The sequence below is a fragment of the Pelophylax lessonae genome (genome assembly GCF_965119305.1).
Source record: "Pelophylax lessonae genome assembly, chromosome: 5".
Classification (NCBI taxonomy): Eukaryota; Metazoa; Chordata; class Amphibia; order Anura; family Ranidae; genus Pelophylax; species Pelophylax lessonae.
In genome coordinates, this window is record NC_138772.1 from 165,669,700 (window position 1) to 165,958,057 (window position 288,358).

Sequence of the window (288,358 nt, forward strand, 5' to 3'; positions counted from 1 at the left end):
AGTCTGGTGCGCTACTAAATTGCAATAAAATAAACAATGTCAATCATGCATACAAAATAGTGTACAAACAATTTGAAACAAATAAAAATGTGAGTGAACAAAGTCTCTGGTTTCTCTTGCAAATCAATATAATGTGTTTTCCGTGAACAACTCCACCAGAAAAAAGCTAAATAGATGAATGTGCAAACGAAGTCCAGTGTTCATGTAAATTCCAAAAATAATCACTGGTGGACGTGAGAAAACCAAGTGCTGCTGCAAATCAACGAACGGTGACCTGGTGAATTCACCGCTTACCAGCTTTAAGTAGATTTAGGGCAGATAGACAGAATATGAATCCAAAGCGACCTCTGTAGATAACCAAAAGGGAGTGCTGTGTTGGAATCCACCCTCGTGTGTGACAGGGGGGGGGGGGGGGGGCTGCTTACCAGATCCCACTGTTTCCAAACATGTAATGAATGTAGACTCTCTCTGGATATGTAAATGAGGGACTCCTGGTGTTTCCTGGTTCTTCTCTCGGGATGACACTCATATAAAGGTGCACCATAAAAATTAGGGAAGAGACTAATAGTGCATTACCTTTTATCACATTTATTAGAAAAGTAAAGATTGCACTTACAGGAAAAAACGAAGATACAAGTTCTGTCTGGAGGGCGGCGGCTGCCTGCAGTGCAAGCCCCGCGGCTTGCACTGCAGGCAGCCGCCGCCCTCCAGACAGAACTTGTATCTTCGTTTTACGAAGGACTCCTCCTTCGCTCTAACGCGTTTCCTCCCTATTGGGCTTCTATCTCCGTGGTTTACAACAGCAGACCGTTGTTCTCCCGCCACAGGGAGCGATTGCGGGTTCCCGCCGGCAATCGCGGCTGCCAGCCCCTTGGATCTGCCTACCTGCCTCCCAGGAGTGCTCCCGCGGACCGCCATAGAGGTACGGCAATTCGCAGGCACTTTCCCCTGTATAACTCCGGCGGCTGGTCGGCAAGTGGTTAAAGTGAAGTTCCGCCTTCCCCTCCCAAAATTAAAAGTCAGCAGCTACACATACTGTAGCTGCTGACTTTTAATATTAGGACAATTACCTGTCCTAGAGTCTAGTGATGTCGGCACCGCAGCCGATGTTTCCATCGGCTGTCGGGTGCTGCCGCCACCATTGCCGGTAAGGGAACCCGGCAGTGAAGCCTTGTGGCTTCACGGCTGGGTCCCTACTGCGCATGCGCAAAGCGCGCTGCGCATTTCTATGGGCTCGGCGGTGGGGGAAGGAGGAGGCGGCCAAACGTCCGGAAAGGACGGCCGCAGCACCATGTCCCGGAAGTGGGGAAGAGTACCTGTCAAAAACAGGTACCCGTTCCCCCGTGCAAGGTGCCAAATGTGGCACCGGAAGGAGGGGAGGAAGCAAAAGAGTGGAAGTTCCACTTTTGGGTGGAACTCCGCTTTAAGTAGGAGTTCCAGCCATTTGTGGTAAAAATAAAAGTCAGCAGCTGCAAAAAGTGTAGCTGCTGACTTTAACCACTTTACCACCGGAGGATTTTGCTGTCTTTCGTCCAGGCCACTTTTTGCGATTCGGCGCTGTGCGACTTTAACTGACAATTGCGCGGTCGTGCGACGCCGTACCCAAACGAAATTTACGTCCTTTTTTTCCCACAAACAGAGCTTTCTTTTGGTGGTATTTGATCACCTATGCGATTTTTACTTTTTGCGCTATAAACAAAAAAAGAGCGTTTATTTTGAAAAAATAACAATATTTTTCACATTTTTTTATATGAAATTCCCCCCCAAAAAAATGTAAAAATCTAATTTTTTTAAAATTTTTGGCCAATTTGTTTTCTGCCACCTATGTTTGGTAAAAAAAATCACGATAAGCGTATTTTGATTGGTTTGCGCAAAAGTTATTGCGTTTACTAACTACGGGAAAGATTTCTGTCATTTTTGGTGGTTTTTTTTTAACGTGTAATGGCGGCGATCTGCGATTTTTTTTGCGGGACTGCGACATTGCGGCGGACAGATCGGACCCTTGACTGACATTTTTGACACTTTTGGGGGTACCAGTGACATTACTGCAGTAATCAGTGCTATATATATGCACTGTTACTGTAAAAATGACACTGGCAGTGAAGGGGTTAATTTTATTGGAGAGGGAGGGGTTAATGTATGCCTGGTGCTTACTGACGTGTGGGGGGGGAGGTGACTTTGTGAGACAGGGACAGATCGGATGTCCAGCTATGCTGAACACTCCGATCTGTCACTCCCTGTCACTATGGAGATCCGCCCGCTGTGTTTACACACAGCGGGCGGATCTCCAGACTCGATCCCCGACGATCGGGTAAGAGCAGCGGCGATCACCGCTGCTCCTCCCCTGGCCCGACTCCCGCTGTGAATGAAAACAGCGGGAGCGCGCCTCCGGTGGCGCGTGAGCGCCGCCTACAGGGGGAGGAGTCCAGCGACGTAGGTCTACGTCGCTGGACGGGATCGTGGCAAAGTGCCGCAGTAGCCTCCATGTGAGCGGAGGTAAAGTGGTTAAAAAACAGCCACTCACCTGTCCCAGGATCCAGCGGTGAGCTCACCCCAGGCGGTCTCACCTGCTGTCTTCGGTTTCTGGCGCCGGCATCTTTATTATAGGCACCCGGCTGTGACAGCTTGTGGCTTCACAGCTGGGTGCCCACTGCGCATGCGCGAGTCCTGCTGCTCATCGTGAATGGTGGATGCAGTGTTCTGGGACCTGTCATTGTCCCAGAAGACTGCAGGTGGATGGAGGAATGAGAACTTCCATAGCCGAGCGCATGGAAGTGAGAAGCAGGTACCTGTCAAAATCGGGTACATGCCCACCCCCCGCTCCTCAAAAGTGGCAATTGTTTAAGAGGAGCGGGGAACAAGTCCTTAAAGTGGAATTTCCCCTTTTTGGTGGAGCTCCGCATTAATCAGCCACAGAACATGCACAGCTCCCAACTGTCCCTGATTTTGAGGGACTGTCCCTGATTTGGAACAAAGTCCCTCTGTCCCTCGTTCCTCCTCATTTGTCCCTCATTTTGATCTGATCTATATAGTTGTATATAAAATGCACTTTTTTTCTTTCAAAAAGTGTTTCCCAGTGCTAAACCTTTCATCCAATTTCTAAATGAATGCATTTGTAAAATTTTAAAATCCAATATAAAGGAATAGTAGTGGTAAAAAATAGGCACTTGTGGGTTTAACTAATCATTTTTGGTATAATTCTCCTTTAACCACTTCTGGATTGGAAGGATTCGCCCCCTTCCTGACCAGGCCCTATTTTGCGATTCGGCACTGCGTTACTTTAACGAACAATTGCGCAGTTGTGCGATGCTGTACCCAAATAAATTTTTTTCCTACAAATCGAGCTTTCTTTTGGTGTTATTTGATCACTTGTGTGATTTTTAAAAAAAGAGCGACAATTTTGAAGGAAAAAAAAAACAATATTTTTCACATTCTGCTATACGACATTCTCAAAAAAAAAATCAAATTTTTTTTAACATTTTAGGCCAATTTGTTTTCTGCTACATATTTTTGGTAAAAAAAAAAGCGCAATAAGCGCATTTTGATTGGTTTGCTCAAAAGTTATCGCGTCTACTAACTACGGGAAAGATTTATGTCATTTTTATTGTGTTTTTACTAGTAATGGTGGCAATCTGCGATTTTTTGCAGGAGACAGATTGGACCCCTGACTGACATTTTTGACACTTTTGGGGGGACCAGTGACATTACTACAGTAATCAGTGCTACAAATATGCACCGTTACTGTAATAATGACACTGGCAGGGAAGGGGTTAACATTATGGGTGATCAAGGGGTTAAATGTGAGCCTAGGGGAGTGATTCTAACTCTGGGGGGCAGGGCTTCTGAAATGACCATAGAGACCTGTGATCCTATATAGAAGGATCACATGGGCTCTATGATCCTTCCAGGGAGAAGAACGGTCAGATGTGTTTACAACAGCTGACCGTTCTCTCTCAGCAGGGAACGATCGCGGGTGTGGGAGCATGCTGGCGGCAGCGCGTGCTCGCCCCCTAGCCTCCCCAGAGCGAGCGCCGTACATGTACGACGATTCACCTGGGAGCGGCTGCCTGCCGCAGATCGTAAAGAGGTTAAAGGTGCGTGTCAGGGAGTGTGCCCTTTGCCTTCATGCTAATAGGTGTCCCTCATTCCCATCTCAAAAGATTGGGAGGTATGGAACATGTGTAAATAATAAAGGTTCAGTTTTAAAGGGATGAGGTGGCAGCCCCAGCGACTGCACAAGTGTGAATCCAGCCAAAGGGGGACTACCGCACTCTTTCTGAATTTCTCCAGTTGTTCTCAGTACTTGGCTGTGATGTCACTACCAGGTGGTTTAGGTCAAGTTCATTACAAATCTAACCGACCAGCTATTTTGGTATGATAAAATAAAGCAGCTTCCTGATTGTGCACCTCCCTCCCCCAAGGTGGCGCTGTAAAATACCGCAAACCTTTAGTACTGCTACCAGGAAAAAAAACGTAATCTTCTTGCAGTTAAAAAACAAGAGATAAAAATATCTCTACTAATTCAAGTCTCAAATACTTGCTCTCGGCTTCTCTTTAATTTTTTAATTATCTTCCATTGTCTTGAAGACCAAACGATGTAAAACAGCGAATGTGGTATTCAGAAAAATGGCGCCTGGAAAAGGGACAACTCTCTGAACAGGCGAGAGGATATGACGTAAGGGCGGACCGGAAACGCAGGGTTTTGTTGTCATTAGAGGTCACCGCGCATGCCCGGGGAAACTGCTGAAGGTTCGGTTCGGCGGGTGTGTTACTGGTGAGTTATTGAAGCTGTCGGGTGTGTCAGGGCTGGCGATGCAGTGAGGGCGGACAGGGAGCTTCTCTTCCATTCCCAGTGACTGAGGCTTCTTGTGTCAGCCTGTCCTCTGTGAGTGGAACTTAGTGGGGACAGCACACATGCCAGGCTCAGGGTTTGTCATACTTGTCAGCTCTCCCTGCCTTCCACTCTCAGCTTTGGGAGGTTTGTCCTTGAAAAGTGTCTAGCTTTAGAGCAGAACTAAGGTCAGTGTTTAGTAACTTCCCTGTTTGTTGCTGAGTAGATGTGTGGAGTCTCATCTGCAATGAAGTAACTCTTCCTGCCCACTCACAGTCCTCTGTAGAATGTACACTGAGCTACACTCATGCAGCACGGGTTACATTTCTGGCATGGTGCCTTGGTGTGTGACGACTGCACAGGAGGGACTAATGCCACCCAGCCCCGGCCAATCAGGGAGCCTGAACACCAAGATGCCGGCTAGGGAGCTCCCGCACTTCAGACCGTTGGAGAGGAGGTAAGTATTGCGGACATTAGTTCCACTCTAAAGTGAACTTAAAGCGGAGTTCCACCCTAAAATTAAACTTGCCTCCATCTTCATGCCAGGGGTCACCTGAAAAACAAATGGGATAATCGCAATTTTTTATTTTTTTTTTACTTACCTTGTTTAGAAGAAAATATACTTGCCTTACTTCCTCTTCCTCCCCTCGGCGGCCACGGCGAGTCGTCACTTCCCGGCTTTGCAATGATTCCTGGGAGCTGAACGTCGTCGCTCCCAGGAATCAATGCGCCTGCACCAGCCCTGACGTCAGTTCCGGTGCAGGCGCCGTCATACCTTGCTAAACAGCTTCTGGGCATGCCCAGAAGCTGTGCAGGGATGACGCTGCGGCAACGGAAGTGACGGTGGGGCCGGTGCAGTGCATCGTGGGACCGAAGAAGACGGAAGAGGATCACGCTGGCTTCAGGCTGCCCACACCTGAGATGGCAGCGCTGGACAATACTTTTTCAAGGTAAGTATTTATTTTAAAAGGTAAGTGCAACCCGGGACAGATCAGAGGCTAGCCATTGTGGAATGCACTAGCCCTGACTGTCCCGGGGGTATTTTTATTAAAAAAAGCTTTCCCAGGGTGGAACTCCGCTTTAAAGCAGTTGTAATGGTTACTTTTTTTAGGACCTGCAAGGTAAAGGCATAATGTGCTAGTATGCATTGCATACTAGCACATTATGTGAAACTTGCCTAAAAATGAAGCCCTCCAGCGATGCAGTGTAGTCGCTGGAAGCAGAGTCCATTTTCTCCCGGTCTTCCTTCCGGGTCCCCAGACTCCGGTTGTGTGGCAGGCCAGAGCCGCGATGATGTCCCTCCCGTGCATGCGTCGTGCCGTCATTCACGGCACAGGTATCTGAAGGAACGGCACAGATGGCCATTTGTTCGCAACATATGCGCCAATTACATCATCGACTGCATGCGTTGTAAAGATCCCCTAAATGGTAGAAGTTTAGGAGATATTTACAGTACCTATGGGTAAACCTTATTATATTCTTATCTACAGGTACAAATTATTATTTTGGCTTACTTCCTCTTTAACCCCTTAGTGACGCAGGGTAAAACAAATATTAAAGTGGAACTTCACCCTAAAGGGTAAGTTCAGCTTGTTTGCATCCACCCCACCCCTGCCAACTTTTTCAGGGGGGGCAGGTACCTGATTATGACAGGTACCCACTAATACTACTGGTCAGATTGCTGTGGTGATCTGAGAGGAGGTTTCCCCCCCCCCCCCCCTCTGCAGCCTTCTAGGACGCAACACGCCTAAGGTGACTGCACCTGGACTCGAAGCCGTTTAAAGAATCAGGTCAGGTGAGGACATTGCTGGATCCTTGGACAGGTAAGTGTCCTTATAGTTAAAGAGGAAGTAAACTTCCCTCTAATGTTTGTACATATAGGTAAACCTATAATAAGGCTTACTTAAAGGTACTGTACATATCTCCTAAACTTGCACCGTTTAGAAGATATTTACTGTATACTGCACCAATGATTTCATCGGCACATGCACTCTGAAGTATCCGCCACCCGTGCAGGTTCTTCACAGCCCTGCGCTGTGACCGGCAGGTCCCTGTGGGAGTGACGTCACGCCGCTCTGTCCATTCACACAGCTGGAGTCTGCAGAACCTGGAAGGAAGAGGGGCGAAGATGTATGTTGCCTCCAGTGGGTACGACGAGGGCTTTGTTTGCAGGTGTCACATAAGCATCGCATACTAGCACATTATGCCTTTACTTTACAGCAGAGCTTCACGATTCTGAATAAAATGAGAATAACAATTTTTTTTCTTAGAATAAAGATCACGATTCTCAGTGTAACATCATCTTTTACATTATACAAAAAAATTGGGCTAACTTTACTGTTTCGCTTTTTTTAATTCATGAAAGTGTATTTTTTGCCAAAATACAGTGTGATATAAAAGATTGTAATGATCGCCATTTTATTCTCTAGGGTCTCTGCTAAAAAAAAAAAAAAAAAAAAAAATTGTGTATATGTGTGTGTGTATGTATGTATGTATGTATGTATGTATATATATATATATATATATATATATATATATATATAATGTTTGGGGGTTTGTAACAGAAACGTGACCCACACTGTGTTTGGGAGCTTCTGTCAGTATACGGCTTCCTCCAGTTTTGAACATAGATACCAGATATTATAGCCACTCTACATACAAAACTAGCCTGAACTTAGCTTGTATAGAACTGGAACCTTTATTGAACAACTCGCACCGAATATATACAGGATGGACACCCCCCCTTCTCATCAGATTACTCCACCAGGTCAGGTGCCTGATTACATTATCCTATGCAGATGAAATTGTGTACAGAAATAGAATTAACCTGAACGAATTATCTAAGGAACCACCAACACAAACAGTGTTCTACTTTTACACCAGTAACTGAATCATTGTCATCTATTAATCAACCTGAGCCAATTAACTAGCAGATTTAGTTGATAAATATTACTGTACCATTTGAAGTAATCCAAACCATATTCTTAGTGTCCATTAAGTACCTGTCCATCATTTCCTTTGTCACCCTGTGTCCCTAATATACACAGGATGACTTGCACATAAGTCATCCTGTGTACGGGACGGGCCTAAGGAGCTGAGACAGGGATTTCCCAACCTCTCTAAGGTAAGCTGTGTTCCACGGCCCCCCCCCCCCCCCCCCCAAAATAAGTGACTCCCGTCACAGGGTTCTAAGTAATTTTCTAGCAAAAAATACTGATTTTTAATTTGGAAGAAACGAGTGTCAGAAAAAGGCTTAGGCTTTAAAAGGTTAAACTTCTCTCACTTACAGAGAAGTTCATTCCTTTGATCTAAAAGAACAAAATACTTTGTAAAGCATTGCCTTTAAAGTTATCTAGCAGCCTTAACAATGTTGATAAATGTTTGCCTGAGGGTTTTTTTGTTGACAGCAGAGAACAGAGAACAGCTCTGTTTTTTTTTTTTTATTCATTAAATTGGATTTTTTCCAAAACAATTGCGTTTGAAAGACTGCTGCACAAATATAGTGCGACATAAAATATTGCAACGACTGCCATTTTATTCCCTAGGGTCTCTGCTAAAAATATATAATGTTTGAGGGTTCTAAGTAATTTTCTAGCAAAAAATACTGGTTTTAACTTGCGAGCATCAAATGTCAGAAAAGAAGCTGGGCCAGCAAGTGGTTAATATGCTTTTGTGTGTGTTTTTAATTTTTTCTGTTTTATTTTATGTAGGAAAAGACCCATTTCTATGTTGAACTAAATTCTGTGGACAATCCAAGAACTGAAAAAACTTCAGAATGGCTGCAGATAAAGCAGGAGGTAAAGCTTTATTTGTAGAATTACAGTTTTGTTTTGTTTTTTTTCTCTTGAAAATCGTTTTATCTGAAACTTCCTGTATTGTATCTGTGGTAGCAAAAAATGATCCTGAAGAATTGTCATTGCAAAGTTTTTATATATTAACCCCCTCTCATTTTTCTATCCCCTGTCCTCAAAGTGTTTAAAAATCTCTAAGACTCAAGCATTCTGAAACTATGATCCGATACAGTACAGACACGTCTTATGCTAAATCGATTTTGTTGCCAATTTGTCATTTAGTTTAAATTCATGTTGTATCAAAACGAAATATCGCATGCTTTGCTACAGCACTGTAACCCTAAGGGCTCTTTCACACGGGCGGTCCGATCAGATCCGCCTGTCAGTTTTTTTAGGCGGGTCTGATCGGATGCCCCATTCAGCCCTATGGAGCAGCGGATGTCAGCGGTGACATGTCCGCTGACACCCGCTGCCATCCGCATCCGATCCTGTCCGTGAAATCTGGACGGATGGAAACCCTATTTTCCATCCATCCTGGGGATCGGATGAGAGCGGACGGGCGGTCCGCTCTCATCCGATTCCCCATAGAGAGCAGCGGGGGCTGTGACACCTCCCTCTCCGCACTGCAAGCGGAGACGGAGCTGTCATCCACCGGCTCAGCGGGGATCGTGGATCGATCCCCGCTGAGCAGCACGGATCCGCCTACGGAGGCGGACCGTGTGAAAGTGCACTTAAGGTGTATGCCAGCTTGGGAAGATTGTGTTCATGCCTAGTGGAGAAGGAGGTGTTCACCATCACTACCCTGGTGTTAGCATGCAGTCTAGAAATCTGGCAGCTTTTATTCGGTTTCTTAAAAGGTATTTTCCTTTTGTCTAATAGCCCTTTTATAGTTTCAACCACTTTCTCATTGTATCAATTTAAAGAGAATTCTTGAAATGCTAAAAACCATGGGGCTTTAACCGCTTCTGGACCGAAAGGTTTTACCCCCCCCCCCTTAATAACCAAGCCATTTTTTGCGATACGGCACTGCGTTACGTTTAACTGACAATTTCAGTCGTGCAACGCTGTACACAAAAAAAATTTATGTCCTTTTTTTTTTTTTTTTTTTTTTCCCCACAAATCAAGATTTCTTTTGGTGGTATTTGATCACCTCTGCTGTTTTTATTTTTTGCTCTATAAACAAAAAATAGCGACAATGCTGAAGTAAAAAAAAAAGATACTCAGTATCTGACAAAAGTGAGTACACCCCTCACATTTTTGTAAATATTTTATTATACCTTTTCAAGTAACACTGAAGAAATGACACTTTGCTACAATGTAAAGTAGTGAGTGTACAGCTTGTATAACAGTGTACATTTGCTGTCCCCTCAAAATAACAACACACAGCAATTAATGTCTAAACCGCTGGCAACAAAAGTGAGTACACCCCTAAGTAAGAAATGTCCAAATTGGGCCAAAAGTGTCAATATTTTGTGTGGCCACCATTATTTTCCAGCACTGCCTTAACCCTTTTGGGCATGGAGTTCACCAGAGCTTCACAGGTTGCCACCGGAGTCCTCTTCCACTCCTCCATGACGACATCACGGAGCTGGTAGATGTTAGAGACCCTGCGCTCCTACACCTTCCGTTTGAGGATGCCCCACAAATGCTAAAAAGGGTTTAGGTCTGGAGACATGCTTGGCCAGTCCATCACCTTTATCCTCAGCTTCTTTAGCAAGGCAGTGGTCATCTTGGAGGTGTGTTTGGGGGCGTTATCATGTTGGAATACTGCCCTGCAGCCCAGTCCCTGAAGGGAGGGGAGCATGCTCTGCTTCAGTATGTCACAGTACATGTTGGCATTCATGGTTCCCTCAGTGAACTGTAGTTTTCCAGTGCCAGCAACACTCGTGCAGCCCCAGACCATGACACTCCCACCACCATGCTTGACTGTAGTAAAGACACACTTGTCTTTGTACTCCTCACCTGGTTGCCACCACACGTGCTTGACACCATCTGAACCAAATACGTTTATCTTGGTCTCATCAGACCACAGGACATAGTTCCAGTAATCCATGTCCTTAGTCTGCTTGTCTTCAGCAAATTATTTGCGGGCTTAATTTTTAGAGGCTTCCTTCTGGGACGACAGCCATGCAGACCAATTTGATGCCGTGTGCGGCATATGGTCTAAGCATGGTCTGACCCCCCACCCCTTTAACCTCTGCAGCAATGCTGGCAGCACTCATACGTCTATTTCCCAAAGACAACCTCTGGATATGACGCTGAGCACGTGCACTCAACTTCTTTGGTTGACCTTGGCGAGGCCTGTTCGGAGTAGAACCTGTCCTGTTAATCCCCTGAATGGTCTTGGCCACCATGTTGCAGCTCAGTTTCAGGGTCTTGGCAATCTTCTTACAGCCTAGGCCATCTTTATGTAGAGCAACAATTCTTTTTTCAGATTATCAGAGTTCTATGCCATGAGGTGCCATGATAAACTTCCAGTTACCAGTATGAGAGAGTGAGTGCGATAACACCAAATTTAACACACCTGCTCCACATTCACACCTGAGACCTTGTAACTCTTAACAAGATGCATGACACTGGGGAGGGAAAATGGCTAATCGGGCCATATTTGTACATTGTCACTTAGGGGTGTACTCACTTTTGTTGCCAGTGGTTTAAACATTATTGGCTGTGTGTTGAGTTATTTTGAGGGGACAGCAAATTTACACGGTTATACAAGCTGTACACTCGCTACTTTACATTGTAGTAGAGTGTCATTTCTTCAGTGTTCCATGAAAAGATATAATATATTTACAAAAATGCGAGGGGTGTGCGCACTTTCGTGAGATACTGTGGTGTGTGTGTGTATAGATATATATAAAAAAAATGTTATTGTCTGTTTATAAAGGATGTTGTTCCCATGTTATCCCCCATCACTCTCTATTTGTGATTCGAATCTGTGATAAAAGAAATGTGGAAACTGTCACTTCTGACTTTTCTATGGGTGGTGCACTGAGACTGTCATTATGGCCCTGGATTCACTCCTTGGTGAGTCCTTGTTCAGGAACAAGCATGTACTTCACAGGGGTGAAGGAAAAATGCCAATTCTAGGCCTTAGAAACAAGTAGGCATTGGTTTCCTTTTAAATTATTGACTTCTGGTAGAGGTTGTCTTCTAAATGTGACATCATTTACTGTTAAGATATAAAAAATAACTTTTTTTTTTTTTTTTTTTTTAAGAGCAAAATACTGAGAAGCATGAGGGATCTACTAACTGTTCTGGTATATCTGACCAAGAAAAAGAGTTGTCCAAGTCGTCTTTCCAAGCATTTACGGTAACTGAAATGTTTTATTCCTGTTTAGCATCATGCTGCTTGTTGGATGAGAATGCGTTAATTAACCTGCTGCTTGTGAAGGAAAGCCATAGGAATTTGTGTATTTGTGTGAAGTTTAACCACTTCCCCCAAATGGATGTTCCTGTACTTCCTTGGGTTTCAGTGGGTATACCGGGATGATGCCTGCACCTACAGTCATCATCTCGGTATCATTCTTTTCAGTCTGAAATTCAGTTTCAGGCAGAAGTGATCCAAGAGGCTAATTAGCCCCTCAATCACTTCTGTGGATGGCTGAAGGGGGTCCCACCCCCCATCCCGCCGCCACTGCCTCTCCCGGGCTTTAGCGTGCGATAACAGTGCCCGGGAGCGATTCAGCTGGCAGCTATGGCTTTCCCTGTACAGAGAGAGGGGAACCGACATCGTTCCCCTCTCTCTGTAACCCTGGAAACTGGGAGTGACAAGTAGTTCGTCATTTCCGTTTCCGCCCCTTTGTTTATCTGCCCACCAGCAGCTAGACGGCCCATGCTGTCACAAAGGATTCTTGTGATAGCAATAAAGTTAGTAAAAAAAATAAATACATTTAAAAAAAAAAAAAAGTTAAAGCACCACTGTCGCACGTTACTCCTGCACGCATATGTACACGGTGCTCGCACCACACGTGAGGTTTTGTTGCCAACATCATAGCGAGAGCAATGATTCTAGCACCAGACCTCTTGTGCTACTCTTAACTTGTAATCTGCAAAGGCGTTTAAAGCGTTGCCTATGGAGAATTTTAAGCTCTGTAGTTTGCCGCCATTGCACGGGCAGACGCAATTTTAAAGTGTGACATGTTTGGTATCAATTTACTCAGCGTAACATCTTTCACATTTAACAAAAAAATTGGGCTAACTTTAGGCTTCGGTAACATCTAGGTGTTTTTGGACGATTTTCTGCTCTAAGCCTCAGCTCAAAAAGCACCCAACAAGACAAATCCCATTAATTTTAATAGCCCCTGTTCACATCTGAGCATTCTGTGGCCTTAAAGCGGTAGTATCCCGCTTTTTGACACTTTTACCTACAGGTAAGCCTATAATAAGGCTTACCTGTAGGTACAAATAATATCTCCTAAACCGACATGGTTTAGGAGATATTTACAGTGCATGCAGCCGCTCGCGCGAGCGGCGCATGCGCTCTGAAGGTCCGGGGGGACCTTCAATCTATTTGCCGGGAGCTTGCCGGAAAATCACTCCCGCGCGCATGCGCGGGAGTGACGTCATCGTGGCTCCGGCCAATCATCGCGCCGGAGCCGTCTCTTCCAGCCAATCACCGCGCCGGACCCGCCGAACCCGGAAGAGACGGCGAGGGATCATGGCAGCGCCCGCAGCGATGTCCGGGGGTCCGTGTCGGGGCTTCTTTCTAAGGTAAGTTACACAAAATGGGCTAGTATGCGATGCATACTAGCTCATTATGCCTTTGTCTTGCAGGTTTTTTTTTGTTTTGTTTTTTGGGTTTACAACCGCTTTAAGCAAAATGCAGTCGCTCAAAAGTACATGAGCTTCTTTTTTGGCAGATTACAGGCGTTTTTTCTTTTTTTTTTTTTTTTTTCATTGGTTACTTGTCAATCTAAAAACACCTGCACAAAAACGCTGCAAAATCGCCTGTAAAGCACCTGTAAAAATAGCTGCACCTAGTTCATGAAAGTGTTTTTTTTTCTAAAAAAATGGGGTTTGAAAAAAAATGGCTGCGCAAATACCGTTTGACAAAAAATTGCAATACCCACCATTTTATTCTATCTATATATATATATATATAATTATACCGTGTTTTCCAGCGTATTAGATGACCCCCCCCTAATTTTCATCTACCGGTAATACTTATACTTAGGTTACCTTGGAGATATTATACTCGGCGTATAAGACCCCCCATTTTTGGGGGATTTTTTCAGGTTCAAAAGTAGTCTTATACGCCACAAAATACAGTGTGTATGTATATGTGTGTGTGTGTGTGTGTGTGTGTGTGTGTATGTATATATATGTATGTGTGTGTGTGTGTGTGTGTGTGTGTGTGTGTGTGTGTATGTATGTATGTTTGGGGGTTCTAAGTAATTTTTTAGGGGAAAAGTCGATTTTTACATGTAGGAGCGACGTATTAGAATAGGCTTGGGAAGGAGGTGGTTAAAGTACTGCCCAAGAGCAGACTTCAGAAGATTCCTGCTGTTGGTTTTTTTTTGCCCAAGGAAATCTCTTCCATATTTCTCTTCGAGCAGTTTTACTTTGACACTAGGGACTTCAGCGCTAAAGCTAGCCATACACACGTAGATTTCTGTCTCTGCTGCCAGCTATTGTACTTAAGCAGCTGCGACACCTGTCAATGTCTGTAGACTGGGGTGTCAGTGCTACCTGTATTCCATCGATCTAATCCATAACTACGTGCAATTTAGAATTCTTCAGAAATTCTTCAACACCTAAACCAACTATCATAACTTTTTCGCTATCATTCACAAATTGATGGTATGTGACGTGTTGCTGAATGGGGGAAGAGGCAAAAAACATTTAATCTTTTTTTAATGGATATGTGCAATTTTCATATGATCATTTTTTAGTGTCGCCTCCCACATCCCTGATGGAGAGTGTAACTCTCCGAAACGCGCTGGATTGAGGAAGTTTCTGCTGCATCATTTTTTTTTTACAGTTGGTGCATCATTTTTTTTATGTGATGTAAAATGTTTCTATGTATCCTGTGTCGATTTTGTAATTGTCTATCTTTTTGATAATTTTTAATCAATATGTCTAATAAAACGTATATAGATTTTAACATATGCATATTCTTTTCTTTCTTCTGTCTTCAACCATTCAGGGGAATTTTCTCTTCATCTGTCACATTATACAATAAAATTGGGCTAAAGTGTTTTTTTTTTTTTTTTTATTAGTGAAACTTTGTTTTTCCAAAAGAAAGCGTTTGAAAATTTTCTGCGCAAATGCTGTGACATAAAAAGTTGCAATTACCGCCATTTTATTCCATAGGGTTTCTTCTAAAAAACATATCTAATGCTTGGGGATTCTGAGTAATTTTCTAGCAAAAAAATTATGATTTTTACACGTAGGAGCAGAGTGCCGGTTTGGCCCTGTATGGAAGTTGTTAAAACAAAAAAAAGAAAAATAAATATAGTTTTACATGTACACTCCTAACCCTTTAATTTCCATTACCATGTCTACAATACTACTAGTTCAGTTGTCCATATATCACCTGGATTTTGCTTATTTAGTAATTCATTAAAAAATCTAAAGCTAAATAGAACTATGTATGCAGACAGTGCAGTGACCGATATTAATCCTTGTCTGTATAGGCTTGAATTTTAAAAATCCATGGTTCATTATCTATTGTTAATCATAATGGTAACATTGGAAATCATCGTATTTTGTTATAATACATATGGAATATCTTTTTTTTTTTTCTAAGTGTGTTTCATACAGTTTTTCTTCATTAGGCAGGGAATTATCAGACATGTCTTCAGCACCTTGGAGAACTGAAAGAAATTAATAAAGATGACTACAAAATAATGTTGAATATGGCAGTTGCAGAGTTTTACAGAAGTGACCAATGTACTACAGACACTTTGAAACAAACGCTGAACCAATTGAGAAATGAGGTAAATTGTTTTTGCTCATTTATTTTTATGTGGAAATGAAAATGTACATAATGGCTTCCTGTTGGGGTAAATTCCTGTTTGATGCTGAGGGTTATGTATTCCTAGGCATTGTGTGCAGTATTGGCAGCCCAGCAGTTTATGTTCTCAGATAATTTAAAAGGCGCTTACACTGAGGAGAACTTCATGACCTCTTCCTAAAATGCTAGAATGCAGAAATAATAAAAAAACTATGCTGCCCTTTGGTATTTTTGGGGGTTCAGAACATTCCAGCTTGTCTTGACAAAATTGCTCTTTTCACACTTGATTTTTCTTTTCTGCTTCATCTTTTATAGAAAGTACTTTTTTTTTATTGTTCACCTGTTTGCTATATTCTTGCTTTTCTATATTTTATTCACTAAATACCATACTAATTCTCCCTCCTGATCGCCTTCTAGTAGTTCTTCAAAACGGATGCATTAAAATCTTTTAGTAACAGAGCAACTTTAAAATATGTGCTCAATGAAAATACAAATTTTCCTTTTTAATAAAATCTTATCCAAGAGTATTGTGTTCTAAAAGTGTTGATACCACACACACCACACACACACACACACACACCACACACACACACTTTCACTATGAGGGGAGGCAGGAGAGATTGGACAAGCTCTGTCACTGCTTGGAAGTTCTGGCGCTTTGCCCGTTTACTGCCCAGCATTCAGACATTACAGGCATTAGGAGAGCTGCTGCAGGTACAGGTATGTGTGTATGCTTCTCGGTGCCTACACTTTATGCATGCAGCTTTATTTTTAAAGTGATTGCAAACAAGCACCCTGTGAAACAACCCATACAGTTTAGGTGCCAGTGTACACACGGCCGCTTCCAGGTTCACAGTGTACACACGTCCAGATCTGTTCCAGATTAAACTCCCTGCATGTGCCATTTAAACGCGTTTTTGAATGCATTCGAGAATTTTTTTTTTGTTTTTTTTTTTACTGGGGTCCGGTGTTTTTGTGATGCATTTTTTTAAGCTTTTTACTGCATTACTGTTTAGTTATGTGGGGAAAAATAGAAGCATAATGTACTTCTTCTTTTTTTTTTTTTTTTTTTTTTTTCTAGAACTGAAACACACTGGAATGCACTGTTGTAAACTATGCCATTAGAACCCAAATAACCTAGGTTCCATGAATTTTTGATGCAGAAAACAAAAGTACTTCACTGCATGTAGTGTGAACTGGCCCAAAAATAGAAATGAAAGGCAAAACATTTGTCTATAGATGTAAAAAAACATTATAAATTCCCCGCCACACCTATTTTGATAAGTGATCACTTTCTCTGTTCTCAGCTGCATAAGAACTGGGGGGGGGAAAGAAACAGCAGTACGCTGAACTTCCTAGTGGAAGGGTGAGAACAAGTTTCATCATTGAAGAAGAGCAGCCTGAGTTCGCATCACAGCTAGAGAACTGACCATGTTGTGTTATCCTGCTTAGTGTGGAGAGTTTTTTTTTAGGAAAGCAGAGGGACTGGCAGGAACACCGGGGATTTCGCACAAAGGAAGCGATACAAAGCGAACAGGATACTTTTTCATACAAGTACATGATACAGCAGGCACATATCAGGAATATGAAATGTTGGGTTTACATATTCTTTAAGAAACAAAGCCCTAATTGGTTAGCTATGTTCCCTGGCCGTTAGCACCAGTATTGTCTATAAGACCTCATAATTATTTGCTTAAATATCCCAGCTTGCTGCTGAGCCTCGTGCATGGTGGTGAAAAAACTATTCTTATGTAATTGGTTGATAAAAGCATCATTTGATACCTCCTATGTGATGCAGAAGTGTAAAAAATTCATTATAAATTGGATAAATTGTTGTCCTGCAATACTAGAGTTCTCCAGTAGATGGTGTGGCAGGGGAATTCTGTATTATAGCACATGGCTCAGGGAAAACACGCACACACCACAAGAGTGCGCTAACACAGCGAGATCACAGGAAAAGATTGTCTGTCTGATTTTACCTTTTTTCAAAAAAGAAAAAAAAAAAAATTTCTTTTTATTGAAAAATTGAGATGTATAGGTAAAAAACATGGCCTTTGGCAATTCCCGGCTAATACATAAAACTTAGAACTACTAATAACACCTCCTATTATAGAACCCAAAAAATTTTTAAAAAAATAAAGGGGGGGGGGGGGGGGGAGTAACAACACACCTTCCGTACACCTTGCTCTGTCATTCTCTTATAAAATCACTTCAAGGGTTGATGAATTATGAGGAGATTCCTGTTCCCTCTTAACCATCAGGATAATGTATCGGAAGAATATTAACTTGTGTTTAGAATCCTACCTGAACGAATGTAATGTGAGTCAATGCAGAGGATTCAGTTTGTTCATATCATAAACGAAACCTTATCTGGGGAGAATGAATGCAGTCTGTGGACTCCTGATCATCCGTTGTACACTCAGAATCTGTCCACAAGTGGCAGAACTTTTCAAATTTCCTAGGGCAACCCCAGGGCAAAAAGGTAGCTTTGTATAGGGGTACAACCTTATTGATTAAATGCTTCTAGAAGGGCAAATTAGGGGCTGTGTCTGATTTCCACTTGAGCACTATCCCCTTCCTGGCATAAAATAAGCGGCCCAAGAGTATGCATCGTCCTACTAACGGTCAGAGAGTCAACTAACCCTAGGAAGTAAACATCAACTTTTACATGGACCTGTATAGTAGTTAGGGTAGATATAAACTGGGTCACTTCCCGCCAGTAGCTACTAATCTGAGGGCACTCCCAAAAGAAATGGGCAAATCCAGCAGGGCCACTAGAGCATCTCTAACAGCAAGAAGAGGAATTGGGGTATATACGATGTAGTAGTCGGGTGTAAAATAAATGGATCAGCGGGTCTTTAGTTGATACTAGTACTTAAAATGGGCTGTCCCAGAGATCTTCCCAGTCTTTATTGTCCAAGTCTTGCTCCTCCAAATGTCACGCAGTTAGCAGGGTTGTCTGTTTTACCTTAAATTCTTTCCTGTCTATTCTGTCCTATTACCCGAGGTGCTGGTAACAGCACGTTATCTTTTAAATTCACATATTTAGGTTCATTCAGCTGTTGATGAGATGGACAGTTTAGATGATGTGGAGAATAGCATGCTGTACCACAATCAAGCTGTCATTTTGTATTACCTGCGCCAGCACTTGGAAGCCATTGCCATTGCAGAAAAACTTTACCAGTTCATTGAACCATTTGGTAAGTCACTGTTCAGTCTTGGTGAGTTAAACTGTGTTATACCATTACATCTGATTATTTTTGAAAGATTTGAAAATGTTTATTGGTTTCTGACCAAATATTTGGTATAGTTTTCATGAACAACATTTCCGAATTAGTTATTTTCTTGCTTAACTTCATGCGGGCTTATTTGCACATTCAGTCTGGATTTTCTGGTTATTTAAAGTGTAGGTAAACCATACAAACTTCTTTCATTATTTAATTTTCTCCCTTTTTAGTCAAATGTACCATTGAAAGAGTTTGATATATCGATGTGATTAAAAAAAAAAAACTGTTGATTCTGCCAAAAATCCTGTGTTGCCCTGCGCACTCTGTATCATTTATTGCAAACCATATTATCAGCCCAGCCTATTACACAGCTGTGAACTACAGAACATCTCCCCCTATGTTATGGAAAGAAGTGAAGAGAGGGTGAGATGTACTAGAGTCCTAACACACTTCCTGTCCTAGGGTGACAACATTGTTTCTCTGCAGATATAGTACAGTAAGTAGGCATTGTCACACTCGAACAGTAAGTGCGTTACAGCAGATTAAATGAAAGGGAAAAAAAGCTTAAAAATGAAAACTTACGCAGTCTCAACATCTAAGGACTGATAAACCGCAGAATATTCCATTCTTGTTCTTGGGTTTAGATACTTTAAGGTTTAGTTATTAAATGCTTTAAGTATAATTTTCTTTAATGGATAAAGGAATTTTATACAAAGAAAAAAATCTTTGCTAATTTTTAGTTTGGTATGTTCTACTACTTCATTCACATCCTGCAGTATCCACAAAAGAGTTGATCGTAAAATAAAAAGCTTTGTAAAAACAATCTTAAGAATTGCATGCTTTGTATTGTGACAATTGTACTGCAGTGTCACATAAATATACATGGGATATGTAGGAAAGTGCGCTGATTCGAATCGGGTGTGCTGCTACCTTAGAGTGAAATATAGGTGAAATGTGAAGATCAAAATCAGGTGCGCTACCCAAATTATGCGTGTTAAATCATACAAAAATATGCGTGAGTGGAAAATTCAACAATTAATTAACATAAATTGAATACGTTCATATAAATTATGACAAGTGCAAATCAAAACACAATACGTTGGAACACCAGTGAACATCAAACAATAGTGTCCAAAATTATTATAAAAAGTCCAAAAGGTGATTCCAAAATTCTGTGTTGCAAACATAAAAATCTGGAAGGTGCAAATCTTGTGATAGGATAGTTCAGCTTCCCACCACCGGCTAAGCCTCTTACCAGAGAAAATAAGTTTTAAGGGCATATAAAGATATCACTGCTTCAGAGATCATACAGCTGCAGAGAGATTCCAAGAACACTCAGGTGACACTCTTATACACAGGTAGTACCTGGACTCTTACCAGACAACGCAAAGATGTGAGCCTGGAACTATCATGTGTGGTGGTCCTGCAAAGAATCGCTGGGCGCTTGATGGCTGATGTGACCTCAGGTGTCTAGTTTACCTCAACAGTAGGGGACACAACAAAGGGGACCGCCATGGTGCATTATCGACAATATATTTATTAAGGTATACATAAATTGCACTTACAGTGTAGAAGACAATATGCACGGATTCCCTCAAAGTAAAGCAGAGTAGCGGTGGCCGCACTGCAGGCGGCCACCGCTACTCTGCTTTACTTTGAGGGAATCCGTGCATATTGTCTTCTACACTGTAAGTGCAATTTATCTATACCTTAATAAATATATTGTCGATAATGCACCATGGCGGTCCCCTTTGTTGTGTCCCCTACTGTTGAGGTAAACTAGACACCTGAGGTCACATCAGCCATCAAGCGCCCAGCGATTCTTTGCAGGACCACCACACATGATAGTTCCAGGCTCACATCTTTGCGTTGTCTGGTAAGAGTCCAGGTACTACCTGTGTATAAGAGTGTCACCTGAGTGTTCTTGGAATCTCTCTGCAGCTGTATGATCTCTGAAGCAGTGATATCTTTATATGCCCTTAAAACTTCTTTTCTCTGGTAAGAGGCTTAGCCGGTGGTGGGAAGCTGAACTATCCTATCACAAGATTTGCACCTTCCAGATTCTTTTATGTTTGCAACACAGAATTTTGGAATCACCTTTTGGAATTTTTATAATATTTTGGACACTATTGTTTGATGTTCACTGGTGTTCCACCGGATTGTGTTTTGATTTGCACTTGTCATAATTTATATGAACGTATTCAATTTATGTTAATTAATTGTTGAATTTTCCACTCACGCATATTTTTGTATGGTTTAACGCACATAATTTGGGTAGCGCACCTGATTTTGATCTTCACATTTCACATAAATATACATATTGGGGGAATTAAACTGTCGCCATTGCCCATAGCAACCAATCAGCTTCTAACTTTCATTTTTCCATACAGCTTAAAAAATGTGTGTCAGCTACATGTTCCGATAAATCAATTAAACCAAGCAGTCAGTGCCACCAATAGGAATTTCATCCAGAGGCTTTGGTTTTTAAACTTTGGCAGATTGATCCCCCGCTGAGATAAACGGAGTCTCTCTGACGGACAGACTGTGTGAAAGAGCCCTACAGGTGCAATTGTCCTGTAGATGGAAGGAAAGGAAGGGTGGGGCTTTTGGATTACTGGGCTTAACAAATAAATAAAAAAAGCTGCTTTTAAAAAGTAAATATATAGGTATAACTATATGCAAGTTTTAGTCTTTTAGCTAGTGTATATTGAAATTTTGTGTTACAAATCCAAAAGGTTTTTAGGTTTGTTGGGTGAACCATATCAGTTCTGTTGCTCATACAATTCCTGAAGTATGGAAAATGTGCTAAGGAAATAAATCCTGTTGCCCATAGGACCCAGTTAGCATCAGACTGTCAGTTTTTTGAAAGCCAGGTTTGATAATCTGTTTGTGGTTTTATATTGACCATAATACTTTCTTACTGCAATGCAGTTGCTGTGTATGTTTCTACAGTTTGATGGAGCTCTTTACTTGGAAAATTGATGTAAAATTATAGTATGTTTAAGGTTTTACTCTAATCATCCTAATGCAATTTAATTGTTCATGTTTCTGTATACTTTCTTTCCCATCATGCTGTCTTTGACACTGACATTTTAGGCATGCGTCTGAGAATACCTAGATCATCGCACCACAGCTCTTATGGATCATGCACAACACACAGCCGAGGTGAAGATTGTTACTAATTTTTTTGTTGTTCCTTTTTTTTATTCCCCTCCCAAGATCCAATGGAACCTGGCAACCATTCAGGATCATATACCAGTGGAAGCGGACCATAAATGATTACAAACAATTTTAATTTTGTTTGCAGCTCTCAAGGATGCTGGATTATGCTCAGATTTCTTTGCTTTCACAATGTTTCTGTAAACAAACCTTTTTGCGGCATTTTCTTTCTGACCCCACCATAAAATGGAAAATTGTATCAGATTTACCGTAATTTTCTGTTCCTAATGCCAATCCATGTCAGCATACATATGATATAGCTCCGCCCCTATAGTGCAACCTCCCCCATTCTCCGTAAAAATAACCAGATCAAAAAAGGGAGGGTTTGTATGCCATCATGGATTGCCTCCTGGAAAGGAAAATTACGGTAAGTATTTGATACAATTTTCAGTTTTTCTGACGTCAACATGGCAGCATACATATGATAAATAAGGAGCTAAACGGAGAGGGCTAAAATGTATTCTCAAAATTTATTACAATGGTCATGGAAGCCTGGACGGTCATTCCGTTAAAGTCCATTGATGTACTAGCCCCTGGATTTATCAGCAACCAGCCTGCTGCTTTGCTGATATCTTCATAGGCAATTACCCAAATTTAGAGATGTAAAAATGGACCTAGCTGAATGAGTTTCTATCCCTTCTGGAGGCACTTGCCTGGCCGCACTCTTAAGTTTTTCTGGATGGCTTTTACTCAACAATATGACAAAGTTTTGCTGTAGGTTCCTCTTCCGAATTTTCCTGATTGAAACACAAACAGTCTTCCGAAGGATTTTAGTTAGGAAGCTGCTTGAAGGTAGGCATTTTAGACACTTGGTACATTCAGTGTACTATCTCTGCCGGAAAGGAAACCGCGACTTTGTAAGATGAAAACGGAAGCCACCTTGGGAACAATGGTGCTCGAGGGGCATAGGCCCCAACTTGTTGAAGGCATAAGATGTATGACTCTAACTCCCAAGTGCTTGCAGATCTGAAACTCTGCCCCTTGAAGTTATTGAGGGCCATCGAGTGATGTCTCACCGAGGACTGCTTTCTGGTGCAAACAGAGTCCAGACATTGAAATTCACTACCAGAATAAAAACCTAATTGAAAACATTATTCCTCCCCAGGGTAAAGTCTCAAGACCGACCTCGTGAAGCATTCCCCTGGCAGCTCACGTGCCCCTTTTTCCCTGTAAAAGCTGAAATGGCTGAAATTTGAGCCTTAGGAAACTAGGCTACGCCCGAAATCCAGAGCCATGTGAAGAAATATTAGAAACTCGGCAACTTCTGGGTTGTGAGGTTCAAAATTCTGCTCGGGCTGTGAAGCTGTTCCAGACTTCGGAGTAAATAGCATTTGTTGACCTCCTTTCTGGAACCTTGCCAGGATTGAATCACTTCCAGAAGATGGCCTAAGTCCTCCAATCCTTCCCAGTCGTCCCTTCGTGGGACAGGTGTTGTGGAAACACTGAAAGCTGAAGTTCTTGGTTCTGTCTAGGTTCCATGGCTATGGTAAACCCAAGGCCTGTGGGCCAATCGGCATGCTTGCTATGACAGTGAGCCCCTCAGACAACAGTCTCCCCTGGAACTTCATGACCAAAGCAGTAGAGGAAAGGCATCTGCTAGTTGACTATTCCTTGGGTGAGTGGGGTCGTCCACTTCCTCCACCAATTGGTGAGGGTAGGAAGAGAGGCACCTTGTGAATAGATGGTGATACAAACAGACTCAGCTGAGGGTGGCCCCATATTTGAGTAATATGGGCAAGATCAACCAGACTCCTGTAGGGCGTGAAGGGATTGAAAAGGACCATGGCTGTGCGTCCTTCAAAAAGGTGCCCTCGCACACCCTTCCATTTGCTCTTGACATTTTCCACTCTGGCAAAAGTATCTTGAGTCCTGGAATGTAGAGTGGACGAACTCTCGGAGAACCCACCGGAGCCTGGACTTGCTATAAGGAGGAAGGCCAGATTAACCACCGATTTGCTCCTAGAATAGTGCTTAGCGTTGGGAGGTACATGTGACTTTTTATCGTGACCAATAAAGAGTGTTCTACATTCCAAGGATGTGTGCTGCTCTTTGAAACGTAAACACTGTTATACAGCAGTCAAAAGCCGACTGTGAGCACCATCCATCTGCACAGCAAACTGAGGGCACAAACTGAGGGTTGAGCAGCAGTGAGTCTCTTGTAATAGCCAAAATTTCTGGTCAGAGGGAAGAACTTGTCACCATACAGGCACTTATGACCACCCTGCTGGAGGATGGGTTTGTTGACCAAGGACTGGGCTTTAAAGCCTCCTTCATTGTCACTGAATGCAGAACTGCCTTAGGGGATCATTGATAACAAGAAATGCTATTTTATCCACAAAATCCGCTGAGCACTTAAGCTCACCAAGAGCACTAATAATCTGCTCTTTCACAGATTCATGGTGATGGTGACCTCAAGATTCTGGGTTCGAACTGCATTGCGCTTGCCAGGAAGTACTCTGATCACTGGCTTACAACCGTCAATTCATTGATCGTGGATACAACCAACGGAAACTGAATCTTCCCTGGGAAGAATAACACTCCGTACAAAATGCAGAATAGTAGCATCCATACCTTTTGCAGTTGGGTGCAGTGCTGTAAAGTGTGTTACTGCAACGCATATGAAGTGTGTTCGCTCAATGCAGTGCCATTCTTTTGACCAGTGAATTGGCACTTCCCTCCAGAGTAGTGTATAATTTTGCCATTGCTTATTTAAAACTTCATATTACTACTGCCACTCCTCTTAAATCAACCTCTTCCTTCACCTTTCCGTTCATTGGGGAGTATGGAAGGTTATGCCTTGTAAACATGAAGTATGTTCTGACTTCGAAGGCACTCATTTGAGTCATCCCATTCGGGGCCTGCTTAACCACCCTAATGAATGACTGGACCCCAGAGACACTGAAAACCTGCTTAGCCTTTTCGAGGACGACCAACCCTCTTCTACCTCTGGTGTAGCCAGGTGTAGGGTAGGGGTGAATGGCTTGGATAAATCTACTCTGAGCCCGGAACAAAGATGGCTGTATTGGGCTCGTATTGGTACTCCTTGGTTAGAAGGGCTAGCTGTGATGCCCTGAACTCATGTGCAGGGCTGTGTCCTAGACGTCGCGCCCGGAGTCCGCTGGGATAAGTGGTTGGAAAACTCCATTGGAGACTCACTAACTACTTGCCCATGAAGGGTTATTACTTGCTGCCTTACAGCATCCTTTGTCCTTAGGTCCCAGGGGTAATATCCAAAGACATATTAGTCTGCTAATATCTCTGCGCCGCAAGCCCAGCACTTCTTACCCTTTTGTTGCTGTTAGCGCTCAGGGGAGGAGGAATGCTGACACTCACTGGTAACCTTCCGCGCCTCCTGGGTGAGACCTGTGGGGCTGGGTAAGCCGCTGTCCACACTGGACTTGTCATAACATAGCAACTATTTAAGCTTGACTTTAAGCAAGAGCGAGAGTGGGCTAGGTTGCATCAGGAGGCGAAGGCCACGCTCCTAGAAAGGCACTTTTTTTTTTTTTCCACTCTTTTTACTAAGTTAATAGACTGATGGTCCTTACCTGAGCAGATGGAGGCCTTGTCTATGTGGCAGAAAGTTCCTATTGGAGCAAGGAAGTCAGCAATGAGAAGCAAACAGGTCATAGACATGTGCCTGAATCTCCTCCCTCCCCTCCCCCCATTCACCTGCAGCATAAGCAAAGAAAAACCGAAGATGTTTCCAGTGCAAAAACCACGTCATGCATGCGTGAGTTGGACATGCCATAGCAAAGATGGCTTGCCACGCAAAGCCCTCTGCACAGTGTATGCATGAACGCCATAGCCGGCTCGAATTCTAGAAACAGCCGCAAAACCTGGACCGGATTGCGCACGCACACTGGTCACAGGAAAAGCCACGGATGAAAGGAAAAAACTGCAGACAAAACCCCAATTGCTCCAACAAAGGAAAAATGACAAAGCCTAATGAAGGTAGAGGCAAGGGAGGAAAAAACAAAAGGGATAGCACATACCTGTAGGAGAAAAGAAAACGCAGCACTAACGCCAACACCAGGATTCAGCTCAGGTGTGCAGAGAAATGCATGCATCAGGAACTGCAGCATCCAAACACCAGCTCAGGTGTGCAAAGAAACACATGCATCATGGACTCCAGCAAGCATACACCAACTGGGGTTCACCACATGAGGTTCTGATGTCTCTAGTTACTGAACTCCTCAGCCCTAAAAGACCACCTGAAGGTGCTCCCCACCCTTTTTTTTTGGTGCATTTAGCAGCCTAAGATGTGGGACTGTGCCTGGGAGAGGACACCGACACAGCAGATAGACTTATCACAACCACATTCTTGCTAGTGTATGTCTTGAGGACAAAAAGAAGAATGGGGGAGGTTGCTCTGTCTGACTTTTATAGATTTAAACAGGTCCTTTGAGTGGATATAGGGGTGGAGCCATATCGTATGTATCCTGCCATGTTGGGTCAGGAAAGCAACTTTGAAAGTTCTTCTTGCCTCTCTTATCCACCCTCCTGTTGTGTAGAAGAGGAGTGGGGATTCACGGGGCGCTGCCCATTTTCCCAGGAATAGAGGATCCCTTGAACATTATCTGGACAGTATCTTTTATTTAAAAATACCCTGTTACTAGACCTCAGTTTTACAATGCTTGCAGCAGTAGAGAATAAAAACTGTATAAGGTTTTCCTTGTTCTTTTTAGGGTCCATTTACATGTCTGATGCATTGATTTACCACATAGGCACAATGTATGGATGTATAGAGCTCATCTGTTCAGTTGCATTGGGTTGGGAATGCACTGCAATGTGTATTTTAACATTTGGCACTATTTTTTTGTGTTTAATCCATTTTTTATTAGTTTTTGCAAAGTGTGGTACTTTGTAGTGGTACATATAGAATATTTCAGTACAAAAAGGACAAGCTGTAAAAGCTCATGGAAAAAAGAAAACCCTCTCTTCGGGCCCCTCTTCTCTTCTGTTTTCTTTCTCCTCTTTTTTTTTTTTTTCTCTTCTTTCTATGTTTCCTACTTCTTCTCTTCCTTCCTGATATGAAGGCTAGATTGCTGTACTCCAGGGTATCCAGGGTACAGAGTTATATAGTCTGATATATGCCTAATTTTTAACCTAGTCCTGGTAACTGTTTATTGTTATGTTACTTATTATGCGTTCATACGCTGTATAAATACATACCTCTTCAATGTCGCCCCTGCGTAGGCAGACCATGGCTTGTTATGAGTTTTGAAATTAAAAAAAAAAAATCAGCGCCCTACAGGGCAAGATGAAGAGTTAACACAACCTAATACAGACCACCAAGCACAGAAACTTATAGAAATATCATAAAGACAGCCTATTTTTTGAATGCAATGCACCACTATGCACAGATGGTTCACATTTATGTGTTGCACTGCAGTGGAAATAGGTTGTCTAGATGCATTGGGATGCCATTCTAAATTAACGGCACCACAAAGCAGCACACTTGACTTTGTGCATTACCACACCACACACGTTTTGTAAAGTTTTCAGGAGTGTATCACTTGTCTATGCTGGCCCAAGCTTCTGCTCTCTTCCGTCTTCCCTTCGCCCCCCAACCCCCACCCAATCCCAATTGGTAAATTGTGGTTTTATGTACATGGGGCTTTAGCATTACACACAGACCCAAATGACGTAGGAGCAAGGGGTAAGGCAGAAGCTGTGCCCAGTAGTACCAAAAGTGTGGGGTGACTATAAAAGTTACATTTTAAGTCCATTAGGGCAAACCGTAAGTAATCTCTGCTGCTGCAACGGTTTACAAGAAAATGTGACAGCTGGTGAAAGCTGGTGTCTGAATAGTGGCTTCTAGGGTCTCTTTCACCACAGTTACTTACATTTTTAGAATGATCACATTCTGTTCAGCATTTAATGATCCTGGGAAATCAAGATGCTAGAAGTCATTTAATTACAAAAAAATCCCATATGGGACATGTTTAGTCAGATTATGTCATTCAATAAAACCTAATTGCTTGACTGACTCTAATTAGTAGTGTAAATTGCCGGCTAAGCCCAGAGCTTGTGATACATAAAGTGACTTTAATGTTTGAATTGATTTCCATGACTAATCTAGAGGCAGTTACTTTACCCCTTAGCTGAATATGGCTCAGATTGCATTTTTTTTTTTTAAGATTTCTGTAGCAGTTACTTACCTGCTTAGTAAGCCCAATACTAGACATCATTGTGTGTTCAATGAATTAATGTGTACATATTGATAAACCCCCAGGCTATCTGTTTAAATGCAACCAACAGAATGTTGTGGAGCTGTGTCACGTGCAGTGGAAGAGTTTCCATTAGAATTACATTTTTTAATTGGGCCATTATTTTTATCTAAACATTTTTGTGAAGCTGAAAAATTATTAGACATTTATTGTATAATACTTACAATAATGAATTGTATTTAACATAAAATGCTATCTGATAATGAATTGAGCAACAGGACCCACCTTTCCTGGAGAACCTTCTGTAGTCTCTCTCCTATGATGGCTCCATTCACATTAACTTCTTTGCATGGAGCCAGCACTGCGGGGTGCCTGGAGCACACTTGTTTTTGTACTTCTACATCTCCGCAAGAACGTTAGCGCAGGTGCAGGTCCACAATAATGCTATATTTTTTTTTACAGCAATAATACAAATATTTAAAGGAGAAGTACAGCCAAAGCTTGCTTGGCTGTACTTCTCCTATGGATCACAGGAGTGCAGTTTGTTCTGGTTGGGATCCACCCAGATACCTGGACCGGCACTCGGCTCAGCCTCTCAGCAAACCGCCTGACAACACGGCTGTGATGTGTGGCATGAAAAATTGTAGACATGCAGTGCACTGAATGGTACCACAGGGCACTTTGTACACTTCAATAGGTAAAAAAAAAGACAAGGTAACTCAATGGACACCAGCCAGACGCTAAAACAGATTAAATACATAATTTACACATTAAATACATAGTTCACATATTTAGAAACGGCAATAATTATTTTAAATTTGTGGTTATTTTATTTATTTTTTCATTTTCTTTTTTTTTTTTTTGAAACCACAAATGGTCTCCATATTTTATATAAATGATTCATGTATATTAAAGTGTATTTTCAGGAAAACATGAAAACCTGTCTGCTTGGGACCCCTCTGTTTAGTTTCCTTATCCTCCTGCAACTTTTGGTCTTTCTTAAAATTAGAATCCGCAATTATTAACTTTGCTTGCATCACTATCGGTTGGTGGTTTTGCAGTGCAATCTAAAGATGACTCGCTATTGGAATCATTTTGATTTTTGCTCTTGGTCTTAAGTCCTCCAAGCGCTTCAGACCGCAGCAGAAAGGAAATTCCATCCTTTTTTGCTACGGATCGGTGGGAAGTGGGAACCCAGGATATTACATTTTGTTCTAAGTAAAATGGGGTTGCTTCCTTTTTGCCTTTTTGGAAATTTTTGTTTTAAATTTCAAAATCTTGTACATAAAAAAAAAAAATAATCTCTTGGTAAAGTGTTATTTGTGTGCTTTATGCCATGATGTCCTGCTGCTTCATGTCATTCTTCTTCACAAACTTACTTAGTTGACTTCCAGAGTATATGTGTTTTATAAGTAATACAAAGATCGCTGTAATTATGTCTACTTAAGACATTCTCCATTAATTGCTTAGCGGGCTCTTACCTTAAAAAGTGGTGGTCCTGGTTCACAACAAGTGCACTTAAGTGCCTGGACCTCAAATGTTTTCCTATGTGTACTCTGGTTCCTTGTCACAGTCTAAAAATATACTGGAAATTTGACTAGCTTCCAGCCACACTGACTAATATTGTGCATGCATATCAATAATAATGAAGGTGTATGAGACTGTAAGCTCCTTCGGGGCAGGGACAGATCAAAAAGTTTAACTTTCCTATATATAATGCCACCAAGTATGTATGTACTGCTTAAATAAAATACATTGCCATAGTGTTTGAATGAAAGCAATACAAACCTCACTGACTTTTTCCTTACTGTTTTTAAGGTATGTGTACATTATTATTAAAAAAAAAAAGCTAACATTTGTGGCTTTATACTAATGACAACTAACAGAACAATTATCTGTTCCTTGTTCTCTTTCAGAGGAAAAGTTTGCCCATGCTGTCTGTTTTTTGCTTGTGGACATGTATCTGTTAACGTACCAAACTGAGAAAGCATTGCTTCTGTTGGTAGTACTGGAGAAAATGATTTTGCAAGGCAGCAATAATAAAAATGGTAAAAATGAGGTAAGTCATTGTAAATGTAAAGTGTCCACTTTACAAAAAGATATAATTCAGTGCCTTTTCAAAATATAAAAAAAAAACTTAGTGAAAATCTGGACTGGTGCGCATCAGCCAGGTAACGGGAGTCTTGGAACTCAGGTGCAGAGAGAGATGGCGGCTCTTTTGTGCAGTAAGGGCCAGTTCACACTGTGTGCGGTGACAGACGTCTTACCACACGATAACACGTCTGTCACCACAGGGACACACGGGAAACAATTGTTTCCTATGTGTCCCACTCACACTGCAACACAGCCTAGTGCTGCGTTAAAATGCAGACATGCAGCATTTTATTGCAGCGCACCAGCCCAAATCGCACTACGATGTCAAGCAGCACATCGCACTGCCGGACATTGCAGCAAATGAAGTGTGCATTTTGTACACTTCAAATAAGCTTGTACAAAACCATAAAAAAGGGTAGTGTGCTGAATCGTGCACCACACTGCCCCCTAGCCAGCCAGCTGCTCAGCGATCATGTGTGACTTCACCATAAATTGAACACCTGTAGTGGTAAGGTGGGCTGTACTTGGCAAAAATCTAGAAAGAAAGTGGGTGATTGTTTAGTTTTTGTTCAGCTAGTTTAAGGGCTCAAATTTACACAGGCAGAAAAAAAAAACCCTCTATTTAGATGTGTACAGGAGATATATATATATATATAATAATAGTGTGTGTGTGTGTGTGTGTGTGTGTGTGTGTGTGTGTGTATATATATATATATATATATATATATATATATATATATTATAATGTGTGTATGTATTTTTTTTGTATGCACCTAAATGCTTCTCTATAGTAATCAATGAGTCTATAAACATGGTTTCATTCACACAGGCATATGCATTGTTTTCTGTACGAATGTAGGTTCTTCCTGGCAGAAGATATGCATCTAAAGGGTTTTTTTTTTTTTTTTTTTGTTTTTTTTTTTTGTTTTTTAGACATGTACAGCATTTAGGCGTGTGCCATTCTTCTTTCATTCAAATTCATGACTAAGCTTGTATATGTGCTCAAGTTTGAGCTACGTGCGTAAAATCTGCACATCTGTGCTGCCATGGAAGCAGAAGTGTCCTACTTTTTTTGTGTTCGTCTAAAAGCAGTCCACATCTTTTCACAGCTACACTAATGTGCAAAAGTTTTAGGCAGACATGAAAATGCTGTAAAGTATGAATGCACAGTTACTTAGTCTGTTCGAAAAAAACACCAAGTCCATCTAGTTCAACCAATGCTTTCAAAAATATTTTTTTTTCTACCCTTTGGCTTCAAACCAGCATCAATTCTAATACTTGCAGACTTTGCAAGTTATGGCTTTTATAGGATTAGAGTCAGGTGATTAAAGGTCCGTACACACGATACGAAAATCTGAAGGGAAATTTCGTCCGACGAGCGATCTGCTGATTTTCGGGTTGTTAGTATAGTGTTTTCAACAGCCTATAACAAATTTTCGGACGACAAAAGCTGGATGTGTAGGCTATAAAATTTTTATCGTACGTCAACACAACGTCCGATTTTCATTTAATTAGTACAGTTTCGTCCGAAAAAAAATCGGAAGAGCAAGTAAGACTAGGCATGCTCAGAAACGAAAGAACACAAACAAAATAATTCAACACATGACATCACTTCTGAAGTAGAATTCTGTCGTACGGGAATTTTCGTATGAAAGTAACCTCTTCACTTTCAACAGGAGACTAGCATGCAACAAAAAAAGGACGACAGATCGTTTGATAATCTGATTGTGTGTACAGGGCTTTAGTAACAAATTACAGCAAGCAGGGGCTAATGATCATCAAATTCACTGTAGGTGCAGATGTGTGAATGAGCTAGTTGATTACTATAATGCTGCATTTAGATGCATATAAAACTTTGTGCAATGCATATGTAATCGCAGTGCTTTTTTCAGCTTGTGTGAATGAGCCCTAAATATTAAAATGTGCTCAGTAATTGGCTCCACTGACCGTCTATAATCTTCTTTCTTTTTTTTAAATGTATTTATAGATGTAGTTGAAGTATAACTAAAGGCAAAACTTTTTGCTTTGAACAGAGTGGAGAGGAATGTTAAAGGAAATTGTAACCCCTGCCAGGTTTTTATTGCTGTCTGTACACCCATCAGGGAGATTCACCTTCTCTATTAGTCATGTTTACCATTATCCTAGGAAATGAAAGTAAAAGAAAATCCCAGGTTTTGGGTTCTCCCCAGAACAGGAAGAGAGGGGAAAACTTCCAATGGGGCACTAGTTTTGGTGACTGGTGACAACTAGGGATTCCCTCACTTTGAAGCGATTTTTCCTAATTTCCTGTTTTAGCTATGGGAAATCTTACCAATGGGATACAGATGACGAGAGAAAGCTTTTAACACTCCCTTGTTTAAACTTTTAAAAAAAATTTTAGTAGCTGCCTAAGGTGCTGAAGTCCTCCACTACTACTCCGCAGCATGTTTTCTTAAAATGGTTGTATCCTCACCGGGAAAAAAAAAAAACCCTGCAGGACAAAGGCATAATGGGCCAGTATGCATCGCATACTAGCTCATTATGAAATACTTACCTTAAAACGAAGCCCCGACATGGTCAACGCCTGGACAACGCTGAGAGAGCTGTCATGTTCCCTTGGCGTCTCTTCCGGGTTCGGCCGCTCTGGCGCTGTGAGTGGCCGGAGCCGCTATGAAGTCACTTTCCGGCAAGGAGTCGGCAAAGATGCAGGGCGAATATCTCCTAAACTGTGCAGGTTTAGGAGATAATAATTTTACCTACAGGTAAGCCTTATTATAGGCTTACCTGTAGGTAAAAGGTGAAAAAGTGACTATACTTCCGCTTTAAAGAGTATATTCACTTTTTTTTATAAAACAAAATATTAATGCACATTTTTTTTTGCAGGTAAAATGTGCATTTTTTTTTGTTTTTTTTCTGGGAGCCTGGAAAGCATTGCACCAGTGATCAGCAGACCGATGATGCCATGCAGGTCTCCTACAGACTGTCAGTGTAAGCTGTCTGCCCCGTACATGATTTGGCCAGACAGTTTCACACTGACAGACTCAATGAACTACCACAGCGCTCTACTAGTTCATTGAGAACTAAAAGTGGACAGTGGCAAAGGATATAGGGACTTGTAGTACATTCTTTGAATGTAGTACAGCACTCTTTGAATGATATAACTATGTGGGCGGAGCCCTGCACAGCCGCGCTGATTTAAAAAATGCGACCGCTAGTATGGGGAACTTCTTCCCGTACTGCTGTCACAGAGAAGGGAGCAGCTGTGGGAACAGGGTTACAGGTAACATGTTCCCAATGGTGAACTTCCCATTTAAAACTGACCTTGATAGAAAAGTAAAGATTGCTATGTAATAGGGAACATTTAGCAACATAAAGTCTTACTAAGCAGTATTCTAAAAAATGCAAACTTTGTCTGGAATTCCATCTGAAATTTAGGAGAGCATTTTTGGTATGTGAATGTAACTTTTGATCAACCATGAGATCTAAGGCACTGCTGCCTCTGACCCCTTAATTTTTTTAAAGATTTGAAGTGGGATTTGGTGGTTATCATTACTGTGTTGTTCTTTGTTCTCTTTGCTGGAAGCTTTGATATGAGGAATAAAAGCCCTGCCTCTGTCAAGATGGCTGCCTCCACATTGAGGCATAGTGCAGAACAAGGCATGGCAATTAAGTAATGGGAAAAGATCAGATGCAGGGAGACCATAGGCGATAGTGTAGTACTTTGCCCGCCTTCTTTTTAGGATATCACTTCCAGAGTTCAGTTACACTTTAAAATGCCAACTCCCTGAAAATGGTTACATTTACTTTCATACCTCCGACAAGTGAAGTAATGGAAGCCATGTGTATTCTTTTATATACCCTCCCCATAACCTATTTTAAAAAATGTATAATTTGCTTTATTGATACTTTCTTGTCAATTGTTTAACCAGCAGTACTTTTTGTAATCTGGAAATGACATAGCTGAATTTCTGTTTTTGCAGCCAAACAATAACACCAACAATAAGGAAGCTTCTAATATGAAAGCGGAAGCAGGGGCTCAACTAGAAGCTGCAAAGTCCAAAATACACCAGGTATATATATAAACCAATATTTTCTTAGTTTTACGGGAAAAAGAAAAAAGTAATTGCCAAAAACAGCCCTCTTAACAAAAAGCTACTGAAAAAGTTCCTTGGCTTTAATATAGGACATAAAGATAATTACTGAGAGCTTAGCATGCATGAGGATCATAAAACATAATGTATGCTGTGGTTTCATTATCATGTGCTATCAAATTGTGTTTTTGGCTCACTAAAGGTTTTATTGCACATATCTACATAATTTCTCACATATACATTATATTTTTTTGTGCTATTTTGGTATTGCTTCTTAAGATACTGCTTGCTTCTGTGACATTTGTGTTTAAAACATTATATACTTTCTAAAGAGAATGTAATGCAGCAGCTGTTTGCTTTCAGGCTGTCTTTTTTTTTTTTTTACTGAAGGTCCAGATAGAGCAGTGGTTTCAAAACTGTGGCCTAGGGGCTGGATGTGGCCCTTTGCTCGCCTTTATCTGACCCTTGAGGCACTGTTCCATCTACTGACACTAATTATGGGCACCATTCCTCCAACTGACACTAGTGGTGGGGCACTATTTCTCACACAGGCAGCAAAAATGGGCTACTAGTCCTCCCACTAATACCTACAATGGGGAACTATTCCTCCCACTGATATTAACAATGGGGCACTATTCCCACAGATACCAACATTAGGTAATTGTTTCTCCCACTATAAAACTGATGAGGCATTGTGTACTCCTACTGATGCCTGAGCATTTTTACTACCACTGACTACAGTCTGGCCCTCCTAAAGCCTGATGGACCGTAAACTGGCTCTATGTATAGAAAGTTTGGAGACACCTGCCATAGAGCCTAACAGAGCAGGGGGTGAGTCATTGCTCTGACTCAGTTTACTCTGAACTTAAAGTGCATGTTAATCTTTGAAATGCGAAATGAGCAAAGCACATCTCATATAAAGTGTACTTGCCCCAATTCATATTAATTCTAGTTCAGGTCATGGCCGCTCTTTCCTGCCTCTGCAATCTGCATGTGTCGCTTCTGAAAGTTTTCTCTGACACCCAAGTTTCTCCTCACCCCCCCCCCCCTCCTCTTCCCCAAGCACTCGGATGGTGATTGACAACTGGAAATATGCCTACTTTCCAGTGTAGCATTGTAGACGCGAGTGTCCATAGCCTTCACTTAGGTCTCAGATGACATTCAGATCTGTACTGTGAAGTGTGTGATGTCAGTTCCCTGCCCCTGTTCAATTTGGATGCTGAGAAATAGTGTCCTGTGTAATTTAGAGGGCTCTGTTAGATATAACCTTTTGGGGCTAAAACAATTCACAGGCAGACAGTCTGTTGTTTCACTGAACACTGCTTCCTGTTCTGAGCAGGAACTCTTCTTTATTACTCTGAGGCATAGACAAAACATGAACTCACAAATGTAACACTGCCATCCAGTGGTCATACAATGTAATAGGCACACAACAATGACATATAGTATTTGTTGCTGATTAAATACAAACCTTGTATGCTAACACCCCCACTCAACAACTACTATCTATGTCAATCCCATTTCTGATCTAAGATCCACAAATCTGGTTCTAGCTAGTGGCTTTGTCAAAGCATCAGCAATCATTTTTTCCGACTCACAATACACAAGTACAATCACTTTCTGATCAACTAAGTCATGAATGTAATGATGTCTGACATCGATGTGCTTGGTTCTTCCATTAATTTTCTCACTTGTTGCAAGCTCAATGCAAGCCTGATTGTCCTCAAATAAGACGGTAGGTTCTGATGTTGCTTCTCCAAGATCCTTGAATAATTGCTGTAACCACACAACTTCTTGACTGGCATAAGCTGCAGATATGTATTCAGCTTCTGTAGAGGACAATGCCACTTACATCGGTTTCTTGCTGGACCATGATATAGGACTGTCTCCTAATTTTAATAAGTAACCACTTGTGGATTTGCATGTGCTGTGATCACCTGCCCAATCGGAGTCCACATATCCCACGAGGTTTAAATCACCACTTGCTGATAGTTTCAAATTTAAGTCTTTTGTCTGTTTCAGATATCTCATAACTCTTTTGATCGCATTCCAGTCTCTTTGACGTGGTTTATCAACTCGCCTGCAAAGAAGAGACATGCTGGCTGCAATGTCTGGACGTGTAGTGGTTGCAATATAGAGAAGTGCCCCCACGGCTTGTCTGTATTGTTCATTGGATGCGAGAAGATCATCTTCTCCTTCTAACTTTGGATAGACTGTATACATAGGTGTGCTTGCTCCTTTCGCCTCTGTCATGTTGAATTGCTGAAGAATAGATTCAATTTTTGCACTCTGATTCAACAGGAAACTTCCATCTTTCTCACGCTGGATGTCAATTCCAAGATATGTCACTTCACCTAGGTCTTTAGTTTCAAAGTGCTTGTTGAGTACTCCTGTTAACTTTGCAATTTCATTGTCGTTTTTGTGAGCAATGATCAGGTCATCTACATAAATTAGCAGATACATCCACTCAGTGTCTACTTGTTTAGCATATAGGCACGGATCAGCTTTGCTTCTTGTAAATCCTTCATTTAGTAGAACTTGATTAATCTTCAGGTTCCATGCTCGAGCTGATTGTTTAAGGCCATAAAGAGATTTATTCAACTTGCAGACAAAATGCTCTTGTCCCTTTTTTAAATATCCTTCTGGCTGTGACATGTAAATTTCTTCTTCAATATCACCATTAAGAAAAGCTGTCTTAATATCGTGATGTTTCACAATCATTGTACGCATGGCAGCCCACTGTCATTAGTGTTCTGAAAGTACTTTGTTTAGCAACTGGAGCAAAAGTAGCATCATAGTCCTCACCGAACTTCTGTGAGTAACCTTTAGCAACCAGCCTTGCCTTGTACCGACAGACTTTCCCTTCAGAGTTACATTTGTACATTTGTACATTTGTATTGGTTTTAAAAACCCATTTACATCCTATGGCATGTTTACCTTGAGGTAGCTCTGAAAGTGTCCATGTCTGGAGATCTTTGATGTCATTTCTTCATCACCGGCTTTATACCATACTTGTTTCTCATGCATTGGCAGTTTCTGCATCTCTTTCCATGAACCTGGTTCAGTTTGAACAGCTCTGCGAGCTATGTAAGATAAACGTTCAGCTGGAACACCTTTATTGATTCTGGTTGATTTTCTGACTGAAGGTATTTCTGGTTCAGTTTCAGGTTTTGATTCTTTATTTCTATTTCTGTATCACTTTCCTTATTTTCTTGAGTGACTGATGTTGATTCTTTCTCAGTTTGAAAAGTTTGAGTCTGTTGTTCAAACTTTGAGCACACAGAACTTTCATCAATAATCACACTTCTGCTGACTGTTACTTTGTTCGTGTCTTGATGTAAAATCCTGTATCCTTTTTGAGATTCACTGTACCCCACAAGCACACCTTCTTTTGCACATGCATCCCATTTTGTACGTTTTTCTTTTGGAATGTGTACATAGGCTTTACTTCCAAAAATTCTGATGTGTCTTAAATCTGGTTTCCTTTTGTTCCACAGTTCATATGGAGTTTTTGTTGTTGCTTTTCCCGGCAAACGATTTTGAAGATAACATGCAGTTGTGATAGCTTCTCCCCAGTATGTAGTTGGCATATCAGCATCAAATAGCATGCTCCTCCCACTTTCACATAGTGTGCGGTTCATTCTCTCTGCAACTCCATTTTGCTCTGGGTTATATGGAACTGTTGTCTGGAACATAATTCCATGCTTCCTGAGAATGGCTTGTGTTTTACCACTTGTATATTCTGAGCCATTATCTGTTCGTAGTACTCTGGGCATTCCGCCAAAAATATTGTTTACTTGAGCGAGATACTCTTCTAATTTCTCTGGCACTTCATCCTTATTGTGAAGTAGAAATACTGTGGTATATCTGGAGTAATCATCAATGAAGGTCAGGAAGTACTTTTTCTTTCCTGGAGTCATAGTTTTCATTGGACCACAAAGATCTGAATGTATTAAGTCCAGAGGTTTTTGGGATTTGCTGTTGGTCTGCTTGGGAAAAGGTGTCCTTGCCATTTTTCCTTTAATACAGCTGGTACAAATCATTATGTGATCACATGGATTAATCTTAATACCACTTGCATAGTTATTCTCAACTATTTTCTTTATTGTATCAGAATTTCTGTGCCCCAATCGTCTGTGCCAAGTGTGGATGCAGTTTGAATGTTTATCCTCTTTAGCTATTTTAACCATTTCACTGCAGTTCAGCTGATAGAGTTCATCTATGATGTTAGCCTTTGCAAGCAAGCAATCCCCTTTTGTTATGATACAACTGTCACCCTGAAATGTGACTACATTGCCTTGGTTAGTGAGTTTCTTTACTGACAAAAGGTTGCTTTCAAGATCTGGCACATACAGAACATTCCTCATATGGATCTTTTTAGTGATATCTGGAGAGATAGGACAGTATAGAAAGCCATCTCCTATTCCCACTGATTTCATAAATTGTCCATTAGCTGTAGTTATCCCTTCTGTTTTTGCTTTCATCAAGGTGAGTGAAGAAACTTCGGTTATTTGTCATGTGACTTGTAGCACCTGAGTCCACACCCCATGCTTGCACAGAGGTGACACCATTTTTGGATCCGAATGCATACTCCTTTGTTTCTATGACATTCTTAGCTTGTTGCAATGCACTTTGTTTTTGCATTCTAGCTTTCCAGATTCTACAATCTGCTTTTAGGTGTCCTGGTTTCTTGCACACAAAGCATTCCCGCTTTTCTAGCTGCACGTTACTGTGTTTATTTTTGAATTTTGTCTTTAAAGCTGTCTCTGAACACACACTCCCATTACTCATGCTTTCAGTTTTGCGCTTGTATTCATCCACAAGCTTGCCTTTAACATATTCCAGTGTCAGATCATCATCTGGACGTGCATCTAGTGCTGTGACAAGTGTCTCATAACTTTCAGGAAGTCCACTTAATAACAGTGCTGCAACATGGAAATCTTTTATTTCTTCTCCAATCCCTCTCAGTCTCTCCACCATCTCTAAGGTCTGTCTTGTATAGTCCTGCATGTCCTGGTCTTTCTGTAGCTTAGTCTGATAGAGCTTTCTGATTAAATACAGTTTATTGCTGAGATTAACTCTTTCATGTGCTTTCTGTAACTCTTCCCACATGTCTTTAGCAGTCTGACAGTTACATATATGTATGATTTGATCATCATCTATGCACAGGGAGATTGTGCTCTGTGCTTTCTGATCGCTGTCTAACCACTCCTCTGTGGGCTGTGCAGGTCTTGATTCATTTATTCATTTCCACGTACCTTCTCTTATAAGCAGCATTTTCATCTTGAATTTCCAAGATTGGTAGTTCTGATTTGTCAGATTTGCAATGGAGAACTTTGCTGAGGGGATGGCAGCAGCCATTTCTGCTGTTTGTCTTTCTGTTGCTGTCTCCTGTACTCACTTGCTTTAGCTCACTGTATCTGGCTATATCCAGGGGTAATCTGTATTATATCCTGGGCTTCTGTAACATGTCCTGGGCCCATAACCTGTTAGATATAACCTTTTGGGGCTAAAACAATTCACAGGCAGACAGTCTGTTGTTTCACTGAACACTGCTTCCTGTTCTGAGCAGGAACTCTTCTTTATTACTCTTTGAGGCATAGACAAAACATGAACTCACAAATGTAACACTGCCATCCAGTGGTCATACAATGTAATAGGCACACAACAATTACATATAGTATTTGTTGCTGATTAAATACAAACCTTGTATGCTAACAGGCTCTGGAGGAGGGAGGGCACAGGCAGAAAGTTAAGCTGGATAATACACACTATACAATTTTCTTTAGATTTTTTCCTTTAGACTTAGCAAAACCATATAATATGAGGTCAGACCTAAACACTTTTGATTTGTATGCAGTCTGGCAGGCCCTTGCACTACATAGTTGATGGTAAATCTAAAGAAAACCTACCAACGAAAAGTTGTATAGTGTGTATCCAGCTTTACAGCTTATGCTGGAGGATTTTCTGCATCACTATTTATCGCCAGAGGCCAATCTTTTCAGTGGGCTTATGTAAAGGTTTATTTCCATTTTTGCTTAATAAGCTCTGAGCATTTTACTGCACATTTTCTCAGCAAAGCATTTAGGATTGACCTGATTAACAGAAAAGCAAGCCAGTACTCCACCTGCATGCTGAAAATCCTAAATATAAAAACATTTATTATTTTTTTTTTTGTTAAACTCTAAAATCGCTAAAATTAAAGATGATTAAATCTCTGTTGGATGAGGCTACATTGCTTTGTAATCTAAAGTTGTCCTTTTCTGTTCCAGTACAAAGTAAGGGCCTACATTCAAATGAAGTCTCTAAAAGCATGCAAGAGAGAGATTAAGTCTGTCATGAACACCTCTGGAAATGTAAGTTATATGTGTAAGATGGACACTTGTATTTTTAAGCTTGACTATCTATATAGTTTTTTTTTTTTTTTTTTAATTGTGACTTTTTGTTGGTCAGGCAAATTGCTAGTAAAACCTTTTTTTTATATTTTTGCTTTCCATTTTGCATTTTTTTACATCCCTGACTGATCAGATGTTATGGGGTGTTGGTGATATTCATAAAAAAGTTGCAAGAATTATCATCATGCAGCACACAAGACTGCTAGATGACTCTGAATGATTCCTGCAGTTAAAACCAGTGGATGACACTGTAGTAATGGTATTCATTTTTTTGGAAGCATTAAAACCTCTTCTTTTTTTTTTTTTCTTTTTTGAGTTATTGTCCCTGTTGGGGTACATTTCTTCTCACTTCCTGTGGAAATAATGGGAAATCTCTCCAGTAGGGACGGGGGCACAGACTGCAGCAGAGTGCCTTTTCAGTAAAATGGGGAAAGGTTAGAACCTTATGAGATTAAAAAAAAAATTCTGTCCCAGTGACAATCCTTCTCCTTATTTCTTTTCCTGCTGCCACAGGGACAGAAAGTTGGAATCTCCTAAATAGAGTAACAAATAGCAATTAAGCCTGACAGTAGTATTTACTTTTCTGAAGTCTAAAAAATATATGTTTTGGCTGGATTTGAGCTTTGAAATATACAGAGTACTGTGAATTGTGTTGATTTTCGATGCTTGACATTTTTCTATTGTAAAAGCTTTTTATAAATTCTTTACAGTCCACATCATCACTATTTTTGAAGAGTAATTTTGAATACCTCAGGGGTAACTATAGAAAAGCTGTGAAACTACTAAACTCTTCAAATATATCAGAACATCCTGGGTTCATGAAAACAGGTACGTGTGAATATATTTTTTTGTCAATTCTATAATTAAGGTACACATCTGTGCTGCAATACTAAGCAGAAAACACAGCCCATGTATGCAGTGGGCCACAGATGTCCTTAAGTACATACAGGCGGTCCCCGGGTTACAAACATCCGACTTACAAACGGCGAGAGACAACAGGAAGTGAGTGGAAATCTACCTCTAGGAAGGGAAATTCACTCCTGTAAGAGTTATGGTAAAAAGGTGTCTCCATTGAATGTTTATCATCAGTCCTTGTTTCCACAACAACCCACAATTTTCAAAATCCAATTGTCATAGAGACAGAAAGTGAGGTGAAATCTTCTGAACAGGGATACGTACAGCAAAACAAATGTTACAGGGGTGTTAACCCTTCCCTATGCTATCCAAAAAATCTAAAAATTATTCATTTGGCTGGAGCTACACTTAAAAAAAATGTACCTGTTTCGACTTACAAACAAATTCGGCTTAAGAACACACCTACAGTCTCTATCTTGTTTGGAACTCGGGGACCGCCTGTACAGTATAAACTAATAATTTATTTAGGAACACCTGCACATTAGTGCATTTATCTAATCGGACAACCATGTGACAGCAGAATAGTGCACAAAACTGTGAAGATACAGATGAGAGCTTCAGTTATTGCTTACAGCAAGAATGGTGGGAAAAAATGTGATTCTGATGGTGGCATGATTGTTGTTGTCACACTGGCTTGCTAAACTAATGTCCATGCACCTCTTGGCAAGGCTTATGTGGTGGATTGTAACACATGGCTTTTTACAGATGACTGTGCTTATAAAGCCTATAGGTATTTCTAATGAATATTAAAAATTTAAGAGTATGGAACATAAAAAATCTGATAAATTGCTGTTTTCTCGACCTCTGCTGCATTTTTACCATTTACATCATGCTCAGCTATCTTTGTTGACTAAGGAAAACAACCCCCATGTTATGAAGAAAAGGAGAGGGCAAGGCAGTTTGTATTCCTAACACTTTCTGTCTTAGGGTGAACATGCTACTTCTCCATAGATACAGTACAGTGAGTGTTGTCGTCTGTGACGAGACCCTTGCTCGCTCGCTTCCGCTCTCCCGACACTCCTCTGTTTCTAGTGAGTCAGCTTGCAGATCGCAACGTCTGATGGTTCGGTCAACCAAGGCTCCGGGATCCGAACTACAGCTATGTGCCGTTTGGAATCCATTAGAACAAACACCAAGCAGCCTGTATGTAAGTTCAAACAGGAAGACCATTTATTGGAAGCACACAGCACACTTTTATACAGAATTTGGAACATCCTGCCCCCAACAACCGCTTTCCCATTGGTCAATTGCACAGTACATGCCGTTCTCCTTCAGGTCCTCCTTAGCCATGCAAATGAGGACTCGAAAATGAGTCAGCAGGGATTGGTCAGATAGCTTGATTAGAAGGACTGTTATGTGTAATGAGACAGAAGCCCCCAGGGGACAATCAATGTACACAATAGCCAGACACAGAACAATGATTCCATAACGAGCCCCCAATACACATTACTCTGAGTGTCAATACATCCCTTAGCAGACAACAGGTGAGTTCATTAGCACACCTGACAATAGGTGAATGGAAAGCCACCTCAGACAAAAGCAAAATTGTTAGACAGTCAGTCTCCTCATTGAACTTCCTGGAATGACCATATTAGGAGTTGTACTTCCTGGTCAGAGACCTCATGGCAAATGGGAACAAATCTCTATTTCTACATGGAGACCTTGCTGACAAATATGAAGCAATCCAAACCATCACCCATCTGTCCTTAAATTCCAGTGACGGTGAACACCGTCACATCATCCTAGGACAGGAATTGTGGTAATGACAGGATCACCAGGTGGAAAAAAAAATGAAAATAACACTAAAACAATGAAAGGTTTAGATACACCTCAATTGCTAACTATTTGGAAAATGATGCAGAATTGACTTGTACAAAGCAAATAATGTGGTTAATTCTGCACTATATTTTTTCAAAGGAGGTAAATTGTAAAAAGAACACGTATATCTATTAACATGCTAACATGCTGTGCTTAGCAAAATGGCCCATGTACCAGTCCACAACGCCATGAAAAGTGCGGCAAACAATTTCCACAGCAGTGGATGGGTCTTTTAACCACTTTGTAAGCGAAGAGAAGGAGCCAGCAACTCTGTGAGTCGTATTGCCAATTTTTGAACTACATTAGCGTAAAATTAAAAAGAAAAGTGAATGCGTTTCGGTGAGAGCTTTAGTGATAGCATAGCAATACGGATCACAGAATTGCGTAGTGAGCGCTACACTTAACTTTTTCTCTAACCACTTTGCCCATACATTATTAAACAAGAGGGCAAGGAGAGGCCTCCTTCCAGTGCATTGTGGTTTACTTTCTGGCATAGAAGAGTAACAGGCCCAAAAGTGTCCTTTCAGCAACCACCATTTTAATTGTGGCCACAAACTCCTTCCAGAACCGGAAAAAAAAGGGCAGGTCCAGAAGATATGAAAAAAAAAGACCCGCCAAGGTGTCCACATCTCCAGTTGGCCAGTGAAAAAAGGTCGGCCTTACTTTGGGGAGCCTGTGTAGAGTAAAGCATGTGCTGTAGAGAAACTTGAATTTGATCAGCCTGTCCTGGACAGAGACCAATTGGTGGAAGGGTACATCCCAAATATCAGTCCAGTCCTCCTCATCCTTATCTGGTGTATCTTCCAGTTATTTCCTCTGTAGGCCGTAAGAGATCAGAGAGGGCGATGAAGATAACCTGTTGATACGAGGACGAAGTTGGTTTGGAAAGCTAGTCCTTATGGAGCAGATTTTCTAGTAAAGAACAGCACAAAGGCAATCCCTGGCGAGGTAACAGGCTATAGAAAGCATGAGAAGGTTGCATGTATCGGATTCGGTAATAGGACAATAGATTGTATTTTTGATCAAAGGACATCAGTTGCCCATGCTCAAAAATGTGTGCCAGGGTCCTAATTTGAAGTGTGGCCCAATAGTGGGAGTCGGAAAGTATATGAAGGTGGAAAGGGAGGGATTATTCTATGGTAGGGTGAAGGGGAAAGGGACGAGAGGGGACTACACCTCCCATTTAAGCCCCATGGACCAGGCTCTAATAGTGTTTTTTTTAATGGAGTAAGAAGATAAAGCACCCTGATACCATGAAATGAAAGGTGCCATTTTTAGTGCAAATTTCCAAAGTAGCTGTTTAGTGGTTCAGCTACAATTTAGATACAGTTCTGAATTTTAGGAGCTGGCGGCTGCCGGCATTCTTAACCAAAGCTGGATGTGACACCAACCCCCCCCCCCCATCTATACCAGGCCCTTAGGTTTATTTGTGAGGGGAAAGGGGTAGGGTTGGGTGTTCGCCCCCCTGAGCCATACCAGGTCACATGCCCTCCACATGGGAAGAGTGTTTTGTGATGGGGACATCTGTGGGAGGGGGGAAATTGGAATCTGAAAGCCCTGAAGGAAGAAGACAAGAGAAGGCTACATCTCCCATATAAGCCCCACTGACAAGGATCTAATACTGTTTTTTTTAAGGGTAGAAAGAAGATAAAGCAACCTGATACTGTGAAATGAAAGGTGCCGTTTTTAGTGTGAATTTCCAAAGTAGTGGTTCAGCTGTGATATAGATACATATGAGACCCTTATCTGAGCAGTTCCTGGTCACCCCCCCCCCCCCCCCATGTGAATGAGTAATGGGGTACATTGTACCGCTACTTAGTCACCAAAAAAAGTGTCAAATAAAAACATAGAGACCCTTTTTGGTAAGTGTAAATTACTATGAACGCTGCCGCTGACCCCCAAAAAAAGAGCTCTGTACCCAACTCTGGCTTCCACTGCGCCCGTCGATGACTTCACAAGGGGCAAGGTCACACAGCCACATCACCAGGTCTCCCCTGCCCCTTAGTTTTATCAGTGGAGGAAGGCGGCGGAGCTGAACGACAGCGAGAGCCAGGGTCTGTTTCAGCTCTTTGGTTTTATTTTTGGGTCGGCAGACTCCCACAACCACTGGTCAGGGTTGTGGGGAAGAGGCCCTTGTCAAAGCTCACTCACCCCTCTCCTTTCTTGGCCTGCCATGCTCGGATAAGGATCTGGTATGGATTTTGGGGAGAAGTCTTACAAAATTTCTCTTTTTCTTGTTTTTTCAATTTTGGTGTGTGGTTCCCCTTAAAATCCTTATGGATAGGAGGGAAACCCCTACTCTATCACAATTTTATTTACTGGAAATTTTTTTGTTAACATTCAGCTGTCAGCGGCAACCCCGCTGACAGCGGATGAGTCATCGTTTTTTTTAAGGATTTGGCGGCCGACTTGCTGGCCCGCGCCTTAACAACCAGGTATAGCGCCGGAGAAGAGGGAGGGAAATTGAAAAAAAACACCAGCCAAAATCTTGTTAAAAACTGATTGACGTGCAATTCAGAAGCATTCCTTTACAAGTCAGCGAGCTTGTAATTCGCGCCTGAACTGCACCGCAGTCCACAGAAAACACACAGGGCTCTTTGAATTCCCACTGCGGATGCATTGCATATACACTGTTACCAAAAGTATTGGGATGCCTGCCTTTACACGCACATGAACTTTAATGGCATACGAATCTTAGCCCATAGGGTTCAATATTGAGTTGGCTCACCCTTTGCAGCTATAACAGCTTCAACTCTTCTGGAAAGGCTGTCCATAAGGTTTAGAAGTGTGTTTATGGGAATGTTTGACCATTCTTCCAGAAGTGCATTTGTGAGGTCAGGCACTGATGTGGATGAGAAGGCCTGGCTCCCATTCTCCACTCTAATTCATCCTAAAGGTGTTCCTTTTGGAGGACTTGATCCTCTTTAACCACTTAAGCCCCGGAAGATTTTACCCCCTTCCTGACCAGGGCCTATTTTGCGATTCGGCACTGTGTGACTTTAACGGACAATTGCGCGGTCGTGCGACGCTGTATCCAAACAAATTTGACGTCCTTTTTTTCCCACAAACAGAGCTTTCTTTTGGTGGTAAAAAGAAAAGAGAAGGCGCCTGGCCCTTTAAATAAAAGATTGTTGAACCTGCTGCCCTTTTAATTGTAATAAAACAATAAATAGGTATATATCATAGGTAAAAAGGCGCTGGTAATCTTAATATATCACGGGTTATAAAAATTAATAAGTGATTTAAAGTGTAATATATGTGATTAAAAATTGCTACAAATATATATATATATGATCTACTATTGGTGCAATTAGCAAAGAAAAGTGCATACCAGTGCAATTTCAATTCAGAAGTGTTTGTGCTTCTCAAAGTAAATTAATCCACAAAGGTGTGGATCAGTGAACCAATAAATAGATATATAAAGAATTCCATACAAAAATCACATATAAAAATATAAATATATAAATGTGCTCCAAGTAGTGTTTAAGAGTCCAGGCAATAGCATGCAATCAAAATTGTGCTTGGTGGATTCTTATTAATCCCTTCACAGTGCTCCAGGTGCTGAGATGTGACAACCGTCAATTAAGAAGTGCTTGTGATTCTCAAAGTAAATTAATCCACAAAGGTGTGGATCAGTGAACCAATAAATAAATATATAAAGAATTCCATACAAAAATCACATAATGATATATAAAAAAATCACATAAGAATATATAAAAAAGTATAAATATATAAATGTGCTCCAAGTAGTGTTTAAAAGTCCAAGCAATAGCATGCAATCAAAATTGTGCTTGGTGAATTCTTATTAATCCATTCACAGTGCTCCAGGTGCTGAGATGTGACAACCGTGGCCTCTTACCAGCTAGCAGCAGGTCACAAGGACCCCCAACGCCTGTGATCCCTTTATTGGGTGGATCAAACCTCTCCTCGATTGCTTGGATCTCTGGCTCCTATATTACTCGAGTTGGACCATGTAGTCCCCCCATAAACATAAAGATATAGAACAACAAATAGCCTCCAATAGTGAAATACTGTTTTATTCTCCAAAAAACATACACTATAAGGTGACAATTAGCCTCTTACTATTTGTTGTGCCCTCCTGGCACTGGGCAATTCGGCAGTACAAAATCGTTTTTTTGGGTCTTAGGAAGATATTCTCCAGGGATCTGCAGCACCCTGTATCTCCTTTCCCCCTTCTTTGTATTGCGGCGGTGGATGTGTATCCCAGCCTCTGTTCCGAATGCCTCTGTGTGTTACTTCCGGGTTAGCATTGACCACAATGCATTTCGCTTAACGAGCGTCCTCAGGCAGTCTGACTGCCTTACTATTTGTTGTGCCAGGAGGGCACAACAAATAGTAAGAGGCTAATTGTCACCTTATAGTGTATGTTTTTTGGAGAATAAAACAGTATTTCACTATTGGAGGCTATTTGTTCTTCTATATCTTTGTGTATGGGGGGACTACATGGTCCAACTCGAGTAATATAGGAGCCAGAGATCCAAGCAATCGAGGAGAGGTTTGATCCACCCAATAAAGGGATCACGGGCGTTGGGGGTCCTTGTGACCTGCTGCTAGCTGGTAAGAGGCCACGGTTGTCACATCTCAGCACCTGGAGCACTGTGAATGGATTAATAAGAATTCACCAAGCACAATTTTGATTGCATGCTATTGCTTGGACTTTTAAACACTACTTGGAGCACATTTATATATTTATACTTTTTTATATATTCTTATGTGATTTTTTTATATATCATTATGTGATTTTTGTATGGAATTCTTTATATATCTATTTATTGGTTCACTGATCCACACCTTTGTGGATTAATTTACTTTGAGAAGCACAAACACTTCTGAATTGAAATTGCACTGGTATGCACTTTTCTTTGCTAATTGCACCAATAGTAGATCATATATATATATTTGTAGCAATTTTTAATCACATATATTACACTTTAAATCACTTATTAATTTTTATAACCCGTGATATATTAAGATTACCAGCGCCTTTTTACCTATGATATATACCTATTTCTTTTGGTGGTATTTGATCACCTGTGCGATTTTTTTTTTTTTTTTTTTTTTTTTTTTTTTTTTTTTTTTTTTTTTTTTTTTTTTTTTTGATCATGCGCCATAAACAAAAAAAGAGCGTCAATTTTGCAAAAATACGCTTTTTGCAATTTTTTTTTTTTACCAAACGTAGTATAAATCAAATTGGCCTAAAATGTTAAAAGATTTTGATTTTTACATTTTTTTTTTTTTTTGGGAATTCCATATAAAAAAAAATGTGAAAAATATTATTTTGATTGGTTTGCGCTAGGGATGCACCGAAATTTCGGCCACCGAAATTATCGGCCGAAAATGAGCCTCTCTCATTTCGGCCGATAATGGGTTAACAGTGCCGAAAATAAAAATGGCCGCCGTGGGGAAGGAGGAGGGCGCAGCGCAGCGCAGGGCAGGTTTCAAAAGTCCCGCCTCTGGCCGGCCGTCCGCCTCTTAATAATGTCCCTACTACTCTGTGCATTATGAATGGACATACTAGGCGGGGGGCGGGGAGAGCGGCCGCTATAGAGAGAACTATTGTGATCCTTCACTGTCAGCTCCTCACGTCTATGTATGAATGAGAACTGAACTGAGCTGACACCGGGCGGGGGGGCGGGCGGAGCGGCCGCTATTAGCTGTGACTATGTGAGAGTTTCACTTCCCTGACAGGCACGTATCTCCGCTGACAAGGAAGAGAAGCTCTCACATAGTCACAGCTAATAGCGGCCGCTCCGCCCGCCCCCCCGCCCGGTGTCAGCTCAGTTCAGTTCTCATTCATACATAGACGTGAGGAGCTGACAGTGAAGGATCACAATAGTTCTCTCTATAGCGGCCGCTCGCCCCGCCCCCCGCCTAGTATGTCCATTCATAATGCACAGAGTAGTAGGGACATCATTGAGAGGCGGTGCCGCCGGCCAGAGGCGGGACTTTTGAATGCAGGAGAGGACACCCGAGGAGGAGGACGCTGAGGCAGTGGGGGAAGGGGGAGGGGAGCTGAGGCAGCTTACCAATGCTATTAGTATTATGAGGCATGAGGGGTTAATGTATTGTCACTGCTGGTCACTCATCTATTAGTGACTGACCAGTGGCAGTTAATTAACCCCTTTTGTGCTGCATTAGTGCAACCAGTGTCAGTGTTAATTAACACTGGTTGCACTAATGCAGCACAAAGGGGTTAATTACCTGCCACTGGTCAGTCACTAATAGATGAGTGACCAGCAGTGACAATACATTAACCCCTCATGCCTCATAATACAAATACCATTGGTAATTAAATTAACCTCTTGCCAACCCATCACAGTACATATACTGTGACAGGGTGGCAGCGACAGGTGTAGGTGTACGTCGCTGCCTGTTTTTGGTTTATGTCCCTGTTCTATCCATTTCAAATTTTTTTTGGGGAAAAAGTCATTTTCGGTTTCGGTTTCGGTTTTCGGCCAAGGGCATCCTGCATTTTCGGTTTTGGTTTCGGCCCAAAATTTTCATTTCGGTGCATCCCTAGTTTGCGCAAAAGTTATTGCGTTTACTAAGTAAGGGAAAGATTTTTTTTTTGCGGGACTGCGACATTGCGGTGGACAGATCGGACCCTTGACTGACATTTTTGACACTTTTGGGGTTACCAGTGACATTACTACAGTAATCAGTGCTATACATATGCACTGTTACTGTAAAAATGACACTGGCAGTGAAGGGGTTAACTGTATTTGAGAGGGAGGGGTTAAGTGTGTCCCTAGGGGCGTGATTCTTGCTGTGATTGGATGTGGCTGTGTGAGTAACAGCACAGATCAACGGTCCTACATAGCAGGACCGAATGATCTGTGCTTTTACACAGGGGAGACTGACAGGCGGCTTTGTTTACATTAGCCGCCTGCCTTTCTCCCGCTGTAACCGACGATCGCGAGTGACCGGCGGACATCGGGCCTGCCGGTCACTCGCGCGGGGGGGTCTGTGACCGAGCGGGAGCGTGCCTCCAGCGGCGCGCGCTCGCTCCCTAGACCCTCACAGGCTAGCGACGTATACCTACGTCGCTTTGCCTGTGAGGGGCTGACTGCCGACGTAAATCGTTGTTAGGCAGTCGGCAAGTGGTTAAAGGATGTATTGTTTTTTTTTTTTTTTTTTCAGGTTGGCTCAGGTTGGCTTCAGTGGTTTGGTTGAGCTCCTGTTGCCTGGTTGGCTAATGTTTAGCCTTGGGTATTTATTTTTCGCTGTTTTCACCCCTCATGTTTAACACTTCTTTGGGACGTCCCAATGATTAAGAAGATCAGGAGCTGTGCCCATCAATGAACGAAAGAGAAAATGGACACAGCACCAATCCCTCTGTGGAGTTGTAATTCTTCTGAAACTGCTTGTAACAAAACAGAGTACCTATAGCAGAGAGGGGGAGTATACCCCCTGGGACTGCCCATAGGCGTAGCCAGACTTTTTTTCTGCCTAGTGTCCTACTCCTGTAGGGGGCAGTATAACCCAATGGTTAAGAAGATCAGGAGTGGTGTCCGTCTCCTGAAGATCAGGAGTGGTGTCCGTCTCCTGAAGATCAGGAGCGGTGCCCATCTAAAAAACTATTAGATGGGCACCCTAAAGACCACAACATAAAGTGGTATACAATGTACGGTTAACAGCAAACACACACACACATCATAGGTTGAACTGGATGGGCTGATGTCTTTTTTCAACCTCACAAACTATGTAACTACGTCAATGAGCATCAAAAAATGGATTTTACGGTAAATCAAAAATCCCATTTTCTGCTATCTGCTTGCACAAGAGTAATTCCTTGTAAATTCCAACTTGTCCTGAGGACACACTTTCACATAAACTCGCTAAGAACATCTGATGGCATTCCGTGCATCAAATGAAACTTGGTCACATTTCTTCATTACACACTTTTTCTCTTGGAGTTTCAAGCTGATATCTTTTTTTTTTTTTTTTTCTAGCAAAGTACATGGAATAATCTCCTAATATCCTCCCGCATAATTTATTTTGGAGAATTTCAACCTGATGTTTTATCTTTAGATCTTTATGTAATTGCAAAATACATAGACTATCTCCTAATATTCTGATCTTCTATATATATTTTTTTTTTTTATCTCCATGTAGAAATGTTCTCAGGGTCATGTGCATTAACTACTGCTCCCTGATATGTAATTGCAACAACACTGTAGGTATTGGCAGGGTGAAGCTGGAAAAAGCTGCAACATCTGTGCTAGAGCATCTGTACTGACAGCAGGTGCAGTGGCATCAATATACTTCTGATGTAAACAAAATGCGAAAGCTTTTTGTTTAGGTTCTCTTCTACAGCGTGCTCCTATGGATGATCGTTGCATACCAGACTTAGTGTTGGACCCCTGCTGTCAGCACTGCGGTTCCAGCATCAGGTGTTGTTAAGCCTCAGTGCCCTTCTAAAATGGCATTTGGGATTCAATTAATTGAAACTCAAAGGAAATGTAGTTATGTTTTTCACACTTCGTAAAGGCTAGTATGATTGACTGCTGTGTGAAGCCCTTTAATTTTCTTTTCATACGTGAGGCCAATTCATTTTATTCTAGGACTAGGTTGAATAACCATATACCCAAGCCTGCTAGATTAACCAGTTAGTTTGGTATGTTATTTTAACTCTTAACAATCATTAAAGAGTAACTCAAATTGTTGAGAAAAAACAATGACCTCTGAGTGAGCAATGTACAAATTCCTACCGGTTTCTGCTGTTTGGTTGTGTCAGTTAGCAAAGGAAATCTGAATGGGAGTGACTTTTTCATTCTCAATCAGCTGATGCAGTGTTCTGACAAGGAAAGTTAAGTGTCAGCATCGCATTGGAAGTGATTAACCTTTTGGGGATATCTCACCGAAAATGAAAATTTTGTTGCAGAAGATGCCTAAAATCGGACTTGTATTATAGTGCAGATCTCTGGGAAAATCAGTGAGCTGATCACACAAGCTGGAAATGTCATCTCTGGGGTCATTCTGTACTGTGTAAGGAAGGCCTCAAGGTTGCCATATTGCATTGAATTATACCGAAAAAGTGCTGCAAAGGAAAAGGAAATTATTTAATTTATTAATTTTTAATAGCAATTAATTCCTATATATCTATTCCTAATAGATTTGTTTTGTTTTTAGGGGAATGTGCTCGATGTATGTTTTGGAACAATCTTGGCTGCATCCATTTTGCTATGGGAAAACACAATTTAGGGCTTTTCTACTTTAAAAAGGCTATTCAGGAAAATGACAATGCTTGTGTACAACTAACCTCATCAAACACAGATCCAGGTAAGAAACCGCTCACTTTCCTTCCCTTAAGTGGTTTTGCTCACTAAGGTTCTTTTCACACTTGTGCGCCTTATCATGCGACTTTGGACCCTAAAGTCGCATGACAAATCGCTCTGCGTGTTTTCCTATGATAACCGTTTATATCTGTGGGACTTCAGTCGTTTCTCACCACTTTGAACCGACTTTCATGCAACTTGAGGTCCATAGACCACAATGTAAACCCTCAAAAGTCACATGATAGTCGTACCTGCATGATATAGATGCGATTTGTGCGCAATTTGTTAAAAGAATGCTAGCAATGAAAAAAAAAAAACGGGCATCAGGTGGCAACACCACCTTGTTACGTCACCGACCCAGCATGCCCTTAATGAATATTGTGACAAGGGGGCAGGGTCACCCGGCGACGTCACTGAGCGGCCCTCCCCTTAGCTACAGTATCTCACAAAAGTGAGTACACCCCTCACATTTTTGTGTAATTTTATTATCTCTTCATGTGACAACACTGAAGAAATGATGCTTTGCTACAATGGAAAGTAGTGAGTGTACAGCTTGTATAACAGTGCACATTTTCTGTCCCCTCAAAATAACTCAACATACAGCCATTAATGTCTAAACCGCTGGCAACAAAAGTGAGTACACTCCTACGTGAAAATGTCCAAATTGGACCCAATTAGCCATTTTCCCTCCCTGTTGTCATGTGAATCATTGATGTTACAAGGTCTCAGGTGTGAATGGGGAGCAGGTGTGTTAAATTTGGTGCTCTCGCTCTCATACTGGTCGCTGGAAGTTCACCATGGCACCTCATGGCAAATAACTCTCTGAGGATCTGAAAAAAAGAATTGTTGCTCTACATAAAGATGGCCTAGGCTATAAGAAGATTGCCAAGACCCTGAAACTGAGCTGCAGCACGGTGGCCAAGACCATACAGAGGTTTAACAGTTCCACTCAGAACAAGCTCCGCCATGGTTGACCAAAGAAGTTGAGTGCACGTGCTCAGCGTCATATCCGGAGGTTGTCTTTGGGATATAGACGTATGAGTGCTGCCAGTATTGCTGCAGAGATTGAAGGGGATGGGGGGGGGGGGGGTCAGCCTGTCAGTTCTCAGACCATACGCCGCACACTGCATTAATTTAGTCTGCATGGCTATCGTCCCAGAGGGAAGCCTCTTCTAAAGATGATGCACAAAAAAGCCCGCAAACAGTTTGCTGTAGACAAGCAGACTAAGGACATGGGTTACTATAACCATGTCCTGTTGTCTGATGAGACCAAGATAAACTTATTTGGTTCAGATGGTGTCAAGCGTGTGTGGCGGCAACCAGGGGAGGGGTACAAAGACAAGTGTGTCTCGCCTACAGTCAAGCATGGTGGTGTGAGTGTCATGGTCTGGGGCTGCATTAATGCTGCAGGCACTGGGGAGCTACAGCTTTAAGGGAACCATGAATGCCAACTTGTACTGTGACATACCGAAGCAGAGCATGATCCCCTCCCTTTGGAGACTGGGCCACAGGGCAGTATTCCAACATAACGACCCCAAACACACCACCAAGATGACCACTGCCTTGCTAAAGAAGCTGAGGGTAAAGGTGATGGACTGGCCAAGCATGTCTCCAGACCTAAATTGAGCATCTATGGGGCATCCTCAAACTGAAGGTGAAGGAGCGCAAGGTCTCTAACATCCACCAGCTCAGTGATGTCCCCATGGAGGAGTGGAAGAGGACTCCAGTGGCAACCTGTGAAGCTCTGGTAAGCTCCATGCCCAAGAGTGTTAAGGCAGTGCTGGAAAGTAATGGTGGCTGCGCAAAATATTGACACTTTGGGCCCAATTTGGAATTTTAAATTACGGGTGTACTCACTTTTGTTGCCAGTGGTTTAGACATTAATGGCTGTGTGTGGAGTTATTTTTAGGAGACCGCAAATGCGCACTGTTATACAAGCCGTACACTCACTACTTTACATTGTAGCAAAGTCATTTCTTCAGTGTTGTCACATGAAAAGCTATAAAATATTTACAAAAATGTGAGGGGTGTACTCCCTTTCGTGAGATACTGTATTTAAGAGCGGTCTCATGGGGGAGCAGGCAGACAGTGGGAGCCTTCTAGGGAGCCAGAGGGTTTTTTGTTTTTCGGGTTGGCCCTAGTGTGACTTGATTAACAATGAATCTACAGCGGGGGACATATTTTTTTTTTATGTTTTTTATTAAATGACTTGTCAAATGTCTGTGGCGTTTTTACTTTTTACACTTTTTTAGTAAATGAGAAGGGGTGCTATGTACACCATACTCATTCACATTGGGGGGGGGGGGGGGGGGGAGGGTCCGCTCGCTCGACCACCACCCCCCTCCCTTTCTAGGTTTGCTGTGTGCTCGAAAATGTCTGGTATGGATTTTTGGGGGATGCTGTATTTTAAATTTTGATGTGGGGTTCCCCTTTAAATCTTTACCAGACCCAAAGGGCCCGGTATGCATTGAGGGACCCCACACCTCTTTTCTCATTTATTTTTTTCGTTCCTGCATTCTGTTTTTTACATTTCTGCTGACAGCTGATGAGTCATCTTTCCTAGCCCATTCTTTAACAGCCAACTATTCTTCACACAGAAATAAAATTTGTTGATTAATTTTCGACCAATGCAAATTCAAATCATTCTGAAAATTTGGAATTTGTTAGAAAAGTTTTCTGTTCTGCACACGCCTAACGACTTTGTTGAGCACAACAAAATAACCACATTGGTCAAAGTCATAACAAAGTCGCAGGGTAAAGTCTCAATCAAAATCACGCAATTTTGAAGTCTCACAAGTGTTAATGGACTCTAATTGTAAAATCTGCAGAGCTGTTTCTCTTCAAGAAGAATTGAAAACCTAAGGATCACAGCCTTAAATGATGCATGCAGCTGCAATATTTACATGCTGACAGATTTCCTTTACGAGCCATAAATAAAATGTGTGTTTTTCCTGTAGTAATAAGTACATCTTATTCTGCATGAAAATGCATTTTTTTTAAAAACCTGTTTGTGATTTAAGCGCTAGCTTATATCTGGAATCTGCAAAGTGGTGTGTGTTTAAAATGCAGGGAGTGCTTCAAAACATTTAGAAGTATAAAAAACTAGTTTATTATGAAGTGTTGTGCTTTTTACAGCCCTTTGAGAATTCCTTCGGTTTGTTTATCCCTCACTTTGCATTACGATTGAAAAAACAATGCACAAAAATATAATACTTGCAAGTAGTACCGTGCTTTAAAAATACATTTTACTGCAGCTATAGAACTGTGAATAGGGACTTGTAGCACTTAATACAAAGGTTTTGTTCAGAAAGGCCACATGGAGATTTAAAGTGGTTGTAAACCTAAGGCATGAAATTTGAACAAAGCATATTCCTCTATAGTGTGTACTTGTCTCAGTTAAGAGCTCTAAGTGTAAATTTTTGTTTGCTGCTCTGTTCCTCTGCTATCAGCATGAATCACTTATGACAAGTTTTCCTGACACTAAGAGAAAAATGTTGACAGGGGAGGGACCTCCAGCTGATTGACAGACTCAACTCTGTTCCTGTGTGCTGTCTGGAGGAGGTGTGTATCTTCAATCAGCTCTCAGAGCTGCAGAGTGCAATCTCGGCTCCCCCCCCCCCCCCTTTTTCTGAACTCTCAGCCAGTCACTTAACTGGTATGTGTAAGTGTTTTTACATCCACTTTAATTGCATTCCCACAGGTAAAGCCTAATTTACTATAGAAAACCAGGAATGCTCTGTAGTTTAGTCTGTAATTAGTGGCGTAGGTGCACTTCAATTGAAATGTTTGTTTATAAAATAAAGCGTTATATAAGTAATATGTATTATTATGTATAAAATCAAAATGTATGTAAAAGTCCAAAAATAGTATAAACACAAACACTTAACCCTTAATATAAAAACAACACAAGAGCTACCCTAACTCATAAAAACAACCCTTCATAAAGACAGCCTCCCAAGGTAATAAAATCAATATTGTATAATAGCTTGCACAAATAACACACTAAATCCTAATGCGGAATAGGTATATATCAAGGAAAGTGGAGTTAGCAATGAAAGCACATAAAGTCCCCTCAGATGTCCAAAAATTGATTATCTTGTTAGAGTGGGACCCAGGTCTAGCCATAATAAAAAACATGAAAAGGCACAAATGCACCTAATGATATAGTAACTACTAATAATCTTAGATGCATACGCAAAAAAAGTATTTCTCTAGCGCTCATCGACAGACGTAGTCCTCGGTGATACACCACCTTCGGGTTATGTTACCTCCGCAGGAGCAGGACTAGACAGGAAATTAAAATGCTCTGGCCACACCCCAGGGGCAGTCCCAGAGGGTATATCCTCTCTCTCTCTGCCTCAGCAAATCAGTTATTTTCTGTCTAGTTAGGAGTAAGGACCTAGATACCTTGCTGGGATCTTAGGTCCTGGCAAGAATTTTTTTCTAAAAGGATTTTTAGACAGCTTTTTTTCTCCAGTGTTCCTGTGAGATCTTCAAGCAAGAAAGCTGAACTGGGCGACGGGCTGGATGTTGAGATCCGGTGGTCACCCCAGTTCAGCCTACGAGCGCGTGCAGGCCATAGCTCCGCGCTGGGTCGGCCGCGACAAAGTCCCATTAAAAGGACTGAACCCGCGAGTTAAACGTCTCGCTGAAACGCCAAAGACCATGAGTCACGGCGTCCGTATCGGTCGACAGCCCTCCCGCCCCGGTGGAGAGGGGTACTGTCAGGAGTTGGTGCCCGCCTGGTTCCGGTATGGTGAGTAGTATGTTCCCCCTTTTTCCCTGATGGGTTTTGTGGTGAACGCGGGCCCCTCTCTGTATGGTAAGAAAGAGTTCTTTCTATCCTATAACATGTCACAAATCCTCCTACTTTGAGTGTGATTTTATGTGTGCAAAAAGCCAGGAGGCTTGGTTTGGGAGCTAACAATCTATTGTATACATGTTTTAAAGATGTAATCTGTGGCATTCTGGGAATCTTATGGGTTAAGTATAAGCTACCTACCAGTCAGAAGCCATGGACATGTAGACTGCCTTCCAAGTCAGATCTCCAGCTAATAGCAGGCCTCCCGAACGGCCATGCGGTCCGCCAGGGCCGGTACCGCCAACCACGCCATATCCCCATGCAGAGAGAGTGTTGTGTGCCTGCAGCACACCGCTAGTCAGCACAGGCCGCCGCCATTTTTTTTTTTTTGCTGGATCGCACGAGCCGCCATTTTGGCGTAGCCTCGTGTCTCCAGCATGGGGGCGGCCATGTTTGAGGTGATTCTACACCTCGTGGAGCTTGGGGGAGGCGCCGGAAGGCGTGCAGAGGGGCGGAGCCGCCTCCTTTCTTCCTGGGCAGCCAGCCAAAAGACTTCCTGTTTGTCTAAGACAGCGCTGTAAGCTGTTGCAGTTCAACTCTGAACATCAAGTGGTGAGCCTGGGGGTCTATCTCTCTCTCTCTCGATCGATAGGGATCCCTAGCAGGTAACACTAAGGGGTTTTTTTTTGTGGCGCTGAGGGTCAAAAAAAAAAAAAAAAAAAAAGTTTTTTCTTTACTTTGAATTATATCATCCAGGAAGTAACTGGAGTTATTATGGACCCTGCCACACATATTCCCCCACCTGTTTCCCTCGAGGGGGCCTCGGGACCCGCCGGTGCACAGAGTATAGAGTCATTTACAGCAATTTTGGAGTCTATGGTGGCTCGGGTGGAGGCGGCCTGTCAGGGACGGGGGTCAAGGAAGCGACCCCCGCCTACCCCTATACTATCTGACACCTCTGACTCTGATTCAGAGATGGTCACTGCAGTTGCAGGTTCCTCTGCAAGGGCTGTTATCCCAGGTAAAGCCCCCTCAGACAGTGAGGAGGACGCTTCTTCTCCTGCTATAATTCAGGAAGAAGCATTGGTGGACGCACTAGTTGTGGCAGTGCAAGAAACCTTAAAACTTGAGGCTTTACCGGCAGAGGCAACTGAAACAGAGAGGCCTTTTGGGACTAATAAGCCCATCAAGACGGCGAAGGCTTTTCCTGTACCTAAATGTTTTGGTAATCAGATTAAAGGAGAATGGGAGCATTCTAAACGTACCTTTACTATTTCCAAGCGTATTGCTAGACGCTATCCGTTTGAGGAATCCATCATTAAGAAATGGACGGTACCACCAGTCGTGGATCCGCCTATTTCCAGGCTGAATAAAGCCACGGTTATTCCAGTGGAGGACACTTCGTCCTTTAAGGATCCGGTGGATCGAAAGATAGAAGCGGAGTCCCGCACTATCTTTTCTCTGATAGGGTCAGCATTTAGACCAGTAATTGTTATTGGTCTAGTTTCCCAGACACTTACGGAATGGGCGAAAATGGTACGCCAAGATCTTAGGGGAAAAGATATTCCCCAGGAGACATCTGATTTGATAGAACAGATCATACAAGGGCTACGGTTTATCTGTGACGCAGCCTTGGACACTACTCCCTTGTTAGGGCATGCATCTAAGTTAGCAGTGATCCTCAGACGTGTGCTGTGGTTAAAATGTTGGTCAGCTGACCTAGGTTCCAAAAAGACTTTGACCAATCTCCCTTTCCAGGGGAATCGTCTATTTGGAGCCAACCTAGATGAAATCATTAAGGATGCCACCGGGGGCAAGAGTACTTTTTTGCCACAGGCTGCAAAAGCTAAGGGACCTCGCAACAAGCGAGGACCTTTCTTTACCGCCCATAAAGGGCGCCCGGCTGGTACTCCCGGGAAAGGCAAGACTCCTCCAGGAGGGTTCAAGAAGGGCTGGTCGGACAAGCAGAGGACCAACCCAGCCAAACCCGAAGTAAAGGAGTACACAGCCTGAAGGTGCGCCCCCACCCGATTTCAGGGTGGGGGGACGTTTTCACCGGTATTCAGGATATTAGATCGAGCATCAACCACTACTACCGGTGCGATTCTTCCCTTCCAACATTTAAGTACAGGAAGCGGTAGTTACCGTTCCCTGTATAGATCTTTTCCTTTACCTTTTCCTAAGATTAGTCCCGATACCTCACAGGAATCGGATCTGATTGACCAGATAGGCCAAGTAGCCTCTAGTCGGGTGACTTCGGTCCCTGAGGTTCAACCAGAAAAGATCACCCTTCCTGATAACAATCAGGTATCTGATAAATGTGTGGGAACAGTAAACGACCAGACTTTCTCGGATGGTCGGGGCCAGATAGCTCTAGGGACGCCTGGTTCAGATCCAATCAGCGCCAGTGGTCCTAGAAATTCTAGGCTGGCCTCTTCAAGCCGGCCTGGCCGACTTGGACATGTTAGTCGCAGACGTTCCGTGGGAACTTCGTCTCAGGGAGTGTCTGTAGTCTCAAGGACCTATTTACCTTCGTGCTTTACAGTCGCTGGTTTTAATGGCCTGGCCATTGAGACCCAAGTACTGAAGGACAGAGGTTTGTCTACTTCAGTCATTCCTACCCTTATTAAAGCAAGGAAAGCGACTTCCAGCAAAGTCTATTATCACACATGGAAGACTTATATTGCGTGGTGCGAATCTTTAGGATTTCCTCCACGTACCTATTCGGTGTCTCGAATATTGGCCTTTTTGCAACAAGGGGTTGAGCAGAAGCTAGCCTTGAGCACCATCAAGGGTCAAGTTTCAGCATTAGCAATCTTCTTTCAGAAACCTTTAGCTACCAAATCCTTGGTGCGGAATTTCATCCAGGGGGTGCGGCACCTGGCTCCTCCAGTCCGCGCGCCCTTACCGCCCTGGGATCTTAATTTGGTTTTGTCGGTTCTACAGAAACCTCCCTTTGAAAACATCAGGGAGATTCCCTTGCTTACTTTATCCCAGAAGGTGGTCTTCTTGGTGGCTATTACTTCTGCTCGCAGGGTGTCAGAACTGGCTGCATTATCATGCCAGTCCCCATACCTAGTGATTCATAGGGATAAGGTAGTACTTCATCCTAAGCCATCTTTTCTTCCTAAGGTGGTTTCAGATTTTCATCTGAATGAAGATATTGTACTACCTTCCTTGTGTCCTCAGCCCAAGCATCATCGGGAACATGCGTTGCATTCCTTGGATGTGGTTCGGGCAATCAGGGTATACCTGAAAGCTACGGAATAATTCCGTAAGACGGATTCACTTTTTGTGATCACGGATGGCCCCAGAAAGGGTTTGCCTGCATCTGCCGCGACCATTGCCAAATGGATTAGACAAACGGTGGTACAGGCTTATTCTATTAAGGGTCAGAGTCCTCCGTTCCCTGTTAGGGCGCACTCCACTCGAGCGCTCAGTACTTCCTGGGCCTTTCGCCATCAGGCGTCAGTGGTCCAGGTATGTAAGGCGGCCACTTGGTCGTCGGTACATACCTTTACTAAATTCTATAAAATTGATGTGACGGCATCGGCGGATGCCTCATTTGGTCGCAAGGTTTTGCAGGCCGCAATTTGAGGAGACCGGTGGTCTACCTCGAGGGTTTTTTTCTGTTTGAAAATTTTTTTGTTGAGTCTCATCATTAAGGATGAGCATTGTAAACTTCTAGTTGGCACCGGTTGGGCCTTCTAGATTGGGATTTGATTTCCATTTTCCCACCCCTCAGTTGTGATACTGCTCTGGGACGTCCCGAAGGTGGTGTATCACCGAGGACTACGTCTGTCGATGAGCGCTAGAGAAAAATGGATTTTTGTAAAATCTTACCGTAAAATCCTTTTCTCTTAGCTCATCGACAGACGTAGTCCCCGCCCCTCTGTTTTGGAGTTGGGTTGGGTTAAATTCTCTAAACACTGCTTTTTCATATAACTGATTTGCTGAGGCAGAGAGAGAGAGGATATACCCTCTGGGACTGCCCCTGGGGTGTGGCCAGAGCATTTTAATTTCCTGTCTAGTCCTGCTCCTGCGGAGGTAACATAACCCGAAGGTGGTGTATCACCGAGGACTACGTCTGTCGATGAGCTAAGAGAAAAGGATTTTACGGTAAGATTTTACAAAAATCCATTTATTAATACAGTGCCTTGCAAAAGTATTCGGCCCCCTTGAACTTTTCGACCTTTTGCCACATTTCAGGCTTCAAACATAAAGATATAAAACAAATTTTTTGTGAAGAATCAACAAGTGGGACACAATCATGAAGTGGAACAAAATTTATTGGATATTTCAAACTTTTTTAACAAACTGAAAAATTGGGCGTGCAAAATTATTCAGCCCCTTTACTTTCAGTGCAACAAACTCCAGAAGTTCAGTGAGGATCTCTGAATGATCCAATGTTGACCTAAATGACTAATGATGATAACTAGAATCCACCTGTGTGTAATCAAGTCTCCGTGTAAATGCACGTGCACTGTGATAGTCTCAGAGGTCCGTTTAAAGCGCAGAGAGCATCATGAAGAACAAGGAACACACCAGGCAGGTCCGAGATACTGTTGTGGAGAAGTTTAAAGCCAGATTTGGTTACAAAAGATTTCTCAAGCTTTAAACATCCCAAGGAGCACTATGCAAGCGATAATATTGAAATGGAAGGAGTATCAGACCACTGCAAATCTACGAAGACCTGGCCGTCCCTCTAAACTTTCAGCTCATACAAGGAGAAGACTGATCAGAGATGCAGCCAAGAGGCCCATGATCACTCTGGATGAACTGCAGAGATCTACAGCTGAGTAGGGAGACTCTGTCCATAGGACAACAATCAGTTGTATACTGCACAAATCTGGCCTTTATGGAAGAGTAACAAGAAGAAAGCCATTTCTTAATGATATCCATAAAAAGTGTAGTTTAAAGTTTGCCACAAGCCACCTGGGAGACACACCAAACATGTGGAAGAAGGTGCTCTGGTCAGATGAAACCAAAATCGAACTTTTTGGGAACAATGCAAAAAGTTATGTTTGGCGTAAAAGCAACACAGCTCATCACACTGAACACACCATCCCCACTGTCAAACATGGTGGTGGCAGCATCATGGTTTGGGCCTGCTTTTCTTCAGCAGGGACAGGGAAGATGGTTAAAATTGATGGGAAGATGGATGGAGCCAAATACAGGACCATTCTGGAAGAAAACCTGATGGAGTCTGCAAAAGACCTGAGACTGGGACTGAGATTTTGTCTTTCAACAAGACAATGATCCAAAACATAAAGCAAAATCTACAATGGAATGGTTCACAAACATATTCAGGTGTTAGAATGACCAAGTCAAAGTCCAGACCTAAATCCAATCGAGAATCTGTGGAAAGAACTGAAAACTGCTGTTCACAAACGCTCTCCATCCAACCTCACTGAGCTCGAGCTGTTTTGCAAGGAGGAATGGCCAAAAATTTCAGTCTCTCGATGTGCAAAACTGACAGACATACCCCAAGCGACTTACAGCTGTAATCGCAGCAAAAGGTGGCACTACAAAGTATTAACTTAAGGGGGCTGAGTAATTTTGCACGCCCAATTTTTCAGTTTTTTATTTGTTAAAGTTTGAAATATCCAATAAATTTCGTTCCACTTCATGATTGTGTCCCACTTGTTGTTGATTCTTCACAAAAAAATTACAGTTTTATATCTTTGTTTGAAGCCTGAAATGTGGCAAAAGGTCAAAGTTCAAGGGGGCCGAATACTTTTGCAAGGCACTGTAGATCATTTAGGTGTACTTTAAAAAGTAAAATAAAGAATGCTGTTTAAAAAAAGTTGAATTAATAAAAAAAAAAATAAGAATGTATTTGAAGTGTCTGAATGCGTAATGAAAGTATATGCAGGAAGGACAAAACAAAAAAAGAAGCCGGCTTAAAAAAAACAATCAGCACGCAGTACTGAGCAGCAGAAGCTAGCTAAAATGTTGAACAGAAAGCAGTAATTATTAGTATGTAATCTGTGTGTATCAAAAATGATTACCCCCATTAGACTATGCTGCATGTATGACCTAGGGCAAACCATTACTCAAAATGAAAAGGTCCAAGATGCATAATGCAAGTTAGTGAGTTGAGCAGCAATTGTGTGTATCATGGCTTTAGGAGGATGGGTCTTTAGGAGCATTGTTCTTCCTTGTATATTCCAAACGTTTTATATCCCTAAATGAAAAAATGGCATTATTGTTGCATATAATCAACTTCTAGAATGCCAGTGATGTCCTTGTTAAAGGGTGGGCATATGCTGTATGTTGCCAGCTGGAAGCCAGTGAATGCATTGAGTTGGCTCACAGCATTGGTGCATTTCCTGTTTATATGATTTAGAACATCAGTTTAAAAAAACAAAAGAAAACAAAATCAGAGCACACCAGATTGTGGCGTTGGGAATTAAAATTCTTTTGCAGACTTGAAACCTACTACATTCGCCCCCAAAAGGTAATTTAAATCCAAAGTCTGAATCGTGTTGCACAGTCCTAGCTCTTCTGTTGCTGCTGATCCTCTTGCAGTTCTTGCACCAGTTTTGTTTGCCAGGACTTACTGTTTATTGCAGCAGCAACTACAGCTGCTGCTATTTAAAGTGGTAGTGAAGTGAAAATTTTTAAAAATCCACTGACAGGCATACCCTGACTTGTAGCAATGGCAAAGACCAGGCAAAATGGAGCAAATGTAATCACAGGTGAACATTCACTCTGCCAAAGGCCTGCACAACACTCAACCTCAGAGTGATGATGCGTCTCTTGCATCGGAGCAGGACCCGGTTCTAACTATTCTATGCATGCAGCATGCGGCCTACCTGAGTAAAGCAGATTTTTCTGCATCTGTCAACAATTCCTTAGACCGATTTACAGCTTATTGCAGTCATCTTTGCTTTTTTTTTTTTTTTTTCCTTTCTCCCATCCCACATGCTGAGCCAGAACCCAATATGCTAGTCCTAAAGGATGCAGATACAAAAGGAAATGAAGAGGATATTAGGGCAGTATTGGGGGAGGTTTCACAATATTTGTTCTTCCCCAAGCTGTGTTTATGTAAAAGCTTCATGCAACATGCTTGTCGACATTTGAAAAGCTCATTGCCTCTGTCTGTCAAAGCCTTTGCATTGTGCAACCTGACTCTCCTCTGTCTCGTCATTCCCCTTTGGGTACAAAGAGCCCTGCAAAATCCAGCAAAACGTTCCCAGTTCATGAACAGATAAAATGCGCAGTCCGTAATGATTGGGTAACTCCTGAAAGTATTTACACTCCCTCCAAAATCTTTAACAAACAACTGGCCACTGCCCCCACCTATAACTGGCCTTCACAGCAAGGAGCACATGGAAGGGCAACGCATGCTAAACAAAACCAAAGCCAGTCCCCAGCTCAACTCGCCAGCCAGTCTGCAACCAACTGAATTATCCTAACAGTTTGCGTTTAAAAACAGGGGTTTAGTTAACACACATTTAGTTAACACACATTTGCAAATCCATTCCTAAGCTGCAGAGCTCCTCCAAGGCACCCCATTATTATTTGCAGTCCTAACACCTGTAAATTTACGCGAGCCTTCATAATAGAAGCACATGGAATTCAAATGGATAAATAGAGGGCTGTGACCCCAAAATTTTTACTGAACTGTACGAAAATTTGTTTAAAAAGAAATGGGCTAATCCTGCCTTCTCTACCCTGAAAAAACATGTCACTGTACCTGTTAAAGATTTAAAGATCTTTTAAAGACTCTGCAGATAAAGTTTGAGATGCACCTAAAGGCTTTCTTTACTCTTACAGGCCCAGCCCTGCAACCAGCTTTTGCTGCAATTTCAGTTTGTCTAACTGCTGCTTACTATGACAATGAAAAACCAACATGACCATGTAATTCAGGATCATACTCTGCTTTTTTGCATGGATGTCATGAGACCAATTCCCAGAATGGCTCTAATATCCATTCACATACACAAAATCCTATGGCTTAAAGCTTAGACTGCTGAAGCACGTATGCCCTTTCAAGGAAGACACCCATTTAGTGAGACACTTGATCAATTAATCGCAGAGGTCACCAAAGAAAGTGTTTTACTTCCACCAGAGAAGATTTTCCAAAGGAGCCTTTAGCACCTCAAAACGCAGAGCACCTGTCTGCTCTCCCCAGGCTTCAAATCTTGAGTTCAGCCCTGCCTGTCAGCGCAAGACTTGGCCTGCAAAGCCTTCCCCAAAGATTGAAATCTTAGATTAAAAACTTGTTTTGCACCATATGCTGATTTACAGATTTTTACATAAATGACCATAGGGTCAAGAAAACCCTCTTCATACAAGTGTCATTCATTAATACTCGCCAACTAAATAGATGGATAATGGCATCACAATTCTCAATTTGTTTTGCTAACAATAATTCACTTCCTCAGGAGCTTATGCTACTGACTGGGTGTCTAAAATTATTACAAAAAAATAAATAAAAAATGAACAGTGACAAATATAACAAAAGTATCATTAAATCACCAAAAAGGTATGAGTAAAATAATCACTCACAAGTCAGCTTGGCAAAGATATTTAGATAAAAACGATATGAATCCTGGATGGCAACTACGGTGCGACTTCTGTCCAGAGGGCTATGGAGACAGATGAAAGGGAAACCCCGGTGGCACTGCGAGGAAGCAGAGGAAAGCAGGCAGACATGACTCAAGCAAGCAAAAAATCACCTCCATTCGTTTTTAAGAACAAATAATTGTAATGTGCTCAATAAATCTATATAATGATCCTCAAGGTAGATTGCAGCATAAAGTGCCTAAAAACTCAGGTTATGCACATTTCTACATAGAGACAAATGTGGCAAAATAGTGAAGAGTAGGATGGAAACGTTTATTCAGTGTGAAAAAAAAGTAGGGGATAAAGAAGTTTTTAATGCAGGCTATAAGATAAGAAAGTAGATTTGAAAAACACCTCAAGTGACCACTGATACTATCCTCCACAGTGCACAATGGCCCCCTATGTGGAGTTCACAAAAGACGTGGTTACTCAATAAAAAAAGGTAAAAACAGGCTATGCCACCAAATAAGTGATCTGTATATAATATAAATATAACTCCCTAAAAAAGATCAGCCAGGAAAATGTGCACAGGAAAAACCGTGAAAGGTGAAATACCAATTTTATTCTTGCACGTATGTATAGGCGCTCCTCCAAATAAGATGTCAGCAGGTATACTATACTGTAAATGAGCCATATTGTGTCTGCAGCTCCCTTATATAAAGTCTCCTGTTCCACATGCCCCCCCCCCAGCATGCAGTGCTATGGAGATGGGTCCAAACAGCATCCCATCAAACCAACACTTTACAGACAATTGCACCTAGCCAGTCTCAAAATGGTAGCAGAATGACCAACCACGCATGCGCGTAACATCACTGCCTGATGACATCACAAGTCATGGCGTGATGGCATCACGTTCAGTGTGTGCGCCAACACGCTGGAAGCCATGATGCGAATACAAACCTTGGTTGTCGCCAGACAACAAGCAGCGGGAACAGTAAAGTGTCCAAACCCCCAATGCACACTCAAAACAAAAAACAATGCAAAACAAAAAAAAGAGGGAAAAAAGTAGCCCAAAGGGTTGCATCACAACCCCATAGGCAAAATCAACTCGCACACCACATCTGTAATTCCAAAAGTCAGTGTCCTCCTGGAAGTTCACAGTATATACCTGTGTATGTAAAAACAAGTCATATTCGAGACCATGTCGGTTTCATCCATGACATGAAATAAATATCACATAAAGTCAAACACAAAAAAATTTCAGTTGGTGGTTTCAAGAGGGTACAAAATGGTTTAAAACTCTGACCCTTCACTTCACCACTCTTTTTAATCAAAAGACTGTGCAAGGCAGTTAGATTTGCAAAATGCCCTGAACCACCTCTTGTCCCAGGGAGGTATTGTGCCAGTAGCTTTTACAAAACCGGATCAAAGGTTTTTACTCAAACCTGTTCATGGTACTAAAGCCAAGCCCGAATATTCACCTCATTTTGAACCTAAAACCCCTCAACAGATTCTTTCAAATGCCAAAAATTCTATATGGAATCTACATAGTCAGTAATTTTCCAATTTGAGGCACAGGGAATACCTGACATTAGTGGATATCCACAATGCTGATCTGTGTTCCCATTTATCAAACTTATCAACATTTTCTGCACTTTGCAGTGATAGAAAATCACTTCTGGTTTGTTGCACTGCCCTTTGCCCTATCCACTCCTCCCAGAGTGTTCACAAAGGGTTTTAGCGCCTCTGTTTGCCGTGCTCAGAACCAAAGGCATTCGGGTCATGGGCTATCTAGATAATTGAAGGACCTGTCTGCCATCAGTTGCATAAATAAAAATGTACACATGAAAAATTCAGCTGTTCCAGGCTTTTGGCTGCATTTAAAAAAATCTGCTCTCCAACCTTCTCTTTGCCTGGAATACTTGGGCCTGATCCTAAACACATCCCTAGCAAAAGTCTTTGAGAAAAGAAAATTTTCTCTAAGAGCTCATGCTTAAGAAAAGAGAACCAAGAGAAATCGCACAGTGAGTTTCTCTGAGAGATCTAGGTCTGATGGTCGCCTCTTTCAAGGAAGTGCTTTTCACCTGATTCATTTCAAGAACTCTCCAACAAAACCATTTTTTTGCATGGAAAAAGCAGACTGCTTGCCTCAAATTTCTTATCCTCCTATCCAGACATGCAAGAACTTCCTTATCTTTGGTGGATCATCACTCCAGCCCTTACAGTGGGAAAGTCTTTCCTCCACTACCACTGAAAAGTCCTTACAACAGACGCAAGTCCATAAGACTGGGGGAGGAGTATTGCAATCCTTGACTGTTCAAGGAACATGGTCAAGAGCGGAAACCACACTCCCAATCAACGTCATGGAGCTCAGAGCAGTCAGGCTGTCCCTGCAGTACTGGACCCCCTTCTGAAGGGAAAACCAATCCAGGTGCAGTCAGACAATGCCACCACAATGGCATATATCAACCATCGCGGGGGTGCAAGGAGCCTGACTGCCCTGAAGGAAACCTGTGTTGCCAGAACCTGGGATCCTTTAGCTCTGGTCTCGGATGTTCTAATGATCCCGAGATCTCAGCTCATGCTAATGTATTACTTCCCTTCAGTGTGAAATTTGCCTCACCTGCTCCGCAAAATTGGACAAGAGAGAAAAGCGGTGACTTTAATTGCACTAGACTGACTCAGGAAAATCTGGTGCACAGACATAACAGGGTATACAACCTCTGGCCCCTTCCCAACAGGCCAGATCTGCTATCTCAAGGTCCTCTATTCCATCCTGCTTTTCAGTCTTTGGCTTTAACATCATGGTTGTTTAAATCCAGGGCTTAAAGAATAGGAGTTTCTGGAGTCTGTAATTCCTACCTTGCTAAAAGCAAGAAAAGCCACTTCTAGGAAAATCTATTATAATGCTTGGAAATCTTATTTTGCCTGGTGGGAATGCAATCAATTCAGTTCCAGAGATTACTCTGTGCCTTGCATTCTGACCTTCCTGCAAACAAGCCTTGACCAGAACTTAGGGCTAAGCACCCCTTAAAGGGCAGGTTTCGGCCTAATCCAACCCCTTTCAAAGGCCTCTGTCTTCACTCTCTTGTAAAAAAACTTTATTCAAGTTTCCTGTATCGGGCCCCCTTGCAGCACCCTGGGACCTTAATTTGGTTCTCTCTGCCTTGCAGAACCCACACTTTAAACCCATCAATGATTTTCCCATGATATGCTTGCCAGCAAAATTGCCTTTTTTGGTAGCCATCACGTCTGTTGCATGTGTTTCTGCAATAGCAGCCATTTCCTGTAAAGAGCCTTTCCTCATACTTTGTTGTCCTTGTGCCCTGCCCTAAGCATCCAAAAGAATTGCCTCAACGTTGCCTGGACGTAGTCAGAGCCACTAGAGTATACCTCAAAGCTACTGCTTCCAACAGAAAAATGCATTCCCTGTTTGTTCTCTCCTCGGGGAGTTGCAATGACCACCCTGCTTCAAAATCCACCATTGCACGGTGCATAAGAAACTTGATTGCAAGAGCTGACCTCCTCAACCTATTGGCACCAATGGCACGCACACTTACAGCCTCTCGACGGGTGGGCCTTGGCTGTGGGTGTAACATGTTCAGAACTTCTACATTAAATCAATTACACTAAAAATAAAAAGCAAGCAGCACATTGAATACCTATTTCAAGTCCGTAAACATAGTCCTTCACGGTGTCCACTTGAGTGACAGCTCTGAGTCTGTTGGGGCTGCTGACATCAAATTCAAAATGATGGCACCCAGTAGCATTCTTGGGGCTTTTGGGCAGGTAAGTAATGTCTGTGTAAAACAAATGTATGACTCAAGTAAAACTGCAGTAGAAGTACATATGCTTTTGCTGTAAGCAGAGTAAATGTTAGAAGTGGAATTTGGCACTTCTGATTGTAAGGAAAACAAGTATACTAAGGACCTTTTCACACATGAGCCTCCGCTGATCCCTGCTGAGCAGGTGGATGACAGGTCCGTGTCCCGCTGTCCTCTATGAGGCAATCGGATGGAAGTTAACCGTTAGTCCAATTCCACTTAATCTGATTCGCCAAAAGGATGGGAAATAGGTGCCCCATCCATTTGATTTTGGCACACAGGATCGGGTCAGATAGCGGCAGGTGACAATGGACATGAGTCTGCTGACATCCGCCGCTCCATAGAAGAAGAGCCTGGAGGGTCCAATCAGGAAAAAACGGTCAGGCAGACCTGATCGGATCCCCATGTGATCGGGCCATGTATGATTATTATCACCACATTGCATATGTATACATATCACCAGGTTTGTTTTTGTTGCAGTTTTAAAATGTGTTTTTTGATTTCAGGGAAGAAGTTTTCAGGCAGGCCCATGTGTACATTGTTGACCAACAAACGATATGAACTGCTGTATAACTGTGGCATACAGCTCCTACACATCGGGCGACCACTGGCAGCCTTTGAATGTCTAATAGAAGCTGTTCAGGTTTATCATTCAAACCCGCGTCTCTGGTTAAGATTAGCAGAATGTTGTATAGCTGCTAATAAGGGGGTAAGTTCATTCTTTTAGAAGATAGTTTTTATGTTTTACAGTTTCTGTGCAATACATTTAAAAAGGAGTATTTGATTGTAAAACCTTTTTTTTTTTTAAACCCACCTGCTCACCTAGATGGCTACAGCATGGTGGGAGCGGCTGGCTCAGAGGCTGAGATAGCTGCTGGTCTGGGCAGATCCTAACAACATTGTTGGGATCCCTGCTGAGTCTGGACCAGCTTTGTGACATCAGCCGACGGTGGGCTTTAGTCTGCTGCTGTATGAATCTGGGCCATAGGCCTGCAGAACTAAGTGCACCACAAAGTATGGCCAAAGGAGCTTTGGCTATACTTCTCCTTTTAAAGGAGAAGATCACCTTTGGGAACATGTTACGCGTCCCACCTGTTCTTAGGGCTCTGCTCACATGGCCACATTTATTCATTCAGACAACTCTGTGAATGAACTACAAGCCCCAACATCCTTTACGGCTGTCCGCTTGTAGCTCTCAATGAACTACCAAGGCACTGTGGAGCAACGTGGTAGTTTGTTGATTCTTCCTGTCAGTGTATCTGTTTGCCCATACATGATGTATGGGCACAAAGATACTCTGACAGATCTGCAGGAGACCTGCATGGTACCAGCGTTCTGCTGATCGATGGTGCAATGCTTTACAGGCTCCTGCAACAAAAAAAATCCAGTATAAAACCTGCAAAAAATGTGCATTTATTATTATTTTATTTATTTTTTTCTGTAAAAGTTAACTTATCCTTTAAAAGAGAATTCTTTTAATCTCTGATTGTTTAAATTGGCCACATTGTATAATCTTGTTAAAATTATACCAAAAATATTTTACTTTTTGTGGTGCTGCAATGCATTTAACAGCCAGGCACAGGTATAATGTCGTGGAAAATTTCCTTGCTCTGCTCCAGCATTAGTCTTCCTGTAAATTCACAAAATGTAGTGGAGCGTAATGTCACATCCATTATGTCCATATGATGTTATCTGGCACTGACTGGATAGCTCCTAATTTTCCTATTCACTTCTCTCCCATAGAAAAAAAACATAAATAATTGTTCTTTGGTTATGTTAATGATTCAGCAGCTCTACTTTGAAAAATATTCTTGACTTTTATAGACTAGTGTTCTAGAGCAGACGTTAAAAACTGTATTTTAGTAAAGGCACTTACTTTCGTCTTAATAAAGTCAAGGGTGGTGACCATTACAGTACTACGAATGTACATATTTGGGTTTATTTACTAAGATTGCAGAGTGCAAAATCTGGTACAGCTCTACATGGTAGCCATCAGGTTCTAATTTCAGCTTGCTCACGTAAGCTTTGACAAAAAAAAAAAAAAAAAACCTATGCAGGCCTGCACCTAATTTTGCACACTCCAGTTTTAGTAAATCAACCCCATTGTCTAATAATCTTGAAGCCGTGAAATCAGCTTTGAAATAAAGGTGCCTGGAGCTACAGCATCCCACTTACAGCTCTGGTCACTGACCAGTTCTAGCCTAGCCTGGCCTTGTCAGTAGTACTCCTCACTGGCCACACCTCAGGCCTGCGTGATATGTATTTCTGTAATGGTAAGTGAACAGGAACTCTGGATCTCCACAGTCTGCATAAAATTACTTTCCAAGGAAACAGCAGTAAGGTTATGGCAGGTACTTTACAATCATTAGACAACAAGAGAAGGGCGCACCGACCTTATGCATTACCACTAAATAAGTTTATTAACCACTTGACGACCGCCCACCGCAGATTTTCTGCGGCAGGCAGCCGCTCCTGGCCAAACCGATGTAGTACTACGTCGCTCGCTCAGGATACTCTAGGGGGTGAGCGCGCTCCTGCCCCCGCTTATCAGCCGGGGAGCCAGTGCGTGTGACAGGCCGCTCCAATGGCCGCCGGTCCCTCGCGATCGCCCCTCGCTGACAGATGTAAACACAGCCGTCTGTCATTCTCCCTGAAGTGATCAGAGGCTGTGATCCTGCTATATAGGATCGCATGTCTCTGTGATGACTTCACAAGCCATGCCCCCCCCCCCACAGTTGGAATCGCGCCCCTGACAGGGGGAGGAGCCTGCTAATGGCGCCAGTTCCGTCCGCGAGCTAGAACGCCGGAGCGGCGTCCAGAGAAACGAGCTAGGAATGCTCGATCCCCCGACCTTCATACCCGCCTGATCCGACCCCGCCACCCCCCCCCCTTCACTGCCCCAGCCAGACTTTAGGGGATCTCCGGGGTAGTCGCGCCGCTCACGGGTCGGCCTGATCCCAGCTGAATCTCGGAGATTGGTCAGCTGAGCGTGGCAGCGGCTTCGGGGTAAGCCGAAGTGGAAGGAGAGAGAGAGAGACGGCCTACCCGCCCTTTGGAAGCAGTCCGGGGTGCAAACACAGGAAGGACCTCGGAGGGACAGGCATAGCGGCGCTGGACTCCTGATTCATTCCCCTGTATGACACCACAGTACAAGGAGGCTCGCAGAACAAGCTGCATGGACTGGTGAGAGGGGGAAACCCCCCCCCCCCCCCCCCCAAAAAAAAATACTCTTAAGCCTGTTATTACTAAAGCTTTTTTTCTTCTCCTCTCTCCTGCCTGGGGGGGTTACTTTTTTTTTTAAATAACTGCAATGCCTGAGTGATAAATGAGCCGGCTCTAAAATCCACAGGGCAAGATATAGACGGCTAAATTACTCCCTAGGACAATTTCTCCCATGAGTTGAATGTTAGTCAATATCCCTGGAGGAAAAAGTTACATGACAGCAATGATGGATAGGATGTATTAGGATATTCTTATTAATGTCTACTTATTGTTTCTTCGCTGCTGACTACGGTATATGCCCAGCCTGGTCTGAGGGGAGTTCGGGGAGAGGTGTAAACTCCCTAAATTTTTTCTCAAGCCTTTTCTTTGGTCACCAGCAAGTACTTGACTGAATATATATTGGTTTGATTGCCTGTACTAGACTGTATAAATAATCTACTGGATTGGGTTCGATTAACACCCTGAGTAAACCCTTATAGTTAACATAGGGTTTGGCTGTCAAGTGGCAGGGTGGGTTTTGCTTAGACGGATATTGGGGAGGAGCTAAGCATGAAAAGGTGGCAAACCAGTCCGAAAGGAAATAACTAAATCCCTAAACACCGGTTCAATCACCGAGGGGTAGATTTGCTCCTAGGAGGGAAAGTGAGTCCTAAAAAGTGGTGGTAATTAAGGATTTATAACCTATAGGTTTTTCTCAAATGATAAAATCCCAAGGGTCTCTATATCGAACACTGAAGGGAGCTTAGATAAGGGGGCTTAAAAGTAGGCACACCTTACAATTCTCTGCAGACCCTCAGGGAGGCTATTACTGACTATTGAACAACCAGAAAAGAGGAGACAGTGGCAAAGGGGACTATAAATGGGGAAGCAGCGAAAGACTGAAGTGTATTTAGGATGAAAATATCCTTTCCCTAGCATCAACTGTTTGTTGAGGGGCAAAATACGGCTCCTAGGAGGGAAAGTGACTCCTAAAAATAACGCTGCAGCCCAGGACCCACATCGAGGACCAATAACCTCCCTGGAGTTTGAGACATCGAGCACCTCGGGAAAAATATCGCAAGAAATACAGGAGAGAGGCCCCTTAAAAGACCCTATGGGACAATCCCCTAAAGACTGATTTTATAGTAGTGACCACTATATAAATCTAAAAACCGGGTTTATTTCCCTCAGTATTAAAAGTTTTGGGATCGATTTTAAGCAAGTACCTAAAGAGTGGCTCAATAGATCTTAGCGGGGCAAGCTAGTACTGAGTGAAATAGCAGGAGCACAGTTATAATCTAGAGCCTTATATAAAAGGTACCAACATGTCCAAAATCAAGAATAAACAGACAAAGGAGACATCAGGGAAAACCGCAAAAATCAAGGCAAGCCCTGGGTCTATTAAAATGTACATGACCCAGGAAGGGAAAGGTCAAAATGGAACATTTGAAAACCAACCAGTGGTAAGACCAAAACAAACCAGTGAGGAAAATAAAAAGACAAAAGGAACAGGTGAAGAGAGCCTAGACCTATCCAGAGAGAGTACACAGACAACAGAGGACAATGACCCTGGGAAGGAAGATGACCTAAGGATGAATGACCACCCCCCGACAAAATCAGAAATGATGGAAATGTTCTCGAATCTGGATAAATCAATTAAAACCGAAATGGCCACTCTATACAGAGACCTGGGTCATACATTGACAAGAGTAGAGGTAACTGAAAAGAAGATAAATACTCACGGGAAAAAGCTATTAAATCTAAACGAACAAATGAAGAAACTCCAATTAGAACAGAGGAATATTCTATACAAGATGGAGGATAAGGAGAATGGAAATAGAAGGAAGAACTTGCGGATTAGAGGACTACCAGAAAAAGATAAAGAAGAAAAATTACAACAAATGCTTGAAAGCGTACTCAATCCTATCCTTGGGAACCCAACAACAGATAAAATAGAATTTGAAAGAGTACATAGAATACAGAAACCTCTGAGTGCCCCAAAAGAGAAACCAAGAGACGTAATAGCGAGATTCCATAAATATGAAGTGAGAGCTCAAATCTGGGAAAAAATGAGAGATAGACCAAAACTGAGGTATGAGGGAGAAGATCTACAAATTTTTCCAGATCTCTCACAGGAAACACTGAACAGAAAGCGCATCTTAAAACCGGTCGTGGAAGAGTTAAAGAAGCAAAATATACAATATTTTTGGAGCCACCCGCCGGGACTGGGAGCACGAAGAGAAGGAAAGACGGGTATACTGAGGTTTCCTGAAGAAATTCTAACTTTTTGCGAGACTTTGAAGATATCAGAAATAGTTGTCCCAGGATGGACAGAACAAGGAAATCCCGAGGAAGAACCAGAGGAAGAAATCCAGTGGCAGGAGAAGAAAAAGGACATGAAAACTAAAGAAAAAAGAAATTAAAAGCAAGAGATCAGACTGTGGTAGGCGGGAGGGAGGGGGGGGAGGAACGGGGGGGCTGTGAGGGAGGGTGAAGGAGATAAGAGGGGGAAATAGTCAGAAACCCAAGAAAGGACGGCACCATGGCGGGATAGTAGGCGGAAACCTTTCTCCCCAAATATGGGAAGGAAGGGAAGGGCGAGCAGGGGCAGAGCTCAACCCCAGGAGAATGTCGATTTGAGATGGAGGGGAGGTAAATCGACTACCCTAGTAAAGGGGAAAGAGAGAACTAGGGCCCCACTGGGATGGAAAACGGGAGAGAAGGGGTGGGGGGGGAAGGGAAGGGGAGGGAGGTGGGGGGGGGAAGGGAAGGGGAGGGAGGTGGGGGGGGGAAGGGAAGGGAAGGGGAGGGAGGTGGGGGGGGGAAGGATGGAAGTAGGAAAAACAACGAGAAAGCATCTTGCCCATAAAAACAAAAACCTCTTGCACCTAAAGATGGATCATACTCTTGAGGAGACAACCCCAGGCAAATCTAGTAAATAAAAATGTGTAGTTAATTATCTATCATATAATGTATGAGGAATGAATTAACCCCTAAAGAGACAAAAATTTTAGGGGAAATTAAGTATCTAAAAGCAGATGTAATATTCCTGCAGGAGACCCATATTACACATGAATCAAACATCAGACTGTACTCCCATAACCACCCCACTTGGTTTTATGCAGACACATTTAAAAAAAAATCAAGTGGAATAGCTATTGGCCTCGCTAGAGGGACTAGATTTAACCTAGAAGACAGGTTGGCCGACCCGGAGGGTAGATATCTCTTCCTGAAGGGGACGTTAAATGGAGAAGAGGTCACATTAGTTAACATCTATGGCCCTAACAAAGGACAAATAGCTTTCCTGGGGAAGATCCTAGGGAAACTAACAAACTTTAAAAATGGAGGGGTGATCTTGGCCCGGGACCTCAATCTGAGCCTCGATCCAAAAATGGATAATACATCAAGACACCAAAGGCGCTCGAACCACCAGACTAAGGAAATGAGGACAAAATTATATCAGAACCAACTAGCAGACATTTGGAGAATACTCAATCCTAAAGAGAGGGATTATACTTATTATTCAAGTATACACAAGACCTATTCCAGAATAGACTACTTCCTTTATAGAACACCGATGGATCGAGAAAGTCTTAGAGGCAAAGGTTGGGATTAGGACCTGGTCAGATCACTCCCCCATCTCAGTAAAAATAAAAACGGGGAAAGAACCACCAAGAATGTTCACTTGGAAAATAAATGAGGAATTGATTAGAGACAAAAAATGGGGTAAGGAAATAGAAAAAGAACTGGAATTTTATTTTCAAATGAACGACACCGAGGAAACATCTAAAAATATTTTATATGGGAAGCACAAAAAGCATATATGAGGGGCATATTAATATCAAAAGGAGCACAAAGGGAAAAAAGATCGGAAAAAAAAGATAGATTAATGAGAGAGATGTATGAAATAGAACAAAAAAGAAAAAAAAATAACAACAACAACAAATAAAAGAACTAACCCCCCTGTTAGAAAGGAAAAAAGGGGATCTAAAAGAAATGTTAGAACATGAAATTAGACAAGAATATAATAAAGTAGCGAGGGAGAAATATGTGGAGGGTAACAAGATAGGAAAAAACCTGGCAAGAATACTTAAAAAAAAAAAAAAAAAAAAAAAAATCAATAAATTTCATAGACAGAATCAGAAATAAAGAAGGGGACTTGGTTCATTCAACCACTGAAATTGCAGGGGAATTCCAAAAATACTATGGTAATTTATACGCAGTAGGGGGGGTGGGCAAACAAGAAGATAGCCCGGAAAGAGAGAAGATTAAAAATTACTTGGAAAAAGCAAGAATGAAAAAAATAGAGAAGGAAAAAATAACACTCCTTGAGGCTCCAATTACGGAACAAGAAATAGAAAAAGCAATAAGAGACACTCCAGTAGGTAAAAGCCCAGGACCTGATGGCTTCACCATCAGTTATTATAAACAATATAAAGACCTTTTAATCCCTAGGTTAAGGGGTTAAATGAATGGTCTGGGCTCCCAATTTGACATGAGTAGAGAGGCACTCCTAGCTTCCATTATAGTTATCTTAAAAGAAGAGAAAGATCCAACGCTGTGCTCAAATTATAGGCCGATTTCTCTCTTGAATGCCGATACCAAGTTGTTTACGAAAATACTAGCAACCAGGATCAAAGGGCTACTGGTGGACTGGATACACGACGACCAGACGGGCTTCCTACCGGGCAGACAGGGAAAAGACAATGGGATTAGAACAATCCTATTGATAGACCAAATGTTAAGAAACAGAGACCCAAGTTTGATACTGTCGATTGATGCTGATAAAGCATTCGACCGGGTCAACTGGGAGTTCATGCTGAGAACTCTAGAGGAAATGGGCATTGGTCCTAGAATGAAGGCATGGATAGGCACATTGTACAGTCGACCATCAGCAAAAATAAAAATAAACGGGAAAATGTCTGAATCGTTCGACATGTACAATGGAACGAGACAGGGGTGTCTCCTGTCACCATTGTTATTTGTGATAACACTGGAACCCCTGTTGGCAACAATAAGAGAATGCCCGGATATTAAAGGGGTGGAAGTTGGGGGAGTAGAGCATAAGGTTGCGGCTTTTGCCAACGACCTGTTACTCTGTCTCCAACCCGAGGATTTCCCTGCCAAACATAATTAAAATCTTTAAGCAATATGGAGAGCTATCAAATTTAAAAATTAATCAAACAAAGTCAGAAATAGTATCAAAATGAGCATTCGAGAGAAATGGGCTAAAAACGGAATTTCCTTTTATTTGGAGAAACGATGAGTTAAAATACTTGGGAATTTAAATTAACACCAACACCAGAACAACTATATACAGCTAATTTCATTCCACTACTGAATGAAATAAAAGCAGAAATAAACAGACTAATCCCAAGAGCTATATCATGGATGGGTAGAATAAACGGAATAAAAATGACGATCCTCCCAAAAATCTCATACAAGCTCCAAATGATACCAATCCAGATTCCAGAAGCATTTTTTAAGACACTAAAAGCACTAATAACTAAGTTTGTTTGGAAACACAAAAAACCCTGGATAAAATACACAACACTAAGTAGAAACAAAATTGAGGGGGGACTGGCACTACCAGACATTAAAAAATATTATCAAGCTTCAATTCTCACACGGGTGATGGAATGGGGGAAAAAAGAAAGTAGGAAAAAATGGGTTAAAATGGAAGACACTATAAGTGGTACTAAACTAGGTAAAATTATGTGGATCCCACCAAAATATAGAGAATTGAAAAAGGACACACACATTATTACACGACAAGCACTAAAAATGTGGGATTTAATATATAATAGAGGAAACTGGGAGTATAACTCACCATTAATACCACTACAGGACACAATTTTTTGCACCAGGAGAAGGAAAAGAACATGGGAACTGGTTAGGAGACGGAGATATAAGATTAAAAGACATAATGGAGAAGGGAAAAATACATACTCTACCTGAGCTTAAAATAAAGAAAATTAATTGGAACTTGGACGAGTGGAGGTATCGTCAACTTAGACACTTTGTAGCATCCCTCCCCCAACCAATAAGAGAAATAAATGATCTCAACTCATTCGAACAAATATGCACATCCGAAAAAAATAAGAATAACATCTCAAATATTTACAAAATTCTGAATAGGGTTGAGCAGCAGGTGGGCTCCCCAATGTTGGAGAAATGGGAGAGTGAACTAGGGGTTCAAAGGGTGGGACTCCAGTGGGACAAATGCATTAGGTTGGCCCATAATTCCGCGATAGATATCAGTACGGCGGAAATGAATTATAAATTGCTCTCCAGATGGTATAAAACCCCAGATAAAGTGGGGAGATACCATCTGGAGACTTCAAAACTCTGCTGGAGAGGTTTTCAGGAAATGGGAACAATGGCACACATTTGGTGGGATTGCCCAAAAATAAAGATATATTGGAAGGAGGTTCTTTCATTAATTAAAAGAATTACCAATATAGAGGTTAAAGAAGATCCATGGATATGTCTTTTTCACGGGACGACAATGTCGTTTAAACATTATAAAAAAAACCTTAATCTCCCCCCTGCTAAATTAAGCGAAAAGCTTAATTCTACTAAATTGGAAGAAAACGGAAGCTCCTTCATATAAAGATTGGATCTTACGGGTGGAGAAAACAAGAAAACTAGAACTATTGAGACCCTGGGGAGAACAGGATCAAGAGTATGAAAACAGAGTAGAGATTTGGGAGGTATGGCAAGACTATAAAAAGGAGAATTAAGGGCTTATTAATCGTCTTCTGAAAGCGGGGGGGAGGGGGGTAGGGGAGGGGAAAAATTAAGATTGGTATATGCACATAGTTATATTACCCCAATTAAGGGCGGGATGGTATTAATGTATTAATAAATTTTGTATGTTGAAAATCTTTAATAAAGAAAAAAAAAAAAAAAAGAATCGCGCCCCTAGGGACACATTTAACCCCTTGATCACCTATACTGTTAACCCCTTCCCTGCCAGTGTTCTTTTTACAGTAACAGTGCATATTTTTAGCACTGATTACTGTAGTAATGTCACTGGTACCCCCAAAAGTTTTAAAAATGTCAGTTAGGAGTCCGATCTGTCCGCCGCAATGTCGCAGTCCCGTAAAAAGTTGCAGATCGCCGCTATTACTAGTAAAAAAAAAAAAATGACATAAATCTTTCCCGTAGTTAGTAAACGCAATAACTTTTGCGCAAACCAATCAAAATATGCTTATTGCGATTTTTTTTTTTTTTTTTACCAAAAATATGTAGCAGAAAACAAATTGGCCTAAAATGATAAATTTAGATTTTTAAATTTTTTTGAGAATTTCATATAAAAGAATGTGAACAATATTGGTATTTTTTCAAAATTGTCTCTCTTTTTTTGTTTGTAGCGCAAAAAATAAAAATCGCACAGGTGATCAAATACCACCAAAAGAAAGCTCTGTTTGTGGGAAAAAAAGGACGTCAATTTTGTTTGGGTACAGCGCCGCACGACCGTGCAATTGTCCGTTAAATTGACGCAGTGCCGAATCGCAAAATAGGGCCTGGTCATTGAGCAGCCAAATCCTCCGGGCTAAAGTGGTTAAAATCCAAATAGATAGCAACCATTACACTCAAACATAAGATGTATACATGCATGTAGGAAAAAAAAAAACAATCTCCTCCAGGACACTTCTATACTGCTGGATGGCGTGATGGCGTCCACAATGACCTGGCTTAAACTTTTAGAGGGAGAACTCTCTTCCTCAGAGCCAAAATCCCACAAAATGGGCGATTTTGGCTCTGAGGAAGAGGGTTCTTCCTCAAAAGCGTAAGCCAGGTCATTGTGGATGCCATCCAGCAGTATAGACGTGTCCTGGAGGTGATTGGTTTTTATTTCCTACATGCATGTATACATCTTATGTTTGCGAGTATAATGGTTGCTATCTTTTTGGATTTTAATAAACTTTTTTAGTGGTAATGCACAAGGTCAATACGCCCTTCTCTTGTTGTCTTTAGTATTTTTGGATACCCTTGGTCCTGAGGGGGGAGCAAGACCGCCTATTTTTGTGCCAATAAAACCTTTTAGATCACTCCCCTTCTTGCACACCACTTGAGCGCAGGAGAGATTCTGTTTTTGGAATCCCTTAACAATTGTTCCCTGTCCCTTCTGCTGCTATCTAGTGATGCAATTATTGGCTGCTGCATCAGTCCAGCATGCTACAGTCAATGAGATAGATTGCCTTGCAAAAATAGCCTAGAATATTGCAAGGATGTGTTATAACTGCATTCTTCTTCTGACCAGTAGGGGGAGCTCATAGTTTTCGAGTATGACTGGGAAAAGCAAGCTTATAATGTGCTGCATGTTTCTTCTGGCAACCTTGACATCTTACTGCTATAAAGAGAGAAAAAGGTTTATATTGTGGAAAACTTGCCAGTTCAAGTCAGTTTTTAATTGCTGTTTTGCAAAATCCCAATTAATTTACTAGTTGTGTGCAATTGTTAAAGGTCTGCAGATTGACCGGCTTCAGTAAACTTTAGGCTGCATTAAATGTCTTTCCAGCCTAAAAGTTAGCCTATGATTAGACTTCACATAAACCAGTAGGACACACGTTAGCATTTCTGAATTACATTTGTAATTTGAGTAAAAGTACTTCACATACCATAGTTGATCATGTTAAGTTTTAGGTTTGTGTGAGCATTTTACAGAAGTTTTGTATTGTTTCTTATGGTCTTCATAATCAAATACTTTTTGGTTAAAGCAGCTGGTCCTACAAAGGGAGAAGATTGTCTGACGAGTGGTGTTAGTGGGTATAAAAAGACAAATGTAATGTAACACACAAGCTGTCCCATTTGTCCTCTGACAAAAAATGATAATGTAAACAGACACAGTAATGTGTGTTTTTGGCCCATGGTGTCATTGAATCAAGATGAGCCATTATAGTTTTCTTATTTGTTTTTGTCATATTCATTCAATTTTTAAATGGTACAAGTACACAGCAAATGTTTGGCTAGTCTGCAGTCTTAAGATCTGATCTGACAATAGCATAGCTGTGTAGGTGTGTTGTACGTAGAAGCAGTAAAATTGTGAACTTGGTATTTTTTTTTTTTTTTTACAGTAACATACAGTAATTGCTTGACTCATCTTGCTGCTGTGTAGTTTACTTATTGATTTTAACTTGTCTCTGTTGCCCAAGAGGCCTTTAGTAAGTTACATTTCATCCCTGTATGGTAAGCTCAGAACAGGATAATTTTACAGGTCAGTGCTTCTTGAGAGCAAGACCTCATCCAGTGTTTGTACTTGAGGTTTTAGGATAACATCTTAACTATTGGTTACTTAAAGAGATCTATCACCAGCCTAAAAATTTGCCAGTAAAAGTCAGGTTTTTTAAATGCTTTTTTGCAGTGTTTTTCCTTTTTATATAACATTTATTTTTAAGAAGCATGTTTTTTGCATACTATAAAATGTGGCTAGTCTAGGAGGGCGAGTTTCATGTCATAGCCATCTACTCTATTGGAGTGTCTAATTACTGTCTTTGGTAACCCAGCATCACCGGCTCTTCCCTCACCTTCCTATAGAAAGTTTTGTATAGCTGCTGGTTGAGGAGCAATGGGGAAAATACTGTAAAGTGTCACTGGAGTGACAGCGCTGCTGCCATCACCCTCACGATGGTGGTGTCCAGCAGCATTCTCAAGGCTTTTGGATATGCACACAAGGAAGAATTTTATAGGTCAATAAGATGCGTAAAACATGTTAAGTCCGTAACTAATCTTATGTAAAGATTTCTGCCAAATTGATTGGTCTGGTGACAGGGTTTCTTTAAGTTTTTTTTTTTTTGTCTGTCAGAGTTGGATGCTGTCCACTGGGGGAGAGGTACTTGTAACTGGCAAATGTTATCAACAGATAAGATTACATGATTTTGTTTTTCTTTCGGTAGAATACAGCTTCAGTGGCTTTTTAGCATAGTCTGCGACTGTTACAGTAATAGTAAAGTCTTGGTTTTTTTTTTTCCCCCGATAAAATAACAAACATGTTAAACTTGCCTGCACTGTGTATTGTTTTGCGCAGGGCAACCAGAATCCCCCTCTTCTTGGGTCCCTGGCTGAAGCTCCTGGCCCCTCCCTCCTGTTGATCGCCCCCACAGCAAGCAGCTTGCTATGGGTGGCATCCGAGCCGAGCCGCAGCTCTGTGTCCATTCAGACACAGAGCTACAGTTCTGCCCCACCCTCTGTCTGTCTGTCTGTCTGTGTCTCTCTCTCTCTCTCTCTCTCCTTATTGACTGACTGAGTTTGTTTGACAGCAGCGGGAGCAATTGGCATTTGTGGACATCGCTGGATCAAGAGGGGGCTCAGGTAAGCATTGGGGGGGGGGGGGGGTTAAGGGGGGCTGCTGCACACAGAAGGCTTTTATCATAATGCATAGAATACATTAAGATAGCAAAACCTTCTGACTTTACAACCACTTTATTTAGCAATGCCTTGTAGGACCTCTGCAGAGCAATAAGTATCAATTGCCCTGCATATACTCCCTACTTCACTACTTAGTTTGGGATGTGGGAGAAATATCTTCAACTGCCGGGTATGGGAAGCATGTTGACTCTCTATCCTTTCTCCAACAATGCACTGCTGGATGCTCCTGCAGCCCTTTGGTACTAACTCTGCTACTTTGGGTTGCAGCTAGTCCTTAATCCTGTGTAAGCTTAAAATCAGACGGACTTGGAGTTCAAGGAGTTGACATATAGGTGAACCTTTTGGTGCCCTGTGTGGACAAAAGTTACCTATAATGCCAATTTATGAAAAGACATAGGGCAGCCGGTTAACATGATATAGGAGAAAAGGTATATTGGATCCGGCATAATTTAGTCTTTTGTAATATAAAGTAATATTATTAAGAACAATTCGTTCATTTTTCTAATTTCACATATTCCCCTGTATAATGGAGTTTACTTTTTGTATTTGTTTTTTTTTTCCAGACATCTGAACAAGAAACAAAAGGCCTACCAAGCAAAAAAGGAATCGTACAATCAATAGTAGGCCAGGGTTATCATCGTAAGATAATCTTGGCCTCTCAGTCTGTTCAGAATCTCCTTTACAAGTAAGACTTTCTTTTATGTGTAAAATAATAGAAGGGCCACACATACAGTATCTCACAAAAGTGAGTACACCCCTCACATTTTTGTAAATATTTTATTATATCTTTTCATGTGACAACACTGAAGAAATTACACTCTGCTACAATATATAGTGGTGAGTGTACAGCTTGTATAACAGTGTAAATTTGCTGTACCCTCAAGATAACTCAAAACACAGCCATTAATGTCTAAACCGCTGGCAACAAAAGTGAGTACACCCCAAGTGGAAATATCCAAATTAGGGCCAAAGTGTCAATATTTTTTCTGGCCACCATTATTTTCCAGCACTGCCTTAACTCTCTTGGGCATGGAGTTCACCGGAGCTTCACAGGTTGCCACTGGAGTCCTCTTCCACTCCTCCACAATGACATCACAAAGCTGGTGGATGTTAGAGACCTTGCGCTCCTCCACCTTCCATTTGGGGATGCCCCACAGATGCTCAATAGGGTTTAGGTCTGGAGACATGCTTAGCCAGTCAGTCACCTTTACCCTCAGCTTCTTTAGCAAGGCAGTGGTCATTTTGGAGGTGTGTTTGGGGTCATTATCATGTTGGAATACTGCCCTGCGGCCCAGTCTCCGAAGGGAGGGGGATCATGCGCTGCTTCAGTATGTCACAGTACATGTTGGCATTAATGGTTCCCTCAATGAACTATAGCTCCCCAGTGCCGGCAGCACTCATGCATCCCCAGGCCATGACACTCCCACCACCATGCTTGATTGGCAAGACACACTTGTCTTTGTACTCCTCACCTGGTTGCCTCCACACACATTTCACACCATCTGAACCAAATAAGTTTATCTTGGTCTCATCTGACCACAGGACTTGGCTCCAGTAATCCCTGTCCTTAGTCTGCTTGTCTTCAGCAAACTGTTTTCGGGCTTTCTTGTTCATCATCTTTAGAAGAGGCTTCCTTCTGGGACGACAGCCATGCAGACCAATTTGATGCAGTGTGCGGCGTATGGTCTGAGCACTGACAGGCTGACCCCCCACCCCTTCAACCTCTGCAGCAATGCTGGCAGCACTCGTACGTCTATTTCCCAAAGACAACCTCTAGATATGAGGCTGAGCACATGCAACCAACTTCTTTTGTCAACCATGGCAAAGCCTGTTCAGAGTGGAACCTGTCCTGTTAAACCCCTGTATGGTCTTGGCAGACATCAGTTTTGCAGATTTGCAAGGCTACCACCTGGTCTTCTGTTCATATTTTTTTCAAAGTTTTAGCGGATGGATGTTTAGGCCTCTGCTTATCTGAGCTTTGGCTGCAATGTGTTTCAAGCCATCAGCTGAGTGTTTATGGCCTGTTGACCCTTCCTTCTTCTTTTTGCTTTTGTTGCTGTCCACCCCTCAGTTTATTGCTTGGGGACATCCTAAGGTCTATGACTTCCTGTCCTGTACTCTGATTAACATAATGGTCATTTTGACTTGCCTGAAAACTCCATATCTTGAAGTACAGTATAGGACACAGGTCCCCCTGTCTCTCCTTATTGCTTGCTACAAAACTGAGGTCCCACGAAGTTGGGAGGGGGGCAATATTCAATCACCAGTAAGTAGTGGTGTATAACCCATGGTCTCTGACGTCCTGTCCTGTTCTGTACTGTATTCCAAGATATGGGATTTACTGGTATGTCAAAGTTCCCGTGTTTATCAGCCAATCCGCTCCTCTCCCGGGCATGCAGGAGGAAAAAGCATAGGGAATAGGTTATCATTGTGTTCTTGCTTCCTTGTCCATTTGTATTATAACAGGCTATTGTGAGTCATCCTTTTTTAAGTGGTCTGCAAAAAGATTCAGAAACTAGCTGTGCAATTTGAAATGACTGTCCGAATTACAAGACTGCCTTACCAAAATACGTTTTTGGCCCCATAATTGTTTTCCTGCATATGTATTTTAACAGCATTATGTAACTTTTTATCTTTAAAACATAAGTCCTTGTATCTTTTTTTTTTTTTTCAGTGAATTTTTCTGCTTTACATGTAACTTTGGAATTCTTTTTTTTTTTTTTTTTTTTTTTTTTTTACTGCATTACATGCTTGTCCTGTTTTTCATGATCGTATAATATACAGACATGTAACTGCTGGAGGGCACATCTGTTTGTGCAAGTGTGTATGCATTTCTTGCATTCATTTTTTTTTTTAAGAATGTTTTGCCATTGTAAACTTTAGACAATTTGAATGTGTGGGTTTTTATGTACCAAGTTTCATGAACTATGGACAGTTTTTGTTGATATTAATTTTATTATTTGTGTTTAATTTAGCGATGGGGAATCATCTGCTATTCCAGTAGCCAGCATGGAGTTTGCTGCAATATGCTTAAGAAATGCATTACTCCTTTTACCAGAGGACCAACAGGAAGTTAAAGAAAATGGTGCAAAGAATAACAGTCAAACAGGCAACACCGATTCGGGTGGGGAAAGCAATGAAGGATGCAGGTAAATAAACCTTTCCAGCTCTGCAGACATGACCTACATAAGGAAACCTGTACTGAGAGATGTGTATAGCCTGCCATTGTTAATTTCCTGTAGAAAATGCTAGTTGCCTGGCTGTCTTGGTCTTCAATACTTTCTTGGTCACTGACTTGAAACAAATACAGTATGCAATTTAGGGAAATCAGGGTTTCTAATCTTCATACAATGTGTGACAGAAGTGAGGGCATGGGATGTTCATGACAACCAGGAAGCTAGCATTTTCAGCAGAAGAGGTTAGCAACTAATCTGCATTTTTTCTCATTAAATAATGATTCTAGGTTTCCAGCAACAGATTTCCTATTTAATACCAAAGTTGTATCATGCACTTTTTATAGATTGCTGTGGAAAGTTCATTAATCTATGGCAGCCAATTAAATTGCATTCACTGCATGGCTTTATGATTAATTTGATTTGGTTCCCAGGAGTTACACTAATATAATAAAACCAATTGTTTTTGTTTTCCGTTATTTATTACCCCCCACTCTGACACTTTAAGGTGGGGCTAAACCTTATGCTTTGCTAACAATTAAAGACTGACAGGATTACCTGAAAGCCCGATGGAAGATTCCCAGATGAATCTACCCTTTCCATTTCCTTTTCTTTCTTTCCCTCATCTCTTTCACCTCTTTTATTTTTGCTAACCTTGGTACTATGCCTCTTATTGCTTCTCCCTTTCCACTCTTTACCCAGACACACCTGGGTGTAGTGAAGGATGCAGGTTCCCCTATAAGGGAATGATGTAAAGCGTGTCTGATGATAGAGCCTTCCTTACTACACAACTTGGGTAGAATCTCGGTTGCCTCACAGGTCAACCTTTTCGAGGGTTTAATTTGGTAGGGTTGTGTACCTGTGATCCCACTGCTTAGCACACATACATTATAGTGGGAGGTTGGCCGAATTTTGACCTCATACTACCCAGAAGGGTTGAATGTTCTACCAGTAGTTCATATTTTGTTACTGTCCTGGTTTTTATGGCAGGTTTAGTGTGTTGAGATCCTCATAGTAGACCTAACCTGTGTGTTATGGTCTTCAATAATCTCCATTGAACCCCACATTCGTTTTTTATTGTTACATACTCGAAGTATGCGATTCACTTCTTTTTAATTATTTCCTAAACAAATAATAAAAGCTATTGAAACAAAGATTGGCGAGGTATAAAAGGCACTAAACCCAGGTGCTATAAATAACTTTATGACAAAAATAGGTTATCTAAACTTAGGCAAGCCATAGACGAGTTGAAAGTACTGTCTATTGAAAAACAAAAATAGCTCATACGGTTGTGCCATCATTTGTTTATATTTTCTAAAAAAAAAAAAAAAAACTGCATGTTGGACCAGTCACGTTGCGATTATGGCTTGAAAATTGCGTGTCACACCTGTCACAGTAATGCCGTGAAAATTAACGATTGACGATCAACCCAAATTGTGTTAATTTTTCAACTCGTCTATGGCCTGCTATATGCTCTAAAAACACTCTCACACACACATGCGATTTAAAGTAGGCCACTTCTTAGGCAATCTCCTCTCCTGCTAGCTATGTTACTAAAGACAAACAGGCGAAGCGCCTCTAAGTGCAGTAAGTTTTTATTTCAATAGGCATAATGCCTATTGAAATAAAAAACTTACTGCACTTAGAGGCGCTTCGGCTGTTTGTCTTTTGCATCTTCCACAGAACCAACTTCCCTGTGCGGTGGAGCTGGCCCTTTGTTGCAGATTGAGATATATTTTCTAGCCACTTAAGACACATCTACCGTCGGGGCTTTTCACCTACCTGATGGACTTGACTATGCCCATATGTCATGTATTTTAAGGTATTTTGTTTAACCTTGTTTGATGTTTTCACCCTCTAGCCATCTTTACACCTATCACACTGACTTTACTACACCAGACCAGAGCGCAAGCTATTTACTAATTTCCCTGCTAGCTATGTTACTAGAATTGATTAGAGTGTATTTTGTCTCTTCTGAATTATGACCATTCACATGCATTAGAACATTGTAAAGCAAAGTAGTCTAAATGACATGAAGAGTATATCAGTGTTTTTTGGGAGTTCTTCAAAAACAATGAAACTTGCAAAGTCATTTATTTTATTTGTACTGGTAGCCTAGCTCTTAGTTTTGGTTAAAGCAACACACAGGATTAAAAGTGCATTTCATCCACAATTAAGATTTTGTCAAACCATATGTACAAATTCATTGCTTAAACAAAATAACTCAGTTTATCTTCATGGATATCAAGCCACAAGTTTACAGCTGAATTCCAGACAATATTATTTTAATAACTTTATAAGGGGTAGTAACTGCCTCCCGCTGCTGTGTAGAAATAGTTTTTTCTCTTACGTCCTCCGACATTCGCCACCCACTCACAAGTCTTCACCAATGGGTATTGACCTTTGCTCCGTAGGAGTAGCTAGGCAACAAGAATTGTTAATACAAAAGCTTTTAGCATAGACACACCCCTAGGGGCTGTCCCCTCAGTCAATACCTCCCTGCACCAGCATTCCCAACTCAGTTTAACTTTGCCTAGCTTAGGAGTAGCTGGCTTTCCTGTGCTGGGGCTCAGTCTCAGCCTTCTACCCTTTATTTGATTTTATTTCAAGTATTTTTCTCTTTTCCTTGCTAGCTGTTATTTTGTCAGCCTTAGTTTGGGGATCTTCTGATGAAGAATCATCATGCGGAGCTGGGTCTCGGACTGGTCGCCCTGGATCCCAGGGCTGAGAGCCAGATGGATCCCCAGCCTGCCATCGAGCGTTCAGCTTAGGTTTTACCCTGGCACATTGAACGACCCATCCCTGTTCGCTGCAGGGATGCTGCCTGTGAGGTGGCTACCTCACTGGACACCATGACTGTGGTCCACAAGCATCCTGGCTGCGGCACTCCCTGTCTGCCCTGATAGCGGTTTGTCGCTGGAGACGGCTCCCCACGCCATCTGGTACGGTAAGCACCTTCTGTGTGGGGACCTTCTGAATGGGTGTCAGTCTGTGGCTGTGTATTACCCTCCATGTCTGTGTAACTGCGGGCTCCCTGTCAGATCCCTGTGTGGCTGCACTGCCTGTGGGCTGCGAGGGGGGGGCCATCCTGCTCTGCTGTTTATTATGCTCTGGGTGCAGTTTGTGTGCAGACATGTGTGTGTGCGGCGGTCGCTGCGGCGATTCGCCATTTTATTTGCCTGTATACTGTGACCGGCCCTGTCCCTATGCAGCGCCGTGTTTTGGCGCCATTCGCCGCCATTTTGGCGGGCGGTACTCATCATGCACATGGCGGCGCCATTTTATTGTAGCCTTCTCCCTCGGCCGAGCGGCCATTTTGCTGGAGCCTTCCATAGGCTATATCAGTCAGCCAGCATTGCATCACTTCCTCTTTCTCTGGTAACAGCGATCGGTGGCAGCGGTCTGGTGTGCTCTCTCCAGGTTTTTACCTTCTTGTCCTGTCATTCCTTGCTCAGTATTGTCTATCCCTGCGGGGTCAGTGCATACAGCAGTGTGCGGTGGGCTGCGCTCGCCGTGGTATTAAAGGGCCAGTACCTTTATTACTTTTCTGTACTGGGGCATGGATTCTCAGGATAGCAAGTTTCCCCCCGCCCTGGTGGGGGACCAGGGGGCTGCTGCACCCCCCGAGGGGGCCGATCTGACCACTGTAGTGGCTTCCTTAGTGTCTCAGGTGCAGATGCTGCTGGCTGAACGATCCACAAAAAGGGCCAGGTTATCCATTTCCTCTGATTCAGAGGGCGATGTGGCTGGCGTGCCCTTCTCAGGGTCCCGCTCATCTTTGAACCTTGTGGGGTCTGAGGGGGAGCCTGAGGTGGAGGGGGTTGATGTTTCTCCCCCTGGCTCGCCTGAAGAGCTTGCACTCATGAATGAGCTGATTGCTTCCATAAAGGACACCTTGCACCTGGAGGATGAGCCTACTCCTCCTGCTAGGATGTCTTCCTTTGGGACGCAGAGGACTCGCAAATCAGCGCAGGTTTTTCCCTGCCCTGCTGAATTTCACCATACGGTTAATGAACAGTGGCGCAATTTAAAGAAGCCCTTTACTGTGCCAAATAAGTTTAAATTGCTTTATCCGTTTGCACCTGCCACCGACGAGCGTTGGTGTGTGGCGCCTCCGGTGGATCACGCGGTAGCCGTTTTGAACAAAGCTACTGCGGTGCCTTCTGAGGATACCCCGGTTTTCCGGGACCCTACGGACAGGAAAATAGAGTCTCTTGCCCGTCATGCCTATATGGTGGCTGGTTCTATGCTGAAGCCTATTTTTGCTTCCATTATGGCGGCACAGGCTGTTGCTGATTGGACCAAGATGCTCAGGCGCACCTTGGCGGCTGATTCCGCTTCACCTACCACGTTGGCTATGGTGGACCAGATCCATCAGGGTGTCATGTACTTGTGCGATGCGGACTTGAATTTAGCTCCCTTGGCTGCGCGCCTGTCCAGCATGGCGATACTGAATCGTCGTCTGATTTGGTCGGTCGACCAATCTTCTCGCAAGACGCTGGCGGATTTTCCCTACGCAGGGTCTCGCCTTTTTGGCGAGGCTTTGGATACCCTGATAAAAGGGGTTACGGGGGGCAAGAGTACTCTCCTGCCCCAGTCTTTCAAGCATAAGTCTTTCCGTGGAAAGCGGAATTCCTTGTCTAGGCCCTCTCAGGGGTCCTTTCGTGCCTTTCGGTCGCAGTCCAAGGGCAAGCCCTTCAAAGGCCAAGGCTCCCAGAAGAAGCCGTGGGCGGGGAAGCAGAAGTCCGGCCAGTCCGGTTCAACTTCCCATACCACTTCCGCCTGAAGGGGCGCCCTCACCCGTTTCTGGGGTGGGGGGATGTCTACGTGGTTTCCTACAACCTTGGCTGGCCCGCATTCGGGACAGATGGGTTCAGGAAATCGTTCGATCTGGTTACAAGATCGAATTTCTCTCTCGGCCGGCGGGCAGATTTTTTTCCCTCAAATCTTCTTCAGCTGTCTCCGAAGCGCTTGCAGGATTTGCACCTAGCGGTGTGGGACCTGCGGGCCCAGGGGGTGGTGGTCCCGGTGCCTCATTGGGACAGATTTTGGGGGTTTTACTCCAATCTGTTCACTGTGCCCAGAAAGGAGGGCAAAGTGCGTCCGATTCTGGACTTGAAAGCTCTGAACCGCTTTGTGCGGGTTCGCAAGTTTCGCATGGAATCCCTGCGCTCAGTGGTGGCTGCCCTGAGTCTGGGGGAATTCATGGCCTCCATCGATCTGAAGGATGCGTACCTACACATCCCCATTTTCGAGGGTCACCAGAGGTACCTTTGATTCTCCATTGCGGAGGATCACTACCAATTCATGGCGTTACCTTTCGGTCTCGCTTCGGCTCCGCAGGTTTTTACCAAAGTGCTGGCGCCGGTTCTGGCCCTGTTGCGTGCACAGGGCATTGCTGTCTTGGGGTATCTGGACGGTATCCTGATACAGTCAAACGCCAGTCAGAGCCTGGTGACCGACCTGTCCACCACGATGCGGACTCTGCAGGAGTTCGGTTGGACCATAAACATTCCGAAGTCGACTCTGTGTCCTTCGGTTCGCCTTCCCTACCTGGGAATGATTCTGGACTCTGTCCAAGCGAAGGTCTTCCTGCCGGAGGACAAGCTTCGGACTCTTCAGGACGAGGTCAGGTCTCTCAGGGACTACCGGCACTCGTCTCTCCGGACATGCATGAGATGTCTAGGTTTAATGGTCTCGTCTTTTGAGGCGATTCCTTTTGCCCAGTTTCACACGCGGGGTCTCCAAGCGGAGATTCTGGCCAAGTGGGACGGGCGGCCGCAATCCTTGGATCTGCGGATCTCGTTGAGCCACGACACCAGAAGGGATCTTCTGTGGTGGCTCCAGTCCCCGGCGGTGTCGGGGGGCAAGTCTTTTCGTCCATTAATATGGACGGTACTCACCACGGATGCCAGCCTGTCGGGCTGGGGTGGTGTTCTGGGCGTTCTGTCCGCCCAAGGAACTTGGTCGGAGGAGGAGTGCTCCCTTCCGATCAACATTCTGGAATTGAGAGCGATAAAGCTTTGCCTTCTGAGATGGACGGAGAGGCTTCGGGGCCGTCCAGTTCGGGTTCAGACGGACAATGCCACCGCGGTGGCCTACATCAACCACCAAGGGGGCACCAGGAGTGCCCGAGCGGCTCGGGAAGTAGCCGACATTCTGTCTTGGGCCGAGACGCACGTCCCGGCGATAACGGCAGTTCACATTCCGGGGGTGGAGAACTGGCAGGCGGATTATCTGAGTCGCCAGACCCTGGACCAGGGAGAATGGTCCCTTCACCCGGATGTCTTCCAGATGTTGTGCGCGAAGTGGGGTTCCCCGGATGTGGACCTGTTCGCGTCTCGTCTGAACAACAAGGTGGAAAGGTTCGTGGCACGGACGCGCGATACTCGGGCAGACACCTCAGACGCGTTAGTGGCGCCCTGGCATCAGTATCGTCTGATGTATGCCTTTCCACCGATTCAGCTGCTGTCCAGGCTTCTTCGCAGGTTAGCCTCGGAACCGCACACGGTGATTCTGGTGGCACCGGACTGGCCTCGCCGGTCTTGGTACGCAGACCTCGTAAATCTGGCGGTCGACGCTCCGTGGCGTCTGCCACTTCGAGAAGATCTCCTGTCTCAAGGACCGATATTCCATCCTGCTTTACAGTCGCTGGCTTTAACGGCCTGGCTGTTGAAAGCCAGGTCCTGAAGGATAGGGGTCTCTCCCCTGAGGTCATTCCCACTTTGATCAAGGCTAGAAAAGCCTCGGGGAAGATTTACTACCGTAGTTGGAAAGGGTATTTTGCCTGGTGTGAGTCCAGGGGGTATTCCCCTCGCTCATACTCGGTGTCGAGAGTGTTGGCTTTCCTTCAAACGGGCGTGGACTAGCGTTTGGCGTTGGCCACGATTAAGGGTCAGATTTCTGCGCTGGCCGTTCTCTTTCAACGCCCTGTGGAGTCTAATTCATTGGTTAGCACCTTTGTTCAGGGGGTGCGACATTTGGCCCCTCCTAGGAGGGACCCTTTACCTCCATGGGACTTGAACTTGGTTCTGTCCGTGTTGCAACAGGCTCCCTTTGAAAAGATCAGGGAGATCTCGTTGTCTCTGTTGTCCAAGAAGGTTGCCTTTTTGCTGGCAATCACTTCGGCTCGCAGGGTGTCGGAGCTGGCGGCTTTGTCCTGCAATTCTCCATACCTGGTGGTCCACAAGGATAAGGTGGTCCTGCGGCCTAACCCATCTTTTCTTCCGAAAAGGATCTCGGAATTTCACCTGAATGAAGACATTGTCTTGACTTCGCTCTGCGCGAAGCCTAAGCATCCGAAGGAGGTTGCCTTACATTCCTTGGATGTTGTCCGGGCGATCAAGGTTTACCTGTCGTCCACTAAATCTTTTCGCAAGTCGGATTCCCTCTTTGTCCTTCCTGAGGGACCTCGGAAGGGCATGGCGGCGTCGGCTGCGACCATCGCCAGATGGATCAGACAGATCATTGAACAAGCCTATGCCTTGGAGGGGAAGGTTCCTCCCTTCCCTGTGAAGGCGCACTCTACCAGGTCTTTGAGTACGTCTTGGGCTTACCGTCATCAGGCTTCTGTGGCCCAGGTGTGTAAGGCGGCGACTTGGTCGTCCGTTCACACCTTCTCAAAGTTCTATAAGGTGGATGTTCAGGCATCGGCTGATGCCTCCTTTGGCCGTAAAGTTCTCAGTGCGGCAGTTTCCTAGGGACCCTTGTTTTTGTGGGCCCTTGATTGTTGGGGTGTTTTACCCCTGGGTTACTTGTTTTCCTGGGTTGTTGCTCCTGTTGAGCACGTTTTTTCCTGTTTCCCGGTTGGTTCTCTTACTGTGGTAAGGTTCCTTTCTCTGATGTGGGTACTGCGTTGCCTTTCTACGGTTGCGTCTCCCACCACTCATGTCTACACTGCTTTGGGACATCCCATTGGTGAAGACTTGTGAGTGGGCGGCGACTGTCGGAGGACTCAGAGAAAGGAATTTTACGGTAAGATTTTACAAAAATTCCGTTTTTTTTCTCATCCATTGATGGACACAGGAATTCAAATACTGTTGTGTTATACTGTCGACTACAGTAGAGATGGACACTGGCAAACAAAAACAAATGTAGGTCAGGCCCATTTATTTATTTATTTATTTTTATTTTCTAGTGTCAAAGGAGGATGGACATCTTTTTTTCAGCTCTGCTGAAAAATGTCTGGTCTTTGCTAGCCTTTTTTCTTTAATTTATTTTTTTGGTATTCTTTCACTGACTTCAGTCAAGATTTTACTCTACATTGCTGCTTGACCTGGTCTCTATATGCAGCTGTCTAGATCAGCCTTTTTATTAAGGCAGGGCTATCTGGGAATGTGACTTTAGGGCACTGAGTATCCCTTATGTCGCTTTCTATACTTTCAGTTACTGGCAAAAGTCATCCAAAGAGTGCTTTGCAGGTATGGAGCTGTGGAACGGTCTCAGGACTTGCACTGTCTCTGAAAACCCACTGTGTTGAGTAAGTGAATACGTAAGTGAACCAGGCTGAAGCATTGAGAGCTACCTCACTATTTGCATTGCTGGGAGCCTTTCAAATTTGTTATTAAAGCCAATTTAGCACGGTACGGGTTAACAGTGAGGACGTGAATGCTGACATCATCCAGTGAGTGGAGTGTCGCACATGCACCCCATACTCTTTTTCTCCCCATTCAACATAGCAGAAGCATTGTTTCGCTGCTGCTACTGATCAGAATAAAAATCCTGCCTTTACAACCACTTTAATGGAGCATTGTCTATTTAGTCCTACACTTGATTCTATCGTCAAGGCTATCCCTAGAGCCCAGAATGTACTCCTGCCTCCATGTAGGATGTCTAGCGACAAGTTGAGACCCATCCTTCTCCTTCAGCCTTCTACACCTGCAGTAGGTGCCCCCCTGCTTTTAGAGCTTGACTATTAGGCAGAACATGAGGCTCAAATACAGAGACCGACTAAAGCCTCTTAAAAACCTTTTGCATGAAGATGTGTTCCCACTTCTACAAATTGGCAACTAAATGTGAACCCTGACGAGTCCTTGGGCAGTTTACATCTCAGACTTCCTGGTGCAAGAAACCCTTTTAGGCTCACAGGCTATTGCCTTGCCCCTGGACCCTCTTCAGCTGCTGCTTCTTATCTTCTCTGTGATACTTCACAGATTGACGCTCATTTTGTAGTCTCCTTGAGTTCCTCTCCCACCCTTGCTTCAGCCTATGGGTCAGTCTAGTCTCTGCAGCTGTGCCCATGTGAGCCACCAATCTATCCCTCATGGGACATGAAAGGCCCTTCATTGTACTTCTTAGCCAGGCCTGGCCCAATACATTGTGCTGCCTGGGTCCAAGAATGAAATGCTGCCCCCATCCCCAAAAAAAAGTCACGCCCAACAAAAGGCCCCCACATCCATTATTTTATATAAATATAAAATTTTGAAAATATGGATACTGTTATCTTCCATAACTTACAACCGGACCAGTCCACCAGCCACTGTCTGTACTCAGTTTTCCTGTCACTCCTTTGTCTCCTGCGCCCACTGCCCTACGTGAGATAGAGTGCGCTAAAGTCTGATGTCATTGCGCACACCCTGATCACGTGAGGGACATTCCCTGGAGGGAGACACTGCACCGCCTCATACTCATCAGTTTGCACTACGAGCAGCAGTATGAGATGGGGAAATGCAGCCCGTAACATGCCGCAAACTGATGACACACAAAACTGCTGGAAAAAAAAATCTTGGGAGTCAATTTTCCACCCCTCTCCAAGTTCTGCCTGGGTCCAATGGACCCAGCGGGACCCATGGTAGGACCAGACCTGCTCTCCACCCCCCTCCTCTCCAGAGGGTTTTCACTGACCTACTAGATTGACTGGAACCAGCTCTGCCCACTCAGTTGACATCCTGTGTCGAGTCAGCTGGTGGATCTTTGTAATTGGCATCTTCCCAAAGAGCCTAACGTTTGCAAGATCTGGCTAGTCCTAACTTTGTCAGGTTTCAGAGTTGATAATGGTCTGTCACCTTTTGATGAGACTAACCAGCTTAGTTTTCCCGATACAAAGGTCCACAGCTTGCTTTGCTCATTGGAGAATTGCCATCCCTGGTGTCTTTTGCTTTCAAAATAGGTGCCTTGGGCAGGTCTCCTGCTTCAGGTTCTAGTGAACACCATCTAGGTGCTGCTGTGCCTTCATTCGAAAGGAGGATTTGGAGTCCTTCCTGTGACAGTGGAGGTAGTCTGGTCCCGTCGCTGGATGATGCAGAGACCTAACCTTGCATGATTTGACCTATGGACAGTTCTTTGAAATCTGGTTCCTTTCACCTGGTGGTGATCGCTCCTGGAGAGGGAAAAAAGTTTTAGTAACCTACAGTAGGTGCACCACCAATTGTGTGTGGCAGGCAGAGATTGTCATTGGAGGCCCCTGTGCCTCCCTGGATTGTCAGCGGGTGAAACACTAGTTTTCTGCCATAGGTATCATTGACGGGAACAGACTTTAGACTGGTCTTTCTGGGGATAGGTACTCCTTAGGCAGGTTCCACTGCCTCTTGAGTAAAAATCTCTGGATGTTTTCCCCTGCTATGTCCCTAATCAGGTGAACACGCCAAGTCAGGGGTCTCAAACTGGCAGCCCTCCAGCTGTTGCGGAACAACAAGTCCCATCATGCCTCTGCCTATGGGAGTCATGCTTGTGACTGTCAGCCTTGCAATGTCTCATGGGAATTGTTGTTCTGCAACAGCTGGAGGACCATCATTTTAAGACCCCCTGATCTAAGTGGTACTACTATGATTCCCGTTCGTTGTTGCATGGCAGCTGATTCTTGATGGATCTGGGATATGAAAAGCTTTCCTAGGCCTATAGCATGAGGTCAGGGAAAAGCAGAGCAGTTATTCAGCAGGACCATTCTTGAGTGTCCCAGTGGCACCTTCTATCTGGTGATTCCTCTCAAATTCCTCTGGGTCTAAGGTCTCCCTTCAGTTTCCTGCCTACCTTTTGTGGGGTTGCCTCATATGCACCCTATCTATTTGAATACATTGACTTCATGGGAATCAGATACCTCTTAGTTCTCTGGCAGACTTGAGACTTACCGATTATGTGGGCTGTTGTATCTTTTGCTAATACAAGGTTTTTCTTGGTAAGTCTCGATAAGCAAGATTCACTAAAGAGGCTACTCGACCTGACAAGCACAGGTTTCATCCTTTTGGTCCTAGAGGGTTAGGGGGTGTGCATGCCTTGGGCATTCCCATGTAGTTTGGGGATCTAGCCAGTAACTCACCTCCTGTATTAGAGTGCCCCCACTCTGGTTAAAAGAGCACAGGGTGGCACCTTTGGACAGCATCATTGTCAGTCTGGGGGGAGGGGTAATGTTAAATGTAGTAGCAGATTTAGATACACACTTCTTTTGGGCTAAAGGTTTAACATGAATGGATTAAAGCTGATCATTGTAAGCACCCCTGCCAGTGGTGAATGGTTTATCCCATCCCTGTAAACTGATGCATATGGATTAGAGCTTGTTCTTTTGAAAAAGACTTACCGGCTGGATCACCAGATGAAAGAGAGGCTAAAAATGAAAACTAATGCAGCCACCACATCTAAGAACTGTTAAGCTGCAATATAATAAATGTTTGCTTTTGGGTTTAAAGTGATTGTAAAGTCTCGTGTTTTTTAAATAAATAACAAACATGTTATACTTGCCTGCTCTGTGCAGTGGTTTAGCACAGTGGTCCTGATCCTCCTCTTCTCGGGTCCTTCGTTGCTGCTCCTGGCCCCTCCCTCCTATCGAGTGCCCCCATACCAAGCCGCTTGCTATGGGGGCAGCCAAGCTGATCTGCAGCTCCCTGTGTCCATTCAGAAAGGCCCTCCCCCTCTCCTGATTGGCTAACAGACTTTGAGGGCCGCTGGAGCCATTGGTGCCGCGGCTGGATCTCAGCTAATCAGGAGGGAGAGTCCCGGCCAGCCGAGGGTCTCGTGGACATCGCTGGAGAGAGATGGGGCTCAGGTAAGTATTAGGGGTGCTGGGGAGGATTCTACACACAGGAGGCTTTTTATCTTAATGCATAAAGATAAAAAAAAAACCTTCTGCCTTTAAAACTCCTTTAATACTGCTTTAGGGCATGTAGAGGGAGGTTACCCTGAGCCTGGCCTACCTTTTTTGTTTTTCAGGGGCCAGTCCTTTTGTAGGTGGCATTATAACCATAGTATCTGGATTCCTTTATCCCTCAGCTGAAAGGGATTTTGTAGTGTGTCTAAAATCAAATTTTTCTTACTTTACGCAGCTTGAAGAGTGCATTTTAGTAAAATGAGTATTGCGTTACTGCAAGGCAGAGGTAAACAGTCACTAACCTCCTTGACGCTATTACAAATTATGATGCCTGGAATTTAGCTTTAAAAGAAAAGTACAAGAAAAAAAAAAAAAAAGACAGATGTAATGGCAGTCCAATGAATTCTGGTGTAAATATAATTTCAAGATGAATGTAATTTCAGAATAATGATGGCACCTACCATGAAGCTAAACACACTTGGCTTTACAGACAAGACATGTATTTACACTAAAAGTTAAAGGATCACATTTAACTCTATTACATGTTTCTCATGCACAGCAGACGCAATGTAATGCATTAGTGACAGGGTACATTTGAAAAAGGGAACGTTTAATCTTATGTTATTTCTCCATTTGTGATCTGATTTTTTTTTTTTTTTTCTCCAGCAATAAAAGCCATGAAAGTGATAAATTTGCTCCTGCCCCACCTTCTTCGCCTCTGAAACGACAAGAGCTTGAAAATTTAAGGTAATTGTTTGCCTTGGTGCATTTGTCTTGCTGTTTTTCAAAATGTTTAAAAAGGTAATCAAAAAAATGTGCTTTTAAGGGAAGTCACAGCCAGTGAGCCTTGTGTTAAAGCCAGACGGGTAAGTGGTGAGATCATCTTTATATCAGGCAGTATGACTTTTTTTATTATCTAGCCTGTTTTGAGACTGGCTTCTTTAAAGCGAAGTTCCAGTTGTCTTTAGGTTTATTAAAAGTCAGCAGCTACAAAAAGTGTAGGTGCTGACTTTTAATAAATACACGCTCACCTGTCCCACGATCCAGCAATGAGGCCACCCAAAGCCTCGCTCCTCTCTCTCGCCTCTCCCCGGCGCTGGCATCACAGGTGTGGGCTCCCCGGCTGTGACAGCTTGCAGCCCGGGTGCGCTGCGCTTCCTCAGAGGCCGAGCAATCTTCTGGGAGCTGTGACGTGTCCCACAAGATTGCAGGGCGGTGGGGGGGGGGGGGGGGGAAGGAAAACTTCAAAACTAGGTATCCCCCCCCCCCCCCAAAAAAAAAAATGACATGCCAAATTTGGCATGTAAGGGGGTGAGGAGTGCTTAAAGTGGAAGTTCCGCTTTAAATTGCAAGCCAGATTCCTTTTCTTTCTTTATTTTTTATATTTAGTGGTCCAATTATTTGAGTGGTAAGACAGTCTTTTTCTGCATCTTGTAATTTGATGACGTGATGTGTCCTGCAATAATGTCGCTTTACCATAAGAGGTCAGCTGACAGTCACTGATGGCTGTCAGTGTGTGCAACATTTTGAAGGCTCGTACACAATATAAGAAAATTGGGCTAACACTTTCGGCCGAGGGAACGATCATATGATTTTCTGATGGTCTGTACACAACTTTCAACAGTCGATTCCGATCTTCCCGAATGAAAATTTCCCAAGGTACAAACTCCTCCAAAATTTTTCTTATATGGGAACTGTGTACTGTTTTTGTACGATTTCCGTACGAGACAAATTGGAAACGAAAGCCTGCGCATGATCCGAAACAAAAAAAGCTTTTATCGTACGAGAATTTCCGTACATGATTTCCTTCCTCGTTTCCGACTTGCTGTGAAACAATGAAAATCGGATGATAGTTTGCCAGATTTTGTTAGCGTGTACCCCACTTTATGTAAGCAGGCCACTGAAGTTATTTTTAGGCAGGCAAACCCTCAATACTACACAATGTGGGAGCAGTCCCGAAAACGTAGTTATTTTTAGGTAATGGACTAGTGGCTCGCGTAGTCAAATTTGTGAGTGCCATCGCTGCTTTTTGACTATTTGAAGGCTTTGGATCTTGGACAGCAACTTTACCTGAAGGTTGTACTGTTTGTGTTTTCTTTTGCTGCTACATACAGGGCCCTATAGGGTAGGTAAGTGGGCTTTAACATTTTTTATTTATTCTGTGATTAACTACTTCAATACAGGGCGCTTTCACCCCCTTCCTGCCCAGGCCAATTTTCAGCTTTTAGCGCTGTTGCATTTTGAATGACAATTGCACGGTCATGCAACACTGTACCTAAACCAAATTTGTCATTTTTTTCCCCAACAAATAGAGCTTTCTTTTGGTGGTATTTGATCACCACAAGGTTTTTTCTTTTTTGCTAAACAAATAAAAAAAGACCGAAAAGTTTTGAAAAAAAAAAAGTTTGTTGTTTGTTATAAAATTTTGTAAATACGTTTATTATTATTATTATTTTTTTTTTTTTACTGCACTGATGGGGTGGCGCTGATGAAGAGGCACTAATATGCAGCACTAATGGGCGGCACTGATGGAGGGCACTAGTAGGCGGCAGTGATAGATGGCAATGATGGGCAGCACTCATGTGGAGGGCACTGACAGGCTCCCTGAGCACTGATTGGCATCCCTGGTGGCCATGGGTGGGCAATCCCTGGTAGCTCTAGTGGCATCCTCCAAGGGTCTGCACTGGTAATCAATGTTCTGATTACCAGCGCAGACCCCCCCCCCCCCCCCCCGTTAGGTGAGCCGCCGATTTGGCTCTCCTCTACTCGCGCCTGTCAGACGCAAGCTGAAGAAAGCCGATCAAAGGCACTTCCTATTTACTATGTGACCAGCTGTGATTGGACACAGGTGGTCACATGGCAAAGAGCCTACGTCATAGGCTCTTTACCACTCTGCGCGCCCCATCCTGCTGGACGTTCTATGACCACTTTACATTTTGCTATATGAACGGTTGGAAGTGGTTAAAATGGCTTCTGCAAGTTAACCAAAGCTGCAAACTCTAAGCTATATATTGATCATAGCAGACAGTTTTCTGCTTGTCTTTTCTGATCTACTAGAATCTGTTTTACAGTGACTTATATCACATCTTTAGTTTCCAGACTGTTTGTCATGCTGCTTAACGAAATCCTGTATGGAGAGGAATATGTAGAGTGCAATAGTTGACCACCTTCTCAAAATACTAATTTACTTTCTCTTTCTGACTTCAAACTGAGCTCGGTTCAGATGCAAAACACACAAATTAATGCAGCTCCTTCCTTAAAGTGTTACTAAACCCACAACAGTAAAATCAGTCTGTGTATGCAGTAAATTATGCTTGTTATAATCACCGTGAAACCTAAGGAGTTAATCCTCTGAAATGTAAAAAGAGGCTGTTAGATCCTGTCTTCTGATTCTCCCCGTCTTTTGCTGTCCCCTGATAGTACAGAGCCTTGGGTGCACTAAGCACATGGTCAGTATGGTGTGCAGTGCTAGAGTTGTGTTTTTTTTTTTTGGGGGGGGGGGGGGGTGCTTGTGATTGGCACAGGACCAATCGGCACTGTCCAGACAAAGGGTCAGGAGTCCTGCCGCCTCCTACAAGCTTTAACCAGTGCTCGGCCAGACATTGATAGAAGTCACAAGACTGCTATATACTGCTGAAAAAAGGTATTTAGCAGTTTATATTTACTAAAATAATTGCATTTCCATATTTTGTGTACTGTGGAAGACCAGATATAGTGAATGCAGGGTCCTGGGTTTAGTAACACTTTATTACACAACTGCATGTATTTTTCAAATGCAGGCAGAGTTTTGAAATCCCCTGTAATGCAGCACTCCATAACTGGAGAGGAGAAACGGCAGAATGAGTCAGTAAGTTATGCTACACTGCTCATGTGATAACAAGGAATATTCTGTTAGGTAAGAGCATTGTTGTGCTGATTCTTGTTCAGTCCAACCACAGACCTTTTAACCACAGACCTTTTAACCACTTCCATACCGGCGTATAGTCAAATGACGCCGGCAGGATGGCTTTCTAGATCCGGGCGGCCGTCATATGACGTCCGCCCGCTCTCGCCGGTACTGCGCGCCCCCGGGGGCGCAGCGTGGCGATCGGGGACGAGGCTCGTCCCTTGGACTGAGCCCAACCCCGATCAAGGTAAACAGCCAATGAAATTGGCTTTTTACCACGTGACTGGTTGTCAATCACAGCCGGTCACAGAATGTCACACAGTAACTAGCTGTCAACGTGTTCTCCTCCTCACACACTGATCCTGTGTGAGGAGGAGATTGTGGTAACAGCTAGTTGCCAATTACAGTGCACCCCAAAACACACTGATTGCCCCCTCCAATAAAGAGCACCTGTCACTAGCCCATCAAAGTACCTGTCACCAGCCCATCAAGAGTACCCGAGTACCTGTCACCAGCCCATCAAGAGTACCCGAGTACCTGTCACCAGCCCATCAGAGTACCCGAGTACCTGTCACCAGCCCATCAGGTACTCTGATGACAGGTACTTGGGTACTCTGATGGGCTGGTGACAGGTACCCGGGTACTCTGATGGGCTGGTGACAGGTACCCGGGTACTCTGATGGGCTGGTGACAGGTACCCGAGTACCTGTCATTGGAGTACCCGAGTACCTGTCATTGGAGTACCCGAGTACCTGTCATTGGAGCACCCGAGTACCTGTCATTGGAGCACCCGAGTACCTGTCATTGGAGCACCCGAGTACCTGTCATTGGAGCACCCGAGTACCTGTCATTGGAGCACCCGAGTACCTGTCATTGGAGCACCCGAGTACCTGTCATTGGAGCACCCGAGTACCTGTCATTGGAGCACCCGAGTACCTGTCATTGGAGTAGCCGAGTACCTGTCTGCAGCCCATTAGAGTACTTGAGTACCTATCTGCAGCCCATGCCTCCTAGATTTTGTGTTGGGGTGTTTGCTTTTCAAAATGGGGTCATTTTGTGGGGGTTTCCATTGTCTTGGTGTTCCAGGGCCTTTAAAAGTGTGATGAAATTATATGTGTAATTTATGCTCCTAGAACACCTGACGGTGCTCTTTGTATGTTGGGCCTCTGTATGTGGCTATGCTGTGACAAAATCCCACATATGCGGTATCGCCATACTCAGGAGGAGTAGTAGAATGTATTTTGGGGTGTCATTTTTGCTGTGTACATGCTATGTGTTAGAAATATCCTATGAATTGACAACTTTGTGTAAAAAAAAAAAAAAAAAAAAAAAATGCGTTTTCATTTTCTTTCCACATTTTCCAAAAACTTGTGGAAAAAATGACATGTTCAAAAGACTCATTATGCCTCATAGAATATATGTTGGGGTGTTTGCTTTCCAAAATGGTGTCATTTTGTGGGTAATTCCCTTGTCCTGGTGCTCCAGGGCCTTCAAAAGTGTGATATGTCGTTAGGAAGTTATATGTGTAATTTATGCTCCTAGAACACCTGATGGTGCTCCTTGCATGTTGGGCCTCTGTATGTGGCCAAGCTGTGTAAAAGTCTCACACATGTGGTATTGCCATACTGGGGAGGAGTAGCAGAATGGATTTTGGGGTGCAATTGCAAGAATGCATATACTGTGTGTGAGAAATAACTTGTTATTATGACAATTTTGTGTAAAAAAAAAAAAAAAAAAAAAAAATAAACAATATTAATTTTCCCAAGAATTGTGGGAAAAAATTACAACTTCAAAAAACTCACCATGCCTCTTACTAAATACCCTGAAATGTCTACTTTCCAAAAAGGGGTCATTTGGGGGGTATTTGTACTGTCCTGACATTTCAGGGCCTCAAGAAATGAGATTGGCCGTCGGTACATCAGGTGTGATCAATTTTCAATGATTCGCACCATTGTTTGTAGACTCTATAACTTTCACAAAGACTAAATAATAACCACTAATTATTTTTACCAAAGATATGTAGAAGTATAAATATTGGCCCAAATTTATGAAGAAAAATTACTTTGCAAAATTTTATAATAGAAACTAAAACAAAATGTGTGTTTTTTTTTTTTTCAAAATGTTCGCTCTTTTTTTCACTTCTATCGCAAAAAATAAAAAACCCAGTGGTGATTAAATACTACCAAAAGAAAGCTCCATTTGTGTGAAAAAAATGATAAAAAATTTGATTGGGTACAGCGTTGTATGACTGAGTAATTATCATTCAAAATGTGAGAGCGCCGAAAGCTGAAAATTGGTCTGGGCAGGAAGGGGGTGTAACTGCTCTGTATGGAAGTGGTTAAGGATCATTTACTGCAATATGAAAAATTAGGGCCCCTGCCATGCCAGATACAGATGTGCTCTGTGGCAGAGCTGTGTAAATAGCTGGACTGGATGGACAAAAACACAAATCCTTTGGCATGTAAAACGACTGTTATATTTTCAATTTAAAATGATTATCCCTTTTTTTTTTTTTTTTTTTTTTTTTTGTGGTGTTTGTGTTTTTACTTAATGACAAATATGTTATATTTACCTGCTCTGTGCAATTGTTTTGCCCTGAGTTTCCTCTTCTGGTGTCCACTGGAGGTGCTGCTGCCGCCACCTTTTCTGCGAATGCCCCCATAGGAAGCGGCTTCCTATGGGGGGTTCTTGTGGCTCGACCCCTACCCCCCACTCCCTTGTCACTGGATTTGATTGACAGCAGCACGAGCCAATGGCTCCCGCTGCTATCAATGTGCCCTGTGAGGAGGGAGAGAGCAGTGAGAGCTGCTGCTCTCATGCACAGGGCTGAAATTCTGTGCACAGGTTTTTTACCTTTTTAATGCAAAGAATACTTGAAGGTAGAAAAAGAGGGTCCTTTCACACGGGCGGTCCGTATGTCCGTTTTTCATCCCATTTTTTTGCGGATGAAAAACTGACATAATGCATGTCAATGGGATTGCGGATGGTCATCCGCTGACATCCAATTTGCATCCTTTCCGATCAGTTCTGTTTTTTGGAATGGAAGAGAACACTATTTTTCTTCCGTTTTAAAAAAACGGAACGAGCGCAAAAACGGATGTCAGCGGTGTTATCCGCTGACATCCGCAATCGCATTGACATGCATTATCTCCGCAAATGGATGGGATGATAAATGGACATACGGACTGGATGTCATCTGTGTCCATCAAAAAAAAAAAAAAAGTGTATATGTGTGTATATATATATGTGTGTGTGTGTGTGTGTGTGTGTATATACAGATCCTTCTCAAAAAATTTGCATATTGTGATAAAGTTCATTATTTTCTGTAATGTACTGATAAACATTAGACTTTCATATATTTTAGATTCATTACTCACAACTGAAGTAGTGCAAGCCTTTTATTGTTTTAATATTGATGATTTTGGCATACAGCTCATGAAAAACCAAAATTCCTATCTCAAAAAATTAGCATATCATGAAAAGGTTCTCTAAACGAGCTATTAACCTAATCATCTGAATCAACTAATTAACTCTAAACACCTGCAAAAGATTTCTGAGGCTTTTAAAAACTCCCAGCCTGGTTCATTACTCAAAACTGCAATCGTGGGTAAGACTGCCGACCTGACTGCTGTCCAGAAGGCCATCATTGACACCCTCAAGCAAGAGGGTAAGACACAGAAAGAAATTTCTGAACGAATAGGCTGTTCCCAGAGTGCTGTATCAAGGCACCTCAGTGGGAAGGAAAAAGTGTGGCAGAAAACGCTGCACAACGAGAAGAGGTGACCGGACCCTGAGGAAGATTGTGGAGAAGGACCGATTCCAGACCTTGGGGGACCTGCGGAAGCAGTGGACTGAGTCTGGAGTAGAAACATCTAGAGCCACCGTGTACAGGCATCAGGTCAAGCCACTTTTGAACCAGAAACAGCGGCAGAAGCGCCTGACCTGGGCTACAGAGAAGCAGCACTGGACTGTTGCTCAGTGGTCCAAAGTACTTTTTTCGGATGAAAGCAAATTTTGCACGTCATTCGGAAATTAAGGTGCCAGAGTCTGGAGGAAGACTGGGGAGAGGGAAATGCCAAAATGCCTGAAGTCCAGTGTCAAGTACCCACAGTCAGTGATGGTCTGGGATGCCATGTCAGCTGCTGGTGTTGGTCCACTGTGTTTTATCAAGGGCAGGGTCAATGCAGCTAGCTATCAGGAGATTTTGGAGCACTTCATGCTTCCATCTGCTGAAAAGCTTTATGGAGATGAAGATTTCATTTTTCAGCACGACCTGGCACCTGCTCACAGTGCCAAAACCACTGGTAAATGGTTTACTGACCATGGTATTACTGTGCTCAATTGGCCTGCCAACTCTCCTGACCTGAACCCCATATAGAATCTGTGGGATGTTGTGAAGAGAAAGTTGAGAGACGCAAGACCCAACACTCTGGATGAGCTCAAGGCCGCTATCGAAGCATCCTGGGCCTCCATAACACCTCAGCAGTGCCACAGGCTGATTGCCTCCATGCCAACGCCGCATTGAAGCAGTCATTTCTGCAAAAGGATTCCTGACCAAGTATTGAGTGCATAACTGAACATAATTATTTGAAGGTTGACTTTTTTTGTATTAAAAACACTTTTTTTTTATTGGTCGGATGAAATATGCTAATTTTTTTATAGGAATTTTGGGTTTTCATGAGCTGTATGCCAAAATCATCAATATTAAAACAATAAAAGGTTTGCACTACTTCAGTTGTGTGTAATGATTCTAAAATATATTAAAGTCTAATGTTTATCAGTACATTACAGAAAATAATGAACTTTATCACAATATGCTAATTTTTTGAGAGGGACCTGTGTGTGTGTGTGTGTGTGTGTGTGTGTGTGTATGTATGTATGTGTGTGTATATATATATATATATATATATATATATGAAATGTAATACTGTCCAGAGACCTGCACTCTAATACAAGTATACAGATCTGTGCTTGCCAGATCTATATGATTGGTGATCACACTAAAAACTTTATGCCATTTGCATTTTTTCACCAGGTCTAAATGAATGCTAGTTGTAGATTTAGCTGTGTATTTGTCAGTCCTCCAACCCACGGTGTCTGTGCTAGACAGTTCAGAGATGTCAGGGGCCTAATGTAGGCGCAAGAGAATATTCCCACATGGACTGTCCCCGCCTCAGTAGCTGCCAGAGCTTTTCCATTCCTCTTGGGCAACGGTTCAATAAGTCTCTGCATCACCTGGCTGCACTTTGAGATTCCATACGTTTTAAAGTGTGAGAACAAGCAAGTCTTGTTTGAATAGGTCATGACCAAGTGATCTGATCATGGCAGCCATGGGGCGAAGTAGGGGGAATACAAGTCTATTTTGTTTGCAAGTGGAAGTTCAGTGTAATCCCTTTCTTGCCTGGGAGGCCTGTAGTGCACTGCAGATTTAAACAGTAAGCTGTAGGCTCCTGTTGGGGAAATTCCTTTTTCAAGGATAGAAATTCCCTACCATGTTTTTCCTTCTGGTTTTTTTTTTCTTTTTTTTAAACAATGTACGGTTTTGTCTGGGATTTGGACAAATTAAAATACTGTTACTTGTCTGGACACATTGAGATATTGTTGCATTCTTAATAGCCATTAACAAATGTTTTGTGTACAATGCCTTCTACAACTAGATGTGACCGCTACTGCTGTGTTTTTCTGATTGATAACTATTCATGGCTATTTAATGGCATATTTAATTGTGGGTCTTGTGTATTTAGGGGTGTCAGGAGGAAGAGCTATTTTCATTGTCTATTGAAGCCAGATCAGGATCGCACATAAATGTACTAGAAACCAAAAAAGATAGAATGTGGTTGCTATAAACAATACCTTTTTTCAGTGTATCTTTGCCCTACTCAGTGCTCCAAATGATTATAAAGTGGTTCTAAACCCTCACATATACCCAGTGAAGTGACTAGCCTCAGGTGATGCATAGAGATTAAACAAATCCTCCTACGTACGTTGTGCCTGTTAATCTGCAGTCTTCTTTACATTTGTTCAAAGTGTTGAATTTGAAAGCTTGTCTGAGAGCTTCGAAAAAAACGGGGTGGGGAACTGAAGTCACACTTTGCAGATCTCCGTGAGGAGAGCTGATTGGAGGGAAGACAGACACCCCCCCCTTAACACAGCACATCGGAACATAGCTGAGGCAGTCACTCTCCTCTGTCACCGTTTTTCTCTTGGTGTCAGGCAAACTCATCAGAAGCTACTCATGCAGATAAGTACACACTAAAGAGGGATATGCTTTGTTCATATTTAATGTTTGAGGTTTACAATCACTTTAGAAGATTATATCAGGGCACAGTAGTTTATTGAAGATCAAACATTGTTTTTAGACCTATATTTGCATTCCATTCTTTGGGATTTACTAAAATGTCAGATTTCAGAGCTTGCCAACTATTTGGCTTTGATCAGTTACGGTAAACCAATGCCCTGGTATCTTTGTATAAGGGCACAGACCCTTATGACTGCTATTACCATTACTAGAAAACCTTCCTCTATAAGCAACACTTTTTTTTTTGGATAGAACAAAGGAGGGTTTAACCCCTGTCCGATTTTATTCCGCCATCTGTGTCCTATTTTAGTGATTTCCCTTCACTTCCTGTCCCATAGCCAAACGTCAAGTGAAAGGAAATCCCTACAAATTAGGGGAATTCCAGGTCACCAGAACTAGTGTCTCCATTGGCAGATTTCGTCTCTATTACTTTTCAGGCGACAACCCAAAATGTGGGATTTTCATTTACTTTCATTTTTCAATGGTAATGGTAAACAGGACAAATAGAGAGGGAGAATTTTCCTAATGGGGAACAGACCGCAATAAAAACTGACAGGTGTTCTAATCTTTCTCCACTGTATCCAAAACTAAAAAAAAAAGATTTGCCTTTAGTTAGTTATATTTTAATGTGGTTTTGTACATAAGACCTTCCAGATCACAATGCATGTCAGAGCAAATGAGAATCATGAGGTCAAAGGAACTGCTTAAAGAGCTCAGAGACTGAATTGTGGCAAGGCACAGATCTGGCCAAGGTTACAAAAAGATTTTTGCTGCACTTAAGGTTCCTAAGAGCACAGTGGCCTCCATAATCCTCAAATGGAAGACGTTTGGGACGACCAGAACCCTTCCTAGAGCTGGCCGTCCGGCCAAACTGAGCTATCGGGGGAGAAGAGCCTTGGTGAGAGAGGTAAAGAAGAACCCAAAGATCACTGTGGCTGAGCTCCAGAGATGCAGTCAGGAGATGGGAGAAAGTTGTAGAAAGTCAACCATCACTGCAGCACTCCACCAGTCGGGGCTTTATGGCAGAGTGGCCCGACGGAAGCCTCTCCTCAGTGTAAGACACATGAAAGCCCGCATGGAGTTTGCTAAAAAAACACCTGAAGGACTCCAAGATGGTGAGAAATAAGATTCTCTGGTCTGATGAGACCAAAATAGAACTTTTTGGCCTTAATTCTAAGCGGTATGTGTGGAGAAAACCAGGCACTGCTCGTCACCTGTCCAATACAGTCCCAACAGTGAAGCATGGGGGTGGCAGCATCATGCTGTGGGGGTGTTTTTCAGCTGCAGGGACAGGACGACTGGTTGCAATCGAGGGAAAGATGAATGCGGCTAAGTACAGGGATATCCTGGACAAAAACCTTCTCCAGAGTGCTCTGGACCTCAGACTGGGCCGAAGGTTTACCTTCCAACAAGACAATGACCCTAAGCACACAGCTAAAATAACGAAGGAGTGGCTTCACAACAACTCCGTGACTGTTCTTGAATGGCCCAGCCTGAGCCCTGACTTAAACCCAATTGAGCATCTCTGGAGAGACCTAAAAATGGCTGTCCACCAACGTTTACCATCCAACCTGACAGAACTGGAGAGGATCTGCAAGGAGGAATGGCAGAGGATCCCCAAATCCAGGTGTGAAAGACTTGTTGCATCTTTCCCAAAAAGACTCCTGGCTGTATTAGATCAAAAGGGGGCTTCTACTAAATACTGAGCAAAGGGTCTGAATACTTAGGACCATGTGATATTTCAGTTTTTCTTTTTTAATAAATCTGCAACCATGTCAACAATTCTGTGTTTTTCTGTCAGTATGGGGTGCTATGTGTACATTCATGAGGAAGAAGAATGAACTTAAATGATTTTAGCAAATGGCTGCAATATAACAAAGAGTGAAAAATTGTAGGGGGTCTGAATACTTTCCGTACCCACTGTATTTGTGTTTTTCATGTTCAGGACTGAATAATAATTTCCTTCTCGTCCATGGAGGGACACAGTCAGTCATTCAGCCATCGGTTACTGGTGCTTGCTGGAGGGTTAGACAATGGCAAGCAAAAAGAAAAATGTAGGCCAGCCCAGAGTACCCCTCCTACCAAAGGCGACTGGTGCGTTGGGGGCGCAGGGGCGCCGCCCCCCCATCCATGTGTCCGGCCCCCTAATCTACATGCGGGGCGCCGGACGCATGTAGTTCAATGGGTTTTTTTTTCTGAAGCACCTGATTAGAGCCAGAGGCTCTAATAGGCTTCAGAAAAGAGTGAGTCCGGGGGGCGCAGAGCACTGCGCCCTAGCCCACCCATTTGTGTGACCATAGCGAATGAATATTCGCTATTGTCACACGGATCCTCCTAGCCAATCAGGAAGCGGGTCCGAGACCTGTTTCCTGATTGGCCTAAAGGCAAACCCATGCCATTGGCCAAGGAGGAGGAAGGAGGACTCGAGGAGACCCGGGGGACTGAGGAGAAGCCGCTGCTGCAAATCGGGTAAGTGCACTGGTCACTCTGCATTGATGGGGGCACACTGGTCACTCTGCATTGATGGGGGCACACTGGTCACTCTGCATTGATGGGGGCACACTGGTCACCCTGTATTGATGGGGGCACACTGGTCACCCTGTATTGATGGGGGCACACTGGTCACCCTGTATTGATGGGGGCACACTGGTCACTCTGCATTGATGGGGGCACACTGGTCACTCTGCATTGATGGGGTTCACTGCTCAGTGGTCACTCTGCATTGATGGGGGCACACTGGTCACTGGTCAGTCTGCACTGATGGGGCCACACTATACCTTGATTACTGAAGGCCCCTTTCACACTTGTGTGACCTCATAGTCATGCAATTTTTTTACTGCGTTTTTTTGCCGCAAAGCAATGCCTATTACATTTTTCTGTTTGGGCCCCCCAAAAATTTTGAGCACCGGCCGCCACTGCCTCCTACCTTTTTTGCTAGAATCCTAGAAAGATGAACATCTTTTCTTCAGCTCTTCTGGAAAAAGTCTTTTTTTTTTTTTTTTTTGCTAACATTTTCTTCTTCATTCTTCTGATCAACCAAGATATGTCTCTATATTGCTGCCAGAGCTGGTCTGTACAACTGTAGCTCCATCATGGCCTATACTCAGCCTGGTCCTTGGAATGCAGAGGCTGGATGTTGCAAGGCTCTAGATGTGAGTTTCAGGTACTGAATTTTGTGTACAGCACTTTCAGACCATGATCTAGTAATAGGGTAGAAGACTCACTCACTCTGCAAGTTGGCTGTTCGAGCTGAGCACAGGGAGCTACCTTATTGTTCGGATCGCTAGGAGTCTTTAGGCTTCCCAGTTTTTATTGGTTCATGTTTTAGAAGGGGTTAACTCTCACTGAGGTACTTGAGTAGTACTTTCAGTTTTGAGGAAGCATCTACCTGCTGCTGCCCCGCTTTGCAAAGAGACACTTGAAACACTGATCTCTGAACATTCCTGCTGACTTTCTACAGTGACTCCAGTCACTTCCAGCCACCCAGTCCTTACCGGCTACCAGCTGTCTGAGTTTCTGAGAGCACCTGAGGCCTTGCTCCAAACCTCTGACTTAGTTGCCCTTTGCCTTGTAGTTTTCTGGAGCCCAGCTTTTCCCAACTGCTTGTTTTTGGACATGGAGAAGTGGTACCAGAGGGAGGCCCCATGTTACCCTGGCCATCTATATGCTGAACAATGCTCTTCACTCCCCAAAAAAGACTCCTGATTGTTGCTCCAAGGACTATAATGCATTGTTGAATCTGGGGAGTCAGGAGCATCCGTGATAGACAGGATATTTCAATCGTTTTCCTTTCAGCTTTGTTCCTAGGGGTGCCCTTTTCCTTGCCAAATTTTGGTGAGGAGATCTTCTTTCTATCCCCTGCCTTATCCTTGTATGGGAACTTCTTATATACTTTACCTTCTTGGTCATACTGACTACATTGGATCAAACCTTGGTTCTCTTGTGTTCAGGATCTTCCATTACATTCCTTGTAGATACTTCTGACCAAAGTCCTACTCTGGGTTCTTCCCTAGCAGTAGCCATCGCTTTGGGGAGGGGAATGTCTGTCCTGACAGTCTCCTCCATGAATGTGTAGCCTTTTCTGGTTGCCCCTTGAAGCCATGTAGCTCAGGTTTTGTCTTCATGGGCATGCCACAGTTTACTTCTCCTCCCTGGGCATTTGACTGACCGACTACCGAGGAAAGTTGAGAAGAGCATTCTGATTGAGGCTGGCCTTTTTCTAGCTACAGCTCACAGCAGAGGGTCTGTGAGTCATTGTTCACCGTTTTCAGGTGCATATCAGGTCCATATTTTTGCCTAAATTCTGAACTGAAACGGGCCAGAAGACGCACAGGACCTGCTGCAATGCGGACTGCGGCCACCCCGGAGATGCGTGAACCAGCTCCATTGAGAGCCGGTCACACTCCCCTGTCATGCAAATTGGATGCAAGGAAACCTGCATCCAATTCGTAGAAGTGTGAGCCTGGCCTAACCATATCTTGGACAGGAAGTTTAGGTCACCCGCATCTCCCCCAGTTACTGGGTGGGTCATTATTGTAAATGCAACTCCTTTGGACATCATTGCTACATATGGACTCCCTTTTTCCCTTGAACCTTGTAGGATCAAGTGATTTAGGATTTAGGCCTTCTCTACTTCTACCTTCTCTTCCCTCTGCCAGGACAATTTTCTCAGATTCTTCTGTCTGGTTACAGTTTTTAGAGTAGAGTTGTTTTCCATGTTGACCATGTTTCAGGGTCTGAGTCTTTTCTCTGCAGGGAAATGGTTTTTCATTCCACCCTTATGGTTGGACAAGGTATACCAGTTGGTCTATGGTTTGGTATTTCTCTCCCATGCTGAGACACAAACATTTTTCCTGGTTGTCTAGCAACAGGCATAGCTGCTAACTTATCCCCTGGTCTTATTTTTATTATTGTATGTTGTGCCTGTTCCAGTTATTTGCTTTTGTCTAGCTCTGCTTTGGATAGCTTTTGGATATCCTGAAGGTGAAAGACTTCCTCTGTATCTTAATGAATGTAAAAGAAAATTGAACACCGTATTCGTACAGTACAGGACACACCATTGTTTTCATAACCCTTGGGTTATGCAGGCTACCCTCAGGTGATTGGACACTGACAAAAAACTTGCCAGGGCTGCCACTAGTGCACTCTCATAGAACTCTAACCACACTGTGAGACTCTAGTTTTTTGCTAGTGTCGTTAGGTGATGGGCATCTTCTTTTTTGGAGAAATATTTTCCTTTTTTTAACCTTTCCTTTTTTTTTCTTCTGACACTTGAATCTACAGTGGGTACGGAAAGTATTCAGACCCCCTTAAATTTTTCACTCTTTCTTATATTGCAGCCATTTGCTAAAATCATTTAAGTTCATTCTTCTTCCTCATGAATGTAAACATAGCACCCCATACTGACAGAAAAACACAGAATTGTTGACATTGTTGCAGATTTATTAAAAAAGAAAAACTGAAATATCACATGGTCCTAAGTATTCAGACCCTTTGCTGTGACACTCATATATTTAACTCAGGTGCTTTCCATTTCTTCTGATCATCCTTGAGATGGTTCTACACCTTCATTTGAGTCCAGCTGTGTTTGATTATACTGATTGGACTTGATTAGGAAAGCCACACACCTGTCTATATAAGACCTTCCAGATCACAATGCATGTCAGAGCAAATGAGAATCATGAGGTCAAAGGAACTGCCTGAAGAGCTCAGAGACAGAATTGTGGCAAGGCACAGATCTGGCCAAGGTTACAAAAAGATTTCTGCTGCACTTAAGGTTCCTAAGAGCACAGTGGCCTCCATAATCCTCAAATGGAAGACGTTTGGGACGACCAGAACCCTTCCTAGAGCTGGCCGTCCGGCCAAACTGAGCTATCGGGGGAGAAGAGCCTTGGTGAGAGAGGTAAAGAAGAACCCAAAGATCACTGTGGCTGAGCTCCAGAGATGCAGTCAGGAGATGGGAGAAAGTTGTAGAAAGTCAACCATCACTGCAGCCCTCCACCAGTCGGGGCTTTATGGCAGAGTGGACCGACGGAAGCCTCTCCTCAGTGTAAGACACATGAAAGCCCGCATGGAGATTGCTAAAAAACACCTGAATGACTCCAAGATGGTGAGAAATAAGATTCTCTGGTCTGATGAGACCAAAATAGAACTTTTTGGCCTTAATTCTAAGCGGTATGTGTGGATAAAACCAGGCACTGCTCATCACCTGTCCAATACAGTCCCAACAGTGAAGCATGGTGGTGGCAGCATCATGCTGTGGGGGTGTTTTTCAGCTGCAGGGACAGGACGACTGGTTGCAATCGAGGGAAAGATGAATGCGGCCAAGTACAGGGATATCCTGGACAAAAACCTTCTCCAGAGTGCTCTGGACCTCAGACTGGGCCGAAGGTTTACCTTCCAACAAGACAATGACCCTAAGCACACAGCTAAAATAACGAAGGAGTGGCTTCACAACAACTCCGTGACTGTTCTTGAATGGCCCAGCCAGAGCCCTGACTTAAACCCAATTGAGCATCTCTGGAGAGACCTAAAAATGGCTGTCCACCAACGTTTACCATCCAACCTGACAGAACTGGAGAGGATCTGCAAGGAGGAATGGCAGAGGATCCCCAAATCCAGGTGTGAATGACTTGTTGCATCTTTCCCAAAAAGACTCCTGGCTGTATTAGATCAAAAGGGGGCTTCTACTAAATACTGAGCAAAGGGTCTGAATACTTAGGACCATGTGATATTTTAGTTTTTCTTTTTTAATAAATCTGCAACAATGTCAACAATTCTGTGTTTTTCTGTCAGTATGGGGTGCTATGTGTACATTCATGAGGAAGAAGAATGAACCTAAATGATTTTTAGCAAATGGCTGCAATATAACAAAGAGTGAAAAATTTAAGGGGGTCTGAATACTTTCCGTACCCACTGTATATTGGACTGTCTATTACCCAGGGCAATCCAGTAGTTTCCAGATCAGAACCCCTCAGTGTTATACCTTGGTGGCCGTACTCCTTTTCTTGGCGTTTGTGGGAAATAGGTTCCCACCCCTGTTTATGATCGTGCTCTTGGTACTTCTTGCTACAAAACTAAGGCATGCAAAATATATGGAGGTTATTCTGGCACCTGTGTACTTTTTTTTTTTTTTTTTTGCCAATGTCCAATCAATCTGTAGGTGACAGGATCTATTGAAGCTGAAAGACTTCCTTTGTTGCTTAATTAATTTCCAAAAAAAAAAGGGTTTTATGGTTAGAAATCCTATTTATTTTCAGTCTGGTGAATATAAAATATTGCTTAAATGTAATATTTACCACGTTCTGGCAGAAGATGGCAATGTGGAGTCTGCTAAATTAACATTTTCTACAGTTATTTACATTAAACCTGTGGAGATTGATGTCTGATCTTCTGATGGTCTTCATCGCTAGTTCACGTGGCTCTCTATGGAGTATCACCAAGAAAGGAAAACAAAAAAAAAAGATTGTTTGGCCTTTCCTATTAAACACGCAATTATAACAGTGTTATTAAAGCACTCTGTATTCAAAAGACTCTTGAACTATGCGACTGAAATTTTTGGTTATTATACAGTGAAGGATCCTATCATTCACCCCCTCTCATCTATTCACAAAATGCTGTGTATTCTTTTCAGAGATTGCAATGTGTTTGGTAAAGAAGGGGAGTTTAAACAACACAGATTGAGTACCCCCATACTTATTGAGGTCATTGAGAATCATCTTAGTAATTAGCTTTCCATTAATTGCTAATCTTATGAGGTAGTAAAGTTTTAAGGTGGCTATACACTTTTTTGAGTTTTGGCCAGTTCTTACTGGGCCAGCCAAAATTTGCTTAGTGTATGGCCCTTTCTGGCACCACCTGCCTTGACAGTCTTCAGATAAGCCTCAAACCAAAAATGTAACCTATTGCAACTGACTAATCATTAGATGTGATGGCTGCATAAGCTTTTTTTTATTTTTTTAGGCTTTCCCCCCCACTCTGTTTGCACCTGGTAAGATCTGGTTAGTCACAGACCTCCTGTACTAGGGTGCCTACACACTGGATGGAGGAGCTAAAGACGTTATTGGACAGCAGTATTGTTATTCTGGGGGACAGGAGTGATGGATGCACTTGCAGTTTTAGATGCACTAACATATTGAAGCAGAACTCTTAACTAAAACTTTATAAGCAGTTATAGTGACAATTTCTTTTGAATTGTATTGTATTGAATGAAATTTTCTATCCATGGTCAATATCAGATGTATATTTTGTACAATACTTTGAATGTAACTATTTTTTATGCAATGGTAAAAAGAGCAACTGAAGCCATACATGGGACATTTACATTGAAACAGATCCACTGGATAATGGAATTCCTGCCAAAGATAATTAATTTCCACCATTGCATTGCCTTTCTGGATTCTCTGAGAGCTGCAACTGTAGTTTCTGGTTTCATGTTTAAATGGCTCTATTTCTAATTCTGCCAAAATTTGGATTACCAAATTCGCTGGCGCTCCAGCTTCGGGCCCACTGGAGCCTGAGTGGGAGGTTGCAGAGAGGAGTCGTGACAAGAGTCCTTAGGCTGCCTTTGAGGATTATGCAGGAAGTACACAGAATCTGGTTGTATGAGATTATATTAAACATAAACTAAAGGCTTATTTACAGCTGAGAGCATGTACAACTATCCACTTATCACTGACCAAAGCAGTGTTTAATTTACACTGTGCTTGTTTATGTGCCTTTCATGGAAAATGCAGGCCCCTCTGTGGTATACGATGGAATTATCTCTGCTTTAACCACTTACCGCCCGCCCGCCGTCATATGACGGCGGGACGGTGCGGCTATTATCCTGGGCGGACGTCATATGACGTGACCCAGGAAATGCACGGCAGGCGCGCGATCGCGGGCGCGCCGCCGTGCACTGCCGGTGTCGGGGTGTCCCCGGGACACCCCCCGTCACCGGCAGGGGGGAAACAGCCACTGGGCGTGGCTGTTTCCCACGTGATCGGCTGTGTTCCAATGACACAGCCGATCACAATGGAGGCGGCCGGGAGATGACCGCGCATGCGCGATCGGGAGCGCGCAGCGCGGTCATGTCGGTGGCACTGTGTTCCGTAGGAACACAGCTGTCACCGGCAGTAGTAAACAGTCACTGACAGTGACTGTTTACTATGTGATCGGCTGTGAATCCATTCACAGCCGATCAGAAAATGTAAACAAAGAGCAGTAACTCAGTGTTACTAGCTCTTCTCTCCTCATACAGTTTCCAGTATGAGGGGAGAAGAGCTAGAAATAGTGAGTTACTGCTCTGTACACATGTAAAAGTAAAATCACACTAATAAAGGTCCCCCACACACAGTCCTCAGCCCCCCCCCAATGTCACCTGTCACCCAACAGTCACCTCATCAGTGCCCAGAAATTGACACCCATAACGTTCACATGTGAGCGCAGCGATCGCAGGCAGAATCACCGCGATTCTGCCCGCAATCCGGAAATCATTGCAAATTGCGGGACGCCTGTGCGTTGCCCCTGATTTGCAATAGCACCCCAAACGCTGTGCGATGTTGCCACCATTTCCGCCTGCCGAATCGCGGTAACATCGCGCAAACAACGCATGACGCCCAAAAAAGGTACAAGAGCTTCTTTGGGGCGTCATGCGTTGTTTGCGTGATGTTACCTCAATTCGGCAGGCGGAAATCGCAGCAACATCGCACAGCGTTTGGGGTGCTATTGCAAATCACGGGCAACGCACAGGCGTCCCGCAATTTGCAATGATTTCTGGATCGCGGGCAGAATCGCAGTGATTCTGCCCGCGATCGCTACGCTCACATGTGAACATAGCCTAAAGTTCACCGGTCACCAGAGACTGCCATCAGTACCGCCGTGCACCATCGCCCGTCACCTGTCACCCATCAGTGACCATCGCCCGTCACCTGTCACCCCATCAATCACCGTCACCTGTCACCCCATCAGTCATCGTCACCTGTCACCCCATCAGTCACCGTCATCTGTCACCCTATCAATCATCGTCACTTGACACCCCATCAGTGATCCTCACTTGTCACCCCATCAATCATCGTCACATGTCACCCCGTCAGTGATTGTCATCTGTCACCCCATCAATCATCGTCACTTGTCACCTCATCAATCATCGTCACCTGTCACCTCATCAGTCATCTTCACCTGTCACCCCATCAGTCATCGTCACCTGTCACCCCATCAGTCATTGTCACCTGTCACCCCATCAGTCATTGTCACCTGTCACCCCATCAGTCATCGTCACCTGTCACCCCATCAGTCATCGTCACCTGTTTGCCATATGCATGCAATCACTTACTGACCGCCTAACGACTATATGCGTCGGCCATTAAAAGCTAAATACTGGGGTTATGGCAGCAGAAAGCCCCCATAACCCCAGTATTTTTTGAAACGGCGGGCGGTCGGCTTTCAGATAAGGGTGGTCCCAGTGGCGGATTCGCCGCGGAATTACCCTTACGGTGCAGGGGAAGAGGTGCCCCCCCCCCCTCCTGCCGCGTCCCAGACGTTTTCCCAGCTTACCGGACCAGCCGGCAGCGGGGAAAACTATCCGGTCCCGGATCCTCAGAGACAGGAAGTCGAGTGAGGGCAAGATGGCCCTCACTCAACTCTATGGTCTTGGAGGACCGGAGCTACGTCAAAAGACGTTGCCTAGCAACCGGTTTAAAGGGCCGCTTTTTTTTTTCTTTTTTTTTTTTTCCTCTTTCAACAATTTTTTTTTTTTCTTTTCTTTTTTAGTGTAGTTGTGAGGTGTGAGGTCTTTTTGACCCCAGATCTCACAATAAAGAGGACCTGTCATGCCTATTTCTATTACAAGGGATGTTTACATTCCTTGTAATAGGAATAAAAATGATCAAAACATTTTTTTTTTTAAACTGTGTAAAAATAAAAAAATAATAAATAAAATAAATAGGAAAAAAAAAAAAAAAAAAAATTAAAGCGCCCTGTCCCCGTTAGCTCGCGCGCAGAAGCAAACGCATACGCAATTCCCGCCCACATATGTAAACGATGTTCAAACCATACATGTGAGGTATCGCCGCGATCGTTAGACGAGAGCAATAATTTGAGCTCTAGACCTCCTCTGTAACTCTAAGCTAGTAACCTGCAGAAATTTTTAAAATGTGTCCTATGGGGATTTTTAAGTACCAATGTTTGGCGCCATTCTGTGAGCATGCGCAATTTTGAAGCATGACATGTTGGGTATCTAATTACTCGGCGTAATATTATCTTTCACATTATGGAAAAAAATTGTGCTAAATTTACTGTTTTCTTATTTTTTAGTTCCAAAAAGTGAATTTTTTTCAAAAAAATCGCATCTGGAAGACTGCTGCGCAAATATGGTGTGATAAAAAATATTGCAACGATCTCCATTTTATTCTCTAGGGTCTCTGCTAAAAAAAAATATATAATGTTTGGGGGTTCCAAGTAATTTTCTAGCAAAAAAAATGATTTTAGCTTGTAAACACCAAGTGTCAAAAATAGGCCCAGTCTTAAAGTGGATAAATGGACAACTTTGTGTAAAGAGCTACTTGGATGTTAGGCCTATGTGTGTGGCCAGGCTGTGAAAAAGTGTTACACATGTGGTATCGCCATACTCAGGAGGAATAGCAGAATGTATTTTGGGGTGCAATTTTTGCTATGTACATGCTATGTGTTAGAAATATTGCATAAATGGACAGCTTTGTGTAAAAAAAAACGTGTTTTCATTTTCTTTCCACATTTTCCAAAAACTTGTGGAAAAAAATGACATATTCAAAAGACTCATTATGCCTCAAAAATTATACGTTGGGCTGTTTGCTTTCCAAAATGGGGTCATTTTATGGGGGTTTCCATTGTCCTGGTGCTCCAGGGCCTTCAAAAGTGCGATAGGTTGTCAGGAAATTATATGTGTAATTTGTGCTCCTAGAATGCCGGACGGGGCTACTTGAATGTTAGGCCTCTGTATGTAGCCAGGCTGTGAAAAAGTCTCACACATGTGGTATCGCCATACTCAGGAGGAGTAGTAGAATGTGTTTTGGGGTGTAGTTGCAAGTATACATGTGCTGTGTGAGAGAAATAACCTGTTAATATGGCAATTTGTAAAAAAAAAAAAAAAAAAATCTTCATTTTGCAAAGAGTTGTGGGAAAAAATGACAACTTCAAAAAACTCTCCATGCCCCTTATTAAATACCTTGGAATGTCTACTTTCCAAAAAGGGGTCATTTGGGGGGTATTTGTACTTTCCTGACTTTTTAGTGTCTCAAGAAATGAGATAGGCCTTCAGTACATCAGGTGTGAGCAAGTGTGATCAATTTTCAATGATTCGCACCATAGCTTGTGGACTCTATAACTTTCACAAAGACCAAATAATGTACACTTACTTAGGTTATTTTTACCAAAGATAAGTAGCAGTATAAATTTTGGCCAAAATTTGTGAAGAAAAATGACTAATTTGCAAAATTTTATGACAGAAACAAAGAAAAATTCGTTTTTTCACGATATTTTCAGTCTTTTTTTATTTATAGCACAAAAAATAAAAAACCCAGTATTGATCAAATACCATCAAAAGAAAGCTCTATTTGTGTGAAAAAAAGGACACAATTTTTGTATGGGTACAGTGTTGCATGACTGAGTAATTCTCAGTCAAAGTGTGAGAGCGCTGAAAGCTGAAAATCGGTCTGGGCAGGAAGGGGGTGAAAGTGCACTGTAGGCAAGTGGTTAAGCAATATCACACCCAAAACCAAAAATGTTATACATTGCACCTTACCAATCATTAGATTTGGTGGCTGCATTGGTTTTTGTTTTGTTTTTTACCCTGCAAATGTCCTGTCTTAGAGTGGCTAACCTCTTGATGAAGGAACAACAGAGACCCATTTAAACAGCAACATTGTCAGTCTAGGGGGAATATGGTGTTAAATGTAATAGAAGATTTAGATACTGTTTTGTTATTTTAGGATAAAGGTTGTACAGAAATGAACAAAAGCTGACCTTGTTGTAAGCACCACTGTCAGTGGTTTATGGTTTGTCTCAACCCTGTAACTGCTATGTCTGAAGGACAGCTTAGTCTTTTAAAAACAAACTCACTGGCTGGATCACCAGGTGAAAATAAATGAAAGAGCCTAAAAAGAAAGCAAATGCAGCCACCACATATGAGAATTGCTAATCAGCCATATAATAAATAGTTGCTTTTGGGTGTAATATCGCTTTTTACACTGCAGAGGTCACAATAATGAAAGTATAAAGCTACTTGCCCTCCACTCTAATCAATGGCAATACCATTTACTCACTGGAGAAACCGTAGAGGATACCAATATTTATACCAATGTAAAGGATTTATTCATAGAGGCCGACGTTGTTTTAGAAATCTGCATCCTCCTCTTCAGGTCTGATCAATGGACATATTTAATTGTGCTAGTTAAACTAGTATAAAGTAGTCACGATTATATTAAAATTACCTTACTATAATTGAATGCATTAAAATCGACCTAATATAATTGTTATATCAGTTGACATTTGTATTAAAACTGTAATAAAATATTGAAATACGTTAAGTGGAAGGGTTACACCAAAGTCGGTTTTTTTAAAAAATTTTTATCGGTGGGTACAATTACCGATCCTTTGTGCTCAAGTACTCGCCGATACAAATTACCGATACCTTTTGCGTTGCGATTTGAGCCCATACAAAATGAATGGGCTCAAATCAAGCTGCAAAGAACTGCATGAGATTCAAAGAGGAGTGCGATGCTATTCCTGTCCGAATTGCATGCAGTTTCCTGCACCACTCCTGTGTGAACCAAGGCTGAATTTTATATGACAAGCTTGGGTTCACATAAGAGCTGTGGGGGAAACGCGTGATGTGATTCAGACAGTAATCGCACCGCATTTAAGTTTAAATCACATGCGGTTCCTAGTAGGGATGCACCGATCCGATGATCGAATATCGGCCCCAATACTGGCAAAATAGCTGGATCGGTGATCGGTAAAATTTAGCAGACCCACGGGCCGATCCGGGGCGTCGCTACTCTCCAGGCTTCTGACTCTCCCTCAATCGCTTCAATAGGAGAAAAAAAAGCTTTTACTCATCTAATTCTACAGTTGCAGGCATTCTTCTTCTGTTTATGGGGGGGGGGGGGGGGTCGTCTTTCTTTCGGTATCCACATCACTGGCTGTGTGATGTGGACATTTCCTAGGTATCTGCCGATCCCGATCCGGAAGTATTATTTTGTTATAAGCGCACAAAACAGTACTTCCGAATCTGGATCGGCAATTTCACAAAGCAAAAGATCGGGACCAAAAAAGTCAGTCGGTGCATCCCTAGTTCTTAGCAGTGTGATTGATTTAAGCCCTTTCATTTTGTATGGGCTCAAATCCCACCGCAAAGGTATTGGGAGCGTTTGTACGAGTACTCGTGCAAATGCGTATTATTGGCAACTATACCGGTATCAGTGCAACCCTGGTAGGTGGTATATGCAGCTTGTTGTCCTAGCGATATTGTGGTAGCGCTTCCACCCTCAAAATATCTGTGTTACTTTAATTTTATGATTTTTTCATTCATTTATTCATTTACATGATGCCCTACATGCCTCAAGAGTCTGAAAACAAGTGAAGTGTAATGTACATTTGTGCAGTACATTGCTGTGGTTTATAAGTGTGCAATATACAGTATATCAATCTATAAAGCAATGATTTGGCTACATAGGGTCACACTGTTTCTTCATAAACAAGGCCTAGTACTTTTTGGCTTTAGAACAGTAGCATGAGCTGCTCAAAGTCATTTTCTTTTCTAAGTAGTCGGAATTCTGCAGTTTGATGTATATGGTAAAGTTGTGTTCTCAGAATTGTTTTGCACTGTTTGCTCTGCACAGCTCAGAGTAACCTAGCAGCGTACATCAAACATGCCGCATTCTCTCTTTGGCATGTCAGCAGGAATGAAGCAGCTGAACATTGAAAATATTTTCCCTTTCCCTACCATGGTTGGAATTTTTCCTCCTTTCTAATCCCAGAATTTCCCACTTCTCATCCCTTTCTTGTTCCATTATTTTGTCTGCATCCACTTAAAGAGTGACAGAAAAAAAGCTTAGAAGAAGTTTTGCATGAAAATTAGACTCGTTTCAAATTCAGTTATTTTCCTTCCACCGCAGTGCTTTTCTTTTTGCTGCTTTCCTTGGAATATTTCCGGAAGCGACGCTGCTCTTTTTCCCCCCCCCCCTACATCCTAAGTTTAATGCCTATTTGCATCATACAGATCCTGGGCTCTCTGTATTGTGTTCCCTCTTTCCTCACTGCTTCATAAATTTTCAGTGACTGGCATTTCCCGTATTAGGCTTTTCCACATGGATAGCTTTGATTCAGAGGCCCAGTTTACGTGTAATAAACTCCCATTTTATGTGGTGATGCAGAACTGCGTCTTGTGTTATATAATCCTCCTCTGTCCCTTCATGGACTTTGCTGTTAGTGAATTGTTTGCATATGAATAACTAATTGTAGGTGTGGTGTGAGTTTATTGGCTAGCATTGTGTGTCTCTTCCTTTGTGACATTCTTTGCCGTAATAAAGCGTTTTGATGTCAGTGAGTCGGCCGAGTCTACATATTTGCTAATGCTATCCTTCAGAGGAAATGATCCAGAGGTATCAGTTAAATGATCAGCAATGTAGGAAAATGATAATAAAAACAGCGATAAATTCTGAAAACCTTTTTTACTAAGCAAAAAATACACTCACTGGCCATTTTATATTATGTACACCTGTTCAACTGCTTGGTAACAGATTTCTAAGCTGTCAATCACATGGCAGTAACTCAATGCATGTAGGCATCTAGATGTGGTGAAGACGACTTTCTGAAGTTCAAACCGAGCATCAGAATGGGCAAGAAAGGGGATTTAAGTGTCTCTTTAAAAAAAAAAAAAAAACACAAATAACCATGTCACATTCAAACTGTTCTTTGGCTTTTTAACGAAAAAAGGGAATTAGCAGAGTACACAACATACACAAACTCAAGTCATGTGTGTAAGAGACCTAACATTTCTCAAGTATCGGCATTGGTGACATAACTTATTGAGAAGATCTGCGTACCTTTTCCGAGGCAATGAGGTGTTCAAAAATAATGCCGTTCCCAGTACGGGTAAACATAAACCCTGGAGCAACACACTTCCAGTTCTAAACTTAGGGCTGATGCTCCAAGAAAAAGAGGGTACACACTTTGACACAATAATGGAAACCCTACTGAAGTCAGAAGCAAAATGAAATAATTAAAAAAACAAAAAAAAACAACCCATAGGCTATTCATGTCTCCATTTTGTAGTAGGTGGAAATATTAGGACTCGGGTATTGCACAGGTATCAAAAAACTCTGCCCATAGTCCCCAAATTTTATCAAATTTGAGGGCAGCCCCTCGCCTCATTCATGGGCTCATAAATGGGCAAAGCATGGTTAATCAACTTTCTCCATTGGTTAAAGGGGCACAATTGTAGAATGTATCCACTGCAATACAACACTTTCTGATTGGAACTTAGGTCAATTTCCTCCAGTATCCCTAGCAAACACCATTTTGGATTACACACATTGGGAAGGTCAAAGTTTATGGCTAATGTGGCATGGTTGTTGGTGCCAGGTGGGGGCTGGTGTCATGGTCTTACCTTCTTGCTGTTCTCCTTCGTTTGACATGTGCTGGCGGCCATCTTGGTTTCTGGGTTTCTTGTAGCCTCCCACCCTGCGGCTCCTCCTTCCCACTGGGAGGAGCTGGATGCCTAGCTCATATATATATAGGAGGTCTGTGGCTTCAGTTCCTTGCTTGGTCCTCCTGTGTTCACATGCTTCTAAGACTGCTGCTGCTTCTGGTCCCTGATCCTGGCTTCGTCTGACTACCCTGCTGGTTCCTGATCCTGGCTTCGTCTGACTACCCTGCTGGTTCCTGATCCTGGCTTCGTCTGACTACCCTGCTGGTTCCTGATCCTGGCTTCGTCTGACTACCCTGCTGGTTCCTGATCCCGGCTTCGTCTGACTACCCTCCTGGTTCCTGACCTCTGGCTTCGCAAGGACTCTGCCTCGGTTTCGCCTTCCGTTTGGACTTTTGCTTTACAGCTTGATTTTCAATAAAGCTTTCTTATTTTCACTTATCTGTTGTTGTACGTCTGGTTCATGGTTCCGTAACACTAGGACCAAGCCATGAATTCTGACGGTACAGGGCCATCCTCGCTACCCACGCTGGTTGCCAGACTTGATCAGCAGGATCACCTGTTGGGTCGGTTCGCCGTGGCGTTGCAAACCCTGCTGGAACGCACGGCTCATTTCGCTCCCGTTGCCGATGGGTCGGTTGTCGCTCCTGGGCCCGCTCCTACTGCCGCTCCGGTTGTTGCGCCAGAGTCTACCCCGACACCTGTTGTTGCGCCTGCGGTGTTTCGGGGTATGACCGGTTCTGCCCCCCTTCCACAGCGCTTTGGGGGAGAGCCAACTCAGTGCCGAGGTTTCCTTAACCAGATGGGCATTTATTTCGAGTTGCTGCCACATGCCTTTCCTACTGAGAGATCAAAGGTGGGCTTCTTAATTTCGCTGCTCTCGGACAAGGCCTTGGCCTGGGCCAGCCCTTTATGGGAGAACAACAATCCGGTGGTTGCCGAGTTTTCCGGTTTTGTTGCTTCTCTTCGGAGGGTATTCGATGTGCCGGCTCGTGCTGCCTCTGCTGCGAAGCTCCTTATGTCCATCAGACAGGGTTCACGATCCGTAGCTGAATACGCCATTGAGTTTCGTACCCTGGCAGCAGAGGTGGGCTGGAATAATGAGGCTCTGGTCGCTGCTTTCTCTCATGGTCTCTCGGATGCCTTGAAGGATGAGGTTGCAGCTAAGGACCTACCAGTGGAGCTCGAGTCTCTTATTTCTTTCTTGATTTTGATTGACACCAGACTCGGAGAGACCTTCCTTTAAGGAGAGTTTGCGGAGACCTCCTAACAGATTGGCGCCTACCTTTGCTGTCCCACCCGTGCCTCCCTCTCCTCCCACGCCTCCTGGGGATGACTTGGCTGGGGGTGAACCCATGCAGCTGGGCTTTGCTCGCCTGTCCGAGGGGGAGAGGGTACTCCGAAGACGCGAGGGTCGATGCATGTACTGTGGTCTCGGTGGGCATTTTCGGTTGGCATGTCCGAACCGTCCGGGAAACGCTCGCACCTGAGATCCTGTCGGGGGCAGATCTTGGGTGGAGTCTCCTCGTCCCCGGTTTCCCGTGTTGACAAACCACTGATCACTGTTGTCCTCTCCTGGGTCGGGGGCTCAGTGACGACCCAGGCGTTGGTGGACTCTGGTGCTGGTGGTTTGTTCATTGATAGTGTGTTCGCTGCCGCCAATTCCATTCCTCTGCAGGCCCGAGGTTCTCCACTGGCTCTTGAGGCGATAGACGGCAGACCCCTTCTGCCGCCACACGTGACTCATGAGACCCTTCCAGTGGGGATAGCCATTGGTGCCGTTCACAGAGAGTCGGTCTGCTTCCAGTTTATTTCGTCTCCACACTACTCGGTGGTCTTGGGGTACCCCTGGCTCCAGAAGCATAATCCGACTTTCGATTGGAGATCGGCCGAGATCCTCTCGTGGTCACCGCAGTGTGGGGCTAGTTGCATCCATGGGCCTGTCAAGTTGCTGTGTACTTCCTCGGACTCTGTTGCCTCCTGAATACGAGGAGTACCGGGATGTATTCGATAAGGTGCGCGCGGTTGCCCTACCTCCGCACCTCCCATACGATTTGTGCCATCGAGTTACAACCTGGTGCCGTTCCTCCTCGTGGCAAGGTCTATCCACTGTCGGTAGCGGAGAATGAGGCCATGGAGGAGTACGTGAAGGAGGCGCTTTTACGCGGACACATTCGCAAATCCTCGTCCCCGGCAGGGGCTGGATTTTTCTTTGTGAAAAAGAAGGGCGGTGAGTTGAGGCCTTGCATCGATTACAGGGGTCTCAATCGCATCACGATCAAGAACGCTTACCCGATACCCTTGATTTCCGAGCTGTTCGATCACCTTAAAGGGGCCACGGTCTTTACCAAACTCGACCTGAGGGCGGCATATAACCTCGTAAGGATCAAGGCGGGCGATGAGTGGAAGACCGCGTTTAACACCAGGACCGGTCATTATGAATCCTTGGTTATGCCCTTTGGGTTGTGCAATGCGCCCGCAGTCTTTCAGGAATTCATTAACGATGTTTTCCGTGACCTGTTGCAGCAGTGTGTGGTGGTCTATTTGGATGACATCTTGGTATATTCTGAATCCATGGAGACCCACATTCTGGATGTCAGACGAGTGTTGCAACGGTTACGAGAGAACAAGCTGTTCGGTAAGCTTGAGAAATGCGAATTTCACCGATCCCAGGTAACCTTCTTAGGTTACATCATTTCCGCTGAGGGGTTCTCCATGGATCCTGAGAAGGTTTTGGCTGTCTTACAGTGGCCCCAGCCCAGTGGTCTTCGCTCCCTGCAGTGCTTTTTGGGCTTTGCCAATTATTATCGGAAGTTCATCAGGGACTTTTCCATGCTAGCCAAGCCTCTCACGGATCTGACCAGGAAGGGTAGTAATTCACAGGTCTGGCCGCTCGAGGCCATCCGACCTTTTGAGGCTCTAAAGTCCGCCTTTGTGTCGGCTCCGATTCTGTCGCATCCCAACCCTGGGTTGCCCTTTGTCCTCGAGGTGAACGCGTCTGAGACGGGAGTAGGCGCCCTTCTGTCTCAGCGTAGAACACCAGAGGGTCCTCTGCTTCCTTGTGGGTTTTACTCCCGGAAACTGTCTTCCGCGGAGTGCTACTATCAGATTGGTGACAGGGAGTTATTGGCCATCGTGCAGGCCCTTAAAGAATGGAGGCACTTGCTCGAGGGTTCGGTGGTTCCGGTCCTCATCCTGACGGACCACAAGAATCTGACCTACCTTTCTGAGGCCAAGAGATTGACACCACGTCAGGCCAGATGGGCTCTGTTCTTGTCACGTTTTAATTACGTGGTCTCCTACCTACCCGGTTCCAAGAACATCAGGGCCGATGCCTTATCACGGCAGTACTCCGACCTGTCCAGGGAGGAGTCGATTCCGACTTCGGTCATACCTCCGAATCAGATCCTGGCCGCCATTCGCACCAGCCTGACCTCTCCCCTGGGTGAGCAGATTTTGGCGGCTCAATCTGGTGCTCCCTCTGAGAGACCCAACGGCAGATGTTTTGTGCCTGAGGAGTTGCACACTCGGTTGTTGCGAACCTACCATAACTCCAAGACCGCGGGGCATCCTGGAAAGAATCAGCTGTCCTGGGCTGTTTCACGTCTGTTCTGGTGGCCTTCCCTACGTTCCGACATCGCCGCATATGTAGCGGCATGCTCCGTTTGTGCCCAGAGTAAGTCCCCTCTGCACCTTCCGTTGGGCCTTCTGCAACCCATAGCCACCGGGGAGCGCCCATGGTCACACCTGGGCAGAGATGTATAGTAACGAAGTAGAACTACTTAAGTACTGTACTTAAGTACCGAAAGGCGGTATCTGTACTTTCCTAGAGTAGAATTTTTTTCTCCTACTTCTACTTTTACTTCACTACATTTTTTCGATGATTTCGATACTTCTACTCCGATATTTTTTTTTTTGTGCTGCATAGTTACTCGTTACTTTTAAAAAAATGACCACTGCCAGAACAGTAGATGACAGGTTGCATAAAGCTCAAAAAAATGTGTATAATGTCATTTGTAAATCAGCGCATACGAAAATAAAGGCTGTGTATAATAAAAGCTGCTATACCAAATCTTTCCAATAAAAAGAAAATCTGAAACAAACAAATAAATGGTGCTACAGCGCTTAAAGTGCATCAAGAAACTACTAACAAACACAGGTTAATCATTTGAATAAATCATTTGAAATAATAAAAAACAATATGATGTTCAAACTTTTGACTTCTTTCTTTAATAACTACATAACACAGTACTTGTACTTCTACTTTCAGTACTTGAGTAGAAATTTTTTTTCAAAACTACTGGTACTTTTTACTTTTAGTACTTAAGTAGCACATTTTTTGAAAAAACTACTTGCAATACTTAAGTAAAAAAAATGTTGAATACTTTAGTACTTCTACTTAAGTAACTTTTTCTGCGAGCACTTCCACTTCTACTCAAGTCACTTTTTGATCGAGCACTTGTACTTTTACTCAAGTAGAAATTTCAAGTACTTTATACAAGTCTGCACCTGGGGATGGATTTCATTGTGGACCTCCCTGCATCCCGAGGCCATACGGTCATTCTCATGATTGTGGATCGATTTTCCAAAATGTGCCACTGTGTTCCTCTCAAGAAGTTACCCTCTGCACAGGAGTTGGCCACGATTTTTGCCAGGGAGGTCTTCCGGTTGCACGGTTTGCCCAAGGAGATTGTGTCGGATCGGGGGAGTCAGTTTGTGTCCAGGTTCTGGCGCGCCTTTTGCTCCCAGTTGGGGATTCATCTCTCCTTCTCCTCGGCCTACCACCCTCAGTCCAATGGGGCCGCAGAACGATCCAATCAGGCCTTGGAACAATTCCTTCGTTGCTATGTCTCCGATCACCAAGACAATTGGGTTGACCTCCTGCCTTGGGCTGAGTTTGCCAGGAACACGGCGGTGAACTCTTCCTCTGGGACGTCTCCCTTCATGGCCAATTATGGGTTCCAACCTGCCGTGTTACCGGAGGTATTCTCTCCCCAGGATATTCCGGCTGTGGAGGATCACCTTTCCGTCCTACGTGCTTCTTGGGTACAGATCCAGAAGTCCCTTGAGGTTTCTGCGCAGCGCCAGAGACTCCAGGCTGATCGCAGACGAGCGCCTGCTCCTTCCTACCAGGCCGGAGACCGTGTATGGTTGTCCACCCGCAACCTCAACCTTCGAGTGCCCACTCCCAAGCTGGCGCCTCGCTTTGTTGGTCCCTTCAGAGTGCTTCGTAGGGTAAACCCGGTAGCCTATGCCCTTGCGCTTCCTCCTGGCATGCGGATCTCCAACGTGTTTCATGTCTCCCTGTTGAAGCCACTGGTGTGTAATCGTTTCACTTCCTCGGTTCCTCGGCCCCGTCCGGTCCAAGTGGGCAATCGTGAGGAGTATGAGGTGAGCAATATCCTGGACTCACGCCTGGTCCGCGGTCGGGTGCAGTTTTTGGTTCATTGGCGTGGTTATGGTCCAGAGGAGCGTTCCTGGGTTCCCTCCGCAGATGTCCATGCTCCTGCCTTGCTCCGAGCCTTCCACGCACGCTTCCCTCAGAAACCGTTCTTTACTCCGCGGAGGAGGGGCCCTTGAGGGGGAGGTACTGTCATGGTCTTACCTTCTTGCTGTTCTCCTTCGTTTGACATGTGCTGGCGGCCATCTTGGTTTCTGGGTTTCTTGTAGCCTCCCACCCTGCGGCTCCTCCTTCCCACTGGGAGGAGCTGGATGCCTAGCTCATATATATATAGGAGGTCTGTGGCTTCAGTTCCTTGCTTGGTCCTCCTGTGTTCACATGCTTCTAAGACTGCTGCTGCTTCTGGTCCCTGATCCTGGCTTCGTCTGACTACCCTGCTGGTTCCTGATCCTGGCTTCGTCTGACTACCCTGCTGGTTCCTGATCCTGGCTTCGTCTGACTACCCTGCTGGTTCCTGATCCTGGCTTCGTCTGACTACCCTGCTGGTTCCTGATCCTGGCTTCGTCTGACTACCCTGCTGGTTCCTGACCTCTGGCTTCGCAAGGACTCTGCCTCGGTTTCGCCTTCCGTTTTGGACTTTTGCTTTACAGCTTGATTTTCAATAAAGCTTTCTTATTTTCACTTATCTGTTGTTGTACGTCTGGTTCATGGTTCCGTGACAGCTGGTCTGAGTATTTCAAAAACTGCTGATCTAATGAGATTTCACGCACAACCATCTCTAGGGTTTACAGAGAATGGTCTGAAAAAGTGAAAATATCCAGTGTGCAGCAGTTGTGTGGACGAAAATGCCTTGTTGATGTCTGAGGAGAATGGGCAGACTGGTTTGAGATGAAAGAAAGGCAACAGTAACTCAAATAACCACTCATTACAACCAAGGTGTGCAGAATACCCTCTCTGAATGCACAACACATTGAACCTTGAAGAAAATTGGCTACAGAAGCAGAAGACCACACCAGATGCCACTCCTGTCAGCTAAGAACAGGAAACCAAGGCTACAGTTTACACAGGCTCACCAAAATTGAACAATTGGAGATTGGAAAAACGTTGCCTGGTCTGATCAGTGTCGATTTTCAGCTGCGACTTTCAGATGGTAGGGTCAGAATTTGTCGTAAATATCATGAAAGCATGGATCCACTCTGCCTTGTATCAATGGCTCAGGCTGGTAGTGTAATGGTGTGGGGGATATTTTCTTGGAACGCTTTGGGGCCCTTAGTACCAATTGAGCATCGTTTAAACGCTATGGCCGACCTGAGTATTGTTGCTGACCATGTCCATTCCTTTATGACTACAGTGTACAGATCTTCTGATGGCTCCTTCCAGCAGAATAATGCACCATGTCACAAAGATCAAATGATCGCAAACTTTTTTTTTTTTTAACATGACAATGAGTTCACTGTACTCCTCCAATGGCCTCCACAGTCACCAGATCTCAATCCAATAGAGCACCTTTGGGATGTGGTGGAACGGGAGATTCGCATCATGGATGTGCAGACGACAAATCTGCAGCATATACGTGATGCTATCATGTCAATATGGACCAAAATCTCTGAGGAATGTTTCCAACACCTTGTTGAATCTATGCCACAAAGCATTAAAGTGAGTGTAAAGTCTCTCTATTTTTTTTTTCTTTTCTATTAAAATAAACCTATTTATTATACTTCCCTTCTCTGTGCAGTAGTTTTGCACAGGCAGCCTAGATCCTCCTTTTCAGGTCCCTCTTTGGTGCTCCTGGCCCCTCCCTCCTGTTGAGTGCCCCCACAGCGGAGCTGCCCTTTGGCCCCACCCCCTCTCTCTCCTGATTGGCTAACTGAGTTTGACAGCAGCAGGAGCCAGTGGAGACAATGTGTCTCAATCAGCCAATCGGGAGAGAGCGTCCTGGATGGCTGAGACCCTCATCGACATTGCTGGAAAGAGAGGGGGCTCAGGTAAGTATTAGGGGGTTGCTGCACACAGATGGCTTTTTATCTTAATGCATTAAGATAAAGAAAACCTTCTGACTTTAGAACCACTTTATGGCAGTTCTGAAGGCAAAAGGGGGTCCAACGCGGTACTAGAAAGGTGTACCTAATAAAGCGGCCAGTGAGTGTATATATCAAAGTCAATAATATGGTCCATATGTGAACAATGCTTCTAATCCAAAGATTATACCATGGATGAATGGTAAAATGCAAATATTACATAGGTCCAAAAAAAAAAGTGCATACAGATAGCTACAGTTCATCTGTTAGCTGAATGTGCGTTCCCCCGCCTATTTAAAAGGAGACTCCACCACCAGGTAACACCATTGACAGAAGCCTCTTACCAAATAGGTTGGACCGTTAGGGTATAAATGGTGAAAAATGCTCTTGTTAGGGCTCTTTCACACGGTCCGCCTCCGTAGGCGGATCCGTGCTGCTCAGCGGGGATCGATCCGCGATCCCCGCTGAGCCGGTGGATGACATCTCCGTCTCCGCTTGCAGTGCGGGGAGGGAGGTGTCGCAGCCCCCGCTGCTCTCTATGGGGAATTGGATGAGAGCGGACCGCCTGTCCGCTCTCATCCGATCCCCAGGACGGATGGAAAATTGGGTTTCCATCCGTCTGGATTTCACGGACAGGATCGGATGCGGATGGCAGCGGGTGTCGGCGGACATGTCACCGCTGACATCCGCTGCTCCATAGGGCTGAATGGGGCATCCGATCAGATCCACCTAAAAAACTGACAGGCGGATCTGATCGGACCGCCCGTGTGAAAGAGCCCCTTAAGTGTTCAATGGCTTCCTGGCAAACATTGAGTAGAGCACCTGCGCTTCCAAGTGTTACCATTAGAAAGAAAAATACACTTCCATAGTGAAGTAAGTTAAAAACTTGTACTTTTATTTAAATCCACTAATTGCACTTAAGTGTCAAAAATACACTACGGTGTCCTTTTATGAAACGGAGATGAGCAGTGATCCTGCTGATCACAGCTCATTTCCGATCATTCTCAGTTTATGAAACAGAAATGATCAGCGGAGAACATGTTCTTCGCTGATCATCTCTTCACACAGGAATCTGTCATTGACTGACACAGAAACAGCCAGGTCATGAAGTTGCGATCCCCGCACTTCACTGGCGATCTGTGCCAGAATTCACACTCCCGGGTTCACCAGCCTGGAGCTTGTGAAGCGGGGAGTGAAGACAGAATCGGGGGAGAACTGAGAGGGAAAAAGGAAGATTATTGACTTCCTTCTTCCTCGTTCAGACCCCCCAACACAGTAATCATGTCCCCCTGCCATATTTATGTATATATATATATATATATATATATATATATATATATGTATATATATATGTGTGTGTGTGTGTGTGTGTGTGTGTGTGTGTGTGTATATATATATATATATATATATATATATATATTTATGTAAGGGGACTATTATTTATTAACCTTAGTGGGGATCGTGTACTCAGCAGTGATAATTTATCACTGCTTGTTAAAGCGCGCCAGAGATTTTCATACTACTGTAATCTTGCTTTGTCTCACGAGATTACTAGCTCCATTGACTTCTACACAGATCTCAGAGTAAACCGTTCTCCTCTGATCACTCTGGGAGAACTGAAGTTCTCCGCTTCATAAAAAGGGTGCCAGAGGTGATCATTTCCCCCGGAGAACTGCAGAGAAGCCAACGGAGAAAAAAATTCACCCGTTCATAATAGTACACCTATGTATTATCGCTGTCTCAATCGCTGTCTCATAATTTATTTTAAGACAGTGCCATAAATTGGGAGTGGTATTTGCAGAATTGTCCAATTTTCTGAAAAATGTTCTAACCGGGAAAAAATACAGGTAGGAGAATGGCCTGACTAATAGTAAAACCGTTTACAGACATTAGTTAGCAGTTAGCCATTTTATGTCCAATGTAAAAAAAATATTGCATTCTACAAATGTGTATTTTTGTGCATTTGAGGGAGGAAGGTGGGAGTGTTGGTGGTGTCTGATGTCTCAAGAGTAATTATGACCGTTGGCTAGACTAAAGCCTAGCACACACCGGCCGAATGTCAGACGGCAATGGTGGTTCAATAGAAACCAGCCAATATTCTGGCCGTGTGTACTGCAGCCGGTCGGACAGAAGGGGCATGACCAAAAAAGGTTTTCCAATCCACCGCCGATCATTGCTCTCAGCAAATGGCTGGAGTGTTCTGGCAGGGGCAGTTTGCCCTGTCAAAACATAATAGACAGTAGGGAAGAGCATTGTACTAACATCATATAGTAAGTAAAGCGGCTCTGACTCAAGCTGCCAGTTTTTTTCATTCAGCCTACTGGGTTGAACAAAAAAAAGTAGTAGTGTGTACTAGGCTTAAAGCTGGCCATCCATTATACAAATTTCTTCAATTTCCTTTAGATTTACCTTCAAATATGTAGTGCAAGGGCCTGCCTGATTGCATAGACATTGAAAGTGTTTGGATTTGACCTCATATTATATGGTTTTGGTAACTCTAAAAAAAAATTGTATAATGGCATACCAGGTAAAAAAAAAAGTGCGTAAAACGTAGCAGGGGAAGGCTGTAGTGAATCTGTTTTTTTGCTTGGAAAAAAACAATAGGTTAATTTCAAGGTATCCATAGAAGAAAGATGAGGTAAGGCTCATCTGGGGAAATAACAAGTAGGCAGGTAAACGGGACCAAACCCCATTGCTATTGCTTTACCTCTGATTGGCTGGTGTCCCACCTCTTTTCATAAGCCAGAATTCAAGTGTTTGTATTAAAATGTATCCACAACCAAGCCACTTTTCGTGAATTTTTGTAGTCTGTGTTCTTTTGTAGAGATTTTTTCACTTTGTGTCTCAAGACACAGGAAGTGTGAGGGCATCTCTCCAAAGTGAGTAAAATCAGACAGCTATCACTGGAACAAGTGTACCCACTGAAAACTGTCTCCTCTATACCTGTTCTTGTGATGGATCAGAAAGTTGGATATATTTTATCTGTTTTAGTCCCAGTGATCACTTGGACAAACGGACCAACTAATGTCTATGGCAGCCTTCAAATAAAAAGTGTGGGTAAATAAATTTTATGCCTTTTTACAAATAGCTGAATGAAGATGCACTTCCAGCACTCCTTAGCGTGGTCCTGTGTGTTTCTTGTATGGTGGTTCAGAAATGCAGTATCAAGTGCTTTGCAGGAATTATGAACAGCAGAACTTACCCATAACAGCTTGATAAAAATGTTTTTTTTATCAAAGAACATATAGTTAGGTCAATATATATTTGGACACGGCCACAATTTTAGATAATTTTCAGGTATTTACACATATTCAAGCTATAGTTCTGTAATGGATATGGGCTGAAAGTGCACACTCAGGTTTAATTTGAGGGTATGTCCATACAAATCTGAGGCAGGGTTTAGGAATTAATGCTCTTAAGAATAGCCACGCCCCCCTTTTTTTAAGGGACCAAAAGTATTTGGACAATTTGAATGAAAAGCTGGTTCATGGTCAGGTGTGGGCTACTGCTTCATTATTTATTCATAAATTAAGCAGGTAAAAGGTCTGGAGTTGATTCTAAAGCTGGATACACACTATACAACTTTTTTGTTGTTAGATTTCCTTTCGATTTACCTTTTAACTATGTAGTGCAAGGGCCTGCCTGATTGCATACAAATTAAGTGTTTAGGTTTGACCTCATATTTATATGGTTTTGGTAAATCTAAAGGAAAAAATCTAAAGACAATTGTATAGTGTGTATCCAGCTTTAGTGTGGTATTTGCATTTGGAATTTATTTCTGTGAACTTGCATCATGCGTTCAAAGGAGCTATCCATGCAAGTGAAACAGGCCATTGTAAGGCTTCACAAATGAAACCAATCCATCAGAGACATAGCAGCAACATTGAGAGTGGCCAAATTTACAGATTGATACATTCTGAGGAAAGAAGAATGCACTGGTGAGCTCAGCAACATAAAAAGGCCTGGACGTCCACGGAAGACAACAGTGGTGAATGATTGCAGGATCTTATCTGGTAAAAAAAAAAAAAAAAAAAGAAAATTCACAACATCCAGACAAGGGAAGGACACTCTCCAGGAGGTGGGTGTATCCTAGTCAAAGTCTACAATCAAGAGAAGACTTCATGAGAGCAAATACAGAGGGTTCACTACAAGGTGAAACCCATTCATAAGCCTGAAGAATAGAAAAGCCAGATTAGACTTGGCCAAAAAACATCTAAAAAAGCCAGACCAGTTCTAGAAAAGCATTCTTTGGATGGATGGAAGAAATGAAGATTATTCTGTAACAGAATGAGGGGAAGAAAAGTGTGGCGATGGCTTGGAACTGCTCATTATTCAAAGCATACGTCATCTGTAAAACATGGTGGAGGCAGTGTGATGGTATGGGCATGCATAGCTTCCAGTGGCACTCAGTCATTGGTGTTTATTGATGATGTGCCGGAAGACAGAAGCAGCTGGATATACTGTCAGCCCAGATTCAGCCAAATGCAGAAAAGTTGATAGGCTGGTGCTTCACGGTACAGATGGAGAAGGATCCAAAACACACTGCAAAAGCAACCCAGGAGCTTTTGAAGGAAAAGAAGTGGAATATTCTGCAATGGCGGAGTCAATCACCTGATCTCAATGGAGCGTGCATTTCACTTGCTGAAAGCAGGCCCAGAAACCAAGAACAATTGAAGACAGCTGCAGTTAGAGCCTGGCAAAGCATCAGAAAGGAGGAAACCCAGTTTTTGGTAATGTCCATGGGTTCCAGACTTCAGGCAGTCATTGCCAGTAAAGGATTCTTAACAAAATAATAACATATGAACATTTTATTTATGATTTATATTCATTTGCCCGATTTTACATTTGAGCCCCTGAAAATGGGGGGACTGTGTAAAATAAAATTAATGGTTGCAGTTCCTAAAATTTGTACTTGCTTATTATGTTCAACCATTTGAATTAAAGTTGAAAGTCTGCACTTTAAATTAATTTGGATTGCTTCATTTTATTCTAGGTGGCATACAGTGTCAAAAGTGTGAAAATTTTGCCTGTGTCCAAATTGATATGGACGTAGCTGTACATTCCACATTAATAAGTGTACTACCAAAATTTCGTGTGTGCTATAAATTGCCTCCAGCATTGTTACTTTTTGGAGGCTGGCATTTTGCTGAAGCCCAGAGCCATTGGACAGCAGTAAATCTTTAGGCTGTCAGCAGATCGGCCTCTACAAATTGGGCAGTGCCTAAAAAAAGAGTGCGGCTGGGCATGTGCAGAGCAGGATGGGAGTGTTATTACTGTATTTTCAACAGTAAAAGCACTTATTTTAAATGTTTTACATAACTATACCTCCAAAAGCTTGAAGTGATCTAGCAGGACTTCATTTTCTGACTAAAGTTCCACTTTAATGAACATCTCATTTTAATTCCTTTTGTATACTGCCCCAGTGTTGTAATTGATAAAAGATCAGTTTGTACATTCCCAGATGTAATTTACAGGTAAATAACACAGTAATCTGCAACTATTTCTTTATTGCTGTTCATACAGAAACTCAAAATTATTTAGATAGTGAACGTTACCCACCAATTTCATGTTGCCCATGTTTGCCTCTCAGTAGTCAGTACCTGTTTAGCTGAATGCTTTGCAAATTATATACTTCACTGCATAACCACAACCTAAGCGGAGAGATGGTAAGAGCGTATGGAGGAAAAAATATGGCTACATGTAAGCTGAGAGCAATGAAGTGCAGTTGGCTGGTCTTAAATATTTCAGCTGAGCTCCCCTCTACATCAAGAAATCTATAGATTTACCCACGCATGAATCTCCCATTGCCAGCCAGGGTATTCTGACAGCCAGCACCTTCCACCGTTAAAATACCCTAATAGTGACTGCAGTTTATTCTCTGCAGTCACTCTTCAACTGACTTTTTTTTTTTTTTTAATCTACCGTATTTTCCAACATATAAGGCGACTGGGCGTATAAGACGACCCCCAACTTTTCCAGTTAAAATATAGAGTTTGGGATATACTTGCTGTATAGCTGTACTGGTGCTATAATGTATGAACAGGTACAGATACTGGTGCTGTACTGTATGCGGTACCCAGTATACAACTGGTGATTGGCTGGTTGTAAGCCTGCTTGGATTGGTCAGCTCTCCCTGCCTGCCCAGCCTTCCCTGTCTCAGAGCGGTATGCCCAGGGTATGGAAAAAAGAGAGAGCAGCGATGTCACCAGAAAAACACGCCTCTTTCACCCGTCTGGCCCGCCCTTGTATCCTATTACTGTACCCCCTTCTCTGCCTCTCGGATCTCGCACATGTGCGCCTGCACCGCTTTACTGCAGTCCTCAGGAGCGAGATGCAGAGAAGGAGGTACGGTAATAGGATACAAGGGCGGGCCAGATGGGTGAAAGAGGCGTGTTTTTCTGGTCACATTGCCGCTCTCTTTTTTCCATTCCCCGGGCATACCGCGGCCGTTTTTGAGCCCACCGCATATTCTCCAGTTTGGCTTCGAAGTTTCAGCATCCGCCCTATAAGACGCAGAGATGTATAGTAACTAAGTAGAACTACTTCACTATTGTACTTAAGTACCGAAAGGCAGTATCTGTACTTTCCTAGAGTAGAATTTTTTTCTCCTACTTCCACTTTTACTTCACTACATTTTTTTCAATGATTTTAATACTTCTACTCTGATATTTTTTTATTTATTTTTTTGCTGCATAGTTACTCGTTACAATTATAAAAATTACCACTGCCAGAACAGTAAATGGCAGGTTTCATGAAGCTCAAAACATGTGTATTATCAGCGCATATGAAAATAAATGCTACTGTATGTATAAATAAAAGCTGCATTTGAAATAATAAAAAACAATATGATGTTCAAACTTGTGGCTTCTTTCTTTAACCACCTCCCACCCGGGCCATAGTACATATACGGCCGGGTGGGAGTCTCGTCCTTCTGAATGGACGTTCCGGAACGTCCTTCAGAAGGAGCGAGATCGCGCCGCCGCGGGCACGCGCAGCGGCGCGATCCCGATGTGCCTGTGTCCCTCGGACACAGCGCAACAAGATGCGTCAGGAGGGCCCTGTGATTGGCCCTCCTGATCACATGACGGCTGTGTCCAATCACAGCCGTCATGCAATGTAAATACAGCCGTTGTAACGGCTTCGATCTCTTCTCCTCCCTGACAGATCCTGTCAGGGAGGAGAAGAAGAGGATCGATACTGGAGCTGGGGTGATCAGTGAGTATTTCTAAGTACTCACTGATCACAGGGGGGGTCTGTGCTGGTAATCAGATGATTGATTACCAGTGCAGCCCTGGGGGGAGGGGATGCCACTAGAGCCACCAGGGATGCCCACCCATGACCACCAGGGATGCCCACCATGGCCACCAGGGATGGCAAACAGCCTGCCAGTAGTGCCCTCCTATCAGTGCTGCCCACCAATGCAATATATCAGTGCTGCCCACCAGTGCCCGTTATTGCCATCCACCAGTGCTGCCCACCAGTGCCCATTATTGCCCACCAGTGCTGCCTATCAGTGCCCCCCATCAGTGCCAATCAGTGCCGCCCATCAGTGCCAATCAGTGCCGCCCATCAGTGCCGATCAGTGCCACCGATCAGTGCCCATCAGTGCTGCCTATCAGTGCCCATCAGCGCTGCCTATCAGTGCCCACCAATGCTACATATCAGTGCTATCTATCAGTGCCACATATCAGTGTCCATCAGTGCTGCATATCATTGCTACCTATCAGTGCCCATCAGTGCTGCATATCAGTGCCACCCCATCAGTGCCACCCCATCAGTGCCACCCAATCAGTGTCTCCTCATCAGTGCCTGTCAGTGCGGCATCATCAGTGCAGGAAAAAACGTATCTATTCACAAAATTTTACAACCTAAACAAAAAAACTTTTTTTTTTTTTTTTCAAACTTTTCTGTCTTTTTTTATTTGTGCACCAAAAAAGAAAAAACCTGACAGTGATCAAATACCACCAAAAGAAAGCTCTATTTGTGGGGAAAAAATGACACAAATTTGGTTTAGGTACAATGTTGCATGACCGCGCAATTGTCATTCAAAATGCAACAGCGCTAAAAGATGAAAATTGGTCTGGGAAGGAAGGGGGTTTAAGTGCCCAGTATTGAGGTAGTTAATAACTACATAACACAATACTTGTACTTTTACTTTCAGTACTTGAGTAGCAAATTGTTTTTCAAAACTACTGGTACTTATGCTTTCAGTACTTGAGTAGCAACATTTTTAAAAAAACTACTTGCAATACTTAAGTACAAAAAATGTTGAATACTTTAGTACTTCTACTCAAGTCACTTTTTGATCGAGCACTTCCACTTCTACTCAAGTCACTTTTTGATCAAGCACTTGTACTTTTACTCAAGTATGGGTTTCGAGTACTTTATACAACTCTGATAAGACGACACCCGGCGTATAAGACAACCCCTGACTTTTGAGAAGATTTTCCTGGGTTAAAAAGTCTTCTTATACGCCGGCAAATACGGTACTCCTTTGATTTCTCAGTTGACATTTGTCAAGCTTGGTGGAATCAGATGAAATTCAGGTTGTGTATGGCCAGCCTAGGTCAAGTAATCAATAGGGGTATTCATGCCTACTGCACTGTGGTAATGCATGGCAAACTGCTGCACGCTGTACTACAATGCAATGTGTTGTATGTGCGTTTGCTAATTGTTTGAAATGGCAGCCCAGCGTACATACAAACAGCACTTGCACTACTACTTAATTCAGTGTGTTTTGCAATGCATTTTGGTGAAAAAAAAAAAAAATTTCTGCTTTTAGGCCCATTCAAAATAAATAGTCTAATGTGGTTGCCTCAAAAAATGTGCATGGCAAGGCTTGCATTATTGCAATGCACTGTTTGATTTGCCACTGTTGTTTCCCACAGTCTAAAAGACTGTGGTATTTACTTATCTAGCAGCACAGATTAAATCATTTTTTTGTAAGATGAAGGAAATCCTCCTGATTTAATCTTCTGATGGTACTTAAGGCTTGGAGTTGAGAAACACTGATGTAGAGCAGATGATGTATGGGTTTACTACCCAGGTGGAGCTCAGCAGATATTCTTTGAATTGTGAATAGCCTGTAGGGGTGAACAAATGATCCGTTTGAGAGTCAGAAGCCATTATGTATGACTACCTTAAACAAGATTTCCAGAAAATATGTGTTCTTTTCCCTGATGATTCAAACCCTCCATGTAGTACCATAGAGGATCCATGCTGCTTGCAGCTTTAATTCATTTTGAACCCTGCTGTTTCTGTTCAGATAGATTTCAGACTGCTGAGACATGTAAACAGCAGAACAAGAGGGGAGGGGAGAAATATGCTGTGGAAAGCCCCTTTAAGATGTTTATACGAGTTTCAAGCATTAAGGTTCTGTGTCTGGGCTGAGGAACTGCACCTACAAACCTATACATTTTAAATGGTCTGAGAACTCCGGTGTAATCCAATATCCCTAGATGTCACAGGAACATGCTCATGTTTCATATTATACACTGTAATGGTTATTGTACTTTTACACATATGTGCATTTTATTAGCGCGTCATAAATATTTGCATACTTAGGAAACTGACTCATATCGTTGCATAGTCATGGCCTTAAAGAAAAACGGTCTGTCAGATATTAATGGTGTGTCAGGGAAGAAGAAAAATTCCTGGATAGTTAGCGGAGGCACAGGGTTTGGGATTAAGCGATTTGTAAATGTTGCTTGTGCACAGGCTTCTTCTGCTCCAGAAATCTGTCTAACTTTGTTAGGCAAACACTTAACTGATCTGACATTTCATCTTGGAAATGCTGTTACTTAGAATTAACTGCAGTCTCCTTCAGACACGTGGCACAGTTCTTTTCATAAAGAGTTTTGTGTATATCTGTGTGGTCCTATAAAAGCAAAACCTAGCCAAATAATTCTTGGCTTAGCTGTGTAGTGTAATGAGGCTTACTCCGTAATACTAAGAAATGTAAATGTAAAAATCGGTGTGGGTATTGCTGGATGGATAGATAATGATTGACCGATCTGTGAATAGTTCAAAACTGAACATTACATGGGTATAACAAACTGTATCAGCCAAGGCAATCCCTCCTTAATCCTATTGATGTCCTCTTTGGTGATGATCAAATTGTTACTTGCCGGCAGGCATCTATTGAATGACACTCGGTAATCCGCTTGTGCTGTGACTAATGACAGCACAAGCGGCACATGCGCCCCCTACACTGAAGAGCAGAATCACGTATATATACGTAATTCTGCGCAGGCAGCCTGCACTGTAGCAGTAAAGCTATAGTGCGTGGTCGGGAAGTATTTAAAGCAGAGTTTCACCCAAAAGTGGAAGTTCACTTAGTTATAGCTATTAGCGGCCGCTTGCCCGCCCGCCCGCCTGGTGTGTTAGTCCATACACATAGTCGTAGTAGTGACATCACTGAGAGGCGGGCCGCCGGCCAGAGCCGGGATTTTTGAAAGGAAGGACACAGGAGGAGCAGAGTTCGCCATGCGGGAAGAACCAAGCATGTAAATCCCACCACAATTAGGCAGATTGCCATGATCATGGGGGTGGCACTGAGGGGGACGGGGGGCGCTGAGGCGAGGTTAATAACCAATGGTATTTGTATTATGCAGCATGAGGGGGTTAATGTATTGCCACTGCTGTTCACTGATGCATTAGTGACCGACCAGTGCCAGTTAATTACCCCTTTGTGCTGCATTAGTGCAACCATTATCAGTGTCAGTGCAACCAGTGTTAATTATCACTGACACTGGTGCCACTAATGCAGCACAAAGGGGGTTAATTAACTGCCACTGGTCGGTCACTAATGCATCAGTGACTAGTGGCAATACATTAACCCCCTCATGTTGCATAATACAAATACCATTGGCAATTAACCACTCGCCAACCCATCACAGTACATATACTGCGACAGGGTGGCAGCTACAGGTGTACATTACTGCCTGTTTCTGGCGTATGCCCCTGTTCTACCTATTTGAAAATCATTTGGGGGAAAACCAGTCATTTTTTGGTTTTCGGCCAAGGGTATCCTGAATTTTGGTTTTCGGCCCAGAAATTTCATTTCGGTGCATCCCTAGTTTTATTTAATAAAAGATAATTCTACATTTTCATTTACAATCACTTTATGGAATAAATATGAATTGCTAGGAAACATAATAAGCACTGGACTACTTGCACTTTATGTAAAGACGACAGGGTTTTGGAGCTTTCCTAGCTCAATGCATGCAAGGCAACCTCCACTCACATTTTGACTACACCTTTTGCATGTGTGCATTTATTTTGTCACTGAGCATTAATAGTGCTCATTCTTAAGATTCCTGGGACCTTTGTGACTTTTCTAAAGAGTACAAAGGGCAAAGTTCTGACTTCTAAGGCTTCACACTAAAGGTTTTGCTATCTCTCCTAGACTCCTTTCTTCCTGCCAGCAGCATTTTAGCAGAAAAAACACTTGACACTTGTAAACGCATGTAATGGGTATAGGTGCGTCAAGCACTTGGGCGCTAATTAATTTTATTGACCAGAATTATCATTTATTCCAGCCATTGAAATTAACGCTAAAGGGCTAAACGTGCCTAGCGTTTAGATGCGTTTACATGTATCGAAATTTTACTGCCAGAAGCCTCATCTCTAAACTTCTCTAAAAGCCTGTGTGTGCATGGACACACAGACTAACATGCAGGGGCGTTTAGAGGCAGGAAAGAAAATGTCAGATGCCCCCAACAGCCACATTACAAAAGTCCAGATGTGTAAAAGTCACATTCACTGCTTTTTAAAAATGATTCTTGGTGAGAGCTCTGTGACACCTGAATATATTATTCACATAAACACGAGACCTGGATGGTTTATTAATAATTATAAATGCATTTGGGCAGGTGGCTGTTCACAGTGAGCATTGACAGAGTACCCTTAAAGTGATACTAAGCAGAGAAGAGTCAATTGCCATAATTCATTCACGTAAACCACATATATCCTGTCACTTTATTTTGTTAAAAAAAAAAAAATCCTCCTAGTACCTTATTCCTGCAGCGCTGTTGTGTGGTCACATGATCTTTTTTTCTTTGGCATCTGTGGGGGAAGGATCTTTGGGAGGGGCTTCTAGTATGCTCTCTACAGAATCTCTGTCCTGTCAGCCCTAATTGGTGCTGTGGCAGTCGCATGACTAAAAAAAAGCAGTTTCGGGAGAGCAATTCAAATTTGATTTTAAATATCATATACGTTTTACAGCTCCCAATAAATCTTTATTGAACGTCAAATGTGTATTTTTTTGTGCATTAATAGTGTAGGCAGAGTCAGAAAAAAAAGCATCTGCATCCAAGGCTTTTTTTTTTTTTTTTTTTACTTTACAGACATTAGCAATTACATTTGATATATTTAATGTGCTGAAAGTGTGATATATTGTTGGTATATCCCCCGTGCCAATGGGCCACAAATAGGCTAAGGGAAATAAATGCAGCTGCTATAGTAAAAGTGTAAGTGAGTGTATGTGAATAACCTTAGTAGGGAAGGCTACCTATAGCGCTTGCATAATATTGGTTTAGTGGTGCTTTCAATAATTCATTACAAATAAGGTGCATAAATATTGTAGTGCAAACAATGCAAATATGGTTCAAAGCAAATTATATACAAAGTAAATACAATAAATATAATAAAATAAATGATAGAGTGTTTTAAATATTCCTATTCAATATAAAGTGCATGCTATATATAAAAATATCTAATTGGTGCAGAAACTCAAGTTCAAAAAAAGGTGCATGAGACGTGTCTCATAGGTGCTCCACAAAGTTCATAAATAAAGGTGACTTCTTGTGAAATTGTTCAAAACATATATCTCTTGTGCAATATGGGAGATAAGGTGCAGGTGCTCAGTGCCAGGCTTCCCAGACCCAGACAGCCTTTGGTGTCACTCGTTATTCCACCGTGTAGAATAGTACAAATGGCTCACTCACCGGAAGAAGTGGGTCTTATATGCCTTATAGCATTAAGACCAGGTAACACTTATTTGGCCACCAGGGCCAGGATGGATTCCCCTCCGGGTGTGGTACCTCCACTTGTTATGTTGTACAACCTGTGACGAAACGCGTAAGATGGAAAGCACGTCGTGACGTCACAGGAACGCAAACTGGTAGTCACCGCTCTCCACTCCATAGCTCCGTCTGTGACGGCGTTTTATTGTGCTAATTTTGATCGCAAACTATTGGCTTTGTTTTATGTGCAAAATAAAACTTTCTTTTAAACGATACTGCACTATCTGGAGCTCTCCTTTTTTTAATATACCCGGCTCGACGAGGGCAAAAGGAGGAGCGAAAATTGCCATTCTAACAAGTGGAGGTGCACCTTATTTGTAATTAATGAAAGCACCACTATACCAATATTAAGCAAGCGCTATAGGTAGCCTTTCCTACTAAGGTTATTCACATACACTGATATATTTAATACTGATTCATATTAAAACTAAGCTTTTTTGTGAGTTTTTTTTTATAGTGAATGTTCTCAATCCGCATACTATATCCCATCCCATCGTCTTTAGCAATAGGAGGGCATGGAGGAGGGAGGAGACTACCATTTACCACTGTACCCACATGAGTGACTCTGTAGTCATGTGATGTGGGCTGCAGAGATAGGAAGAAGGGGAAATTGAGCTTATAAGGGAACTGAAATCTGAGCATGCTCTATAGAGTACACCAGCTGATCTACACAATCTTAATCTGCAGTGGGGACACAGAGAAGATGGGAGGGACAGCTGAAGGCTGGATCAACCAGGTATATTTCACAGTGCACAAAACAAATACTTTAGCGAGTATAAGCACTATAGAATGTAAAGAGTTCATAGTCTGGGTTCAATTACACTTTTTACTCCCTCCTGCTTGCAGCAGTCAGGGAACTCTTATGTACAATGCAGTTATGAGGCGTCCTCATTTGGAAACCCTTGTCTTGCTTTGCAAACTGCAGTTTTTGACCTCTTTTTCATACTGAAGATGCCAGATGTTGGAAGGGAAGCATGTTAAAAGATCTATGTAAAAACGTTGGCTTCTTTGCTTCCGTGCCCTGGCTCTCTTGAGGCAGAGGCTATAACTGGGGTTCTGGTCAATGCCTCTGCCCTGCATAGATCAGGTTTTCACCACAACCAAGAGAACAGGAACTCTCCAGGGCTCAACTTTAGGGAAAAAGTAAGTGTTTGAGAGGGTCAGGGAGTCATTTTTCTCATAGCAGCCTAAAATTCGGATCAACTAAAATAATTTAGTCGGATCTTAGGTTTGCTCTAAAATAGTGTTTTATAGATCTGCCAGTAGGAGGAGCACTGTATTCCACAAAATCTACTTATGGCACTTTTCCACTGCAAGTACCGGCTCGGCTCTACTCGGCCCTGCTTGGCCCGGTTTGCTTTTCCACTGCTGGTACCACATGGTATAGTGTCTGAACGGTTCGGTACGGTACGGTATAGGTTTGCTTTTCCACTAAAGTAGTACTAAAGTTAAGTGGGTGGGATAACAACAGGGTGGGTGGGATTCTCTGACCAATCAGTGGCTAGTAGTGACTGCATGCAAAGGATTGTGGGATATGGTAACAGTTTGGTACCTGTTGGAACCACAATCGAGTAGGTACTGTTTTTTCAGAACCGTACCGTTCTGTTCCATGCAGTGGAAAAGCAAACCTATACCGTACTGTACGGACCCGTTCCGACCCTATACCATGCGGCACCAGCAGTGGAAAAGCACAAAAGCGTGCCGAACCGTTACGGTTCCATGCAGTGGAAAAGCGCCATTACAGCAGCCTGCCAGCTGTTGAGATAGGATATCAGCCATGCAAGGAGTACATCAATTGCATGTATAGGTATTACCCAAATGTATCTTAAATCTCCCTCTTCCCCTGTAAAGCAGACACCAGTATTTATTTAAACGGCTCCATGTGACATTATCACCAGGTATGTAAACTTCTTGCCGGTGTAGCTGTTGAGAGGTTCATTCCCCCAGACCCACATCTCCTTAGAGCACTTTCCCTACATACAGTATTTGGGCATACTCTTGACGTTCAAAGCAGCAACATTGTTAGTTTTAAGTTAGGTTTTTTAATGTAGGAATAATTGAAAAGGTGTACTGGTGGTTTTAGAATAAATAAATAGTTTTGCTATGTTTTAGCCAATCAGAGGAAGCATTGTAGTCAATGCTAGAATAGGAAGCTTTCCCTGAATTGCTGATTGCCGATCAGATAGACTCTATTATTTTCCCGTTAGGAGACAGGAAGTCTTGGCTCAAACCCAGAGCACAGCGCTATATGTAGCCTCAGTTACATACAGTTTATGCCGCACATCTAGCGGCCCCACGTGTTAGTGAGGGACAATGTTTGTTTGGGCCAGCTTTGCTGTTCTGCCAACTCAAACAGAAGTTAGGAGCACACTGGATTTCTGGCAGATCAACAGGTGTTTTCTGTACTTGCAGGGTTTTAAAGAACAAAAGATAGAAATGTACTAGGTAGGTACTGAATGTTTTTTTTTTTTAATTTTTGCTATGATATGCACTTCATTAGACTTTCATACTGAGAAGGAACTGTAAAATAGAATGGTTGCAAAGTAGTAAGTAGAACCTGTGCATGTAATAACGTATGGCTTCACACATGCCCATATATAATTCAAAGTTTTTATATAAAGATTATGTTTTTTAAACCATTACACACATTGATACTATTTACAACAAGCTGATCTGCTTTACATATGTACCCCTAAGAAAAAAAATACATTCACTATAGGTAGCAGAGCTGCGTGTTTAACCTACATAGCTCTCGGCAGAACTGAAATGAACTTGCTTCATTACTACAAAACATTTGTGTGCTCTCAGATTGGATGTGACATCTGGGAAGGGACACAGCAGTACTTGCACAAATGGGCTTCACGACCTGTTTGGAGCATAATTAAAGTGTAAGCCTCCTGGGAATAAAAGAATAAAGGCACTCCAGGCCTTCCCATGAAATATATGACTTACTGTTAGACCAAAAGCGGGCTTGACAGTTACCAGAAGGTTGCAGCTGTAAAAGGCCCACCTACCTGCAGGAGAGTCATGTTCAGTGTTCTCACGAATCTCTTGGCCAGCTCCACGTGAGGCCAGCAAAACATGATCTCTCCAGCTTCCTACAAATCACCTCCCCAGCTTCAGGTTTCATTCTGAAACATTTGCTTGTAACAGTGAGCAGTGCTACTAAAAGCACACTTAAGTGATTATCTCTGTTTTTATTCCTTTCTCACTTGTTTGTTAAAAAACTTTCATTGTTCGGCAGAAAAAGTCTAAATTGCGACTAGCCTTAAATCTGTCTCTAACAATATTGAAGAGAAAGCTACTTAATAATATAAATAGGTGTGGGCAGATTGAAAATATGTGAGAGAGATGTTCCATTGATGCTACCTAAAGTGAACCTGTCTAAACGTAGAAGGTGCTCAAGATAACGATAATTTCTGAAGTGCATGGACTGCAGGTACCTGTGTTTATATATCCTATCAATTTGTGCTATGGCCAAGTACCTGCTGCCTCCTCCACTGGACTACCCAGAAAACGTAATTCTAATTACCGGTAGTTATTCCCTTTCATTTAAAGTTGACCTTTTATAGAAAAAAAACTAACACCGACCACTTTTTCATCCTCTTTTGCATCCCAGTGCTGCTAATCTCCTGCAGTGTCTTTGCAGTCACATTCTATCAACATGCATGTACTTTAGTAATGGCCGCATGGCATTTCTGAGGGTGGTTTTCCTAAAGGTGACAACAGGGAATTGTGCTTGCCTATCATAGGTTGAAATAGTCACTTGTGCCTCGTTTCCACTGAGCGGATCGGTTCGGGTCAGTTCGGTACGGTACGCTAATTTGAGTGTTTCCATTTATGAAAGTGGCCCATACAACCGAACCAAACCGCACCATTCCTAGTCCTGCTTCAGATGTAGGGCCATAGGAAATGGTACGGTACGGTTAGGGCGGAGCTACTGGCGTCACACGATAGATTCCACTGATTGGCGGACAGGAAAACTTCAATGCTCACGTTAAATGAAAGAGCAAAACAAACCCCTCATTTGGTGTAAACCCCGCATGGTCCCTGGTGGCCCGACTTGCAGTGGAAACGCTCACCTGTATAGACCGGACCATTCTAACCCTTCCAAACTGTACCGACCCGAACTGTTCCGCTCAGTGGAAACGAGGGATTAGTCTTCATTGAAAGCCCAGGTGACAGGTTTACACAGCAGAAGCACAGTTGGGAGACAGCAAAATGAATTGCATTATGTTAAAGCGTATGAGATTTTAGTTGCTAGGTTTATATAAACTTTATGTAATCATGTACTAGAATACTGTAAGCCTTTATATAGACATAGCTTGGATCTATTACCTCCAAGCGGTGAAAGGGTTGCACTTCTGCTATAAAAAGGGATTTTGGCTGTCTCCAATGCTTTGTATGTGGTCAAGGTCTGCACACTTGGCCATTTGAACTCTGAAATAAAATTAGATAAGCCATCCAGAAGCGCACAGCAAAAATCATATGAACAAGTGCCTAGGCGTTCCGACTTTGTTGGCCAGCAGTGGGGAGAGCCTGGAGCAGCATTTTGTTTATGAAAGTTCGTTTTGCAGACTTTCTATTGCTCTTTATCAATTCCAGCAAGATGGGTTAAAGTGGCTGTAAACCCTTGCATATTACCAGTGACGTGACTGACCTCAGGTGATACACAGGAATGAAACAAATACTACTACATACGTTGTATCGGTTTATCTGAAGTTTTCTCTACATCCGTTCAAAGTCCAGAATTTCTACAGCCTACCTGAGCTGTCAGAAAAAAGTGGGCAGAGAGCTGAAATTACACTCTGACAGCTAATTGGAGGGAAGGGGCACACCCCCTCTTCACACTGCACCCAGGAACAGAGCTGAGGCTGTAAATCAGCTGAAGACCCCTCCTCTGTCACCTTTTTTCTCTTGGTGTCAGGAAAACTTGTCAGAAGTGATGCATACTGATAGCAGAGGAACAAAGCAGCAGAGAAAAATGACACTTGGTGCACTGGACTGAGACACGTACACACTATAGAGGGATATGTTTTGTTCATATTTCATGTCAGAGGTTTACAACCACTTAAGCCCCGGAGGATTTTCCTGCTCAAAAACCAGGGCCTATTTTGCGATTCAGCACTGCATGACTTTAACGGACAATTGCGCGGTCGTGGGACGCTGTACCCAAATGAAATTGACGTCCTTTTTTTTCCCCACAAACAAAGCTTTCTTTTGGTGGTATTTGATCACCTGTGTGCGATTTTTTTTTTTTGCGCTATAAACAAAAAAAGAGCGTAAATTTTGAAAAAAATAACTATTTTTAACTTTTTTTTTTTATATGAAATTCCCCCCCAAAAAATGTAAAAATCAAAATTTTTTAACATTTTAGGCCAATTTGTTTTCTGCTACATATTTTTGGGAAAAAAAATTGCAATAAGCGTATTTTGATTGGTTTGCGCAAAAGTTATTGCGTTTGGAGAAGAGAAGATTGTGAGGGGATATGATATCAATGTACAAATACTTTACTGGCGACCCTAGCTTAAGGAACAACTATTCAGAGAGAGGAGATACAATAAGACACGTGGCCATTCACTAAAACTAGAGGAAAGGCGGTTTAACCTTAAAATGCGTAAGAGGTTCTTCACTGTAAGAGCGGTGAGGATGTGGAATTCTCTTCCACAAGCAGTCGTATCAGCTGGGAGCATTGATACTTTCAAAAAACTATTAGATGGGCACCTTGGAGACCACAACATACAGGGGTACACAATGTACGGTTAAAAGCAAACATGTTTGATTGTTTGAATCAGATTATGGTGCCAACGAAGTGTGAACTAACTAATGACCTTGCAGTTAAATGACCCAATCGCTCAATCCGTCGAGAATGGTTGGCGTGCTGCTCCCCTCAGATACGGAAAACTCCAAAGACTAAAAACATAAAAGCAAGGCGGCGCAAGCACCTAGTGCATTACCCTTGGACACCTTCTAGTGATTTATTGAATGCCAAAAAACATAGTTGTATTCAAAATTATTCAACCCCCCAATGCTGTAAAGGGTTTTAGGGAATTTAGTGTACATTTGTAATTGTATTCAGAATGAAATCCTACAAGGACTTCTTAGAGAACCATATGCAACTAAAATGACATCAATTGGTTTTGTAATACAGTAGTAAATGTTTCTTTTGTGAATTCTTCATTGACACAATTATTCAACCCCTTAAAGACTACCACTCTGAAGAACAGAGGTTCATTGAAGTGTTTTCAGTCAGGTATTGAAAACACCTGTGGATGTCAGGGAGCAGCAATAAAGCCTAATAAGCACCAATTAGGCAGCTTTAAAATGACTGTGATACTCGGCTCCTTCTAGACATTTACTGGTGTGGTTACAAACATGGTGAAGTCAAGAGAATGGTCCAGGAAGACAAGAGAAGAGGTGATTACTCTTCACAGGAAGGGCAATTGCTATAAGAAGATTGCAAAGATGTTAAACATACCAAGAGACACCATAGGAAGCATCATTCGCAAATTCAAGGCAAAGGACACTGTGAAACGCTACCTGGTCGTGGCAGAAAGAAGATGCTGACTTCGACTGCTGTGCGCTACCTGAAGCGTAGAGTGGAGAAAAGTCCCCGTGTGACTGCTGAGGAACTGATAAAAGATTTGTCAGATGTGGGTACTGAAGTTTCTGCTCAGACAATACGGCGCACACTGCGTAATGAAGGCCTCCATGCCAAAACTCCCAGGTGCACCCCCTTGCTGTCTCCAAAGAATAAGAAGAGTCGACTGCAGTATGCCAAAAGTCATGTGGACAAACCACAGAAGTTTTGGGATAGTGTTCTGTGGACTGATGAAACAAAATTAGAACTGTTTGGGCCCATGGATCAACGCTATGTTTGGAGGAGGAAGAACAAGGCCTATGAAGAAAAAAACACCTTGCCTACTGTGAAGCATGGCGGGGGGTCAATCATGCTTTGGAGGTGTTTTGCTTCTGCGGGTACAGGGAAGCTTCAGCGTGTGCAAGGTACCATGAATTCTCTTCAGTACCAGGAGATATTGGATGACGATGTGATGCAGTCCGTCACAAACCTGAGGCTTGGGAGACATTGGACCTTTCAACAGAACAATGATCCCAAGCATACCTCCAAGTCCACTAGAGCATGGTTGCAGATTAAAGGCTGGAACATTTTGGAGTGGCCATCACAGTCACCAGACTTAAATCCGACAACTGTACTCCCAAACATGAAGGTTAAAATTGCATAAACAAAAGGACATATCCCTGTGCTTAGGACCGATGACGCGTTTCGGGCGGCAGGCTCCCTTCCTCGGAGCTCTGAGGAAGTCCACATGAGGTGGACTTGTTTTATGCAATTTTAACCTTTCTGTTTGGGAGTATGTTTTTTTGCATTTAATAAATCTCTAGAAATTGTCCAAGGGTAATGCACTAGGTGCTTGCCCCTCCTTTCTTTTATGTTTTTAACTAATGACCTTGCATTGACAGTGAACGAGCATCAGTCATGACTGGTAAAACAGAGGTATAACCGTCATGAGCAGCATAGTTTTGTCACAATTAATAAAATGATTCAGATTTCACTCGGTATGGGATTCCTTTCTGCATGTTTGAAATGATTAGCCGCCATTAACAGACCCTTTAAGTGGTTACTCCTAGCTCCCTGACATAGTAAATGCCATTTCTGTGTAAACGCATTGTACATTCATACTTTCTGCATGCTGATGCTTCGGTCCCACAATGCTCTGCTGTGGCGTATGTTGGCACTTCATAAATAAATAGTTTTGTAAGCACTCCTGACTTAGGAACATGTGAGAAGCAAATGCCTTGTGCAGAGCTGAAGGTGATAAGACCTGAGATTTACCACGTCCCCTTCCTGCATCACACAGAAAACATTCCTGTGAGGAAATCCGAGCCACACATTTACTCCTTCAAACAATCACACAACAGGATATGAGCATATTAAGTTAAGCCAGTGACTTCTGCTATAGACCCAACAGACAGCCCTTCATTTACTGGCTGCAGCCCTAATTGGAGGACTGCCATTAATTTTAACATGCTCATGTTGTGTTACCTATTTTTATAGTATAATTCTGGAAACTGCAGAGAAAATCAATAAATAACATGGCATTTAGTTAAATGGGCATTACTTTCTTGATAAATCCTCCGCACTAGTTTAGCATGAGGAAGTGGAATTCTGCACAGAGTGGAAAGGGTATATAATCAATTTTTTTTAATCGGTTCACGTTGAAGCAAACCAGTACTTTGCCCATGCGGTGTAAAGCAACAGGTTCACTTTAATGGCAGCTCCACCAGCAATGCATAATCAATCCCCTTTTTTTTTTTTTCCTCTGCTGCTTCATTCAATGACAGGAACAAAGTAAATAGCTGTAACTTGGTATGTGGGAGCATGTGACATGCCTTCCTGTCATTTGATTTGACAGTGATTGGTTATTTATATGCCCCCAGAACTTAGGGAGGTGGATTTAGAATCCTCAGCCCTGTGTAAGTTCTGAGACTAGGTTTACACAGATGCAGTGCGATTTCAATGAGTTTTGTAATGCGATTTGAAGGATCACAGCCAGTGCAACTTCATTCACGTTCCTATGTAATTCCAATGCGTTTTCAAAGCACTTTGGATGCAGCTGCACTTTTGATTTATGGCTTGGTCTCTTTCTGTTCCCCTCCCTCTCTCCCCCTTTCCTCAGAGAAACAGCAGACAGTCCTACAAAACACACTGGAATTGCATTGTATTTTAACACCAATGCATTTTCCATTTTTAACTATATGGAGTTCAGAATCACATCGCATCACACCAAACAAGCACACCCTTTTTTAAATTGCATCACGTTCACAACGCATAGATGTGAGAAGCTTCCACAAACACATTTCACTTGTCATGTGAATCAGTGCGTTCTGGAGCGCATTCAAAATCGCATCAGTGTGAACCAGGGCTGAGTCCTGTATTAGAATGTACTCAGGGCTTCTTCTCTTCCGTAGCTTCAGCTAAATGGAATAGCAAGGATGAAAATTGAGTTTTTGCAGCTGACAGAGGAGCAATTTCAGTGAACCTGTTGCTTTTCCCTTAACTTCAGATTCCAGCTATAGACAATAGCCTATTTTTTTTTGACCCAAGTGGTGAAGAATTTAATGGGTTAATGTTTTTTTTCATTGAGAGCCGGTTCACACTTGTGCGGATGCGGTGATCGCATGTAATTCGGAGCGCACTGCTTCTAAATTACATGCGATCTGATGTGCGGTGCAAATTTCAGCCATACACTTTGGCTGAATTTGCACTGTATCCGCACCAAACACGCACATGAGGCATTTTTTGAGCCGCATCAGAATCGGATCGCACAGTGGTTCACACTTGTGCGATCCGATTCTGTGCGAACTGTCAGATCGCACTGCGATATGCGATCAAACTGGGGTGTCGTTAACATTTAATTGACACCCCCCTGCGTATCGCATATGGCAGTGCAAACTGCCAGATGTGCGGATGCGATGCGGGATCACGCTGCATATTCGCAGCGTTCCCTCATCGCACAAATGTGAACCGATGTGAAAATTTTTTTTTTTTTTTTTTTTATTATACCGAACATGTTATACTTACCTGCTCTGTGCAGTTGATTTTGCACAGAGCAGCCCGGATCCTCCTCCTCTCGGGTCCCTCCTCAGCTCTCCTAGCCCCTCCCTCCTAACGAGTGACCGTCACAGCTAGCAGCTTGCTATGGGGGCAACCGAGCTGGGTCACAGCTCCCGGTGTCCATTCAGACATGGAACCGTGCCCCCCTCTTGATTGACAAAAAGCCTAGAAAAAAAAATGAGACTTTACAATCACTTTTAATGAAAAACCCCATTAACCCAAAAAGTCCTTCAACACTTGGGTCAAAAAAATTAGCTGTCTATAGCTGGAATCTTAAGTTAGAGAGCCCAGTAAAGGTAGTGTGGGGGGGGGGGGGGGGGGTACAATATGCAAATATGATTTTAAATTTTGACCATAGAAACACTTCCGGAATAAGAATTCCTTATTTATTAAGGCCACTTACATCTAAGTTAGCAACATTATCTCCTACAGTTTGAGTCTATTTGTACAAAGTAATACCTTCCGTTTTCCTGTTTTTCTATAAATAGACTTGTCTACTTATAGGCTCTCTAGTAAACTGCTTTTCGATTAGTTTGTATGGGTAAATAGACACACATGCAGTCATGCACACATTCATCTCATTGGCTAACTGAAGAGATTTTGGAGAAGTGAAAAGTGGAACTTTAGTCAGAACATTAGATCCTGCTAGATCTCTTCAGGTAAAACATGAAAAAAAAGTGCCTACACGATGTAAAATCTGGTAATATACGATCTCACCCTGCTCTGCACATGCTCAGTTGCTCTCTATTTTTGGGCACTGCCGTATTTGTAGAGGCCCATCTGCTGACAGCCTTAAAGCAGAATTAAACGCTCCTATCCTTTACAGCCAAGGAAGCTGCTTCTGTTTGATTTGCAACTGCCATGGAGCTTCACATGTGATCAGTTATGATATCAGCCATTTGACAGTTTGTGAACTGACACAATTGCTTGTGTCCTCAACCAAACGGCATTCCAGAAATGTAACTGTTTTTTTGAAACCATTAAATTGATGGGTTTAGTTCTGCTTTGATTTACTGCTGTTCAGTGACTCTGGGCTTCCGCAAAATGGCAGCCTCCAGCAATAAGAAATCAAAACAATGCTGGAGGCAATTTACAGCACACACCAATTTTGGTATTATAATTTTTAATGTGGAATGTATGTTCCTTCCTAAAGAACATCATTTTTTATCACGTTATTATGGGTAAAGTTCTGCTGGGCTGATGCAGGCCATGACAGTTACAGGATTTCACCAGGGTTTTTTTTTTTGGATGGAATAGAGAAGGGTTACAACATGTCAGGCTTTAACCACTTTACCACCAGAGGATTTTGCTTTCTTACGTCCAGGCCACTTTTTGCGATTCGGCACTGTGCGACTTTAACTGACAATTGCGCGGTCGTGCGACGCCGTACCCAAACAAAATTTACGTCCTTTTTTTTCCCACAAACAGAGCTTTCTTTTGGTGGTATTTGATCACCTGTGCGATTTTTTTTTTTTTTTTTTACTTTTTGCGCTATAAACAAAAAAATAGCGTAAATTTTGAAAAAATAACAATATTTTTCAAATTTTTTTTTTATATGAAATTCCCCCCAAAAAAATGTAAAAACAAATTTTTTTTAAATTTTTGGCCAATTTGTTTTATGCTACATATCTTTGGTAAAAAAAAAAAAATCACAATAAGCGTATTTTGATTGGTTTGAGCAAAAGTTATTGCGTTTACTAACTAAGGGAAAGATTTCTGTCATTTTTGGTGTTTTTTTTTTTTTAACGAGTAATGGCGGCGATCTGCGATTTTTTTTTTTTGCGGGACTGCGACATTGCGGCGGACAGATCGGACCCTTGACTGACATTTTTGACACTTTTGGGGGTACCAGTGACATTTCTACAGTAATCAGTGCTATAAATATGCACTGTTACTGTAAAAATGACACTGGCAGGGAAGGGGTTAATGTATGCCTGGTGCTTACTAACGTGTGTGGGGGGAGGTGACTGAGTGACACAGGGACAGATTGCATGTTCAGCTATGCTGAACCCTGCAATCTGTCACTGTCTGTCACTTAGGAGATCCGCCCGCTTTGTTTACACAAGCGGGCGGATCTCCAAAGTCGATTCCCCGACGATCAGGGAAGAGCAGCGGCGATCGTCGCTGCTCCTCCCCTGGCCTGACTCCCGCTGTGAATGAATACAGCGGGAGCGAGCCTCCGGCTGTGCGCGAGCGCCTCCCACAAGGGGAGGAGTCCAGCGACGTAGTACTACGTCGCTGGACGATACCGAGCCACTGTGCCGCAGTAGAGGCACAGTGACTGGTCGTAAAGTGGTTAATTGCCGTTTGTGCTCCTGTTAGGGAGATTCTTCCACTCTTTGTCCTGTTTACTGTTGTCATTGAAACTGAACATAAAAGAAAATCCAAAACTTTGGGTTGTCCCCAGAAAAGTAATAGATAGGAAATGTTCCAATGAGGACACTAGTTCGATGTCTTAGAGGGCCTCAAAAGATTCCCTTAGGCTGGGTTTACACTAGTGCGAATTAGATGCGGGTGTTCCAGCATCCAATTTGCATAACAGGAGAAGGGTCCTGTGCATTTTTGGTTCCGTTTCAGGTCTCCATTTAGGCAAAAATTTGGGCCCAATTTGTCCCTGACACGGAGAACAGGGACGCACCGGACCCCTGCTGTGAGCCGCATCTGATTTAAGTGTGAACCCAGCCTTAATTTTGCAGAGGTTTCCTCTCACTTTCAGTTTTGGCTATGGGACATGAAGTGAAGGTAAATCTCCCCAAAGGTACACAGATGGCAAACAAACCTGACAGAGGTTAATACTGGATGTGTGTGTGTTTAGGTAGTAGTTTCCCACCTCCCCCTTACACTTACCAGAGTCCTCATTTTGCTCCAGCGATGTCCCCATCTGCAGCGGCTCTCTTCCCACTCTTTCTGGTCTCACAGGCTTTGCTGAGACAGTGGGTGCCATTGGCTCCTCATGCGGTTAATCAAACCCAGTGGTGGGGGCAGGACAGAGCCCCACAGTCTGTCTATAGATACAGACAGTGAGGCTCTGGAGTGGGCCTATTCAAGTGTCCCCCTAGGCAGCAGCTTCCTATGGGGGCACTCACCAGAGAGGAGGAGCCAGAAGTGCCACAGGGAACCCAGGAAGAGGAGGTTTGGGGCCGCTCTTTGCAATTTCATTGCACAGAACAGGTAAGTCTAAGTGCCGGTTCACACTACCGCGGCACGACTTCGGGGGCGACCTGTGAAGTCGCGTGCACCGCGACTTTGGCGCGACTTGCACGGACTTCACATTATGGAAGTCAATGCAAGTCGCTCCGATGTCACCCTGAAGTAGTACAGGAACTATTTTCTAAGTCGGAGCGACTTGAGTCGCTCCTATTAGAACGGTTCCCGTAGCACTGCGTGAACCGCGACTTGTCAGGCGAACAAGTCGCCTGACAAGTCGCGGTGGTGTGAACTGGATGGAACTAAATCTGTTTACTAAAAAAAAATAATTTACAATCACTTCAAAGGGCACATGAATTGTAACTTTTTAGGGGCATCATAAGTTCCTTCCTAAGAACAGTCAATAGATTTGGACATTCTGTCAGTAACCTAGAATTATAGCCAAAATGTATATTGCCTTTTTTTTTGGGATAGAAAAGATTACGTGTTGTGTTTTTTTTTTTTTTTTTTATATTTTGCGGTCTGCTCTCTGTGGGTTGGATTTCCCTTCCCTTCCTGCAATGGCCAAAGTCCATTGGGATAGGAAGTAACAGGGAATCTCTCCAACAGAGACACAATTCACAGTTTTCTGACAGATATTTTATTCTTTCCTCACCACACTGCTAAAAATAAGCGTTTTATTGCTGTCTGTCTCTCTAGGAGAGCTTCCCTCTTACTTCCTGCACTGGTGACAATTCTCATGGATGGGAAGTGAGTGCAAATGTCCTAAATGATTAAAAACCGTGAGAGCGTTTCCACATCTCTCCTACTTAATGCAAAAAAAGGTTTTGACATGAATTCATTATTCTGGAATGCTGATATGATTAAAAAGGAATATATAAGCTGCCCATACACTAGTAGGTTTTCAAACTAAAATTCTCATCAGTATATTGGATGATTTGACAAATTTCGTTCAAAAGTACTACAAAAAACGTTTGCTTTTAACATTTGATTTTGGAGTCAATTGACTTTCTCATATGAAAACCCACTTTTGTTGTTAAAAATTTGTTCCTTGAAGTTTTCTTGTGACGGCAGTCGAAAACGAATGTCAATTTGACTCCGTTAACAAAAGGAAAATTCAATAAACGTCCTTACTGAAACAAAAAGGATCTTGAACTCTCACTACACTACTACTACTGCACTACTATTCGTGTATGGGAAGTGTAAGATTAAATAGACTGCTATTGCTAGATTTTCCTCTTTCTAATGCGGTTATGCTACTTTACCAGCCTTCACTTGTTCCAGGTCATTCACTCAGCCAGCCAGTGCTCTGCTATAGCTTGATTATCAAGGACTCACAGTAAACAAATCAATATGAAAATCAGACGAATGTATTTCAATTTTCTTTTTATATCGCGCACAGTTTTGTCCCACGTTCAGAGTATCGCATGGTTCATGCCTGGATTTTCCACATTTTGAGGTGAATCCAAGGGCTTGTTCACACTTTTGCCAAGATTAGCATTTTGTACACCAGAAAAATGCTGATCTCCCCAAAGGCACACAGAAAACTATTTATTGTATGTGCCCTGTTCACACTAGAATGCAGGTGACAGCTTTTAAGAATTCCTATGCAGAGAACGATGTGTGCAGTTTTCTGTATTGCTCCTCCGCTCTCTGTCCCACTCTGCTTAAAAAAAAAAAAAGGAAAACCGTGTCTTACATTGTAAAATGCAAGGCTATGCCGAACCCCGTCTTTCCCAGAGCCCCCCCAGCAAGGACACTGTCCTGCACAGAAAAACAACATTTTCCTGTGTGGTTAGTGTGAACCAGCCCTTAAATGTGCAAAACAGAAATGGGATTTAGTAATCATTATGAAAAATGTTTAGTATTTACCTTTCTCATTCCTTAGTGAAAATACTTTGTTTTCAGAGTTTCACGTCAGTTTTAATCTTTGCTGGTTGGCTTCAAGTTTCATATTTGCTTCTGACTTTTTACAATTGTGATTAATTTTAAACATGAGTTGCATGCCTTGCAGTGCTTGACCAGTGTAGCAGAAGGGTGCTCCCAGTACCTGCAATGGATGTTGCCATGCCAGGTCATGATGAATAGGCAAGAGTCCATTCCTCGAGGCAACATATTGTAAAAAGGGACACTGCAAGTTCCCTTTATTTGGAAATCTTGCTGCAGCTTGTCCCCTCCACACTCTTTCAGTGTCTCCTCCTTTTCCCCTAAGTCCTTTCCTTCATCCTATTTGGCATATATTAATAATGCCATCATCACCTAAATAGTGCATGCTTGAAGCCTCTTTTTTTCTGGCTCATCTTGAACAGCATGAACCTGAGGTAGACCTTTCTATAAACTACCTAAAGAAGAAAAAAAAAAACAAGCTGTGTCTCTAGGAAATGTTTGTGCACAGAATTGACCAATAATACTTGGAATTCTTCTCACTTATGCCTGGTCACTAGTATATAAAGTATGGGAACAAATCTCTCTGGAACACAGGACATTTTGTCACCAATTCCACTCAATCCGAAAACAAAACTGTGTATGTCTGTTGTTTTGGTTGCATTTATTACTATGCATAATAAACTAAAAGTCTTAGTTCCACTGGCTTCCACTCACCCAAAGAAATAAATTCAAAATACTAACAATTTACAAAGCCATCCGCAACTCGGCCCCCAGCTACATCACTAACCTAGTCTCAAAATACCAACCTACTCATTCTCTTCGTTCCTCCCTAGACCTCCTGCTCTCTAGCTCCCTCGTCACTACCTCCCATGCTCGCCTCCAGGACTTTTCCCAAGCCTCTCCTATCCTATGGAACTCCCTACCCCAATCTGTTCAACTATCTCCTACTCGGTTTTCTTTTATACCATCTGAAAACCTTTCTCTTCAGAGAAGCCTATGCTGCCCCTACATAACAACTGTACTTTTATTTTCTCCATCAGATCACACAGTTCTTATTTGTATCATTTGACCCTCCCTCCTAGATTGTAAGCTCTAATGAGCAGGGCACTCTGATTCCTCCTGTATGGAATTGTATATTAACTGTACTGTCTGCCCTTATGTTGTAAAGCACTGCACAAACTGTTGGTGCTATATAAATCATGTATAATAATAGTTGAAATCATGCTGTACTTAAAGTAGAAAAGGCAAAACTTTTTTTTGGACATTTTGGATAGTATAGAGGAGGTTTATGATGCCTGTCAGTTTATTTTTTTGCCATCTATGTCCAATTGAGGAGATTTCCACTTTATATCCCATAGCCAAAACCGGAAGTGAGAGGTAATCTCTGCAAATTGAGGGAATTCCAGGGTGTCACCAGAACTAGTGTCCCCATTGGAAGATTCCCCTTTATTAGGCTGGGTTCACACATGTACAAATTTGATGCAGGTTTTCCTGCATCCAATTTGCATGATATGCGAGTGTGACCAGCTGTCAATGGAGCCGGTTCACACAGGTCCGAGACAGTCCACATTTTTTAAAAGGGTCATGTGCGTGTTTGGGTAGGGTTCAGGTGCGAATTCAAGAAAATATTCGGACCTGAAACTCTGCATGGTTACTAGATGTTTTGGATGTCTCCTATTTGCCTAGTGGCCTGTCAGATCACAGCCCCCTTGAGTTGATTATCCGTTCCCCATCCTCCTGAACTGCCTCCCTGTAGCGGCTGTCTCCCCACTGGGTGTCTCATGCCGACCTCACGAACAGTGTGTTGACTCGATTAGCAGAATTTTGGGACATTATTGGGGTGTCCTCTGCTCCTCCTGTTACATGGGATGCCTTTAAGACCTATACGAGAGGACAGTATATCCCCTCTAGTACCGCAGTTAAATCTGACCTTGACTCTGCTACTCTCTCCCTAGGAGCCTCTGTATGGGATCGCAGCTCAGATTACAACTCTGACAATAGTGACACTAATTTTATCCATTTACAGGCTTCCCAACGGGAACTTCATTTACACATGGCGGAACTCACAGGACTCTCTCAATACCATATCAAACAAAAAATATTTGAAAAGGGAGACAAAAATGGCCCCCTGCTGGTTTTACTAGGTCAGCATGATCGCCAATTACTACCATCCCTGAAATCACCCTTCCCAGTGGGGACTCTCCACCCAGGAGGACATTCTGGAGGCCTTCCGCACTTACTACCAGTCCCTCTATACCTCCAAGTTTCCAGGGGACTTCTGCCCACAATCTATTGCCTCCATTCTACATCAAGTGGCACTGAGATGGCTTGAAGATGGGGCGCTTTTAGCCCTGGTGCGCCCTATTAACGACAGATTAGGTTGCGGTTGCCATCCACTCCTTTCCAATGGGGCGGGCACCGGGCCCTGACTGTCTCCCTATCAACTTTTTTTTTTTTATAAAGCCCACTGTGACCTATTTTGCTTGGCGAAAAGGGTGCTCTTCCCGATTTCACGTGCCACGCTCACTGTCCTGATATACAAACCCCCCTAAAAATCCTTTATGTGCCTCTTATAGGCCCATTGCACTGCTTAATATGATTTTAAAATTTTAACCAAACTCCCTACAATACGCCTCCAGAAAATACTTCCATCTATAATCGATCCAGATCAGACTGGATTTATGGCCAGTAGATCTACTGACATCAACCTCTGGATGTTGTTCACAAACATACACACTCAACATTTGAATCAGGGCTCTAGGGTGGTGGCCTCCCTGGACATAGAGAAGGCCTTCTACACCGTCGAGTGGCCTTTTTTGTGGGAGGTTCTTAGAAAGATGGGCTTTCACCTATTGTTCATAGACTGGCTTAGGGTACTTATAAGCATCCCACTGCTGCTATCAGGTTGGGGGGGGGGGGGGGCTCTCCTGGTGGTCCTTTTCCTCAGCATAGGGACAAGCGTCAGGGCTGCCCTCTCTCCGACCCTGTTCCCCATTGCGGTGGAACCCATAGCTGAGGCACTCTGTACTTTCCCAAATATCAGGTGCCTCCGTGTTGACTGGTTGGAGGAGAGGGTAGCCTTTTATGCGGATGACTTGTTACTCTTCCTTAATGACGCTGGCCCCTCAGTGCAGGGTTCTCTACAAATCTTGAACCTCTACTCTACCTTTACGGGGCTCAGAGTGAACTGGACTAAGTCCTTGCTGTTCCTCATAGACCCCGAGGCCCAACTTTCAGCTCCACAATGGGTGGCAAAGTTGAAATACTTACATACCCCCAGGCTTCAGATTATATACCCCTCAACTTTACTCCGTTCTCGCACGCATTCAATTACCAATTTAGTAGCACTTCCATTCTGATGCAGCAGTCGGAGCTTGAAAGGATACTTCGGACGGAGTGTAATGAAGAAACCCACTTCTCACATCTATTCCCATCTGTCCCCAATTCCTCTCTCTCCTTTGGGCTCCATTTGGGCATGGTGGCAACAAGACATCCAACATTTGGACACTGATGATTGGGATGTTGTCCGGGCCCTACCATTCCAGACATTGGTTTCTCTATCTGATCCAATTTAAAGCAGTGCACAGAGCTTACTATACTCCCTACATGTTAAAAAAGATGAATATATCTAATGCCCCTGAATGTTGGAGATGCGGCCAATCCCCGGGTGACTTCACCCATTTGTTCTGCACCCCCCCCCCCCCCCCCATTGTTAAATACTGGAAAGATGTACTATCCATCATTAATATGTTTGCTCAGACCCTGATCCCACTAGCCATTCAGGTCTGTCTACTGGGCTTGATAGATAATCTCATCCCCACTAGGGTGGGAAAGACCTTGGTTGGTCTCCTTCTCTTCTGTGCTAGAAAGGCCATTGCCTTGCATGAAAGCGCCCCCCCCCCCCCCTCTATTTCCTTTTGAAAACAACTAATAAACAATAGCTTTTCGCTCTACAAAGATACTTATGCCAACCGTGGCTGCCCAGGAAAATATGATAAAGTATGGTCCGCGTGGCAAATGTATCCTTCCTCTGCCTCCTGAAACTATCATAAGGCTTTTGGTACTGATATCCACTAGCCCTTATCCTTAATTGTCTTTTTTTTCTTTTTGTGTGTGTTGTTTTTATTTTTTTTGTATTGGTCAAGGACATATGAGTAGCATTTATCACCCTTCTCCTAATATGATATATACTCTAATACTATATAATTCCTCCTGAAAATTGCACCAACTTCATCTAGATGTTACTCACGTTCATATGCATTGTATAATTATGCCAATCTTTATTCACTGCTGCATGGGTAACGCAACACGTCTTTGTTTTTTAACTGTATGTTTGTACTGTTGTACTTCGAAAAATAATAAAAAAGATTATGAAAAAAAATCCGATCTGAACCAGTGCACAGGAATGCACCGGACCCCATGCTGGGAACCACGGCTGCACATATGTGAACCCGGCCTTACTTTTCTGATGTCAACCCAAAATTTGGGATATTCTTTTACTTTTACTTTCACTTTCAATGTTCAATGTAAACATGACAAATGGAGAGAGTGAATTTAATTCCTTTCCACATCAAAAACTAAAAAAAAAAAACTTTTGCCTTTTTAGTTACACTTAATGTATCAAAATTGTGGATTTAAGTCCATATTTTCAATTTTTTTTTTTTTTTTTTTAATTTCTTTATAGGTGTTCCGTCCTTGCTTGCAGTGCTTATGTCGCTTTAGCATTAGGTGATAACCTTATGGCATTGAACCATGCGGACAAGCTACTTCAGCAGCCACGATTGTCAGGATCCCTCAAGTAAGTTTATTCTTTTTGATTAATTAAACAGTTACTTCTAATGATATTTGCCTTCTTAGACCCACCTCACAGCGCTTCAGAAAGGTTTTGTTAACTCCAAATGCAGAGATTTTGTTATGGAGTTTTTTTGTTGGTTATGCTGCCTGTTTGTGATTGTGGGCTAAATGGAGAATTAAAGAAGCTGTTGTTTGATATGTAAATATGATCTGAATCCTCTGTGTTGATATATGGGGACCTTCTCAGATTTCCTTAGACACTCTCTACTAAGAGAGGAAAAAAAGGCTTTTCGGACTAATGAAGTAACTATTAGGCTTTTTGTAATCCTATTTTAAAGATTTTTGCAATACAGTTAAACATGATATACAGGTTAATTTTAAAGCAGGACCATCGCCATCACCCAATGAACAGAATATTTGTTAAACCCTCTAGGGGATCCTGTGAACATAGCACTAGTCTGCATCTAAATTTGTGTAAGGAATGCCAAGTAGTGGTACCAGATGCCTAGCACTGCCCACCCGACTAGATATTTGTCTGATCAAAATAGACAGTTTTGACTGACCCCTTAGGAGGAGAGGGGGTGTGACAGCCAATGCACACAAAGCCCTCCTCTTCGGCTAACAGATTAAACAATCATTGTGCTGTGCAGTGCGGTCTCCTCTTCTCTTGTCAGTTTGTGTTGTGAATGATTGTGGTTGAAGAAGAGTGCTTTCTTTAATAAAAACACAAGCTGTCAAAAACACAGGTCAGGTACTACACTAGGGGGGTCTGAGGCTAGTGTAGTAGCTCATGGATAATGTTGTCAGTTTGTGTTTTTGCAAATGAAAGCTCTCTTCTCGGGCTGCAGTCATTCACAACACAAGCGAACAGTTTCCACTCCCCTTGTGCCCTGAATAGCAGGTGGCAGATCCGGACTCTTTGTGCACTGGATGGAGACACAGTGCTGCTGAATGGAGAGAGTATGGGGCTCAGTCCTGGCTGTAACTCCTTCCCCGAGGATGGCCTATATTTCTAGGCTATGGAGGGGGTGGCGCTACAGCCAGAAATGACAGAAAATACATTTAACATCCACTGTACAGATTTTAATGGGGGCAAGAGCTATGTGCTCAGAGACCCCTGGGGGAATTTTTTTTTTTTCTTGGTCATAGTTTAAAGCCTAACTCCATGTTTACTGGACCAAGGTGGACTAAACAAACTTTCCTTCACTGAGCGCACTGTATAAACTGAATGTACATCAGCTACATAATTAGAAGTAGCATACAGCGCTGTGTTTCGGCGGCCGAATGGGAACTTCCTGTTCCGTTCTTGAAACAAACTCGATTAGAGCTGAACGCTGCTCAGCCATTCACTGGGCCTTTTCTGTTCTATGAGCAGAGAGAAGACATCCATTAACCCAAGGATGCTGTGGTTTGCTGGGGAGTGGAAGTAAGAAAGAAAAAAAAAATGTAAACATAAATGTTTGTTTTGCGAAGTTTTATTTTTTATTTTTAGGTTATTCTTGAAGGCTAAAATAGCATATTTAGCTCTTGGGTACATCCTCTTAGGTTAAAGAACTCTATATTTAATCTGCCAGGTTGGTCATCACTTCTCTTTAACTGGGGGACCTCTTGATCTCTGTGGACCTAAAAATTGCCTACTTGCACCTCCTCTTCCCTTTGCATCAGCTCTACTTTTGTTTTGCTGTGGGCATGCAACATTACCAGGTTGTTGTCCTTCCCTTTGGCTTGCCCACAGCATCTTAAGTTATCACTAAGATGTTTGCTGCTGTCTCAGCTACTCTACGCTCTCAGGGTATCCCCGTTTTAGGATGCCTCATGCTAAAGAAACATTTGGTCCAGACCCTGTCCGTCAATGTCCATCAGATGTGCAGAGTCTGCAGAGATTTGGATAGATCATAATTCTGTTTGAGCATCTGGGCCTGATTCTCAATACAGCCCTGTCCAGAGTCCTCCATTCTTCCTTTGGACAAGCTCCTGGCCCTTTGTTTCTGGAGGGTTTTGTTTGAATGCAATGCAATGCAATGCAATATGTTCTAGCACCTAATGCCCTTAACTTGCAGGGAGAATTTTTTTTTTTCCTAGAGTTTACTACTGTTTTAACGCACACACTACCAGATCTGTCTGTGCTTAATGGACTTTTCACTACCAGTTATTTAACACAGTTGCAATGCTTGTACCTGGTCTGCTGCCAGTTTCTGGTTTATTGTGCTTTGGGCTCCCCTAACCTGTAAATACTTTCTCTTTCGTTCATAGACGGACACAGCTTCTGGCATTCCTATCCATTGGGTTATGCTGCCCCCTAAAGGAGTAGGGCACTAGGTAAAAAAAAATTCTGGCTACACCAATGGGCAGTGCCAGGGGGTATACTCCCTCTCTGCTATAGCCACTTCGTTTTTTTCTGCCTAGTCCGGAGTAAGGACCTAGTTCCTTGCTGGGATCTTTGGTCCTGGCAGCAGTTTTTTAGATGGAAAATGTTTTCCTCCTGGATTTTTCCTGTGAGATCTACAACTGCTGGACTGTGCAATCTAGATCCAGGGGTCATCCCCAGACTGGCCAGCTCCGTGCTAGGTCAGCTGTGACATTGCTCCACTGGGCGGAGGTTGGCCCTGCGAGTTAAACGTGTCACCAGGTTGCATACGACCTGGCCTCGGCCTGAGTCGCAGCGTTCCTCCTGGCCGACAGGCCCCCCCATTTCGATGGAGAGGAGGATCTTTCTGGAGCAGTGCCTGCCTGGTTCCTGGTATGGTGATTAGCTGTCTCCCCCCCCCCCCCTCTTCCCCTGGAGGGTTTTGGGTGGGACATGGGTCCCTCCATCGTTAGGTCGCACCCCCGGGTTCTGCTTCTTCCTGGAACCCCCCCTCCACTATTGCGGGGGTCTGTATGGGTGGTCTGGTGGGGGCAGGGCGCCATGCTGGCAATGGGGGCGGGGGGTGCGCTGCCGACGATCGCCTGTGCGGGGGGGGGGGGGGTTGTACCAGGTGTGGGCTCCTGGCTAGGCTCACCATCTTGCCTTATGCCTGTCCTGTGGCTAGGGAAACCACCTGGGACCCAGCCTCATGGTGCCCCCATTTTCTTGTAGCCTCTAGGCTACAATGCAAGGCAGTCCATTTTGTGGTGGTTTGCCATTGAAAACAGTGGTGGCCATGACCGCGCCAGTTTAGAGCGACCCTGGATGACATCATAAAAGGTCTCACGGGGGAAGAGTACCTTTCTTCCACAGGCTACTAAGGCAAGGAACCTCCTTGTAGACATGGGCCATACCTTTTTGGCTCATAAGAAGTTTCCTTGTCCCTCAGCGTCGACTGACAAGGGCTCGAAGCCTTTCAGGGCCTCCCCTGGAGGATCCAAATGAACCTAGACTGGTAAGCCGAGAGTGGGCATCTCCAGACCCACGGACAGGGCTCCTTCTGCATGAAGGTGCACTTCCTACAGTATCAGACCCGTGGACTTCCCTTGTGCAGAACAAGTGGGTCCACAAAGTAATTTGGTCCTACTGAGTTTCACTCTTGTCCCCCGGCAAGGTTCTTTCTTTCCAACCTGCGCCTGTCCCTGGACCGCTCAAGGGGTGATTGTCCCGGTTCCGACTTCAGAACGTTTTCAGGATTTTTACTCAAACCTGTTTACGGTTCCCAGGATGGAAGGCAAAGTGCATCCAATCCTGGACCTCAAGGTGCTGAACTGCTTTGTGCGGATGCAGAAGTTCAGAATGGAGTCCATTAGCACAGTGGTGGCATCCCTGCGTCAGGAGAGATTTCCTTGCCTCTATCAACATCAAGGATGCTTACCTTCACATTCCAATACGTACCAGTCACCAGCGCTTCTTCGCTTTGCCGTGGGAGAGGAGTATTATCAGTTTGTGGAGTTACCTTTTGGTTTCACCTCTGCTCCTTGGGTCTTCACAAAAGTATTAGCCCCGGTGCTAGCTTTGCTACGCCAACGTGGGATCACGGTACTGGGCTATTTGGATGATCTCCTGCGAACGGAGTTTCCTTCTGCTCTGGTGGAAAACCTGAAGATCACAATACAAACTGTGCGGGAGTTCGGCTGGATTCTGAATTTTCAGAAGTCTGCCATGGTTCCATCCACAAAGCTGGACTATCTGGGCTCTGCCTTAGCCAGAGTGCTCCTTTCTCTGGACAAACTTCAGAAATAGCAGGCTGCAATTTGTCTCCTGCTGTCCAAAAGATCCCTCCAGACTTGCATGCGGTTTCTGGGCCTGATAGTGTCTACCTTCGAGTCGGTTGCCTCTGCACAGTTCCATACGAGGTCCCTTCAAAGGGAGATTCTGACCAAATGGGACAAGACTTAGCAGTCTCTGGACAATAAGATCTGGCTGAGTTGGGGAACAAAGGAATCCCTGATATGGTGGCTTCTTTCTCCGACGCTTCGTCTAGGCAAATCCTTCCTCCCCTTGTATTGGACAGTAGTCACTATGGATGCAGGCCTGTCCGACTGGAGAGGTGTCCTCGGCAAGCATTCTGCTCATGGGATCTGGACCCTGGAAGAGTCCAGACTACCGATCGATGGTTTGAAACTCCGAGCAATCAGACTGTGTCTGGACGTCTTTAGGGTTGTCCAGTGCGCATTCAATCAGACAGTGCCACAGCCGTGGCTTATGTCAATCACCAAGGGGGCACAAGAAGTGTTCTGGTGGCTCTGGAGGTAGCCGGCATTCTTAGGTGGGCAGAACGGTTCGCTCCAGCTCTCTACGATGTACACATTCCCGGGGTGGAAAACTGGCAGGCGGATTTCCCCAATCAGCAGGCGGTGGACCAAGGGGAGTGGTCCCTTCATCCAGAGGTATTTCATCAGTTGTGTCTCCGGTGGGGCAACCCCGAGGTGGATCTGTTGGCATCTCGGATCAACAGAAAGGTGCAGAGGTTCGGTCAAGGGATCCTCTGGGGGATGCCACAGACGCTGGTGGCCCCATGGGGTCAGTATCGTCTGATTTACATCTTCCCTCCTCTCAAGCTTCTGCTAAGACTTCTATGCAGGATCGAGGCAGAAGGGATTCCAGTCATCTTAGTGGCTCCGGACCGGCCTCCCTGGACTTGATACGCCGATCTGGTGCGGCTGGTCTCTGACGTTCTTTGGAAGCTTCCTTTCAGGGAGGATCTGCTGTCCCAAGGACTGATAATCCATTCTGCTTTACAATCGCTGGCTTTGACAGCTTGGCTGTTAAAACGCCAGGTGCTGAAGGATAACGATGTATCGGAGTCAGTGATTCCTATGCTGTTAAAAGCTAGGAAATCTACTTCTAGGAGGATCCACCATCATACGTGGAAGACATACATTGCGTGGTGTGAGTCTCCTGGGGTTCATCCTCGCTCCTTCTAGGTGGCTCGGATCTTGACCTTCTTTCAAAGGGGGGGATTAAAAAGAAATTGTCTGGAGTACCATCAAGGGCCAGGTCTCGTCTTTGGTGGTCGTCTTCCAATGACCTATGGCCACACACCCCCCTGGTGCGTACCTTCTTTAGGATGTCTGACATTTGGTTCCTCCAGTGTGGGTTCTGTGTGAACCTTAATTTGGTGCTTTCTGTACTCTGGAAGCCTCCCTTTGAGAATCTTTGAGAAGATTCCCGTGCTTATGCTGTCCCCGAAGATGGACTTTTCGGTGGCCATCACCTCTGCGTGCCTTACTTCACCTTACCTGGTGATTCACAGAGATGAGGTGGTTCTTCGCTCCTGTCCGTTGTCCCTTCCAAAGGTTGTTTCTGATTTTTCATTTGAATGAAGACATTGTGTTACCTTCCCTGTGTCCCAGGCCAAAACATCCGAAGGAAATTGCCTTGCATACCTTGGATGTGGTCTGGGCAATCAGGGTGTACCTGGCAGATATGGAGTCTTTCTGGAAGTCACTTTGTGCTCACGGATAGGTCTCCCTCTGTGACCATTTCCAGATGGATCAGACAGACAGTGATTCAGGCCTATTCCATCAAGGGTCAGGTGGTTCCTTTTTTTCCTGTTAAATCGCACTATACTCGGGGCGCTTAGTGCCTCCTGGGCTTTCCATCATCAAGCGTCAGTGATGCAGGTTTGCAAGGTGGCCAGTTGGTTGTCGGTGCATACTTTCACAAAGTTTTATAAAGTGAATGTGTTGGCATCTGCGGATGCTTCTTTTGGCCTGGAAGGTTTTGCAGGCTGCTGTTGAGAGGACCTGCTCCTCTTCGAGAGTGTATTGTTTTTTTCAGGTGGGCTCCAGGTGTTTTTGGTTGAGCTCCTGTTGCCTGGTTGGCTACTGTTTTAGCCCTGGGAATTTTTCTTTGCTGCACTGCTTTGGGACGTCCCAACGGTTATGAAGAGCTGAAGCTGTGTCCGTCAATGAACGAAAGAGAAAATGGGATTTTTGACTTTCCATAAAATCAATTTCTCTGATGTTCATTGATGGAGACAGCACCCACCCCTCTGTGAAATTGTAATTCCTCTGGCACTGCTTGTAACTAAACTGAGTGCCTATAGCAGAGAGAGGGAGAATACGCCCTGGGACTGCCTATGGGCGTAGCCAGACTTTTTTTCTGCCCAGTGTCCTACTCCTGTAGGGGGCGGTATATCCCAACGGTTATGAAGATCTCAAACTGTCAGTGAATATCAGAGAAACAGATTTTACGGTAAGTCAAAAATTCAATTTTTTTTGGGGGGGGGGGGATTTTTGGTACATTACTGGACATAAGTCCCACCCCTTTCTGCTTGGATCCACTCCCTATTGCTTGCTACAAAACTGAGACTTGCTTGAAGTGGCGGTGTCCTATAATCTGAACGTAGATTTTTAATCTGAACGTAGATGTATAACGGGTGGTCAAGACTCTGTATCCTGTAATGTACCCAAAAAAAGACTCCCAACGTCCCAAAAGCACCCAATGAGGAATCTACAACCGTTAACCATATTTTTCACTGGTGAAAAATGTGGCATTAAATTGCTGAAGTAAATGCACAAACGTGAGGAAGAAGAGATACTGGCCACAATTTTTGTAGGATCTATATAGATCCAAATTTTTCTTACTTTCAAAATGTTCAAGTAAAAAAGGGATTCCCTCTATGCCCCTTGTCTTTGATGATGCTTTTTTCTCATACTGTTATGAGTAATAACGTAAAACTATGTACCAAGTACAAAATGTAATATGCTAGCTTGACTGCCAGCATAAATTAATACAAATAAACTCTACACAGTCTTTCCCTTTCCCCCCGCGCTATATATATATATATATATATATATATATAAAGCACTGCAAGTTGTCACCGTTGCACTGATAGGGTTACAGTGGGATGAGGAGATGCTAGCGATGGGCATAGTTTAACCACATTATCATCACTGGCCCCACTTTCTCGATCGTCCGTTGACAGATGCAGCAGGAATTCTTCTTTATCCTTGGGTTATGCGCCATCTACAGGAGTAGACTAGGCAGTGAAAAAAATTCACTGACACGCCTATAGGGGCTGTCCTTCTCAGCATAACCCCCCACACACTGTGCTCTCAAATCAGTTTCTTGCTGCCTAGTGAAGGAGTAGGACCTAGGTTTCCTGCTGGGACTTTGGTCCCTGTTTTTTATTCTTTTAAGAATGTTTATATTTTTCTTTATCTTTACTCGCTATCGCAAGCTAATGTCAGGGGGATCCTCCTGGTTAACTACAAGCGACAGCCGGCTGCAGGTTCGCACTGGATAATCTAGATCCTTACGGTCTCCCAGCCTGGCCAATGAGTGTGAGCAGGTTATGGTCCGACTAGGCCTCGCCATGAGGGAGCCCCTGTGGATGGGGACGAGCCTGCAAGTGGATGTCTCGCCGGGACGCATCGACCTGGAACGCCCTGAGTCGCAGCGTACCCCTTGGCTGGCAGCACCCCCATTTAGGGTGGGAAGCCGTCTTCCCAGAGCGGAGCCCACCCGGTCCTTGGTATGATGAGTAATACTAAACCCCTCATGTCCCTAGCGGCCTCTGGGGGGAGGGGGTGATGTGGGCCCACTCCTGGGGATAACAGGACTCTTGTTTTTTCCTGACAGATTCCCCAGGCCTATCAGGACCAGGCCCTACCCTCCCTGCTCCTGCATGGGGGAGCTATATTCAGAGCCTGGCGCCCGGGGGTGGTGTACACTATTACCTTGTCCTGTGGGGTCTTTTTAGGTACATCCATGTGGTGGCCTCATGTCTGGGTCCTGAATGCATGGCAGCATTTTCAGACGCCATCTTAAGTGTGGACATCTGTTCTCTGTGTGTAAGGTACAGCGGCCATTTTCCCTGAGCTTCCTATGCTTTTGCATTGGCACCATTCTGTTGTAGCCTGGAGCTACATAGGCAGTCTTCGGCCTCTTGTGATTCTATGTCACTTCCTGTGAGATGTTTCATGCTGAATCTCCATGTTGCAGAGTTGCTGATTACACTGTGAGGTGGTACAGTATAGGGTCTTCTTTTGGGCATTCCTCTGGCACACTCGGCTCCTGCCACTAGTGATTCCAGTTACAGCGCGATATAGCTGTGCGGACCGTGATCGCTATTTAAAGGGGCGATACACCTTTTTTTATACAACTTGCAAATGAAGTCCCAAGCCGTTATTTCCCCTCCAGACCCCCTCCTGTGACTGCCGGTGCATTCAGATCAGTCTCTCATGTCTCTTTCTACTGCATTGGAAAATCTGGCGTCAAAGGTGGATTTTCTAATGAAACATGTCACTAGCCAAAAACAACCACTGCGTTCTCTGTCCTCTGATTCAGAGCCTGATATGGTCGCCTCGGACAACCCCCCCTCCCTGAGGGATCTCTGTCCTCGCAGTCGGATGGTGAGGAGGATATGTCCTCCTCGGCTGCAGCGTGGGAACGTGCTATGGTGGAAGCACTGATTTCTTCAGTGAGGGAAACATTGAAATTGGATGATGATTCCACACAGTCAGGAAAGCGGGTAGTTTTTGGCTCCCGCAAAGCCCAGAAGTCGGGTGTTCCCTTGACCCGAGGACTTTCACGATATTGTGAATGAGCAATGGCGGCGCATTAAGCACGTGCTAGTGGTGCCAAAGCGCTTTAAACGCCGTTATCCCTTTACTGGCTCTGTCTTGAACCGCTGGATGGTGTCACCTAGGGTGGATCACCCTGTTTCCAGGTTAAACAAATCTACTTTGGTGCCTGTGGAAGACTCTCTGCATTTACGGACCCGGTGGACAGACGGGTGGAATCCCTTTACCACCACCTGCATCTTTTGGCGGACTCGATGCTAAAACCTGTCTTTGCACCCATTCTGGTTTATAAGACTGTAACGGAATGGGTTAAAGTCCTTAGGGGTAATTTGACCACTGAGTTTTCCCGACTCTGATTGAGCTCACGGATCAGATGGCCCAGGCCCTGGTGTTCCTGTGTGATGCAGCCCTGGACTCGGCCCCTCTGGTTGCCAAGTGTCAGTGTTAGGGATTGCCATGTGCCGCATGGTGTGGCTGAAGAGCTGGTCGGCAGACCAGGCTTCTAAGAATGCCTTAACAGATCTCCCCTTTGTGGGTGAACGTCATTTTGGAGACTCCTTGGATGAGTTGATCAAAGGTTTAACGGTGGGTAAGAGTACTATTCTCCCCCAATCCTCAAAAGGTAAGGCACCCGCAGGGGCCCTCTTTCACGGCTCATAGGCAGTTTTTTCGTGCCTCAGGGGCGCAAGGAAAAGGTAAACCGTTCAGAGCCTTTGGAGGGAACAAGGAGGCTTGGTCGAATAAGCCCAAGACTAGCCAGTCCGGTTCGGCGGACAGATCCCCTTCGGCATGAAGGGGCGCCCTTACCCGATTTGGGGGTGGGGGACGTTTGTGTTACTTTCAGGAACCCTGGACATCTTTGATTCAGGACAAATTGGTTCACAAACTAATTCGTTCAGGGTACAAGATCGAATTTCGGTCGCCCAGCAGACAGATTTTTTTTTTTCCCTCAAATCTTCGTCTGTCTCCGGATCACTTGAAGGATCTCAGGGAGGCAGTGAGGGATCTCCTTGCCCAAGGAATGATTGTTCCAGTTCCTTAGCAGGTACAGTTTCAAGGTTTTTAGTCAAACCTGTTCACGGTGCCCAGAAAGAAGGGCAAGGTGCGTCCAAATTTGGACCTCAAGTCACTTCTGCACCCGCTTTGGATGGAATCCATTTGGTTGGTGGTAGCATATTTAAATCAAGGGGACTTTCTAGCCTCCATCGATATCAAAGATGCGTATCTGCACATCCCTATATACGGGGAACATCAGAGGTATCTCCGTTTTACAGTGGTGGAGGAGTACTTTCAATTTGTGGCATTACCGTTTGGTCTAGCCTCCGCTCCCAGAGTCTTCACCAAGGTTTTTGCTCCGGTATTGGCTTTGCTCCTCAAAAGAGGGATTGCGATCCTCGGATATCTGGACGATCTCCTGTTGAGAGAAAACTCTCACCTAACCTTGTTGGGCGACCTGTCAATCACGGTCCAGACCCTTCAGGAGTTTGGGTGGACCATCAACTTCAAAAAAATCTGCGCTGACCCCGTTGGTGCGACTGAATTACCTGGGTCTGACCTTAGACTCCTCTCTGGTGAGGGTCTTTCTTGCCCGGGGACAAAATTCAGACGTTGCAGGGAGAGATCAGGTTGCTGATGGAGAATGATCTCTCATCTCTGCGGACTTGCATGAGAGCCTTGGGGCTATTGGTGTCGACCTTCGAGGCGGTCCCATTTGCTCAATTTCATTCCAGGCCTCTGCAAAAGGAGATTCTTGTCAAGTGGAACAAGGATCCGCAGTCCTTGGACAGAATGTTTGAGCCGACTCATGAGGTCAATGCTCTCATGGTGGCTTCTGTCGCCCGCCCTGAGCCAGGGCAAATCCTTTCTACCGCTGTTGTGGACAGTGGTCACCACGGATGCCAGCCTGTTGAGCTGGGGTGGAGTACGGGACAATCTCTGCGCCCAGGGAGTCTGTTCGACAGAGGAGTCCTCTTTACCGATAAATGTACTGGAACTCAGAGCAATCAAGCTTTGCCTGCTCCGCTGGACGAATCGGCCACAAGGTTTCCTGGTTCAAACTCAATCCGACAATGCCACGGCTGTGACCTACATCAATCACCAAAGGGGCATAAGGAGTGCCCGGGCGGCCCAGGAGATGGCTGAGATTTTGACTTGGGCCGAGGAGCGTGTTCCGGCTCTTTCAGCAGTTCACATTCCAGGAGTGGAGAACTGGCAGGCGGATTACATGAGGAGTCAAGTTCTTGACCAAGGGGAACGGTGCCTGCATCCAGAGATATTTCATCTCCTGTGTGTCCGGTGGGGCACCCTGGAGGTCGACCTGTTTTGTGTCTAGTCTGAAGGTTTCGTGGCCAGGGCTCAAGACCCTCTGGCCGATGCCACATACGCATTGGTGGCTCCTTGGAGCCAGTATCGGCTTCTTTATGCCTTTCCTCCGATACTGCTGTTGTCGAGGTTCCTCCGCAGATTGGCGGTGGAAAAGGTTCCAGTAATTCTGGTGGCGCCAGACTGGGCTCTCTGGTCTTGGTACGCAGACCTGTTAAAGATGGCTGGCGGCTGCCTCTGAGGGAGGTCCTGATGTCTCAGGGGCCGATCTTCCATCCTGCTTTACAGTCGCTGGCTTTAACGGCATGGCTGTTGAAGGCCAGGTGCTGAGAGACAGAGGTCTCTGAGTCTGTGATCCCTACCCTGCTGAGGGCTAGGAAAGAGACTTCCAGAAAAATGTATCATCATACTTGAAAGATTTATATTTCCTGTGTGAATCGCAAAACTTGCACCCTGGCTTGTTTTCGGTTGCAAGAGTCTTGACTTTCTTGCAGAAAAGAGTTCAGCAACAGTTGGCCTTCGACACGATCAAGGGCCAATAGTCGGTCCTTAGCTATTTTACTTCCAATGCCCATTGGCAACTAATTCCTTGATCCGCACCTTTTATTTAAGGGGTACGTCATCTGGCTCCTCAGAGAAGGTCCCCTTTGCCTCCGTGGGATCTGAATTTGGTTTTGTCTGTTTTTCAGAAGCCTCCTTTTGAAAATATTAGGGACATATCTCTGCCTTTATCTCAGAAGATGGCCTTTCTGGTGGCTATTACTTCTGCCCGCCGAGTGTCTGAATTGGCGGCTCTTTCCTGTCGTTCACCTTGGTCGTTCATAGAGATAAAGTGGTTCTCTGACCTAATCAGTCCTTTCTTCCTAAGGTGGTGTCTGGTTTCCATTTAAATGAAGACATTGTTTTGCCTTCACTCTGTCCTAAGCCTTAGCATCCTAAGGAAATTTCCTTGCATTCTCTGGATGTGGTTCGGGCGATTAGGGTTTACCTGTTGGCCACGGAGCCTTTTAGGACTTCAGATTCTCTTTTTGTCCTTACTGAGGGATCTCGTAAGGGTTTGGCTGCGTCTTCTGCACCATATCCAGATGGATTAGGCAGACAGTTGTTCAGGCTTATTCATTGAAGGGTCAGGTACCTTTCCCTATGAGAACACATTCTACTAGAGCTCTGAGTGCCTCTTGGGCCTTTCGTCATCAGGCATCTGTTGTTCAAGTGTGTAAGGCGGCGACTTGGTCATCTGCATATTTTTACAAAATGTTATAACATTGATTTATTGGCTTCTTCAGGTGCCTCTTTTGGCAGCAAGGTTTTGCAGGCTGCTGTGTAAAGAGACTTGTTTTTTTCTCTTTAAGGGGTCAAACTTTGTTCGTGGTAAGCTCCTGTTACTGGTTGAGCTTTTTTCTTACCCAGTTGGCTACGTTTTTAGCCTTGGAAATATGTTGCCTGTTTTTTTAGTTGCGTTCTTCCCACCCCTCATGCCTATACTGCTTTGGGACGTCAAGGGTAAAGAAGCATTGCTGCTGCGTCTGTCAATGGACAATGGAGAAAACTGGATTTTGTAAGAACTTAACCATAAAATCCTTTTCTCTGAAGTCCATTGACAGACGCAGCACCTGCCCCTCTATTATGGGGATGGTTTGTGTCCTCTTTTCACTGCGTACTACGAAACTGATTTGAGAGCACAGTGTGTGGGGGGTTATGCCGAGGTCAGCCCCTATAGGCGTGCGTCGGTGAATTTTTTTCACTGTCTAGTCAACTCCTGTAGATGGTGCATAATCCAAGGAAAAGCATTGCTGCTGTGTCTGTCAATGGACTTCAGATAGAAGAATTTTACGGTAAGTTATTACAACAATCAACTTTTTCACTGCCACCAGTGAAAAACCTCTAGCCAGTCAAACAGTGGCTATTAATGCCTAGCTCCACCATTTGAATTAGTTATTGACAGCAAGTCAGTACAAACCACTCCATGGCTCGTGGAACATTTCACTTCAGAAAAATGACGTGCAAGCCCTGCTGAGACCTGCCCACCTTTTCCCTCCAGCATCTGGCTACAGGTGTGCACAGCAGTTTAATTGGCAGATGATAGTGTGTTTGATGTACTTTTAAACCTATTTTTTCTGACTCTTGCTGTTGATCAAGCTTTGTTGTCATGCTGCTAACCCTTGACCAGCAATATCTTTTTTTTTTTTTTTTCTCCTAGTAATTTTCTCTGTTTTCTTCCTGAATGAATTAATTTCCTTTTTATGAGTTGAATTCGCCACATCTCTCCAACAAGGCTGCCTAATTTTTATGCTCTTTTCATGCTTGGTTGTAAGGGTCTTCAAGTGTAGAAAAATACCAGCTTCTGAGCCTGCTTCATGTAGTTGATTACAGTGTACAGCTTTTATTTCTCTGTCGCTCATTGACAGACGTAGTCCTCGTTGATTAATAACAACTCGGGTTATACTGCCCTCTACAGGAGTAGGACTAGACAGGAAAGAAAACGTTCTGGCCACACCCTAGGGGCAGTCCCTACAGCAGATCAGTTTTTTTCTGTCTAGTCAGGAGTAAGGACCTAGATACCTTGCTGGGATCTTCGGTCCTGGCAGGATTTTTTTTTTTTCTTAAAAAGATTTTTAGACAGCTTTTTTTCTCCAGTGTTCCTGTGAGATCTTCAAGCAAGAAAGCTGAACTGGGCGACGGGCGGGATGTTGAGATCAAGTGGTCACCCCAGTTCAGCCTACGAGCGCGTGCAGGCCATAGCTCCGCGCTGGGTCGGCCGCGACATAGTCCCACTGGACGGGGACTGACCCTGCGAGTTAAACATCTCGCTGAAACGCCAAAGACCATGAGTCACGGCGCCCGTATTGGTCGACGGCCCTCCAACTTCGGTGGAGAGGGGTACTGTCAGGAGTTGGCGCCCGCCTGGTTCCGGTACAGTGAGTAGTATGTTCCCCCATTTCCCCTGACGGGTCCTGTGGTGAACGCGGGCCCCTCTCTGTATGGTAAGGATGGGTTCCCCTCTATCCTATAACATGGCACAGATCCCCCTATTCTGAGTGTGATTTTTGTGTACAAAAAGCCAGGAGGCTTGGTTTGGGAGCTGACAATCTAATTGCAAGTATGTTTAAATGATTGTAATCAGTGGCAGTACTGGAATCTTACTGTGATAAGAGAAAGTATCCTACCTGTCAGAAGCCACAGGACATGTATGCGGCTTTCCAGGTCATTCCTCCAGCTAAAGCATGCCTCCCGACGGCCACGCGGTCCGCCAGGGTCCGGTACCGCCGGCCAAGTTGATCTCCATGAAGAGAGAGGTTTTGTGATGCCGAGATACTCTGCAGTTACGCCGCTATTCTGTAACAGACCGCTGTAGATCGCACGAGGCCGCCATTTTGGAGTAGCCTCGTGTCTTCAGCATGGGGGCGGCCATGTTTGAGGTGACCCAAACACCTCGTGGAGCTAGGGGAGGCGCCGGAAGGCGTACAGAGGGGCGGAGCCGCCTCCTTTCTTCCCGGGCAGCCAGCCAAGAGACTTCCTGTCTGTTCGAGACAGTGCTGAGACTAGTTGCAGTTAACTCTGAGCATCAAGTGGTGAGCCTGGGGGTCTATCTCTCTCTCTCTCTCTCTCTCTCGCTCGATAGGGATCCCTAGCAGGTAACACTGAGGGGCTTTGTGGCGCTGGGGGTCTGAAAAAAAAAAGTTTTATTTTGGATTGAATTTTCCGGGTAGTAACTGGAATTATCATGGACCCTGCCACGCAAGTACCCCCACCTGTTTCCCTCGAGGGGGCCACGGGACCCGCCGGTGCACAGAGTATGGATGCATTTACAGCAGTTTTGGAGTCTATGGTGGCTCGGGTGGAGGCGGCCTGTCAGGAACGGGGGTCAAGAAAGCGACCTCCGCCTACCCCTATATCATCTGACACTTCAGACTCAGAGTCTGAGATGGTCATTGCAGCTGCAGGTCCCTCGGCAAGGGCTGTTGTCTCAGGTAAAGTTCCTTCAGACAGTGAGGAGGACGTTCATACTTCCGCCATAATTCGGGAAGAAGCATTGGTGGACGCACTAGTTGTGGCGGTTCGGGAAACCTTAAGACTTGAGGTTTTACCGGCAGAGGCAACTGAAACAGAGATTCCCTTTGGTACTAACAAACCCACCAAAACGGTGAAGGTTTTTCCTGTACCCAAGTGTTTTGGTAATAAAATTAAAGAAGAATGGGAGCATTCTAAGCGTACCTTTACTATTTCCAAACGTATTGCTAGACGCTATCCGTTTGAGGAATCCCTCATTAAGAAATGGACGGTACCACCAGTGGTAGACCCACCTATTTCCAGACTGAATAAAGCCACGGTTATTCCAGTAGAGGACACTTCGTCCTTTAAGGATCCGGTGGATCGGAAGGTGGAAGCGGAGTCCCGCACTATCTTTTCCCTGATAGGGTCAGCATTTAGACCAGTAATTGTCATTGGTCTGGTTTCCCAGACACTTACGGAATGGGCTAGATTGGTACGCCAGGACCTGAAGGGGAAGGATATCCCCCAGGGAACATCTGAATTGATGGAACAGATTATACTAGGGCTACAGTTTGTCTGTGACGCAGCCTTGGATGCTACCCCCCTATTAGGGCATGCATCTATGTCAGCGGTTAGCCTCAGACGTGTGCTGTGGTTAAAATGCTGGTCAGCGGACCTAGGTTCCAAAAAGACCTTGACGAATCTCCCCTTTCAGGGGAATCGCCTATTTGGGGCCACCCTAGATGAGATCATTAAGGATGCCACTGGGGGCAAGAGCACTTTCTTGCCACAGGCTGCTAAAGCTAAGGGACCTCGTAACAAGCGAGGACCTTTCTTTACCGCCCATAAAGGGTTCGTACGCCCGGCTGGAACAAGCAGGAAAGGCAAGGCTCCTCCAGGAGGGTTCAAGAAGGGCTGGTCGGACAAACAAAAGACCGACTCAGCCAAACCTGAAGCAAAGGATTACACAGCCTGAAGGTGCGCCCCCACCCGGTTTGAGGGTGGGGGGACGTCTTCACCGGTATTCAGGGCATTAGATCGAGCATCGATCACTGCTACCGGTGCGATTCTTCCCTTCCAACATTTAAGTACTACAGGGAGCGCCAGTTACCGTTCCCTGAACAGATCTTTTTCTTTACCTTTTCCAAAGATTAGTCTCAGTTCCCCACAAGAATCGGATCCGGTTGAACAGACAGACCAAGAAGCCTCTAGCCAGGTGACTTCGGTCCCTGAGGTTCAACCAGGAGAGATCACCGTTCCTGACCGGAATCAGGTGTCTGATAAATGTGTGGGAACAGAGAACGAGCAGACTTTGTTGGATGGTCGGGGCCAGATAGCTCTAGGGCCGCCTGGTTCAGATCCAGTCAGCGCCAGTGGTCCTAGAAATTCTAGGCTGGCCTCGTCAAGCCGGTCTGGCCGACTTGGACATGCTAGTCGCGGTCGTTCCTTGGGAACTTCGTCTCAGGGAGTGTCTGCGGTCTCAAGGACCAATCTTCCATCGTGCTTTACAGTCGCTGGTTTTAATGGCCTGGCCATTGAGACCCAGGTACTGAAGGACAGAGGGTTGTCAGCTTCAGTTATTCCTACCCTTATTAAAGCAAGGAAAGCGACTTCCAGCAAGGTCTATTATCGCACATGGAAGACTTATATCGCGTGGTGCGAATCTTTAGGGATTCCTCCACGTACCTATTCGGTGACTCGAATATTGGCCTTTCTGCAAAAAGGAGTTGAGCAGAAACTAGCCTTGAGCACCATCAAAGGTCAAGTTTCAGCATTAGCTATCTTCTTTCAGAAACCTTTAGCTACCAAGTCCTTGGTGCGGAATTTCATCCAGGGGGTGCGGCACCTGGCTCCACCAGTCCGCGCGCCCTTACCGCCCTGGGATCTTAATTTGGTTTTGTCGGTTCTACAGAAACCTCCCTTTGAAAACATCAGGGAGATTCCCTTGCTTACTTTATCCCAGAAGGTAGCCTTCTTGGTGGCTATCACTTCTGCACGCAGGGTGTCAGAACTGGCTGCATTATCATGCCAGTCCCCATACTTAGTGATTCATAGGGATAAGGTAGTGCTTCATCCTAAGCCATCCTTTCTTCCAAAGGTGGTTTCAGATTTTCATCTGAATGAAGATATTTTACTACCTTCCTTGTGTCCTCAGCCCAATCATCATCGGGAACATGCGTTGCATTCCTTGGATGTGGTTCGGGCAATCAGGGTATACCTGAAGGCGACGGAATCGTTCCGTAAGACGGATTCACTTTTTGTGATCCCGGATGGCCCCAGAAAGGGGTTGCCTGCATCTGCCGCGACTATCTCCAAATGGATCAGACGGACGGTGGTACAGGCTTATTCTATTAAGGGTCGGAATCCTCCGTTCCCTGCAATTTGAGGAGACCGGTGGTCTACCTCCAGGGTTTTTTTTTCCGTTGGAATTTCAGTTGAGTCTCATCGTGTGATTGATGAGCCTTTAAAACTTCTAGTTGGCACCGGTTGGGCCTTCTAGATAGGATTTTGATTTCCATTTTCCCACCCCTCATTTGTGGCACTGCTTTGGGACGTCCCGAGTTGTTATTAATCAACGAGGACTACGTCTGTCAATGAGCGACAGAGAAAAATGGATTTTTGTAAAATCTTACCGTAAAATCCTTTTCTCTTAAGCTCATTGACAGACGTAGTACCCGCCCCTCTGTTTTCGAGTTGGGTTGGGTTAAATTCTCTAAACACTGCTTTGTGACATAACTGATTTGCTGTAGCAGGAAGTGAGAGGATATACCCTCTGGGACTGCCCCTAGGGTGTGGCCAGAACGTTTTCTTTCCTGTCTAGTCCTACTCCTGTAGAGGGCAGTATAACCCGAGTTGATATTAATCAAGGAGGACTACGTCTGTCAATGAGCTTAAGAGAAAAGGATTTTACGGTAAGATTTTACAAAAATCCATTTTTTTTTTGTGGGGGGGAATGTTGATTGTTTGCCACACTGACAGGATTAAAGCAGATCCCCACCCTCTAAAACATGATCCCTCCATTCCTCTACATGGATAGCATTTATTTTCCTTAAATTGTTTACCTTTTTTTAATTTTCTCTTAAAATATATATACATATATAATATAAATAAATTTTCCAGCACAGCCTCCCCACCCCCTGCATGTTATTCGCCTTGGCCAGGGGTCTCCCAATTGATTGCCTTTATCTGGCCCTTGGGGCACTATTCATCCTACTGATATGAGCACTATTAAGCCCTCTGACACCAAAAATGTGGCATAGTTTATGCCACTGACCTCAGCAATGGGGCACCGTGTCTCCCACTGATACCAGCACTGGGACACTATTTATCCCCTAATACCAAAGAGGAGGCACTATTTACTTCAACATCACACCAAAACATGGTGGTACGAGACCGAGCACTGCTAGAAGAGAAAATGATCTTAGCTGGACAGCGCTGGACCTGCTGGGGCACCTGAGTATCTAAAATGTGAATAACTCACTAGCAGGCAAGTAGTGGTTTAAAAAAAATCACAGGGAGGGTGAAAATCCACCAAAATAATTATGTATTTATTTCTCTTTGTGTGTCCCCAAGGTTGAAATAAATCCATTATACTTTCAAGTAGTGTTGAAGCACTCTTTCAGATCAAATTTTTTTCCCTGAAATTCTTAATTGTTATTCTTGGGAAGGCTTTTATGCTGATGCAAATTTCTCTGTCACTCATTGACAGACGTAGTCTTCTTGATTCACAAGAACTGGGTTATCTTGTCTCCGCAGGAGCAGGACTAGGCAGAAAGAAAAAACGTTCTGGCTCCACCTTAGGGGCAGTCCCTGAGGGTATATCCTCCCTCTCTCTGCTACAAGGCATCAGTTTTTTTCTGTCTAGTCAGGAGTAAGGACCTAAGTTCCTTGCTGGGATCTTTTGGGTCCTGGCAAGATTTTTTTCTTTAGAAAAAATATTTTTTAGGCAGTTTTCTCCAGTGTTTTTTTCCTGTAAGATCTTCAAGCAAATACGCCGGACTGGGCGACACTAGTGGTCACCCCAGCCGGCCTACGAGCGCGCGCAGACCATTGCATTGCGCTTGGTCGGCCGCGACACATTCAAGTAAGTATGCGGGGCCGGGCGACGGGCTGGATGTTGAGATCCAGTGGTCACCCCGGTTTCTGCCTAAGAGCGCGTGCAGACCAGAGCTCCGCGCTGGGTCGGCCGCGACGGAGTCCCATTGGAGGGACTGACCTTGCGAGTTAAAAGTCTCGCTTGGACGCCAGGAACCAGAGAGTCGAGGCGTCCGGAGTGGTCCACAACCCCCCACCCCGGTGGAGAGGGTATTGTGAAGAGAGGGTGCCTGTCGGTTCGGTATGGTGAGTAAACGTTCCCTTTTTTTCCTCGTTATGAGGCAGTATGAATTATGGGCCCCTCCATACATGGTCAGTATATATCTGACACTAAAAGTCCCCCTTGTAAATACAGTATGTGTTTGGTGGGAAGTGGACTTGGTTTGAGAGCTAACACTCTACCCAGCAGACTGTAGTATTACAGCAGACATAGGAGGTATAATCCTACCTTAATTGTAGTGTACCTCCTGCAGATCGATAAACCGCCACTTAGCAGAGATGCAGGTGGATGTGCTGGGAAAAATGATTTTGGCGGTCCGCTGCCATTTTGCCGTAGACCAGGTGCATGTATGTCCTCAGGTCACGCCGGCCGCCATGTTTTTGGAGTCTATTGTCTCCTGTATGGGGGCGGCCATGTTTGATGAGCCCAGCTACCTCGTGGAGAGCTGGGAATGCCGGAAGGCGTACACAGGGGGCGGAGCCACGTCCTTCTACCCGGGAAAACGAACACAGCTCTTTCCAGTCTGTAAAAGACAGACGCTGACTGCAGTTGGTTGGAAACTTCTCTGCATCGGGTGGTGAGCCTTGGGGGTCCCTCTCTCTCTCTGTGGGGATCGAGAAGCAGGTACTCTGAGGGGCGCTATTGCGCTAGGGGGAGACACATAAAAAAATAAAAAAAAAATAAAAAAAAGTTTTTTGTTTTTTCGGGCAGAGGTGTCCTGAATTAACATGGACCCTGCCACTCATGTATCTCCACCGGATCCCCTCGAGGTGTCTGCAGGATCCTCCAGCACCCCACTGACGGTTGAATCATTGTCAGCTATTATGGAAACTTTTGTGTCCCGGGTGGAAGTGGCTTGTCAGGGACATGGCGCAAGAAAGCGACCCCCGCCTAACCCCTTATTATCTGAAACTTCGGATTCAGACTCTGAGCCTATTTCTGCAGTTGCAGGTACCTCATCTGGGATTGGTGTCTCGGGTACTGTCTCTGCAGACAGTGAGGAGGATGTTTCGGCATCAGCCATAGCCCGAGAGGAAGCGTTGGTAAACGCACTCATTGTATCTGTTCAAGAAACCTTAAGATTACAGGGTATTCCGTCGGAAATAGCTGAAACTGAAATCCCTTTTGGGACTAAAAAACGCATGAAAGTGGCGAAGGTTTTTCCATTGCCCAAATGTTTTGGCAATCCAATCAAAGAAGAATGGAGTCTGCCAAAACGCACCTCTGCTATTTCTAAACGCATTAACAGGCGTTATCCGTTTGAGGAAACCCTCATTAAGAAATGGACAGAACCACCTGTGGTGGATTCACCAATTGCTAGATTGAATAAAGCCACGGTTATTCCTTTAGAAGACGCTCCGTCTTTTAAAGATCCAGTGGATCGCAAGATAGAAGCTATGTCTCGCACCATGTTTTCCTTGATTGGATCAGCTTTCAGACCAATAATTGCTAGTGTTCTGGTTTCGCAGACTGTAACTGAATGGACCAAGTGGTTACGCCGGGACTTAGAAGAGGTCCCTCAGGCGGTATCAGATTTGTTGGAACAAATGATACAGGGGTTACAGTTTGTGTGTGATGCGGCGTTAGACGCCACTCCATTATTGGCGCGAGCATCAGTTTCAGCAGTGGTTCTCAGGCGTACACTGTGGCTAAAAGGTTGGTTAGCCGACCAAGGTTCCAAAAAAGCATTGGCTAATATCCCCTTTTTAGGAGAGCGTCTATTTGGAGCCAACTTAGATGAGATCATTAAGGATCTCACGGGTGGAAAGAGCACCTTTTTACCGCAAAATGTTAAGGGTAAAAGAACTCGTCAAAGACGAGGGCCTTCTTTCTCTGCTCACAAAAAGTTTTTTTGTCCCGTGGGTGAAAAAATTAAGTCCTCCAAAGCTCCTTCAGGAGGCTTCAGGGGACGTTGGTCGGGCAAGCAAAAGCCCGCCCCCTCCAGACCTAAAGATAAATCGTCCAAAGCCTGAAGGCGCGCCCCCACCCATAATTGGGGTAGGGGGGAGTCTTCGCCGGTTCCCGGATCCATGGCTTTCCAGAATCCCGGACAAGTGGGTTTGCGAAGTCATAAGGTCAGGGTACAAGATCGAGTTTCGATCTCTCCCACCGGCGCGATTCTTCCCTTCCAATATCCGACTATCCCCGGATCGTTTAGAAGATCTGCGGAGAGCAGTCACGGATTTACTACAACAAGGAGTGGTAGTCCACGTTCCTTGGACAGAACGTTTTCAAGGGTTTTATTCAAACCTATTTACAATACCCAGGAAAGAGGGAAAAGTGCGTCCAATTCTGGACTTAAGGGCACTCAATTCCTTTCTCAACATAAGGAAATTCAAGATGGAATCCATTCGCACAGTAGCAGCCTTCCTGCATCCAGGGGATGTCCTAGCGTCCATAGACATCAAGGACGCCTATCTTCACATTCCCATTTTCGCAGGACATCAGCTGTTTCTACGCTTTTCCGTAGAAGAGAACCACTATCAGTTTGTGGCGTTACCTTTCGGTCTCGCCACGGCTCCTCGGGTCTTCACGAAGGTGTTGGCCCCAATGTTGGCACTACTGCGCCAAAGAGGCATATCGATTCTAGGTTACCTAGACGATCTCCTGCTTCATGCAGAGTCTCCTCAGACCCTGCTACAAAACATAGAAATTACTATAATTACTTTACAGGAATTCGGGTGGCTGGTGAACCAGCAAAAGTCATTTCTGGTTCCCACCCAGAGGCTCGAATATCTGGGTCTAATTCTAGACACAGTCAGGTCAAGAGTTTTCCTTCCGGTAGGGAAACTCCGGAAGATTCAATCAGCAGTCCAGTTGTTACTATCCAACAGCTGGTCTTCTCTTCGAACTTGCATGAGGGTTCTGGGGTTGATGGTGGCTTCCTTCGAAGCAGTCCCATTTGCCCAGTCCCATACCCGAATTCTTCAGCAAGAGATTCTTCTCAGATGGAATCGGAATCCGGAATCCCTGGACAATCGGATCCGATTGAGCAAACAGACCAGAGAGTCTCTGGTCTGGTGGCTTCGGTCTCCGATGCTCAGCCAGGGAAAGTCATTTCTGCCAATATATTGGACGATAGTGACCACGGATGCCAGTCTATCCGGATGGGGAGGAATTCTCGGTCAGTTATCTGTCCAGGGACTTTGGTCCCTGGAAGAATCCAGGTTGCCGATAAATGTATTGGAACTGAGAGCGATCAAACTTTGTCTGATTCACTGGACCGAGCAGCTCCAGGGCAGCCCGGTTCGGATCCAGTCGGACAACGCCACGGCCGTGGCTTATGTCAATCACCAGGGGGGCACCAAGAGTGTCCGAGCGGCCAAAGAAGTGGCTTGCATTCTTCGCTGGGCGGAACGATTTTGTTCCAGCTATCTCTGCGGTGTTCATTCCGGGGGTGGAGAATTGGCAGGCAGATTATCTCAGCCGTCAGACTCTGGATCAGAGGGAATGGTCCCTCCATCCAGAAGTTTTCCACCAGTTGTGCCTACGGTGGGGCACCCCATAGGTGGATCTGTTGGCATCACGATTCAACAGGAAAGTACAGAGATTCGTGGCTCGCTCCCGCGATCCTCTAGCAGAGACCGCAGACGCACTGATCGCCCCGTGGGGGCAATACCAGCTAATGTATGCCTTTCCTCCTCTCGGGTTACTGCCAAGACTTCTTTGCAGGATAGAGGAGGAAGGAATTCCAGTAATCCTGGTAGCTCCGGACTGGCCTCGCCGAGCTTGGTACGCCGACGTGGTCAGACTGGTGGCGGACGTCCCGTGGAGACTTCCTCTCAGGGAGGACCTACTGTCTCAGGGACCGATCTTCCATCCTGCTTTACGATCGCTGGCTTTAACGGCCTGGCTATTGAGACCCAGGTGCTGAAGGACAAGGGTTTGTCAGCTTCAGATATTCCTACTCTAGTTAAAGCAAGGAAAGCGACTTCCAGAAAGATTTATCATCGCACATGGAAGTCCTACATTGCATGGTGTGAACCCCTGGGGTTCCGTCCACGGTCTTATTCGGTTAGTCGAATATTAGCTTTTCTGCAACAAGGGGTTGAGCAGAAACTGGCCTTGAGCACTATCAAGGGTCAGGTCTCAGCATTAGCTATCTTCTTTCAGAAGCCTTTGGCTACTCATTCCTTGGTGCGGAATTTCATCCAGGGGGTGCGACATCTGGCTCCGCCAGTGCGCGCGCCGTTACCACCCTGGGATCTTAATTTAGTATTGTCGGTTCTTCAGAAACCTCCCTTTGAAGATATTAGGGAGATTCCTCTACCTACGTTGTCCCAGAAGGTGGCCTTCTTGGTGGCTATCACTTCTGCACGCAGGGTGTCAGAATTGGCCGCTTTATCTTGTCGTTCCCCATATCTGGTGGTTCATAGAGATAAGGTGGTTCTTCGTCCGAATCCATCCTTCCTACCAAAAGTGGTTTCAGAATTTCATCTGAATGAAGAAATTGTATTACCTTATCTGTGTCCTAAGCCCAGTCATCCTCGGGAGTTTGCTTTACACTCCTTGGATGTGGTCCGGGCGATCAGGGTATACTTGAAAACGACAGACTCGTTTCGCAAGACGGATTCACTTTTTGTGATCCCGGATGGACCCAAAAAGGGGTTGCCTGCATCTGCCGCGACCATTTCCAAATTGATCAGACAGACGGTGGTACAGGCTTATTCTATTAAGGGTCGGGAGCCCCCGTTCCCTGTTAAGGCGCACTCCACTCGGGCACTTAGTGCGTCATGGGCCTTTCGCCATCAGGCGTCAGTGGTCCAGGTGTGCAAGGCGGCTACCTGGTCGTCGGTGCATACCTTTACAAAACATTATAAAGTTGATGTAATGGCATCGTCTGATGCCTCGTTTGGCCGCAAGGTTTTGCAGGCCGCCATTTGAGGAGACCAGTGGTCTGCCTCGAGGGTTTTTTTCCGTTGGAAATTTTCATTTGAGTCTCATTCTTTGTTTATAATGAGCCTTTAAAACTTCTAGTTTGGCACCGGTTGGGCCTTCTAGATTGGATTTTGATTTCGGTCAATCCCACCCCTCATTTGTGGCACTGCTTCTGGATGTCCCAGTTCTTGTGAATCAAGAAGACTACGTCTGTCAATGAGCGACAGAGAAAATCGGATTTTTGTAAGATCTTACCGTAAAATCCTTTTCTCTTAGCTCATTGACAGACGTAGTACCCGCCCCTCTATCATTGAGTTGGGTTGGGTTAAATTCTCTGTTGCTGCTTTGTGACAGAACTGATGCCTTGTAGCAGAGAGAGGGAGGATATACCCTCAGGGACTGCCCCTAAGGTGGAGCCAGAACGTTTTTTCTTTCTTCCTAGTCCTGCTCCTGCGGAGACAACATAACCCAGTTCTTGTGAATCAAGAAGACTACGTCTGTCAATGAGCTAAGAGAAAAGGATTTTACGGTAAGATCTTACAAAAATCCGATTTTCATTTATATTAGCGGAATTGGTGGGCATGTATGAGGAATTTACTGACAAGATCTGCCTTTTTTAACCAGGGTTCTGTGGAATCTTTAGGTCCCTCAAGCGGTTTCTAGGAGTTCCTTGAGCAAGGAGCAATTTCTGACTCTCTGATAAGTAACTGCTGTTGACAATTATTTGGTTGTCTGTAAAGCCAAATTCACACTGGCACAACATGGAATCTGACTTCCTGGAAGCAAAAGTCGTATGGAATGTCAAATTCAAAGTTTCCCTATGAGAGCCGTCTTAACTCATCCGACACAAGTCATTCCAACTTCAGAAAAGGTTCCTGCACTTCTTTGGCCTGACTTTGATGTAACTTAAGGGCCATAGAGTGTAAAAATCACGTTTAAGTAGGATCAAAGTCGGATGGAAGTTGCAGAGCAAAGTCAGATCGGAAGTTGTGACTTTCATGTCTGAGCAGTGTGAACCTGGGTTAAGGGGAGACATCAATGTAAGGAGATTTCTTCCCAGTGACCATAACACTAAAACATGAGCTATAGATATTCTACTTATTAGCACATGTTCCCTGAGACCTGAAAGTTATTTAAAGGATTCATCCATGTTAAAAAGCTTGATTGAGTGTTGGGTAGATGGTGAGAGCTTCTAGAAAAGGTTTGCTTAGCTAAGCAAACTGCAGAGTGGATATCACCGAAGCCCCATACTTTAGGTTAGTATATCCTTTTAGGGAAATGTTAACAATTATCAGTGGGGTCCTGAAAGAAAAGTGCAAAGTGCACTGTCTTGAAAGTTTCCTTGAATGTGATTCCTTGTAGTCATCTTCAGTTCAGACAGTGCTAGACAAGTGAGTCATCAGTCAAACGTGAGAGTAAGCTGAAACCTAAAATAGTGGAAATTCCTTTTTCATTTACTGTATACTAAACATTTCAATACAGATTTATAAGATCTAGTCAGATTAAAATAATGCTCCTAAAATAATAAACCTTACATTTGCTTATTGCTAACTTACCTTTGCTTTGGTCTGGGTAGGTAATGGCTTGGAATCAAGTGCAACAACATATTAAAAATAAAAAGAAAGCAATATTATTTCAGTTGCACAATAAACACACAACCAATGTGGCCTATATTGCTTATTGAGAAGGTGGTTTGGTGGGCTTCTTTAACGCAGACACAAGGACCATTGCCGTGGGTGGTAAGCATACAAACTTTGGTCCAAATGCAAACCATTACCCATTGAGTTTTGTGTGTTTTGATGTTTTGGGTAGCATTTTAAAGGACGCATTTAGGATGCCTTCCAGCCCATAGCTACAAAGACTGATAAAACTTGATTACATCTTCTTTCAGTTACGCCAGTGATGTATTCCTTACATCATTTAGACAGTAGTATGTTTTGAAATGCTTGGATTTCCCTTCTGGCTATCCCAGTAATTTAAACACACCATTACTTTTTAGCTTTGGAATTTTCTACTTGACGTTTTCTTTTATTTTTGTAAAGAAATCTATGTTGGAAGCAATTGCTGTGTTGCAGTTTTCCTTAATGTTGTGTTTAAATTCAAATTTGTCAAATGAATCCCCAGTAAAGGAATTGGTTAGTCTCTAGCAAAGCAGGCAGAGCATTTAGCTGGGTAAAGAGTTAAAATGATGAGGGGGGTCAGAGTCCTGACCAAAAGTGACCCTTAAGTGTGAATTGCTGAACCATAACTGGTAATTTCCTCACTTCTGTTTATTAGCTATCCCACAGTGACTGCTTTGTAGCAATTGGTTCCTTCCTTACATGACAAGGGTTGTAAAATATGTATTAATTGTTAATTGCTGCTATGAAGATTTTGCTACAGTGACTGATCTGTTTCATGTGCTATAACAGACTTGATAAACGTTCTTGCATGCTGGCACTTGCAATTTTTCCTGCTTTTCTAATGTGGATTCTTTTTGCCCACTCAAAATTGTTTTTTGTTGATGGACAAGGTTAATCACATGAATCCATGCGATACTGCTTATGTGCAGAACATTACAATATAAAATGTGGCCATGAACAGGATCGGTTTCCATCCAATGCAGCAAAATTGTTGCTTTTAAGATCTTTTTGACTATATTAATTGGAATGATCCTACATTAAAATACATGAATAGGCTTTCCTAAATACATTTTCCAGTATGCTGTGTATTTTGGCTAAAAGCATATTTCTACATGAAAGACGTATTGTGGAAAGTCACAAAAACTATTCTTGAACTCTATAAGCAAATAGGAGGTCAGAAAAAAAATGAGGAAGGGCTATTCAAGAAGGAGCAAGAAACCAGCAGAAGCCTGGCAAACCTGCACTGCAGGCCCTCTATTACTGCAAGGAGAACAACTAACAGCACAGTAGTGACATCACCAAATCTCATTCTAGATTTCCTGAGATTTAGGAGACAGAAGCAGCAGTGCCTTAGATCTCACAATGCAGATATTCACTAATATTCTACAGAACAAAAATGCCTGGGGACAATCACAAAAATGCCTGGGGACAATCACATGTCAGGAAGTGCGCTGCTATTTTTTTGGAGTAATTCAAGGCAAAGGGGTATTTTTCTCTTACGTCCTCTGACAGTCGTCGCCGCTCTTAATTCATTACGATTCTTAATTCTTACGATTCTTAATTCATTACGACTGTCAGAGGACTCGGAGAAAATAATTTTACAGTAAGATTTTACAAAAATTCTATTTTTTCCAAGGACCTGCTCAGGCACATAGGTTGAAAATAAACACAAGTACATTAGGTTAACAAATAAACCAGACACAAACATTTCTAAACTGTTCTCTATAAGATTGCAAATCTTCACATTTTGAGTTCGGGATCACTTTAATTTTTGTAGCAACAGCAATTCCTATGCCCCAGTCCTTTTCCTGCTTTCATATGAGAGCACTCCACCAGTGAATCCACCTGCTTAGCGGGGGATCTGCCTGCTGATTCCCACTGAACAGGCGATGACAGGCCCGTGTCTGCTCCACCTATGCAGCCAGCTCTAAGACTGAGTACTGAGGGATCCAAGACCACTGTTCGCTCGGTTCTCAGAGCTCTATGAGCAGAGAGCAGTCACCAGCTCTCTGCTCTTCTGCTCTGGCCCTCCCCTTCCCCCCCCCCCGCCCCCCAACCTGTCCTCACTGGAGGGCTGGGATGTGGAGGGGTGGGACCATCTGGCTCAGGCTCTCTTGCTGAGAGGCTGAACCAAGTGTCCGCCCAGGGTTGTGTGCTGATCCCGACGTCATCTTGCCCCAGCCTGGACCGGCTCTGTGACGTCAGCCTGCTGTCTGCTGAAAACTGGTCACAGGATTACAGAACGAACTGCACTCCTGTGATCCACAGGAGAAGTACAGCCAAACAAGCTTTATCTGTAATTTTCCTTTAATGCACATTAAAAAACGTGTGTTTTTAGGTGTTGCCGCAATGCGCATGTTGTATATTGCATTGTGCTGTATTGCCATTCATTCTTAATAGCACCTCAATGCAAATATTCAGTAAAACAAACACACCTTCACTATAGCATAAGCTGGCCATACATGCATAGAAAACCAAACAAAAAGTTGGGTTGGTAGGCCAATCATTTTTTCTTTTTGTATGGTTAGTGTGCTTACTGTGGCAGTCAATTTCTGCTTCTGAATCAAAAATGAACAAACAATTTTTTCGAATAAACGATTTTCTAATCGTTTGTAGGTCATCTGATCGAAAAAAAAAAGCAAACAAAAAAAAACACAATGAAATGCGCATAAGCAGTAGGTGTAGTAGTAATTGATCGGTAAACATTTTTTTTAATGTTGACAACAATCGGAAAACTTTTGAAATTCACTGAAATCAAAAGAATGTTTCTATATTTTTTCTTTTGTTAATTTTCCCTCATTTATGGCCAGCTTTACTACAGTACATAGATGAGAATATGCTGTGCATCTTTTTTTTTTTTTTTTTTTTTTTGTGCTTGTTTATATTATTGTGCATTGGGGCAAAATTAATGAAAAGGGGAATGCTTGAGTTATTTCTCATTATGGAGTGAACTAGCTCTAATTACTCCAAGTTTGTTTTTAGTGCAAGTGTTCACTTTCACTTTACTAAACCAGATATACTGTACACTTAAGTGAATAACATTTTAAAGTTTATTAACTGTACGCTACAAAACTTGATATACAGTGCTTGGATGAAAGATTATTTTGCGCAAAAGCCCAAACTAACTTAAAATTTTTTCCAGCTTTGACATAGAAATTGGCTCATCCATCTTTACTAGAAGCCATCTGGTACATGAACTGTGTTGTGCCCCTATTCACTCAATAGCTCTCGAAGAACACTAGAGACATTCCCAATCAAACAGAGAATGTCCGCATGTTTTGTGAGTGTGTTGCTTTTTTTGAAGCCTTAGAAGCCAAAGCGGGCCTCACGGCTCTTGTGTCAGACTCGTGAATTTAGCCATGATGTGAAGGGGAGGAGGAGGAAAGTGGATGAGACATTCCAAAAATGCTTTCAAGTAAGGAAAGACCTCCTGCATAGTCTTTCTGATCCAAGATTGTTTGTCAGAAGCCCCACTCCAGCTAGCCAATTGTGTTTTTGTTTTGCTTCTGATGCTCCTTCACCAGATTTTATTTTTGATGGGAAGTTTTTTTTTCTGTGACAACCAAAAGGTGCTTCCATATTGTTAAGTGGTAATCACGTAAGATATAATGTATACGCATGCAAAATGTTACATTTTTCATCTTTTTTTTTTTTTTTTATCAAAAAAAGAAAAAGAAAAAAAAAAAGCTTGTCATTTTGTGACTAGTTCACATTAGTTAGGCATTGCTATTCGGCCCATTCTTACTTTGTTTTGTCTTAAGGACTTGTAGCATTCACACAATAAATGTTAAATCCAGCCAAAACCTTTTTTTAAAAGCCCACTGATATTTGAATTTTTAATATATTTATTTTTGGTAGAGTGGGGGAAGTTATAGCCTCTGTTTTATTTGCTTTCTGTGTCCGTTTGGGGAGTTTTACCCGCACTAGCTGTCAAGAAGGGAAGCGACTGTATTGGGACAATATTTTTGTTAGGGGGATTAGGGTTCTACTTCTAAAATGTTTTTATTGCTGGCAAAACTGTTTTTTTGTTGCAAACATAAACCACCCTGCTTCCATTCCTGCATGCAAAACATTTTTGAACATTCGGTAAGACACACAACCCTTTCCTTCATCTAGGGTAGCTTTACAATACACTGTTCTTAACAAGGGAGTCATAGACCGAAATAAAGACCTGCCTGAAATTTTAAAGGAAAAGTTTACCTTTGGTAACATATGTGTTATACTCATATTTAGGGTGTAAATTGTAACATGTTACCCTAAGAGCACCTGCCTGCGCCCCTCTGCTGTGACAGCAGACGGCATCTTCCCCCTGCACCCGCTGCCACAATTTAAAAAAACAAAAAAAAGGGCTGTGCAGGGCTCCACCCACACAGCCACGTTATTCATTCACAGCGCAAATGAGCACTCTCATAGTCTGATTTTCCTGCTGTCAGGAGGTTTGGGCAGACCGCTATACTTTCTGCAGAAGCCCGACACTGCACCTGTGATCTACTGATGGCGGCTGCAATGCTCTCCAGGCTCCAGAAAAAAAATGCACGTTTCTCTTACGTCCTCCGACAGTCGCCGCCTCTTCATATTCGTCACATATGGGGTATTAGACTTTGCTCCGAAGGAGTAGCTAGGCAACAGAATATGTTAACATTAAAGCTTTTAACATATCCCACCCTCAAGGGGTGGTCCCCTCAGTCAATACCCTCCTACTTCCTGCAACCATATCTCAGTTTTAATGTCTAGCTTGTCAGGAGTGGCTGGCTCTCTCTGTGCTGGGGCTTTCTGCCCCAGACTCTTTCTTCTTTTCTAAAATTTTGTTTGAGTTTTCTCTCTACCTTTACTTAGCTGTTATTTTTGTCAGCGTTAGTTCTTCTGATGAAGAGGATCATGCGGACTGGGTCTTGGGCTGATCCCCCTGGTCGCAGGTCGTGGGTCAGTGGCTTCCCAGTCTGCCATCGAGCGTTCAGCCAGGTAACGCTCCTGGCACAGTGAACGACCCATCCCTGTTCGGTGCAGGGATGATTGGTGAGGTGGCTACCTCACTGGACGCTGTGCGGTTTCTTAACCCCCTTTTTGTGCGTCTTGAATGCGACTCTCCCTGCCTCATGTGCAGCGGCTTGTTCGCCTGTGCGGGTCCCCCACGCCATGTGAGGTAAGTGTATTTATGTGGGGACCTGTCTGTCTGGGGGGGTGTCAGTCTGGGACTGTGTAACCTGCCTCTATTCACACTGCTTGTCTCCCTATCGCTCGGCTGTATGCTGTGGGCTGCAAGGGGGGGGGGGGAGCTGTGTGACACTGTGTGTGTCAGCCTGGTCAGTGTGTAAAGCTTACCATCTCCAGCCCTTCCACTCAAATTCCCCAGGGACACCTATAATTGTTTCTTTCAGTGTGTAAAGCTGTGTGCTGTGGGGCATGTTTTTTTGGCATGTTTGGGCATATACAGCGATCGCTGCGGCGATCTGACATGTATTCTGATACTGGAATGTAATGTGTGTTTTAATGCACTGTGGAGCGGCGGTTTCGGCGCCAAACGGCGCCATTTTGCCTACACTCGCTCCGGCCGCATGTTTTACATGCATGGCGGCCATTTTCTTGTAGCCTCCATAGGCTTACATAGAGCGCCCTGGCAGCATCACTTCCTCTTTCCAGGAACACCGATCGAGGCAGCAGCAGCGGCGAGGGTCTCCTCAGGTTTTATCCTTCTGTTCTTGCTATCCATTGCCTGTGTTCAGTTTGCATATTCCCTGTGGGGGTCTTATTGTGCTTGAGTGTGGTGCGGTGGGCTGCGCTTGCCGCGTTTGCTTAAAAGGGGCAGTTAACCCTTTATTGTCTGGCATTACAGGGGCAATGGATTCTCAGGAGGGCAAATTTCCTACAGCCTTGGTGGAAAGCCAGGGGACCGCTGTTTCCCCCCCAGGGGGGGATTTAGCCACTATTGTGGCTGGCCTTGCTGCTCAGGTGCAGATGCTGGTGGCTGCTCAATCTACTAAAAGGCCCAGAGTTGCTCTTTCCTCTGATTCTGAGGGTGAAGGTGATGGGGCTGTTATGGCGGGGGCCTCCTTATCGGGGTCCCGCTCCTCTCTTGATCTAGTGGGGTCCGAGGTGGAGGCTGAAGTTGAGGGGGTTGATAATTCTCCCCCTGGCTCGCCTGAAGAGCTTGCAATCATGGATGAGTTGATTGCTTCCATAAAGCAAACGCTGCGTTTGCAGGATGAAGTGTGTCCCCCCGCCGCCTTGGCGGCTTATGGGACGCAGAGAAAACGCAGGACGCCGCAGGTTTTTCCCTGCAATGATGATTTTCAGCGCGCTGTTAAGGAACAATGGCGCAATCTGCGCAAACCTTTTGCTGTACCAAGTAGATTCAAGCTGCGTTATCCTTTTTCGCCTTCCACTGATGAAAGGTGGTGTGTGCCTCCCCCAGTGGATCACGCAATTGCGGTTTTAAACAAAGCCACTGCGATCCCTGCAGAGGATTCCCCTGTGTTCCGTGATGCCACGGATAGGAGACTGGAGTCTCTTGCCCGTCATACTTATTCTGTTACGGGTTCTATGCTTAAGGCTCTGTTTGCTTCTCTCATGGCGGCCCAGGCGATCGCAAGTTGGACGCAGATGCTTAGGCGTGTCCTAGTGGCCGATTCGGCCTCGCCGGCGACCCTGGATATGGTGGATCAAATCCACCAGGGTGTCATGTATCTGTGTGATGCGGACCTGGACCTGGTTCCGTTGGCTGCACGTGTGCACAGCGTGGCGGTGTTGTCTCGCCGCCTGGTTTGGTTAAAATGTTGGTCGGTGGACCAGTCCTCGCGTAAGACCTTAGCCAATCTACCTTATGATGGGTCTCGCCTTTTTGGGGAGTCCCTGGATGTGTTGATTAAGGGGATCACCGGGGGTAAGAGCACTCTCTTGCCCCATTTCCCCAAGGCTAAGGGAGCTCCTGGGAAGAAGCATGCTAATTTTCGGCCCCCTCAGGGGTCCTTTCGTGCCTTTCGGCCGCACTACAAGGGCAAGCCGTTCAAAGGTCAAGGCTCTCAGAAGAAGCCCTGGTCTGGTAAACAGAAGTCTGGCCAATCCGGATCTGCAGCCCATAACAGTTCGGCCTGAAGGGGCGCCCTCACCCAGTTTTGGGGTGGGGGACGCTTGCTCGGTTTTCTTCAGCCCTGGTTGGCCCGTGTGCGGGACAGATGGGTTCAGGAAATCGTTCGATCTGGTTACAAGATCGAGTTTCTCTCTCGGCCGGAGAGCAGATTTTTTCCCTCAAATCTTCAACTGTCTCCAGAGCGTTTGCGGGACCTGCACCTGGCGGTGCGGGACCTGAGGGCTCAGGGAGTGGTGGTTCCGGTGCCTCATCGGGACAGATTTCGGGGGTTTTATTCCAATCTGTTCACCGTGCCCAGAAAGGAGGGCAAGGTTCGTCCAATTCTGGACTTGAAGGCTCTGGACCGCTCTGTGCGGGTTCGCAAGTTCCGCATGGAATCCCTGCGGTCGGTGGTGGCTGCCCTGGTTCCGGGGGAATTCATGGCCTCCATCGATTTGAAGGATGCGTATCTTCACATCCCCATTTTCGAGGGTCACCAGAGGTTCCTTCGATTTGCCATTGCGGAGGATCACTACCAGTTCGTGGCGTTGCCTTTTGGTCTCGCCTCGGCTCCGCGGGTCTTCACCAAGGTGCTTGCACCGGTTCTGGCGTTATTGAGGGCCCAGGGCATTTCTGTCCTGGGGTATCTGGACGACATTCTGGTTCGGTCTGCGACCAGCCAGGGTCTGGAGAAGGACCTGTCTGTCACGATGCAAACTCTGCAGGAGTTAGGTTGGACGATAAATTTTCCAAAGTCGACACTGAGTCCGTCGGTTCGTCTTCCCTACCTGGGAATGATTCTGGACTCGGTGCAGGCGAAGGTCTTCCTGCCGGAAGACAAACTCAGAACTCTTCAGGAGGAAGTCAGGTCCCTCAGGGACGTTCCGCACTCGTCTCTGCGGACGTGCATGAGATGTCTGGGATTGATGGTCTCGGCCTTCGAGGCGATTCCCTTCGCCCAGTTTCACACGCGGGGTCTCCAAGCGGAGGTCCTGTCCAGGTGGGACGGGCGACCTCAATCTCTGGATCTTCAAATCTCGTTGAGTCATCGCACCAGAAGAAACCTTCTGTGGTGGCTCCAGTCCCCGTTGGTGTCCGGGGGCAAGTCGTTTCGTCCTGTCTCGTGGACGGTGATCACCACGGATGCCAGCCTGTCGGGCTGGGGTGGTGTTCTGGGCATTCTGTCCGCCCAGGGGACTTGGTCGGAGGGGGAGTCTTCCCTTCCGATCAACATTCTGGAATTGCGTGCGATAAGTCTCTGTCTTCATCGCTGGACGGACCGGCTGCAGGGCTGCCCGGTTCGGGTGCAGACGGACAATGCCACGGCGGTGGCCTACATCAACCACCAAGGGGGCACCAGGAGTACCCGAGCGGCTCGAGAAGTGGCCGACATTCTGTCTTGGGCCGAGACTCATGTCCCGGCGATAACGGCGGTTCACATTCCGGGGGTGGAGAACTGGCAGGCGGACTATCTGAGTCGCCAGACCCTGGATCAGGGGGAATGGTCTCTCCACCCGGCTGTCTTCCAGATGTTGTGCGCGAAGTGGGGTCTTCCAGATGTGGACCTGTTCGCGTCTCGTCTCAACAACAAGGTGAGAAGGTTCGTGGCAAGGACGCGCGACCCTCGGGCAGACGCGTCGGACGCGTTAGTGGCCCCGTGGCATCAGTACAGGCTGATGTACGCGTTTCCACCGATTCAGTTGCTGTCCAGGTTCCTTCGCAGGTTGCACTCGGAACGCAGCACGGTGATTCTTGTGGCACCGGACTGGCCTCGCCGGTCCTGGTACGCAGACCTCGTGAATCTGGCGGTCGATGCCCCGTGGCGTCTGCCTCTTCGAGACGATCTACTGTCTCAAGGACCGATTTACCATCCTGCTTTACAGTCGCTGGCTTTGACGGCCTGGCTGTTGAAACCGAGGTCCTGAAGGAGAAGGGTCTCTCTCCAGAGGTCGTTCATACTTTGGTCAACGCGAGGAAATCTTCCTCGGGGAAGGTCTATTACCGTACTTGGAAGGCCTATTTTGCCTGGTGTGAGTCCAGGGGGTTTTCACCCCGTACGTACTCGGTTTCCCGTGTGCTGTCTTTCCTTCAGACGGGTGTTGATCAGCGTTTGGCGCTGGCTACGATAAAGGGTCAGGTGTCTGCGCTGGCCGTTCTGTTTCAACGTCCCGTGGCTTCCAACTTCTTGGTTGGCACTTTTGTTCAGGGTGTGCGGCATCTGGTTCCCCCTAGGAGGGATCCTCTGCCCCCTTGGGACTTGAATCTCGTTCTATCTGTGTTGCAACGTGCTCCTTTTGAACAGATCAGGGAGATCTCGTTGTCTATGTTGTCCAAAAAGGTCGCCTTTTTGGTAGCGATCACTTCGGCTCGCAGAGTGTCGGAGCTGGCGGCTTTGTCCTGCAAGTCTCCGTACCTGGTTATTCATTTGGATAAGGTGGTCTTACGACCTAATCCTTCTTTTCTTCCGAAACGAGTTTCGGAATTCCATCTTAATGAGGATATTGTCTTGCCTTCGCTGTGCGCGAAGCCTAAACATCCAAAGGAGGTGAGATTGCATTCTCTGGATGTTCGGGCGATAAGGGTTTACCTTAAATCGACTGAGTCTTTTCAAAAGACGGACTCCTTGTTTGTTCTTCCAGAGGGTCCTCGGAAGGGCATGGCGGCTTCGGCCTCTACCATCGCCAAATGGATCAGGCAGACCATTGAACAGGCCTATGCTTTGCAGGGGAAGGTTCCTCCTGTACCTGTGAAGGCGCACTCTACTAGATCTTTGAGTACGTCTTGGGCCTGTCGTCATGGGGCTTCTGTAGCCCAGGTGTGTAAGGCGGCGACTTGGTCGACCGTGCACACTTTCACAAAGTTCTACAAAGTAGATGTTCAGGCATCGGCGGATGCTTCCTTTGGCCGCAAGGTTCTTAGTGCGGCTGTTCCCTAGGGTCCCTTGTTGGGGACTCCTGGCTGTTGGGATAAGTTTTGTATCCCCTGGTTTTTTTGTCTTTTCCTGGGTTGTTGCTCCTGTTGAGCACTTGTTTTTTACTGTTGCCCAGCTGGTTTCCTTCCTTTGGTAAGGTTCCTTTCTTTGATGCGGAGACTGCGTTGCCTTTTCGGCGCGGATGCGTTTCCCACCCCTCATGTTTGCACTGCTTTGGGACGTCCCCATATGTGACGAATATGAAGAGGCGGCGACTGTCGGAGGACGTAAGAGAAAACGGAATTTTTGTAAAATCTTACCTGTAAAATTCCTTTCATTGAGTCCTCCGACAGTCGCCGCCCCCGCCCCTCTTTTGGGGTTTGGTTGTGTACTCTACTGCTATTCCACTAAAACTGAGATATGGTTGCAGGAAGTAGGAGGGTATTGACTGAGGGGACCACCCCTTGAGGGTGGGATATGTTAAAAGCTTTAATGTTAACATATTCTGTTGCCTAGCTACTCCTTCGGAGCAAAGTCTAATACCCCATATGTGACGAATATGAAGAGGCGGCGACTGTCGGAGGACTCAGAGAAAGGAATTTTACAGGTAAGATTTTACAAAAATTCCGTTTTTTTTACCTGCAAAAATATGTGCATTTATTTTTTTTAAAGGTAAACTTAAGCCCCGTACACACGTACCGATGGTCGGCATACAAATGTTCCTCTTTTCTCCCCGGGATGTCGGTGTCTGCTGAAAAGTGCAAAGACAGCACAAGGACAGCACAAGAATTTTGTCCGCCGACTGCAGAAGTGATGTCATGTAATGGTTAACTTTCCCTGTGTTTTCTATTTTCTGAGCATGCCCAGTCTTGCAAATCTGCGGTCTGTCGGCCGAATTGTGTACTGACAGGCGAACAATCGTCCGTTCTGGTGTCGGCATACAAAAATTTTCATGTTTGCAAGAAAGACTTTTGTCCGCGGATTGTGCGCAGACATCTGTCGGAGGCACCATACTAACACGCGTACAATCGGCAGATCCTTCGTCCACCGACGTTTGTATGCCGACGATCGGTACGTGTGTACGGGCCTTTAGTCTTTAGCTCGTCCCCACTCTATTCTAAACCAAAAAATGGCTAGAGTTAGGCCTACACTCAGTGTTCTGGTTGCTGCCTGGTTTTAGAGAATTTATGTCTCTTGGTGCCCCTGTGAATGCAAATCTCCCTACTGGGGACACAGTCAGCAGTAAAAATGTTCCAGAGGGTCTAACCCTTATACACTTTTTAGTGGGGGGAAAAATTGAACAGTTTAAGCTATAACTAGCCCTGTTGAAATGAATGATAGAAGCAAATAACAAACTTTTTGTGTGTTTAACGTAATTGCATCATGAAATGCCTATCCCGCACTCTGCTTTTGTCATGGAAAAATCGCCTGTTGTCACATTCAATATGCATGTTTCTGCATGTGGACTGATGGGAAAGGACCCCGACTATAAAGAAAATTTGTGCCTTTTTATTGTGTCATTTTATGTTGTTTTTAACCTACTAGTAATTGGTATGTGTTTGCTGCAGCCAACTTTTTAACATGCTGAACATCCACATCTGTTAATTGTCTGGGATGACTTAACAAGTGGCAGCTTTACCCATCCTCCGCTGGGAAGATCTGTCAGGTTGCCTGATCTCTGTGCGATTGCCCAACGAATGGCCTTGCTCACACAAGCTCCTAAAGGAATGCTTGGTGTGCAATTCCAAATGTGCCAAGGACTCTTTAGCACTTGCTTATGAGATTGTTAATGTGTTTAGTGGCTTAGTTCAAAAAGGCACTTAGCAAAGTGTTTGCTTTGTGTCACATCAAAATGAACATGAATACGGAGTTGCTTCCAGGCTGCAGACATGTTTTCGAGTAGCTTGCTGATTTTTCATGATGCGGCAATGCTTGAATATCTATTAAAATTTAAAGGAGTCTCCCTAAAGGATGCCATGAGCATCCTCCAATGGGATTATATTGTGTAGGAAAATGACCAGACATTTTTTCCGTCTTCTTCAGTGCTGATAAATTCCTGCTTGAGGTGATTGTAGCCGTATTAATGCCCTTGCAACAAAAAACAATTGAGCACTGTCCATGATACTTTATTTTAAATTTGCAAAAACATCCCGATTTTTTTCAGAGCCAGTTTTCAGGGTGTAACCCTTTTTTCAAGGTCCAAGTAGTACTAATTCACAAAGTTTTAGCAGAATGTTAAAGAGACCATCTCTGAGGGAAAAAAACATTCATACACAGCTGTGGTAATTAAACATACATGGGTCGAATTCCAAACAAATTTTCTTTCGAAATTCGGAAATTTAGTGCATATTGTGATCCGATGGTGCCACCATTGATTTCGAAATTCGACCAACCAAGCCTTCAATGTCACCTCACATTGCTACAGAAAAGCATCGTGACCAGGAATTTTTTTTTCTCTCCGGGAATTTTCTTTGTTTATGCTCATGCAAATCTTTTTCTTTTCAATTATATTTCTTACATGATTCTCCCATCATTGATCAGAAAATTGTTTGATTTTCAAAAAATTTCCAACATGCCTGATCTCTCAAATTTGATGGCTGCACCAAAATCGGCAGTTGCTGTGGCCCACTAATGGTGCGAAATTTGAACGAAAATTCTTGTATCGGATTTAGAAAATCTTATCTATGTATGGCTGACTTTAGGCAAACCATACAATATCTTTCCTTTAACCACAGGCTGAACGAAAGACAAGTGCTTGATTCCCCCATCAACACAGTCCATGTCAATGAGGGAATTCCTCCTGCTGTGCTGTTGTATTCTGACAGTGGGAGGTTTCCCAACCATTAGAATACAATAACCACCCCTGGCAGCTATAGCCGCCAGCAATGATCACATGAAAAACCCAACAGGCTGGTTGTACTGAAGTCAATCGATCGATCTACTTTAGTACAACTAGCCTGCCCATAGACAGATCAAAATTTGGCCGAATTTTGATCCTTCTGTGGCTGGCCTTAGTGCGATAAGACAAGGAGAGGGCTATGAAACTGGAGGGGGAAAAAGTCATAGAGGTGAAACTGGTCGTAAAACTGTTGGGTAGTCATTTAGGTTAGGTTCACACGTATGCATTTTGCAGCGCGTTTTCAGTTTTGCAGAAACGCACTACAGTCCATTTGACATGATTTCCTATGGGTCCTGTTCACATCTGTGCATATTTTGGAAAGGGTCAGGGACTGCCCACTGAAGGTGCCGTGTTCGGTTTCACATAGACTTCAATTTGAACACAGTGGAAACGCATCAAAAATGCAATGCTTGCATTTTTCAGGTGTTTCCGGTGTGTGTTTCTGCTTTCTACTGCATGACAAGACACCTCCCAAAAATGCAAAACACATTAACCACGACCACCTACAGCAAATTTACTGTGGTAGGCAGCCGCTCCTGGGCAAAGCAACGTAGGTCTACGTTGCTTGCTCTCAGGAGGCTAGGGGGTGAGCGCGCGCCGCTTGTCAGCGGGGAAGCCAATGCGTGTATCAGGTGGCTCTGATTGCTGCCTGACACACAAGATCGTTCCCCGCTTAGAGAGGACAGTCGGCTGTTGTAAACACAGCCAACCGTCCTCCTTGAAATGATCATAGAGATCATGTGATCCTTCTATATAGGATCACATGTCTCTATGGTCATTTCGGAAGCCACGCCCCCCCCCCCCCCCCCAGTTAGAATAACTCCCCTAGGCTCACATTTAACCTCTTGATCACCCATAGTGTTAACCCCTTCCCCGCCATTGTCATTATTAAAGTAACAGTGCATATTTTTAGCACTGATTACTGTCAGTCAGTGGTCCGATCTGTCCGCCGCAATGTTGCAGTCCCTCAAAAAAATCGCAGATTGCCACAATTTTTAGTAAAAAAAAAACATAAAAATGACAAATCTTTCCCGTAGTTAGTAGATGCGATACCTTTTGCGCAAACCAATCAAAATACGCTTATTGCTAATTTATTTATTTTTTTCACAAAATATGTAGCAGAAAACAAATTGGCCTAAAATGTTAAAAAATTTTGATTTTTAATTTATTTTTTTTTTTTTTGAGAATGTCATATAGCAGAATAAGAAAAATATTGTTTTTCTTTCAAAATTGTCACTCTTTTTTGTTTATAGCACAAAAAAAAAAAAAAAAATCGCACAGGTGATCAAATACCACTAAAAGAGGGCTCTATTTGTGTGGAAAAAAAATACGTAAATTTTGTTTGGATACAGCGTTGCACAACCGCGCAATTGTCTGTTAAAGTAACGCAGTGACAAATCGCAAAATAGGGCCTGGCCATTAAGGGGCAAATCCTTCCTGTCTTAAAGTGGTTAAAAACACATCACAAACGCTTGTCAAACACACTGGGAAAAAGCATCAACCATAACCTGCATAGGTGTGAACTTAGCCTTAGAAAACTGATAATTTTACACTCTGATGTCTTAATGCTGAACATTACTCTGCTGTATATATTGTATGACCCTTTAATAGTAAAATACACCATAACCAGTTGTGTACAAGAATTCAGTTTCTCTCTACCAATGTCAGTGCATTCTATAAAGGAAAGGACAAGAATTCAGAAAATTTTGAAGAAATGAGAGCTATCTGACCCCTGTGACCCTGAAAGGGTTAAAGGTCAGCGCATTGTTACATTTCAGAACCCTGCAATGCTGGTTTTAGGTTGTGGGAACAGGAATTACCTGTGTTGTGTCACTCGTGGGTAATATAGCCAGAAACCATATATTATTTCAAGTGGGACTATAGTCCCTTTAATATTTGTGTGTGTATACAGACACAATAGATCAGCTTCAAATAAATTACCTTGTCAGTGCATATTTTTTTTTTTTTAAAAACCTGGTTTCTGTGTGTGGCTTGCAAGTAAATAAAGTGGGGATCGAAAGTTTGGGCACTCCAGGTAAAAATTTGTATTAATGTGCATAAAGAAGCCAAGGAAAGATGGAAAAATCTCCAAAAGGCATCAAATTACAGATTAGACATTCTTATAATATGTCAACAAAAGTTAGATTTTATTTCCATCATTTACACTTTCAAAATAACAGAAAACCAAAAAATGGCGTCTGCAAAATTTTGGGCACCCTGCAGTGTTAATATCTTTTACTGCCCCCTTTGGCAAGTATCACAGCTTGTAAACGCTTTTTGTAGCCAGCCAAGAGTCTTTCAATTCTTGTTTGAGGTATCTTTGCCCATTCTTCCTTACAAAAGTCTTCCAGTTCTTTGAGATTTCTGGGCTGTCTGTCACGCACTGCTCTTTTAAGGTCTATCCATAGATTTTCAATTATGTTGAGGTCAGGAGATTGTGAAGGCCATAGCAAAACCTTCAGTATACGCCTCTTGATGTAATCCCCCGTGGATTTCGAGGTGTGTTTCGGATCTTTATCCATTTCTAGAAGCCATCCTCTCTAACTTCAGCTTTTTCACAGATGGCATCAAGTTACCATCCAAAATTTGCTGAAATTTTATTAAATCCATTTTTCCTTCTACTTGTGAGAATGTTCCCTGTGCCAATGGCTGCAATACAACCCCAAAGCATGATTGATCCACCCCCATGCTTAACAGTTGGACAGAGGTTCTTTTCATTAAATTTTGTGCCCCTTCTTCTCCAAACGTACCTTTGCTCATTCCGGCCAAAAAGTTCAATTTTAACCCCATCAGTCCATAGAACTTGTTTCCAAAATGCATCAGGCTTGTCTATATGTTCATTTGCAAAGTTCAAACGCTGATTTTTGTGGTGAGGACGTACAAGAGGTTTTCTTCTGATGACTCTTCCATGAAGACCATATTTGTACCATATTTGTACAAGTATCTCTTTATAGTGGAATAGTGTACCACAACTCCAGTGTCTGCCAGATCTTTCTGGAGGGATCGTGCAGTCAAACGTAGGTTTTGAATTGTTTTTCTCACAATCCTGCGAGCTGTTCTGTCTGATATTTTTCTTGGTCTTCCAGATCTTGCTTTAACTTCCACTGTTCCTGATGACTGCCATTTCTTAATTACATTCTGAACAGAGGATATTGACATCTGTAAACGCTTTGCTATCTTCTTATAGCCTTCTCCAGCTTTGTGAGCGTCAACTATTTTCAGTTTCATAGACCACTGCTTAGAAGATCCCATGCTGCTGATTGTTGGGGCAAGGTCAGATGAATCTGGGCATTTAAAATCTTTGAGATTGACATCACCTGGTCTTCCCAGACGATAATTGAGAACAATCCATGACACTGGCAGGTCTCAGCCTTGCAAAGGGGGCAGTGCATGCTATAAATTCTGCAGGGTCCCCAAACTTTTGCAGACGCCATTTTTTTGGTTTTCTGCAATTTTGAAAGTGTAAATGATGGAAATAAAATCTAACTTTTGTTGACATATAAGAATGTCTAATCTGTAATTTGATGCCTTTTGGAGATTTTTCCATCTTTCCTTGGCTTCTTTAGGCACATTAATACAAATTTTTACCTGGGGTGCCCAAACTTTCGATCCCCACAGTATGTACATATGGGGCAGACTTGTTTGCTCATTAGATATGAAGGCGTTGCTTCCTGATTAACTGAACCACACGGTTGGGCCTCATTCACACCATTGTTAAAGCGGGATTCCGGGCACAAACATTTTTTCAGTGAACATACCCCCGGGACAGTCAGGGCTAGTACATTCCACAATGGCTAGCCTCTGATCTGTCCCGGTTCGCACTTACCTGCAAGAAGAAATACTCACTTATAGAATTTCATCCACAGCGTTGCCATCTCTGTTGTGGGCAGCTGAAGCCAGCGCGATCCTCTTCTGCGTCCTCTTCCGCGTCTTCTTCTCCCAGAATGCGCCTTTACCGGCCCCTCTCGTCATTTCCGGCGCGGCGCCGCATTCCGGAAGTGACGAGCGGGGCCGGTGCAGGCGCATTGATTCCTGGGAGCGATGACGTTCAGCTCCCAGGAATCATTGCAAGCCGGAAGAGACGGGGCGGGCGGAGGCCGCAGAGGGAGGAAGTGTCGAAAGGTGAGTATTTCTTTCTATAATTACAAGGTAAGTAAAAAAAAAAAAAAAAAAATCCTAACTATCCAATTCCTTTAAAGGTGAAGCAAAGCAAGCGGATGGGCACAAAATCGATTTGGTCGATTTTGTGCCCGGAACTCCGCTTTAAGTAATTGAAGCTTTACAAACACTTTGCAAAGTCAGTGCTTGTTTTGTAACAAAAAAGCAAACGGTCTAGTACATACGTAACCTTTTGAATGCGTTTTTGCTTTGCGTCACATTTTTTGTGATTTCACCAGCAACTTTAGGCAGGTAGTGATAATTGTAAAGCTTGTCAAATGTCCTAATGAGAGTCTGACAGCATGACTCAAATGCATCTTGTAGAGTTTTAAGAAAGCTTTTCCTTTTTTAATAAATGTCCTTTTACAAAAACTTATTAAAGGCTAATTTAAAAAAGAAAAATGAATAAACACATTTTTGCGGGGAAAAAAAATTACATTTATTATTTATTTATTTTTTTCCTATAGGAGCCTGCAAAGTATTGCACCCATGATCAGTGGATCAGGCTCCTGCAAACACTTCCTCCAGCTCTGAAACTGAAAGCCCCTAAGGGAATGAGGGCTGGGGGTAACATGGTGCAAAAGGTGAACTAACCTGAAAGCTTTAGACAGCAATTTACAAATGCTTCCTGGACTTGCCAAATATTGTAATGCGTGAGCTTCATATTACTGTCTTACTTCACGACGATTCACCGGTGCCTCTTATCTCACTGTGAGTCTATAGCACAAGGCCTGGCAGATCAAGTACAACAGAGTTTGGAGTCTATAATGGTTATATGTGGAACCTTTTTTTTTTTTTGGGGGGGGGGGGGGTCCATGGCAAAACGGAGTTACATAAAAACATAGTGTGATTTGGTAATGCTGATGTACGCTATTAATTTATGGTAATTGTATTAATAGGTCCACTTTAAGCCCTTCTTTTGTTTCTGCAGGTTTCTGGGCCATTTGTATGCTGCAGAAGCACTCATCTCTCTGGACAGGATCTCGGATGCCATCACTCATTTGAACCCAGAGAATGTCACAGATGTGTCCCTTGGGGTTTCCTCAAATGAACAGGAGCAAGGTTAATGAAACCACACTTGACTAAGCCATGCTTTTATCTGCTTCTCTGATGGAAGTGGTAATGCACACATGTACTCATACACACGCACACATCTCCAGCCCCCATGCTTCATAATTTATTTGCAGAGTATGTCTGTACAGTTCATGAATACTGCATGCAGTGACTCATTCGTTTGTAGCATAACCTTTAAATGATTCTGCTCATGATTCCACTCATTAGACTTGAAGAACACAGATTATGACAAGAGACTCATACGTAGAGGGTTAACGCATATTCTCATTTACTAGATGAACAGGATGTGGGATGATAGGTCAGAAAGGAGTGGTAATTACCAAGTCTTAGGTTGGCTATACGTGACCTCATAAAGACAGGCAATACAACGAATTGAAGCATTGCTTGTGACAGTTGGTCTTTAGGTCATTCAAAGAGGTTGTTATTGCAGAAAGTGTTCATTTTTAGTTTTAATACTTTAAATATCTCTACAGCCAGTATGCAGATTTACTTTGTGTATGCAAACAAAGGAACAAAGCTATTTTATGAATTTGCGGCATTCTCTGATCAGCTGTTTCAGGTCGAAAATTGTGGTGGATCCCAGCAGGGTCAAAAGAGGGGCATATTTATTTCCAACTTTTATTTTTAGGCAGGCACTAGCTTATCTTCAGTTGTACTAAGATTGTTTCGACCATAAACAAAGCGAACATAGAATACTTCTATTCCATTATCATTTTAAAGTTTTTTTAAAGTAAAAGTGTCTAGCCAGTGATAAAGCAGTGTGGGTGCAGGAATGTCCACTGTCAACTATCGTGTTCAACAGTTATTATTATTTGTGTTATTATACAGGATTTATATAGCGCCAACAGTTTGGGCAGTGCTTTACAACATGAAGGCAGACAGTGCAGTTACAATACAATACACCAATAATCAGAGGGCCCTGCTCATTAGAGCTTACAATCTAAAAGGCAGGGTCAAGTGATACAAACGGTAAGAACTGTGGGGAATGATCTGATGGAGAAAATAAAAGTACTGTCATTATGCAAGAGCAGCATAGGTTTCTCTGAAGAGAAGGGTTTTCAGGGATGGTCTAAAAGCAAAGTAGGAGATAGTCTGACAGATTGGGGTAGGGAATTCCATAGATTGAGAGGCTCAGGAAAAGTCCTGGAGGTGAGCATGGGAGTAGGTGACGAGGGACCTAGAGAGCAGGAGGTCTTGGGAGGAACAAAGAGAACCAGTAGGTTATTATTTTGAGACTAGGTTACTGATGAAGCTGGGGGCCAAGTTGTGGATGGCTTTGTAAATTTAGTATTTTGAATTTAATTTGTTGGGTGAGTGGAAGCCAGTGGAGGGATTAACAGGAGTAGCGGACAGTGAATGGTTGGTAAGGTGGATGAGCCTGGCAGCAGCATTTATGATAGACTGAAGGGAGGGTAGCCTATATAAAAGTAATCCCGTGAGGAGGGAGTTGCTGTAGATGAGGCAAGAGATGACCAGGGACTGTTTCTGTTATACAGGATTTATATAGTGCTGACAGTTTGCGCAGAGCTTTATAATAAAAAGAGAGGCAGTACAGCTACAACTCGAAGGGTTAGGGGGGCCCTGCTCATAAGAGCTTACAATCTAATAGGGCTTTTGCACCCACAGGTGCCTGAATAGAGTTGCTGAGGAACAGTGACTGCATCTGATAGGATGCTGTCACTGTTTGTCCAATAATTTTCCACCAGGTTTAATGGATTTTTAAATTGATTGTCGACGAGCTCCATGGTGTTTCCACAGCTCAAAATTTCCTACGCTTTAGGCTGGACATACATTTATACAATTTTTTCTTGTATAATTTTTTCCTTTAAAATTCACTAAAACCATGTAATAGGAGGTCAAACCTAAACACTTTCAATTTGTATGCAATCAGGCAGTCCCTTGCACTACATAGTTGAAGATAAATCTAAAGAAAATTGAACAAGAAAACTATAATGTAGGGCCAACTTAAGAGAAGCCACTACAAAATGCCTGCTATTTCGTTTCTCAGAAACATTTAGTTTAAATTTGTTTTCTTCTGAAACCTCAAGCAATGGCTAAGCCCCACCTACAGTCTGTCACTGGCAGCGGGATAGCAGTCAGTTAAACTTAGCCATCAACTAAGGGAAAGCTAGGCCCCAGTAACAAAGTAAAACTAAATCAGAGAGGGGCTCAGAAGATGCTTTTCTGACTAATACAAAATAAGAGCAGGCATTTGGTGCATGCTTTTAGCTAAAATGTGTACTTTACAATTTTTAAAATGGTGTAAGGTTCACTTTAAAAGATATTAAACTGGACCTTTTTATAAAAGTTTTTTCCCTTGACATGAATTCGATTTTCTTATGTCCATTAATTTTGCTTGTGCTGTAAAATATATTGACATACATGACAACTCATGTGATGGAAAGGATCCCTAATTGCCAAGATCACGTGGTTTCTGATGTATATTCACTTACTGCAGACTCTAATGCTTTCAGTTATCAGGTACACACAGTCTGAATGTTGGGAGACATTTGCCAGTTCAAAAAAGAAAAACGTCCGACATTCGGTCCGTGCGCTGTCGGTCTGTTTGGCTGGCTTCTATCACGCATGCTGGAAAACCAGCAGCCGACTGACTTCCCGATCAGCGCTCTCAGGCAATGGCAGAGAGCGCTGATCAAAGTGTTATAGCAGGGGTGCCGTCTCACTGTCCGAACAAAAAAGCTCATCAGGGGAGATTGCTATATACTAACTTTGCATAATTAGTATAGCCGCTCCAAGCGGAGCTGACAACCCGATGGGTTGAACGGAAAAAACTAATAGTGTGTACCAGGCTTAAATCTGCCCACTGCCCACTTTGACTGGACAGTGAAATGGGGAGCAGCATACATTGTCTCTCCTTCTACTTTGACATTTGTCTCTCACTCTTCTTTCTTCTTCTTTCAGCATGTCCCTTGTTAATATGTGAGCACTGCAGTAAAACTGAAAGGCTTCTTTTTCCTTTTTGTCTGAGCTTTGCTGTATAGGGAATTGCAATAAGCAGATACCAAGTCATATACAGAGTACTGCTTGTATTTGAAAAAAATGCATTTATTAATGTACAGTATTCATGAATACAGAGCTACATTCATTTGTGTTTTATACCTGCCTGGAGTTCAACTTTAAGTCCACAATTGCAATATTGCACATTAATATACAATAAATTACCATTATATGCTACTGTGCAGCTTTTCTCATTTGAGGGGGGGGGGGGCATTGTTACATCAGTTAGCAATTGATCTCTGCCAGAGCTTTATCTTAGGATTTGAAGTCACTGGCTACATTATTGTACAATTGTGGGACTCCTAGAAAAACTGGGAAATACCTGAAGGTGCTTGCAGATACATGTGCTTGGTTTTTACCTCTGCCATAAGATTAATACTTTAAAGGAAAGCACAAGATTACGTTACCACTTGAAGGCAGTGGCAATTTATTAATATTTCACACACAATAAATTATGCATTTTTAGCTAGAGAATTAAAGTGTTACTGAAACCAGTTAAGGACCCAGTACCTTGCTGGAAATTTTTTCTTTAGATAGAAAATTTTTTCTCCTGGATTTTTCCTGTGAGACCTACAATCAACTGCCGGACTGGGAGAAGGGCTGGATAATCTAGATCCAGTGGTCATCCTAGTCTGGCCAACGAGCGTGCGCAGACCTTAAGCTTCACGCTAGGTCAGCTGCGACATAGCCCCACTGGACGGGGGGTTGGCCTGTGAGTCCAACGCCACACATATGACTGGGTTTCGGCCCGAGTCGCAGCGTTCCTCTTGGCCGACAGCACCCCATGTCTATGGAGAGGGGTTTTGTCTGGAGTGGTGCCCACCTGGTTCCTGTTATAGTGAGTAGCCGTTCCCCCCCCCCCTCTCCAAGTGGAGGGATTTGGGGTGGACGCGGGCCCCTCCTTGGGACAGTTGGACCCCAGGTTCCCCTTCTTCCCGTCAGCCACCCACCTTTGTCATCTGTCCCTCATCCTACCCCCCCTCAACATATGTTGGGGCTGTTTGTGTGGTCTGATCCACCTCCTGGGATGGGGGCAGGGCGCTATGCTGGCGATGGGGTTTTGGAGGGGTGTGCCCCCATTGACTGGATGATCGACTGTGCCGGGGGGGGGGGGGGGGGGATGTACCTAGTGGGGCATCCTGCCTGGGTCTGTCCTTGAGGCCTCGGTTCCCTCCTGGATCCTTTAAAACCTTATGGTGCCACGCTGGGTTGCCATTTTGTTGTAGCCTGTATGTTTCTATAGTCCGGCGGCCATTTTTTGCAGTGGTTTGCTATTGAAAATAGCAGGGACCATGACAGTGGAGCCCCGTGGGCAGCAATTTCGGCAGTGGGAACCCCTGTTCATCCCCTGGTGCTGACTCCCCTGGTGCTGACTCCTGGATCTTTTCACTTTCTAATCGCTGCGCCTGGAGTGCAGATTATCATTGTGGCTTCAGGTGGCTGTTTTCTGCTGGGTGGCGAGTCTGGTGGGGTTCTCTCTGCTGAGCATCGCTTGGTGCTTGTGCCTGGCGACCGGGTGGTGCTGCCAACGCGGTGGGGGTTGTCCCTTGCAGTGTTTTACACCTTTTGTGGGGTCCCCCTGGTGACTCATGGAGTCTTTGGATCCCCTCTCTGAGGCTGCGGGGCCCTCTGGGTCCCAACCTTCCACCGATGCACTAACTGCGGTCCTGCAGTCCTTTGTATCCCGGGTGGAGGTGCTTTTCAGGCGACAGGCTAGCAAAAAGCACCCCCCCCCCCCGCCTTCCCCTGCCTCATCCGTCTCATCCTGAATCTGATTCGGCCGCCGCGGAGGTGGGTCACCCTGCTGGGTCTGCAGCCACGTGCCCATAATCCTCTGATAGTGAGGATGATTCCTCCCCGTCTGCAACCGCGCACGAAAAGGCGCTGGTGGAAGCACTGATTGTATCTTTGCGTGAGACCTTAAAGATGGAGGATGCAGCTGCGACGGAGGCAAAGGTTCCCTTTGGCATTCACAAGCCATCCATAGCGGCAATGGTGTTTCCTCTCCCCGCCTATTTTGACAGAACTTTGCTAAAGAGTGGGGACAACCAAAGCGTCCCTGTGGGGTCGCTAATCGCTTTACTAGGCATTAACCCTATGAGGAGTCCCTTCTTAAGAAGTGGACTGTTCACCGGTGGTGGACTCTCCGGTTTCCAGATTGAACAAGACAACCATGATTTTGGTTGAAGAGTCCCCGGCCTTTAAGGATCTGGCTGACAGGAAGGCTGTGAGTGAGCTAAGCTTTTACACGGTGACCTGGAGGGAGAACAGCTCCCCCCTGCCTTTGCCAGCTGGTCCAGGGACTGCAGTTTATCTGTGATGCCTCTTTGGATGCATCTCCCCTAGTGGCTCAGCTCTCTGTTTCAGCAGTGATCGTTCAAGGTGTCTTTTCTCTCAAATGTTGGTCTGCAGACCAGACTTGTAAAAAGGCCTTGACTGATCTCCCCTTTCGAAGGGATTGCCTGTTTGGAGCTACCCTGGATGACATCATTAACGGTATGACAGGGGGAAAGAGTACTTTTCTTCCGCAGGCTACTAAGGGCAAGGAACCTCGTTGTAGACGTGGGCCCTCATTCTCAGCTCATATGTTTTTTCGTCCCTCAGGGTCGAGTGAGAAGGGCTCGAAGCCTTTCAGGGCCTCCTCTGGGGGATCCAAAGGAACCTGGTCTGGCAAGCCAAGAGCGGGCTTCTCCAGACCCACAGACAAAGCTCCTTCAGCATTAAGGTGCGCCCTCACCCGTATCGGGGGTGTGGAGGGACCTCTTTGTTGGTTTCTAGACCCGTGGACTTCCCTGGTACAAGAGAATTGGGTCCACAAAGTAATTCGGTCCGGCTACAAGATCGGCAAGGTTCTTTTTTCTTCCAACTTGCGCCTGTCCCCAGAGCGTTTACAGGTTCTGTTTGGGGCAGTACAAGATCTGTTGCTTTAAGGGGTGATTTTGCCAGTTCCGACTTTGGAACGTTTTCAGGGTTTTTACTCAAACCTTTTTAACAGTTCCCAGGAAGGAAGGTAAGGTGCGTCCAATCCCTGGACCTCTGCTTTGTTTGGATGCAGAAGTTCAGGATGGAGTATATTTGCTCGGTGGTGGCATCCCTGCATCAGGGGGATTTTCTTGCCTCTATTGACATCAAGGATGCTTACCTTCATATTCCAATATGTGCCGGTCACCAGCTCTTCCTCCGCTTTGCTGTGAGAGAGGAGCATTATCGGTTTGTGGTGTTACCCTTTGGTCTTGCCTCTGCTCCTTGGGTCTTAACAAAAGTGTTAGCGGTACTGGACTACTTGGATGACCTCCTTCTGTGAGCGAAGTCCCCTACTGCTCTGCTGGAAAACCTGGAAATCACCATACAAACCCTGAGGAGTTCAGCTGGAATCTGAATTTTCAAAAGTTTGCTCTGGTTCCGTCCACAAAGCTGGACTATCTAGGTCTGACTCTGGAATCAGCCTTAGCCAGAGTGCTTCTTTCTCTGGACAAACTCCAGAAATTGCAGGCTCCAATTTGTCTCCTGCTGTACAGCAGATGGTCATCCCTCTGGACTTGCATGCGGGTGCTGGGCCTGATGGTGTCTACCTTTTTGAGGTGGTTCCGTTTGCACAATTCCATAGGAGGTTCCTGCAAGGGAGGTTCTCGCCAAATGAGACAAGACCCAGCAGTCTCTCTACTCAGGGGATCTGGACACTGGAAGAATCCAGACTACCCATCAATGTCTTGGAACTCCGAGCGATCAGACTGTGCCTGGACCATTGGACGGATCATCTACAGTGATGTCCAGTGCGCATTAAATCAATGCCATGGCCGTGGCTTATGTCAATCAAAGGGGCACAAAAAGTGTCCTGGCGGCTCTGGAGGTAGCCGGCATTCTAAGGTGGGCAGAACGGTTCGTTCCAGCCTTCTTCGCCATACACATTCCTGGGGTGGAAAACTGGCAAGCTGATTACCTCAGTCGGCAGGCGTTGGACCAAGGGGAGTGGTTTCTTCATCTGGAGGGGTTTCGTCAGTTGTTTCTCTGGTGGGGCAAGGTGGATCTGTTGGTGTCTCGGCTCAAAAGGTGCAGAGTTTTGTGGCTCGGTCACGGGATCCTCTGGTGAATGCCACAGACACGCTGGTGGCCCCGTGGGGTTCGTATAGTCTGATTTACACCTTCCCTCCTCTCAAGCTTCTGCCAAGATTTCTACGCAGGATTGAGGCAGAAGGGATTCAGGTCATCTTAGTGGCTCAGGATTGGCTTTGCTAGGCTTGGTATGCCGATCTGGTGCTGCTGGTCGCCAACGTTCCTTGGAAGCTTCCTCTCAGGGAGGATCTGCCGTCCCAAGGATCAATGACGCTGGCTTTGACAGTTTGGCTTTTGAATGCCAGGTGCTGATGGATAGAGGTTTATCTGAGTTGGTGATTCCAACGCTGTTAAAAGCTAGGAAATCTACTTCTAGGAAGATCTATCATCATACATGGAAGACGTACATTGCGTGGTGCGAGTCTCTTGAGCTTCATTCTTGCTCCCTCTCGGTGGCTCGGATCTTGACATTCCTTTAACGAGGGTTTGAACGGAAATTGGCCTTGAACACCATCAAGGGTCCGGTATCGGATTTGGCAGTCTTCCACCGACCCTTGTCCACACACTCCCTGGTACATACCTTTCTCCAGGGTGTCCGACATTTGGTTCTTCCAGTGCAGTCTCCGTACTGCCTTGGGACTTCAATTTGGTGCTTTCGGTCCTCCAGAAGCCCCACTTTGAGAATCTTGGGGAGGTTCCCTTGCTTACGCTGTCTCAGAAGGTGGCTTTTTTGGTGGCTATCACCTCAGCATGCAGGGTGTTGGAACTGGTTGCGTTATATACTGTCATTCACCTTACTTGGTTATTCACAGAGATAACGTGGTTCATCGACCCTGTCCGTCGTTACTCCCAATGGTTGTCTCTGATTTTCATTTGAATGAAGACATTGTGTTGCCTTCCCTGTGTCCCAGGCCAAAACATCCGAATGAAATTTGTCTTGCATGCCTTGGATGTGGTCCGGACAATTAGGGTGTACCTGGCAGCTACAGAGTCTTTTAGGAAGTCAGACTCGCTTCTTGAAGGATGGGCCTCCTTAAGGGTTGTCGGCTTCCTCTGGGACCATTTCCAGATGGATAAGACAGACGGTTATTCAGGCCTATTTCATCAGGGGTCAGGTTCCCCCTTTCCCTGTCAAGGCGCACTCTACTCGGGCACTTAGTGCCTCCTGGGTCTTCGGTCATCAGGTGTCAGTGACACAGGTTTGAAAGGCGGCCACCTGGTCTCCAGTGCACACTTTCACAAAGTTCTATAAAGTGGATGTGGTGGCATCTTTGAGGGTGTATATTTTTTTTTTTTTTTTTAGGTGGGCTCCAGTTGTTTTGGTTGAGCTACGGTTTGGCCTTGGGAGTTTTTTTTGCTGTTCCCACCCCTTTATGTTTAGGGGTTTAATGGATATGAAGATTAGGAGCTGTGTCCGTCAATGATTTTTGACTTACCGTAAAATCCATTTCTCTGATGTTCACTGATGGACACAGCACCCATCCCTCTGTGGAGTTGTAATTCTTCTGACACTGCTTGTAACAAAACTGAGTACCTATAGCAGAGAGAGGGAGTATACCCCGTGGGATTGCCCATAGGCGTAGCCAGGTTCTTTTTCTGCCTAGTGTCCTACTCATGTAGGGGGCAGTATAACCCAATGGTCATGAAGATCAGGAGCTGTGTCCGTCAATGAACATCAGAGAAATGGATTTTATGGTAAGTCAAAAATTTGGTTATTTTAATTGTTTTATTTTATCAATTTACAAAATGCAAAGTTAGTGAACAGAAGAAATCTAAAATATAATCAATCTAGAAATCTAATTCATATCTATATTTGGTGCGATTGCCCTTTTGGCTTCAAACCAATACACCGAAACAAATTTTAGTGTGTACAATCACAATATAATACCCACTTTCCTGGTAAAATATAAAAGATGGGGTTTAATCAAGTAAATAGATACCAAGCCTTTCAAGCCAATAATTTTAATTGCCAATAAAATGGCAAAAAAATTGTTGGTACCCAAAACTTTCCCTAGGCACTGGTTTAAAAGCCTTTACAGGTGATTGTTACTCCATCACCCTTAAATAATTTTCCAAAGAGGGTTGATTGGTAACTTCAAGTAGATAGTTTATACTACTTCAGCAATTAATTTTTGACTCACTTTGACTTGCTATGAGTTATCAAATTTAGGCCAGGCAAATATCTACAGTATCTCACAAAAGTCAGTACACCCCTCACATTTTTGTAAATATTTTATTATATCTTTTCATGTGACAAAACTGAAGAAATTACACTTTGCTACAATGTAAAGTAGAGAGTGTACAGTTTGTTGAGTTAAGGGGACAGCAAATTTACACTGTTATACAAACAGCCATTAATGTCTAAACCACTGGCAACAAAAGTGAGTACACCCCTAAGTGAAAATGTCCGAAATTGGGCTCAAAGTGTCAATATTTTGTGTGCCCACCATTATTTTCCAGCACTGCCTTAACCCTTTTGGGCATGGAGTTCACCAGAACTTCACAGGTTGCCACTGGAGTCCTCTTCCACTCCTCCATGACGACGACATGGAGCTGGTGGATGTTAGAGACCTTGCGATCCTCCACCTTCCGTTTGAGGATGCCCCACAGATGCTCAATAGGGTTTAGGTGTGGAGACATGCTTGACCAGTCCATCACCTTTACCCTCAGTGGGCCATTACCTGCTTCAGTATGTCACAGTACATGTTGGCATTCATGGTTTCCTCAATGAACTGTAGCTCCCCAGTGCCGGCAGCACTCATGCAGCCACAGACCATGACACACTCACCACCATGCTTGAATGTAAGCAAGACACACTTGTCTTTGTACTCACCTGGTTGCCGCCACACACCCTTGACACCATCTGAACCAAATAAGTTTATCTTGGTCTCATCAGACCACAGGACATGGATCCAGTAATCCATGTCCCCAGTCTGCTTGTCGACAGCAAACTGTTTGTAGGCTTTTTTGTTCATCATCTTCAGAAGAGGCTTCCTTCTGGGACAACAGCTATGCAGACCAATTTGATGCAGTGTGCGGCGTATGAGCACTGACGGGTTGACCCCCCCACCCCTTCAACCTCTGCAGCAATGCTGGCAGCACTCATAATTTTTTTTCCCAAAGACAACCTGTGGATATGACGCTGAGCACGTGCACTCAACTTCTTTGGTCGACCATGGCGAGGCCTTTTCTGAGTGGAACCTGTCCTGTTAAACCACTGTATGGTCTTGGCCACTGTACTGCATTTAGTTACAGGGTCTTGGCAATCTTCTTATAGCCAAGGCCATCTTTATATAGAGCAACAATTCTTTATTTTTTTGATTTTATTTTATTTTTTTTCAGATCCTTAGAGAGCTCTTTGCCATGAGGTGTCATGTTGAACTTACAGTGACCAGTATGATAGAGTGAGAGGGATAACGCCAAATTTAACACACCTGCTCCCTATTCAGACCTGAGACCTTGTAACACTAATGAGTCACATGACACCGGGGAGGGAAAACGGCTAGTTGGGCCCAATTTGGACATTTTTACTTAGGGGTGTACTCACTTTTGTTGCCAGCAGTTTAGACATCAACGGCAGTGTGTTGAGTTATTTTGAGGGGACAGCAAATTAACACTCACTACTTTACATTGTAGCAAAGTTTCATTTCTTCAGTGTTGTCACATGAAAAGATATAATAAAATATTTACAAAAATGGGGTGCTCACTTTTGTGAGATACTGTAAGTGTTAATTTTGAAGCAATTAACAGGAGCATTGTCTGTAAAAGTCATTGAAATCCAAGCTGTCATTTTGCCAGTGCAGGTTAGAAAATTAAGTCTAACGATGGATTGGTTATAAATCATTTATCACTTTTTGCTATGAATTTACCTTTTTCTCAATATTATTTTCTTATTCAACAGGAAATGATAAAGGAGAAAATGAGCCTATGGAATCTGGTAAGCACAATTTGCGATGATTTGTATGTGAATTTCCAGCTCTTCTATGAAACTGATTTGTTGCTTAACTTTTTATTGGATAGCATGGGAAAAGGTTGGGACCCCTATCAGGTTCTACTGCTATTCAGGGATTTATGAGAGAGATTCCCCCCCCCCCCCCCACTTAGTTCTGGGGACAATATTTTGCCAAGTTAAAGAAAATTTGTACCTGGGAAACTTACAACAATAAAAAGCTAACAGCTGTTTTAGCATTCCCTACTTAACAAATGCATTTTTACTTCTGCCTGTGTTGCTATTAGAGAAATTTCTCACTTCCTGTCTACTGGGGGCAACCTTCCTCACTTTATTGAAAACTGGAGAGTTTTTGGTATAGATATATATGCTTCTATGGGCAGCTAGTGCAAAGCAGCAGTTTATAGTTTTAGATAATGTAGGGAAGGATTAGACCCTTGGTCATTTTTTATTGCTAAGAAGCTTCATTCCTCTATTTGTACTGGTGACCAAAGTCACTAATATAGAAAGTGATGGGAAATCGGAAATCGTAAGTCTTCGATTTGGTCCAGAAGTGAGGAGAAAATCTTCCAGTAGGGTCCCCTTTTTTGGGGAAAGCTGTCAGAATTATGTTCACTTTGGAGAGCGTTTTTTTTTTTTTTTTTCCGGTTTCAGCCACAGAACAGAAAGTGACGATAATCTACCCACGGAGAGGCAGCAAAAATTTAATCTAATGGGTATAAAAACCTTCCCTACGTTACTCTCTACTAAAAAGGAAAAAAAATGGCTTTACAAAAGGGAATATTATGATTCCACCATTGTCTCTATAACTTATTTGCATTGTGCTTAAAATATGTAAAGTATGTTATGCAAAAAAGAAAAACATTCTCCCCTTTAATTCTTTATAGTTACCACTAAATGTGTGTGTTAGTCTGAATATTATCAGATTACTTATGGATATATTATAGTTCTCCTAATATTTGTATTTTAGTAGGAAAGCCAATGCCTCAGTGCTACCCAAGTTCAGTCACTTCAGCCCGTACAATGATGCTCTTCAATCTGGGAAGTGCTTATTGCTTACGTAGCGAATATGATAAGGCAAGAAAATGTCTCCACCAGGTAATGAACGGTTTGTTTGCTATTGCTTTCTAACTTTGTCTCATAATATATATAATATTTGCAAAGGTCATCTATGGTAATGGGTTTCAAAGGGCTACTGTACATTGAACATAATCATAGGTCTGTGTTACTGGGTTATCTGATTAATACACTGCAGGACACAGGCAGAGTATTCATAGACCCTGGGTTATAGTCTCATACCTTCACGTGATCGGACACTGGCAAAGATAAAGACATGCCCCAGGGTGCCTTCCCTATAACCCTACCTGACTCCATGAGTTTTTTTGCTAGTGTCCTAGTGTGATGGACCTCTTCCCCCTTACAGAGAATCACTAGCTTAGTTAATTATTTTATCTTTGAATTCTTCACATATTCACTTATTACTTATTCAAATTGGTGCAACTTCAGTAAAATGTTGGGAGCTGTACCCAGTCCCCACACTGTGGGGATGGCCTGTATTGTTGTGTCGGTCACTGCATCCTGCATAGGCACTTACCTCGGCACTTTGTTTCAACGTGTGTAGTCACTTGCAGGGTGCTATACAGGCCCAGGACCGTGGTCCATCCCTATGGAATCCAGTCCCTGATGGCTCCTTCTGTAATATGCCCACCTTGACTGGCAAAGCCTGGACCCTATATAGGAAGGCATATGCCACAACCTCGGTGTGGGCTGTCCTGTAGTGAAGTCCTCTTGGGTTACTATTAAAAACCTAGATTCTTTTTGTGTTTTATATATTACTCTGTTTGGGATCTGAGTATTTATTTCGTTGAAGCAGTGAAGAGGAAGACTTAGGGCTTGTTCACACTTGACTAAATTTCTAATGCTTAACAAACGCTCCTATAGCGTTAGTATGGGCGTTAGACTCACGTTAATAAGCTTTAGTATGGGTGTTGGGTGTTTTTCAAGCATTAATGATGATAAAAATTAGGGATCAACCGATTATCGGCAAAGCCGATATATCGAGGGCCGATCTGCACTTTCCCCAATATATCTGATTCGGCCCCTGATACCGATATTGCCAATATTTCGGGAAAGTGCTTGTACCGGAGTGATGCCTGCAGCTAGAGGCATCACCCTGGTACTGGCGTCCATAGCTGACGGTCGGCTGTCTTGTAATGACAATCGATGCGGCTGAGAAGCTGCTTGGCTGTCATTACAAGGAGCGGGAGGGCACGTCCTGCCGCCTTCCGCGGCTCGCCCGGGTCTCCCATCCCACTGGGAGACCAGGGCATCCTACCTGTACGGTCGCTGAAGACCCCATCAAAGCCACATTCGGCTCTGATCGGGTCTTCATGGAAAAACCCGGAAGTGATGTCATGACATCACTTCCGGGTACTCTGCGCTAAATTAAAAAAAATTACAGCATTCAAAACAGCCAAACTTGAATGCTTTTAAGTGCAGTGGAGGGGTTTGGGGGTCTTTTAGACCCCCAGATCCCTCCACAAGAGTACTTGTAAAAAAAAAAAAAAAAAATTAAATAAAAACATTTTTTTTTTTTAAATGTGCGAAAATATTGGCAGATATCGGCCGATACCGATATGCGATGACCAAAATATTGGTATCGGCAATAAAAAACGATATCGGTCAATCACTATTAAAAATGCTCCCCAAATGCCCTATGGGCAGTTTTACAGCAGTTGATGAACGTAAGGCGTGTTAAACCGCACCAGAAATGCCTATTCCATTTCAGGAAATTAATTAATATCAACGCCTGACTTAAAATGAGGCTTCAATTTTGAAGCGACACTAAAGCTTCATGGTTTGATACAGTAAACAGCACTGTGTGCTGTCTATTGTATCGTTTGTATAGGTGTTTGAGGGGCGTTTTTTAGTGCCTCTCAAACGCCTGCTTTTAATGCCAGTGTGAACTTAGCCTTAATGTTATTGTTTCACCTTAGCAACAACACAGCTTTTATGGAAACTGCCCCCAGTAGGTAACATGTTCTCTCACTGTAGTGTCACCTCTGTTATGTGAGTAAATGCATTCCTTGCAGCATAACGAATACTCTGGTGTTTTTCCCTCCTGCATCATTCTCTCCACAGCATTCTTTGTTTCTTCCTGTTTAATAGAGGCAATGCCTTGTCCCTGCCTGGGAAGTTTAAATGTTGTGGAGAAATAATACAAGCAGCATGGGATGGTGTTGAGTCTATAGGGAGTTGTCCCAGCAATTAGAGCTAAAAGCAGTAGTATTATGCCTTGACATGAGTCTTAGCAAGGATCAGCTTTCAGCTGTACATTTGGGAGTTGTATCTGGGGAGCACCTTTTGACTCTAATAATTCATTATAGGATTGCACTGTTCTCTTTTACATTTATTTTTTTTAGGCTTCTTCTATGATTCATCCGAAAGAAGTCCCACCAGAGGCAATTCTGCTGGCAGTTTACCTAGAGCTACAGAACGGTAACTATCTCTCTACATTCAATGCTTAGAACTGCACCTATCTACCTAAGATGTGTCCTGATAGTGTGAATTGGAGGGTGAAACACTGAGATGGATTTAAATGTTCAAGGTATATCTTTCTAGTAGAATAGTACCACCTCCAAGCTCCTCATATCTTTTTGCCAGGCCAGTGGAGATTCCCACATCTTTCCCCATCATGGCAATAAAGATATTACCCCAGGCTTAAGTTGTCCATAAACTGATTACATTTCGGCCGATTCAACAAGGACTGACCAAATTTCAATTAGTGTTAACTTTTGGAAAATCTGCTACAGTCACTAATCAGTGTATTCTGACAGCTGCAGGTGCTGCTATAAGAATACATATTCAGTGACGCGAATGGGCAGATCCCTACTTGGCCGTGTTTTTTGGGGGGTAGGGAAAAGATCCCAGCTAGCTATCAGATCAGGAAATTGGGGGGGGGGGGGGGTAGAGAATGCTGTGACCGGTCCGTTCGTAACTTGTTACACCTTGAATATAGGTGCAACGTTACAAAAGTTGAACCTTTTTTTTAAAACTTACTCCCTCATATTTCCCAGTCTGTCCGCCATAGCAGATTAGGAAAACTTGGCTTCTAGCAATGGATACTTGTGGACCACAGATATCCACACTTTCCTTGGTCAGATTGCCTCTTGACAGGAGCTTTAGGTCCTCATGCACAAAAAGTTAACCTCTTACCAATATTTCAAAAACCTGTGAATTGATTAGTGCTCTGAAGGGATTAATAACCAAACTGATATTAGTTAAGGAGTTCTTTAAGCTGTTGGATTTTCAGTCTGCTGTGTGTATTATTAGTGTCTAAAAAAGATGTATGAAGTGGTTACAGTATTAAGGGCTCCAATTTTTTTTTTTCTTTTGTGTGAAATCTACTGTATTTTACATTGAGCTGAAAATCCTGCATACCTCATATTATTCTTCCCCAGTGCTTTGCCTGGTGCCACATTTTGTTCATCTTCCTTAGCAGGGAGCATTTACTAATTATTTATTTATTTTTTTTCCTGTCTGGCAAAATCAATTTTAGAAATGCTCCATTGTGATCTCTCCTCTATGACAAATGGCATTACCATGCGATCAGGTTCTTCTGCCTGGGGCAAGCACTCTACTATTACCAGCATTAACACTTAACCCTTTGGCTTTCAGGGGCATTTTGGTTTCGTTTGAATCCGAGTAAGCACAAATACTAAAGCAGAGTTATGCCTCGTTTCCACTGAGCGGAACGGTTCGGGTCGGTACAGTTTGGAAGGGTTAGAATGGTCCGGTCTATTCAGGTGAGCGTTTCCACTGCAAGTCGGGCCACCAGGGACCATGCGGGGTTTACACCAAATGAGGTGTTTGTTTTGCTCTTTCATTTGACGTGAGCATTGATGGTTTCCTGTCCGCCAATCAGAGGACTCTATCGTGTGACGCCAGTAGCTCCGCCCTAACCGTACCGTACCATTTCCTATGGCCCTACATCTGAAGCAGGACCAGGAATGGTGCGGTTTGGTTCGGTTGTATGGGCCACTTTCATAATGGAAACACTCAAATTAGCGTTCCGTACCGAACCGACCCGAACCGATCCGCTCAGTGGAAACGAGGCATTAGTTACCTGCACTGACTGTTATGTATTCAGCCAATACCAATAATGCTCAACTTTGTAAACAAATGCGGCTTGAAATAGTTGAAATCTGTATATAAAAGTAGATATACAGTACATATAGAGCCTGAGCACATTTCCCATTATTTATATAAAGATATCTGTTGCATAATCTAGAACTGAGATATGGCTGCAGCTGGCATCGCATACAGAACAGATGTATCCTGCTTACATGGACTAAAGATTTTGTACTAAAGCTCGGGTACTTGAAACGTCTAAAGAAGAAGCTGCAAGATAGTATCAACAAACCTGTTTTAAGGGCCTGTGTCAGCAGACTTCTTTCTTTTTTATATCTGATGTGTTTTCTATTCCCACACATCTCGTATAAATCTATGCCTATATGTTTTTTTTTTTTTCTCTCTGGCATAAAATGCACATTAAAGTAAGTAAAACAGGTAAAGGCGTGGCTTTTCCAGCTCCTTATGTGATAACTACAAATTAGCCCCTTCATGACCAAGAATGTTTTGTGTCTTCATGACTTAATTCTGGTCAGAATGTGGACCTGAACTCTAAAAATTGATCATTTGCATGTTATAGGGAACATCTAGAAATGTTAATTGTATCTAAGCAGTACCTTGAACGTGGATTCCTCCTGAAAAATAGCAGTGCTCTTCGTGTTATGTCAGTTGTGCCTACAGCCCAAAAGCTGTATATCTGTAGCCTGAGATAGAAGGTACTCTGCCTTTTGTCTGCTAGTCTCTTTGGATTTAGTGTATGATTTTAAGATGTCAGTATTGTGCTGCTCACTGTAAACCTTGCTGGAGATTCTGACATAAGGAGGCAAAGTCCTCCTCTGTCAGAATGACCACCTCCTTATAGAGAGACCGTGCAGAACAAGGCTGACCATATAGGTTCAACTCTCTTGTGCAATTTTCATTTAGATTGACCAAAAACCATATAATATGAGGTCAAACAAACAAAACCACTTTTGGTTGTTTCCAATTAGGCAGACCCATGTACTACATAGTTTAAACACTTTCCGACCAGCCACTGTAGTTTTACTACGGCAGGTCGGCTCTTTTCCTTGAAACAAGGTACCTGCTTTGCGGAACTGCTAGCAGGGGCGCGCGTCCATTCGCCACAGGGGAAGCTGATCAGCAGGGCCGGTGGCCACGATTACCGCCAGGCACCCACAATCGCTCCCTTTGGAGACAGAACGTCAGTCTGCCATTGTAAACACGGCTGACCGTTGTTCTGACAGCCCACCACCCCCCCCCACAGTTAGAAAGCACCCCCTAGGGACACATTTAACCCTTTGATCGCCCCTGGTGTTAACCCCTTCCCTGTCAGTGTCATTAGTACAGGAACAGTGCATATTTTTAGCACTGATTACTGTAGTAATGTCACTGGTCCCCCCAAAACTGTCAGGTGTGCGATCTGTCTGCCGCAATGTCGCAGTCCCGCTAAAAATTGCTGATCGCCGCCATTACTAATAAATAAATTAAAATGGCATAAATCTTCCCCCTAGTTTGTAGACACGATAACTTTTTCGCCAACCAATCAATATACACTTATTGGGATTTTTTTTTACCAAAAATATGATTTTGATTTTTACATTTTTCTTATTGGGAATGTTTTATAGCAGAAAGCAAAAAATATTATTTTTTTTTGTTTTGTTTTTTTTTTTCACAATTGTTGCTCTTTTTTTGTTTATCCTGCAAAAAATAAAAATCGCACAGGTGATCAAATACCACCAAAAGAAAGCTCTATTTGAGTGAATTTTTTTTTTATTAGGGTACAGCATCGCAGGACCGCGCAATTGTCAGTTAAAGTAACGCAGTGCAGTATCGCAAATAATTGGCCAAGTCATTAAGGGGGTAAATCCTTCCGGTCTAGAAGTGGTTAAGGTAAATCTACAAGAAAATTGAACATGTATGGCCTGCCCTAGGCATGATAAAGTAATGAGGGGATTTTCAGCTGCATGGATACCACAGACGTTACTAATGTCTAGTCCTAACTCTGTCTGCCTTTTTTGGGCACTGCTTTCAGAGTCGCAGTTCCTCTTTAGGGGTACCTGCACACGGTACTGATGTTTAAACATCAGTATTCCTGGCCAGAGTTTCTTGCTGTAATTTTGTTTAGATTTGTGTGTACACAAGTAAAATAAATTCTAGCTCCCAGAATGCATTTTTAACCTTTCTAAATTCAAATTTCTCGATCGTTCATTGACCGAGGCAACTCCATATTCTTCTTAACCTTTGGGTTATGCTGCCCCCTACAGGAGTAGGACCACTAGGCAGGAAAAAACTTTACCACGCCTATGGGGCAGTCCCTGAAGGCATACACCCACTCACTCTGCTATAGGATTCATTTGGTTTCTGCCTAGTTTAGGAGTAGGACCTATTTCCCGGCTGGGACTTCGGTCTTAGCTTGTTTTTTTATTTTAAAGCGGAGTTCGATTATGTAAATTTTGTGGCCATCCGCTTGCTTTTCCTCACCTGAAAAGGAAATGGATAGTTACGATTTTTTTTTTTTTTTTTTTTTACTTACCTTGTTATTGTGGAAAAATATACTCACCTTTCTTCCACTTCCTGGGAGCTGAATGTCATCGCTCCCAGGAATCAATGCAATGGCACCGGCCCCGCTCGTCATTTCCGGTGCGACGCCGCATTCCCTGCTAAACAGCTTCTGGGCATGCCCAGAAGCTGTGGAGGAATGCGGCGCCGCACCGGAAGTGACCAGAGGGGCCAGTGCAGGGGCATTCTGGGAGAAGAGGACACGGAAGAGGACGCAGAAGAGGATCGCGCTGGCTTCAGCTGCCCACATCAGAGATGGCAACGCTGGAGAAGAAATTTTAAAAGTGAGTTTTACTTCTTGCAGGTAAGTGCGAAACGGGACAGATCAGAGGCTAGCCATTGTGGAATGTACTAGCCCTTACTGTCCCGGGGGTATTTTCATTGCAAATATTTTTTTTGTGGCCGGAACTCCACTTTAAATGGAATCTTTGTTAAAATTTTAATTTTTTTTAGCTAGTTATGTTCCTGAGAGAACTGCAATCAACAGCCGGACTGGGTTTCAGACTGGATATCCTGGATTCTTAAGGTCTCCCAGTCCGGCCAGCGAGTGTGTGCAGGTTATAGCCCCGTGCTAGGTCTTGCCACGACAGAGCCCCAATGGACGGGGGCTGGCCTGTGAGTGAAACACCTCGCCGGGACGCAAACGACCTGGTTCGGCCTGAGTCACAGCGTGCCCCTTGACCATCAGCATCCCCACCCGAGTGGAGAGGTATGGTGAGTAGTGTCGCCCCAGAGCAACTGAAAAACACGGGACTTGGGGCTTTGGAGAGAGATAAGTAAACACTACAGATATATGTGCCCAGGTCAAATTTCATAAATGGGGTTTATATGCACTTTAACTAAAGATGCTGTTTCGCCACATAAAGTCCCCCTCATAAAGGCGTGCCCAGGTAATCAGACCACACACTTGCATGATGCAGCTCAGGAGATGAGACGAAGATCTCACCAGTTTTGGCTTTGGTAATCTATAACTTGAATGTATGCATATGGCCAGTGGTAGAGAAGAAAGTTACATAGTAGTTGAGGTTGAATAAAGACAATATTCCATCCAGTTCAACCTGTGTAGGTGTGTGTGGACGTAATTATTTCCCATATCCCTGAATGTTTTGATCCTTGAGATGTACGTCCAAGAGTCTTTTAAAAGTAGCCATACTCCCTGCAGTTACTACCACTTGTGGTAGAGAATTCCAAAGTGTGCTTGGTCACATTCTGGTCAGTTAACAATAACATTCCTTTGGTGTGAGTCAACGCTGGTAAAACCATATTTATGTCCTTGTATGGCCCCTTAACCAGGGCTTGGAATTCATTATTAGATATTTGTGAGACCACTAGACGACTAAAGAAATATGTAATATGCAAGTTTTGCCATCAACAATGCAGCTGCTTTAGGCTTTTTGTTGGGTGATCAACTTCCACAAATCTGCTTTCCAACTTTACCTTTGCCCGGAATTCTTGGACCTAATTCTAGATACAGTCCAAGCAGAAGTTTTCCTTCTTTTAAGAGCTCTCCAATGCAACATCTTGTTCCCAAGCAAAAGTCTTCCTTTTTTTAAGAGCTCTCCAACACAACCTCTTGTTCCCATAGAACAAGCATGCTCCTTTACTCGATCTACCAATGCTCCTATCCTGCTGAGCAAGGAAATCCCTAGCTTTTAGGATCCCCAGCCCAAACATGGCAATGGAGAAGTCCAGTCTTTTATGTTGGGGAGGAGTGTTCCAATCCTTCACCAGAGGAAGCCAAGCTCCCCAATAACATTCCCACCCTCATTACTTAACACCCCCCCCCCCCATCCCTTCTGCAAAGACATATAATCATGTTGCAATCAGAAAACACAACGGAAATGGCCTGCATCAATCAAAAAGGGGGTACCAGGAGTTATGTAGTCGTGAAGAAAGAAAGCCTGATCATCTTATGAAGTTCACAATCAGCAGGTAGGGTACCTGAGCTGTCACTGCCTGAACCAAGGGTATGGGCACTTCCCCCCCGAAATCTTCAACCTGATATGTCAGAGATGGTGGGTGTTCCTGGATGTAAATAACCTGGCCTCCAGATTCAACAACAAATTTCCTCTCAATGTAAGGAATAGAATCTGGTTGGCCGCACACCTGATAAAACCACCTTTCTCTAGCGCTCATTGACAGACGTAGTCCTCGGTGATACACCACCTTCGGGTTATGTTGCCTCCACAGGAGCAGGACTAGACAGGAAATTAAAAAGCTCTGGCCACACCCTAGGGGCAGTCCCAGAGGGTATATCCTCTCTCTCTCTGCCTCAGCAAATCAGTTATTTTCTGTCTAGTTAGGAGTAAGGACCTAGATACCTTGCTGGGATCTTAGGTCCTGGCAAGAATTTTTTTCTTAAAGGATTTTTTAGACAGCTTTTTTTCTCCAGTGTTCCTGTGAGATCTTCAAGCAAGAAAGCTGAACTGGGCGACGGGCTGGATGTTGAGATCCGGTGGTCACCCCAGTTCAGCCTACGAGCGCGTGCAGGCCGTAGCTCCGCGCTGGGTCGGCCGCGACAAAGTCCCATTAAAAGGACTGAACCCGCGAGTTAAACGTCTCGCTGAAACACCAAAGACCATGAGTCACGGCGTCCGTATCGGTCGACAGCCCTCCCGCCCCGGTGGAGAGGGGTACTGTCAGGAGTTGGTGCCCGCCTGGTTCCGGTATGGTGAGTAGTATGTTCCCCCTTTTTCCCTGACGGGTTTTGTGGTGAACGCGGGCCCCTCTCTGTATGGTAAGAAAGAGTCCTTTCTATCCTATAACATGTCACAGATCCTCCTACTTTGAGTGTGATTTTATGTGTGCAAAAAGCCAGGAGGCTTGGTTTGGGAGCTAACAATCTATTGTATACATGTTTAAAAGATGTAATCTGTGGCATTCTGGGAATCTTATGGGTTAAGTATAAGCTACCTACCAGTCAGAAGCCACGGACATGTAGACTGCCTTCCAAATCAGATCTCCAGCTATTAGCAGGCCTCCCGAACGGCCATGCGGTCCGCCAGGGCCGGTACCGCCAACCACGCCATATCCCCATGCAGAGAGAGTGTTGTGTGCCCTGCAGCACACCGCTATTCAGTACAGGCCGCCGCCATTTTTTTTGCTGGATCGCACGAGCCGCCATTTTGGCGTAGCCTCGTGTCTCCAGCATGGGGGCGGCCATGTTTGAGGTGATCCTACACCTCGTGGAGCTTGGGGGAGGCGCCGGAAGGCGTGCAGAGGGGCGGAGCCGCCTCCTTTCTTCCTGGGCAGCCAGCCAAAAGACTTCCTGTTTGTCAAGACAGCGCTGTAACCTGTTGCAGTTTAACTCTGAGCATCAAGTGGTGAGCCTGGGGGTCTATCTCTCTCTCTCTCGATCGATAGGGATCCCTAGCAGGTAACACTAAGGGGCTTTTTGTGGCGCTGGGGGTCAGAAAAAGAAAAAAAAAAAAAAAAAAGTTTTTTTCTTTACTTTTGAATTATATTATCCAGGAAGTAACTGGAGTTATCATGGACCCTGCCACACATATTCCCCCACCTGTTTCCCTCGAGGGGGCCTCGGGACCCGCCGGTGCACAGAGTATAGAGTCATTTACAGCAATTTTGGAGTCTATGGTGGCTCGGGTGGAGGCGGCCTGTCAGGGACGGGGGTCAAGGAAGCGACCCCCGCCTACCCCTATACCATCTGACACCTCTGACTCAGATTCAGAGATGGTCACGGCAGTTGCAGGTTCCTCTGCAAGGGCTGTTATCCCAGGTAAAGCCCCCTCAGACAGTGAGGAGGACGCTTCTTCTCTTGCTATAATTCAGGAAGAAGCATTGGTGGACGCACTAGTTGTGGCAGTGCAAGAAACCTTAAAACTTGAGGCTTTACCGGCAGAGGCAACTGAAACAGAGATGCCTTTTGGTACTAATAAGCCCATCAAGACGGCGAAGGCTTTTCCTGTACCTAAATGTTTTGGTAATCAGATTAAAGGAGAATGGGAGCATTCTAAACGTACCTTTACTATTTCCAAGCGTATTGCTAGACGCTATCCGTTTGAGGAATCCATCATTAAGAAATGGACGGTACCACCAGTCGTGGATCCGCCTATTTCCAGGCTGAATAAAGCCACGGTTATTCCAGTGGAGGACACTTCGTCCTTTAAGGATCCGGTGGATCGAAAGATAGAAGCAGAGTCCCGCACTATCTTTTCTCTGATAGGGTCAGCATTTAGACCAGTAATTGTTATTGGTCTAGTTTCCCAGACACTTACGGAATGGGCGAAAATGGTACGCCAAGATCTTAGGGGAAAAGATATTCCCCAGGAGACATCTGATTTGATGGAACAGATCATACAAGGGCTACGGTTTATCTGTGACGCAGCCTTGGACACTACTCCCTTATTAGGGCATGCATCTAAGTTAGCAGTGATCCTCAGACGTGTGCTGTGGTTAAAATGCTGGTCAGCTGACCTAGGTTCCAAAAAGACCTTGACCAATCTCCCTTTTCAGGGGAATCGTCTATTTGGGGCCAACCTAGATGAAATCATTAAGGATGCCACTGGGGGCAAGAGCACTTTTTTGCCACAGGCTGCAAAAGCTAAGGGACCTCGCAACAAGCGAGGACCTTTCTTTACCGCCCATAAAGGGCGCCCGGCTGGTACTAGCGGGAAAGGCAAGACTCCTCCAGGAGGGTTCAAGAAGGGCTGGTCGGACAAGCAGAGGACCAACCCAGCCAAACCCGAAGTAAAGGAGTACACAGCCTGAAGGTGCGCCCCCACCCGGTTTCAGGGTGGGGGGACGTTTTCACCGGTATTCAGGACATTAGATCGAGCATCAACCACTACTACCGGTGCGATTCTTCCCTTCCAACATTTAAGTACCACAGGAAGCGGTAGTTACCGTTCCCTGAATAGATCTTTTCCTTTACCTTTTCCTAAGATTAGTCCCGATACCTCACAGGAATCGGATCTGGTTGACCAGATAGGCCAAGTAGCCTCTAGTCGGGTGACTTCGGTCCCTGAGGTTCAACCAGAAAAGATCACCTTTCCTGATAACTATCAGGTATCTGATAAATGTGTGGGAACAGAAAACGACCAGACTTTCTCGGATGGTCGGGGCCAGATAGCTCTAGGGACGCCTGGTTCAGATCCAATCAGCGCCAGTGGTCCTAGAAATTCTAGGCTGGCCTCCTCAAGCCGGCCTGGCCGACTTGGACATGTTAGTCGCAGACGTTCCGTGGGAACTTCGTCTCAGGGAGTGTCTGTGGTCTCAAGGACCAATTTACCTTCGTGCTTTACAGTCGCTGGTTTTAATGGCCTGGCCATTGAGACCCAAGTACTGAAGGACAGAGGTTTGTCTACTTCAGTCATTCCTACCCTTATTAAAGCAAGGAAAGCGACTTCCAGCAAAGTCTATTATCACACATGGAAGACTTATATTGCGTGGTGCAAATCTTTAGGATTTCCTCCACGTACCTATTCGGTGTCTCGAATATTGGCCTTTTTGCAACAAGGGGTTGAGCAGAAGCTAGCCTTGAGCACCATCAAGGGTCAAGTTTCAGCATTAGCAATCTTCTTTCAGAAGCCTTTAGCTACCAAATCCTTGGTGCGGAATTTCATCCAGGGGGTGCGGCACCTGGCTCCTCCAGTCCGCGCGCCCTTACCGCCCTGGGATCTTAATTTGGTTTTGTCGGTTCTACAGAAACCTCCCTTTGAAAACATCAGGGAGATTCCCTTGCTTACTTTATCCCAGAAGGTGGCCTTCTTGGTGGCTATTACTTCTGCTCGCAGGGTGTCAGAACTGGCTGCATTATCATGCCAGTCCCCATACCTAGTGATTCATAGGGATAAGGTAGTACTTCATCCTAAGCCATCTTTTCTTCCTAAGGTGGTTTCAGATTTTCATCTGAATGAAGATATTGTACTACCTTCCTTGTGTCCTCAGCCCAAGCATCATCGGGAACATGCGTTGCATTCCTTAGATGTGGTTCGGGCAATCAGGGTATACCTGAAAGCTACGGAATCATTCCGTAAGACGGATTCACTTTTTGTGATCACGGATGGCCCTAGAAAGGGTTTGCCTGCATCTGCCGCGACCATTGCCAAATGGATTAGACAAACGGTGGTACAGGCTTATTCTATTAAGGGTCAGAGTCCTCCGTTCCCTGTTAGGGCGCACTCCACTCGAGCGCTCAGTACTTCCTGGGCCTTTCGCCATCAGGCGTCAGTGGTCCAGGTATGTAAGGCGGCCACTTGGTCGTCGGTACATACCTTTACAAAATTCTATAAAATTGATGTGACGGCATCGGCGGATGCCTCATTTGGCCGCAAGGTTTTGCAGGCCGCAATTTGAGGAGACCGGTGGTCTACCTCGAGGGTTTTTTTCTGTTTGAAAAAAAAAAAAAAAAAAGAAAATTTTTTTCTCTCTTTTGTTGAGTCTCATCATTAAGGATGAGCATTGTAAACTTCTAGTTGGCACCGGTTGGGCCTTCTAGATTGGGATTTGATTTCCATTTTCCCACCCCTCAGTTGTGATACTGCTCTGGGACGTCCCGAAGGTGGTGTATCACAGAGGACTACGTCTGTCAATGAGCGCTAGAGAAAAATGGATTTTTGTAAAATCTTACCGTAAAATCCTTTTCTCTTAGCTCATTGACAGACGTAGTCCCCGCCCCTCTGTTTTTTTGAGTTGGGTTAAAATCTCTAAAGACTGCTTTTTCACATAACTGATTTGCTGAGGCAGAGAGAGAGAGGATATACCCTCTGGGACTGCCCCTAGGGTGTGGCCAGAGCTTTTTAATTTCCTGTCTAGTCCTGCTCCTGTGGAGGCAACATAACCCGAAGGTGGTGTATCACCGAGGACTACGTCTGTCAATGAGCTAAGAGAAAAGGATTTTACGGTAAGATTTTACAAAAATCCATTTTTATTTTGACACGCCAACATCAGCGCTTCATCATAGCTATGATAAAGCGCTGAAATCGTGTGAAATGCATTTTGCTGTTGTGATATGTTCCATTGATTGTTGTATTGTGGAGTGTCTAATTGCAACATGTCAAAAGAAAGGTAATTTTATTAGATGTGCGACCAACCAGATTCCTTTCCTTATGTTGTGAAGACTGCAATGAACAGAGCCAGCACCTGCTAGTGTGCAGTGCAAGTGGGACAGGTGGAGACCAACCTTGAGCGGCATTTATCCTTCAATAAATTACTCCTGTTTGTGGTCAAGCCCAAGGATCCTCTAGCATTGGCACCAGATGCTTTGATAATTACCTGGTCTAAGTTCAGGCTAATCTATGTATTTTCACCAGTGTGAAGTGTGCCTTGCCTGTTATGAAACATAGAGCAAGAAATGAAACCAGTGATTCTCATTGCACCAAACAAGCCCAGAAGGACCTAGTACTTAGACTGCTAGGCGATGAGTAAGGCCCCCTATTCCATCCTGCTCCTCAGTCTCTGTCTTGGCTGTGAAAGCCCAGATCTTAAGGGATGGGGGTTTGCGGCAGGGGGTAGCAATGGAGGTGGTCTCCACGACTGATTTGTCAGGGCAATGGCTGGTGTTCGCGCTTAAATCATGAGGACACCATAGTTAGTATGGTGTCAGGATGATTAAAGTGCATTACTTCTACTATTACATTGTATTATAAAATAAAATAGTTCAACTTACCGTAATGCAGAAACAGTGGGAGCCCTGAGTGTGTCGCTTGCAACCGTCATCTGCCACCAGATGCAGCTTGACACTAGCCACATTGATTGCCACCAGATGCAGTGTATCACTTGCCACCGCCGCCTGCCACCAGATGCACCATGTCACTTGCCCCCGTCGCCTGCCACCAGATGCAGCGTGTCACTTGCCCCCGTTGCCTGCCACCAGATGCAGCGTGTCACTTGCCATCGTTGCCTGCCACCAGATGCAGCTTGTCACTTGCCACCGTCGCCTGCCACCAGATGCAGCTTGTCATTTGTTACCAGATGCAACTTGTTACTTCCCACCATCGCATTGGCTGGGTCCCAGAGTAAGGGCTGGCGGTGAGAGATGTCATTTCTCTGCTTGGCCGCCTGCCGCACCTGTAAAGGAGCAGCCTTTGTGGCTGTGAGTCCTGCTCGCGGTGATGCAGAGCGGGTGGAGAGAAAGCTCATCTCTCTGCTTGGCCGCCCGCCACACCGCTGACACAGCAGCCTTTGCGGCCCAGCAATAGAGGTGGTCTCCACGGCCGATTTTTCGGGGCATGGTTGTTATGATGTCAGGATGATTTTAAAGTCATTATTTATATTACATTGTTACTTAAAATGAAATAGTTCAACTTACCATAATGCAGAATCAGTGGGAGCCCTGAGTGTGTCACTCCCCCCCCCCCCCCCTCCCTTCCGCCAGAACACACCCGTCAGCACTCACTCAGATTGGCTTCTGTACAAACAGGCTGAATGTTAGCCCATGTGTACAGGGTTTAAAGTGGTAGTAAACCGCCGGCTTTTTTTTTTTTTTTATACCTGCAAGGCAATGTCATGTTGTGATTCAGTCATCTGAAACTTACCCTAAAACAAAACCCTCCAGCGTCACGCTGTCACCACTAACAGGGCTTGCATCTTCACCCAGTCTTCCTTCCAGATTTGCGGGCTCCGGTCCTTTGATTGGACGAGCTACTGTTTACAACACAAGGCTCTTAAGGAATGGCACAGGTATGCCATTCCTTCAGAGCGCATGTGCCAGTGACATCACCAACAGGTAAAAATCTCCTAAATGGTGCACTATAGGCTTACCTATAGGTAAGAATTATCCATGTGAATTTACTCCCACTTTAAAGCCCTAACTTGCAAAATCAGACTTAAAAAAATATGTTCCTTCCCAGCCTTATGTAAACATTTTTGATTGCCGACCTGACCACTAAGACCATCCTCTTTTGCGTGGCACATGTACCCTGCAGCATCATTTTATTTTTTTTGTCATGCTTGTATCCTTTAAAAGTACCACAAGGTTGCCTGCCCTTTGGGGGGGGGTATTATTAGTTTTGCACTCTCTTATGATAAAGTAACTTTTCAGGTCATAAGTGTCCAGCTGTAAAGCTAAATCAGTACTGTAAATAAGGTACAATTTTTTTTAGATCTTCCAAGGAGATTGTATTTTTAACTTCTTTATTAACATAACTGTTGTATTTCAAATGTCATTTTGTGGTTCAGATCCAGAGTTGTGGTCAAAGTCACAGAGAAACTACTAATTGTAAATTTTATAGATTTATTTATGATCCTTATTAGCAGGATTATAGTAAAGCCAACAGAGTTTTTTTTAAATTTGTAAATGAATGTTTAGTCTACTCTACACATACAGTTTATCATCAACATGCAACTGCGCACAGTTTTCCTTCTTATTAAAAGCTTTCAAGCTCTACATAAATACCTTTTCAAACATCTGCAGCAGTTGTCATTGTGATTTAAGGTCCCTGGAGAGAATAGCTAATTTGCATAGAACACTCTGGCAGAGGGGCTCATTGTACTCACATTGGTTTCTATTGAACTGAGCCACCCCAGAGCCACACTTACAAAAGTACTCTGATCTTCTGTTACAGGCAACACCCAGCTGGCCTTGCAGATTATCAAAAGAAACCAGCTTCTGCCGTCAATCAAAATGATGTCGGATCTCCGAAAAAAGCCATTATTCCAGCCCATCCAGCCCATCCATCAGCCGATGCAGCCAATTCAGATGCCAGCTTTTACCACAGTGCAAAGAAAATGATGCATGTCTGCTATTGGACAGATGTGGCAGCACAGCACAATTTAACCAGTACATCAATAAATGGCATATTGGACTTTTAGTGATATAGATTGGCTTTTTTTATGATATCCTGAGGAATGAGGTTTCGTGAACATGGATTTAGTCCAGACTTAACTGAGCCATGTTTTCTCTTGGTCTATTTTTAATCCCTCCTGCATAATGAATAATCATCGGTAATAGAAACATTGCAGTGGATGGGTACATGAGTTTTGTCACTCTGCTCCCAATCTTCTGATGGCTATCATTTTGAGGATCTACGAAAGAGCTCAAATAACACAGAATTTTAGTTTTTTTTTTTTTTTTTAAAAAAAAGCTGTAATGAAGAAATCAGAGAAACAAATTCTATACAGTAAAAAGTGTATGGTTTATATTTTGAGTGAGTGACAGGAACACTAATGGGGAAAATAAATATTTTTAAGTGCAGGAACATGTGTCCATAACATGTCATGTTTGCTTTGTGTTCATGTATCCAGTAAGCTAACTTTTCAAGACTGTAAGTGAAACCCTTGTCTAACAGGTTCTGGAGATGTCCATATCAATATAAAATTACTACTAATTAAATTTAAAATGGACTCAAAGTCTAAGGCCCCTTTCACATCGAATTTATCTGTATTTGCTCAGCAGGGGATCTGTCAGCTGATCCCCTGCAGAGCGAAGCGGGCAGATGACAGGTCTTATGCAGAGCGGACACAACCCCTTCTGCTCTATAGGCAGCCAGATGTAATCGGACCTGATGTCTGTTTACACCCGGATGCCTTCCGACCCGATCTGGTAAACCGTTTTTCTCTTTTGTTCATTGCCGGACACAGCTCCATATCTTCTTTGACTTCTTTGATTATGCTGCTCTCCTTAGGAGTAGGACACTAGGTGAAAAAGAATTGACTACGCCTATAGGGCAGTCCCAGGGGGTATACTCCCACTTCCAGCTATAGGACTTCAGTTTTTTTTCTGTCTAGTCAGGATTAAGGACCTAGTTCTCTGCTGGGATCTTTGGTCCTAGCATTCTTTCCTTTTTAAACTGAACTTTTTGTTGTTTTCTTTCTACAATCAAGTCTGTTCCAGTGAGAACTACAATCAACTGCCAGTCTGGCCAGCAAGCGCGTGCAGACCACAGCTCCGTGCTAGTTTGGAGGCGACATAGCCCCACTGGACGGCGGCTGGCCTGCGAGTGAAACCCCTCACGAGGACGCACACGACCTGGTCGGGCCTGAGTCGCAGCATACCTCTGGGCCCGCAGCACCAGCCCATTCTTAGATGGGGAGGTGATCTGCCCAGAGTGGTGCCTGCCCGGTTCCAATGGTGTGGCGAGTAGTGTCGCCTCTCTCCTCTAGGAAATTTCGGAGTGGACGTGGGCCTCTTCCCGGGTTGGTTGGCCCCTCATGTGTCATTCCTACCCTAATGGCATCCCCTCCTCACTAGTGGGGTCACCTGCGCTAGCTATTCCTCTCCCCTCTCCTAGCCCCCCTCCTGGGGTGGCTGTGCTGATTTAGTGTGGGGTGTGTGAGAGCTGTGGCTGGAGGGGGGGTTGGGAGCGGGCTGCGGAGGCTCCATTTCCGTTTATTGTGTGCCATAATCCCCTGGAAGGTGATCCCTAGCTAGGCCCCCCTTGCTGAATAAGATACCTGAAGGGGTCCAGGGGGTCGCGCGCCCGCCGCGTGGTGCCGCCATTTTCTCATAGCTGCTTGTATGGGAGCTTGACGGTCATGTTTGTGTAGTCCGGGGCCATGTTTTTGTAGTTTCCCAATAAAGTCTATGCGGTGGCCATTTTCTTGTGGGTCCGCGAGTTGTTCTGGTCTGGTTACAAGATCGAGTTTTGGTCCTTGCCTCCAGCAAGTTTCTTTCCTTCCAACCTACGCCTGTCCCCTTATCGGCTACAGGGCCTTCTTGGGGTGGTTCAGAATTTGTTCTTGCAAGGAGTCCTTGTACCAGTTCCAGAGTTGGAATGTTTTCAGGGGTTTTATTCAAACCTATTTACTGTCCCTAGGAAAGGCCCTGAATCGCTTTGTGCTGGTTCAGAAATTCAGAATGGAGTCCATTCGCATGGTAGTGGCATCCCTTCATCAAGGGGATTTTATCGCCTCTATCGATTTCAAGGACGCTTACCTTCATATCCCGATATGTCGGGCATCAGCGCTTTCTTCGCTTTGCCGTAGGCGTGGAGCACTATTAATTTGTGGCATTACCCTTTGGTCTCACCTCAGCTCCTCGGGTGTTCACAAAAGTGTTGACCCCGGAGTTAGCCTTGCTCAGACAGATGGGGATTGCGATACTGGGATACCTGGATGACCTTCTTTTGCGAGCAGAGTCTCCATCTGTCCTCCAGGACGATTTGGACATTACTGTTCAAACTCTGCAAGAGTTCGGTTGGACGCTGAGTTTTCAAATATCACCTCTGACTCCATCCAACAAATTGGACTACCTTGGCCTGACTCTGGTTTCTTCCAGAAACAAAACTGCTGAAGTTTCAGCATGCGATTTAGCTCCTGTTATCCAACCGCCAGTCATCTCTCAGAACTTGCATGCAAGTGCTGGGTTTGATGGTCTCCACCTTCGAGGCAGTTCGTTTGCTCCATTTCATACCAGACCTCTGTAAAAGGAGATTTTGGCCAAGTGGGATAAGAGTCCTCGGTCGCTGGACAATCTGGTTCTGTTGTGCCAGAGTACGAGGGTATCTTTGCTGTGGTGCCTCCGTTCCCCCGGCCCTCCGGCAGGGAAAGTCCTTTCTTCCTCTGTACTGGACGGTGGTTTCCACGGACGCCAGCCTGTCCGGGTGGGGAGGTGTCTTGGGCATTGAATCCGCCCAGGGAGTTTGGTCTCGGGAGGAGTCTAGTCTGCCGATCAATATTCTGAAAATTCGGGAGATCAGGCTTTGCCTGTCTCAGTGGACGGATCGTCCGCACGGGTGTCTGGTAAGGATTCAATCGGACAACGCCACAATTGTGGCATATGTCAATCAAGGGGGCACCAAAAGTGGCCTAGCAGCCAAAGAAGTGGCCAGCATTCTAAGGTGGGCAGAATGCTTTGTTTCAGCCCTCTCTGCTGTGCACATTCCAGGGGTGGAAAATTGACAGGCGGACTACCTCAGTCGGCAGGCTCTTAGTCTGGGCGAATGGTCCCTTCACCGGGGGGGTTTCAACAACTGTGTCTCTCGTGGGGAACCCCTGGTGTGGCCCTGTTAGCCTCTTGCCTCAACTGGAAGGTTCCGAGGTTTGTGGAAAGGTCTCAGGATCCTCTGGCAGACACCGCAGATGCTCTGGTTGCCCCTTGGGGCTAGTAGCTAATATATGGTATATAGTAAATAGATGCGCTAGACCTGGGGTGAAAAAGCAGCACCTGGAATGCCCTGTACCTTGGGAAAAGAAAGAATGTGAAAAAATGTGAAGGTGCGCTAATTCTTACACATAATGAAATAAACAAATAAACAAGGTGTAGATCAGTGTTCAGCTTTGGGCACCATCAAGAGCCAGATTTCAGCTTTGGCAATTTTTTTTTTCCAACGCCCGTTGACCACAAATTCCTTGGTGCACACCTTTTGTGCAGGGGGTTCGCCATCTGGCTCCTGTGGTAAGGTCCCTGGTGCCTCCGTGGGATCTTAATCTAGTACTGTCCGTTCTTCAAAAATCACCTTTTGTAAATATTTGTGAACTTCTGCTGCTTACTCTGTCGCAGAAGGTGGCTTTCTTAGTAGCTATTACTTCTGCACGCAGGGTCTCAGAACTGGCTGCGTTGTCCTGTCGGTCAACTTACCTGTTGGTTCACAGGGACAAAATGGTGCTACGTCCCTGCCAGTCCTTCCTTCCTAAGGTTGTCTCGGAGTTCCACTTAAATGAAGACATTGTGTTGTTGCCTTCATTATGTCCAAAGCAGAAACATTCAAAAGAAATTGCTTTGCATTCCCTGAATGTGATTCGGGCCATCAAGGTGTACTTGACGGAGACTGAGTCGATTCGCAAATCTGATTCCTTGTTTGTCCTCACGGATGGTTCTCCCAAGGGGCAGGCTGCATCTGCTGCGACCATTTCCATACCAAGGGTCAAAGAAGATATGAAGCTGTGTCCGTCAATGAACGAAAGAGAACTGGATTTTTGTCTTACAGTAAAATCCTTTTCTCTGATGTTTATTGATGGACACAGCACCCACCCCTCTGTTGAGTTGGGTTATGTATTCTTATGACACTGCTTGTTACAAAACTGAAGTCCTAAAGCAGGAAGTGGGAGTATACCCCCTGGGACTGCTCTATAAGCGTAGTAAATTATTTTCCGCCTAGTGTCCTACTCCTAAGGAAAGCGGCATAACTGAAGGGTCAAAGAAGATATGGACCCGTGTCCATCATTGAACATCAGAGAAAAAAAAATTACGGTAAGACAAAATCCATTTTTTTTTTTTTTTGCGCCAGATAAGATCGGACCGGGAGGTAGACAGGTGTATATGGACACAAGTCTGTTTACATCCGGTGCTCCACAGAGGAGAATGGGAGGTCTGATCTGGCCCAGCTGAAAAACTAACATCCAAACCCGATCTCTCGTGTGAAAGGGGCTAAACTGTTAATATGCACATTCCACAACATAAGCAAAAATGTATCTAATCGCATTGTGAACATATATTTTAGGAGATATAAAACCCAGCACAATAAGCATTGGCAGGTATTCAATTTGCTATGGAATGTAGTAGGGAATTGAAAAATACAAATGAAAAGAGCACAAAAAGGCATAATTATAAAAGGCATGGTTATCAGGTCATTAGTTATAGTCATGGAAAATACCTTCCTTTTGTGTTACTCATTATTGTTTAGCTCTTTTCTGCTGGCTTGTGATTGCATTTCAGTAGTTCAGGGATACAGAGATGCAGAATTATATGAAAATTATTGCTTCCTGTGCAGCTGAGAAGGGTTACTGACATCAGTCTTCCAAGCTGCCCTCTGCAAGGCAGTTAGTTACCTCAGCTGCTTGACATTCAGGTATTATTTTTCACGATGAAATACTTTTTTTGCACTATGTTGCATTTTTGGCCATGTGGGACTGTGTGCCTTTACTGTTATATGTTCAGTCTGCTATGAATGTCTCATGTGAAACAGATGACGGAAACAAATTGTCCCCAACCTTTTGGCACCGGGGACCAGTTTTGTGGAAGAAAATTTTGCCGAGGACTGGGGGGGCGGGGAGTTTAATTTGTTGAAGGAATGGCTGGTGTTAGCGCTGCAATTATCCAAACACCATAGTTCATATAGTGTCAGGATAATTGAAGCACATTATTTATATTATTATATTGCAATGTATAATAAGATTCTTCAACATAATGCAGAATCAGTGGGAGCCACGGTCACCTGCCACCAGATGCAGCACGTCACTTCCCACCGTCGCCTGCCACCAGATGCAATGTCCATATGTGGCTATGCAGCCAGATCACAAATCAGCAGGCAGCCAGCATAAGATTTACAAGGCACAGGAACCCTACAGTCGGCAAATGCGCAGCTTACAGTGGGGTTCCCCTCCTATGAGAATCTAATGTGCTGCTGATCTCATAGGAGGTGGACCCTGCTCATGCAAGGAAAGACGCTATGGAAACAAACAGCCTCTGCTCCCAGAGGCAGTCCAGTGTCTTGACAGGCCACTGACCGGTACAGGGCCATGGCCTGGGGGTTAAGGACCCCCTGCCCTAAAAGGCTATTCATCAAAACATGCATGGTTGTAAGTTATGTGTACAGCAGGCGCCTGCATTCTTGTTCTACTTTGAAGGAGCAATAATCTATTAGCCAGAAGTCCACTTAGAGCAACAGACATTGTCCACAAGAACAATGTGCTGAACTTGATTGCAAACATTCTGATCACTGTAGAGAACTGCTGAATTTTGGCAAGATCAGGTGATGAATTGCCTAATGTCTCTATTTCCCAGCAAAAAAAAAAAAAAAACTAGGAGAGAAATCAAATGTATTTACCTATTCTGAGGTATTCGTTTGTCTCCTGGTATCTGAACAACAGCTAAAAAAAGGGGTTATTGTCTTCATTAGAAACTATCTGCTCTCCTAGGAGAAGACAGGAAATTGTCTGTGCTACACAGGTAAGTCATCAGAGGGAAGCATACACATGGCTACGTTTAAAGCAGTAATTCAGCATGCATCAAGTATACCCCTGATATTCTAAAGCAGCACTGAAGCATGATGGAATATGCCAAGTACAGGGATGGTGACGTCATACTACTTGTAGAACTTTCTTTTTGGATATTACTATTAATATTTTTACACAGGATTTACAGCTGCAAGAAAAAGTATGTGAACCCTTTGGAATGATATGGATTTCTGCACAAATTGGTCATAAAATGTGATCTAAACATCATCTAAGTCACAACAATAGACAATCACAGTCTGCTTAAACTAATAACACACAAAGAATGAAATGTTGCCATGTTTTTTTTAACACACCGTGTAAACATTCACAGTGCAGGTGGAAAAAGTATGTGAACCCTTGGATTTAATAACTGGTTGAACCTCCTTTGGCAGCAATAACTTCAACCAAACGTTTCCTGTAGTTGCAGATCACACGTGCACAACGGTCAGGAGTAATTCTTGACCATTCCTCTTTACAGAACTGTTTCAGTTCAGCAATATTCTTGGGATGTCTGGTGTGAATCGCTTTCTTGAGGTCATGCCACAGCATCTCAATCGGGTTGAGGTCAGGACTCTGACTGGGCCACTTCAGAAGGTGTATTTTCTTCTGTTTAAGCCATTCTGTTGTTGATTTACTTCTATGTTTTGGGTCACTGTCCTGTTGCAACACCCATCTTCTGTTGAGCTTCAGCTGGTAGACAGATGGCCTTAAGTTCTCCTGCAAAATGTCTTGATAAACTTGGGAATTCATTTTACCTTCCATGATAGCAATCCGTCCAGGCCCTGACGCAGCAAAGCAGCCCCAAACCATGATGCCTCCACCACCATACTTCTCAGTTGGGATTAGGTTTTGATGTTGGTGTGCTGTGCCTCTTTTTTGCCACACATAATGTTGTGTGTTTTTTCTAAACAACTCCACTTTGATTTCATCTGTCCACAGAATATTTTGCCAGTACTGCTGTGGAACATCCAGGTGCTCCTGTGCAAACTGTAAACACGCAGCAATGTTTTGTTTGGACAGCAGCGGCTTCCTCTGTGGTATCCTCCCATGAAATCCATTCTTGTTTAGTGTTTTACGTATTGTAGATTCGCTAACAGGGATTTTAGCATTTGCCAGTGACTTTTGTAAGTCTTTAGCTGACACTCTAGGATTCTTCTTCACCTCATTGAGCAGTCTGTGCTGTGCTCTTGCAGTCCTCTTTACAGGATGGCCACTCCTAGGGAGAGTAGCAGCAGTGCTGAACTGTCTCCATTTATAGACAATTTGTGTTACCGTGGACTGATGAACAGCAAGGCTTTTGGAGATACTTTTATAACCCTTTCCAGCTTTATGCAAGTCAACAATTCTTAATCGTAGGTCTTCTGAGAGCTCTTTTGTGCGAGGCATGATTCACATCAGGCAATGCTTCTTGTGAAAAGCAAACCCAGAACTGGTGTGTTTTTTTTTTTTTATAGGGCAGGGCAGCTGTAACCAACTCATTGATTGGACTCCAGTTGGCTGACATCTCACTCCAATTAGCTCTTGGAGATGTCATTAATCTAGGGGTTCACATACTTTTTTCACCTGTACTGTGAATGTTTACACGGTGTGTTCAATAAAAACATGGCAACATTTCATTCTTTGTGTGTTATTAGTAAAAGCAGACTGTGATTGTCTATTGTTGTGACTTACATGATGATCAGATCACATTTTATGACCAATTTGTGCAGAAATCCATATCATTCCAAAGGGTTCACATACTTTTTCTTGCAGCTGTATACAGCACCAACAGCTTGCTTAGTGCTTTACAATATAAGGGAGACAGTACAGTTACAATACAATGAAATACAGAAGGGTCAAGGGGGCCCTGCTCATAAGAGCCTACAATGTAATATGGTGGGGCAAGTGGTACAAAAGGTAACTGTGAAGAATAAGCTGATGAAAGAATTAAAAGTTAACTTGTTAGGTGAAGCAGGGATAGACTTCCCTGAAGAGATGAGTTTTCAGGGATCGTTTAAAGGTGGCCAGAGTAGGAGATACCCGGACAGATTGAGGTAGAGCATTACAGCGGGTGGTAGAAACTCTGAAGAAGTCCTTCTGACTAGCGTGGGGGGAGCAGTGAGGACTTCTTGGGTGACATTTTGAGACAAGATTGGTCATGTAGCTCAGGGCAGGGTTTTGGGTGACTTTGTAGGATGATCTTAGTACATTGAATTTTCTTGGCAATGGGGGGATTGGCAGGGAAGGGTTGGCAGACACTGAGCATGTGGTAAGGTAGATCAGTCTGATACAGTTCAATGGAGCAAAAACAAGTAACCAGGCGCTCCTAGGGTGCCTGATGTATGAAGGATAGAAACTGGCCAGTGGGCCGCGTAAGAAGATTACTTGATAAAGCGCATGCGTGCGAAACGCGTAGTCACGGCAATGGAGGACGTTTGCATTCCACCCTGCTTCCTGCAAGGTGAGTGATTCACTTCCAGTCATCGCACCAGAGCAGCGCAGTGACTGTTTATTCTCATTCCGGCTGGTTCCGACAAGGATTTCTCTCTCTCAGCGCACAGCGGCATTTGGCAATCAGCCATCCAGTCTCCAATCCTGGTGCTCCTGCCTTACTCTAGACCCAGGGTGGTATGTACGTTGTTTTTCCTCCTTTTGTAATCAAACTGAGATTTCTTTACGTGGACATCTCAATTGCATTCCCTTGGATCCCGTTCATGTTGTTCCTATGCACTGCCAAATTGTGTTCTATCTTGATACAGTTCAATGCTCTGTTGATATTATTGAAAACAAGTAACAAATAATATATATTCACACACTTTGGAGATATCTCTTACATTTTTAACTGAAGCTGTTGAGCATCAAACTGATTTTAACCCTTTAAGGCCGTGGTTCTCAACTCAGGTCCTCAGGACCCACTAACAGACCAGATTTTAGGTATCACCTTGGGGAGATGCAGACTAGAATACTGCAATCACTGAGCAGCAAAATATATCACCTGTGCTGTATTTCAGTTATCTTGCAAACCTGGCCTGTTAGTGGGTCCTGAGTGAGGCCTGGAGTTGAGAAATCTCTATAGTCACAACCAGATGCATGTTTATTTATGGATAATACGTTTTGAAGAAACACACTAAGAAAATTTTAAACACACATTTAAACATAAATTGTTTATTGTGGGTAAAGGTTTTACATTATCACAAGTATATCGAGTACATATTTATGTTTAGGTAAAGGTGGTGATTTATCTAACAACACCCATTTTATTTATTCAAAAGTAGTTTCTCCAAAAAATGTTTCTATAATCTTTGTACACTAAACCAAGCTTTCGTCTAGGACAGCCGTCACTAAATGGCGGCCCGCGGTCCAGGAGCGGCCCGCACGAGGCTTCCGCCCGGACCCGTCAGGCCGCCACCGTAAGTAATCATTGGTTTGCTGGGACCGCGGGTGTCCCAGCAACCAGTGACATTCCGTGTGTGCGCCCCGCCCCCTGCTTCTTTCTTCGGCTCCCTCCCAGCCAGCCGCGAGTTGGGGCGTGACGTCACGTGCGTGCCCCGCCCCCCTGCTCCTAACTGCGGCTCCTGACTCTCACACTCAGCCTAGCCGCGTGACATCACATGCACGCCCTGCCCCCCTGATGTTCGCTGCTCCTGGCTCCCACATTTTTCGCTCCCAAAGGTATGTGGGGCACAGTTTTATAAAATACAGACTGATGGGCATATTTTGTTAAGGGGCACACATTTGTGTCCATTAGAGTGCCCCATAAAATAAAATATGCCTATTAGAGTGCCCCCTAAGATAAAATGTACCCATCAGCTTGCGCCTTATTTTATGTTAAGGGTCACGCTGATGGGCACATTTTATGTTAAGGGGCACTCTAATGGGCATATTTTATGTTAAAGGGCACTCTAATGGGCATATTTTATGTTAAGGGACACTCTAATGGGCATATTTAATGTTAAGAGCAACACTGATAGACACGTTTTGTTTTGCCCATCAGCGTGCCCCTTAACATAAAATGGTCCCATTAGAATGCCCCCTAACATAAAATGTGCCCATCAAAGTGCCCCCTAACATAAAATGTGCCCATCAAAGTGCCCCCTAACATAAAATGTGGCCATCAGAGTGCCCCCTAACATAAAATGTGACAATCAGCGTTCCCCTTATTTTATGTTAAGGGTCACGCTGATGGGCATATTTTATGTTAAGGGGCACGCTGATGGGCAAATTTTATGCTAAGGGTCACGCCGATGGGCACATTTTATGCTGGGGGCATGCTGATGGGCAAATTTTATGCTAAGGGTCACGCCGATGGGCACATTTTATGCTAGGGGGCACGCTGATGGGCAAATTTTATGCTAAGGGTCACGCCGATGGGCAAATTTTATGCTAGGGGGCACTCTGATGGGCACATTTTATGTTAAGGGGCACTCTAATGGGCATATTTTATGTTAAGAGCAACACTAATGGACACGTTTTGTTTTGCCCATCAGTGTGCCCCCTTACAAAATGTGCCCATCAGCGTGCACCCTAACATAAAATGTGCCCATCAGCGTGCCCCCTAACATAAAATGTGCCCATCAGAGTGCCCCCTAACATAAAATGTGCCCATCAGCGTGCCCCTTATTTTATGTTAAGGGTCACGCTGATGGGCAAATTTTATGCTAAGGGTCACGCTGATGGACACATTTTATGTTAAGGGGCACTCAAATGGGCATATTTTATGTTAAGAGCAACGCTGATGGACACGTTTTGTTTTGCCCATCTTTCTGAGTCATAGCACAGACTTCAGATTCGGACCTCGGCCCAAAGAAAATTTTAGCGACCGGACCTCCTTGAATTCTAATTAATTACCCCTGGTCTAGGACATCTGCCATGGCAAACAGACTAAAATGTAAAAATGCCTTTGGGGTAGAAAAGTGAATAGTTTTGTTCCACATATTTACTAGCTAAGTGGGTCTACTAATTTAGTGGATCCCTTGGGCATAGGCGGGTGGTTGGGGAAGCTGGCAGTTTATTTGTAGGGGACCGTAGTGATTAGACAAGGCTGGCAGGGTTAGCCTCCGGGTCCAATAGACATGAATGAATGGCTAGTTTAGAATTTTGTCCCACAGCTGTGGGCACCTTTTAGATAAAGTAATGACCAAAAATATTGGCACCCCTGCATTTCTGTCAGATAATGCACCACTTCGCTCAGAAAATTGTTGCAATTGATTTGGCATTCTCATGTTTATTACCTTTATTTGTATTGGTATGACACAAAAAAAGTGGAGAAACAAAAAGCCATATCTGACACGTGAAATTGTGGACCATTCTTCTTTCGCTAACTCCTCTCCGGTCTCTCAGATTGGAATAGTTTATTTTCTCAACTGCGGTTTTGAGATTTCCCCACAGGTGCTCTATGAGATTTAGATCTGGACTCATTGCTGGCCAGTTCAGTACTCTAGTGCTTTATCTTAAACCATTTCTGGGTGCTTTTTTGGCGCATGCTTTGGTTCATTGTCTTGCTGTGAGACCCATGACTTCTGATGGAGACCCAGCTTTCTGACACTGGGCCCTATATTGCACCCCAGAATTCTTCGGTAGTCTTCAGATTTCATAATGCCACGTACCAGAGTCAAGACATCCAGTGCCTTAAAGCAGCAAAGCAACCCCAAAACATCAGCGAACCTCCACCATGTTTGATTGTAGAGACTGTGTTCTTAAAGGCCTCATTTATTTTTCTGAAAACAGTAGAATGATAGGCTTTACCAAAAACCTGTAATTTTGTTTTGTCTATTCACAGCACATTCAGCCAACATTATTTTGGCTTCCTCATGTAAGTTTTGGCAGACTCCAATCTGTTTTTTTTTTTTTTGTGTCAGCATATTTGTGGGTGCTCTTGGGTCTCCTACCATAGTGTCTCTTTTCATTTAGCTAGCAACGTATAGTCCGAGCTGACAGTTGTACCCTATGCCTGAAGATCAGTTTAAATTTGTATCAAAGTTGATTGAGGTTCTTTATTCACCATTTGAACAATCCTTCATTGCAATATTTAATCACTTCTTGACATCACCATTTGAACAATCCTTAATTGCAATATTTAATCACTTCTTGACAGTGTTGTGCACAGTGGACACAGGAACATTAAGATCTCTGGAGATAGACTTATAGCCTTGAGATTGTCCATGTTTTGCCACAATTTTTGTTCTCCAATCCTCAGACAATTCTTTGCTGCTCTTCTTCATCCTGCGTGTGGCACGCAGACATACAACAGAAAGGTTGAGTACATTTTTCACCATTTTAACTGATTGCCAGTGTGATTTCTATATTATCAGTACCTGTTAATTGATACAGGTGAGTTTAATTACAAATTGCAGGAGCATCACAAACTTGAAATGTAACTATTACTTGCAATTTTGAGTGTGCCAATAATTTTGTCCAGTCAATTTGTGGAGTTTTGCATGGAATATGTCAGATTTGGCTTTGTGTCATACCAATACAAACAAAGGAAATAAACATGAGAATGCCTAAACATTTGTAATTGCAACAATTGTTTGGGTGAAGTGGTGCATTATCCGACAGAAATGGGGTGCCAATATTTTGACTGTATGTCTATATATTGACTGTATGTGTATATATGTCTATGCATTTGCCTAGAACATTTCTCGATCAAACGTAGTATAATCACTTTGATATTTGAAAAGAGTGGAATATTTACAATAATCATGTAGAAAAGTTAGGCAAGGTATACATATAGTTGTTATCAAGTCTGTCTATAAATTTTAAGTAGCTCTGCAAAAAAACAAAGTTACTTTATGAGGTCTGGCAATTGTACCTCTTTCAAATCTAATATTTAAATGCTGCTAAAGTAGATACTTAGTGGTTTAAGCAATTAATTGAAAGAAAAGTGCAGTAATCCATAGTACCTGAACATACTATTGACAACTGCCTGAAATAAGCATGTATCAGGTTGCTATGGGCTGCTGAAATATACACATGGTCTTTGCTCTTATTCAGGGTTCTGTGACAAAGGAACATTTGACCACACACTTACACTAAACACAAATTTGCCAGCACTGATTATTCTTGCCAGGTAAGGTTTATTTACCGCTGTGGAACATTCTGGGACCACATCAATATGATTCTAAAGGTGGAGAAGATGCAATGTAATACATCCTTAATAAAATAGAATTTAAAAAATTACACTAATGAAATGAGCATAAAAATGTATCCGACATTGTACTTGCAGAATACACTGTTCACTTTTTAAAATGGGCAGGGAAGACTACAATATACTGTAAAGCACATATGTCAAAACACAAGGCCTGCAGCCCAAATTGTCCGTGAGGTCATTTTATGTGGCCCTCACACCTCTACTGCAGATGTGGCATCTCATCTCTGCCCCAACCCTGTCTGAGTGGTCAGCAGCAGCGAGGAGGAAAGAACTCCTACAAATCCTATGCCTCTCTGCAGCCTCAGCACCCCCCCCCCCCCTCCTTTGTACCTCCCCTGGTCTCAGTATTCAGCTGACCTCAGCCTTCTTCTGGTCCTCCTCTAGAAACTGCACTTTCTGCTTACCAGCTTCTTTCTGGCAGAAGCAAAAGGTAAGAGGGGTGCACTATGATATAAGGGAGGGTGGGGAACGCTGGACTTCTGATGGTGGGAGGGCTTTTGTCATGTAGGGGGAGGGTATTCTGGACTTTTGCTTATAAATATTATGAGAATAATACAAGTGAAGTGCTCTATAATTTCCTGGTAGAGGGCTGCGCTGACTTGGGACTTGATAAAACACCGTCAGAGAACATGGCTCCCCAAATCATCACAGACTGCTAAAAATTCACACTGGCCCCCATGCAACTTGGATTTTGTACCTCTCCACTCTTCCTCCAGACTCTGGGACCTTGATTTCCAAATGAAATGCAACATTTTTCACAGTCCGTGGTGATTTAGGGAGCCATGTTATCTGCTAGTGTGGGTCCACTGTGTCTTTTATCAAGTCAAAAGTTAGTACAGCCCTCTTCCAGGAAATTATAGAGCACTTCATTCTTCCCTCTGCTGATCAGCTTTATGGAGATGCTGATTTCATTTTCCATCATGACTTGGCACCTGCCCACACTGACAAAAGAACCAATACCTGGTTTAATGATCATGGTATCACTATGCTTGATTGGCCTGCAAACTCGCTAAACCCCATAGAGAATCTGTGGGGTATTGTCAAGAGAAAGATGATACACCAAAGCCAACAATGCAGACGAGCTGAAGGCTGCTATCGAAGAAACCTGGGCTTCCATAACTCCTCAATGTCATGTTGATTGCCTCCATGCCACCCCGCATTATTGCAGTAATTTTTGCAAAAGGAGCCCCAACCAAGTAATAAGTGCATACTATACTGTACATGGACATATGGCAAATTCATCAAAATTAAAAGATAGAAATGCTTGAAATATATCACTCTGTGTAACGCATCTATATAAAATAATGGGATTTTTGACTTACCGTAAAATCCATTTCTCTGATGTTCAGTGACAGACACAGCTCCTGTGATTCTTGACCATATATTGCATCCTACAGCAGTAGGACACCAGGCAGAAAAAAATTCTGGCTACACTAATGGGCAGTCCCAGGGGGGTATACTCCCTCTCTCTGCTATAGTCACTCAGTTTTGTTACAAGCAGTGTCAGGGGAATTATAACTCGACAGAGGGGTGGGTGCTGTGTCCGTCAATGAACATCAGAGAAAGGGATTTTACGGTAAGTCAAAAATCCCATTTCTCTATCGTTCATTGACGGATGCAGTTCCTGATGCATATCAGTAGGGTTATACTGCCCCCTAAAAGAGTAGGACACTAGAAAGGAAAAAAGTTCTGGCTACACCTATGGGCATTCCCAGAGGGTACACCCTTTCTCTTCCTGCATAGGATGTCAGTTTTTAATCTAGTCAGGAGTAAGGACCTAGTTCCCTGCTGGGATCTCTGGTCCTGGCAAAGTTTAATTTTTTTTTAGTTCGCTTTTTTCCTGTGAGATCTACAAGCAACTATGCCGGATCTGGGCGACGGGCTGGATGTATAGATCCAGTGGTCATCCCAGCCAGCCAATGAGCGCCAGGTTGCATAAGGCTGGGTCTAGGCCCAAGTCGCAGCAGTCCTATTTGGCCGACATCCCCCCCACTTCGGTGGAGAGGGGTCCTGTCAGGAGATGGCGACTGCCTGCGTTCCTGGTATGGTGAGTAAATGTCCCCCCCCCCCCTCTTCCCCTGGCAGATTTTGGGGTGAAGGCGGCCCCCTTCCTGGGATGGTCAGACCCTCACAATCCCAGGTTCCCCTCTGTCCTGTCACGCACCCCCCCCCCCACCACCACAATGGGGGCTGTTGGGCCTACTCCCTGGGGCTGGGACCACGTTTTCAGGCCGAATGGGGGTCGGGGGTGCGGCGGCGAACGAACGCTCGTTTGGGGGGTCTCGATCCCACTGTGGAGTCTGGGGGTCCCCCTGAAGGTTCTCGTTTGCTCTGCAGGCCGCCATTCTCTTGTAGCCACCTGTGCTGAGGAGATTGGTGGCTATCTTGGTACACCCGGCATGGCCATTTTGCGGTGGATTCTTCTGCTAGGAATCTGTATGCGAGTTCCTGGAGGCGTTGTTCTGTGGGTGGAGCCCCTCCCTATACCCTGGGCAGTTTCTCAGCTCATTTCCTTTTGGATCGACCTTGCTACTGACACGTGCAGATGTTCTGGGGCCTTCTGCTGTATCTTGGTACAGTGAGTCTGGGGGTCTCTCCCTCCCTCTCTACTGGAGGTCTCCAGTGCGATTGCCTGACCTTCCGGGGTGCTGCAGCGCAGTGGGACTTTCTGTCACTTTTTCAGCTTTTTGTTAACGGGTTCCCCTGGTTCAACATGGACCCTACAGATCATGTGTCCCTACCTAACCCCCTCAGGGAGGCCGCAGGGCCCTCCAAATCCCAGCTGTTTGTGTCCTGGGTGGAGGTGGTCTTTAAACGGCGAGGTGCTAAGAAACGCCCTCTGCTTACCCCTGCCTCATCTGATGCCTCAGACGTGAGTCTCCCTGCCGGGTCCGCTACCTCACGCCCCGTCTCCTCTGACAGTGAGGATGACATTTCTACCTCCGCAGCCGCGCAAGATAAGGCACTGGTGGACCCACTAGTTGTTTCAGTGTCCGAGATCCTGAAAATGGAGGATGCAGCTATGGCTGCGACTGGGGCCCAGGTTACGTTTTGGCACTCACAAGCCATCCAGAGCGGCAAAGGTTTTTTCCTTTCCTGCGTATTTTGACAACATGCTCAAAAAAGAATGGGACTGCCCAAAGCGTTCCCCTGGGGTGCCTAAGTGGATTGCTAGATGCTATCCTTTGAGGGGTCCCTTATAAAGAAGTGGACTGTGCCACCTCCGTGGACCCTCAGGTCTCAAGACTGAATAAAGCTACCGTTATCCCAGTAGAGGATTCCCCGTCCTTTCAGGATCCGGTGGATAGGAAGGTGGAGGCTTTGGCCTGCAATATGTACTCCCTGGCGGGGACTGCACTGAGACCGGTTTTTCTGGTTGCCCTTGTAACGCACATGTTGATTAAATGGGCTAAGTTACTACGCCGTGACCTGGAGGGCAAACAGGTTCCCTCTAAATTCAAGGAGCTGTTGGACTAGCTGGTGCAGGGGCTGCAATTTGTTTGCGCTGCCGCACTGGACACTGCTCCCATATTAGGCCAACTATCGGTTTCGGCAGTGGTCCTTCAGCATATACTTTGGCTGAAGTGCTGGTCTGCTGAACAGATTTCAAAGAAGGCCTTGACTGATCTACCTTTTCAAGGTGATCGCCTCTTTGGAGCTACCCTGGATGACATCATTAAGTGTCTCATGGGGGAAGAGTAATTTTCTTCCACAGGCGAACAAGGGTAAGGACCCTCGTTGCAGACAAGGTCCCTCCTTCTCCGCACACAAAAAGTTTTTTTGGTTCCTCAGGGTCAGTCGATAAGGCAAAGCCCTTCAAGACTCCCTCGGGTGGGTCCAAGCGACCCCCCTGGTCTGCCTAACAAAAGTCTGGTTTCTCCAGACCTTCGGACAAAACCTCCTCAGCCTGAGGTTGCGCCCTCACCCGTATCTGTGGTGGGGGGGAATTCTTTGCTGTTCCTGGCCCTGTGGCTATCCTGGATACCAGACAAATGGGTTCAAGAGGTCATACGGTCCAGTTACAAGATCAAGTTTCGATCAGTTCCTCCGGCAAGGTTTTTTCCCTTCCATTGTGCGACTGTTCCCGGATTGCTTGCTGGCGCTCTCTGGGGCAGTTCAGGACCTGGTGCAAGAGTGGGTAATAGTTCCGGTTCAGTGTGTTGAATGTTTTCACGGCTTTTATTCAAACCTGTTCACGGTTCCCAGGAAGGAAGACAAGGTGCGTCCAATTCTGGACCTGAAAGCACTAAATTGCTTTGTGCAAATTCAGGCCTCTATAGACATTAAAGATGCCTACCTTCACATCCCAATCTGTGCAGGACATCAACTATTTCTCAGTTTTGTCCTGGGAGAGGATCACTATCAGTTTGTGGCATTGCCTTTTGGTCTCGGCTCTGCTCCTCGGGTTTTCACAAGGTGTTGGTCCCGATCCTGGCGCTGTTGCGGAAGTGGGGGATATCGGTCCTGGGTTACCTGGACGATCTGTGTGGAGTCTCCTACGGTGCTGCTAACAAATTTGGCAATCACCATGAGAACTCTGGAGGAGTTTGGGTACATTCTGAACCATCAGAAGTCGTCTTTGGTCCCTTCAATTAGACCGGATTGCCTGGGCCTGACTTTGGACTCATCCTCAGCCAGGGTGCTTCCTCCTCAGGCAAAACTCCCAAGAACTCCAGACTGTTGCTGTAGAGCAAATGGTCGTCCCTTCGGACCTACATGAGATTTCTGGAACTGATGGTGTCGTTCTTCCGGGCAGTCCCCTTCGCTCAATTTCAAACGAGGATCCTCCAGAAGGAAATCCTTCTCAATTGCAACAAGAATCCACATTCCCTGGACGTTCAGATCCAGCTGAGCCAGGCGGCCAAAAAGTCCCTTATCTGGTGGCTTCGGTCCCCGGCGCTCAAGCAAGGGAAATCCTTCCTCTCTATATATTTCACAATTGTCACCACGGATGCAAGTCTGATCAAGGAGTCTAATCAGTAACCTGGATTCTTCCAGGGACCAATGTTCTGGAGCTGAGAGCGATCCGGCTTTGCCTAGTCCACTAGTACCTGCAGGGTTGTCCAGTGCCCATTCAATCAGACAATGCCACGGCCGTGGCTTATGTCAATCAACAAGGGGGCACCAAAACTCCCCTTGCGGCCCTGGAAGTGGCGGGCATCCTTTGTTGGGTGGAATGCTTTGTTCCTGCTACCTCCGCTGTTTACATTCCAGAAGTGGAAAATTGACAGGCAGATTACCTCAGTCGACAAGCCTTGGATGCGGGGGAATGCTCCCTCCATCCGGAGGTGTTTCAGCAGTTGTGCCTTCATTGGGGTACTCCCAGATGTAGATCTGTTGGCGTTTCCGGTTCACAGAAAAGTGCAGAGGTTTGTGGCCAGCTCCCGGGACCCTCTGGCAGACGCCACAAATGCGCTGCTAGCCCGTGGGGTCAGTATCAGCTGATGTATGCCTTTCCTCCTCTCAAGTTGCTGCCAAGACGTCTTCGCAGAATGAAGGCGGAAGGGATTCCGCTCATTCTTGTGGCTCTGGACTGGCCTCACCGAGCTTGGTATGCTGACCTGGTCAGACTAGTCGCAGACGCTCCTTGGAGACTTCCTCTAAGGGAGGATCTATTGTCTCCAGGGCCAATTTCCCATCCTGATTTACGGTCACTGGCTTTGATGGCTTGGATGTTGAAAGCCAGGTGCTGAAGGACAGGGGTTTGTCTGCTTCAGTGATTCCCACTCACCTTAAAGCGAAGAAAGCGATTTCTAGGAAGATTTATTATTGTACGTGTAAGTCGTATATTGCGTGGTGTGAGACTCTTGGGGCTCCCCCTCACTCTTACTCAGTGGCTTGGATTCTGGCTTACCTTTAACGGGGAGTTGATCAAAAGCTGGCTTCGAGTACTATCAAGGGTCAGTCAGGTCTCGGCCTTGGCAGTTTTCTTCCAAAGGCCATTCCCTGGTGCGTAACTTACTCCAGGGGGTGTGACACTTGGTACCTCTGGTGTGACTTCTGTTGTCACCTTGGGACCTTTTAATTTTGTGTTGTCGGTTCTCCAGAAGCCTCCCTTCGAACGTATCGGGAGATTCCCCTGCTTACCTTATCCCAGAAAGTTGCCTTTTTGGTGGCTATCACTTCTGCACGCAGGGTGTCGGAACTGGCGGCATTGTCCTGTCATTCTTCCTACCTGGTGGTTCACAGGGATAAAGTGGTACTTCGTCCGAATCAGTCCTTCCTTCCGAAGGTGGTTTCCAGTTTTAACTTAAATGAAGACATTGTGTTACCTTCTTTGTGTCCTAAGCCTAAAAAACATCCTAAGGAGTTTGCACTGCATACTCTGGATATGGTTCAGGCAATCAGGGTGTACTTGGCGACTACGGAGTCTTTTCGAAAGTCAGATTTGTTTTTTGTTCTCATGGATGGTCCAAAGAAAGGGCTGCCTACGTCTGCTGCGACTATTTCCAGATGGATTAGACAGACGGTTGTGCAGGCTTATTCAATTAAGGGTCAGATTCCACCTTTTCCCTGTTAAGGCGCATTCTACTCGGGTCTTTCGCCATCAGGCATCTGTGCTTTAGGTTTGCAAGGTGGCTACCTGGTCATCTGTTCGCACCTTTACCAAATTTTATAAGGTGGATGTGCTGGCATCTGTGGAATCCTCTTTTGACCACAAAGTTTTGCAGGCTGCTGTTTAGGGGGCTTTTTGGCCTTCCTTGAGGGTGTTTACTGTTTGTTTCAGGTGGACCTCATCTTTTTGTTCTGATGAGTCCTATGTTGCCTGGTTGGCTATGTTTAGCCTTGGGGACTTGTTTTTTTTCTGCTGTTCCCACCCCTTACTTTATGGCACTGCTTTGGGACGTCCCTACTGATATGCATCAGGAACTGTGTCCATCAATGAACGATAGAGAAAACTGGATTTTTGACTTACCATACAATCCTTTTCTCTTAAGTTCATCGATGGACACAGTACCCGCCTCTCTATTTTGAGTTTGGTTGGTATTACTTCTCTGACACTGCTTTGATACAAAACTGACATCCTATGCAGGAGGAGAGAGGGTGTACCCTCTGGGACTGCCCATAGGCGTAGCCAGAACTTTTGTTCTGTCTAGTGTCCTACTCCAGTAGGGGGCTGTAAAACCCTACTTATATGCATCAGGAACTGCGTCCGTCAATGAACTCAAGAGAAAAGGATTTTATGGTGAGTCAAAAATCCAGTTTTAAGCAGTGTTAAACATGAGGAGTGGGAAACAGCAAAAAAATTCCCAAGGCTAAACAGTAGCCAACCAGGCACCAGGGACTCAACCAAAACTACTCTAGCCCACCTGAAAAAAACAATACACCCTCAAAGAGGATCAGGTTCTCTTAACAGCAGCCTGCAAAACCTTGCGGCCAAGGAAAGCATCCGCAGTTGCCAACACATCCATTTTAATAAAACTTTGTAAAAGTGTGAAATGACAACCGGGTGGCTGCCTTGCAAACCTGCGTCATTGACGCTTGATGACAGAAGGCCCAGGAGGCACTAAGCGCCCTCTTGGAATGCGCCTTAACAGGGAAAGGAGGAACTTAACCCCTGATGGAATAGGCCTGAACCATTGTCTGTCTGATCCATCTAGAAATGGTCGCAGAGGAAGCGGACAGCCCTTTATGTGGTCCATCCGTGAGCACAATAGAGAGTCTGACTTCCTGAAAGACTCCGTAGCTGCCAGGTACACCCAAATTGTCCAAAGGCAATTTCCTTTGGATGTTTAGGCCCAGGACACAGAGAAGGCAACAAAATGTCTTCATTCAAATAAAAGCCAGAGACCACCTTAGGAAGGAATGACGGACAGGGGCGCAGCACCTACTAATCTTTGTGAATCACTAAATAAGGTAAGTGACAGGAAAACGCCACAATTTCAGTCACTCTGCACGCAGAAGTGATAGACACCAAAAAGTCCAGCCTCTGAGACAGCGTAAAGGAAGGTTAAGATACGAGCCACCGAGAAGGAGCGAGGATGAACCCCAAGAGACTCACACCACGCAATGTACGTTTTCCACATATGATGGTAAATCTTCCTAGAGGTAGATTTCCTAGCTTTTAACAATGTAGGAATCACCCACTCAGACAAACCTCTATCCTTTATCACTATCACCTGGTGTTCAACAGCCAAGCCGTCAAAGCCAGGGACTGTAAAGCAGCATGGAAGATCGGTCCTTGGAAGCTTCCTCTCAAGGAGGATCTGCTGTCCCAAGGGATGTCGGTGACCAGCCGCACTAGATTGGCATACCAAGCCCGGCGAGGCCAGTCAGGTGCCCCTAGGATGACCGGAATACCTTCTTATTTTTTTTTTTATTATATATTTTTATTACATTTTTCAAAACACACACAGTAAATATAAGACAGAAGAAGAAATGGGGAAAGAACCAAAAAAATTCTTCTAACATTTTCAATTATAAAAACATTGCCTCTTCCTCCCTACCCCCCCCCCCCCCAGCCTCATATGTTCTCCATATTAGCCATCAGTGAATTTCATTAACAATCTTTGGAGAAAATATTCTCCCTCCCTCCTCCATCATATTATCGTGAATTATACCCCTGAGTGATTAATTCATATTATCAATCATTAAGGGGAGATATCTCCCATCTCAAAAACCTTTCTACACCCCAGTGTCATGATTCCCGTGTTGAGGGGAAAAGAAAAAAAAAAAAAGAACCCCAATTTTTCCCTCTTTCCCATTATCGTGAATTACACTCCTATGTGATTATTTCTATTATCAAATATCAAATCATAAGGGGGAGATTTTCCCCTAAACCAACCAATACCATAATTCGTGATACATACAGTGGAAAAAAAAAAGGGAGGGAGGGAAAGAAAAAAAAATGAAGAAGAAGGGGAAGGAATTTATACTTATTGCTCAATCAAATACTAGTCTCACAAAACTCCACTCTTCAATATCTGAGAGCGTCTGTTAATCTATATTTAAACGGATCCTTTAATTACCTCTAATTTCATGTCAAAGTGGAAGAAGAAGAGAGAGAGAAAATTAAAAAAAAAAAGGGGGGGAGAGAGTTGCCCCTAAGGAGTGACCACCCCCCTAAGGGACCCCCCATTTTATCCTGCGCATGCACCTCAAGTATAAATTATAAGAATATAGACAATACCACCTCCAAGTCCATAGTCTATTTCCAATCATGTTAAATGTCACTTATTTTCTCTGAGTATAGCCTCCAACCCGCCCATATTTCTTGAAAAAGAGACTGCTGACCCCGGGAAACCAGCACCCTCCTCTCCGCCTCCATGATCCCATTAACCTCTCGTTTCCATTCTCCTAGAGTAGGAGTTGTAGACTGCTTCCAGTGTCTGGGAATCAGACACTTAGCAGCATTCAGCACAAACGGAATAATACTCCGCCTGTATCTCTTTACAGAGGAATGCGAATCATGGAAGAGGTATTGAAGGGGGGTGTGGTCCAACGGGGCCATGGCCAGTTTCTGTATCCAGGGATGAATATCATCCCAATAGGATTGAATACGTGGGCATTCCCAGCAAATATGTAAAAACAAGCCCACCTGGCCGCACCCTCGCCAGCAGCTTGGGTCGGCCGTGGGGAACATCTGTGCCAACTTGGCAGAGGTCCTATACCAACGTGATATAAACTTATAAGAAGATTCCTGAACCCTAGTGCTAATAGATGAAACATGAGTTAGTTGCATAATTTTAGTTAATTGCGGAGTGGAGAATTTTATTCCCAACTCTCTTTCCCATTCTGTAACATAGAAGTCCAAAACCAGATTGTGCATATGAGATAGTAAATGCCCAGATTGCAGGGGTTTAATCACCCATGACTCCAAAGGATAGAGTTCATCAATCGATGGAGGGGGGGTTGGAAGTTTAGTTACAAAATCCATCATTTGTCTATATCGCCACATTGACATTGGGAAATCCCCGAATCGTGCGCGTAGGATATTTAATGAAAGAAGTTTCCCCTCGGGTGCAAATTTGCCACAATATGTTTTCCCATCCTTCCCCCAGGAGCGAAAAATACAGGGATCTTCAGTCGAAACCAGGGGAAGCCACCCAGAGGAGCCAGTGGTGATACCCCCGGGGAAAAGACCCCCTTTACATTAAGCCCATCCCAGATACGAAGAGTATTACACGTAAATGGGGATGTCCATTCTGACAGCCCGCGATCTCCCCTCGGGATCCAGGGGGCACCCGCTAGGTTCCGACCTGCCATAGTTTTCTCCAGGGATACCCAAGGTTTATTAATAGCGTCATGTGTCCAGTTTATTATACGAACCAGTGCCATAGCCTTATAATACAAGGCTATGTCAGGTAGTCCAACTCCTCCCTCCCATTTCCGCCTCCTAAGTATATCAAATGCTAATCGTGGATGCTTATCATGCCAAACAAATTTCAAAAAGACACGTCGTAGGTGTTTTAAAAAAAAATTTTTGGTAATTGGATGGGAACTGTACTAAGCAAATAAATTATTCTAGGTAGGACATTCATTTTAATGGCATTAATTTGTCCAAACCAGGTAAGTGGATATGGCATCCATGATTCTATGTCTGAGGTGATTTGAGTCAACAAGTCTCCATAGTTTCGATCATAAAGTACTTTCCCATCTGAGGAAATATATAAAAGGGAAGCCTCTCGCCATTTTAATCCAAAGGAGTGACGTAAGGAATCTGCCATATCTTGTGGAGTGTGGATTAACAGTGCCTCTGACTTATCATAATTTATTTTAAAGTTTGATATCTCCCCAAATGCACGCAATTCATGAATCAAAACTGGTAATGAGAGCTGAGGTCGGACTAAATAGAATAATAAGTCATCGGCATAAGCCGAGACTTTATGTTCCACCATTCCCACCTTAATTTCAGCAACATCCGGAGTATCTCTAATCTTCCTCAGGAACGGTTCAAGGGTCAGGGCAAAGAGCAAAGGGGAAAGAGGATATCCCTGTTTTGTACCATTAAAAATATCAAAAGTATCTGAAAGAAGACCCTGGCTCCTGGTTTTGTATAAAACCCTAGTATCTAACCCAGCATCCGATCCCCCCGTCCCAGAGCCCCCAAGACTTCCGACAGGTAGAGCCAGTCCACTCTGTCAAAAGCCTTTTCGGCATCTAACAACAGGATAAGACTCGGGTCCAAGGACGGGCCCTTCTGTGCCCAATGCAGTACATGTAGGGCCCGTATGGTATTATCTCTGGCCTCTCTGTTGGGCATAAAGCTGGCCTGATCCGGATGGATCAAAGCGGCCAAATGATCTTGAAGACGCAACGCTAGAACCTTGGCCATAATTTTGGCATCAGTATTAAGAAGCAAAATTGGTCGATAACTGGCACATTGACGAGGATCCTTGCCTTGTTTAGGTAGTACAACTATATGGGCCAGTAAGGCCTCTGGGGGAAGAGGGTTATCCCTTGTAACATCATTGAAGTATGTACATAAATGAGGGCCTCTTGTATTAAACAGGACTTTATAATATTGGTTCGTAAAACCGTCAGGCCCTGGACTTTTTACAGAGGATAACAAAGTTACTACCCTCTCCACTTCTTCCACCGTGACCGGAGCTCCCAAGTCAGCCAACACCTGGGTTGGTAATTTAGGGAGGCCAGTTTCCTGTATGTAAGTCCAGATCCTAGTCAATCTGTCCACCCCTTCTGGGTTATTAAGGCTATACAATTTTTCATAGAATGATTGAAAGGCTTTTGCTATTTGAGGGGAACTAACCACCCTTCCTCCTGGTATATCTAACGCATGTACGTGACGGGCCTCTGTACGCTTCTGCAATATCCGCGCCAGCAGCCTACCACACTTGTTACCATGTTCATAATATCCATATGACCAGAAGCGAAGTCTGTCTCTAGCTCTACGATCTAAACATTGCTTCAATTTTTCCCGAAGAGACTCAAGTTCCAAGGCCTCTTCCATACCCAAAGCCCGTTTATGTTTTAATTCCAGGGTGTGGATCCTCTCCAATAGGCCCAATACTTCCTGTTGTCTCATCTTTTTTAACCTAGTTCCTTGAGAGATCAGAATCCCCCTTATCACTGCCTTATATCCCTCCCAGATGGCAGATGATGCAATTTCTGAAGATGAGTTCAACTCAAAAAAAGCACGAGTCTCCATGGTGACCCTCTCCAATGTAGGGGGATCATCCAGGAGATTCTCATTTAATCGCCATGTCCGTGTTACGTGATAAGCTCCGGGAGGTATAAAAGTAATAGATACTGGGGCATGATCAGAAAGAGTAATTGACCCAATGGTAGCGGATTCAACAAGGTCCAGGTAAAATTGATCCACCAATAGAATGTCGAACCTAGAATACATATCATGTACCTTGGAATAAAAACTATAATCCTTAATACTTTGATTAAAAAGTCGCCAGCAGTCAACTAAATGCATTGATTTAAGCATTTTCTTAAGATGTCTATGTGCTCTAAAGGATAAGGGGGAATTACCCGAGGAGGAATCCAATTCTGGATACATGACCACATTGAAATCCCCCCCCCCAGTACAACCATGTCCTCCCTAAACCCCACAAAGCGCCACAACGTGGAGGTCAGGAAGGGGGCAGCACCGGTATTAGGTGCGTAAAAATTTGCGATGGTATATAGTTGACCATTGATTGTCCCTTTAAGAAACAAAAACTGTCCTTCCCGGATCCTGAACAGTGTTTATGTACCGCAATAGATACCCCCCTTACTTTAGTGATTGGGGAGACACTATGAAACCATTGGGAAAACATTCTGGTGGAAAACTGGGGGGTGGAGGAGGCAGTAAAGTGCGTCTCTTGAAGAAAGAGGATATCAAAATGCGAATGCCGCAATTCCTGCCACATCCTCCCCTGTTTGTTAGAGGAACATAATCCTCGTACATTATACGAGGTTACTCTTAAAGAGGTAGCCATAGGAAAATTGACAGAGTCTTAAATAGTGGAAATACCTCGTCCCTTTCTTTATAATGAATAGTCCTTGAGGTGCATTGCTCCATACCGAATATGATAACCCTTTCCACTCTCTTGTGGGGTCCACAAAAAAAAAAAAGAAAGGGAGGAGAAAAATGGCCAGACAAAAAAAAAAAAAAAAAACACAAAAAAAAAAAAAGAAAGGGAGGTAAAAACCACCTCCACTAAAGGAAAATAAGCCTAAGCTTTGTTTTCCTGTAGCCATAACAAAAAAGACAACTTAACCGGCCTCGGGGAAAACCTGCCACCGGTGCCACCTACCAGGAGGTAGTGTCTGAATAGATGAGCTCTGCCACCCCGAGCGAGAATTAAAAAAACAGAAAAAATGTCTCTTTTTTCTTTCCCCCCCCCCCCTTCTTTCTTTTCTCCTTTCTTCCCCTAAAAGGGGTAAAAGGTTACAAAGTATCATAACTATTAAATTTTAAAGGCATATCCTACGATGTTCAAAAAGGTGGGTTCCCAGCCCACTGAAGCTACACCTCCAATACCACGGCCACAAAGCCACGCTACTTCTAGCGTGACCCTGTAGTGCCACTTGTTTGCATCCACTTCTGGGGACCCCAGTGTGACCCCCTTCTATGAGGGACAAGTCGCACTAAAGTCGGCCCAAGAGCTGCGCAAAAACCCTTTTACGAGTCAATGCGACTCGAGTCACAGCAGTTAGAATGGGCCTAATTGAAAATAATGGGTTTTGACCTGCTGTGTGACTCGAAATTTGTCAAGTCGCACTGCAAGTCGCAATAGTGGAAACTGAGTCTAACAGATTCTAGATTTGTCCCCTTAAGGGAGATTTAACTTGTATAACCACCCATAATCATTTAAACAAAACTAACCTCCTACAAGCATTCAATTAACCCCTGGTCTTAAATTATTTCTATGTCTTCTGGGTTTAGTAGGAAGTTATTTTCACCTAAAAAAAAAAAAAAGGGGGGGGGGTTGATTAAATTATTAGAGAAAAAAAATGTGTATAATGGAGATCCCAGCCCAGCAATAGGCACAGGGCACCCCCCAAGACACCCACAAAAATGGGGGTAAAGGGGGGGGGCAGGGGAGGGGGAAGAGAAAAAAAAAGAGAAAGAGAAGAAAAAAAAAAAAAAAATCCTCTAATCCCTGCACCCCCTCCCCCCACAGGGATAATTTTGTCTGCTTAAACAGCCATGATCATAAGGACAGAGTAGACATTCCTACAAATAATTATAGCCATGTCATTCCTAAGTAATTTGAGAGTGCCCCCTGATGTAGATTCTTTTTATGTTTTTTTGATTTAGCGGGGACCTGCCGCCACCTCTCAGGTCTCTGAGGTATAGGAATAGTACTCTGTATTCGCCAATCAAAAAAATCAGTCAAGGGTATATCCAAAATCTCACAAAAATGTTTCAGATCATCCTTATTTCGCAAGACCGCAGTCTTGCCATTTCTAGTTGCTGACAAACGCAAAGGAAACCCCCATTTATATACCACTTTTGCTGAGCGAAGAGCCTCCAATAGGGGGTGCAAAGAGCGTCGTTGCATAAATGTTCTGCTGGAAAGATCTGGAAACAAAGTAAGCTGTGCTCCATCAAAATCGATGGCCGATATAAATCTTATCTATCAGCTTTCATGATATCATCCTTTAAGGAGTGCCTATGCAGCTTACATACCACATCCCTGGGTCTTTCTCCCTCTTGAGGTTGAGGATATAAAGCCCTATGAACTTGATCAATTTCTATATTTGTTGGAGCTTTATCTCCCAATATTTGGCGAAATATGCCCTGCACCGTAGGAACCAGATCTAACGTCCTAGTGGCCTCAGGCAGACCCCAAATTCTAATATTTTGACGTCTGTCCCGATTTTCATAGTCATTCATTTGATCCAAAAGGGAATTCATGGCCACTTCCTGTTGCAAGGATGTCTCTTTCAGTACTGTCAGGGTTTGAATTAAATCATCCTGTCCAGCTTCTAATGTGTCCACTCTATGTCCCTGAGCTTCTACATCCATCCGCAGGCCCTCCAAAGCTTGTTACTGAGTGTTCAACCGTATTAGTAATAAGGTGAACAATCTCTTGTTTAGTTGGGAGGGCCCTGATGTAAGCTTTCCAATCCCACTCCTCTTCCTTGTTCTCGGGATCAGTGGCCTGAGGTAAGTCTGTAATTAAGCTCTGTAATGTGTCTATATTACCTCAGTGTAGCTGCCGTAGGGGGCTTCCCGCCAGCGGGTTGTCCTCCCCCATTCCCAAAGCACGGGGGGTACCACGATCCACCGCCACCTTCTCTATAGCCAGCCGGTCACCGGGAAACGCAGTGAAGAGACCATGGAGGTCTGCTGATCATGCAGCCGTCTTCCCGGGAGGCCCCAAGGAGGGCTGCTGCTTTGGAGGCATCCTGTAGGGGTGAGTATCTGAAGCTGCAAGCGGAAGGACATGTATCTGGCTCGGGGTAGCAGAGCTCCGGGCGTGTGCTTCCTCGCTCCTCACTCCATCGCAATCAGACCACTCCCTCCTCCAAAAATTTAATTTCAATGGGAAATCATGCCTACCCCGGAATCCCTTCTGCCTCGATCCTGCGTAGGAGTCTGGGCAGAAGCATGAGAGGAGGAATCAGACGATACTGACCCCACGGAGCCACCAGCACGTCTGTGGCATCTGCCAGAGGATCCCTTGACCAAGCCACAAAACTCTGCATCTTTCTGTTGAGCAAAGACTCCAACAGATCCACCTCGGGGTGCCCCACCGGAGACACAGCTAATGAAACACCTCCGGCTGAAGGGACCACTCCCCTTGGTCCAACGTCTGCCGACTGAGGTAATCCGCCTGCAAATTTTCCACCCGGGAATGTGTACGGCGGAGAGGGCTGGCACGAACTGTTCTGCCCACCTTAGAATGCCTGCTACATCCAGAGCCACCAGGTCACTTCTTGTGCCCCCTTCGTGATTGACATAAACCACGGCCTTGGCATTGTCCTATTGAATGCGCACTAGGCATCCCTGAAGACGATATGTCCAATGATCCAAACACAATCTGATCGCTCCGAGTTCCAGGACATTGATCGGTAATCTGGACTCTTCCAGTGTACAGATCCCCTAAGCAGAATGCTTGCCGAGGACGCCTCCCCAGCTGGACAGGCTGGCATCCGTGGTGACCACTGTCAATGCAGGGGGAGGAAGGATTTTCCCAGCCGAAGTGCCGGAGAGCAAAGCCACAATATCAGAGACTCCTTTGTTCCCCGACTCAGCCAGATCTGATTGTTCAGAGACTGGAGTATTTTCCCATTTGGTCAGAACAGAATCTACCTTTGCAGGGACCTTGTATGGAACTGTGCAAACAGAACTGCCTCGAAGGTAAATACCATCAGGCCCAGCACCCGCATGTAAGTCCGGAGGGATGATCATTTGTTGAACAGCAGGAGGCGAAATGCAGCCTGCAATTTCTGGAGTTTAGCCAGAGGAAGGACCACTTTGGTTCCGTCTATGAAGCTGGACTATTTGGGTCTGACTCTGGACTCGGCTATAGCCAAAGCAGACTTCTGAAAATTCTGAATCCAATCAAACTTCTGCAGCGTTAGTATTGTGATCTCCAGGTTTTCCACCATAGCAGAGTGAGACTCCGCTCATAGAAGGAGATCGTCCATGTAGCCCAGTGCCCGATCCCCCGTTGGCGTAGCACCGGAGCCAACACTTTTGTGAAGATCCGATGAGCCGAGGCGAGACCAAAGATAATGCTCCTCCTCCACAGCAAAGCAGAGAAAACGCTGGTGACTGGCACATATTGGAATGTGAAGATAGGCATCCTTGATATCGATAGAGACAAGGAAATCCCCACTGATGTAGGGATGCCACCGCCATTCGAATGGACTCCATTCTAAACTTCTGTACCCGCACAAAGCAGTTTAGCACCTTGGGGTCCAGGATTGGACGCAATTTGCCTTCCTTCCTGGGGACTGTGAACAGGTTTGAGTAGAAACCTTGTAAACTTTCAGAAGTCGGAAACCAAGACAATCACCCCTTGAAGGAACAGGTCTTGTACCGCCCCATACAGACCCTGTAACCATTCTGGGGACAGGCGCAGGTTGGAAGCAAAAAACCTTGCCTGGGGACAAGAGCGAAACTCAATCTTGTAGCCGGACTGAATGACTTCATAGACCCACTTGTCTTGCACCAGGAAAATCCACGGGTGCAGAAACCAGCGAAGACGTCCCCCCACCCCCGAAGGAGGGTGCAGAAGGAGCCTTGTCTGCGGGTCTGGAGAAGCCTGCTCTTGGCTTGCCAGACCAGGTTCATTTGGATCCGCCAGAGGGAGGCCCTGAAAGGCTTTGAGTCCTTATCAGTTCGTATCTGAGGGACAAAAAACTTCTTATGAGCCGAGACGGAAGGTCCTCGTCTATGAGGTTCCTTGCCCTTAGTAGCCTGCAGAAGAAAGGTACTCTTCCCCCCCCCCCCCAGTGAGACCTTTAATGATGTCATCCAGGGTAGCTCAAAACAGACAATCTTCTTGAAGGGGAAGATCAGTCAAAGCCTTTTTAGCCTGTCATCCGCAAGTCGCCTCCACCCGGGACCACCTAAGACACAAGGGACTACAGGACCGCTGTTAGTGCATGGATGGATGGTTGGGACCCGGAGGGCCCCGCAGCCTCAGAGAGGGAATCAGGTGGGGAAACATGCTCCAAAGACTCCGAGTCACCAGGGGGACCCCACAAAAAAGTGTAACACACTGCTAAGGGAAAACCCCCACCATGCTGGAAGCTCCACCAGGTCACCAAGCACAAGGCACAGAGTGATCCTCAGCAGAGAGGGAGCGGACCCCACCAGACTCAACACCCACTGACACAGGCACCTGCAATCACCAGGAGAATCTGCACTGCACATGCGGCGATCATGAAGCTAAATGATCCAGGAGTATGCACCAGGGGATAAGGAAGGGCTCCCACCACCGAAAATTGCCACCCACCGGGCTCCACTGTCATGGTCGCCACTGTTTGCAATGCAAACCACAAGAAAATAGGTGCCGGACTACACAAACATGGCCCCCGTGTATAGAAATAAACAAGGCTACAACAAAACGATGGCTCCACGTGGCCTACAGGGACCAACCAATAATAATCTTTGAATATTTTTTTAAGAGCAAGTAAGGAGTTGCTGATCCCTTTTCTTAATACTATGCTTGCATCCTGCAACTGCTAATTCTGCACCCGATTGCTCTGGTATATTTTCTCACATCATTTAGGTTGTAGCATTAGTAAAAATTGCCTGGAGTTTTAGGAATGTACTGTAATTAAACCACTAAACCAGGGGTCTCCAAACTTTCTTAGGAAAGGGCCAATTTACTGTCCTTCAGGCTTTAGGGGGAGTCGGACTGTGCCCAGTGGAAGTAAACAATACCCAATCTTTGTTAATAGGGGAAGAAATAGTTGATGTCCGTGGAAGGAATAGTACCCCATTGTTGGTGTCAGTTGCATGAAGGGCCGGGACAAGGGGTGGGCAGGAGGGAAGGTTGCCCTGGGCGCAATGGTTTATTGCAGGGATGGGGGGGGGGTGCCTTGACCCTAAACCTAAGGGAAGGGGGGGCGCAGTTTGGCAACCTTGCCCTGGGCGCTGGATGACCTTATCCCGACACTGGATGCAAGAAGAATGCCTCAAGCAAAGCGCCACAGTTTGGAGACCAGTGAACTAAACTATTCTTTAGTTCTACACAATTTATTACTGCTTTAATATGAAAAATAAACAAGCTGGAACCTGCAAGTTATAAAAAAAATAATTTAAATTATTACAACTGCTCAAAATGAAAGAAAAAATGCCAGATTGTACAACATGAACATTTTTTTCAAATATTTTATTCAAACCGGGAAAAGGCAGGAAAATGGGGGATGGGAGGTTTGAGGTGGAATGATGGTATGTTTCAATAAAATGATTGCCTGACAGGTAATGGTTCAAAAAGAGCTGCCCCCTCCTCAGAGAAGACAAACATATTCTGTAGCCTCCAAGTCTTAAGCCCCGTACACACGCGTCGATTATTGGCCGTGAATTTTCGGCCAAAGTCCGGCTTGTTAGTATGATACTCCTGACAACCGACTCCGACTTTTCGGCCAAAAAATCTGGTGTGCAGGCTATAAAATTTTTGTTGGCCGTCAACACAACGGCCGATTTTCCGTCAGTCAGTACAGATTTCGGCAGACAAAAATCTGATGAGCAAGACTGGGCATGCTCAGAGAAGAAAAAACACACGGAAAGTAAACCAGCACATGACATCACTTCTGAAGTAGATTTTTGTTGTCCGAGAAAATTCGTGTGCAGTCTAGGCACATTCCAACCAACAAAACACCACTCTGGACAAAAGTCGGATGATCGGTTGTCCGATAATCGTTGCGTGTGTACGAGGCATTAGAATACTTTTCAAGTTTGTGCTGTGCTGTGAGGATTAGATCTTCCCTCTTATTTATTTCCTCCTCTTTATACAGCCAAAGCCTAATGGTCAGTGGTTGTGAGCTTTTCTAATCAGGGGGATGCAGAATTTGGCAAACATTAATATTTTTACCTTTTTTTGGCAGAAGGTTTAAGTACATACAAGTGACATATATAACATAACATATACCGTCAAACATCTAATCCGGAACTCGTAGCTGCTCACATCAAGGCCTTCAGTTCTCCTCCTTATGCAATTCATTATGGAACCTATTGATTCACAGATAAATCACCCACCCTTACTGCATAGAGACAGATGAAGTTCCAAGGAAGGGAAGCAGCAGACCCACTCAGAGGCTCTGTGAAAATATTATAACCAGCTTAAACACTGAATATGAACCCACCTTTTTTTGGACTATAATACAAGTAGTAGGTCAGCATCTATACCTTAACAGGATGCTCAGTCAGAACTACTATCAAAGCTTTCGTAGAGAACAAAAAAAAGGTTCACATGGCACCCTTTAAAACAGTGACCCTTTGGTGTATCCAACATCTGGATTTACTTAGATTGTTTCATTTGCGAAGAAATAATTTTCACAAGGTAACACAGAAGACCGACTTGTGGTTCTTGTAGCTTCCATCATTCAGAGGAGTGATAGATCCTCTTATGTGATGTTTCTTTTGAAGTCTGCAAGCCTTCTCTGGCTACAGCAATCTGTAAAACACATTAAGTTCTTCCTGTTGAAGAGAAATGTGTTTGCCCGTTCATTTATTTTCCCTTTTTTGCTTTCCTGCAGCGAGATCCATCCTCACTGCCGCAGACAACAGTGGTCTCTGATTGTGTGGTCCCAACTCTTGAGAACTGAATGCTTATGTTCTCTAGCCTACTTTCTTCATCCCTTCTCAGGAACGCAGAGCATTCACATGCAAACATGTTAATATTGCTCCTTGTTTTTCCACCTCCTGCAGGCAATGCCTTCTGAGGGAGTGCACAAGAGAACAAAAACAACTGCAGGGCTCAAGGGTTTTCCAGAAATGCAGAGGCCCATAGTGAACGTCTCAATAATGCTTGCGGCATTAAAATGTTTGCTCACTTGTACCTACGAGAGTGGATTCTGATCTTTCGTTTAAAAACAAGCTGTCCTGTCTTGTTCTCATGTATTTTGATTTTATGAAGATGCATAACAGAGAATACAGTATGTATAGGTTGCTTTATAAGGTAACAAATAATGAAATGCTGTTTTTTTATTTTAATTCTTAGGTTTGACATATTTCACCTGTCCATCTATCAAAAAAGCTTAGTGCTCCAGCATATATTTTTACCTTTTTACCATTTTATCAAGAATCAAGAAATATTAAAATGATAAAAAGTCATAGGATCACATTCTTTTAAACATTAGAGGTATTCCAAATCAATGCACTATGATTAGTAGGTTATTGGAAATATTTATGAGGGATACCAACAGCAGCATTGTATATCTTTAAACAAGGCACGCTTCTTCATTACAAATGTTTTTTTTCTAACTTTTTTATTCTCATATACACAACAAAGCAGACCTATCGGTAATCTTGCAAATTTGTGTGACTCTATCTGATATGTCACAATATATAGCAACAGTATACACTGATCAGCCATAATAATTTGACCACTGACAGGTAAAATAAATAACATTGATTATCTCATTACAAAGGCATCTGAAAGTGAGTAGGATAGGAAGCACGTGAACATGTTGTCCTTGAAATGATGTTTTGAAAGCATAAAAAATGTGCAAGTGTAAAGATTTGAGCCAGTGTTGCCAACTGCCCATACGTTTTTTGTAAAAATTGGATTTTTACCCCGTCTGTAAATATCCAGGAGGTGCAAGGCTGCCCATAAAAAAACATGGCTGTAGATAGGTTTCAGAACTGTTCATGCAAAGCTGGCCGGATAGGCACACGGTGATGTCATGGCACCACTTTGCATCTTTTATGAATTATAAAGGAGGAGGAGCCAGGAGCACTGGGATGGGAGAACTGGAGAAAGAGACGATCAAAGCAGAGGAGCTAGAGGGCCGTCTGACTTAGCCTGCGCTCGGTGCCTCCACTGCCCTGCACCCGAATAATGGAGAAGGTCAGTGACAGCTCCAGCCAGACAACAGTCTGAGGGGCGAGTACACTAAGGTAAGGGGAACACTGATATAAAGGTCTTAGTGTATTTACTCTGCAGAAGGTGGTCTGTGGTCACTAAAGTCCCCCCTCCCATCAGAGATCCCGGTGTTCCCCCTTCCATTGGAACTTTAGGCTCGGAATAAAAATTGGCAGACAGCCAGGATTTTGAATAAAGAAGAGATATGCTTTGTCTCTTCTATATTAAAGTTACTTACCTGCCTGTCTGCTCCTGCCCCAGCTCATTGCACAAATTCAGCAATGCCAAATCTGACGGAACTCCCAGGCATGTGTGGGCATGACGTCATCTCAGCATGGCCAATGACAGCACCAACAATCGAGACCCAGAAGCCAGCCACCCGAAGAAGTCAAGGACCGGCAGGGAATTCCAAATGCAAGTGAGAGCTCTGCGGACCCTGATGTAAAGAGCAATGCTGCAGCCCGTGATGTAAGGGAGATCTTTGTGGACTCTGATGTAAGGGGGGGGGACCCTTGGAACCATATTGTAGGGAAATGCTGGAGATTTTGATATAAGGCGAGGCTCTGATTTGAATAGAGGGTTCATCCTGACTGCTTCACTCTATATTTTGCTTTGTATGTTACTTACTCCTGACCCCAGCCCTTTTTATACATTATAATGTACATTACATAGTCCTGATCAAGGTGTTCATTATCCCAATGGTTAACGTAGGGTCAGTTGGTCAGCCTTTTACAATATGTGTGCATGAAAGCATATGCAATGAAAATGTTGAATTTTTTTTAAAAAATATCCCTTGTCCTGAGGTTTATTTGTATCTGTGAAGCTTTCAGTTGTGGTACAGTAATTAGGAATATTTTGTGGGTACAAGGACTGTTATATATGTGTGCAGGCAGTGTATATAGTGACTAAGCACAGACTCTTTCATTCAGTTTAATGATCCCCCTTTAACCACTTTAACGCTGCTCACTGTGCCTCTACTGCGGCAAAGTGGCTCGATAACGTCTGACGACGTAGACCTACGTCGCCAGACATTCCCCTCTCTCGGCGGCGCGCGCCGCCGGAGGCTCGCTCCCGCTGTATTCAGTCACAGCGGGAGTCGGGCCAGGGGAGGAGCAGCGGTGATCACTGCCGCTCTTCCCCGAACGTCGGGGAATCGAGTGTGGAGATACGCCCGCTTGTGTAAACAAAGCGGGCAGATCTCCTAAGTGACAGGCAGGGTCAGATTGCAGGGTTCAGCATAGCTGAACCTGCGATCTGTCCCTGTGTCACTCAGTCACCTCCCCCCACACACATTAGTAAGCACCAAGCATACATTAACCCCTTGATCACCAATAAAAATTAACCCCTTCCCTGCCAGTGTCATTTTTACAGTAACAGTGCATATGTATAGCACTGATTACTGTAGTAATGTCACTGGTACCCCCAAAAGTGTCAAAAATGTCAGTCAAGGGTCCGATCTGTCCGCCGCAATGTCGCAGTCCCGCAAAAAAAAAAAATCGCAGATCGCCACCATTACTCGTTAAAAAAAAAAAACACCAAAAATGACAGAAATCTTTCCCTTAGTTAGTAAACGCAATAACTTTTGCGCAAACCAATCAAAATACGCTTATTGCGATTTTTTTTACCAAAAATATGTAGCAGAAAACAAATTGGCCTAAAATGATAAAAAAACATTTATTTTTACATTTTTTTGGGGGGGAATTTCATATAAAAAATTTGAAAAATATTGTTATTTTTTCAAAATGGTCGCTCTTTTTTTGTTTATAGCGCAAAAAGTAAAAATTGCACAGGTGATCAAATACCACCAAAAGAAAGCTCTGTTTGTGGGGAAAAAAAGACGTAAATTTCGTTAGGTACGGCGTTGCATGACCGCGCAATTGTCAGTTAAATTCGCACAGTGCCGAATCGCAAAAAGTGGCCTGGACGTAAGACAGCAAAATCCTCCGGTGGTAAAGTGGTTAAGCCCCTCCCACTGTTAGCCAAAATCTAGCCATGCATTCTGATTGCCACGGTGTGTTATGCATGCCGTAGAACTTATTTCGCAGTTTCATCACATGGTGCCCTAGCTCTTTCATCATCCTAATTGCATGTTTGTTGCATATGGCGCTGCACAGATGTAGACTGGTCAGGGTGCCCATGCTGACTCATGTACACAGCCATAACTGCCTACAATGGGCACATGAGCATCAGAACTGGACCACAGAGCAATGGAAGAAGGTAGCCTGGTCTGATGAATTCAAGAAAGGTTTGAGAAAGACAGCAACAAGTTTAAGGTGTTGACCTCTAAGGGAAGGAATTTAGTTCAGGAGTTGAATGCCTAGATGATGCTTTCGGCTACTTACATTTCTGAAACTCCATGTAAATATACACTTGGTCTACATCACATGTGTCAAACACAAGGTCCTCGGGCCGAATCTGGCCCTCCAGGCCAATTTATGTGGCCCTCGCACCCAGGGGAAGGGGTGGAAGTGAGATGTGAACAGCCTGTGAAAGAAAGCTGATTCCTGCACACTGTGCATAGGCACAACCCTAAGCCCTGCACTTAGTATGTGGCGCACTCCTCAATACTACGAACTCTGCACTCTGCACGTAGCGCACCCCTGAGCTCCACACATATTGCACTCCTGGTATTTATGGCCCCTTTAAAATCCTCCCATTGTGCAATTTGGGCGTGGTTAAGTTCTTTAAACTATTCTCTGAGAAAAAAGAGCCCTGCATACATACATACATACAGTTGTATTCAAAATTATTCAACCCCCACTGAAATTGATTGTTTTGGCCAGTTTGACATTGATTTTGATCATTCAGTCATCCTGCTTACAATTAAATCAAAGAGGCACGTGTAGGTCAGACAAATATAACATAACATTTATAATGAAATAACCACAAATGTCTTTTCTGTGCTCACATTATTATCAGATTTATTCAACCCCCAAGTGACATTCAATCTTAATGGAATAGATTCCATTTTTTCTAGAATAGGGGAGTATCTGGATTTCCATCTTCAACCCCTAGCACAGACTTACCCGGCCTATTTGAGGGACAGTAAACAACTAATTAACATTCTAAATGAAATAAAAGGCACCTCCAATTTAATCATGGCCACAATAGACGTTGAGTCGTTGTACACTAACATAGATCAAACAGATGCCCTACGAGCTGTCATGTGGGCCCTAAAAGAAAAGACAGATCTTAAACACGACCAACAAATCTTACTAGGTGAAATGCTGGACCTTGCCATGGGGAGTAACTACTTCTGGCATGAGGGCCAATATTTTAGGCAACACAGAGGCGTAGCCATGGGGGCAAAGTACGCCCCCAGTGTAGCCAACATATTTCTCAGCAAATGGGAGGAAGAAGAAATATTTCAAAAAAACATTAAGGATCTTGTAATCTACAAAAGGTACATTGATGACATTTTTATTATTTGGTCAGGAATGGAGGAATCTTTAAAAGTTTTTATGCATGATATGAATATTAATAATTATAAAATAAATTTTACGGGTAATTATGATAAAAATGAAGTAAATTTTTTAGACCTCACTATCAATTTTAAGCAGGGCAATTTTTACACTAGGAGTTTTTTTAAAGGAACAGATCGCAATGGATACATACCCACTCACAGTTGCCATCACCCTAGATGGATCAATGCTATTCCCAAGGGACAACTGCTAAGAATGCGTAGAAACTGTAGAGACGATAATGATTATGTGCAACAAGCCAATATTTTAATAGACAGATTTGTCAATAAGGGGTACAATGAAAAAGAACTAGGGTCATTGAGAGATAACATCGAAAAAATGGATAGAACATTGTTATTAGTAGATAAGGCTAAGAGCGATCAACCTAGCACCAGTCACTTTGACCTAGCTTTCATCATACAATATCATAGAAACTACAGACAATTAGAAAAAGTAATAAAACGTCATTGGCACATACTAATGAGAGATAACACCCTCAAAACAATATTACCTCCAAAACCAGCTTTTATATATCGCAGAGTGCCCAATCTGAGAGACAAACTGGTCCACAACATCCCAGACCCCCCTAAGACGTTGGGGTCAACCTTCCTGGATTTTAAAGGTTTTTATGCTTGCAAAAGATGCAAAGCATGCAAAACAGTCAAAATGAAAAATAGGAGACAAACCTCCTTCAAGTCCCACACCACATCCAAAGACTACCAAATAAAAAAACTTATCACATGTGCTACCACACATGTAACATATTTGGTCACCTGTCCATGCGGCCTTCAATATGTGGGCCGCACGACTAGAAAACTGAGTATTAGAATAGGGGAACACTTAAACAATATAAGAAAGGGATTCAAGAAACATAGCTTATCCATGCACTTTAGAACCCACCACAATAGAGATCCCACACTAGCCACATTCTGTGGTATCGATACAGTGGAACCACATTGGAGAGGGGGAGATAGGAGAATAGCCATATCAAAGAATGAAACTTTTTGGATATGTGAACTAGATACTCTACAGCCGAAGGGAATGAACAAAGACTTGGACATAAACTGTTTTTTATCTAATTATTGAATTTTAAGCATTGTTTTATTGTTATATTTATTGCATTGTTTATTGTTATATTTATTGCACCAAGTATGCCATATGTATGGGAAACCATTATAGTATACATTTGGCGAAAAAGGGATGAGTGCCCCTTTTTTGGCCACGAAGATTTATATATATATGCATTTATGTTAATACCTGGGCTATAAGCAATCTATATGTAAATGGAAACATTTGGTCATAGATCTGGATTTAAATTATATCACATTGCACTTTAAATAGGGATTTTTTGCACATAATTTAAAATTAATTTACAAAAAACACAGCAAATTTTAGCAATATTTGCTGACAATACAGCATAATATACAATCAGTGTATCACTTCTTGTTTATATATGGGACCAAAATCAGCCGGCCGAGGCCGACGTGCACACTTGTTTACATTTTTAATTTAATATCACATCCATATTTTTTGTCCCACTGTTTCCATTCGGGGTAACATACATGGTTTTAAATACATATAAACAGGGAAAAAGGCAATATGGTAGCGTAATAGATAGACCATGAAGCAAGTGAATTGCTTCCGGTCTACATGTCATGAAAGGGGAATACGAGCTGGAGAGAAAAAAAGAGCGGAAATGAGCCGACATTCCTCCATATAACCAAGCTGAAACGCAACGTACGTGCCACTTCCGAAGACGTCATACTCTGACGAAACGCGTCAAGTTGGCACGCACGTTGCCTCGCTCTGAGTCAGCAGCTGGACCGCACGCCAAGATTCCGACTTCCGGGTTCGGCGCGAGTCAGCGGGCACAGCTAGCGTCCTATGTGTTACTCTAGCCGCGAGGCACCATAGGAGCTCTAAGAGCGGCTTCAATATCACATTAACCCTGCAGTCATTTTTTGGGTCGAACTTGTTTTTTGCTGTGTCACCTACGTTTTCTATCTGGAGTGTTTTCACCACATTTGGAGTGCTTTTAAAGTCTGCAGTACCGATCGGGGGTTTTTTATGGATTTGTTCTTTGGATGTTGTATATGAAGATTTATGTGATTTTATGAAGTTGAAGTTTAATAAAAGAAAAAACCTTTTTACACTATGAGGAGCTTCTACCTTCTTTCTTCCATGCTGAATGCTCATCCATATCCATAAGGAGATCGTCCACCCACCTATCCATACACAGGAGCAGCAGACAAAGCGTTTTCGATTCCTTTTGGCGTACGCCATTGGAATCCACACCTTCTGGTAAGTGTGCTACCTTACCCCTGGGCACAGAGTGTGAGAACCCAAGGATCACCGGCACGCAGCACTTTATCCCCACACCGAGAGTCTTTGAGCACGTTTTTGCTAATACTATTTTCTATTCACTTTATGGACTTATTCTTACTGGACTTTCACATATATTTATTATATTTTAATTTTTGTGTGGTACATTTATATATGGAAAGCAATTTCATATAGTTTCTTTAGTACTCAAGCACGTGCACTTTTAGAGTCATCACGGTATCCCACAGTAATTATTTATTGCTTTATTATTTTGAACATTCAGCAATAAGGTATTACATGAGCATTGTTTACAAGATTGCACTTTTATTTTATACTGTCACAGAAAATTACCAGGGTAGCGCAGTCTTTTTATATATCCATTACTTATTCAATCTTAGTACTTAGTACAACATCCTTTTACAGTTATAACAGCTTTTAAACGTGAAGCATAGCTTGACACAAGTGTCTTGCCGTGATCTACGGGTAACTTCGCCCATTAGTCATGGGTAAAAGCCTCCAGTTCAGTCACATTCTTAGGCTTGTGCACTGCAACTGCTTTCTTTAAGTCCCACCAGAGGTTCTCAATCAGATTTAAGTCTGGTGACTGTGATGGCCACTCCAAAATGTTCCATCCTTTAATCTGCAACCATGCTCTAGTGGACTTGGAGGTATGCTTGGGATCATTGTCCTGTTGAAAGGTCCAACGTCTCCCAAGCCTCAGGTTTGTGACGGACTGCATCACGTTGTCATCCAATATCTCCTGGTACTGAAGAGAATTCATGGTACCTTGCACACGCTAAAGCTTCCCTGTACCTGCAGAAGCAAAACAGCCCCAAAGCATGATTGACCCCCCGCCATGCTTCACAGTAGGCAAGGTGTTCTTTTCTTCATACGCCTTGTTCTTCCTCCTCCAAACATAGCGTTGATCCATGGGCCCAAACAGTTCTAATTTTGTTTCATCAGTCCACAGAAAACTTCTGTGGTTTGTCCAAATGACTTTTGGCATACTGCAGTCGACTCTTCTTATTCTTTGGAGACAGCAAGGGAGTGCGCCTGGGAATTCTGGCATGGAGGCCTTCATTACGCAGTGTGCGCCGTATTGTCTGAGCAGAAACTTCAGTACCCACATCTGACAAATCTTTTCTCAGTTCCTCAGCAATCACACGGGGACTTTTCTCCACTCTACGCTTCAGGTAGCGCACAGCAGTCGAAGTCAGCATCTTCTTTCTGCCACGACCAGGTAGCGTTTCAACAGTGCCCTTTGCCTTGAATTTGCGAATGATGCTTCCTATGGTGTCTCTTGGTATGTTTAACATCTTTGCAATCTTCTTATAGCCATTGCCCTTCCTGTGAAGAGTAATCACCTCTTCTCTTGTCTTCCTGGACCATTCTCTTGACTTCACCATGTTTATAACCACGCCAGTAAATGTCTAGAAGGAGCCAAGTATCACAGTCATTTTAAATCTGCCTAATTGGTGCTTATTAGGCTGTATTGCTGCTCCCTGACATCCACAGGTGTTTTCAATACCTGATTGAAAACACTTCAATGAACCTCTGTTCTTCAGAGTGGTAGTCTTTAAGGGGTTGAATAATTGTGTCAATGAAGAATTCACAAAAGAAACATTTACTACTGTATTACAAAACCAATTGATGTCATTTTAGTTGCATATGGTTCTTTAAGAAGTCCTTGTAGGATTTCATTCTGAATACAATTACAAATGTACACTAAATTCCCTAAAACCCTTTACAGCATTGGGGGGTTGAATAATTTTGAATACAACTGTGTATATATATATGTGTGTGTGTGTGTGTGTGTGTGCGATTTCGACACATCTGAGTGGATAAAAGTACCCTAGTGACTAGTGAATAGGAGGCCATATTACAGATACAGTATCTCACAAAAGTGAGTACCCCCCCCCCCACATTTTTGTAAATATTTTATTATAATTTTTCATGTGACAACACTGAAGAAATAACACTTTGCTACAATGTGAAGTAGTGAATGTGCAGCCGGCAACAAAAGTGAGTACACCCCAAAGTGAAAAAGTCCACATTGGGCCCAAAGTGTCAATATTTTGTGTGGCCACCATTATTTTCCAGCACTGCCTTAACCCTCTTGGGCATGGAGTTCATCAGAGCCTCACAGGTTGTAGAGTCCTCTTCCATTCCTCCATGACGACATCACGGAGCTGGTGGATGTTGGAGACCTTGCACTCCTCCACCTTCCATTTGAGGATGCCCCACAGATGCTCAATAGGGTTTAGGTCTGGAGACCTGCTTGGCCAGTCCATCACCTTTACCCTCAGCTTCTTTAGCAAGGCAGTGGTCATCTTGGGAATGTGTTTGGGGTCATTATGTTTGAATACTGCCCTGCGGCCCAGTCTCTGAAGGGAGGGAATCATGCTCTGCTTCAGTATGTCACAGTACAGTTTATTGAGAGAACCATGAATGCCAACATGTAACTCCCCAGTGTCAGCAGCACTCATGCAGCCCCAGACCATGACACTCCCACCACCATGCTTGACTGTAGGGAAGACACACTTGTCTGTGTACTCCTCATCTGGTTGCCCCCCCACACGCTTGAAACCATCTGAACCAAAATTGGATTTTTGACTTACCGTAAAATCCTTTTCTCTTAAGCTCTTTGACAGATGCAGTCCTCTTTGATTAATATCAGTAGGGTTATACTGCCCCCTACAGGAGTAGGACACTAGGCAGGAAAAACGTTCTGGCCACACCTTAGGGGCAGTCCCAGGGGGTATATCCTCTCTCTCCCTGCTACAGGATGTTATGTAACAAAGCAGTGTCAGAGAATTCAACCCAACCCAACACAAAAATAGAGGGGCGGGTACTGCGTTTGTCAATGAGCTTAAGAGAAAAGGATTTTACGGTAAGTCAAAAATACAATTTTCTCAGTCGCTCATTGACAGGCGCAGTCCTCTTTGATTAATATCAGTAGGGACGTCCCAAAGCAGTGCCACAAATGAGGGGTGGGATAACAGAAATCAAAATCCAATCCAGAAGGCCCAACCGGAGCCAACCAGAAGCATCAAGGACTCATCGCGCAAAAAGATGAGACCCAAGTGAAGAACCCAACAAACCCTCGAGGTAGACCAACGGTCTCCTCAAACAGCGGCCTGCAGAACCTTGCGGCCAAAAGAGGCATCCGCCGATGCCAGCACATCAACCTTATAAAATTTTGTAAAGGTATGAACCGACGACCAGGTAGCCGCCTTGCAAACCTGAAGCACCGATGCCTGATGGCGGAAGGCCCAGGAAGCCCTAAGCGCCCGAGTGGAGTGCGCCTTAACAGGGAACGGAGGAACCCGACCCTTAATAGAATAAGCTTGTACCACCGTCTGTCTGATCCATCTGGAGATAGTCGCGGCAAAAAGTGAATCGGCCTTACGAAAAGGGTCAGTAGTAGCCAATACACCCTGATCGCCCGAACCACATCCAAGGAGTGTAACGCAAACTCCTGAGGATGACTGGGCTTAGGACACAGGGAAGGTAGCACAATATCCTCATTCAGATGAAACTCTGAAACCTCCTTAGGAAGGAAGGATGGATTCGGACGAAGAACCACCTTATCCCTATGAACCACCAGATATGGGGAACGACAGGACAATGCGGCCAGTTCTGACATCCTGCGTGCAGAAGTGATAGCCGCCAAAAAGGCCACCTTCTGGGATAAGGTAAGCAAGAGAATCTCCCTAATATTTTCAAAGGGAGGTTTCTGAAGAACTGACAACACCAAATTAAGATCCCAGGGCGGCAAGGGCGCGCGCATCGGCGGAGCCAGGTGCCGCACCCCCTGGATGAAATTCCGCACCAAGGACTGAGTAGCCAGAGGCTTCTGAAAGAAGATTGCTAACGCTGAAACCTGACCCTTGATAGTGCTCAAGGCCAGTTTCTGCTCAACCCCCTGTTGCAGAAAAGCCAATATCCGGGCCACCGAGTAAGAACGTGGAGGAAACCCAAGGGATTCACACCACGCAATGTAAGACTTCAATGTGCGATGATAGACCTTTCTGGAAGTCGCTTTCCTCGCTCTAATTAGAGTAAGAATAACTGAAGCCGACAACCCCCTGTCCTTTAGCACCTGGGTCTCAACAGCCAGGCCGTTAAAGCCAGCGATCGTAAAGCAGGATGGAAGATCGGTCCCTGAGACAGCAGATCCTCCCTGAGAGGAAGTCGCCAAGGAGCGTCCGCGACCAGCCTGACTAAGTAGGCGTACCAGGCCCGATGAGGCCAGTCCGGAGCCACAATGATGACTGGAATTCCCTCCACCTCTATCCAGCGAAGAAGTTTCGGCAGCAACTTGAGAGGAGGGAAGGTATACAGTAGCTGGTACTGCCCCCCACGGAGCGACCAGCGCGTCTGCGGCGTCCGCCTGAGTATTGCGTGAGTGGCCTACAAACCTCCACACCTTCCTGTTGAGCCGAGATGCCAACAGATCCACATCCGGGGTGCCCCAACGAAGGCACAATTGGTGAAATACCTCTGGATGAAGGGACCATTCCCCTTGATCCAGAATCTGACGGCTGAGAAAATCTGCCTGCCAATTTTCCACCCCCGGAAATGAAAACCGCGGAGAGAGCTGGAACAATCGTTCCGCCCAACGAAGGATGCCGGCCACTTTTACGGCCGCCAAAACACTCTTGGCCCCAGCGCAACAGCGCTCTTCAGTGACCACGTGCTTTGAAATCCCTCACAGAGAGAAGAAAGACCCCCAAAGACTCACCCCACCTGATGCACAGAAGTTCCTATAGGACTGCTCTCAGCGCTGTCTTTACAGAACAGGAAGTCTTGTGGATCGATTTACCCGGGCAAAGGGAGGGGCTCCTCCCCTTTACACGCCTTCCGGCACTCCCACCGCTGCTCAGCCTCAAGCCAGGGCGAAGCTGGGTGTATCAAAGATGGCCGCCGCCATACAGTGGACATCTAGGCTACGCCAAAATGGCGGCCCCGCGTGGCCCGCGAAAGGATGGCGCTCCGTGCGGCTGCAGCCGACCGATCGGTAGGTGCTTGATAATATCATGCATGATTGTTTTAATGGTAACGCTTGCGGCGCCCTACTCCATCCTTGACAGACCTTAGTCATGGCTCAATCCTATATATAATGCAGGCCCCTTGCAGCGATAGACTTACAGGATTGTCAGCTCCCAAACCAAGCCTGCTGGAGTGGTATCCCGGAAGGGGCGGCCTGGGCCCGAGCGGTACTCGGCTCGGCCTGCCGGTGGGAGGGGGTGCGCAGGGATGGATTGCGGCCGCCCCATATTAGCGTGGGGGAGATAGGAGGAGTATGTTACAGGATAGAGGGGAACCCGGATCATGAGGGTCCGACCATCCCATGGAGGGGCCCGCGTCCAACCGACAGAGGGAGAGGGGGACATTCTACTCACCATACCGGAACAGGCGGGCACCACCTCCTGACAGAACCCCTCTCCACCGAGGTGGGGGGGCTGTCGGCCAACACAGACGCCGCGACTCCGATTCAGACTGGTCGTGGGCGACCTGGCGAGCTGTTTAACTCGCGGGGCCAGTCCCCGTCCAATGGGACTATGTCGCGGCCGACCCATCGCGGAGCTAGGGCCTGCACGCGCTCGTAGGCCGGCTGGGGTGACCACTGGATCTCAACATCCAGCCCGTCGCCCAGATCCAAAATAATTGCTTGAAGATCTCACAGGAACAAAAACTGGAGAGAAAAAGCTAACTAAAAAGATTTATCTAAAAAAGCTTGCCAGGACCAGAGATCCCAGCAAGGAACTTAGGTCCTTACTCCTGACTAGGCAGAAAAAAACTGACATCCTGTAGCAGGGAGAGAGAGGATATACCCCCTGGGACTGCCCCTAAGGTGTGGCCAGAACGTTTTTCCAGCCTAGTGTCCTACTCCTGTAGGGGGCAGTATAACCCTACTGATATTAATCAAAGAGGACTGCGTCTGTCAATGAGCGACAGAGAAAACAAGTTTATCCTGGTCTCATCAGACCACAGGACATGGCTCCAGTAATCCATGTCCTTAGTCTGCTTGTGTACAGAAAACTGTTTGCGGGCTTTCTTGTGCATCATCTTTAGAAGAGGCTCCCTTCTGGGACGACAGCCATGCAGACCAATGTGATGCAGTGTGTGGCGTATGGTCTGAGCACTGATGGGCTGACCCCCCCCACCCTTTCAACCTCTGCAGCAAGGCTAGCAGCACTCATACGTCTATTTCCCAAAGACAACCTCTGGATATGATGCTGAGCACGTGCACTCGACTTCTTTGATCGACCATGGTGAGGCCTGTTCTGAGTGGAACCTGAGTGTAAAATTCCTCTGTTTAACCCCTTATTAACCACTTCAGCCCCAGAAGGTTTTCCCCCTTAATGGCCAGGCCATTTTCACGATACGGCACTGCGTTATTTAACTGACAATTTAGTCGTCGTGCGAAGCTGTACCCAAATAAAATTGATGTCCATTTTTTCCCCAAAATAGAGCTTTCTTTTGGTGGTATTTGATCATCTCTGCAGTTTTTATTTTTTTGCGCTAAAAACAAAAAAAATGCTGACAATTTTGAAAAAATATATATATTTTTACTTTCTGCTATAAAACACATCCAATAAAAAAAATTTAAAAAATCTAATTTCTTCATTAGTTTAGGCCAATATGTGTTCTGCTACATATTTTTAGTTCTTAATCTCAATAAGTGTATATTGATTGGTTTGCATTTACATCTACAAACTATAGGATATTTTTATGGCATTTTTATTTAATTTTTTTTTTTAACTAGTAATGGCTGTGATCAGCGATTTTTAGCATGACTGCAATTTTGCGGTAGGCAAATCGGACACCTGACAATTTTTTGGGGACCAGTGACATTTATTACAGTGATCAGTGTTAAAAAAATGACACTGTTACTGTACTAATGACACTAGCAGGGAAGGAGTTAACATCAGGGTGATCAAAGGGTTGAGTATTTTCCTAGGGGGTGCTTGCTAACTGTAGGGATGCTGCTCTGACTTGGGGAAGACAGATCCATATTCCTGCTTAACAGGAACACAAGATCTCTATCTTCTCCCCCGTCGGAACGGCAATCTGCCTTGTTTACATACTTGGGAAGGATTGCAGGTGACTGGTGGACATTGCGTCTGCTGGACCCGCTGATTGGCTCCCTCTCTGTCTAATCAGCATGCGATCATGCCTCCACCATCTAGTGGCTATTGCACGAAATGATGTACAGGTACATGATTTCATGCAATAGAGCCACTTTGCCGCTGTAGATTTACGTTAGGCAGCCGGCAAGTAATTACCCCTAATTTACTCCAATTAGCCTTATTAACTCCTTATTCTCCTTCGCCATTTAATTTTTTTTTTTACTACAGATTGTTTTTTATATTCACTGCTATTTTATAAACTAATAATAATTAACATTTTTTTTTGTTTGCTTTGTTCATTAATATTTTTACACCTTTAACATATATTTACAGGTTTTTCATTAAAAAAAAAAAGCGCAGAATAAAAAAAAAAATATATATTTAATTTGTAAAATAACTTTTCAATGCTTTGCAGCATTGCTGACAGCTCAAGTGTAAATAAAAAGTTGAGGTAGGTCCCAGTAATTGGTATCGGCGAGCACTAAAAAAAAAAAAAAAAAAAAATACCCTAATATAACAATGGTAAATTTTTTTTTTTTTTTATTTCTTTACACATTCATTTTTTATTACATTTCTTTAAATTTGATTGAAGCAAAATGGGAGTATAGGATCTTATTTTTTTAAATCAAATTTTATTTAGAGATTTTTTTTCTATACAAGTACAAAATAACAGACACACTGTCACATAAAATAAAAAAGTGTAAAAATATAAAAATGTAAACAAATGGCAACAAAAAAAGTGATTTTTGTACTTACTGTAAAATACTTTTCTCTAAAGTCCATTGACAGACGCAGCTCCATAGATGGCAAACAATCTGTCCGCACTTACTCTTGTTGAATTGCAACAGTTTTTGGATCATATTACTCTGCCCACCCTTTCTTTTGAATCCTATCACTTAGTACCCAGTGCTAGTGGCCATCATCCCGATAGATAGACTAGATATATAATTGTCTGTTTACAACATTTTGATTTTTTTATGTAATAAAATTGTCAAATTATTTATATACAGTTGTATTTTTTGTTCAGTGCTTTAGTGGTATGCAAAGTCCCAAATCATTGGGGGTACCCTTTCTGTATCTCTGACTTTAGAGGAACTTGAGATTGCAGTGGTGAGTTTCTCTAATGGTAAAAGCACCAGGTTTGGATGGGCTACCTAATGCGATCTATAAACAGTATGGCAAGATTATTCTGCCTGTTTTATTAAACACATTTAAGGACGCATTTCCTCTGGTTCTCTCCCTCCTTCCATGACAGAAGCAACTATTGTGTGGATTCCCAAAAAAGCAAAAGATTGTTCATATCCAGACTCATATAGACCAATATCACTGCTTACCAGTGACGTAAAGATTTTTGCAAAAGTACTCGCTAATAGATTAAACAAGGTGATATTGAAAATAATACACTCAGTTTAAACAGGCTTTATGCCTAATCTCTTCCCTGCAATTAACATTAGGCTTACTTTCTTAAATATTCAGACTCCAGTTAATGCATGTAATAATAGAGCCCTTCTTTTACTTGATGCTATCAAAGCATTTGACAGTATTGAGCGGTGTTATATGTGGGAAGTTATAAAAAAATTTGGGTTTGGAGATGGTTTATGTACCTTGGTTAACCACTTAAGCCCCGGAAGATTTTACCCCCTTCCTGACCAGGGCCTATTTTGCGATTCGGCACTGCGTGACTTTAACGGACAATTGCGCGGTCGTGCCACGCTGTACCTAAACGAATTTGACGTCCTTTTTTTCCCACAAACATAGCTTTCTTTTGGTCATATTTGATCACCTGTGCAATTTTTTGATCATGCGCTATAAACAAAAAAAAGAGCGTCAATTTTGCAAAAATAACAATATTTTTCACATTTTTTTATATGAAATTCCCAAAAAAATAATATGTAAAAATCAAAATTTTTTTACCATTTTAGGCCAATTTTTTTTTTTACCATATGTTTGGTTAAAAAAAAAAAAAATCACAAAAAAGCGTATTTTGATTGGTTTGCGCAAAAGTTATTGCGTTTACTAACAAAGGATTGTCATTTTTGTTGTTTTTTTTTTTTAACGCGTAATGGTGGCAATTGCGTTTTTTTTTTTTGCGGGACTGCGACATTGTGGCGGACAGATCGGACCCTTGACTGACATTTTTTACACTTTTGGGGTTACCAGTGACATTACTACAGTAATCAGTGCTATACATATGCACTGTTACTGTAAAAATGACACTGGCAGTGAAGGAGTTAACTTTATTGGAGAGGGAGGGGTGAAGTGTGTCCCTAGGGGTGTGTTTCTAACTGTGGCTACTAGTGTAAGAACAGAGATCAACGGTCCTACATAGTAGAACCGTGTGATCTCCATTCTTACACAGGGAAGAATGACAGGCGGCTTTGTTTACATTAGCCGCTAGCTGCCTGCCTTTCTTCCGGTGTAACGGAAGATCGCAAGTGCCCATCGGACATCGGGTCCGCCGGGCACATGCGCAGGGGGGTCTGTGACTTTGCCTGTGAGGGGCTGACTGCCGACATAAATCGTCGTGCAGCGGTCGGCAAGCAGTTAAATTTTGTATACTTCTGCAAAGGCCTCGGTCAGGATCAATGGTGTGCAGTCCTCTCACTTTATCATGGAACGAGACAGGGCTGCCCTCGGTCGCCGCTCCCATTTACAGTGGCAATAGAGCCATTAGCGACTTTGTTA

The 288,358-nt window shown here is 44.1% G+C and overlaps 1 protein-coding gene across 2 annotated transcripts; it reads left to right on the forward strand.

Moving 5' to 3' along the window:
- The first annotated feature begins 4,689 nt into the window (after positions 1-4,689).
- Positions 4,690-238,113, forward strand: CNOT10 (CCR4-NOT transcription complex subunit 10). Of its 2 annotated transcripts, XM_082259468.1 has the most exons (21): positions 4,690-4,774; positions 8,542-8,628; positions 11,841-11,935; positions 15,402-15,563; positions 18,630-18,780; positions 21,904-21,972; positions 30,116-30,258; positions 34,253-34,342; positions 40,636-40,719; positions 41,469-41,586; positions 52,645-52,794; positions 70,436-70,638; positions 84,068-84,189; positions 86,480-86,653; positions 99,363-99,443; positions 165,346-165,459; positions 209,494-209,624; positions 220,609-220,644; positions 221,627-221,754; positions 224,079-224,154; positions 237,870-238,113. In XM_082259468.1, the coding sequence occupies exons 2-21, from the start codon at positions 8,607-8,609 to the stop codon at positions 238,034-238,036; spliced, it is 2,316 nt and encodes a 771-aa protein (XP_082115594.1). In that variant the 5' UTR covers positions 4,690-4,774; positions 8,542-8,606; the 3' UTR covers positions 238,037-238,113. The 2 variants fall into 2 exon arrangements, with proteins under 2 accessions (XP_082115594.1, XP_082115595.1); XM_082259469.1 differs by lacking the exon at positions 21,904-21,972.
- The last annotated feature ends 50,245 nt before the right edge of the window (positions 238,114-288,358 follow it).

What these genes read in the sequence shown, in the direction of transcription:
- CNOT10 (XM_082259468.1), top strand. Translation starts at nt 8,607, where the DNA reads ATGGCTGCAGATAAAGCAGGAG. An exon ending in TCATGAACACCTCTGGAAAT is followed by an intron (nt 40,720 to 41,468) that starts GTAAGTTATATG and finishes AATTCTTTACAG; the next exon opens with TCCACATCATCACTATTTTT. An exon ending in TTACCTAGAGCTACAGAACG is followed by an intron (nt 224,155 to 237,869) that starts GTAACTATCTCT and finishes CTTCTGTTACAG; the next exon opens with GCAACACCCAGCTGGCCTTG.